The 288,358-nt window shown below is 39.3% G+C and overlaps 3 protein-coding genes across 4 annotated transcripts in view; 1 reads left to right on the top strand and 2 right to left on the bottom strand.

The window, feature by feature from the left end:
* lamc3 (laminin, gamma 3) overlaps positions 1-25,203 on the bottom strand; it is a 155,536-nt gene extending 130,333 nt beyond the window's left edge. The window contains exons 1-2 of the mRNA XM_026173353.1: positions 24,632-25,203; positions 17,527-17,831 (exon numbers count right to left, since the gene is read on the bottom strand). Coding sequence (XP_026029138.1) covers positions 17,527-17,831; positions 24,632-25,019 — 693 coding nt within the window. The 5' untranslated portion in view covers positions 25,020-25,203. The remainder of the gene's footprint in view (positions 1-17,526; positions 17,832-24,631) is intronic.
* Positions 25,204-138,008: 112,805 nt separating this feature from the next.
* LOC113027305 (elongation of very long chain fatty acids protein 4-like) lies at positions 138,009-140,462 on the bottom strand. Its single transcript, XM_026176921.1, has 5 exons — positions 140,458-140,462; positions 139,595-139,911; positions 138,676-138,803; positions 138,439-138,525; positions 138,009-138,262 (listed from the first exon to the last, which is right to left on the bottom strand). The coding sequence occupies exons 1-4, from the start codon at positions 140,460-140,462 to the stop codon at positions 138,475-138,477; spliced, it is 501 nt and encodes a 166-aa protein (XP_026032706.1). The 3' UTR covers positions 138,009-138,262; positions 138,439-138,474.
* Positions 140,463-167,284: 26,822 nt separating this feature from the next.
* On the top strand, positions 167,285-287,344 carry fibcd1b (fibrinogen C domain containing 1b). 2 transcript variants are annotated; one of them, XM_026173348.1, is made up of 8 exons: positions 167,285-168,218; positions 197,136-197,219; positions 204,646-205,125; positions 219,249-219,408; positions 232,787-232,923; positions 252,605-252,701; positions 282,354-282,533; positions 286,096-287,344. In XM_026173348.1, the coding sequence occupies exons 1-8, from the start codon at positions 168,147-168,149 to the stop codon at positions 286,359-286,361; spliced, it is 1,476 nt and encodes a 491-aa protein (XP_026029133.1). In that variant the 5' UTR covers positions 167,285-168,146; the 3' UTR covers positions 286,362-287,344. The 2 variants fall into 2 exon arrangements, with proteins under 2 accessions (XP_026029133.1, XP_026029134.1); XM_026173349.1 differs by lacking the exon at positions 197,136-197,219.
* Positions 287,345-288,358: the final 1,014 nt, after the last annotated feature.

The raw sequence follows: 288,358 nt of genomic DNA, 5'->3' as shown, positions 1-288,358 counted from the left end.
TTCAGCTTTTCTAATGCTAATCAGCTGCTCCTGTTTGTAAACCCGCTTGTTCCCATGATTACGCATCTTAACTCATCATCATTATTCATCTATGTATTACTTTTATGTATTAGTCATCTATTTGTAATCATCTATCCTTGCAGTTGTTTATTACACAAAATAAATTATATTATCACACTTCTGGCCACATAGCCCTGATATTCACTGCACATGCCCATATTAACTTTTTCCAGCCAGGTGTTTTCCTTTTCCCATTCTTCCCTTTCTCTGAGGGGAACAAACATTGCTGCTCTAATGCTGGGCTTACACTGTGCGGTTTTAGGCCCATTTTGAGCCGATTTTTGAGTGATCTTCATCGTGCGTCGTGTAGTATACGTGGGGTAACGAGAAGCGATTAACACCTCACGACCAGCTCCCGATCATCAATCGCTCGTGAGGGTCTCATCACAGCCGCTCACACTGCTCGCGCGCAAACACGTAAACGTTGGTGTAAAAGATGGAGCAGCACGGCTGTGCAGCGTGTGATCTGGACACAAGCGATGGAGGCACAACTTGTAGAACTTTTCAAAGCTCATCCGAGCCTTTTCGATGTGGCATCACAAAATTATCACGACCACAACAACCGTGAAAATAGTGGGATTTACACTGCTGCTCAATCACAGCTGCCTGATCAATGTTTTTCATTAGCAATTTAGCAAAGTTGATGGTGGTGGTGTGTGTGTCTGTGTGAGTGTAATGCTGGGCTTACACTTTGCGATTTTTGGCCCATTTTGAACCGATTTTTGAGTCGTGCGACCGATTTGGCGATCGGCCCGATTTTGGCCTTCATCGTGCGTCGTGTAGTATACGTGGGGTAACGAGACGCGATTAACACCTCACGACCAGCTCCCGATCATCAATCGCTTGGTCGTGAGGGTGTCACCGCAGTTTGTCACACTGCGCACGCGCAAACACAAATGTCAGCGAAAAAGACGGAGCAGCACGGCTGTGCAGCGTGTGATCTGGACACAAGCGATGGAGGCACAACTTGTAGAACTTTGGAAAGCTCATCCGAGCCTTTTCGATGTGGCCTCACAAAATTATCACGACCACAACAACCATGAAAATAGTTGGATTTACACTGCTGCTCAATCACAGCTGCCTGATCAATGTTTTTCATTAGCAATTTAGCAAAGTTGATGGTGGTGGTGGTGTGTCTGTGTGAGTGAAAGACAGAGGGAGAGCGCGACAGATTTTCTGTTATAACCTTCATTTTATGGAGGCACAGTATGAGCACTCAGGTCGCATCAGAGCATCGGGCCGTATAGTGTGAGACCCTGCATCGTGACCTACCAACTTTTAACCCCTGCGAGTCAATTGTGCAGTTTGAGCAGGAGCTGAATAACGCGACTGAAAAAATCGCACAGTGTCTGCCCAGCTTTAGGTGTACTGTCGTCTGAGACTTGCACCGCAGTGTCGGCGTTTGTTTCCCTGTTGGCCATGCTTCTTGTTGTGGTCATCTGTTGTCTTCCGGTATTTTCTCCGTAAGCGACCTTTCCTCGACCAATGAGATGAGCGGTAATCTGAATTGTCATACTCGAATTGTCATAAGTGTGGTGTCAGCTCATTGGTCACAAAGCAGGAGAGGGGCTGGGAATTATGTTTTCAAACAAAGCGTTAATTCCATTAACATTTATAGACTACTTTTGATTCTCACTGTATTACGGGACAAAGTGCGTCCCTTATTAGCTCAATACGGGACGTGTACTTTTGTTTCTAAATACGGGACGATTCCGTTTTTTAAGGGACGGTTGGCAACCCTAAAAATATATGTCAATGCTTTTGCATTGTTTCGGAAATGTAGCTGGGTAATTATGTCATTAGCATCGGTGAGCCACTGTCAATATGTGACATATTGCAATCGCGTTTGAATTTGCGCTTGTTTTTTGCTTTCACTTTGCAATCGCGCGAACTGTGTATAGAGAGCGACAGTACTGATTGGTGAGTGATGATAATTTGCGCACCAATTCCTCTGACATCGTCTTATCAATCGTTAGCTTACTATGCAAACATGACAAGTGAAATCTCCCGCAGCAAGCTTAAACATATGAGAGGTTGATCGCGCAGAGAATCGCTGACCGTTATGTGTGTGTGTGTGTGTGTGTGTGTGTGTGTGTGTGTAAAAGGAGCAGGATATATATTTTAGTTCTGCTGAGCCAAATAAGACAGGTCAGGGTTAAGAAGTGACAGCCAAAGAAAAGCTTACCACAAAACGGAAAAGTTATGACAAATCAGACTATAAGGCGAAAGGAAAGTGCAGGTTTATGGTTTCATGGACAAAATAATTTCTGTGGCTGCAATATGACAAGCTATATAACCGCGGCTGCACATAAGTGGTCCGCAGGTGCGCATTCGCTGTCAAAAAAAAACCAAAAACGCGCACAAGATATGAAGTTGCAACGCGTGTTTGCATACATAAGTTTTTCTGGAGGAGGACAGACATTTGTTTAGAACTCTTAAAGATGTCGAAGAAGCAAGCTCCTTTAAGCAATTACTGTGTTGTTCCTCCACCTCTAAACAAATGTCAGAAGGAGTCCGAACCACAAAAGAAGCACGTATTCTCGGAAAAGTGGTTGCAGGAGGTGAGCTGGCTTCAAACAAATGATGAACGCACAGAGATGTGGTGCGGAATGTGCCGTGAAAATCCCACTCTAGTGGACAAAAACAGCGCTTTTTATATGGACGCAAACGTGCGTTGCAACTTCTTATCTGGTGCCCGTCTTTTATTTTGACAGCAAATGCGCACATGCGGACCACTTATGTGCACCCGTGTAAATAACATGATGTTCTGCCGGGTGTGTTGTTGGTTTTCTCTCGATTTCTGAGTCGACAAGCGCCTTTGTTACTGGGACCAATCATTTTAAGAAAGGCCCCCATTAGAACCCATGAGAAATGCAAGAAATACATTATTGCTCAGTCTGCAATATCTTTCCCAGAACAAACACCAATTGCAAATAACATACTAAAAATAAACCTGAAAAATCTGTTTAGAACAGCGTACTATGTTGCAAAGAGTGAACTACCACTGGCAAAATTTAGCAGCGTTTGCAAACTTCATAAAGCAAATGGCCTAGATCTTGGTTCCACTTGCCTCTTACCCGTGACTTCAGTGGAAATTTCAAATTCAGGATCTGACACAGACTGATTCAAGTCCTACACAGTTCTTACAAGTTCATAGAAATTTCTGTTCAATTAGAACCAAGTATTTGAATTGATGATTGTAATTTTTATACAATGTTGTAATTTGTTTTTCAACAATTTTTTTGATTAATGTGTTGTTTCCTTTACAATATTATACTTTAATGTATAATATTGTAAAGGAAACAAAACATCAATCAAAAAATTGCTCTCTTTTTTATTCGGGCTACTTAAATTTATTTTGGGCTACCAAAAACTGAAGAGTCCCTGCCCAAAGGGCTACCAGGGATTTTGAAATTTTGAGAGCCCTGAGATAAATTTATTTTTGTAATTACTTTTGTTTCAGCAACATTCAATTTAAAAACTGTACTTTTGAGTTAAAATATATATTTATAATTTTAATAAATGACAAATTAAAAAGGCATGAACATTTTTTTGTATCGAAAAAATATCGAACCGTGACACCAAAGTATCGAACCGAATACTATATATATATATATATATATATATATATATATATATATATAATGGAATGCCCTTTAGGAAAATATTATATATATATATTCCAACCAAAGTCTGAATATATAGAATGAAACTTGAATATATAGAATGATCTGTTGAATATATAGAATGAAACTTGAATATATAGAATGAAGCTTGAATATATAGAATGATCTTTTGAATATATAGAATGAAACTTGAATATATAGAATGAAACTTGAATATATAGAATGAAACTTGAATATATAGAATGATCTGTTGAATATATAGAATGAAACTTGAATATATAGAATGAATATTGAATATATAGAATGATCTTTTGAATATATAGAATGAAACTTGAATATATAGAATGAAACTTGAATATATAGAATGATCTTTTGAATATATAGAATGATCTGTTGAATATATAGAATGAAACTTGAATATATAGAATGAAACTTGAATATATAGAATGATCTTTTGAATATATAGAATGAAACTTGAATATATAGAATGAAACTTGAATATATAGAATGAAGCTTGAATATATAGAATGATCTTTTGAATATATAGAATGAAACTTGAATATATAGAATGAAACTTGAATATATAGAATGAAACTTGAATATATAGAATGATCTTTTGAATATATAGAATGAAACTTGAATATATAGAATGAAACTTGAATATATAGAATGATCTTTTGAATATATAGAATGAAGCTTCAATATATAGAATGATCTTTTGAATATATAGAATGAAACTTGAATATATAGAATGAAACTTGAATATATAGAATGATCTTTTGAATATATAGAATGAAACTTGAATATATAGAATGAAACTTGAATATATAGAATGATCTTTTGAATATATCGAATGAAACTTGAATATATAGAATGATCTTCTGAATATATAGAATGAAACTTGAATATATAGAATGAAACTTGAATATATAGAATGATCTTTTGAATATATAGAATGAAACTTGAATATATAGAATGAAGCTTGAATATATAGAATGATCTTTTGAATATATAGAATGAAACTTGAATATATAGAATGATCTTTTGAATATATCGAATGAAACTTGAATATATAGAATGATCTTTTGAATATATAGAATGAAACTTGAATATATAGAATGATCTTTTGAATATATAGAATGAAACTTGAATATATAGAATGAAACTTGAATATATAGAATGATCTTTTGAATATATAGAATGAAACTTGAATATATAGAATGTATGAACCTCTTTTTTAGAGATGATGTGTTTCTGAATTCTCTGCCTTTACAAAATGGCATCAGCTGAACTATTTCAGTACTTTTTAGAGCTTGACAACTGTTTTGCGACAGCTGTTCAAATTGCAAATTTCCATAGTCCACTAGTTGTATCCTGTGGTTGTACAGTGTTCGAACATTTACTGACAACATTTGAGATATGGCCATCCAACTAAACCCCAAGTCTCGCATATCAGTCAGCTCAGTAGCTGGTATGTTGTACCTAAAAGAGTTAGAAACAAAAGAAGAAATATGTTAACTTCTTTCTTATTTCTTGCATTCATTATCTTGTTTGCCATCTCTTGAATCTTTCAAGTGCCATACACATTATGAATGAATTTGTTTCCATTTTTATCACTTACCTTGGCCTTCCTCTTTGAGATGTAGAATGATATAATGAGCCCATAACATGTGCTTCAGCTTCTGCTCGAAGTTTTAGCTCAGTTGACATCTCCATCAGTGATTGATAAATTCCCTCAAGAAGTGTGCATAATCTTCTCCCAGAAACATTTTGTTGAACATTATTCATGAGCACTAGAAATGTTGCAATAATGAAAACGAGTTCTTCAAGGTGACGTAGTATAAATTCAAATTATTTCTACCATTTGCAATTTGAACAGCTGTCGCAAAACAGTTGTCAAGCTCTAAAAAGTACTGAAATAGTTCAGCTGATGCCATTTTGTAAAGGCAGAGAATTCAGAAACACATCATCTCTAAAAATGAGGTTCATACATTCTATATATTCAAGTTTCATTCTATATATTCAAGCTTCATTCTATATATTCAAAAGATCATTCTATATATTCAAGCTTCATTCTATATATTCAAGTTTCATTCTATATATTCAAAAGATCATTCTATATATTCAAGCTTCATTCTATATATTCAAAAGATCATTCTATATATTCAAGTTTCATTCTATATATTCAAGCTTCATTCTATATATTCAAAAGATCATTCTATATATTCAAGCTTCATTCTATATATTCAAAAGATCATTCTATATATTCAAGCTTCATTCTATATATTCAAAAGATCATTCTATATATTCAAGTTTCATTCTATATATTCAAGCTTCATTCTATATATTCAAAAGATCATTCTATATATTCAAGCTTCATTCTATATATTCAAAAGATCATTCTATATATTCAAGCTTCATTCTATATATTCAAAAGATCATTCTATATATTCAAGTTTCATTCTATATATTCAAGCTTCATTCTATATATTCAAAAGATCATTCTATATATTCAAGCTTCATTCTATATATTCAAAAGATCATTCTATATATTCAAGTTTCATTCTATATATTCAAGCTTCATTCTATATATTCAAAAGATCATTCTATATATTCAAGTTTCATTCTATATATTCAAAAGATCATTCTATATATTCAAGTTTCATTCTATATATTCAAGCTTCATTCTATATATTCAAAAGATCATTCTATATATTCAAGTTTCATTCTATATATTCAAGTTTCATTCTATATATTCAAAAGATCATTCTATATATTGAAGCTTCATTCTATATATTCAAAAGATCATTCTATATATTCAAGTTTCATTCTATATATTCAAGTTTCTTTCTATATATTCAAAAGATCATTCTATATATTCAAGTTTCATTCTATATTTTCAAGTTTCATTCTATATATTCAAAAGATCATTCTATATATTCAAGTTTCATTCTATATATTCAAGTTTCATTCTATATATTCAAAAGATCATTCTATATATTGAAGCTTCATTCTATATATTCAAAAGATCATTCTATATATTCAAGTTTCATTCTATATATTCAAAAGATCATTCTATATATTGAAGCTTCATTCTATATATTCAAAAGATCATTCTATATATTCAAGTTTCATTCTATATATTCAGACTTTGGTTGCAATATATATATATAATATTTTCCTAAAGGGCATTCCATAATATGTATATATATATATATATATATATATATATATATATATATATATATATATATACACACACATATATACATATAAAACTGGGTCTTATATATAAGACCCAGTATAGTAAAGCTTGTGTACTTTTGAAATGAATTACAATCAACACAAGTAATTAGAGGCTTAAGTTGTCAAAATGAGAGTTGCACACCTGCAGCGATGACAACTCATTAAACGGTAAATAAATAAACGATTGATTTATTTAACTGGTGAAACATTGTGTAATAATCTTATTTTGCATTACTGCAATTTTCCACAGCAGTGGTCATTAATTGAATTAATTGAATCATAATGTGTATGCAGTAATAAGAACAAAAGTATTGCGCTCTACTTCACTAAGCACGGAGTAGGCATATCAGAGGAGGGGGTGGGGGAACCAGGCAGGCAAGTCGAGCTACACGGCATCACACCATACACACAAAACATACCCCACTCTTCTGCTCACATCATATACCAAGCACACCCTCTGAATTTAAGCAGAATCTTTTTCCCCCTCTGACATGTCAGTGGCACTGTTGCCTTGCTTTGCTGCCTCCTGTTTCAATCAATCCACCGCCCCAGCATACACCTGTAGGCTCTGGTGGATATTTACTTATCACTCCCCAGGTTTTCTGTGTAGTATATTTGTGAGCTTGGAGCCTAGATGCAGAACTCTAAATGTTTTCTGCTGCTGATATGAATCAATCATTTTAAATGGGAGCTGCCTGACTGCATTGATTGTGTGGAATCTTACTGGGAGATTTGGCCCAAATTAGTTTGTACACATAAAATTAATCATTAAATAAAGTGGATCATATTTTGCATACTTCCCTAGTTAAGATTTAATGCTCTGAGATACAGTAGACAACATTACAGGCTACATGAGAAAAACGGAAAACTGTTGAATACAATAAACTAGTATACAGTATAAGCCGGTGCTGACTGACATACCCTTACAAACCTAACTTGTTTTTCTTTTTACGGATGGAATCCTGTTAAGCCTTTTTACACACTAATGCAATAATTGATTGATTTTTCTATTCAGCTGGTCACAGTGGTTCCACATATACAGCACTCTGGGAATTATCACATAGATGTTGACTGAGGAAGAGACACCAGAATCAAAAGTTGCTTTTTACTGATGCTGTTCCTCTGAGACAAGCTGTAACTGTGGACACACCTGTGAGTCAAACTTTGCAAGACAGACAGATACAAGAGTTTGTGTGTGAATGAAAAGAAAACCAGTTCAATCAATAGACATTATATACTGTATACTCATAGGCTACCTGTTTCCCTGCACAACACAAATCTGATCAGCCAATCAGATGCTGGCAGCTCAGCATATTTAGCCATACGGACATGATGTCAAGATGTCCTGCTGATCTTCAAACGAGCATGAGAATATGGAAGAAATGTGATTTGAGTGACTTTGAACATGGCGGGGTTGTTTGCCCTTTAGTGCAAACTGAGCATCATTAAATGCCACATGCATGAGTATTGTTACTGTGTCCATCCTTTTATGAACACAGTGTACCGATCTTCTGATGGCTGTTTCCAACAGGATAATGCACCATGTCAAAAAGCAACAACCTGAAACTAACAAGGTGTGCCTAATAAAATGTCCAATTTCCTGAAGTCTACACATCTATATGCCTGTGAAGGTTCTCAGTCATCCATGTCATCGTAGTCAAAGGAGCTTGCAAAGAAAAGCGTCTGGACTTCTTTAAGTTGCTTGAAGACGTTTCACCTCTCATCCGAGAAGCTTCTTCAGTTCTAAGGTCAAATGGTGGGAAGTCCCAGATTTAAACCTAGTGGGAGTATCCCCCCGCAGAGGGACAAAAGGACCCCCTGATGATCCTCTAATCGCCTGAGACAAGGTGTGAAACTGGGTGTGGGTCCCAATCAGCCAGAGTTTCGGGTGAGCTCATTGTGAAACCTGGCCCCACCTAATCATGCGAATTCCTGAGATCAGATGGCCAAGGATGTGAGTGGGCGTTAAGGCATCTGGATTATAGATGGCAGAGAGTTGGTGTCGTAAACCACCGCCTCTGTTCAAAGATGGTCGCTCACAGTGGACATAGATGGCTTCTTTCACTCCTCTTTCAAACCATCTGTCCTCTCTGTCCAAAATGTGAACATTGGCATCCTCGAAAGAGTGTCCTTTATCCTTAAGATGCAGATGGACAGCTGAGTCTTGTCCTGTGGAGGTGGCTCTTCTATGTTGTGCCATGCGCTTGTGAAGTGGCTGTTTGGTCTCTCCGATGTAGAGCTCTGGGCATTCCTCGCTGCACTGTACAGCATACACCACATTGTTAAGTCTGTGTTTTGGAGTTTTGTCTTTCGGGTGAACCAGTTTTTGTCTGAGCGTGTTGCTGGGTCTGAAATGCACCGGGATGTCATGCTTGGAGAATCATCTCCAACTCAGCCGCAGCTTCATCTGTGACTAGCGGAACTTTCAAACAGCCGGTCTCTGCATTAAATGGGTCGACGAGGAACGTAATCTGTGGCCTTTTCAATTGTAGATCATGGAACCGGGTCACAAAGCGTTCGTGCAAGTTTTCAATCAGCGTTGCATATCTGGCTCTTTGCTTACTCAGGGCAGCGCTGGCGACTTGCCCGCTGGCTTTTAGCAGAGTGGAAAAATGCGTTAAATCTCCCTTTTGAATATGTGTCTTGAACAGCTTCAGTTTGTTGACAAACACAAAAAACACACTTTGCACCAGGTCAGGCAGCATTTTTAACTTACCCTGCAGGGTCAGGTTCAGTCTGTCCAAGTGACACAGCATGTCGACCAAAAAGGCCAGATCCATAATCCACTTGAGGTCCGAGAGCTCGGGATAGTCCTTGTCCTTCTCTTCCATAAACAGTTTCACGGCATCCAAAAGCTCAAAGAAGCGAGAGAGTACCTGGCCTTTTGACAGCCACCTCACAGTGCAGTGCAGCGGCAGGTCACCTGGAAGCCCTTGGTCCAGCTCAGCGATGAGATTCTTGAATTGCCTGTGGTTAAGCGCATGTGTGCGGATATAGTTGACGATTTCCATCACAGGCTTCATGACGTTACCTAAATTCAATGATTTAGACACGAGTTGCTCCATGTGGATGATGCAGTGGAAATTCCAAAAGTCAGGAATAGTTTGGTCAGCTTTGCACAGCCCACAAGCCCGTTCACAGATCCCATCATGGCTGGTGCTCCATCCATGGCTATTGCATTTAATTTCGTTATGGGCAGATTTGCTTTTTCAAATGCAGCCATCGCGGTTTCTTTCACATCTATGCCACGGGTTCAATATCCAGGAGTTTTTCTTTGATCACACAATCGTTTGACACAGACCGTGCAAATATTGCCAACTGAGGCTTGTCTTGTATAACACAACTCTCATCCAATGCCACACCAAAATACTCACATGCTTGAAGGTCAGAGTGTAACTGTGATTCAATAGCCGTGTTAATGTCCGATATTCTGTGTTCAACAGTGTGGCGGGACAGTTGGACGTCTGATACCATGCGTTTTAATTTGTCGTTTTCAGGAGACAAGATTTCAACAACGTCACTGAGGCATTTTTTAACGAACTCCCCTTCACTGTATGGCTTTTTAGCCCGTGCAAAGTTCCAAGCCAGCTGATAGGATGCGAGCGTTATGGTCTCTGACCGCTTGGTATATTTTTGGAAAAATTGTATCTGCTTTTCTGCATGACTTTTCAAAGTGGCCAACTCGTGCTTGCGAAGTTCAGTCCCTTTTGGAAATTCCTGGTCGATGTTAGCATGGAGTGAGCTGAAGTGGCGCTGAAGATTTGAAGCTTTGAAATGCGCTAATGACGTCTGATATATAAGGCAGAATGGCTTGCCATTGCGTTCAACAAAAAAATAGAAACTCTCTGTTAAAAACGTCCTGTGTTCATCTTCATATTGTCTTTTTGCTGTGCATTTTTTCCTGCCATTTTAAGGGCCAACTTGCTCCTACTGGGAAACTTTGCGGTATTTTCATCTCACACACATGCGCATTTGATGAAAATACCGTATTGAACTCAAGTGATGCAAACGTGCACATTTTAAAACAACAACACAAAAAAAAAAACACAAAACACAAACACAAACTTTGATATGAACGTAAGAGCCGCATGAAACCAGGCAAAGAGCCGCACGCAGCTCAAGAGCTGCCGGTTGGCCACCCCTGGTATAAAGTATAAAGACACCTTTTTGGTTAATTGTTGAAATTCTTCAAGATGAAACATACGATGGACCCAACAACATGCAGACATTATGAGGTTGGTGAAGGATTCATTAGCTTTGCTAATGATTTCTATTTTTCCTTTTTTTATGCTTTTAACTTTCCCTCACACAACTTCTAACTGAACTCTAGTGGTCATAAAAGATTAAAGTGTCCGCAATAGCCTGTCTTTCTTTCACACTAGTTATAACTCTTGGACTACCTGCTTCCCATTCGTCCCTTATATAATCCTTAGTCCCTTAATTACTTAATCCCACATAATCCTTTCATGGCGAGAAAGGCATTTCTTTCTGTGTTAATTCATGAAGCTGAAAAAGTGAACTGAAAAAGTAATGCTCTTTTCACAATACCTCTTGAAAGCAGCCTGTCCTTCGAGCCTAGAGTTTAGCCTGCTATTGTCCCAGCTGCCGTAGTCAGAGTTTTATAAGAGACAGATACAGAGGCCAAAATAGCAGCACAGCGGTGAATGGCTAGTGTGAAGGGATTAATCAGAAAAAGACAGTTTAATAATTTCTAAACTAGAAAAGTGGGGTGCAGCTGTGTTTTCTAGCAAGCATTGAACTTCTCTTATGCAAATAAATAAATATATATATATAAATAAATGGTGGCTCCACCGCCATAAGAGGTGAAACAAAGCAATACACACCAGAGTGGAAAGAGAGAGCGAGAGATGCAACAATGAAGCGGGAGAATAATGGGAGTGTGGAGAGAAGATTCTTGTGCTTGTAGAAATATCCAGAGTGGTCTTTTTTTGACAGTGGGTTAAGAGGCTATTGCTAAGCCACAGACATATTTATTTTTTCATTCACTCTCCTTCCATTGTTGTCCTAGCGGGACAGATGGAGTGGAGTCTTTTGGAGTCCAATCCAGTTCTGTCGTCCTTTTCCTCTTTCATGCAGCTGTTTGTCATCTTACTGACAGTTGCCTGCCACACAATGTGCCGAACCTCTAACAACACTAAAGCTAATCCAATAGTGCATTTCATTTCTATTTTCACTGCAGCTAGATGCAAGGGAACCTTACATAGCAGAGATGTGGCGAGAATGTCCTTATCCTTCTCAGCGCGGCTTAGCTCGTGCTTGAGAGATGATGTGGCTTCAGTCGCTGCCTTCTACCCTCCGTCTTTTCCCAGTTTAAAATGTGATCACTCTTGAAGAAAGCAGCCTCTTTCTGCTCTGCAGGAGGTGGAACAAACATCACCCATTTAAAGAGTCTTAGTTGAGGACTGGATTTTTTTTTCTTTTATGGAGACAGCGCGTGGCAGAGGAAGCATGTGTGTGCTGTTGTGGAAAGAGGTGGGCACCATAATTGGATCTGAGGTGTGGTCAAACAGTTTTACAAATAGGCAGGTTTTAACAAAAAGTTTGTAACACCAACAAATGACTATGTGAACGATTTCACAAAGATCTGCGTATTTTTCACTGAGGCCGTTTTGTTTTTTTATTTTAAAATCCAATTTGTATATATTCAAATATTCAAATCAAATGTTCCTGAAACGAGCAAGCGTGGGGGGGATGAAAGCCTGCAGAAAACCATGAACTTCAACAGAAAGAAAAAAGACCTGGATTTAGTCATGTTACGAATAAATCACCTTAAATGTCATTTGTAATGGTTGTATACTGTATAACAGAACATTTTGGCAGGACGAGCAACACAAATCGCCCCCCACCGTTCTCATGTTTAGGGTAGGTTAGGCAAGGTTAAATTGCATATCCCCCAGATATCCACACTAACTCTTCTTATTTAATGATGCGGAGGAGGATGGCTTACTTTACAGAAGTGCTAGTTTGGCTCTGTCAGGTGTATTTTCACACTAAATTTTAGGAGGAAGGTCACATATAAGAATGTGTTATTATTATTTTCTGGAAGATGTTGCACAGGACAGGAGGAAATCTGACTGCGGACTGATCTCAAGGAGCCGGACTTTTGTTGTAATGTTTTAAATGAGTAGACGTTCCCCTTTTTCAAGGTCTTACAAAGTTTTTCTTCGGATATTGTGTCCTTTTTTAAAGCCCTTTTACACTGACCAGTGAATCATTCAAGTATTAAGTAAAAGGTCCTAACTCAAAGGATGAACCTGTTAATGATATGCGATACTGCAAATTTTTGTATTGATTGAATACCAAGTATTGAAGGCCAGTATTACCAATACAAATACTAATAGTTTTAACTTATAAAGTCAATTTATGTAGCAGAGGGAAGTGTCATGATTTCTGAGATGAATCATTATCAATTTTCTGAATTCTAATCACAGTTTATTGACCACTGAATCACTGTGATTTTTACTTTCCATAGGAATCAGTTAACACCATAAAACAAGCCTTTCAGCCTTTTCTGTATTTGAAACTGGGTTTTTTTTGGAGATGTGGAATGTAAATGTGTCTGTCGCTAAAGCACTTTGGACCAACTTCAGTTGTTTAAATGGGCTGTGTATGTAATAATGAAACAGACCTGACAGTCAACACAAAAAGGTTATTATATTCAAACATTTTTCATAGCTCATGTTTAATTTCCAATAAAATAATGTATGAATTGTAGCACATTTCAGTGGGCAGAATATATTATCTGAATGTCTGAATATAGTCTAAAGATAATTGGTCTGCTAATGTAGCAAGTATGACGACCAATAACACTTTAACATTAACTAATGCTGAAGCTCCAACATCAGTCATGATTGAAGCTTTACTTTCACCAATATATAGGCTACCTGGTTATTCTTTGCCTCTCTGAAAGACTGTGACAGCAGGCTCTGGGTCCGTCTGAGGGATTTACTTCCTCCTCTCTTCAATTCTTTCAGTGCTTGTTCTCTTTTTAGTGGTCCTTTATGTCTTTATATAAGTCGGTGGTGTTGCCACAGTAGTGAATTTCCTTCCAACACACATTGCAGTTTGCAGTTATTTAATGTAATGGTGTAAAGTGCTTCAACACGATGCTTGCATTCAAAGAAGAACTTTGAACATCCTTCAAGAAGCCTGGAGAACTATTCATTAAGACTACTGTGAAGAAAAGTGTGACTGTTTATCTTTTAGAACTGTTCCTTCTTAAGTCAGTAAAATAAAGACTTGCTTTTATTCTGTTAATGTTGTGAATCTTTGAGTAAAGAAGGGAAAGTACAGTTCCTTCTGATTAAAAGGGTTGTATGAGACTATCTAAATACTTCTAAATACTACTGATTTATGTTTCCTGCTTACTTGTAAGGCCAATAGAAATAAAAAATAATGGCCTCTGAATTATTGTGGGGCTAAGTAAAATTTTGATAAGCTTGATTAAAAAATGCAATGTAATTTTCATCTACTATATGCAAATGAATATTAAATGCAAATCCTAGTTGATATAATTAAAGGAAAAGGTTAATTTTAGCATTGCTCAGTAGAATTTGTCCACTGGAACCAGTTGTAAATGCCAAATAGCCAATGTACAACTAGCCAATGTACTCTAGTATTGGGTACTGTGGATTTATTGGCCCACGTGGCACCACAGTTTGTTTCCATGGCAGAAGGATGTGGTTCTTGCCTTATGTGTGTCATGTGAGTATCTGTAACTCACAACTGAATTGATTTAAAGGTTGCAGAGGCCTGAAGCCTACCCTTGCTGCAATAGTTTAAGAGGTGGGGGACAGCCGGACAGGTCGCCAGTCTGTAAAGAGCGTTAGTTTGAAGCTGAAATTCTTAATGTGTATAATAACCCAAGTTAAGGAAGGGACGGAGAAGGTGCCAGTGTTGTGAAAAACTATGAACTGGAAATGACAATCCACATATTCTCAGGTTGCTTTTGTGTTTTACACCAGTGTGTGCGCGACAACAAGTGTACATGATCCATCTGCACACGAGGCCTCTCGTTCTCCATCGCTGTGTATTTGTGGAGGAAGGTGAACGAGCCCCACCCACAGTGAAAGTCAGGAGCATCGAAGCAGTGGAACAAGAAATTACAGCAGAATGACTTCCGTCTTATAAAACTGAAGCTTTCTACACAGCAGACACGATTCCTCTCTTGGTTAGTAGTTATTTTAGTGCATTCTCAGGTCTGTCTTTTCATCCTCCATTTCTCTTTACTGTTCTTGAATGTTGCGATGGAGCATCTCCCAGCTGTTAACTGTTATGTTACCTGCACTTTTGATTAAAGCCGCAAGTAAGAGGGATCGCATTTAATAGAGGTCCATTCTCCCTGCACTCATCATTGCTCCCAGTGGTCGTTGATAAATCAATATGCAGGACATTTTTATTGGTATAGCACCCAGCTCTGTCTACAAAGTTATGAATATAAATATACATTTGTCTTTACGTGTGCTTTTGCATTAAATTTGAAATATAAAAGTTGTATAACTTACAGCTCAAAGCTCACATTACTTTGCATGTATATATGATTTATGTCATTTCAAGTGACTTTATGGCTTTGAGTATTTAAGGTCCAGCTAAAAATAAAAAAAATAATAATAACAGTAATAATAACTCTCTCAGAATTACAGAAATAACTTACAAATTCAATGTTTTGTCATCCCAGGATGCCAGGACGTAAATTACTGCCTGTCAGAAAACACTGGCAATGGCAATATTAGACTCGGAGAGGTAACGGTCCTCTTCTAAAAAGGGAACAAGGTCCACATTTGGTAGCTGGAGGGCTGTTGGTGAAATAAGTCACCAGTTAGTCAGCCAAGAGCCATTGATTTGTGTCCAGTTTGGGAGCATTGTGCTTTCCCCTTTCCGTTTCACTTGCTTTTTGCTTTGGTTTTCACTCACTGGTCTTATTAAGCACAAAACAAAAACAAAAAGAGACCTACTTGGTTACAATTAGGACAAGATTGTGGTTTGTGGTGAAATGCTCCATTTAACAACATTATCCCTGCAAATTAAATAACGACACTAACCCAGTATGTTAAATTTGACGCCACAGGGTCTTTCATATTTGTAACATGCACGTCACCAGTGCCAAAATCCAGTGTGTATCAGTGTGTGTTTGTAAGTTGGCAGTGGCTTTAGAAAAAACAAAAAACAGCTGCATATGAGTCCCCGGAAATGTTTTGCTTGAAATTTCTTTGGTTAATTTATAGGATCCACTGCTTGCCCACTGCATACTTTCTTTCCACTATTTTCAACCACACACACATATGTTTCTTTCATATGTTCATAAATAGTATTAGTAATGTATGAAGCATATGGTTCCTTCAGTCTTGTAGGATCTCTATGTCCTAATTAGACAGCTTAATTTATTTTGACATGATTACTTTTGTCTATTTAGAACATACAGTAATTATCAAGGCTTTCTGGTGGTCGATACTTAATAATAAAGGAATTCACCCAATGTTTTCCAACTTAAGTTGCAATATAGGAAACTTGTGAACAGATGCATGTATGAATGCATACTCATAGCACCATCAAAGAAAAAGGAGTGGCTGCATAAAGTACTTTATTTTCTCATTTTTAGATACGGTTCACCGTGCCCACCCCTCCCAGACTCGCCCACAAGAGACTTCCATTAATTCAGCACAACCCTCTCAAGGCTTCATCAATGTTAATCAGAGCTAAACATAACATTAGATTCATTTCAGCTGTTTTGAAAAAGGCTCGAAGGCATGCATATACATGCATGGCTACGGGATGTTTGTTTGTGTGAAAGTGTGTGCAGTCGAGAGGCTTTGATAAAATCAGTGCTTGAAGGGGGGGCAAGAACATTACATGCACTTATAAACTTTACGTCAAGTTATGCGGTGCTGTTAACACTGTTATCACGCGAGCAGCTGTTACATCCAGAGAAGCCTGCTGCTACTGCTTATTCTCACATTTAGATATATTCATTTCCTCTAAGAAAATTAATATGAGCCGAAGCTAGCACCCATTGTGGATTATCATCAATGTAATGTATCAAATATTTCTTTTCATGTTATATCTACATGAATATTTGCTATTTATGATAAATATGTATTTTTGAATGCATTTTGGATTTTTATTTTTTATAAAGTTTTTTTCTTTCACTTTTCTACAGTTTATGATTATATTAAGTAAAGAAAACAGCTTTGAAAATCAGTGGCAATGGGTCTGATGGAGCGATAGATTCCAGTTTTTAAATTGTGATTCAAATAGCCATAAATACATACAGAGGAGAGGCATAAGTGAGTGTCTACAGCCTCCTTAAAAGCACTGAGGCTCTGTCATGGTTTGGGTCTACAGTTGAGCAACTGGTGTTGGATATCACGTCAAAATTGATTAACTTATTTACACAGAGAAGTATAGATATTGATCCAGCATGGAATGCTATCTGATTGGCAAAAGTGACATTTTAGCATAACAATCATCCGAAACACACTGCCAATGCAATAACAGCATATCTGGAGAACACACAATGAAACACTATCAGTCATGAATACATGTATACATGTCACCCAACAAAATGCATCCTCACCTGCAACACCAAGCTTTGGTCAAAGTTGTAGGCACTGGGCCGACCTTCCAGTGTGGAGAAAGCCACGTTTCCTCCAGTGAGGGGCGAGATATCGCTGAACTCGTCTGTACATAAAGCAGTCCTTTCATCATCCCCTGGGCGAATGTAACCTTTAGCGTCTCTCTCATAGGTCTTTCGACAAGAAGCGCTGTAATACTGGTAAGGTAACCAGGGCCCATCGTTTTCTGTACGCTTGTAGATGGCAAAGCTCTCTGGTCGACTGGTGTAGAATTTCAGTCGTATGTAGGTTATCTCAAAGGATTTCCCTGTGAAAAACAAATAAAATATGAATTAAAAGGTCTAAATGAGTACAGACAATTTCAGATTTAATTTGTGAAAAAGAAAAAAGCAATCACTGCAACTAATAGCTCGAACACAATTGAGGAGATGCAACCAGATTTTTCATTTGACTTGCTGTTGAGGATTTAGCAAATCTGCTCGTCTTGTGCTGTATTTGTTGCATCGTAAATGAAGAAATACAAAGTGTTGGTTCAAAATACATCAACTAGATCAGCGGTCCCCAACCTTTTTTGCACCACAGCCCGGTTTAATGTCAGACAATATTTTCACGGACAGGCCTTTAAGGTGTCGCAGAAAAATACAACAAAATAAAATGATTCAACCCAGACAAAAACAAAAATAATAATAAACATGAATTCACTGTCTAATTGTGTAACTTTACTCACGAAAAGGCCCTTTAATGCTCTCTGGTTGCTATGGTAACATATAAATATTTCTTTCAAAATAAGACACACAACTACAACACGGAAGAAGACCAAGGGAAACTGAGTTAACGATAAAAACCCTGAAAGCCATAAATTTTACACCCGAGCCTCAACTCTCGCACCTCGGTACCAAACAACTCACAGACTGGTACCGGTCCATGGCCCGGGGGCTGGGTACCGCTGACCTAGATACATTTGTGATGGTATGAGAGGAAGAGGTTATAAAAGGATGCCACTAACAGTTGCCCACCGGTTTGCATGCCAGAGTCAGGAGGGGATATTTTTCTTTACAGCACTTCCTGTTTAGACACCTGCAGTAGGGAGGTCAGTGATTAATGCTATAGCTCTTGTCCTAATATAGAAAGCTGACATCTTCTTCCTGAATCAATGCTTCTTTTTGATTGAGGGGTGTTATTACCCCCACTGTTTACTCATTGTTGACAGTTCAAACAATAACCTTGGAGCCATATCGTGGGGGATTAACTGGGTAGACACAAAATGAAGTCATATTGAGACCAGAATGAGAAGAAGCATGTAGAAACTCTCTTAACAGTCTTCTTCAGTGCACTCTGGGGTATTTTTTCTACATCATTAGATACTAAGTCTCAATCGCTCTGCACATTCGTGGAGGGGTGCTATCCGCTGGTACAGCCGTAATGACATCTGTTGCTATTTTTCTGCCAAGTCAGAGCTAGGCATCTTTGTCTCTTGTCTCTGCAGAAATCTCTAATGGTATCATTCCTTTGGGATCTCTAAGATCATTTAGCTTTCATTTACTCACTGCGTGAGGTGAGCTCAGCCCTGCTGGGACTCAGGCAAGAGACATAAAAGATGCACAATATGAAGCAATTGTTGGATATCCCCTGTGATGAAATGTAGACTAATTGCAAATGATATTTGTATGTTTTTATGCCTAATGTTTAATGATTCATGATCCATATTCACTCAGGAGTGCATTAAAATATTCATTAGTTTATGTGGGCACAGCAAAGGGATTTTTTAGTTGTTGAACTTAATTTAGCAAAGTAACATATAACAAAAGAATACCTGTACACTGTGTACAATGGTGAAATGCATCCAAATAAGTAGCATTCTTACACTTCAGGAATGTAAAATGAACATCTAATCCTTTTTATGAATAATGTACAATTATATTTTACTCTCACGAAAAACTCTAAAAGTTATACAATATTAAGTGGTCAAAGAAGTGTATTAAAAATCATACTCCCTTAAAGTAGTGTTGTAGATATGTACTACTTGTAACTTAATACCAAGAGGGACGCTATTGAGCACTGAGCACGGCCGGTAAAACAGCTTTCTTTGACTTTACAGAGCAGATCTAGAATCATGTGCATTAAAGATCCAGCCTAAGCTTTCAATGTTTTCTCCAGATACACAAACGCACCGCTGATATTTTGGCAATGTTTATTGAGAATAAGCGTCGTATGCTGGAGAAGTTCAATGTCTGACTTGTTCTGACTCATCCATGTCAACTTGACACAGCTACTCTCATCTGCCCAGACTAAACCCAACACAAGCACTGTAGACTGTTTACATTCTGTTTAATCTCCGAGCGGAGATTTTTGAAATCAACAATCAAATATGGGAGTGGATTTGTCCTCTGATCACGCTATATCTCAGAGTTTGAGACCAATTCTTACTCTGTGACAGGATTACGTGTCCTATGTGAGCCGATGCTCAGGCTGTGAAGGCGTCCCGCCGAATGAGGCAGACTTTTATCGTTGTTTTACATCAGAAACAGGATGTTGCTTTTCTTTCACTGCGCTGAATGAGAACCAGCTGCAGACATCAGTGGGTGCTGTTAGAATGTGTATGTGTGTGTGTGTGTGTGTGTGTGTGTGTGTGTGTGTGTGTGTGTGTGTGTGTGTGTGTGTGTGTGTTTGTTTGTGTGGCTCATCCAGTCTTTGTGGGAAAAAACCTGACCCCAATTCCTTACCAGCAAACTGCCTGGCATTTTTTTTTCTTTTCCACCCCTTCTTCCTCATTATGTTTTGTTTACTCCCCTTGAAGCAGCCCGACTCCCCCTTTCCTCTTAACTCTTCCACAGACCCGCTCTGACCTGGCTGCAGTGTGTGTCCCTGCGTCCTACTGCTGTGTTTATCATCGCCGCATTTGCCTGCGTTCCCTTCAGAGAGCGCTTGTTTTGTTTGGAGAGGCAAAGGGAAACAGTGATGTCTAAAGAACCCCCCGCCAACTACCCAGATGGATCACACAGTTTTCATGTGAACCAAAAGTATGCCACGCATACAAAATTTAGGGATATTCAGTTACATAAAAGTGTGTGATGTGAAAACTTAGACATCATTCACTTAGGAATGCGGTGTCAGGATGGAAGCATCAAAGCCGCCGGGTATAGGAAAACAAAGTTGGTAGATAGGGCAGTGGGAGCAAAGGTCAGTTCAGTCTCAGGGAGACAGACTTGTAGGTGCTGGAATAGTTAGAAGAATAACAAACTCTCCAATAACAAAGAAAATACCTTTGCAGCAGCTGGAGCACTGCCACCTTTTTCCAGAAAAAGAACTAGCCAGAAAATATAAACAACAAAGCCTCAAAGCACAGTCAGACATCTGCTTGCTATTGGAAATCAATACTCTCCATTTGATTGAGGTACTTCCTGTTTTCGGAGCACGTGATGTAACCGCTCATCTGTGCGCTGACATTTTCAACTTCTCTCATCATTTTTGTCCTTGTCTCTTTTTTCTTTGAAACACATCTTTCTGACAGGGAGGACTCATCTTCCCTCTACTGCATAGGTAGGGGAAGATTGGGGGATAAAGAAAATGTATGAAATGTATGTGTGAACAAGTAAAAGCCTTCCCTGAATGCTATCAGCCCAAATAAACCCCTGCTACAAAGATACTATAGATACATGTTACAGACTATACACACTGAGAATATAGTTGGGTAGATTTTACTCAAGTTCAGAAAAAAATCCATGCATTCCTCTTTTTACCAAGTGAACCAAAGCCCTCACTCCCAGGCAGACTAGGGCAGGCAAGTGGACACTGGCAGGCACTTCTCCAATAAACTTGTAACCCCAAACTGAGAATGCAGTCAAGCTATCTCCATTATAAAATATTTGATCTGCTGCTCAACCTCTGTATTTATTCTATTTGTTTATTGATAATATAGATAGCCTTCCAGTAGCTGTACATTAAAGCAATACATTATAAAATAGTAGGGCACAAACCAGAAGGTGAGGGCTTAGGGAATGTTTTAATAAGGTATTGTGTCAGAGTGAACTAACTCTGTTATGTAAACATATTTCTGGGAATACGTCTCTCAAGGTTATTGAGAAGAATATTTAGAATATTTAAATCAAACATGAAAACTGATTTATTAACATTTGCAACAATCAAATTACATGTTTAACACAAAACAGAGCATGTCTACGAGAGGCCAAACGGAGTGCAACTTAAGAAAACACCAGCAATAAGAAAAACGCTGCAAAAGCACACAAAACAAAACAGAAATGGGAAAAACGACAACGGAAATAGGAAAAAAACACAAGGGAAGTGTTTCTGGGGAGACAATAACCCGACGGACCAGTTGCAGGAACCCCAAACATGGTAGGCATGATTTATCATGATTCATATAATACTGATGACGTATTTTTAGGCTAAAAGTTAGGCTAATACGCTTTCATCTTTTCTTTCCTCACAAAACCGATAGAACCTCCAGTTCTTTTAAGTGTCTCCCAGTGCAATTCTTAGCATATTTTGGTTCCTGCAACTGGTCCGTCAGGTTATTGTCTCCCCAGAAACACTTCCCTTGTGCTTTTGAAAATCAGTTTCTGTTTTTCCTATTTCCTTTTTGTTTTTTCCTATTTCCGTTGTCGTTTTTCCTATTTCTGTTTTATTTTTTCCTATTTCCGTTGTCGTTTTTCTTACTTCTGTTATGTTTTGTGTGCTTTAGCAGCGTTTTTCTTATTGCTTGTGTTTTCTTAAGTTGCAGTCCGTTTGGCCTCTCAGGGCCACTGTACATGCAGTGTTGCCAACTTAGCGACTTTGTCACTATATTTAGTGAGTTTTCAGACCCCCTTAGCGACAAATCTGGCAACTTTTTCTGGTGTTATTGGAGACGTATTTATCTTTTGCATTGTTATTAATAAACAGAGAAATTAAAATCTACAAACCCAATGTCGGACATAACAGAAAAAAGCAAAAAGCACTTGCTTGTCATTTTGTTGGAACAAAAGAGGCATTTGAATAAATTCCACCATTTGCTTCTTTGAATGAAGTTTGTTTTATAAAAATAAAACCCAGAGGAGATTTCTTGCAATGCCATTCTACTGAAATTGGCAACAATGTAATTAGAGTGTTTTTGTGAGATAGTTCCCATTTAATTTGAGTGAACTGAGTGGAACTGCAAAAATAATCATTTACACCTGCTTTTAACCCCAAAATAGCACTTTTGTCAACATCAGCACATAATAAAAAAATCAACAAAGACGTGAAAAAAAACCAATTGTTTTTTTCCCTACTTTTAGCATCTAAAAAGTATCAACTTTTCCTAAAGTTGACTTTGTGAAGTATGAGTTTCAGTTGCTAGGTATAGCTTAACTGGAATACAGACAGATCTCATTTTAGCATTCAGGACCATTGTCATTTTCAGAACTATTGTTAGCTGTGTAGGCTGATTTGTTGTGGGTGTGCTGTCTTGTTAACAACCTGCCTATGGCATAATATAGGAAGAAGACACTGCTGACTTCTCTTCATTTGGGAAAAAACAATTTTGTGTGTTTGGACTGTTTCTGTATTTTTTGCAGGCAGAATAAAGCCAAAAGAGGGGAGATCGGGAAATTTCTCTGTTCAGACTTTGAATCAAATGTGCTTAATATAATGCTCTGCATAAAAAGTAATTAAAATTACATCAGTGTTAAAATCGACGTTATAAGAAATAAGCTAAATATTTTTCCCGGGTATGTCAAATACATATATGAACCATCTTGGTGATAAGAGACCTTTAATTGCAGAAAGGCACACAAGCCCAGCTCAAAAAAATAAATGGAACGGGGAAAATAATTGCATAAAAAGATTTGTATTAATGCGTTTTAACAGTAATCGCCACATTTTAATTCAGTTATAGTGCCAAATGTGCTGTGCTGCTTATTTCAGCAGTTTTGCACAGCATGGTAATGGGATAATGATGTTAATGGCTGGAGTGAGAAATGTCAAATGTGTTCACAGTGCACAAAATGTGCGTCAGAGGCATTTTTTCAGGGGGAAAGAGGACACAAAGAAGGCAATTTAAAACAAAAACAAAACAAAAAAAATATGATTTAACTTGTGTGTCTGATTTGCAGAAAAAGTCCCAGGTAATGCAAATTAATTTACCTTCCTGACAAATATCTATTGCCTTCCAAATATGATTCATGTAAATGCCTCGCTAACTTCCCGTGTCCCTCTTCTTGTTATTCTTATTATTATAAGCTACTTATTGCCTACAGTTTCTCTAAAAAACACATGATGGCTTCAGTTTCATTCATAGTCAGTTCTATATCTGCAAAACTGTGAATTTAACCTGTAGCAGAAGATTAATGCTAATTTGTAATGACACCATGTGAAAGTGTGGATGTCAAGTTTTAAAAAAAAAAGGTTAGATAACAGTCTGATTTGTTTTTAATGCTATCTATGAAGGCTCTGTGATGTGGTGCTATCAAAGTTTGATTCTGGGCCAAATCATATTCTTAAAATAAGTTGAGTGGCAGCCAGAATTGAATGGGTTCATACTCCATGACAGCATGTGGGCTAAATTAACGCTACTGTGAGCCTGAAGACCGTTACTTGGTGCCTGTTTATGCATGTCAGATGCAACTGGTTATCTTCATGTAAAATCCCACCAAATTCTCAGACACGCTCTTGTGAAAGTGTCCTCACTGAAATACCAGAAGTCTAAGCTATGTCTGGGCCAAAGTGTTAACCTCAGAGTCAAGGCGGCCTAACAAAAATCATGTGTTCTGCAGCACATCTGTGTTGGATTAAAGATTTCTCCATCAAAGGCCTCACAATACACAGAATAATGCATGAAGATATGGGTGTCCAGAAACCTAAAAAGCTGATGGTATCAAATTTCAGTGTGCAAAAAAAACCAACCCTAACATGTACTGTATTTCTGTGAGATTCACACCAGACTGGAGTCTATCTGCAGTCTGTAGAGGCTCAGATCATCAAAACAGCAAATGCAGTCCCGTATTATAAACATATTTATACACAACATTAGTATAACAGAGACTATAAGTGAACTCTAGACATAGCTATTAGACCAAAGTAACGTAAAGACAGATATTTAAATTAAGTGTTCAGGATGTGTGCTCTTACCGAGGTGAAGGGTGAGGTTCACGGAGTTGGGATATTGGATACGAAAGTACATGGACTGACTTTGCCACCATGTGGGCTCCTCATTCCGGTGGAAGTCTGTCAGGAGGCTGGTATTGTGGCTTAGGTATGGATCTGAGGCATCACAGATGTGGCATGAACGAGTTGACCCTGTCTGCATGCAGTAGTCCTCAGGTGGAGAACCACACACATTGGAAGCCACCACCGTGCGACTGAAGGCAATATTCTCAAACTTGGGCATACAGCTGCTTGGCACACCCTCCTCATCATAGCAGGAGTCCATAGCAGCCCAAACAAAAAGGTGTAAGTGCAGATGAAGGGAGAGCAGAAGGGCAAGGACAAGAGGTCTCACAGTAAATGATGTATCCATGTCTACAGCAGTTACATTTACACTCCACAATCAAACATCCACACTATGTTTTGACAAAGTGATCCATACACATGAAGACCCTGATTTGAGAAAACAATCCAAGAATAGGAAATAGGTCCAGCTCAAAAGTTTCTTTGTCTGTTCTTTGTGGTGTGCCTCTGTTAGATCTCCCACATATGTTCTCCCTCTGTGGAGTGGAAGTTTATGCAGGAACTTCTCACATCGGGAGCAGCATGAGGCAGAGGAGGGACAGGGGTGGGGGCTTGAGGATCAAACGGTTCATATAACTTCTCCACCTGCTGGTCGATAGACACATTACACCATGACCAGCTTTAGATTTTGAGTGGATATGAGTGAAAAAATATCATCTGAAAGGAAGACACATTCAACATCCATTTAAATATTGCAGCACCGAGGTTTTTCCACCACCGAGTAAAAAACGTAACTGGCAGTTGGCCCCACAGCGGGGCGTTGTGATAAATGCTGACTGTAGTGATTCACAGTGGAAGACTGAAGGTGCTGAAACTGTCTGGAAAATTTCAGCCGGCACGGGTCATCTTCATAAAAGGATGTTGCTCAGGGGAGTTCTGCGACCTAAAGGGGCAATTTATTTAAAAAAATGGAGAAGTGAAAGAGCTACATTGCTTTTTCTGCAGGATCCTCTCGAGACCCAGCTGTTATGAAGAGTGAAAAGTGGTTTGCGTATCTTTGTAATTCACGCTGACTGCTCAGGCTCCTATAAAACATCCATCAGCGTTTGATGTCACTTAACCAGCAACCTCGAGGCCGATAGCTGATAACTCAACAACTCTGTTGTCTTGTCCAAAGACAATCACATGAACCACAAGAGCTAAAATACAAAACTTTAGTCCTCACACCAGTGGGTGACGTCACCCACTCTTGCATACTGCAAAGCCTTGTATTAACAGTCTACATCCTATGAAGTTGCCTAGATAGCTATAAGAAGATAATGCGTGATATCTTTGCTCTTAACACTAACTTGAATCATCAATGTTCAATTTTCCGAAGGGATTGCAATTGAGGTACAACATAAGTACCCAGCAAAGAAATGTATGTTTTAGTTATTATTATTATTATTATTATTAGAAACCTACAGAGAAGGACGTGGTAGATTTTCATCACTTTCTTTGCTGTTACTAATTGGATCATTTGCTGAGGTTTGTACATACTTGACCTGTGGGAAGATCTGTGAGAACCTGTAAAAAGGTTGTAGAATAGCCAAGGCCAGAGATGACCCACACAGACACTTGAGAGGCATACTCATCTCCAAGATCGCAATGTGCAGATTTCAAGCAGGTGTTCTTGGTGAGTCAGACATAAACATGTGACTAGTGTGTTTCCACTGTATGGCTGATATTGCTCTCAAACCTCTACAGACACCTATGTGTAAACTGTGATTCCAGTCAGTGGCTGTACTCAAACTATCTAACCAACTGTTCTGCTCCATTACTCAGTTTTGTCTAACCTAGATTTCTATATGTATGCAGTTTTAGTTTATGTACAGAATAGAATAGATACATCGGACATAGACCAGTTAGTGGACATCAACAGGAGATTTCATTGCATTGATTCACCATCAAACTAACAACATAGATAAATTTAAATCTAAAGTCATAAAATCTAAAAATGCATCTGAGATATAAACATGAAAGAATAGAACTCAGGTGTCTATATGCTATGTCTGGCAAATGAAAAACTGTACAGGATCTTAAAAATAAATTTAGCAGCAAAACACAACTCTACATCACCATTTCAGGCATGCTGTGCTGCCCTAAATATACAGCCATTTATAACAGTCAATGAGCAGGTACAGAAATGTGTATATATGGAGAAAGAGGAGAAGAGGAATGGTTGCTGCGGGTTATAGAGTTAGTTTTATGAATGCAATTAAATTATTATTTGTAATTTCAGTTTAAATATATATCTTATACAATACAAACTGTATATGCTATAGTACACAGTACATAAAACTATCACGGATACAAAAATGTCATGGATGGTTCCATTATGGCAACATTTTTCGATTTTATTTTCAAGAGAAGCTGTCAATGTGCGTGAAAATTTCAAAATAAACTCTGCGGGATCCTCAGGTTTATTTAAATGCTCAGAATGATGCTCTACAGGCTGTCATCTCGCTAACCGGAGCCTCAAATGGGAATGGCCAAGACCCACGACTGACAAGTGCAACAAGTGTTTGTGGAGAGACGCAACCAAATAATGCATAATGGCATATCCTCTGCTCTAATCCTCTTTCTGTCAATGACTTTACTAATTATGAATTCCATTTGAAGTGTGGAACAATCATCTGGAAGCCGGTGAAGGATTAAAGTGACACGACTGTTAAAATCATGAAAGGATAAATGTTGACATGGGAGTCTTTGAAATCAAGAAGAAGATGGATAAAAAGACAACAAAAGGAAAGTGCCATTAGCATGAAACAGAGCGAGACAGGTAGCGTCTACAGATGTGCTTAGATTCTGTACATTTACGGTCCCTGTGGAATTTATGGCAATGTCTTCCCCCATGTCGTTGTGATTGCCTTGATTTATCGAGGCTCTGTCAGTACCCAGGCGAGGACGTTGTAAAAGGGACCGCATCAATTTGCAGTGAAATCCTCGGCAAGAATGTAAGCCCGGCTTCAAATCTGCTCGAATTCACGTGGATCAGCCATGTAATGAAGAAACTAGCACCTCTGCACACAGACAATAAATTCATCGAGGCACAGTAGTTCACCGTCACTGATGAGTATGAGAAAAGACAACTTTTTCAGGGGATAAAAGTATATCTAAATTAACTTACAATATGCACCGAGAGGAGTGTTTGAACCAAACAAGAAAGGCAGATGTGTGAAACTGTTGTGCTACAGCAGAAACCCATACGGTAGCGCAGGGATACAAATGAGTTTGCCTGTGTAGTTCTGTTGAATCTGGATGATACTCCACATTCATTTGCAGAGAACAATCTTTTTCCTTTACCACATTTGGCATGCTTGAGAATGAAAGTCTTTTAAAACAATCAGCCAACCGAGTCTTATTCTTGACTTCAAAATTGTGGCGACAATTTCAGATGGCTGAACAAACTCAGCGTGTGGCCTGCGCAAACTTGGCATAAAGTCTGCAAAGCACCTGAGGGAATACTATTGCCTGGGACCCCCTGCTGCTTTGTAACCATTCAGACAAGTCTACCTCAAGCTTTCCTGTGACACGGAGGGGGAAAAAAAAGAAAAGACAGACCGCGCTTGCAGCATACGGTATTCTACTTGTCAAAATCACTCAGCTGAGTTCATTCAAACAATTTCAATTTGAAAGTTCCACGTCAATTACAAGCGGGAGGATGCAAATACAGGCATGTACATTGTGTACACAGCCTTTATGACTTTCTTTTTCTCTGTGTCAGTGTGACAGCTGCATCACCAAGGAACTGCCTTAGAAAACACTCTCTTGTCACTTCCATTCCGGGTCCCGAAAAGCCAGATATCACAAAGATATGATGTAAGCTGACACATCTGGATGGCTTGGATAAGTTTTAGCTGTCATCTGTCATATCAGAGTCCCTTTGAATCCATGGCTAAGCTGCTGATTGGACAAAACGTTTGAATGTCATCAGATAGGCGACGCCCTTTCTGAGAGTGAATTTGGACAGACTGTGAATTTCAAACAGAATATGTATTAAATGACATTATTGCCAATCTGTTCAAACAACTGACAGATTTTCTTCTCATCTTTTTTTGCCGTCTCTGCTTTAACTCCTTCTGTTTTTGCCAGTGCTTTCCCTCATCCCATGTAATACAGTACTTCAAACTCCACTTTGCCCTCCTACATTATCTACTCCTCCTATTCTCTGTGCATCATTCTCACCTCCCCCTCTCTCAGTGCCACAGATCCTTTAGCCCCCACCTGCCACCCACCTCTTTCATGCTGCAGATTGGTGCAGCTGGCTGTCATGATGTGAGGCTTGCTGCACCGACACTAGCAGGTATGGCCTCCTTTTTATGATGACACAATGTTGTAGTGATGAGTTACGCTTTCAAACAGTGATTTGATGTCACAGCTGTCAGCGCTTCACTTAGCAATGCAGGAGCTGGCTGCCATATCCCCGCAGGGAATGTGTTATCTGAAAAACTAATGAGCGCTGCACATCATCACAAAAAATTTCCTGACATTACACGCGTTTAAGAAAGTCCTTTCCCAGCCTGACAAAAATATATTACCTTTGCGGTATGCATAACAGGGCTGTTTATATGGCATGAAGTTTGGTTAACAATACTGTGACCCAAACAGATAAATGTGGGAAGTTGAACTTAATGTATTGTTTTGCAATTTTTACCATATTTTTTTTCAACATGATTAATTATCTTTCCTGTGGCACAGGAATACAAACAGTCGCAGCAACATAAACTGTCTCATCTGTGCAATGTGCTGCGTGCAACTATAACATTTAACATTTGGCAACTTAGCTTGTAACACAAAGGCGGAAACCCTGCATAGGGAAAAGCAGGAGTACCTGGAGAGAATCCACACAAACACGGGGGGAACATGCAAACTCCACACACACAGGCCCCGGTAAGGTGGTGGAGTTGAACTCAGGACCTTCTTGCTGCAAGGCAACAATGCTAACCACCAATAATAAATTAAATTTCAATATTGGCATTGCCATTAAGTTTAGGCACAGTGAGCCATATTGTTACGACAACATGGAGATGAAAAGTGTAGGTCATGGAGTTGGTCTAATGATGTGACACTCAGCTGACAGCTACCAGCTAGACTGTGCTGGCATAATGTAACTCGATGTGGCAACACCCCTGAATCTAATAGGTTGGTTAGTACATATTAATTTTAAAGATATTAACTGCTTGGTTGGTGCCTCATGGCATTGCTTCCCGTCATGGCATGGGAGTATTTGCTTATTAATAAAACACATCCTACAGCCTGCACATGAAAGTCAGAATTTATGAGTTCCCAGTTGAAATTTCAACTGGAATGTCCCCTTTAGTCAGAATTCTAACTCTGAAAATTGGAATAGCCCCATCAAACCTTACTTAACAATCCAAGATAGTGGCACTTCAAGTAACTACTAGTAAAACTGTAACTTGCAATTCATACTACATAGTACATGCAGTGTTGTCTTGAAGTTACAGAAATGCTCTTCGTGTTAGACTGGTACAGCGCAGACATGGCGTTCGTGGCCTGTGTGAAGGCACATCAAATGTAGCAGACTTTAATTTATACTTAAGGTGATGGAGTGGATTTCATTCAGTCTTCAAAATAATTTCAATTGATAAGTTGTGAAAAAAATATTCCACAGAGTGAATAATCATAGACCGCGGGCCACCTGCCCTTCTGCGTGTTTGAAGTTCAGGAGCCAAGTCAGAGATGCATGGTCAGTGCGCAGGAGGAACCGGCAGCCGTGCAGATATGGCTGGAAGTGCCGCGCCGCTAGCACTATGGCCAGCAGCTCCCGCCGGGTCACGCAGTAGTTCCTCTCGGCTCGCCCCAAGGCATGACTGAAGTACGCCACCACCCGTTCTCCAGCCTCGTCCTGCTGGGAAAGGACCGCCCCGACCCCTACATTGCTAGCATCAGTGTCCACAATGAAAGGTTGCCGGGCGTCGGGGTAGGCCAGGACTGGGGCTCTGGTGAGGGCCTCCTTCAGCTGTGCAAAAGCCGCAGCACAGGCATCCCCCCAGCCAAACAGCTGTCCTTTGTCAGTCAGGCGGTGGAGGGGGCTGGCCATTGTCGCAAACCCTTTGATGAACCAACGGTAGTAGGAGGCTAGGCCCAGGAAGCTCGGCAGTTCTTGGACGTTCGAGGGAGTCGGCCAGTCCCGGACCACAGCCACTTTTGCGGGGTCAGTGGCGACACCTCGAGCGCTGATCACATGGCCCAAGAACGTGGTCTCTCTCGCCAACAGCCGGCGTTTCGCAGGGTTGAGCCACAGCCCCGCTCGTCGGATGGCACTCAAGACCTCGCTCAGGTGAGACAGTGCACTGTCGAAGTCGCCACCATGCACCAACAGGTCATCCAGGTACACAACGCAGCGGCTACGAGGGATATCCACGAGCACCCTCTCCATCAACCTCTCAAAAACAATTGAACCTATTCCATACCGTCACTGTCATTATATTATGCTGCTATTCATACTGTCATTATATTAATGCTGCTATCCTGTATATATTGTACATACTATTGTTTGAGTACTTACGATTGTTTTTTTTGTACTTTTTATATTTTACATTTATATTTATTATTGAAACTTGCACCAAGGGAGTGGCACTCCAATTTCGTTGTACTCTGTACAATGACAATAAAGGCTATTCTATTCTATTCTAAACGTCGCTGGCGCATTGCAAAGACCAAATGGCATGACCCTGAACTGCCACAGCCCCTGTCCAATGGTGAATGCAGTCTTAGGCCTTGCGTCGGGGCTAGCTCCACCTGCCAGTAACCGCTGCGTAGGTCGAGGGAGCTGAATCAACTGGAGCCAGTAACGTAATCTAGGGCCTCGTCGATCTGCGGCAACGGGTACGAGTCCTTCTTGGTGACTGCATTGAGGCGGCGAAAATCCACGCAGAACCTCGGGCTGCCATCCTTCTTCCCCACCAGAACCATGGGTGCCACCCATGGGCTATTGGACGGCTCAATCACCCCAGCCGCAACCATCTCACGGATCTTCTCCTCCGCTACCTGCCGTTTTGAGAGGGGCAGCCGGTGTGGGCGCAGACGGATAGGCTGAGCAGAGCCGGTGTCGAGGTGTCGATGGTGTGCTGGACCAGACTCGTCTGCCTACAGTCTTTGTCACTGGCGGCAAAGATGTCCACATTCTCGTCCAGGAGGCACCTCAACCGCTGGCGCTGGTCGACGTTGAGGCCTACGCAACTGCGCTGCCAAAGGTCATCGACAGCCTCGATGGTGTCGGTCGAAGGAGGTTTGTCGGGCTGAAAGGCTGAGGCTGAGGCGAGTGGAGATCTGGCGACTGGGGGTGGAGATGACCCAGAGCCACCGGCATCCGAAATCTGCTGAGCAGCAGCTGCCTGACGCCTGTCTCGTCTGGTCCCCGCTCCCTGCTTTTGGCCGCGATGGAGGGCAAAAGTCTCTGCGCCAAGAGTGACAGCTAGCTTTGCGGTGCCGACGCAGACCCCCCAGTGGCTCAGCAGATCCAGGCCAATGATGCACTGGTCTTGAATGTCGGCGAGCCAGAAGTCGTGCACCAGCTCTAGATCCTTCACTCGGATCCGCAACGGTTTCTTCCCCCACATAACAGTTTTCTCCCCCGTCACTGTCATCAGCTGGGTGTCCGTGGGCAACCAACCCTTCACCAGTGGCCCAGATGTTTCAGGGAGCACGCCAGGTCGTAGCAGGGAAATGGTAGACCCCGTGTCCACCAGGGCCTGGCACGGCTGGTCCTCAACACAGCAGCTCAGGTAGAGTCCTTTGAGGTGCCCAACTCGGCCCACCACCGTGCATCGTCCTTGGAGGGGGGGCAGGAAGCTGGAGCGGTGGTCCCCTCGCTACACCGCTCCCTCCTCGTTTCCCTGAGGCTGCGTAGTTCTGGTCTTCGGGGCTGGTGCTGGGCAGTCACGCGCCATGTGGCCAGGCTCATCGCACCGGTAGCAGCGGTCGGTCGGTCGACGAGGACGCCTCCGGGGCACCGAGGGTTGCAGCTGGGAAATCTCAGCGACCTCCCCGTCGCAGTCTGCGGCTCTGATTTGGGGGTAGTTTGGGGGGGGGGGGGGGGGCGCCTGCTGGTTAGGTCGCAAGGTGAGCACCGGCTCGGCCCTTTCAGCCTCAAGGAGCGCCTCACGGAGGGTCTGAGGCATGGCCAGGTGGACGTGTTGGCGTAGTCGCTCTGGGAAAAGTCCTTGCAGAAAAGCATGCAGGCTAAGCTCCTCACGGGCTGCTGCTGGGAACTCCGGGTAGCCACGACGAGCATACAGCAACACGTCTGCTGCGAAGGTGCCCAGGTTCTCCCCTGGTCGACGGCTCCGGTTGGTCAGCTGCTCTCTGCTCTGATCAGTGGAGTGCCACTGCCCGAATCGCCTCTCGAGTGCCGCGGTGAGGGCCTGGAGCTCATGCTGCTCTGCCGGGGCTAGGTCGAGGAGTATCTGCAGTGCATCTCCCTCTAATGCTAGCACTAGGTGTTTAGCAGTCTCCTCTTCGCCCCAGCCACTATGTCTGGCGGCCAGCCGCACCTGTGAGAGGTAGGGCTCTAGCGAAGTTAGCCTGTTGTATTTCGGTACCTTAACTGGCGTGGTAGGCATAACTGCTCGCGGTTGGGGGCTCGGCGTGTGGGTCGACAGAGGTAGCCCATGAAGCATTGCCCTAGCATCTGTCGCGACGGGCCACCGCCGCGGTGCGCTCGCGCCATCGGGACACGTCGGGGGACTTACATGGCCGCTCACATCCTCTCTCTTCAATCGCCAGTTTCCCAGGTGGGGAATGTTCTCCTCGACAGCTTGCTCCAGCCTCTGAATGTCTCTCTCCATTACGGCGAGGGTGAGCTATCCCACTTCTGACACCAATGTGGCGAGCTCAGAAAAGAAGGAGACGGAGGTGTCGTTTGGTCTTGCTTCCGTGAGCTAGCCAGGGAGCACAGCCGTTTATTAACAATTCCAGAAAACACTGCCGCTAGCTAATGCTCAGCGCGGCCACAGCACAGCGAAAAAAAACAACAACAACACAGGGCGCCCTCTGACCCCGGAAGGACACACCGTCACAGCGAGAGGGCGTCACCTGTCACTATGGCAACATAAACAAAACATCACTGTACAAACAGAACCCCGAACAGCCCCGACCCGCTACAATATAATTAAATTTTTTAAAAGATTAAAACTAATAAGACAAGTTTTAAAAAGGGACTTTTTCATTTGATTACATATTTTATGATCGATTATGTAGAAAAAGTGGAATTGGGCTGAAAAATCTATTGCCTTATCACCTATTCAGGTTGTAAATTGTGTTTTTAAAAAGTAACTAAGTAACTAAGTAATTAATTACTTTTGAAAATAAGTAATCAGTAAAGTAGCGGGATTACTTTTTGGGGGGAAGAAATCAGTAATTAGTTACTGATTACTTTTTTCAAGTAACTTGACCAACACTGGTGGGGACTAACTTGCCAGAGTCAACTTATAGTAACTATTCAAGGACTTGCCGTTTGTGGCACTTAAGTCTTGGCGTTATGTTTCACTTGTGCAGCATGCTGCATGTTCACACTTGTGGTTCTTAGAAATCTGTTGAGATTTAAATGTCAGAATTTCCACAAACCGATAACACAAAATCAGGAAATAAGTCATGATTTGGAAAATGTCTTCTAGTTGATTCATGGAGGGGTGGGATGAGTTGTTAAACACTGCAATAATTTTCAGACAGTCTTTAATGAGAAGCATTTGTAGTGCTGCACTCAGTTGTTCACATGAAAAGTGACAGAAAGAGACCTGCAGGGAGAAGTTCAAACCCTGGCTCCTTTTCACGTCTGCACAGGTGGCCATTCACAATGTGAAGCCGAACTGTCAGATCCTGACAGTGGAGGGTTGAGGGGTTTCTAAAGCTGTTCAACCATCTGACAAGCAGTTGTGATGGAGCATAAATTTTCACATTAATACACCAATACAAATGGGATTTTGACATGTGAAAGAAGGTAAAACATGGGTGTAAATAATAAAATGAACGGTGAATGTTTTGTGGCTGATGTTGTTTCCAGGTTGTGATATTGCTAATGGTGCTTAATGCTGGCAAAGCTGGCTGTTGGTGAGAAGGTGACAAACAGGAAGGTCATTAATAATGGGATATTAATAATACATGTTAGTAAAAGTACTGTTAAAATAATATTAATAATTATCTCTGTCTTTAAGTCCACTGGTTTTATTGACTCTATATTGTCATTACTCTCTCATGTGGTTCAAAAAACAAAGACTCAACATAAATATACCATAAATACAAAAATAATATTTAAACACAATTTATCTGGTTAACATCGTCTCTCTAAGTAGTGTTGATCAACTTTGTTGTGTACTTTAGGGGCAATTTGTCGACTTCAAAGTCTTATATAACGTTTATTTGGCTTTACAGCATGGGGACACAGGGCAGAACAAGGAGAAAGGATTTTGAAATTGTGCTCCAAAATTGCTATAAACTTTAATAAGCTCTGTAAGCCTTATAATATGACACTTTGGAACAGTGTTGCTGCTGACGGGAGGACATTTTTCTGTGATTTAAGGGGCCCAGAGCTAAATAGAGGCCGTGTAACAAACCAAGGATTGTAGATCTTTATTGTGTATGAGCTGTTGTTAAGCTGTTGTCAGAGGCCACGAATTTACACCTCTGTACCTGTTACTGCATTCCTCTGAGATTCCCTCTGTTATTGTAATATCGAAAGCAAGGAAGGCCACATTTTCTTATCTGGCTGTCCACCCGTCTTCTTGAAACCAACAGCTTTTTATTCAGAACAACCCTGGCTTTAGTAATTAGTTGACTGTTGATTAAAAGGGGTTTTGGAGAGAAAGAAGAGATCTGGCAATTACCCAGCATATTAATCCCCTTCAATGGCTTCATTAGAATGCTCCACGCACCCTGGCTTCAAGTTTTACATTTAAATTTGACTCTTAAATTTTTACACTCCAATTTGCACTTTTAATTTGCTCCTCCCATAATTGGACAGAGCTGTTTTGTGCTTGAGTTGCTTTGTAAGTGGAACCAATGTTCTGCCCTCCCATTTTCCTCACTGACTATGGGGCCCTAAAGGTTTGGAAAAGAAGAAGAGGCCAATAAGTTCTGTTTTTTTCACGTTTTTAGCTTTATTCACTCCCTCACTTCCACTGCACTACAGGTGTAAACAGTAGCCCCTCGTGAAATGATTAAGGGAGACAAGGTGATGCGGCACATTTGCTTCACATACTTGCTGCACGTATTACGCTACATGTACTTGAAATAATTTGTGCTTGATATGACTTTTTGTGATTCGAAATATGCGGAAACTTAGTTCTGCAGTGAGGATAATGGCAAATTTTGTACCCCTGCACAAGGGAACAATAGAATGCAGTTTATATGGAGGAGGGGAACTTTAAAATAGATATTAGCTGTACTTATATTAGGCATTGTATGTAGAATATATAGCATAGATGCACAATCAATCAAATTCTGATCGGGATCATGTTTTTGAGCATGATAAATGAACATTTACTGAGCGATAATAAAATGTGCTCTGCCAAAAGACAGCAAAGCAAAACGCAAATGAAGCGCTCCCTAAATCACCGCCCAAACACGTGTCTGCTCTATTCCCTGGACTGCACAGCTTGAAGTTTCCTGGACTAGTCCGAACGAATATCACTATGTTAAAAGACAGATGAAAACACAAATCAAATGTCTGGCACACCAGAAGGTGTAGCGTTTGTCCCTCAAAGGAGATGATCATCCGTTTCTTGGAAATGACTCAGCTTTAACACCAGTGACGGTAACCAAGAATAAATTGTGTGCAAAGAGTACTGCATACAGCAAAGAGTTTTGTCTGGGCTGCAAAGCAATACAACTGGCTGAAAAAACACCACAATCTTCAACATAATGAACGTGTGAATAAAGGCCAATAAAAAAACAAAACAATGCAGTGGTTGCTAACATGAATCATCCACAAATCAGCTTGTCTATAAAAAACAAGACTGTACAGCGTGCCTTTGTATATATCCAGCTCACAAAGCTGCGCTCAAATCACAGAAGCAATCAAAAAAGATATGTGTGAGGAACAAAGGCCGACATACAGGACAAAAGATATCTTATCTCCTTGAGCAGTTATTTCAAGTTGGAAAACATGTGCCGTGTGCAAAACCTTGAGTACAGAATGGAGTGAAAGTCTTTATATTTCACTTCAAGGAAATGCACTTAGGCGAGGTGAATAAAAACCTTTTTTTTTTTTTTGTCTGCAAGGAAGTTCAAATCAACAGGAATAAAGAATAATGTCATGCAAGTGTTCTCAATTATTTCACTTTGTGCTGAGTTTGGGTATCTTTTAAAAAAAAAAATAATTCTGTATATATTACTCTACTGAATTTACAGATGTGCAAATGTGAAAGCAGTTTAGAGTTTCAGTAACAGTGCAATGAAATTTCTTGTCACTAAAATCAATGAATAAATGTGACAAATAATCGACCAAAATGATTGTGATAATAGTGATTTTTAGCACCCTTGCTACTGTATCAACAAAAATAAAACAGCATGCTGTGTGTAAAGAGGAAAGGAAGAGTTACAGTGGGGCAAAAAAGTATTTAGTCAGCCACCGATTGTGCAAGTTCCCCCACTTAAAATGATGACAGAGGTCAGTAATTTGCACCAGAGGTACACTTCAACTGTGAGAGACAGAATGTGAAAAAAAAATCCATGAATTCACATGGTAGGATTTGTAAAGAATTTATTCGTAAATTAGGGTGGAAAATAAGTATTTGATCACCTCAAACAAGGAAAATCTCTGGCTCTCACAGACCTGTAACGTCTTCTGTAAGAAGCTTTTCTGTCCCCCACTTGTTACCTGTATGAATGGCACCTGTTTGAACTCATCATCTGTATAAAAGACACCTGTCCACAGCCTCAAACAGTCAGACTCCAAACTCCGCCATGGCCAAGACCAAAGAGCTTTCGAAGGACACCAGGAAAAGTATTGTAGACCTGCACCAGACTGGGAAGAGTGAATCTACAATAGGCAAGCAGCTTGGTGTGAAAAAATCAACTGTGGGAGCAATCATCAGAAAATGGAAGACATACAAGACCACTGATAATCTCCCACGATCTGGGGCTCCACGCAAGATCTCATCCCGTGGGGTCAAAATGATCATGAGAACGGTGAGCAAAGATCCCAGAACCACACGGGGGGACCTGGTGAATGACCTGCAGAGAGCTGGGACCAAAGTAACAAAGGTCACCATCAGTAACACACTACAACGGCAGGGAATCAAATCCCGCAGTGCCAGACGTGTTCCGCTGCTGAAGCCAGTGCATGTCCAGGCCCGTCTGAAGTTTGCCAGAGAGCACATGGATGATACAGCAGAGGATTGGGAGAATGTCATGTGGTCAGATGAAACCAAAGTAGAACTTTTTGGTATAAACTCAACTCGTCGTGTTTGGAGGACGAATAATACTGAGTTTCATCCCAAGAACACCATACCTACTGTGAAGCATGGGGGTGGAAACATCATGCTATGGGGCTGTTTTTCTGCCAAGGGGACAGGACGACTGATCCGTGTTAAGGACAGAATGAATGGGGCCATGTATCGTGAGATTTTGAGCCAAAACCTTCCATCAGTGAGAATTTTGAAGATGAAACGAGGCTGGGTCTTCCAACATGACAATGATCCAAAACACACCGCCCGGGCAACAAAGGAGTGGCTCCGTAAGAAGCATTTGAAAGTCCTGGAGTGGCCTAGCCAGTCTCCAGACCTCAACCCCATAGAAAATCTGTGGCGGGAGTTGAAAGTCCGTGTTGCTCGGCGACAGCCCCAAAACATCACTGCTCTCGAGAAGATCTGCATGGAGGAATGGGCCAAAATACCAGCTACTGTGTGTGCAAACCTGGTAAAGACCTATAGTAAACGTTGGACCTCTGTTATTGCCAACAAAGGTTATGTTACAAAGTATTGAGTTGTATTTTTGTTATTGACCAAATACTTATTTTCCACCCTGATTTACGAATACATTCTTTACAAATCCTACCATGTGGATTCATGGATTTTTTTTTTCACATTCTGTCTCTCACAGTTGAAGTGTACCTCTGGTGCAAATTACTGACCTCTGTCATCATTTTAGGTGGGGGAACTTGCACAATCGGTGGCTGACTAAATACTTTTTTGCCCCACTGTATCTTCATGCAGTAAGCTTTCAGATACCAGGCAATCTTTTTTTTTTTTGGTGAGAGTGTGTCGTGCATAGGTCAAACACCTATATTTTTTTACCACAGAGAGCAAATTCCAACATCCATTCAAGAGTTTGTTTGTAGCATTTCCGATGAAACAAAAGATCACTGGCTCACTGACCTGTGAGGCTAAAAGGGACAAAAGCTAAAAGTTACACGGTCTTTTGGTTTTTGCCCGCAGCCACTCGATTTCAAAAATGCAAAGTGGGGCACAAGGTGCAGTTTAGGGCAAGTGTGATGTTACGGCCAGTTGCAGGGAAATTCCTAGGAATTTCTCTAGGAATGTCTAATGACTCAGTGGGGACTTCCTGCGACTTCTGTTTTCTTACATTTCTCATTGTTTATAAATGGAAATCCAGCCACCCATCCCATCAGTCACTTGGGTGCTGAAGCCTGTTGTTATTTATTTTTAACATTTTTTTAAAAAGTTATTTTATGGATTTATATCTTATTATCAATTGATTCAATATCATTTCAAGATTGCATTTCACCTTTCCTCTTCACGTTGTTTATCTGCATGCAGCTAAAGCCTGCTCAAATATGATTGATCAGCATGACTGCAAATACAAGCAGAAAGCTTCAAGTGTAAATTAATGCCTTGAGTATTATATTGCGTCTGCAGAAGGGCCAACTATTTCTCACGTTATCTCCTTTGTTTGGATGAATGAAAGGCTAGAGCTAGAAGTATTTTGTCTTGTGTTGGAAATAATAGACTTGATTCCAACTAATATAACGCTTCCTCAATATACCTTCTTACTCGGAGGTTACTCCATCATTGAAATAACAAGTTTGCTTGTGTCACTTTTATTGATGTGTGCATGCCTGCATGCATAGAATGATAGAGGTGTAAATAGTGAGACCACCTTGTTATAATAAATCCAATATATTTTGACTTCTTGATGAAACTGACAGCATATGCACAACGATTTCCCAAGAGACGGAACAAAAACGTGAAACCTATTATCATCCAGTCCCGTACCTTAACTAATGGGGTGTGTATGTGGTGACGGATAAACAAGATTCATTCATGCTTAAACAGATCCAGGGCTGTTTTGAAGTGTTTCACTTGGATATTTTTAAAAGTGCCATTACTTTTGTCTCTCTTTCTTATAATCATGCTCATCATTCATTTTTACATTATGCAAGGTTCTTGTTTCAGCTTCTAACTACCCACATGCTGTATTTATACACACACTTAGAAACACACATGCAGGCAGAGAGAGCAGGCCATTAATTTAATGGCTATTCCACCTTAGATGAATGGAAAAGGGGAATGTGTGTGCTTATGTTCAGTCTTTGCAAATCTGACCTCTGTGCTATGTGACTGTAGCCCGCCCACACATGCATCTACGCACACACACACACACCACTGCACACGTCTTACCTTCCATGTTTTTGCCCATTTTCTCCTTTCTCCTTCTCTTATTACAATATATCTCCATACCACAAATCCATGTAACCAAGCATGAATGCGTACACACACGCACACACCCACACACACACACACACACACACACACACACACACACACACACACACACACACACACACACACACACACACACACACACACACACACAAAGTTATACAACAGACTGCACCTTAAGGCCAACAGTTACTGCATAATGGAGTTAGTGATACATCCATTGGCTGCTCTGCTCATTTAAAAGTCAAGGGAGGAGACGGAAGAGTTTGGGAGGAGATGGGGTTACTGAAAGGCCAGAGACTATAGAGCAAAAACTGCAACACAAGGGGATAGGAAGAGACAGTCCTATCTCAAGAAATGACACCACGGTTTTTTGTTGTTTTTTTTAAAGTAAAGCGGCCTCTAGAGGCTGTGTTAAGAAAAAAAAAAACTGTCACATATTGTCGTTGCCTTTAGATGGGTAAAAATTCAGCAGCCCAGTAGTAAAAAACAACAACAAAATTTTACATGTGCTTGCTGTTGTAAAAATTGTATTTTAAGCCAAACTATAATCTTTGCATAACCCTCACCATGTACCTCGCCATAGTAAAGTGTTTGTGTCATCACACTCTACCTGCATCTTAAAGGTTTTTCTTTCATGGTAAATTCTTATGTTATTTCAGGAAAGCTTACATGGCTTGCAGGTGCATTCGAAAGCATTAATCCATGGAATCACTTTAAGGGGGAGAATGCATGTGTAAACAAGGCCAGTGAGGTGCACTGAATAATGTGAAGACTTTCCTGGGTCTATCCAGGCCAAAGTTGTTTTTCAGTATTTTATTTTTAGCACCGCTGCTGTTATTATGACACAAAATGCAGAAAATGAGGAGAGAAACTATATTTCGATACTGGCTTTATTCAAATGGCCGACCTTCCAGTTAGACTGTATGAGCTTTCAGCCTAAATAGTGTAGTGGACTGGAGCTCAGAGGCATAAATTAAAGCACTAAAAATGACTTAATTGCTTATTTATATCAGAGTATTGCAACATAATTATCATTTCAAAGCAAAGAAGCAAGGGATTATCGTCGGGTAGCATTAGTTTTAATGTCCAGGCTGTTGTTATTCTTTTTCATGTGCTGACATGCATCCTCTGATTCCTACAGGCATAGCTTATAATAGCATTACAGCAGTGGTCATTTGTCAGCTAATGGTTTTCCTTATTGACCTCTCTAAGCCTTATCTCAGTGTGGTGGCTGTGATCACTCCCGAGGCTAAGGACTGTGACGTCCACTTGCTAATTTTCTTCTTTTGCTCAGATAGCTGGCCCATTTTTCTTATCCCTTCTTCCTGAAATTTTGTTCTGCATGGTTAACCTGACAGGATTTAGTCTGCACCAATCTCTAATTTCTCCTTCCCTCTCTTGATGCTTAGTCAAAAAATATGTATGTTTAGCCATGGATGGAGCGTGTCTGTGTATGTGTGTGTGTGCATGGGTTGTGGTGCACAAATACAGTGCATTTCCAAGGTGCTCTGTGTGTGTGTTTGTGTGTGTGAGTGTGATGAATAGCTGCAAGGTGATAATGCATGCAGATGTTCCTGCTTGCTGGTGTAATTACACTACATGTGTCTGCTCTTTCTTTCTGCAGTTGAACTAATGTGCATTTATAGGAATGGGCAGGTGAGCACTCGGTGTATATTCGTTATTTGCATGTGTCTGCGATAACTATATTCATTTCTGTGACCAAACCACCCCACGCAGCTCTAAACATTTGTTTGAACACGATCCCACCTTTCACATTTAATGTGCTGCACACTACTCCAGTGCTTTTTGACAGAAATAGGAAATGGTAACCGCAAAGCCACTACATGTATACAAATCATGACATCATTTCCTAAGAGGGTTTGATGTCACAGTTAAAGCTACACTGATGTGGTTTTGTTGCTCTTTCTTGTGCTTATTTGCAATTTGTTTTCATTCTACCTGGGAACCCCTAAGCACAAATATCATTCCAGTTCTATTATTCATTTGGCATTGCAGGAAGTTACATGTTATCCCTTTAATAAACACAGATTTACCCTGCAGCCCATGGGTGGGTTGATGGTGAAAAAACACTAAAAATGTGTAGTGTTAAATAAAATGACTGCGTTGCATTCATTAAATAGTAAATCATTTGAGAAAAATCTGCCTCAATGCCCATGTTCCACTTGAAGAGAGCTTTTAGTATCTAGTATCTACTTTATATGTCACAGGAATGGTAAAGAAGGTGTACTGATTTATGCATTACCGCATGTCTACTTAACTCCTCTATGGTGGATAATCAGTGGACTATATGCTCTCTATGCAGCATTGACCCTTTCCTCACTATTCCACCTTGTGAAGAAGATTAGGACATTAGGATCAATGCAAATGCGCCTGACTTGCTTATTTTCATTGATAACAAAACAACGATTGACTCTACTTGTACACTATCGGAGTAAAAGGCCAAATGTCATGGTGAAAGAATAAACAGTATTGAGCAAGCAAGTGCTTGTTAAATTTAAAAATTACCTAAAAAAATCTCTGAATAGCTTTTTCATATAAATGTAAATATAAATTGATATCTTAAGAACTTCAGCTGCTGCATGATGTAGCAAAGCATACCACATTATGATGTTCTCTCCACTGTGCTTGACTGTTGGTGAGGTTTTTTAGTTAATGTGCAATGTGTTAATGTGTTCTTAATGTGTGTTTTTTCAAACAAGCATAATAAAGGGTTAGGACTCATTCATTACTTCTTTCCATTCATACCACAGTCATCCTGTTTTTTTTCTTATAGTAAGTATGAGACAACACATTTTAGCAAGCTGTAAAGATACCTGCAGGTGTTTTGCTGTTATCTCCGTTTTATTTTTCACTCTCTGTGTCATCTTTGCAGGAAGTTCACCCCTAGGGAGAGAAGCTATGGTCCTGTTGACGATTTGTCTTTTTATGTACTGATGAAGGCGCTTCTTTAAAAATGCTTTAGTCGCCTTTCTCTTTGAGTCACACATACCAATTTTTCTTGAGAGGAGCAGAGTCTAAAGAAGTCAGGTACTTTCCTAGCATGCAGAGTGTTTAATTAGTGAGTTTGTTCATCACAGAGATGTAAAGCACATCTGGTTTTGTGTCATAATTTTGTTTAACTTGTGTTTTATCTATGAAAGTGACTTCCGTGAAGATTAAACGACATTCGATGCTTATTGAATGCATGTTTTTATGCCTGGATTTATTTATTCTTTAAAGTAAGGATCCTTAACCAAGCTGCTGCAAGAGAAGAATCACAGATAAAATGACACAAGCTAAATGCATTTCGTTTTGTTTTGTCCTTTAGCGAGATCTACAGGAAAATAATTTGACTATTTTGTTGTAAGATTCTCCATTTTCTATCCTCACATTTCATGGCTTAGGCTAAAATGGATCTTTTCAAACCTGTATGTCAGTTTTGTGTCGACTCATGTAAGTCTGTGGGTGTTGTAGGTGTTGCTAGCTGGTGTAAAACTTTGGATGAGTGCGTTGTGTAAAAGCACACTTGTGATGATCTAAGCACTTCTGTTGTTTGAATCATTAGGGATGCTGCAGTGTACCATAAGAAAAAGTCATCCTGGACTAAACTGGAGGACAGTACATGCCTCAGCATATATCAGTGTGCACCCTTATTCTTGGCCATCCAGCTCATTATTATTTCACCCCTCAATGCTTCATTCCTTCACCCCATCAGTCTCTATCTAACTAATCAGGTTGTATTCCCTCACCTTGTGTTTCATTCAGGATTTAACCTCTTATGCAAATTATGTACAGACTTTTGTACATTATACAGATTCAGATATTGCATACCAAGTGCTCTGACCTGAAAATACATCCCAGCGTTTTAGTTGCAAGCTGGTATTGACTCAATAGGTTTTTCAAGTGATTTAAGTAAATGCCAGTCACTGTAATTGGAATATTTATCTAGGTATTTTTCATGGCTTTCTTTGTAATAATAATGGTAAAAAACAAAAAGAAGATTAAAGATCTATGAATGGTGGATTTAAGCCATTTGGTCATTACAGTAAAGTGACATGTAATTCACCGCTCCCTTCAGCAACAATGTCCCCACATGTCGCCGCCACTATTACAGCACTGACATTTCCTTCATCTGTGACTCCACATCTCTTTTGGACAGTGATTCCTCCAGTTTTCTGTCATCAAATGAAATCAAGTAAGTTTTATATAGCTCAGATCACAAATTTGCCTCTAGAGGCTTCACGAGCTGTGCAGTATGCTGTATGACAATGCCTCTTCTTAGACATTCCATTTGGATGAGAAGATAAAAGCCATTTAAAAGGTAATAAATGCAAGAAACCTTTCAGAATGGATGAAAATGCTATAGATGTAGTGTGTACAGAATAGATGAGAAAAAAAGGCAGAATTACAACATGAGTCACCAAATCACAATCCTGCCCTCCTCATAAGCAGGAGTAGTGCTAATATGTCACACATCTCTACCAAAAAGCTCCAGAGTATCATGGGAGTATCATAAAAACAACCGTCATCATTGAAATAGTCATTCTCACTCTTAATATGGCCATGGTGAATCAGCCGGTAACTAGGTACAACATTCTCTGGAGGAGGAAAAGGAACATAGACACTTCATGTAAGGTGAATCAAAGCAGATACAGCATGTTTGACAATGAAGGTTAAATAGTCATCGCAAACAGGATGAGAATTTTAAACTTATCTAATACTGATGTCATGCTTGATGATGAACATAAGCAGTAGTCATCCTCCTACCTTACAATACCTATTTTTACTTTACGTAGTAATATACAGTGATCTGAATCCCCTTTGGAATTGCATCAGGGAATTCATCTGGGGTAAAACTTTGCCAACTCGACATGCAGAGCAACCGGCAGTGGCAAGTGTAATTTCAACAGTCTTTCTCAATTTTTATACAAAATAAAAAAAAATGTTGCTAAAGTAAATGAAAGAAACCTGGCAGCACGACTCTTTGGGCTGAAAATTGTCCGAAAATGTGTAAAACATTTGCTACATTAAGAACCATCTGAAGGTCTACTAGAAGATGTGAATGCAGCATTATGATCAATACTAGGAGAGTGTTCGAGAGAGAAGGATAAAAATCCAAAATAAATGCATTCAAGGTGAAGCCAAGGTCAGGTTTATTTATATAGCACATTTCCAACAGCTGCACAAAGTGCTTTACAAACTAAAGTGCAACTAAAATAAGTAAAAAACACAACAATGTTCCTTCACATTTTCTAAAGCAGTCCAGTAGGCCCGATTGGAGTCTTTGCAAGACTGTTTCTGGTTGCCCAGGCCTTATGTTTGACACCCCTGATCTACATTATAAAAAGAGAGGTGAGCCTATATTAAATCTAAGAGATTTACTCTGACAAAATCATGCATATGAAAAAGAAAAGTGGGTTATTGTCTGTTATGTATTCATTCGCGCAAAGCTACAAATATGCATATTATTTTTAAGGTCAAAGGTGGGCACCTGTATGACTGCATCCATATAAGTCTGCAGAAAATTCACATATTTTACTCAAAAATGAAAATTCCTAGTGGCAGAGTGGTGCAGTGGTTAGCACTGTCACCTCACAGTGAGAAAGTCCAGTTCTAGCTGACTGTGGCCTTTCTTTGTGCATGCCCTCCCTGTGCCTGTGTGGGATTTCTCTGGGTACTCTGGCTTCCTCCCACAGTCCATGTGCCTGTTAGGTTAGTGAGCTGGAGCTCTGTTTTCCTGTGTTAGCCTTGTCACAGACTAGTGACCTGTCCAGCGTGTGTCCCACCTCTCACCTCAAGGATGGGATGGATTCCTTGTAGTCCCGCAGCTCTTAAAAGCCTTAAATTTCCCTTAACATGCAAACCACGAGAATGTGCATCGTTTTTCACATGGTCTGCATTCCAATTGCTGCCCAGGTGTTCTGTGTTTAAATGCAGACCATGCACTGTATCGACATCATCGCGATTAGAATTCAGAGCACACGGCTATAACAGTAGTGCAGAAACAGTGCAATGTAAATTATTTGAACATTACGGCTTTAAAATGTAGTGCACTATTATAGCGCTGAATATTTCAACTGTTGTAAAGTTCAAGTGAGGCAATTAAGCGCCATATTTTCCTGGATGATATATTGCTGGATAGAGATAATATATTCACCCCCCCCCCCCCCCCCTTTTTTTTTTCCTGCTGAGTGTGAGGGGCCAAAGTAGTGGACGGACAGACCACTTACCCAGGATTAAAGAAGCTCTGTGTGTCTTTACTGATATTGCTCTCTTTCACACACTAAGGCTTTATAGCATATTTTCACTCTTGCCCCACTCTCACTCTAATGATTCCAATCCTATCATCTTTCTCTCTCCGCTCCACCAAGGCCTTATACTGTCTCAGCTCAACAGTCTCTGCCTTCCTTTCAGTACACAATCTCCCTTTATCATCCTTAATGTTTTCCTTGCCTTTCCTCCCTTTTCTTTACTTCCTTTCTTCCTCCCCTCTTAATTTCTCTCCTCTCATCTCCCACCGTAGTCCCCTACTGCTCCCTTGCTTCCAGCTTGTCAGATAAAGGTGAAGATCTCCTTTAGAGTGCTTGCCTCTGCTTTTTTCCTTTTGGGGGATTTTTTTCTCATTTTTTCATCCCATCTCCTTACTATAGACTTTTCTTTTTGAGCTCTAGTGGTGGCATTTCTGATTGCGCTGGAGTATGGAGGGAGATCTTTACAGTGAGTGACCTTTGTGGATTTCTAAAGCTCATTATTCCTCATTGGGCTCGGTTGTGGCGCTGTGGGGAGTGGCATAAGTCTAGTGACAGCTGCTGCTGAGCCAATGCACATCCTGGTGAATCTTTTTTCTTTCTTGTTTTTTCTCTCTCATCCTTTCTTCTCCACATTCCCTTTGCCTCTGACCTTTTTTTCAGGCATTTCACCAACATTTTCTCTGTTTCTTTTAACTTAACCCTTTCTGCGTACTGACTTTGATCTTTCCAGATTTTTTTTCTTGTAAGAAAGCACACCTGTAAGTGCATGAATGAACTGAACTGTTGAATTGTTTTTTTTTTAAACTTTTTAGTTTTGCAGGTAGAATTTTGAAAATGTGGATTTTTTTTTACGAATTTACAGAAAAGGTTGTTGCAAGGCAAAGTTTTAGCTTCTTTTATAGTTTTTTATTCTCTCTATAGATTCCATGTGTGAATGAGGCCTGCAAAGCCCACAATATAGAGGAATGCATATTTCAGAGGCATCAATATTATGATTCTGCAACAGGCACAATAAACTTCAGCTAACATTTTCGTATGTGTTTCACTTTGGCAACAGTACTGATAAATTCCTTCTCAAAGTTACCATTATGTGATAGCTGAAAGATGGATCTATTAAATTGTATTTTATTGTTACAAAAGACGAGGGTTATGAAAGAGGGAATTGGTTAGAGGACAATGCCGCGCACTGTACCTAGTATGTTTCATCAGAACTAATTCATTTCTGTCACTGCCTTGACAATATATCATGCAGATGACAAAATTTCATTGGCAGAAGGAATCTAGTTCTGCTGGCAGGTAGAGTGTCAACAAGGAATATATGATGAATAACTAAATAACGAAATGTAAAATTGGTCCCCCAACTCCAACCAAGGAAGCAAATGATTTGTTAAGTCGCCAAATGTTTGTATGTTAGTTTATGTGTGATATATGATTGATCACGTAAAATAAATGTGCATCACGGCTGTGATCAGCATATTTTTCGCTATCCTTCTTAACAGTACTGAATCATTGGTAGCCTTAAGAGGAAGATGTTATTCTCTGGAGAAAATATGCATACTATTATTATCCAGACACACATGCATTCAATACAAATGTCTTGAGCTGTCCCTCATGTCTTGTTTTTAATAGGTGCATCGATTTATTGAAACACGCACACATAAATGGAAATGGCGTAGATAAGGCAAAAACAGGGAATGCTAGGGAGTCATTATATTTTGCTATGAAAAATGGGAAATAGGTACAGTGAATTACTGAAACACGTGTAAGCATGTTTCAGTAAATCACATATAGTGGCTGTCCAGGTTTGCTTTTACTGCATTGGCAGTGTGTTTGGGATAATTGTCCTGATAAAAAAAAACAACAAAAGAAGCCACTGCCAGTCAGACACTTTCCCTGGTTCATTAAAATGACATAGCTTCCCTGTCTTTTTTAGATGGCTGTAGACACTGATGATTGCACAGACTTCCTGATTTCTTCCATATATACTGACAATGATTTTAACAAAAATTTCAGATTTGGATCCATCACTTCATAAGTCTTGCTGCCACTGATTTTCAATCCAGTTCTTGTGTAATATGGCATACCTCAGCCTTTTCTCCCTGATTCTCTTCCTTAAGAATGGCTTCTTGACAGCCATCCTTCCACTGAGACCATTTTTTAACCTATTTCTTAAGCACATGACTTTCACATACTATTCATCTGCTGTTGTTGCATTTTTTCATGTCTGCCAGTTTCCTGAAAATCTTTTAAAGACAGACTGCATAAATGCCAAGATATGTCAAGTTTTAGCTCTTTTAGAAAGTGAAAAAAAAAAAAGAAATACTATTTTATGCCTGTCAAACTGTGTTATCCATTTCACTTATCCTGAAGAAATGGGAACAAATTATATGTTTTTGACAGGGTGCTAGCAGGATGAAGGACCCAAATGCAGACTCCAAAACAGCTTTATTGCTGACACAAGGGAAAGAATACAAAACTATACTGGAACATGAATAACCTAGTAAATGAAAAGGCACACAAGAGAAACACACAGCCAGGTATGAGGGAGATCATGATGCTGGACAGAAGAAAGCCAAAGGGGTTAAATAAACAAGGAATGACGAAGGAACAGGAAACTCATGGGGAACACAGCTGGGGCAAAACAACACAACGAGACAGAGGACGCAAAGCTAACCATGACATATGACACAAGGTACCTTCAAAGTAAGAGAAGCAAAGCAAAACATGGTGCACACAGACAGGAGACTATCAAATTAAAACAGGAAGTAAAGGGAACACATGCACAGACACAGAGACATAAATGGGGAAACAGATAACATGAGAGGCAGGGGAACTCAGAATGAAACATGAGGGAAAAAAGACACAACAACTCACAACAAAGATAATCACATCAACATAGAAGGAGACACAGAGGGCAAAGACACCAGGGGGAACCTAATAATCAAAAGCTAAACAGAATAACCTATAGACATATAGAATAATTCCCCTTGATCACAAAGATTAACAAAAAAAGCCATCACTTGCAATACATAGGACAGCCAAGAAACTGACCAGTGCAGTATAGTCCACAGCAAGTCCACTCAATTTGTAACAATTTGTTCATTTTTAGTATTTAAATAGGGTTCATACACATTGGTTTATATACACATTTCCTAATACCAAAGTTATTACTATTTGGAGACAAAAAACAACAAGTGAACTAAATTGCGGGCGGCACGGTGACACGGTGGTTAGCACTGTTGCCTTATAAGTTAATTTCCACCATCAGGCCAGGGTCTTTATGTGTGGAGTTTGCATGTTCTCCCTGTGTTTGCGTGAGTTCTCCCCGGGTACTCTGGCTTCCTCCCACAGTCCAAAGACATGCAGTTAGTGGGGTTAGGGTTACTGGAAACACTAAATTGCCCATAGGTGTGAATACGAGAGTCAATGTGAGCGCGACTGGTTGTCTCTGTCTATGTGTTAGCCCTACTACAGACTGACGACATGTCAAGGGTGTACCCTGCCCTCACCCTAAGGCAGCTGGGATAGGCTTCAGTGCCCCCTGCGACCCTGAAAAGGATAAGCAGATGCGAATGGATGGATGGATGGATGAACCAAATTGTATCTGAAATGAAATGCAAGTTTTGAGTTTCTCCAATCATTTAAGTAAGTCATTAAGAATTCATTTCAAAGAGAAAAAAACATTAAAATGCTTCATATTGCTTGTACTTTGATATGGCTGAAATATTCATGCCAGGCCCAAGGCATAGCTCAGGGCCATTTTAGTAGAAAAAAAGATGTAGTTTGACATTCATCCACTAAATAAGTTTAATGTGCAATTAAAAAAAAAACCTTCTATTGTGTGTTTTACTGTGTACTAGTTAGGGTATATCTTAACGATGAAATAAAGTTTTTGTGATTGTGCAACAATATGCTAAACTACTCACAATCTTAATGAAATGATTTGTTTCTGGGCCCATTACTTAAATAGGCTGGGTTAGGCTCTTTGACATGAGACATTGTGTGATAGTTGAGCGTGTGTCACGAGCAGTGACAACACAGAAAGCTAGTAAGTCAAAGTAACGTATAGTGTAACTGCTTAACTATATGTCTATAGTAGTATACATGAAACCCTTTCAAGCTTGGAGATTGTTCAATCAGAATGCAGATGGGCCGCAACACATGTAGGTGTTGAATGAATTAAAGCTACGTGCCAGTTTCATTTCTTTTGGCGGCAAACGACCTTGGTAAACATCCTATATATATTCAGTAATAAAAGTTCAAGAGAATTGTGTGAAGGCAAATCATATTTTCATTGTCAGCTGCGTATACTTAAATGAAATGATCAAGAGGCTAGTAATTCAAAGATCAGCTGGATGGCCGTGGAAGAGCATACATGAATAAATAATGCATGTTGTATTCAAAGGGTAAGTGCAGTCACTTTAGACACACACATGCTGCTGATTAAATTTTCACAGAGTTTGTACAGATACCGCTAAGATCCTTATTCCAGATGGTACGCACACAAGCTGATTTTGGTAACACCCTCTTCACACAACACAGCACCTTTGCAGAAACAGCAACTCGCCTCTCTTGACATGCTTAGCAATTTCAGGCGTGTAACGACAGAAGCTGTAATTGCAAGTCACTGAAATTCATTAGCTAGTTTCCTTGCACACCAGCACAAAATCCATAGAGAAGTGCCCTTTTGGTGAGTATGCCTTCCCCCAGAGAATTACTTTAATGGATGAATATACGTGGATAGAGTTCACACAAAATGCCCATGCATATCTCGTCCTGTTGAAGTGAAATGACAGATTCTTGTCAGCGATCACTGCAATGAAGCTTCACCAGAGGACTAGATAAGATTGACATTCATAATAGTTTAACTCTTCTCCGAGCAAAAAAACAGGCACTTAACCTGTATCAAAATGTGGTGAAGTTAAAACACTCATTCATAGGTGTGATCAATATGCTGTAGAACCTTGTAGTAAGTAAGTAGTAATCTGATTGGTTTAAAATTGTTAAAAGCTTCCTGTATAGCTTTATAAATGCAATCTAAGCTTTGTGTTATTTATTGCATGTCAGTATCAACAGAACAGCAAACCAACAACCTCTGTTACAATCCTGAGATCACATTTCTCTACTTGATTTAAATTATTAACAGCAGGCAGCCTGTCATCCTGCTTCTTTACATGTAGTGTCATGAATATTATACCAATTACTATATCGATTTACTTCTGGCAAATCCAATTTGTTTCTCAAATTTGACCTTTAGTGCTGACTGTCTGTACTGTAATTTGCAATTAATCAAGCTGGTTTGTGTGACAAAGCATTTGTTGCCTTGGTAACAGCAAAGGCATATGTATGTAGGGTGTGTCCAAAGGAAATAAAGTCAGGCTGCCAGCTACTGTAAAAGAACAGAAGCATCCTTTAAAATATTCATCAGACCAACAGAGGAGATGCAGCCAGGTTTCATGGCATCATCATAGACAGCTGCACTCTTCATGTGACAACCAACGTAAGAATTTGAGTAGCCAAGCTGAGATTCATATGTAAAACTCAAAGGGAATTAGATTTTGTCTGCATGTGCCAGAATTTATATTATGGTTACCTGTCTGTCGCCACATGAAAAAAAAAAAACCCTCCCCTGGATTGTGAAATGAGATCTCAGTGGATCCGCCTTGCTCTGGTGTATCCAGCAGATGCTCAATCGAACTCAGACTGGGGAGTTCGGTGGCCAGGTCAGCAGCCTGACGGATTTTGTCATGTTTCTCAAACCATTCCTGAGTAGTTATTGCAGTGTAGCAGGACATATTATTCTGGTAGGGAGTGCCATTGACAAAGGATGGTTGCACTGATCTGCAACACTGTGTACATGAGAGGTGCAGCACTGTCCAACACTCTTGATTTTGCTGCCAAAGATTTGCTTTGTTTTTTTAGTTTATCAGATCAGAGAAATGTTAACACTGACCATTAGAGAGCTGAACAAAAGGCATACAAAGAACTTTGGAATGTCCTTCAAGAAGCCTGGAGATCTATTTCCAAAGACCTGCCTAAGAGAGTTCAGACTGAATTCAGAAGAATTAAGGTTGTCATAGCAAATATCGACACTCAAGCTCAAAACTTATACAGACTGTATGCTGTATTTCCATTCATGTTTTCACATCTTTTGATAAACTAAGCCTATTTGCAAGGTTGCTATTAATGGCTCAAGACTCAAGACACAGTACTGTACATGTTATAGTAACATTTTCATGCTTTTCATTATCCCAGCAGAACATCAGATTGTTAAATGTTATATTTTACTACTGGTGTCATGTCAGTGGTTTTGAAGTTGAGGTTGACTGGAAACTGATGTATTGCAAGCTGTCGCATCAACTTTATATTAGTGTTTTTTATTGACAGCAAATATGTTGACAATAGATTCTGCATTTTCAATTCAATATCAATTCAGTTTTATTTATATAGCGCCAAATCACAACAACAGTCGCCTCAAGGCACTTTATATTGTACAGTAGATCGTACAATAATAGATACAGAGAAAAACCCAACAATCAAATGACCCCCTATGAGCAAGCACTTTGGCGACAGTGGGAAGGAAAAACTCCCTTTTAACAGGAAGAAACCTCCGGCAGAACCAGGCTCAGGGATGGGTGGGGCCATCCCGGTTTGGGAGAGAAGGAAGACAGGATAAAGATATGCTGTGGAAGAGAGACAGAGATTAATAATAACAGGTGTAATTCAGTGCAGAGAGGTCTATTAACACATAGTGAGTGAGAAAGGTGACTGCAAAGGAAAAACTCAATGCATCATAGGAATCCCTGGCAGCCTACGTCTATTGCAACATAACTAAGGGAGGATTCAGGGTCACCTGGTCCAGCCCTAACTATATGCTTTACCAAAATGGAAGGTTTTTAGAAATGACGGAAATATTTATTAGGCTTTCTTTTGGGTTTTGTTCAAAAACGAATGACTTCATAACATCATATATGCAGGACACCTTAAACTAGTTGTTTAATTAAGCAGCAAGGCAGAACAAAATCAGGGTGGTATCAAGACACAGGGACTAAACCCCAATTCAACCAGACCCAGAACTGATCCGGAATTAAAACAGGACTACAACAGTTCAAAATCAGGACTACTGAGGACTTAACCAAGACAGAACCAGAATCAAAACACTGAAAATCATCATAGACCTGCACTACACTTGTTTTTTAATTCTACCAAAGTACACTATTCAGATTCAGAAAAGTTTATATAACTATTTAGTCTTGTTGTGCAAACAAGCCTGCATAACTTAAGAAATATAGAATTTGAACAATAACAAACCTAAAAAGATACACTAGGTACAAAATACATGTTCTGATGAGTTTTGGCAAACAAATATTTGACTAACTGTAGCTTGCCTCCACCAGTGTATGAATGTGAGAGTGAATGAATAGTAAAGCGCTTTGGGTGCCTTGAAAAGAGCTATATAAATCCAATCCATTATTATTATTATTATTATTAACATGTTTGTCTCACCTGCTCTTGTTCCATCTCTGTTATGTCCTCATTCTCCATCTCCCTCTCTGTTCCTCTCTCACTCATCTTTGTGCAGACAATCAAGCCAAACACCAACATCATCAAATATACAGTTGAAACCAGATATTTACATACAGATAAAAACACAAACACTTTTTTAATTGTAACATCAAATCAGACTAAATGTTTATTTTTTTTAAGATTGATAAATATAAAAAACATATTTGTTAAATTTAGGAGTAAAGAGAGAAATTGTCTGTATTTCTTAGACCCAAATTGTATTCAAAATTGAGCCACACTTATGGAGCTCCACAATTCTTTTCCTGGTGTTTTGGTTGATATCTCTTGATTTTCCCATGTCAAAGAAACAGGCTCTGTGTTTTGGGGGTGCATCCACAGGTGTGCCACCAATTCACTCAAATGGACTCTTCTTGTCACGGTTCTGGGTCCGTTGGACCCAGTATTTTGAGTTTATTATATTTTGGTTTAATTCTGCTTCATGGATTGTTTTCTTATTCTCTTGTAGTGATGATGATGATGATTATTAGTTTCTTGTTTCTGTTTATCCGTGCTTAAGGATTTGTGGTTTCATGTATTGTTTGAGTTCCATGTATGTATTCCATGTTATTTTGTCTCTCAGTGTCGAGTCTGCGTTCTTGTTTAGTAATTCATGTTTCCTGTTTTATTGTGAAAGTCTTTGTCTTATGTTAGTGTGTGCAGCTTGGTTCCCCCTGTCTCGTTAGCCCTGATCTCTCCCAGCTGTGTCTCCCTTCTGTTGCCCATTCCCTCATTACTACCCTGTGTATTTAAGCCCTGTGTTTTCCTGTGCTCGGTGTCGTGTCGTACCCTCAGATCCTGCCAGTGTTGGGACTAACGCGTTATTAAGTAACGCGTTACAGTAACTACGTTATTATTGTGGTAACGAGCACGGTAACTAGTTATTATGCCAAAACTAGGAACGCGTTACTCGTTACTGGGATTTAGATAGGGTCGTTACTCGTTACTTCGTGTGGTGGCATCGCGGAGCTTCCACAGATTCAATAACATTAGTAAGTGGTGGAGGCCAGCGGGTGGATGAAGGAAAAGGGACGCAGAAGGAAAAGAGACCCGAGGCGGCCGCCGGTCCAAGTGTGAACTGAACTTCAGGTAAGAAGTTATGACCTGCAGTCTCTCTGGGTCAGATATAAACCAAGTTTAGGTGGAGTTTATTTTCGTTATTCTGACTTTTCCCGTACTGCGTGCTAGCTAGCATGACGGAGTTTCTATACAGCTGGGTGGTGCTATGAAGTTAACGATGTTAAACTTTATTTTGTTCATAAGTTATTAGAGTTGCCAACTGTCCCGTCTGGTATTCAGAGAAAATATTACGCGTTTCTTATTGAGGTGAAAAGGAACAGTTTGTCCCGGACTTCAGCTACAATGAAAAAGGCACAACGCTGGAGTTATTCTGTGTTTACGCTGCACACCTGCCTCTCATTCTCTCCCCCTCCCTCTCCTGTTTCTACTTCAATCATGAAACCTGATCAATGATCAGCTGATCGGCTTTTCTCTCGTTTGTTTATCGCTCACTTTGCGCCGAAAGAGGAAACCAGCGGATGTTGCGCTAAACAACAGCAGCACATTTAAGCTTGATCAGCTATCGTTAGAATTTATTTAATATTAATTTCTAGTATCAGCTGATGTTTGCTGGAGCCACAGCTGCAAAAAAGCTGCTGGTCATGATATGGTTTGGTTATCTGGTGAGAGGGAAACATGAAGATGAAACCAGGAGATGTCCTTACTGGATCATCAGAGCTGAACAGGTGATGGAGAAACAGGTTTACCTTTTAGGTGACATGAATGAGTTGAAGGGAAGTTATGAACTGTTTCTGAGAGACAAATAACCCCAGGATCCTTTTTTATGTAGCTGACAGCTGGTAACTGTGCAGGGGCGGGTCTAGCAAAGTGTTGCCAGGGGGGCCAGGTAGGGCATTAACAGGGAAAGGGGGGCACAAAGAAATACTTTTCTTTCTTATTCTCATTTAAAATGTCTAGCTTTTAAAAAATAATTATCTGAATCTTACAACAAACGATTGATAGATTGATGCATATATACCATCAAAACAGTGCACATTACTGTCACAACAGTGTTTGTTTTCATTCAAAGGCTTTATGATTTTTCCTATAATGGTGGGCCGGTCTCTAGTCAAAATGCCCGGGACGATTTTCTGTCCCAGTCCAGCCCTGTATGCAGCTCATCTGCAGTCTGGTGTTACCTACATCTTCCTATTCAGAAGGCAGAATTTCCGAGTTCTGAGTACAATCAAAGCACCACGACTGCAGTTTTTGTGTTGGATGTAAAAGGCGCACATGACGCTGTGACGTAGGCTAGAATCATGGCAGCAGTCAATGACGGTCCAGGCGGGGGATTTCTCTCGTGGAAATATACACATTATCTTTTCCTTTCTATTTGTCGGTGGCACAGTGCACTTGTGGCAAGTAAGCAAGCTAGAAGACTGGCAAAGTTATGGAAGCAACACATTAACAAGAGAATTCTGAGTAAAACCAAAGTTACTTTCCCTAGTAACTAGTTACTTTGAAAGTAACGAGTAACTTGAAGTAACTGAGTTACTTTTTAGAGAAGTAACTAGTAATGTAACTAAGTTACTATTTTAAAGTAACTTACCCAACACTGGATCCTGCCTGTGTGTTCCAGTTAGTGGGTTCATGTTTGGTTTCTGTTTTGTTGGTGCCACCAATAAAGCTGTGGTTTTCAGTTATATTTCCGTCTCAGAGTCCTGCACTTGGATCCAGATCTCCACCTGCCCGCATACAGAGCCCTGACACTTCTAACCTATCAGAAGCTTCTTAAGCTCAGAATGGAATCGTCTGGAGTTTTCTTATCACTTAAAGACACAATAAACTTAGTGTATATGTACTAGAGATGGCACGATACCACTTTTTTACCGATATCATAAATTTGGATATCTGCCGATACCGATATGAATCCGATATAGTGTTTTTAATCAATAAAACTGTTTTTTTTTTTAATATCTTGCTGCATTTTGTATAAGTTCATACTCGGGTTTAAATAAACAACAACACTAAAGCTATTCTGTTATACCTGTATGTAAAAAATACACTGCACCCAAAATATTTCATAGTTCAGCAATACTGATCAATCTAATTGTTGGGTCTGTCTAGCACAGGCCCACCGCTGGAACGAGACAATTTAAAAACACAGCAAAAGCATTGAACACCAAGTAGGCAAAGTTTTTCGTGTTACTCACGCATGAGAGAGACCTGCCTGGAGCCAAGTGTCGTTCCACCACTTGACCTCCTTCAGACTCTCAGCCAGGTTCCCCATAGCACTCCTTTTATTGTGGTACCATGAATATGCATAGGGTCATTAACATATAACATCTTACATAGGTATACATGTGAACAAAGAATACTGTGTGTGTGTGTGTGTGGGTGTGTGGTCAGAGTGTGACCCCATAAAGACTTCCCTAAACCTGCTGGTCTGGAAGACTAGCAGTTCATCTAAACAAAAGGCACTTAGCCTAAAACAGATATAGGTTATAGGTTAGGATATACGTTTATCCTACCATAAAACAATAAGAGAAGGTACGACCTCTCCCATGCTCCCAGAGTGCTCTGGAATGCACAAAGTTTACAGACTATTAAGGATCAAACCTCTACCAATCTAAAACTAATTATAAAACTAAGCATATATAAGTAGATATTTCTAAGCATAAATGACAATCAACAATACAAAACCTAACACTAATAAACTTAAACCTACTCCATCCTTCCTATTCTGGTATTTTACAGAGTACTTAGCAGAAATATTAAGCAACCTAACTAATAGGGTTGCAAACTCCCAGCAAAATAAAAAAATAGGGAACCACCCCCCACCCTCCACCTCATGCTGCTTAATCGATGTAATCAACTTTAGTTTGATGCAGTGTGAAAAAAAAAAATGCACAGAAATAAATTATTTTTCAAGAATAATTAAATAGATTCAACATCTTTCTTCAACAGAATTGCAGAATTCACATATGGTATCTTCCCAAAGGAAAAAGTAGTATAGCTTACTAGGGTATATTAGACTTAACAGTTACTATATACAGCAATGGACTTCTATACATTTTACATAAGATTAAAACTTTGGGTGTAAGATTCAGATAATTATTTATTAAAAGCTAGACATTTTAAATGAGCCTAAGAAAGAAAAGTATTATAATAATAATAATAATAATAATAATAAACTTTATTTATAAAGCACACTTAAAAACCAAGGGTATGCCAAGGTGTTTAACAAGTAAGATAGAGAATAGGAGGAGGATAATAGAAATAGGACCAAAGCAAGTACTAAGTATGCAAGCAGATAACTGTCACTGATACATAGGAAAGCAACAGGTACAGAGCAAACAAGAATTTAAATGAGCATAAAAGTGCATGATATAAAATCATAAAAGAAATATTAACTAGAGGGAAAGGCAAGATTGAATAAGTGGGTTTTTAATCGTGATTTGAACAGTGCAATGGAATCAGATGCGCGGAGGTCGAGAAGAAGGGTATTCCACAGTACCGGGGCAGCCAGAGCAAATGCATGGTCACCCCGGGACTTCAGCCGAGATCTGGGTTAGGTCAGAAGTAGTTGAGTGGCAGATCTGAGTGTTCTAGCAGGAGTATGTGATTTGAGAAGTTCACTAAGATAACTTGGCACTAATTTATTAATAGTTTTGAAAGTAAGGAGTAATATTTTAAATTGAATACGGTACTTTATGGACAGCCAATGCAAGCTAACTAGGACAGGAGTAATAGGGCAAAATTTCCTGGTACCAGTCAAGAGGCGGGCTGCTGCATTTTGGACTGTTTGCAGTCTAAGAAGAAGAGAAGAGGGAAGACCGTAGTACAAAGAGTTATAATAATCCAACCTGGAGGTCACAAAAGCTTGAATAAGCTTCTCCAGGTCCTCATGCGGAACATGATGCCTAGCCTTAGAGATAAGGCGCAGTTGGTGGAAGCTAGATCTCACTACAGCAGACACTTGCTTATCGAGTTTGAGCGAGCTATCCAGCAGTACACCCAAGTTACTGACATAGTCACAAGAAAAGTTAGCAAAGGAACCCAGGGCAGCACAGAGTTGGGCACGAGGGATTTTACTGTTGAACACCACAATCTCAGTCTTCTTATCATTTAAAACGAGGGAATTACTCAGGAACCATTCTTTGACCTCCCACATGCATTCTTGAAAGTAGTGCAGGGACACAGCAAGGTCGTCAGTAAGTTCAAAATAGATCTGTATGTCATCGGCATAACAGTGGAAGGCAATATTGTATTTTTCAAAGATTGCGCCTAGAGGGAGCAAATACAATGGAAAGAGAATAGGGCCTAAAACTGATCCTTGAGGCACACCACAACAGACTGGAGCAGGGAGGGAGAGGAGAAGGTGCCTAAGTTAACGGATAAGGATCTATCAGCGAGGTATGATTTAAACCAGTCGAGGACAGTGCCTCTAATACCCACAGTGTGCTCGAGTCTTAGTAATAAAATGTTATGGTCCACCATATCAAAGTATTGATAATAATAAATAAGTTTATTATTATCAAGCTTAAACGTGCTGCTGTTATTCAGCTGGTGGTTTCCTCTTTCTGGCGTGAAGTGGGCAATAAACAAGTGTTGTGGAAGTTTTCCATTAACTGAGAGCCATGTTAGACTCAGGGAGACTCTGCTGACCGTCTGCCCCGCGGTCATGCAGGCTCTCCACAAGCTTGGTTGTCTGTTCTTTGTGTGTTTTGATTATAGAATGTCAGCTACCGCTCACCGCTCATCTGCAGGCTTTATTTAAATACCTTCTTCAGGAACAAAAGGTAGTACACAGCTGTTTCACACCTTAAGGTTCACACTCCCTTGCTACCTCCCAGAGTCCTCAAAGAGACAAAAGACTCTTCAATTCAATTCAAATTTTATTTATATAGTGCCAAATCACAACAAAAGTCACCTCAAGGCGCTTCATAGATACAGAGAAAACCCCAACAATCATATGATCCCCTGTAAGCAAGCACTTTGGCGACAGTGGGAAGGAAAAACTCCCTTTTAACAGGAAGAAACCTCCGGCAGAACCAGGCTCGCGGAGGGGCGGCCATCTGCTGCGAACGGTTGGGGTGAGAGAAGGAAGACAGGATAAAAGACATGCTGTGGAAGAGAGACAGAGATTAATAACAGATATGATTCAATGCAGAGAGGTCTATTAACACATAGTGAGTGAGAAAGGTGACTGGAAGTTGCTTTCTTCCTGTGGAGTTGTTTGCTTTCCCCAACTTCCTTACTAGACCTCCACCATTTGTCTTACTGTATGAGTGTAAGACATGTTAAAATCCAGTAGCACAAAGGCATCATACAATAAAATAATGTGATTAATACATAAATAAAAGAAATTCCTATACACAAGCAAGAGAGACGGACCCGCGACAGAAAAGCCAATCAGCTGATCATTAATCAGTTTCACGATTGAAGTAGCAGCAAGAAGAGGCAGTCGCTCCATATATCGGTTGTTAAGCTTAACGTGGGAATGCTTTACAAACATTCAGAGATGAACTTACACACTTGCTTTACTTCTCTCTGGGATCACTTCCTCGGAGATGAAATGCCGGTTTGGTAGCGAGGCTACAAATACACACAGCTGCTCTATCACGTGAACACACTGCTCCGACGTGCTACGGTTATGAGCCGAGTTACGCCGTGTTGCAAGTTTTGTGAGGTGCTTTTTTGATATTTAATGGATTGGATTACACTTTTTATTTCTCTCCGATATCCGATCCAGTAATTTATGTCAGTATCGGACCGATACTGTAATCGGTAATATCGGATCGGTCCATCTCTAGTTTTGGCTTCCTCTCATGGTCTTGATTACCTTGACCTGTGTCTTATTCCTTTCCTTTTTTTTCATCCCCTTATTAGTGCAGTAATCCTGCTGAGGTAATCCCCCTCTTCCTCGTCTTTGTGTCATGTGTTATGCTCCATCTTATGCTTCTTCCTTGTTCCTCAGGCATTGAGATTTTAGTTTAATCCCTTTGACTTAGTTTGTATTAGAGCTTTTTGTCAGGAATTAAAGGACCTCATCTGTACTCAGCAAGTCTTATGACACTTTGTCTTCCAGCCCTTCAAATATTCCAAGCTTATTTGCACACTTAACAAAAACAGCCAAATAATCTATATAATGTCATTAACACTAGAATGATTAGCCTTTTAACCTACCCTAGAGAACTTAGGTAAAAAGTCTCATACCCCCCCCCCCCCCAAAAAAAAAACAACAAAAAACAAAAAAACAAATTAATTAATTAATTAATTAATAAAAACAGGTCACTTTGTTTACATTTCTTGCTATGTGCTTATGTTTTCAAGAGATGGAGAACATGGAAACATTTCACATACGGTATACACTGGAGATTTAGAGTCTTTAGGCTACTTGTGTTTTCTTTGGGCATACTAGTGTCTTTGTGTTCTGTGAACTGGCAGCACAGGCTGTGGATGAGAGAAAAATAAAGATTAGAAGGATTGGGACTTAGAAGGAAAACGGAAAAGGGTTTTGGAGTAAGGGCAAGGGAAGTAAACAAAGGAACACAGGAAACTGAAGAGAGAAAGAAGAAACAAGTGTGATGGAAAGAAGCAGGCGACAAGAGACACGAAGAAAGAAACAAAGACTGCCTGCATTTAAACACACGTGTCAGCAGGTCTTTATGTGCATACCTCTACAAATATCTATAATAAGGAGTCATTTTGAGATGCAGTATAATAAACAAAAATCACACGTTGTTATTACTGATTACATACAGTAGTTAGGTCCATTCATGGGGCTGTTTGGGTTGTACTCTCTGTGCCTCTCTCTTGTATGTATCTAACTCTGACAAATTGCCCTGTTTGGGCTTTTTTTCTGTGCAGCATATCTTATTTTATGCTGCACAATGTACAAGGAAAAAGAGAAACAGCCAAACAGTAAAAGGTAAGCCTCCAAGGAATCTATTGTATGAGAAGAAGTCTTGATTTAGTCTAAGGTTGCTTGGATATTACCCTTATTTAAGACAGATACAAACATTTAGTAAGCAGTTTTTGCTTATAGTTCTTTTTAATTTGCTAATAAAACTTACCTTTAGTGTTTCCCTTGAGCTCCAAAGAAATGTTTAGTTGAGTGACAGGACCTTTGATACCAGACAGGCAGGAAATGGAAGAAACCAACCGTGGACTGAAAGCAGGGGGCAAAAGATTGTGTTTTTTGGAAATGTGATTATATATAATAAAAAAATATAAAAACATCAATATTGGTAAATTAATCGTGGCCTGTAAAAAATTATTTGTTGGTTTATTCTATTATATTAGAGATTTGTGGGGATAGGTTAATTGGATAATCCAAATTGTCACTAGGTGTGAATGTGAGTGCGAATGGTTGTCTGTCCCTGTGTGTTGGCCCTGCGACAGACTGGCGACCTGTCCAGGGTGTACCCAGCCTCTCGCCCTATGACAGCTGGGATAGGCTCCCCTCGCGACCCTGAAAAGGATAAGCGGAAGCGAATGGATGGATAGTTTCCTTCACTGTTGTTGTTGCTGCATTTATTTAAAATACTAAATTAAAAAATACAAAAAAATCAACTTTACCTTATTGTGTCTGTGCCTTACTTGTTGCTGATATCGAGTATTAAATATGTGTTGTGTGTTGGCAGTGGCTTCCATTGACTTTAATTTGCAAGATGGTTTCATTTGGTGTGGGATGAGAGAAGCACATCTGCTGCAATTTATGATCGCCAGTAAAACCTTCTAATTTATGTTCCTTTCAATGCATCTATCAATTATGTTTTTATTAGCAAACAAAATAAATTAGTTTCTTTACTTGTGCTGGTAAAATATGGCATGGCACGTGTAGAAAAAGACATTTCTTATAAAAAAAAAAAAACCAATCTTGAGCATTGCTTGAAAGCTCAGCCTCATTCACTGCTGTTTGATGCTAACAGTATCGCAGATGTTGGCTCGTGAACTTTATCTGTCATGTTAGCTAATTTGTTTGAAAACAGACTGTGCCCAGATACACAGATGCAAGGACATGTCTGCGCGTTCTATATATGAAAACATTTCATAGGGAAGAGGACGAGTAAAAAGACGTTTTCGGGATTTAACTTCCTTCCTAATTTCCTCTGATTTTCTGTTTTATTTTCCGTCGCTTAAATCTGTCATTCTATTTCTCAAGCATAACTCAGGCATGCTGAGCAGTCACTGCCAGCATGGCTGCAGGCTCAACAATTCTCACTCTTGTCTTTTCAGTGTCTGAATAGAAATCAGATAGAATTGACTGTATCGGCTATAAACAAAGAGAATATTCAGTCAAATCTCCAACCCCCTAATGCTTGATAAAAGCAGAATTTGACGGGGCATTTGTTGAAAATAGCTGGATGGGAGCAGAATGAGAAGCAGTCGGAGAGGGGAAGAAACTAACAATGTAATTCAGATAGTTCAGGGAGGAACTACGAGATAAGGCAAGTTTAGGAGTGCAAAGAGACGGAGAGAAAGTGAAAGAAATAGCGGGAAAGATGCAAATGTCCTGCGTCGATAAGCAGGGAGACAATCTCAAGCGACATATGGAGCAGCGTGGAGAAGGAGCTCCTTCAGCATGGGCCTTATCTGCAAAAATACTCCTCTTCAGCCTGATTGAATGACTAATCTCCAGTTCTGACAGCATAACAAGACTAAAAGTACACAAAGACACAGAGCCTGAGGAGGTGGAAGAAGCTGGTCAGACTGGGAATACTGCAGGGCATTTATCTGACGGACAAAGGAAAAAATTGTGTATATATTTATATATACATGTGTGTGTGTGTGTGTGTGTGTGTACTGCAAACTGAAGAATTGCATAAATTACTTTGACAAACACATGCCGTTTAACAAAAAAAAAAAAAAAGGGGGGGGGGGGGGGGGCAGAAAACTCTGTGGATATAAACACACACAAGAAAATGAATAAAAAGCATAAAACAATGGTACATGGCTGGTTATGCATTTTCCTGAACATGGATAAGTGAACGTGACACTTGAGTCATTTGTCATGCAAATTTCCCCAAGGAGCCTCACCTGCAGCATGCCTGAACTCTCCCTTACCCACCACTGCCCGCCACTGATTTTCTCATTTAGACCTCCACAAGTAATTAGAGTTCATTACGAGCATTCCTGATGCAATTATTTGGCTAATGGAACCTCATTAAAAACCTGCAGTCAACTTCCCCCATTGTTTTTTTTTCCTCCTGAAACGTCGTTCATACCTGTTATTTAGCAAGACCTTTACTACCACTGGTGGAAGAACAGAAAAGAAAAATGTAATAGCCCGATGGAAAGAAAACAAGATGTCACAATAGTCAAATGATGGAAATCAGAGCACCTGCCGACAGCTTTGAACTACAGTATACAATAACTAAGATCTGCTGTTTTGATTCCCTGACGACAAAGCTGACAACTTTCTGAAAAGCCCTCAGAGTGATATCTCCATATTATTCATAAAAGGAAGAAAAATCATCGTCTCACTGCTCTCACTGGAAATATTTATATTTAAAGGGAGAACTTGGGCAGTCTGTCTTACACATAAAGTTGAGTTGTCTGTAAAAACAAACTAGCCAACACATTTCAAAGGGCATGACTTTTACTTTATAGGTGACTCTCATTTAAAAGTTTCCCAAGGTTTTATTTACTTAGGAGTTACATTTCATAGAGTTTACTTTGTAAATTTACTCATACATCTAACTTTTTATTTATTGTTTATTGTAGACTGTACCATTTTTTATTCTTTATCTTGCTGCTGTAATACAACAATATCCCTGGGATCAACAAATCGACCTACTTACCTGCCTACAGACTAGAGGGTGCCAATCTGCAAGTGACCAAATCAGTTGCAAGAGATTTTGGTACAGCATCATATACCTCTTTGCAACCACTTTTAACTTTCCTTAATCACTCGAATACACATTTTGCCCTAGCTAGTAGTGGTTGCCATCGGATCACTGAGTGTGGACTGTGCACACTTTTCACCCTCCATGGCTGATACCTTGGCCAGGGGCAGAAATTAGAGGAAGGATAATGAGGTTAAGCTCCAATTATTCTGCATTCTATGAAAAATAGCAGTGTCATCTCCAGTGTGTCACTGTAAATACATTTGTAATATTAAAAAATATTATTTATAGAAGGAAAACAATACGTTTGCAAGTTTTGAAAAAAGGGTCATCTTTTCACATAATCCAGAGTGGATTTACTAATACCTATTTTACTTCAAGCTAGTATAAACAATGGATGTGTTACATATTCCAAAGTAATGTATTACATGTAACAGACTGCACTAAGCTCGTGTCACATGAGTTCTTCGATTATCTGCAGGATGAACAAAGCTGCTGACTTCTATTTGTGTACGATGATGAGAAAAGTATTGGTCTATAGCATTTGAGGATCAGCAATATGGACCATGGGTCCCGTTAACAGAATAGTTTGTCACTAATGGAATTTTAACAATGATGGAAAACTTTCCAGACTGCCCATCTTTATGACAGATTATTATGTAATTCATATGCAACATTGTTAAGAACAGTACTAGCAGCCCAAAGTATGGACTGTCTCTCACATAGCATAGCGTAGAACATGGTTTGTCAGGCAAAAGAATAACAAATGATATGGAAACGGGTTCCCAGAGGGTTAAAATCAGAGATAGAGATGTTCTGATGCATTTTAATGCATTGATTTTTACCATAGAGATGCGGCTCATATGCTCTAAAAACTGATGGAGTATTATAAAATCAATGCTGAGTTAAATGAGAATCCATGAGAATAATTTGAACATCATGTGAATCAACCAGTGATGTTTCTAATTTCGGTTGACTTTTACTTTTCTTTCTTCAACATGTAAATCAGCATTTGTAAAGGTGGGAGGTTCTTTGGTAACTTCATTTTTCATTGTGACAGTAGAGCAACGGTAATCAAATCAGACTGGATATGAATATTTTCTCTTTAGAAAAATCTCTGAATCACTGAAAAAGTTTAATGTGATCTTAAATATGGACATTAGTTTAGGTTTTATAAAAAGAAGGTTGTGGCTCAGTGTAAACTTCCTCTGGGGCAGGAAAGCCTATCTGTTGTCTTTGGAAGTGACTGCTAAAACAGAAGGCAAACACAAAGCAATGAACAAATAACCGCAGACCCAGAATAATGTTAAAGCTTAGCCTGTCCCAGCCAAACAGTCCAAAATTGGCTTTCAACAAAAGCAGTGACCAACAGTTCAGGCTTGTGTTGTAATTAATGTGTCATCCATTATGTGACAATGCATCCTGGCAATGTAAAAGTAATGTAAGAAGGTGTGTAGCAAATTACCTTCTACAGGTCAAAAGAAATAATGACTAATATCTTAGACATTACTTTCATTTTAATACGGGCCCCAAGTGCAAGTGCAGATGGTGATGGTAAAAACACCATCCCAGCTTGCACTGGCAGGTTTTTAGCAGCCATTATGTCTGCTGTACCATATTCTGGCATTAATGTGTTGTAAGATGTCATCTTCAATGTGAAGGAGTTTAGAATGATCTGTAATGTGAGGTTCAACGAGCAAATACAGCAAAGGAGCCTGAAAATCACACACAAGTGCTGCAAATCTCAAAACAATTTCAACAAATTTGTGTTTGATTTGTTCAAATCTGTTGAAATTCAAGCACTATGAAAGCGTGTTACCCTAAATATCCCACTTGAGACACAGTAATATGTTGCCTTGTGACCCTATGAAACAAGCACAACCTAATGAGAATATTACTGAAGTTAAACCAGGTCAGAAAACAGGCTGTTTGTAGAAACTAAATGTGAGTGATGCACAAGCTGGTACATGAGTATGATAAGAGAGTTTATTACTTTTTGAAAACATTGCCCATGGCGTGTTACTGAGGCCGCTGAATAGAAAATAAACCAAGTTCTTTAAACTACATAATTCAACTATAAAAACCAAGATGAGTGACATAAAGTTGTAAAGGACTGTGACTATGCGCTTACATCATGCTGCTCCCAGATCCCTGTGCACATGGGCAATGTTTCATCTGAGGCTTAAGCTATTCCCTGTTGAAAGATAAGGAGCAATGTGTTGATGCATGTTTATAAGCTTTGATTTAAGCATTTTCTCATTCAGGAGCATTGCTACAAAGCCAGCCATGCAAGACACGCTGGCTTGCTTTGATATGACCAGACATGAATCATGAAATGACTATTGATTTTTTTTTTGGAAAGGAGCGATGTTAAAAGAAGGCCTATTATGCAATCCATTAAGAGATGAAGGAAGCAAATATGTTTTAATCATTTTCTGCTACCATTGTCTTAAATGTATTTCAAGCAAATGCATGATAAATGTGATTGGTGAGGCAACCAAATCATCTAAATGCCCTATTGTCTTGTGTGTGTGCATGTGTGTGCAATGTGCATGCATTTAGTAAGGTTTTAGGCAAATTAAATTATGAGTCACTGTATGTATGTAGTGTTTGTAGACACTGTGTACAAACATAGCTCTGGATGAATACTGTACTTCCAATTTAATAACAGTTATCTTCTCTGCAAAAAAGAGCTGCAGAGACATACAGCAATTGGTTCTCTATGCAAAAGAAAGAACACAAACACATGCTAATTGTTTTTGGTAGTGTAATATGGTGGTTAGTTACATGAAGGGTCTAAAGGGCCTAGAATTGTATTCATTTATGAACTAAATCAGTTTTATTCTTAACATCTTGATGCTAGGACTGTGGTTCTCTGATGGTATCACATCCTATGAGTTTGACTAGTGCTGTTAGTTTTTAAATTAGATTTTAAAACTCTCTTGTAAGCAGTGTGCTACCTTATTTCTGTCTCATTTCTGTGATGCTGTTATTGTTAATGTGATATAATCTTAACCAAAAGAAACTGAATTAATTTCTTTGTAGCATGGCAGAAAGTCTGTGGCCCAATTAAAGCTAGTTTCCTGCATATAAATACCAACCACTGATCTGACAGGTAATTTTTTGTAACTTTAAAAAAATATATATTTTCACAAGTCACAGTAGCATTTTAATCCACTTCCCAGAACATCCTGAAGAAAGAGATTACTAAACCAATGGACTCACTCAGTCACTGTATCAACAGCTTGTTGACAAGTTAAAGAAGTTGGTCGTGCTTGCCGCTTGCCTCTATAACAGAGCTGTGAACAAACAACTTGTGTGCCACAGTAAGTCCTGACAGCGCTGGTAAACAAGTTTGGGGAATTCGTATGAATGTATTTAGAGTGTTGACATTTTGAGTAAAGAATGAAAAAAATAAAATCCTCAATAAAGCTATAAAGCTGTCTGCCTTTTCTTTTGCTTCCAGAAGCTGGCCATTCAAAAAGAGAGTGGACTCATAGGGAGGAATGCCTTGAGGAGACTGTAAGTAAAATGGCCTATTATCATTTAAAGATATGCCAGTTGATCCCCAGGATAAAATTAAATGTATGGAAAAGTACACAATATGTCATGCTTAAACAAACAAGACTAATCCTTCTGGAAAATGTGACCTTTTTAGCAAAAATCCCAAAACAGCACTTGTACATATTCAAGCGGCGTTCAGACTTCTAGTGCCCGTACAAATCATGACTCATGTCCTCTGGGAGCAAAGGAGAAAGTCTGATAGTGAGCAACAAGGAGTGATTATAACGTGCACAAAGTGCATCAAAGAAAGAATAAAGGAAATCAGAAAGACGGTGTACACTACAATACAGTAATCAGGCAACTGTTTACTTAATTCTGTTATCTTTGCCTGTGTTTCCTCTTTGTGTCTCTATCCATGGTGCTGAAACAGTACCCTTATTAGTCCAGGGATATTTTCACCATGAGCTGTGTTTTACAGTTACATATACCCGTGTCCTTAAAATAGATTAGCTGAGGAATGGTGCACAATTAATTTAGTCTCTAATGTTGTACATACCTTTTTTTTAAAAAAATGTGTCCCATAATTGAAGATTCTGAAATGTTTATTTTTTTTTTTATTTCAAATGATTATGTATCTGTATTCTGTCCATTTGCACTGATATCTTAGTAATGTGTGCACCATAGTTTAACTGGAAAACAGGATTTGAGCCATATGAACATATAAAAATATGTTCCTCCCTGATAACAGGAGGATAGAGCCTGCTGTGAGATGAATTCATTGACAGTAGCAATAGAGAGGGGGTACACTTGATAATGAGGCATTGCATTAGACAGCTAAAGGCACGGCGCACTTTAAAATGAGTGAGAGAAGTGTGAGAAGAAGAGGGTAGAGGAGTATAAGATAGAACATGACAAGACTGTTGGATCTACACTTATTCTCTCCAGCTGAGCTGTAGCTTGATCGCAGCACTGGGACTAATTTCTTGGCAGTTTTAAAGGAGTCTGCCTTTGTAGGCGGGCGAAGGTTTAGATGGAATAACTTGAACATATTTCCCACAAGTCCCTGAGTTTGAGAATTGGGACAGTGTGGATTGCTAATTGAGTCAATTATAAGGGTATGTGTGAAGGACAGCTAAAAGCTCATGTTTTACATGTCAGTTCACAACACATCAGAGAGGCAACTTTCTTATGTGTGTATGTCCACAGAAGAACTATGTGGGTACAAAATTGTAAAGTTACCACTTCCTAAACCCCAGAAACCATTTACATACAATACAATAAACCCCATGCTTGTAACTCTCGTCATCCTTTTAGACAAGCTTTTCAGTAGTTGATGCTTTTTGCAATGTAGCACACGCTGCTCCTATAGCTTCAGCAGCAATTTCAGAAAATATCAGCCTTTCTAAAATTTCTGAGGGCTACCAGCCTCTCACAGAGGTTTGAGATGAGAGATGCTTTCCTTGTGCCTACAGGGAACCCTAAAACACACACTAATGGATTATAATGAGCTTAATTTGCTCTAGGATGAGTGATAAGGCTGTGAGAGCACCGAGGCATATCTTAAGCTTCCATTTTCCCCATATTTAATACGGGGGAAGTGAAGACAGAGGAAAGAGGCATTACGATAAAGTCAAGTAGGCAGAAGAGATAACAAACATGATTACATTATGAAAATCCACTTGTGCTTTCATATCACCTGAAAAAAGCACACTATATATAGCCAGTCTGTGTTAGGACTGAGCAGCCGGTGAAGTTACAATTTCTAATAAGAAAAAATGAGGGCCAGTCGTTTGTTTTGATGCATGCGGGCTATTATAGCATTATTATACATCACTAGAGAAGGCACTCTGGCTGAATCACAAAACCGCAAGACCCTGCACTGGAGTTTTTACAAGGGAAATTAAACTCACTTGTTAAAAGGTAAATAGACATTTTTGTTGTCACTGTGCAGCATGATAGTGGGTGTGCAACCAGCTGGTTTTACCTGGCGCTTTTGTGGGGTTTTTTTCTCTTTTTTTTATCATCTGGCTCCAAGTAAGAACGAACTGTTATCTCTGTGGGTTCACGGACCATAATCCCCTTTTCAGTATTCTGTTTGAGCTTTTGGAGCATGATTAGATATGGCAAACGTGTTGATCTGCGAATGCCGAACAGCTCAAATGGAATAGAATGATAAAATACGGTTGGTTTGCCTTTGTAATGGCTTACTAAAGTACAGAACAGATACAAGGAAATGGGCTCAGAGTGGCTCACGCATAATTTGAGCGAGTCACCTGTAGCTGGTTGGGAACATGTGGATCAGACCTCGGCATCGCCGTCCTCTCAATCCCCTTGAAGATATCATTTTTCTCAGTCTTCGTCTTCATATTTATATGCAGAGACATACCTACAATCACAAGATGCTTCAACAGTGTCAGCTTTGAAGTGGGCAAACACAATGTGCTTTTCTGGTCTAATTAATGCACCAATTAAGAAAAAGGAAAACTGGCTTCCCAAGGGCAGCTTTCCCATGCTTTACTAATTAAATCTGGGAAACATGAGTGATATGCTTCCTGATCAGATGTGACACCTTGTTTCTTGGTGCAGATAGCTACACTAGGTACACCCAGCCACCCCACCGCACGGAGACACACACACACACACAAAAACAGGTACTGCGATGTTTAGCATTTTGTAGTTTGCACTATTGAAAATGAAGCAAATTGCTACACGGGACCAAACTAAAGTCAGTATTTAAGTTGGAATCAGATAATATAATTCACATAATACATTCTCTGCGAATTTGACAGTGCACAGAGACCAACTCTGGAAAGTTTTGATGGACACTACATGCAACAGAAAATATGAGGTCGGTCAAATTTGGTTTTCCAATACTTTAAGCACAAACAAAATTCAATTCTTCTCAAGTAGCAGCAGAAGTCTGAGAAGTTACTATTTCAAGCACTGCTAGGGAAGAATTTCTGTGCTTTGACTGACACGTTATTCATTATTTCATACCAAGAACTGGCATTAACTAAAATAAACTTTTATTCAATTTACTTTACAGAGTCTTGCCTCAATTTATTACTATATGCATAACTTCCCCTTTAAACTACAAGTGTAAAATAAGCTTGAGGTAAGCCGGCACCCGTTATTGTTGTATTCACTTTACACAAACATTAAGAAGTAAATGATAAACTTATTGTGATGCCGTGTCCGTTGAAGCAAAAAAGGAAAAGAAAGGAAGAAATTAAAAAGTTCTCGTCACAGGAGGGCAAGTAAGGCCAGCTTTTCAGAGTAAAGACAATCTGATTTAAATGCTAAAGTTAACTCATTAATCACAATTTAAATGCAGCTCACTATAAACATGTTCTGGATTTCTGGCAGACTGAAATGTAACCTCTATTAGGCATGCCTGAGCTTTACTGGGTGGAAATAAACTCCAAAGAAGCATTAAAAAGTGTGAAAGCATTAAATAACATTCATTCTACAATTGTTATGAAGTGCTGTTGGAATTTTTAGTAGCTAAAGATTGTTTTCTACTTACTTGAAATTAGTTGCCAAAAAGAAAAAGAAAGAGCAAGGCTACCATGGCAGGACCCTGCAGTTGTCTGTGCCCTATTTCAGTGTTGGGGAGTAACGGAATACATGTACCGCCGTTACGTATTTAAAATACAAAATATGAGTAACTGTATTCCGTTACAGTTACAGTTTAAAAAGGTGGTATTCAGAATACAGTTACTTTGTTGAAATAAATGGATTACACTGCGGTACTTTCCTGTTTCATTTTGTCGCGGGTCAGGACTGTTTGGGTTTTGTTTGACAGCTACGTTCTGTTGTTCCAGGCGGCAGCGTTATGGTTGCCATGGTTACAGGGCGACGCTCTCTCTCTCTCTCTCTGCGACTGTGTGTTTCCTGGGTGAGAGAGCGCCTTTTCGTTGTTGTTGTGCTAAGCTAACAGGCAGAATGCTACAAGCATAGCTCTAAAGAATGTAGCATCATGGGCAGTGTAGTCCGTGTTGCAGGGAGAATGGACTGCCATACACGTTATGTATGGCGTTATTTTTGTGCCACTATTCTGAGCGCACGTAAAAAAAATTTGCAGGTGCAAGTGTTGCATTTTGAGGAGAAATTTATTTTGAGCGAAGAAAAGCTGAATTTGAGTGAACAAAATTCATTGCTGCGTGCAAAAAATGTATTTCAGTGTTTGCTATTATCCACACACACAACAGCAGCCCCTCTCGCTCAGTTTTTGCACTTGCGCTCGCTCGCAATGTGTCGCTCGCGCTCTCAACATTTCAGCCCGTGCGCGCTCAACTCGTTCTGTACACCGTTATATTTGTGCCACAAAACCAGCCAATCACAGACTTGGATGCAAAAAAAATCTGATTGGCTGTTTTCGTCTCCAACCAGCTCGAAATGACGAAATGCAATATCCCAGAATCCATTTCGTCCAAAACTCAAACGAGGCAGTGGCGGAGGAACACAGAGTGGCAAAGTTTGAAATATTACTCTTTGTGGGTCACAAAATAAACTTTTAAGATATTTTCATGCGAGAATGGTGCTGTGTAAACTTCTAATATCTGCTCGATTTATCAAGACATCACATATTTGCATAAGTGCTCTAACGTTTTTGGAGATGCCTGTTACCCACCAGCTGACCGAATACCTGGACTGGCCATTGGGCATTTACCCGGCATTTGCCCGGTGGGCCAATGGTGATTTTTCATTTTTATGTTAGTTTGTTTGTTTTTGTAATGGTATAAACAATGACAGGTGGTGGATTAGCCAGCTGGTAATAATCAACTCTGGGCTGGACCAATTACAATACATCCGTATTGAGGGGAAAAGACTTCAGCGAGAATAAAAAAGACACAAAGCTGGAGTTATTCTGTCTTAGCTGCCTCTTCTCTCCTCATTCTCCCTCCCTCTCCTGTTGCTACTTCAATCATGAAACTGATCAATGATCAGCTGATCGTCTCTCTTGTTTGTTTATCTCCCACTTTGCGCCAGAAACAGGAAACCAGCGGATGTTGCGCTAAACGACAACAGCAGCACGTTCAAAATTGATCAGCTGTTGTTAGAATTTATTTAAAATTAATTTCTAGTATCAGCTGATGTTTGCTGGAGCCACAGCTGTAAAGCTGGAAACATGAAGGTGATACAAATCATACATATATACCAACAAGACAGTGTACATCACTGTCACAACAGCGTTTGTTTTCGTTCAAAGGCTTTATGGTTTTTCCAATAATACCTGGTGGTGTAGTCGGTGATTTTTTTGTCAGTTCAGCCTTATATATTATGTTTAACCCGAGTTCCCACCCGGTCAGCTGGTGGGTAACAGGCATCTCCGAAAACGTTGGAGCACTTATGCAAATATGTGATGTCTTGATAAATCGAGCAGATATTTGAAGTTCACACAGCTACATTCTAACATGAAAATATCTTAAAAGTTTATTTTGTGTCCCAGAAAGAGTAATATTTCAAACTCCGCCACTCTGTGTTCCTCCGCCACTGCCTCGTTTGAGCTTTGGACGAAATGGATTCTGGGATATTGCATTTCGTCCTTTCGAGCTGATTGGAGACAAAAACAGCCAATCAGATTTTTTTGCATCCAAGTCTGTGATTGGCTGGTTTTGTGGCACAAATATAACGGTGTACAGAAAGAGTTGAGCGTGCACGGGCAGAAATGTTGAGAGCGTGAGCGACACATTGCGAGCGCAAATACAAAAACTGAGCGAGAGGGGCTGCTATTGTGCGTGTGTATATGGATAATAGCAAACACGGATATACATTTTTTGCATGCAGCAATGAATTTTGTTCACTCAAATTCAGCTTTTCTTCGCTCAAAATAAATTTCTCCTCAAAATGCAACACTTGCACCTGCAAACCTTTTTTACGTGCGCTCAGAATAGTGGCACAAAAATAACGCCATAGTTATGGGTCTGTGAGCGAGGAGGGAGAAAAAGGCGAGTGGAAAGGTACGAGTTGTCATCGAGGAAAAACGGGAGCTGGAAGCATGTAAATATAATAATAACCACTTCAGCCAAGAAGAGTGCCTGACGAGCCCAGTTGTAAGTACGCTATTAAGACTCGACTGTACACCGTGTTCGTGTTTTCCTCCGAAACAATAAGTTCCGTTGGAGCAGCCTTTCAACGCCTCTCTCTGGCTCTCGCAAGAAAAGTTGACCCACACAACAAAGTAAAGCTAGTTTTCGGCTACGAGCCGACAGCGACCCCGCCGTATTAGTCAGAGGTCCCTTTACTACAGTTCGGAGTCGCGAACCTTCAGTAATAGTAATAAATCACACGGCAATAGTACATTCACGTTGTTGTAAAAAGCATGATAATATATTAAGTAATCCAAAGTATTCAGAATACGTTACTGTCATTGAGTAACGTAACGGAATACGTTACAGAATACATTTTGGGGCATGTAATCTGTATTCTGTAATGGAATACATTTTAAAAGTAACCTTCCCAACACTGCCCTATTTAAATCGAATCCTTCTCATTGCAATTTATTTCAATCTATAGCTTTTACATTGTATCAGAGATTAAAAGAAATGCAATTTTGATCTTTTGTTATAAATTACTTGGCTGAATTCTTTATCGCCTGGTCGTTATTTTACAATTTTTTGACAAAAAGAACGACATCTAAACTTCGACAAGCGTAACAAAGAGATAATTTCAGAGGTTATCTGTCAGAAACTTGATCAAGGCGCTGCAGCTGTGATTCATTTTGCATTCAACAAACCTGAAGCTGACAAATAGAATTAATTGCTTATTGACAAGTTTTGCCCTTCCTTTCCTTTTCCTGGTTTCCATCTCTCTCTCTTTTACAAGCTTCTTTATTTCATTCATTATTATTCTCTCTTGGCAAGAAAATTAACATATCTTTTCAGAGTGTCAGTGGCAACCTGGTGTATTTATAAATGCAGCACTGTGGAAGTATAGGAAGAACAATGAATATTTAATGGCTTTGTTCTTGTCCTCACCTTTCCTCCTGTTGATCCATCCTCTCCCAGCTCAAAAAACCCTACACAAAGCCAGCAGTTTGTTTATTCTAGGTCTTCAGCAACTGACCGCAAACAATATTGGGTATCACTGGCCCATGACTATCATATATTGCTCATTTTAAACAGTTGCTTTTTAGTGATGACATTTTTACTTTTACTTTTTCACCTGGTTCTACCTGTGCAACAAGGTCTTACAACTGTATCAGGTGATCAGTTTTGTTTATTTGCATTACATTTGCATTTGAACACATACATTTCTCCAGAAAAGTCAAAGCCACAGTCTCCAAACCACACATTGTAGCCGGTCTCCCTGCCAACTTGTAAACCTTCGCTTTCACTCTTGCTGCTGTCCTTTGGTCACAAATAACCCCTGGCACTTGTCTCCACCCACTTCACTCTCCCTTTGCTCTCATCTTCTCCTCTCTTGTGCACTCTGTGTTGCTTTGGATGGCAGACCCCAGGAATTTAAGCTCATCCATCCGCTGCTCCTTGCAGCTTCACTGTTACACCTGTCTCCCTCTCATTTACACATATATTCTGTCGTGCTTCTACTTACTTTTATTCCTCTCCTTTCCAGGGTGTACCTACACCTCTACAGGATCTCGTCCACCTGCTCCGAATTCGCTAAAGATCATAATGTCATCTGCAAACATTACAGTCCATGGAGATTCCTCCCTGACCTCATCTGTCAACCTGCTCATCTGATCTCATCCCCTGATCTAATACCAACCCCACCTTGAAACTACATAGCCACAAATGAAAAATAATTCTGCAGATCAGAATTGCCCTTATATGTTAGTGTTTTGCAGCTACATATTCGTACTTGTAAATTGGAGCATGGAAACTTTTCAAAGAATAACAGTTTTCTCAGAAGTCTGCCTCAACCTTGCTCAACCTTCCTTTTCAAGACTGTGTCACTCTGCACCAGGTCTGTGCTTTTGATTGTTAAGAAAATAATTAATTTCTTCAACACAAGGTCTAGACTGGAGAGTCTAATTACAGGAATGGGCAACATTTGGTACGCTGAAATCATCTGTTAGGTGAATAGAATATCCACATTTATTGGATTTGACTGCTGGAACAAAAAGAATCATCATTTTATATCTTAGCAAATTTTGATGAACAGCAAGCCACCTTTTGTTGCCAAAATATTTGATTGCTCCTTAAAAGAAAAATGTTTTGTTATTATCTTCAAATGCTGCCTATTTTGCAGGAAGGTGTCCTTTCATGTATTGCATTCTTATCCTGACCTTAACTTCCCAATGTGAGGTCCTTTTGATTTGTTATCCTGCATTTTAAATTTGGATTTGTGTGTTAACTCCAATTAACACTTCACTTCAGTCCTGAAATATTTATATTTCATTATAAAGCAAAAGCAGAATAAAAATAAGACACCATTAACATTACTACACTATTACACATTATACTGATACTAACTAGTTGATGAAGTAAGCAGCAGGTTGGGTCTGATGAAGTCATGTCTTACAAATGTGCAGATGAAGAGCTGGTTCAGAAAAAATACAGACAGTGAGTCCAAGGGCTGTTTACGTAGTCAGCCTTCACAGCTCAGTTAGTCACTGTGAAGGGCAGTCTCACCCCCAACTCCTGAAAGATTTGCACTTGATTAGCACTCGATAATACTTCAGCATCCTGTCTGAGCACAATAAGCAGCCCAGTAGTTTCTGTTTGGGATAGATACCACAACAGTGTAGCTAATTGTTCCCTACTGGTGTTGTCACTGCTGTGGGACTTTTCATCATGGTAGAAATTATATTACAAGCTTGTTGCAGCTTAGCAGGTGGGAGACATTTGCCCTCTTACATATGGTTGACACTTTATAACTACACTGTCTCTGCATGTGGACCTTAATTGACTCAAGTACAAGGAGCTTTAAGGTTATTGTGTACTGTGAGATTTGGTATAATCAATCACATGAGGCCTTACAGTGTAATCAGTAAGCACTTTTAACCACCAAATCAATTTGCACAAGATACACAAGATGCTGCTTCAGATCATTCTGATTGCCATTATTGTATTTACGTGATAGTGTAACATTTGGCATACAAAAAGGTGAATATATTGTCTTCTCAGCTGAAGCAATGCCCAGCAGTCTGCAGATCTCTTTGAGTTGTTTTTTCTGTTATCTTCATGTTTTTTGTAAGTGTACGGCAAGGCGCTCAGTGAGAAAGCTGACTATAAAAGAAGCAGTCGAAATTTTGAAAATAAATGTATGAAGGTGCCGCCACTAAAATGTATTTGCCTCTGTCCCCACTGTACCGATTGCTGCTGTTTATATTTACTCTGTGTTCTCAGTCTCATGTTTTTTTTCCCGCCTTATGCACATCTGAGCCTGGACTCCTATAGTATACACATGCAATGAAGAGCCCTGAGCCAGAGAATGCTCCTTTTGAGGGTTAGCATTTCAAACTACTTCATTCCTTACTAAAAACAACTCAGGTGTGTCAGGACTTAATTTTTTTTTGCCTGCAATATTGTTTTTCCTGTAGGATAATAGTGACAAAAAGGGAATTTGGTTCTGTGCTAGAGTGCGCCCCTTATAGCTGTTTGTGCTCACATCAGTTACGCTCACATGGCTCCATCTACCTTTGGTTGGTTTGCCATGTGTATGAATTTGAAAAAGGTTTTAGCCCGCAGAGAGTCTGAGCCCATAATGTGTCTATAATCCTGAAATGTTGCTTCTAGAAGTGTTCTTTCAGCATCAAGATGGAAAATATGCTCTCCTTGGTCCAGTAATTGCAGTTATAGACTGCGTCCCCTATCGTCTTTGGGAGAAAGACTTTCTTTTCCTTATCCCTGTGAGATGGAAAGCATGAGGTGACTTTAACCAACAGTCACAGTCGCTTTCATAGATAGATAGATAGATAGATAGATAGATAGCATTTATGAATCCACAAAAACAGAGAGAATTTCATTCTTCAGCAAAGACTTTAAATTCTTTAAACGGCGTTGTGGGGTTTAGAGTGTAGTTAAGAGTGAAAGCAGTGACCCTGGGCTTTGTCTGAACCTACATAGGATGAATTTTTTAAAAATAATACTGTGTCACTACATCAATTCTAGTGACTGTTCAGAGTCTCAGCAGCCTGGCTCATTCCCTTGCAGCAATTTATCCTTGTCACATCTGCCTGTGAGTTCTTCATCATATAGACTCTTGATCATCTTCCTCTGCGTTTATTGTAGTAGATAATATCTGACAATTTATGGTAACAATATAGTATTAATTAGCTTGCCAGAAAGGTTAGGGTATTTTCTATAGAAATCATGTGTGGATTATATTTCTAGTCTCATGGAGAAGAGAAGCATCCTTTGTCAGTAACATTTACATTTCTGCATGAAAGAAGTATTATAAAGAATAGATAGTAGTAATAATAATAATGTATGTTTATTGGATAGAAAGTTCATTATATCACAGTATCGATCTCCTGGTCATCCTTTGGTATGGTCCTCCTGAAAAATCTTCTGGCTGTCTTCTGAAGCAGCTGAGATCTCCTGGCTGCCCTTTAGACTACTTCTGCCTGAGGCACGAAGTCTCCTGCTCTGCTGCTCTCCAGTCCCTAGGCTGCCTGCTCGAGGTCTCCTGCTCACCTCACCTTCAGTCCTAGAGTTTTGCAGTGCGCCTCAGTGCTCCTGCACTGCTCGTTTTCATTACTCATTTCAGCAGCATGGTGTGTTTCCTGACTCCCTAATAGATCCCTCAGTAATCATTACTAACCAACTGTTTCCACCTGCTCCCTGCCCGTTGATCGAGTGTGCCATGTTGTCTTTGTACTTTTGTACTTGTTATGGACATGTTCATGTTCGTGGCTGTTTTGTTAATTTGCTTTCACATATCCAAACCTGCACCTGTCTGCAAACCTGACAGTCAATCTCTAAGCTTTTGTCATAGTCATCATTTTCACAATTCATGTCATTTCACTGCACCTACTTACCTGTTTGTCACCGTCTGAGACCATGACTCTGAGGCCTTCACCCATACCTAAACACTTACAGCTCTACACAGCAGCTTTATTATTCTATTCCCTTTGTTATTTGTGTACAAAACCAGAGTGGAACACACTTAACTCATAAAAATAAAATGAAACTAAAATATAAAGAGGCAGCATGTACTGAAGCATGTGATTAGTCTGATAATCTTTATAGCTCAAGATATATCCAGCAACAAGCAGAGAACAGTATGTCATTAGTGTAGCTCTATAACAAAAAATCAAAAAGGGAGGACTATGGAAATATGTTTGTTTGTGATAAGAATGTGATTTGTGTGGTCCCCATGACTGGACAATTACAAAATATAGTAAATAAACTCAGCCAGGAAGCCAGGAAGGTGAATTGATAAAAAATAATAATCAGGCTGACTGAATTAATAGAAACAATATTGATAGCACATTGTTAACACATCAGGAGAGAGGACTTTAATCACAAGTTATTTGTACCCTGTTCTTTTGGTGTTTTAGCTCTATTCTTTTAGTTAGAATTGCAATAGTGTTAGGTAAAGAACAAATATAGACTCGCTTAAAATCCTTAAAATCCAAATTCTCCCTTAATTAAAAAAACTGATGAATTAGAGATTTTAAATGGACCATATGAGGTAGATAAAATGTATAGAGCAAAGCACAAGGATAAGGTTAAATACGGATTAGTGTTTTAAGTGGTTAGCGACTAGAATAGAAAAGCACTAAATAATTATGAATGCACTTAAAATCTGTTTCCATCTTCCATTAATTCTGACACTGTTTTAAGAGAACAGGTTGGTTTTTAGGATGTAATTTTTTTTTTTTTTTTTTTTACATTTCCATCTCTTATTGCAGACAATACATATTCCAGAGCAGACACGACACCACGTCAGTGTAGGAACTAAACCCCTTTTGTGACACAGAAAACATCGTTTTAAGCCTAAATTAACTTTGCTTTTCGCTACAGGCTCATACTATTATCAGAGGTGCGCTGAAAACAGTCGACTTTTGAAGTAGATGCAGTGTCTGTCTGCTGTGTGATTGGAAAATAAGACTGTGCAAGATGTGGAACAAGCAGTGACACAACATGTGGACAGGGACTTGCTCACACTAATTAGCATGCAAAACAAAAGAGATGCAACTCAGCAACTATGGCACCAATAATCTATGAGAAGACAACAAACAATGTGGTGCAAGCTAAAGCGTATCTTTGCTGGAACATACACATGAAAAAGGTATGTTAGTTTGTATATTTGAATGATTATTTATGGCTGTTGACATTATTTTTCGCTGGAGATGCCCCCCAGAAAACAGTAGGGTATTTAATGCTCTGGAAAAATGACTATCAGCAATTTAATGTTTTTCCAATCAAAGGAACTGATTTAATTGGAAACCGAAAAAATTTGCACATCTAACAATGAGTATCTGAGGAAGTAATGCATGAGAAGAGAAAACTAGAGTTTATCATGTTAATTGTAACTAGTTCATCTGTGAGGCCATATTAGCATCTGCTGAGAAGAAAGGACTGATGTATGTAAGACAGCTATATCTTTGCTGTCATGGAAACATAAATACATTTTTCAACGGACAGTGGTGGTGAATGGTTAAGAACAAAGGCTGACAGTGTTCCCACATGGCATACTAATATATTCTGGGTAAAAGTGTGGTTCTCTCCTCGTTAATAGCCTCCTGGTCTGACAGATGTGTAGGGGTGGCTGCCATTCACCCTGCGTAATAATCCAAAGTGTGCATTTAAGCAACCCATTTTCAACCAGACTGCCTGCAAAAAATACACAAAAACAAAGTACATTTTTTTTAAGACTAATGCACTTTGATACAGCCACAGAAAACATGCTTGATGTCTTTTTCACAGAGCAAAATTATCGTGTTAGGGCATTTATTTTTGTCTTATGATCAGAAAACAACTTTCAAATGTCTGTGGCTGTTATGTTTCATTTTTGGTGACATGTAATGATTCAGATATAGAAGTTGAAATGATGAAAATGAAACAGTTTTCGGACATGCATCATAAAAAAATCTAAATTCTTGGATTATATTGTGATTATTTTTTCAAAATGTCAGGGTAATCTAACCATTAGCTACTGCAATATATTTATTCTGGACCGCCATCCCATAGCTGACACAAACACTCTCCTCTCTAGTACCACACATCTGTCCTGCAAGGTTCAAATTCCAATGTTGAACAAGTAATTGGGTATGTGTGCATGTCTTACCCAGCAAAAGATGACAACTATTGTTTCACTGTCACAAAGGTAGCTGTTTAGTACCTTGTTCAGTATATACAAAATACAGTATTTGCATCTGCTAGCTAACTAGCATTCCTCAAGTACGTTTTAGTGGTGAGGGTGTCTATAATAGTAGTTAATACTAAGGAGGACAATAAAAAGGAGCATCATTTTCATTAAGTGATTGATTGATTCTCTAATTTAGTATTACCCTATTGTATTAGAAATGTGACTTTTACATAAATGCCATTGCAGTACTGAGCGTTCAGTGATTTCTTTCCACTACTTCAGTACCACTTCACAATACAAAGACCTTAAGAATCTAGTTCACAAGCCCACAAACCCCATTTCTTCTGAGGTTCTGAAATCAATACAGTATCAAAATTGAACATACTTTTTGTTTAAACAAACAACAAGTATGTACAACATCTTATAGGTCCCTTGCTGACCATGTGCATGTGAGCTCTGTGATTTCATAGCTGATTTCTAAGTAGCACAGAGGTGCTTTGCTGTTTTCAGAGCCCCGAGGCATTACAGTGGAATAATCTTTGCAGACCACCTGAAATGTGAAGAGAAAATAGGCAGTGGAGCTAAAGAATATGAGTGCTTCTATGATTCAGTTGTTGGATAAATGTAACAGTTACAGTACATATAGCTGGAGTCAAAGTAGTGTCAAAAATTAAAGACAACAAAATTGCAGCCAGTAAGCAGCACTTCCAACTAGATTTGACAAAAAAAACCCAAACACTTATATACAGTTTTCCATATGTTTAAAAGTGTCCTTTTAAGTAAGGTATCTCCTAAGTCTAAAAGTCGTTGCGACACCAGTGCCTTAATCTTTTTAGCAGGATAAGTCAAACATGACATAAGTTCCCCCAGAATAACAGAAAGTAACAAAATAACAGAAACCAGCTTTATATAAGAGGATCACGGCTGACTCTGAGAATGACCAAAAATAAAACAATTTATATACTGTCGGAGGAAAGGCAAATATGTTTGGATACAGCGCAGAGGTCAGAATGATGATCATTTCATCTACTGTGGAAAACAGTAATCTTTCTAAATAAATTGCTGATTTGCCTTTGAAGCATTTTTAGCAATTTTGTAAATGTTTTAGATATTGGTGTGTGTGTGTGTGTGTGTGTGTGTGTGTGTGTGTGTGTGGTACAGTATGTAAGTACATACTGCTAACTGGTTTAAGCACTCTAAAGACAAATAGATGCACTCTGCTACTCCACTGAATTCTTTGTTGTTTCTTTGAGATTTGTAAAATAAACTAACTAGGGGCGTAAGGTCAGAGCTTCTACTAGAGGGTTATGAGGAATTTATTGATGATTCACACTAAAAGCAGTAAGACCCAGAAAGTTTCCAGTGCAAAAAGAGACAGATAAATCAAACAAGTAAGCAAGGTTATGAGAAAAGAGTGAGTACTGCTCTTGCCTTCTAAAACGCTCTTATTACCAATGCCCTCTTTATAATCACGTCCTCCCACAAGAATGGTGCAGCAGGAACCATTTTAAGCATAATATTTAATCGGATAAAAGAGACGGAAACGAGTTCTGAGGGTAAATGGCCTGTATTTTGTATAGCGCTTTTATTAGTCCCGCCTAGGGACCCCAAAGCGCTTTACACACCCAGTCATCCACCCATTCACACACTGGTGGAGGCAAGCTACAGTTGTAGCCACAGCTGTCCTGGGACAGACTGACAGAAGCGAGGCTGCCATATCGTGCCATCGGCCCTTCTGGCCAACACCAGTAGGCGGCAGGTGAAGTGTCTTGCACAAGGACACAACGACCGAGACTGTCCGAGCCGGGGCTCGAACCGGCAACCTTCCGATTACAAGGTGAACTCCCAACTCTTGAGCCACAATCACCACGAGGGTGAGGGTGGCTGGCCTTCCTTTAGAGATAGTGTGAGGAGTTCAGCCATCAGGAGGGGCTCAGACTAGAGCTGCTACTCCTCCAGATCAAAAGGAGCCAGCTGAGGTGGTTTGGGCATCCTGCAAAGATGCCTCCTGGGTGTCTCCTGGGTGAGGTGTTCCAGGAATGTCCAACTGGGGGGAGGTCCTGGGGCAGACCCAGGACACACTGGAGAGATTATATCTCTCAGCTGGCCTGGGTGCTTTGGTGTTCCCCCGGACAAGCTGGAGAAGGTGACCGGGAAGAGTCAGGTTTGGGCTTCTCTGCCTCGGATGCTGCCCTCACATCGGACATTTAACAGACCTATTACCATGAAGTATTGATCTTAGTATTATGTTTGAATATGAAATTGCGACTGATCATCAGCCCATGCCCGAGCCTGGTTCTGCCAGAGGTTTCTTCCTGTCAGAAGAGAGTTTTTTATTCCCACTGTCTGCAGAGATGGACATAAAGTGAATAGTTTTCCTGTTCTCCATTTAAAGTGAGACCATATATGATTTGTTGAAAAGCACCCACTGCTATTACAAGGTATAACTGTCAGCTGTTAGTTATTTTAAAGGCATTTTTCTGTGGTCAGCAAACATGCTCATTATTGTCAGTTTGTACACATCTCTCTAAAGTTTGCTAACAGCAGCCACATTGCTACTGACCTTACAAAGAAAGGCTGCAATGTTACAATATTTTGAGTGCACTTATATGAGCTAGGGTGTGTTTTAAAACTCATGAATTCAACTGTTCATCTGTGGGAGGAAGGCAGTTTTTGAGTTGTAAAACTGCTCAAACAAGGCCAGTGGTGGTAAATTGGTAAATTGTAGTGAATGGAACAAAACTGTTCATTGTGGAGACACACAAAGATATTAGATTCATGGTTGAAGGATATTCTGTCATAAGTGAAAGCGTTTCATCTAGTCAAAAGGAGAGAAAGGATTAAATAAGTTGTGTTGAGTGAGTGAAAAAGTGGGAGGAATTGTACATATAACGTTTCATTGTTACTAATTCACTGGATTGATAGCTCTTAACAAGTAAGCACAAATGTTGATAACATTAAATTGTGTCGTCAGGTGAGATTATGTTTTTTTTTTTTTCAAAATAGGTATTGCACAGATGGCTTATTCTTTATTGTGCTGAAAACCTCCTTAATGGACTTTTTATGTTTTTGTTTGTATGAGCGATGATTAAAGTAGCTCTTACGTGCACCCATTTCAATGATGTTCTGTTGATCAGTATTTATCAGAATAATTAAAAGCCTGCAACATAATAAAACCCTTTTTTGAGGATCCAAAGTCTGTCATCTGCTACTGACAGTGATGTGGTTTTCTTTCTAAAGGAAGAAAACCAAACATATTCAGTTATTGCTACAGTCACAATAGAGAAAACAGTGATTGGAGACAACAGCATAACCAAAACAAGAGCACTCAGAGCGCACAACTCCCACCGAAGGGCAAGGGCTGTACTAAAACTTTAATGTTTTATGTTGATGTCAGCATTGGTAAGATGGAAATCTACTGTAGTAGATTCATCTTTTTTGTCATTGTGAAGTCATATTATGTTCTATTGAAAATACAACATATTATGTATTTATGTTGTAATAAAATAAATGCTTATGTCGCCCAATGACCAATGCATTGCTTTAAAGTTTAAAGATGATCCAGTGGAAACTAAACCCTTTTCCTAATTTGTACGATGCTGACCGATGACCTATGACCTTGAAGCATTACATGTTCATAATTTTGTTGCAAGCATGGCATGTAAAAAAATTGTGTATTTTATCATCTTTACCAATATGGTTGAGGCAGAACTGGCTACAATCTGGCTTCTGTGAGCTGTAAGATTTTAAGATATATTCATGCAGCGTGTAATCTTTATGGCATAGGGTGATGTCATGGGGCATCATATTGAAAAAACAAACGAATGTTCTACATGCGTTTCATATGATATATTACTCTATATCTGTCTCTTAAAATTTTCTTAAAATGTGTTTTAATGGTCAATACCGACCATGTGTGCTGACAATGAAAGTCAAGATCCAGAGATTCGTGTTCCCAGGATGGCAATTTTACTACAAAATGACATGTACACTTGAGAACTTTGGTGTTATATTGGAATATAACAAGAATACAGTCAGGTAGCTACCAGATGAGTGAAATCCTCTAATGCAAAGAGACACGTCATAGATGATGCAGAGTGACTGACTGTAACATTTCTATCTTTAGAAATTAGATGGTTTTTATTTGTGAATCTTGGCCAATCTGCACGTGACAGTCAGTCCAAGTTGGACTACTATTGCTTGGACACAGGATCCCTCTCACAAGGTGGCCTTTGTAATCAGTATGGAATTGAAAATGGCAGCTTAGAGATTAAGGTACACACTCAGCCTCCTGGCAACCAGCTCATGACTATTTGCAACTGAATGTGAAAAAATACAGTTAAACCACTTTTTCTAGTCGCAAGAAGGTTGTCCTTTTATTTCAATCTAGCGTGACGGAGCCATAAGGAAAGAAGTAAAGTCAAAGCACACAGGTTTCCTGAAAAAAAAAGTGTCATTACCTGGACCACTGCAGCAAGTAGGGACAGAAATAAAGAGGATGACAGTGACAGGTTAGACAAATATTGTATGTGTGTGCAGGAGAGGAGAAAGAGTGCCAGAGGTGACACTACAGGCAGTTTGTGTGTGAAGTGCACTTGATGAGGTGTGATCGGCCTTAATTCAAACCTCATCAAGCTGCTGGATGTCAATCCAACCACCTTCAGACACTATTTGACTTCTACTCATTTCATCACTCTGTTTCAACTCAATTCAAGCGAACAGAGTGCTGTGACAGGCTGTATTTAAGAACAATCCTTTTAATATTTTCACTAAGCTGCTGAATTTTTTCAGTGTTTCTTGTTTCATAAAATGGACCACGTTGGGTTATTTCATAGAGGAAAGTAAGTCTAATTTAGGGCCAAATAAGGAAGTGAAGAGAAGTGCACTTTTTTTGTTTCATTGCTGTGAAATGGAAATGTGGATAATACCTGACAGAAAAACAGATGTGGGTAACATCACACCTGAGCAAAAAGAGCTTAAAGTTTAATCAAGCCAGTGCAGTGTACTGGTGCAGAACATCACACCTCTGTCTTTTACCCGACTGAACAGAATGAGGGAAATGAAATCAGCAGGCTGGGATGTGGGCTGTCTGTAATCAGGTTTCACCGCCCTTCCCTATCGACTGCTGGGTCAAGATCATATAAGCATGCTGCTGTGTCTGCCCACCATCCTGTCTGTCTGTCTCACATGCCCTCTACCTCGATTCCAGTTTCACTGTTTCTCTCTCTGTAATGTTGCTGTGCTATGAAAAATGCCAGTCAAGGAATCAGAGAATAAGTGTGATACAATTTTAGTTGTTATTGGATTAGGATCAATTATAAATTAAAGCTCCTGATTCTTGCATTGTGACATTAACAAATAGTTCGATTAGTCTGAATTCATTCTTAATGAATGGCTCCTTAAAAAGAATTCATGCACAGTTGCAATAAGCATAATAGAGGCCAAACCCTAAGAGTCTATTGTGATAGGCACTCAGTAACAACAACAGCAAACAAGTGTGATCACGCAGAGTTCTTATGGTGGTATTCTATGTTTGCAGGGAGGGATTTTTACAGTGCACAGGAGATGACACAGAGTCAGCATGTAATGAGCCTTGATGAAACTTAATAGCAGTATTGTGAGATGGGGTGCGCTCCATTTCACTGTGATGGAAGAGCCTGTCTCTTAAAGATCCATTTGTGTCTTACCAAGGTCAGCATTTTGTCTTTAATGAGAGTAATCTCATGGAGGTGCAGTAAATACTGGAGCTGCCACCCTTACTTGAATATATATGAACATTAATAAAAGATTAGTGACACACAGAAACAAACAAATGGCAGCTCCGTCTCATGTTTCTTGCCTGAAGCCCCAAGTCACATGAACACAAACCAACAAAGCCCAACAATTTTGTGGTCCACATAAACAGTGATGTGATCCAAAAAGCAGAGTTAATTAACCCTGTAATTGAATGACATCACTTGAACCACTTCTGTTTAGTTAGCATTACGATTACATACAGTATTTGTGCGACATTGTTCTTTCATGTTATGATTCTGAAAGTTGCCCAGTTTATTTATTTGAAATGGTTGCGCCAACATAGCTAAAAAAAATGTCATTCTCCAGCTGACCAGTTTATCAAATGTGTTAAATATTTAGTATCCCGGTGAGGGTGTTGTGATTGAGCAAGTGAACAAGCTGTCATCAATAAACAGAGCTATCTCTGGGATTTTGTTTATGCCACCATCTTCCAGACAGAAACTAATCAGCTTAGGCAAACAAGGCCTGGAATAAACCTTAATGATCCCTCACCTCTGAAAATCACTGTCAATCAGTCTAGCTCACTCAATCATGCTTTATTTATCCTATAAGCTCACAAAATTTTCTTCAAAATCTCTGTTTTTTTTCTCCTTCTTTTCCATTTCTTTTAGTTTAGAAATTAAATGAATCAAAATAAAAAAGATCAGGGAACCATGTGAACCATGCTGGAGGACATTTTTTCTGTCCAATTAAGGCTTTTCTTTCTAAACAAACAAATCTTAAAAATACCCAAAGAAATCTTAATCCTACAGCAAAGAGTAAGATAACAGTTTTAGTAAACATCTGGGGCCTGTTCTTCGTACCGCGCTAAGTGAGTTAGCTGGATTTGATTGTTGACGATTTCGCGTGATCCTGGATCGTTCGGTTCCCCGAAGCCCATCCGGGACTTGCTGTCATAGCAACAGAGCCGTAAGCGTAAACCTGCTGGGGAGCAGGTTTACTTTATGTAAACAGGATTAGATCGCGGCCACGCAGGTATGTCCGCGTCATTCATACGAAAGCAACAGCGATATTCCACCACTGTTTCACCATAAATAAATAACATCAATGTAACTAAAGACAATGCAGCACCTGATCCTTTTATTGATTTCACACAGATACATACAGGTCATTTCCTAAAAAAGGGAAATGTACTATTAACATTCTATTACATATATGTGATTATTACAGATTTAATTCATATTTCAGAGTAGCAATTGTAAATTACTTCGTGTAATCAAGATGAGAGACCACGGCTATAAAAGCGAAGGTGGATTTGGGAAGCCTGTCGCAGCCATGTCCTGTCCGTATACGCGAGCCACCCATTGCGGAAGGTGCAAGATTGATAAGGAGAGTCCTCAGAATTCAGCGTATATTGCGGGACAGACAGGATCCTTTAGCTCAGCGCGACAGTGTGCTCATAGAGAGATATCGATTTTCCCGTGAGGGTATTATTTACTTAACCAACTTGTTGACGAGGGGGTGCAGGACCACCACCTGTCTTTTTTTTGCGCTGCCCTTTTCTTGGTTGCTGTTATAAACAAACAGATTATTCCAGGGTCTCTTTCCAAGAGACTAAAAGCAATATAAGTGATAAATATTACCATTCTGTAGAACATTCTTATATTTCACTTTTACCTGTTCCCATGTTCTAGTGGGTCCTGTCGTGGCTCTAATGTGAAAGAGGATAAAATATAACATATTATAATATAATATAATGTAATATAATATTGGATAATATAGTGTAATATAATAAATCTACCCTACCGCCTACTGGTGTTGGCCAGAGGGGCCGATGGCGCGATATGGCAGCCTGGCTTCTGTCAGTCTGCCCCAGGGCAGCTGTGGCTACAACTGTAGCTGCCTCCACCAGTGTGTGAATGTGAGAGTGACTGAATAGTGGCATTGTAAAGCGCTTTGGGTGCCTTGAAAAGCGCTATATCAATCCACTCCATTATTATTGTTATTATTAAATTACTTACGAGTTTAATTTGTCAGCAACTTCCTGCCAGCCCTCGCTCCTTGCTTTTGCAGCCTTTGCAGTGTTCCCTTCTCCTTGCTTTTGCAGCCTTTGCAGTGTTCCCTTCTCCTTGCTTTTGCAGCATTTGCAGTGTTCCCTTGCGTTCTGATTAAACTCTGAAACTTCTGAAATCCCTCACTCAAGAGTTCTTGCTCTGCTGCCGAAAAATACCGAGCCGAGCGCGCTCCGTCGACATTTTCGCCGACCAATCAGAGGGTTGCCGATCAATGTTTCTACTATCGATGCGTAGCCCCTTTTACGACACCCAGTGATGTCACATTACTGCGTCCAGCTGTACTAATCGTCAACAGCAGGTGTGTTCGGGGAACCGGATTAGCGCGCTCACGGTTAGCGCGATGGTTTGGTCTTGGATGTTTCATTTGATCTTGGATGTAGTAAGCGACGTACGAAGCACAGGGCCCTGGCATTAAATCTGCTTGTTTGCCATCATTTCCAAACAGAATTATCCTTGGAAATGCTTCACACTCTAACAATATATCCAGCCAATATCCAGTCCATCCGATTGTATGAGATCTAAGGTCAGAGCTCAAGAAAATTAATCCTGTAAAAAAGAAAAGCAATTATTGTTTATTTAAATTTAACCTTGACCCAGTTTTTACCAAAGCCAGCTCCAACTGTTATTGTTATCTGTCATCAGACAAAATTTGAATATTATAACTTGAAAACTGTGGACACTAGACTCCAAACAATCATACAGACAGAAAGACAAACAAATGGAACCAATTACATAGTCCCTCCCTGCAGGTAGAGAATTATTGTGACTGTGTGTCCTCTTGTTGCCTTTGAAATGTTAGCTTCAAAGATGGGGATCAAGCCTTCAATCATTCACAGTCAGCCATCATCAGCCATCATCAGAGTGACTTCAGTGCATCAAGGTGGTGATAAAACAGCAATAAAACAGCAATGAGAGAGAGTCAGTCTGCAATCAGTCTGCAATTCACTGGGGTCAAGTTGGTAATTACATGCAATCTGTTTCCATCAACATACATAGAACATTCACATTAAACAGAAATCCACATTAACAACTTACATTTGAAAAACAAATATCTCCACAATAGGTAATGGACTTGCTGCAGGATGGCAATTTAGATACAAAATGACATACACACTTTAGAACTTATATAACCAGAATACAATCGGTTGGTTACCAGATTAGTAAAGTCTGCTATTGCAATGAGACGTGGTATAGATGACGCAGACTGATTGATTGTAATGTGTCTGACAGCTATTATTTAGACATTTTCCTCTCACTAGGTGACCTTTGTAATCGGGAGCCAATCAAAAATGGACACTCAGAGATCAAGGGTGGTACACACCAACCAGCTGCTCACGGCAACTATTTATTATCACTACCTGTAACTGAATGTGAAAAAATACAGTTAAACCACTTTTACCTAGTCACAAGAAGGTTGTCCTTTTATTCCAGTCTAGTGCAATTGAGCCATAAGGAAAGAACTAAAGTCAAAGCACACAGGTTTCCTGAATAAAAGTGTCATTACATTGACCACTACAGCAAGTAGGGAAAGAAATAAAGAGGATGCCAGTGACATTTTAGACAAATATTGTATGTGTGTGCAGGAGAGGAGGAAAAGAGAGAGCTTCAACAGAAATAATCATGTAAAAGACAGAAGTTATTGTTGATTTAAATGAAACCAATCTCGACTTCAAGATCATCTCCTAATGCATCTCTGGACTGCTTTGAGCAATGCTGCCACTGTATTATCATTCATTCAAAAAAAGAATATACAATCACAAAAAGCTCCAATACAATAAAAAGATACTGACTAACAAGAGGGGTCTAAAGAGGGTCTATAGTGCTCCTCTTGGCAATGTAAATGAGTTTGGCACACCAAGGAGGTTGGGTTATGAAAAGAAAAAAAACCACGTGGATCATGATGTGGAAGTGGGACGTGCAAGGGGACAAACTGGGATTTCCAGTGAGTGATCTGAAAGTAGCACGTAAGCATAATAAAACAAGCTTGATTGGTAGATAGAAATCTAAATGAGATGTAATTAGTCTCCCTAAGTTCTTCCATTTTTTCACATCTTGCATGAGCAGTTGCAACATGCTGTAGAAAGTTTTATGTGAGTTACCCTCAGAATTATATCAACGCCATGCTTAATTTTTTGAATAAGATCTACTGTACCGTATATTTAAATGTTCACTAGACTAATGAATACCTAGAGTTTGCACAGGTTAGAGCATAAGTAGTGTAAAGATTTGAAACTATAAGCTCTGAGTGTCACCATGACTGCAAAACCACTTTAAAAGAGGCAGTTGTCACTCCTCCCAGACTACCTACCTGTCACCTGAAGCGCCATCAAACCTGCTGTGACAAACTGACATGAGAGGCGTCTGCAAGCTGTCTTCCAACCAGACAGCCATGTCATCTTATCCAGCTCCGGGATAGCATTTGGAAAACCAGGGGATTAAACTGAACTTTCATTTAATAAGCAGACAGCATTCCAAAGATCGCTTGCACGTTGACACAATCTTGTGAAAAGTGGTATTTGTTTATATATTGATGGGGAGAGCAGTGTCAGTGACAAAACCATCAAAACCATCGCACTTGTCAGTAAACCAGCGGGCATCCAGTAAGCCTTTGACAAGATTTTAAGTGGTCAAAGGATAAATGGCAACTTACCATCATCATAAATCTGTGTGATTAGCACTTAAAAACACAAGATTAAATAATACAGAACTATTGATCATCCTATTTAACCATTCATACCAGTCTTCTGTGTGTTTGAGTCTGTGCAGTGTTATATAGGAAAAGGTTTTGTGATTCTGAATAGAAAATCAAAGTGCATATGAGAACTTAATTGCTTTTCTGTCTGCTAGTCCCTTGATGTCTCTGCAGCTCTACAAACTCAGAAAACTCCCCTATGCTGGAACTTGACTATTTCCACAGACCTTTGCACAGGACGACGGCACAACAGCAACCGCAGCTCTCTCCTCAACTTCACTTTCAAAACTCATCTCATGGCTCCCCAATCAGTGACATCTCTAATCTCTTTATATTTACTCCATCTACACGGCTGAATAACCTCAATGAATCCCGTCCCTTGTGTTTGAAGATGCCCATTATGCCATACTATAATTAGGGAGTTCTTTAATATGAATATATAGATGCTCCAGTGGGATCATGCTTTTTTCTTCCATTTGTAGACTATTTATATTCTCAGTGACATCTCTGCTGTAACTCAAACCCAGACATCCAGGACTGTTTAATCTTAAACGCCCCAAATTTGTACACTTAGTATAGCAGGACATCCCCCAAAGGGATAGTGGACACCTTCTGGCACTTTGTTCAGCTTCTTGTCATCTCCCATCTGTGCTTCCCCTTGCTTAGCCTTTCAAATTTTAGCTTTAACCTAAAAAAATATTTCAGGTTTTCCTCTCTCATTTCCTCCACAGGTTGCCTCGAGCTGGTTGTATCAAATTCAAAAACCTGGCGTTTGAATCTAGCACCCCTATAGCCTTTGGCCTGAGTTTGCTATCACAGGACGGTTACAGATCTCATCTTCAAGCTATCTTCATGAGCCTCCTCCTTCCAAACCGTAACCTAGTCAGTCTCAGTGAGTGCAGTTATAAAAAAAGTTATAAAAAAAGAAATAAAAGACAAACAAACAAACAAACAAACAACTTGAATAAAAGCTGAAAATGAAAACAAAATTAAGCCTTTGTGAGTTTAATTATCTGGGTTGATGTTAAAAACATGTCTTTTGTTTCAGTAGCCTATCAACATTCAACAACACTGAAGTATAGGTGACCCTTTTAACTAATAACCAAACAATATAGTCAAAGGAGCTTGCAAAGAAAGGTGTCTGGACTTCTTTAAGTTACTTGAAGACGTTTCACCTCTCATCCGAGAAGCTTCTTCAGTTCTAAGGTCAAATGGTGGAGAGTCCCAGATATAAACCTAGTGGGAGTAACCCCCCACAGGGGGACAAAAGGACCCCCTGATGATCCTCTAATCCCCTGAGACAAGTTGTGAAACTGGGTGTGGGTCCCAATCAGCCCGAGTTTTGGGTGAGTTCATTGTGAAACCTGGCCCCACCTTATCGTGCGAATTCCTGAGATCAGATGGCCCAGGATGTGAGTGGGCGTTAAGGCATCTGGGAAGGGATCTCAAAACTGCATTATAGATGGCAGAGAGTTGGTGTCGTAAACCCCCGCCTCTGTTCAAAGATGGTCGCTCACAGTGGACATAGATGGCTTCTTTCACTCCTCTTTCAAACCATCTGTCCTCTCTGTCCAAAATGTGAACATTGGCATCCTCGAAAGAGTGTCCTTTGACCTTTAGAGGCAGATGGACTGCTGAGTCTTGTCCTGTGGAGGTGGCTCTTCTGTGTTGTGCCATGCGCTTGTGAAGTGGCTGTTTGGTCTCTCCAATGTAGAGGTCTGAGCATTCCTCGCTGCACTGTACAGCATACACCACATTGTTAAGTCTGTGTTTTGGCGTTTTGTCTTTCGGGTGAACCAGTTTTTGTCTGAGCGTGCTGCTGGGTCTGAAATACACTGGGATGTCGTGCTTGGAGAAAACTCTCCTGAGTTTTTCTGATACACCGGCTACATAGGGTATGACAATGTTGTTGCGTCTGTCTTTCTTATCCTCCCTCACTGGTGTCTGATCTTCTTTTCTGTGCCTCTTTGCTGACTTTAAGAACGCCCATTTAGGATAGCCGCACGTTTTGAGTGTTTCTTTTACATGCATGTGTTCCTTCTTTTTTCCTTCAGGCTTAGAGGGAACATGTTCTGCCCGGTGGTGTAGGGTCCTGATTACTCCAAGTTTGTGTTCCAGAGGGTGATGGGAGTCGAACAGGAGGTACTGGTCCGTGTGTGTGGGCTTCCGGTAAACTTCGATGTTGAGTTTGCAGTTCTCTTCAATGTGCACAGCGCAGTCCAGGAAAGGTAAACAGTTGTCCTTTGTGTCTTCCCTGGTGAACTTGATGTTTTTATCCACAGCGTTAATGTGCGCAGTGAAGGATTCCACTTCTTGTGTCTTGATTTTGACCCAGGTGTCGTCCACATATCTGTACCAGTGGCTGGGTACTCTTCCTTTGAAAGAGCCAAGAGCCTTCCTTTCCACTTCCTCCATGTAAAGGTTGGCTACAATAGGTGACACGGGGGAGCCCATGGCACAGCCATGTTTTTGTCTGTAAAAGCCTTCGTTGTATTTGAAATATGTTGTGGTAAGGCAGAGGTCTAACAGTGTGCAAATCTGATCGGGTGTGAAGTTGGTCCTGTCCTCCAAGGAGCTGTCTTCTTGTAGTTGTTTTCTGACAGTCTCCACTGCCTCCATGGTGGGTATGCAAGTGAAGAGAGAGACTACATCAAAGGACACCATGGTTTCATCTGGATCCAGGGTAAGTTTCTGGACCTTGTCGGTGAAGTCATGGAGTTCTTGATGTGGTGTGGGGTGTTCCCCACGAGAGGGAGGAGCAAGGATGGTAGCAAGGTGTTTAGCAATGTTATAAGTGGCTGAGTTTATGCTACTGACTATGGGTCTGAGTGGGACAGCTTCCTTGTGGATTTTAGGAAGTCCGTAAATGCAGGGTATGGCATCCCCTGGGTAAAGGCGGTGATATGTAAGGCGGTCAATAATTTTGTCCTTTTCAAAGTCTTGAAGGCAAGCTATAACTTTCTTTTTGTAGCTGCCTGTGGGGTCTCGCTTTAAGGCTTCGTAGGTATTGTTGTCACTGAGGAGAGTAGTGATCTTTGTATGGTAATCTGTAGTGTTTAGGACCACCGTGCATCTTCCCTTATCAGCTGGTAAGGGAAACTCGGGCTGATTGGGACCTACACCCAGTTTCACACCTTGTCTCAGGCGATTAGAGGATCATCAGGGGGTCCTTTTGTCCCCCTGTGGGGGGATACTCCCACTAGGTTTATATCTGGGACTCTCCACCATTTGACCTTAGAACTGAAGAAGCTTCTCGGATGAGAGGTGAAACGTCTTCAAGTAACTTAAAGAAGTCCAGACGCCTTTCTTTGCAAGCTCCTTTGACTACGATGACCTGGATGACTGAGAACCTTCACAGACAACCAAACAATATAGATCTAAACTCAAGCTCAAATGTAACCCTTTGTAACCCAAAAAGCCCACTGCTGGCTGCTTTGCATTTCACCATAATGGCCACAGATGGCTAGCATGTTCCGTAAACGCTATATTTTAGCATGCTTTAATAATATCAACAATTAGCGATGTTTGACTCAGGTCAGTTAAATTAAGTTGATTCATCATTAATTAATCCAATTCAAGTACATTAAGTTGGAATAACAAAATTGCAGCAGTGCTAAAGCAATTTAATGATGTGGAAATCCTTTCCATATTTTTTTAATGTTCATTTAAATAGTTTTTTAAAAAAAAAATTTGCGTAGCTAAAAAACTGTGCAAGGTATGGGAAAAATATTCGCCATGGGGTGCTGCATGCAAATAAACATTTAAGTAATGAGTCCCAGTGCACTCTTTATATCCAAGAAAACATTTGTCACTGAGTATTATGTATTTTGACTGCAAAGTGTGGATGAGGCTAATTTCTAAAATGCCTATGTACTTTGGGTCAATTCTCTGCCTTTTGATCTGAGAGTTTGATGTTTTTTCATTCTCTTTGTTGCATCAGTCATACGCTAATGAAAAAATAAATAACTTGGGACAGTGGGACAGCAGGTTCCTCTTCCTCCCGTGTTATTCCTTCCATTGACTGAGCGCTCTATTTTTGTTCATAACCTACTGGAATTGTAGTTCAGTTTTCCCCCACCATCCTTTATACATGTATGCATCGACTCGTCTTTCAGACCTGCTTTAAAGTCTTTTGTTGTTTTCCAAATCCTGTGGTAACAGTGGAGCCAGAATAATTCATATGGCAGCTGGGATGCATTTGGGTGTAACACCTCAGGCCGTTTATAATTCACTATTCTGCCATTGTGTTCTAAAGATTTTCCTGAGCTTCCAGATAGAGAATGAGAAAGCATCCAGCTCGCTACCTAATGTCCTTTTCTTGTGCTTCCCCTTTGGTTTGTCTGTGGTGCTCCAATTCCTGATCACATCATCTTGTTACTCACCCCCTCCCCCAAAAAGCTCTCCATTTATTACTTAAGAGCTGAGAGACATCAAGCAGTAGTTTGTCTTGAAAGGTGCAAATTAGCCCAGGATCAATAACTAGTTTTAAACTGGCCTCATTGTGGTTACCTCAAGACACCATGGCAGTGTGTTCATACTTGATTTGGCTCAGTGTACTCTAGCTGTAGCCGCTCCAATCACACATTCGCATTAAATCAGAAAAGCCAATATGAATAGAAGTCCCTTGTTATTAGACCATAAATTAAAGACACGATTCCTGAGATTTCACAGAGGACCTTGTATTTGATGAATCATGCATGTGACACAACCAGTAAATCAGTTTATAATGTGGAGGTCTTTTGTGTGATGGACAGATGGAGCTAATTTATTCATATGGATTCTTGTCTATACATATAACACAACATACAAGAGGACATACATTCGCATTACATTTCTTTTTGAAATCCTTATTAATCTCAAAATAGCTTTTTTTAATGTGTTTTGTGTGCTCATGAATAATAGAAAAGTTTTTTTTTTTCATTATATTTTGGATCTTTGAAACTCATTAACATGTAACTGGTGAGAAGCACTGAAATTGTTTCTTCCAACTGCAGACCTTAGTCCTCTGTTTTACTTTAATAATGTATCACAGTCAAACAGGAGCCACAGGGTTCATATAACTAAATAAAGCATCTCAGGAATGAAAATTTATGTGCCTAGGCAATTTTATCTGTGCTGCTATTATATCACGATGTGGGCAGCAAGTGCTGTCATATGGAACAATTAGATAGGACTTGTACAATTTACTGGTCAACTGACATCTGTTCCCGAGCTTTGATTTTCCTTGGCGCATCATTCCATTTAATAAGGGTTTCCTCTTTCTTCACTATTTTGACATAACATGTCTCTGAAAGGTCACATATGCAAAGAGGAAAAGGGTCCATTGAAAATCGTCTTGCATGCACTGTGTGATAGTGAAGCACTGAAAATTAGGATCTTTCTTGTAAAAGGACGACAGATCTCTCATGTTTTAGTTCTAAGCAGGTTTGAATTGGACTGCAATCATACTGTCTATTGAAGGTAAACTAAAGGTCTGGTTGTATTAGGAAGTATTAATAAAATGTTAACATTTTGTCCTTGCAAATTAAGTAGCATTAGATGATTGGTCACAAGCTGATGACTAACAAGCTTAGCAAGGCAGAAAATGCTTGCTTTAGTCTTTCAGCACAACCCCAGCTCAGAAGTACTCTGATGATTCTGCATTGGATATAAAGTGATGGGCAAGAGGATGAGTACAGAGCAGTAGTGCAGTCTGAGAGCAATCCTCCTGAATGTGAAGAAAACCAGGCAGATGGTGACCGATTTCAGAATGAAGATGACAATTACATGACCTGTGTCTATCATGGGATGCGATGTTCATCTGGTTCACCTGGGTATCCTCATAAGCAACATGCAGGAAGATCAACACAGCAGTTAGCAGTTATATGCAAGAAGGGGATGAGCATGCTCTTCAACATGAACAGCAAAATGTTGGAGATCCGTGTGTTGTGGCAAGTGCAGTGTATTTGGTCTGCTGGGGAAACAGCACTAGAGCTGGTAACACCAACAGAATAGATAAACTGATCAGGAACACTGGTTTTGTGGCAAACTGGACAATTGAAGCTGTGGTGGAGAGGAGGTCATTGAACAAAGTGCTATTCATCATGGGTAATCCTGCTCAGGAAGTGGAGCACCTTCTCTAATAGACTGATTCAGCTCCACTGCCACAAGGACAGACCCAGGAAATCTTTTATACCACATGCAATAGCTCTTTATAATGCATCTTTGTTCAGGGAAGACACACCTGACTATACTATGACTCACCTGTCATATTTTAGTTTTCACAGTTGGTCATCGTGTTTCCATCTTTTTTTTTTACAAGCCTTCTGACTGAAACACTTTCACAAAATTTTCTTATCTCAATATTCCTTGCAAGAGTGATTAATCTTGGATGATAGTCTTAAATCCCCTCTTTGACTGTCAGCGTTGTTTTTGAGTGAGTCGATATTGAAATAAATGAGGCGCTGATGTTCTGCTTTGTTTTCTGAAGAAAAATATTATGATTAATGCGTAATTCACCTGAACATGTAGGCCTGCTGATTTTGGCCAGCTGCAGTGCATCCAAGTTGTTTTTTAATTTGATAAATAGCACTTTAATTTATAAAACACATACCTTTGCTTAAAAAATAGCATTAACCACTTAATATCATCCATCCATCTATCTTCTTCCGCTTTATCCGGGGCCGGGTCGCGGGGGCAGCAGCCTAAGCAGAGAGGCCCAGACCTCCCTCTCCCCAGCCACCTCCTGTAGCTCATCCGGGGGAACACCCAGGCGTTCCCAGGCCAGCCGAGAGACATAATCTCTCCAGCGTGTCCTGGGTCTGTGAGGTCTGAGAGGTCAGCCACCCTTCAGAGGAAGCTCATTTCCGCCGCTTGTATCCGCGATCTCGTTCTTTCGGTCACTACCCACGGCTCATGGCCATAGGTGAGGGTAGGGCTTTTACACTCTCTTCACCACAACGGACCGGTGCAGCGTCCACATCACTGCGGCTGCAGCACCAATCCGTCTGTCGATCTCCGGCTCCCTTCTCCCATGACTCGCGAACAAGACCCCGAGATACTTGAACTCCTCCACTTAGGGCAGGAACTCATCCCCGGCACTCCACCCTTTTCCGGCTGAGAACCATGGCCTCAGAACTGGAGGTGCTGATCCTCGTTCCCGCTGCTTCAACCTCGGCTGCAAACCGTTCCAGTGTGAGCTGGAGACCATCACCTGATGAAGCCAACAGAACGTGTCAGTGGGATTAAGGAGGTTCTCGAAGTATTCCTTCCACCGCCTGACAATTTTCTCAGTCGACGTCAGCAGCGCTCCGCCAGCACTATACACAGTGCAGGTAGAGCACCGCTTTCCCCTCCTGAGACGCCTGACGGTTTGCCAGAATCTCTTCGAGGCAGTCCGAAAGTCTTTTTCAATGGCCTCTCCGAACTTCTCCCACACCCGAGTTTTTGCTTCAGCCACTGCCCGAGCCGCATTCTGCTTGGCCTGTCGGTACCTGTCAGCTGCCTCCGGAGTCCCACAGGCTAACCAAGCCCGATAAGACTCCTTCTTAAGCCTGGTGGCTCCCTTCACCTCTGGTGTCCACCATTTGGTTCGGGGATTACCACCACGACAGGCACCAACCACCTTGCGGCCACAGCTCAATGCAGCAGCTTCAGCAATGGAGATGCTGAACATGGTCCATTCGGTCCCCAGTCTCCATCGGAATGCTGTTGAAGCTGTGCTGGAGGTGTGCGTTGAAGATCTCGCGGACTGGGGCCTCTGCTAGGCGTTCCCAGCACACCCTCACTACGCGTTTAGGTGCACCAGGTCTGTCCAGCGTCCTCCTGATCCAACTCACCACCAGGTGGTGATCAGTTGACAGCTCAGCCCCTCTCTTTACCCGAGTGTCCAGAACATATGGTCACAGGTCTGGTGATACGATTACAAAATCAATCATCGACCTCCGGCCTAGAGCGTCCTGGCCGCAGTATCACTTAAAATCATGAACCGTTTAATTTCTTAATTATAAAAGGCGGTCCAGACTTGTTTTAAAGGCCTACTCTGTTATATCACTGTTCTTAGATTCAAATCTTTTTCCCTTCTAAAATAGAAAAACATCCACACAAAATATTCATCATCATCTTCATCTATCTTCCAACAGGACTAACACGCACAATATTATTTATATGTTTTAGCGAAGAAAAACAGCCAAATGTGTTTTTAGTTTGCAGTAGGCGGTATTAAAACGCCTTCCTGTGCCAGGCTCTTTGTAGGAGAGGCTGAGCAATTATTGTATGCTCCAAAGCAAAGCACTGGCTATTGGCCGCCCCTCTCCGTGTTGCCCTGGCAGTGCTGCACTGTTATTGATAAAGTTGATAAAGAAATGCTTCGGCATGCACCTGACAGATTAGACCTGAAATCCCTGGGGTGCAGAACAGCTGCAGCCAGACAGCATACACTAAGTCCCCCGACAATCAGCAGCTTACAGAAAATGTCTGGCTCAAGTGTGGGAACTGGGAGGAATGTAATTTTCGGTAGATTTGTTTGCTTTGGTTTGTCTTGTTGCTTTGAGACAAGTTTAAGGTGGATCCAGAAGCTGTCAGCTGAAAAATTAAAGCTTTTTTTTAAACAGCTAAAACAGGACATAAACAAGTGTCATTCAAGAAACTGGCTAGTTCCCAACACTCCGAAAAAAAGTGAAGACTAAACAATATTCCCATCACATTCCAGTCTATGATGAAGGCTCTCACATGCAAATAGATTAAAGCCATTTGATTAGTCCTGTAAGTACACATATCTACACACCTGTGCGGGATCTGTTGAAGCTTTGCTTTAAGCTCCACAGTTAGTGGATTGATCCTGCTCTGTCAGCGTATGTTCAGGGAAAAAAGTTGGCAAAAAGTTGGAATTCTGAGTTCATGTGCAGATCATAAATACAAAGTAAATATGAACATTATCATCAAAATATAAACTGCAGCAGTCTAGTAAACAGTGGCACAGATTATAAGGTCATTACAAATTTTTGTATTTCACATCCCATTAGGATTTACGTCAATGTGTTGTAATGGCGTAAAACTGCAGTTCGTGCATTTAACACATTTTACAGTCCACACAACAAGTTAAAAACAGTCTGTGTTGAAAAGCAGCTGCCTTCAGATGTTCGTGTGTTAAATCTATTTAACTTCACAAACTTGAACCTCTACAGAGCATCAAGTAAAAATGATTCAATTTCACTTGTGGGTAGAAATCCAATTAATCTACACCGGTCTATATATTTGATAGCTATTTCACCTCATCCAAAGTGTCAGTTTAATGGCATGGTTATGTAACTATTGTAATGCCCTCACCAACCAGTCTGATTAAGCTACAGTATACTGGGCCAAAGTACAGGCTCAAGAGACAGATGCTAAAATGCGCAAGATTAGTGAATAGCTGGAAGGTTGCGACACAAAGTTAAAGAAAACTCAAATGAACAGCTTAAAAGATTCCATTTACTAAACACTGAAATAAAATAAAATAAAATATTGCCATTCTGCCGTAGCGCTCTTACACTGGCATATGTGTTAAATCTGAAAAATGAACAATGCAACAAAATGGCCACAATTTCATAAGAATAATAAAATTTAATAACACTAAAATTCTCTTTCTTAATTTCATTAAATTCTGTACAAGTCAGTAATTATATACTCTGGCAACTGAGCAAATATTAGTTATTACTGCATCATTGCCTGTTTCTCCAGATAGAAAAGTATTTAGTCAGGTGTTAAGTGAGTTTGCTCTCTGTGGGTGTACCCAGTAATAACAGTCATCAATAGAATGTGGGATCTGTTAATCTTACCACATCCAAGTGTTTCACCAGGGGGAAAGATGGAATGGGTGTGTTCCTTCTCCGGTGAATGGAATGATCAGACCGTTGGGCAGTTCGCCACGTCCTTCAGAAGGTATCAAAGAAAACCCACAACAATAAAATACTAGTAATTGCATTGGTTCATGTATTTTTAATTACATCAGGCCAATTAACCTTTTCATCTAATAAGCACTGTTTTAGTGATTTTACGTTAGTTATGAACTATCCCATGGAGTGTTTACAACATTAGCTTTTTTTTGTTTTTTAGCACTTTTCAAACCATGAATTATCATTTAATGACCATGAAATCCACTTGTTTTTGTATGTTAAATCATCTACTGAAATTTATTTCAATATAACAAACTCCCTTTCTCTCCCCAGATATCTTACTTAATACATTTTGTGGGCTTTCTGTGCACATTTTTACCTCTCGCAAAAAACTGAACATATTTTTAAGAAATACGTTTTACAGAACACATTTGGTACTACAATAGCCTTTTATGTACAACAAAACAGAGCTTTAGCTAGCTTTCAAGATGAAATTCTCCTATAGACCCCAAAAAATATATCCTCCATACTGTACATGCTGTACACATGTATACAGCACAGTAGTGATTCAGCATCTTCAATTTGCACAACACAAGAAAAATATACCCACTTAGATATTAGATAGACATGCCAACGCCATAACGTAGCGGTAAATTCACTCTGACAGACAGCTTCCCCACCTCTCAGTCACTTATACTGTTACTCCAGAACACTTCAAGAAAAAGAGGACTTATTTTCACTCAGATTATTTTTCTTAGTTACTTCTCTGCTTCTTTTTGTTCTGTGTGCTGCAGTGCATCTCTGCTTCTGGCTGCCCTGGCTCCTGCTACATGCTAGGAGAGAGGATGCAGCCTTCACTCCAGTAGGATTTACCAAGAGGTTAACGTGGGCCAGCATGGTGTTCTGACATATTCAATTAATGAGCAATTAAATATGATAGGCAGGTTAATACACAATGTCAAAGACGTTACTTGTAATTTTTCATGTACTTCCAGCAGACAACACCCATACACTCGCTCAGTAATAAGAACATAATGACATCACATGACTTTTAATGTATGGATTTTTCCTCCTCATGCTCAAGGTGCAGATATAACATTGCCAGCATGGCACTTCAGCTTCTAGGCAGCCCTACAGCAGAGGGGTGAGTGAAATGGAGTAACGATTTTTAATTGGCAGAGAGAAAAAAAACATACATTTGTGGCACAGGGATATGGACAAACATACAAGAAAGACACAGCAGGAGAGGAAGATGAGACATTGTTGTCAAAGGTAGGGATTGCTGAGCAAATGACATTTTATAAACTGGAAATTAAAATCTTACTCATCACATCCTAATCATCATTTTTCTATATTATATAAGGTCTTTTGTGAAACATCTCATTATAATTATGTGCTATTCAAAGATTGCATAAAATGATGTACCAGGCTGTTTACTGCAAGCTAAACTGTACTCACACGAATGTTTAGGGTCAGGACAAAAATGTAAGTTACAAAACAAACAACGGCCCAAAAAAGTCAGGGGCTAATATATTTGGGTTCTTTATTTCATGGAAAACTAATTCCCAGTGACATAATGAGAAATTAATGTAAAGTTCCTGTGCTCCATTTAGCATTCAGAGTTATCCAGGAGCTATTTATTAAGAAAGTACCTGCAGGTTCACAGTTCATGTAGAAACTCTGCTGAGACAGCTGGTACACTTTTTCAGATTCAGTATGATTCAGTATCCCGCAGTCTGCTCTTAGTTTTCTCAGCTTTCTTAAGGATTTACGTGTTAGCTATTTGTTCCCACCTACCACTGAGCTTTTTCATATGGTTTGAACACCAGAGGAGGTAAAATATAACAAATAGGACACACCAATCCATCATACTTAGCTAATGAAAGATGAAAAATGATTTCTTTTAATGCAACCCTCCACTGGTTACAACGTGGCTCATGAATACAATGCACTCGCTTTGTGTTTGCAGTATGTGTTTGACCTATAAGTGAGCAGTGATATCCACAGTCCCAAAAATCAAGCAGTGTAAGACGCTCAATGCTGGGTTCCCGATAGTGTTAGGGCATGTGGCCCAAGAATCCAGGTGAAGGTTGGGCTTTTGTGGCCAAGCAATTAGGTGGCAGGTGTTGTGTGGTCTGGCAGGAGGAGCCTGGGCTGTGTGCCTGTGGGCACTGATTGACAGATGGGTAAAAGAGTGAACCCTGTCTGGAGAATCTCCTGCCGTTTGATGGATGGGGATGTGACTGAGGAGCACCAGCGCATATTTGGATGCAGCCTATTAAGACAAGAGGCGAAACTTGTGCCATACAAATAGCATTTATGCACAACCACTTTTTAACCTTGTACATGCAGTATGTTTCATCTGTGATCCCCTTCTATCACTGAGCTAATACAGAACAAGAAGATTTCTTCTTCCAATCCTCTTAATGTGTAAAACTGGTGCTAGAATTAGGTTGGGTGGTTAATCTACTGTAAACTGGGCTTCAGACTTGTAGCCTTGTTTGAACTAGGATTTACTAGTCTGGGGAAAGATTTTACCCGAGAAACACTTCTGGCAACATCGTGTTTTCTGTCAACCATAAGAGACTTTCTCTCATCCATTCATCCAGATGTTCAATCATATTCGTCATAATAATGCGTGTACAAAAACACTCAAGTGCACTACATTTGGGTCACCTAAGGGTTACTGCCTGATAAAACAGAAAAGTCAACATTTTCTGCAGCTGTGGAGTGGAGCTGCTACTTGGACAGCTATGAGACGGAGCAATGTCTCCAGGGATGGGATAAGTATTCCTCAGCACTGACACTGCCATTTAGCTATAATAAATAGTTCTTTGAAGTAACATGGTTTTGTTTACACATTTGAGGGGTTACCTGTATTACTTTCAGCCTGATATTTAAAAAATTTAATTATGTAAGTCCTCCAACCGAAACAACCATACAGGAAGTTTGTCACTACCTTTTAATAAAGACCCATAAGAGATGGAAGCAGCACATGATAGCTGCCACTGCTGAACATGACTGTCCCTTTATAATATTCTGATGTATGTTACATGCAGCTTAGGTTTAGGCAGAAAAACAACTTGTAAATAAATGTGTGTTACATTTTTTTGTCCTTGTGGCTGATTTGACAAAGACACTCATCACAACAATTACACAGTTGTGATCTTGTCAGTCCCAGACAGAAGGTCTCTCAGCAGGTTTCCAGCAGTTCACCTGTCTCCTGACTTGAGTAGCGGCACCTTGATCAGGAAACCCAACAGATGGGGATTCCCCAGGTGCACCTGAAAGGATATAGAGCAGATGAGTCAGTATTATTAATTTATCCTTACTTCATGAGCAGTGTAACCATTTGAAAGCACTATTTCATTGCACTCCCTTATATGCTAGCTGAAATAAGTCTAACCTGTACTCTTGATGAAGTGGCTAGTAAGCACAGTGGCTATTTTACCTTTCCTAGCATTCTGGGGTCCCTGTGCAGGACCTTTTCTGCAAAATCTCCACATTTTTTAAAATAGAAAAATCACAATTTTCCTCCGTCTTCTCCTATCTGAATTGTGGGCTCAGCTGACTGAAACGTGTGTTTTCCCCATCCAATCCCAATTTTTTTTTTTTTAGATCAACTGTGTTAATACAGTATGTCAAAATGAAAACATAACTGTAAATTCAGACACGTGAGGTTGTGCTGAAAACAATGATACTAAACAAGGCAAAGTAAATAACACACAGAGTCGACTATGAAATCTGAGCAGGGCAGATAGTAAACCACACACACTGCCTCTATTAAAACTAATAATAGTAATTCATTCATTACACAGATTAAATTAAAGTGAATTAAATAAAATTAACATTAAACAAATGGACTCACATATGGATGCATTTTAAGGAATCCATATGTCATTTAACATGTCATTTTATCTTCTTCTATGAAGTCTTAATTTGGGTGTGTAGGCAAACGGTTATCTAAGGAGTAAATGCCAGACTCGGATTCAAACCACTGGTTAAAATTGTGTGATTGTAAAAATTTCCATTTCACTTTGAGAATAGTTTCTTGTTTGCCTGTATTGAAATATTTAAAGGGAATTGTGATACCAAATTAAGTCACTTTCAAGCAAGAGGCAGCAAGAGGGCATGCTTGCCACCTGTGTTCATGTCTTTTACAGGTCAATACTGTTAAGACACAGTGAAAATACAGACACATAGAAAGACATCATCTACAGTAATCAAACATATTAATAGATTTATAGTGTATAACGTGGAAGCTATTAAAAAAAAGCACAAAAAACATGTTTTTTAATTGCGCTTTATAGACAAACCTAAAGAACTAACTCACTGTTTCACTCAATTCAGCAGTCACGAGTTTCTGCCACATTTGGCTGTAATATTGTTTCATAAATCTAATTAAAAAATGTTGTTCATTGGGGGCAAAGCTTGTTTAATTATTAGATGCTGCACAACCCTCTTTGGATAAAAGTCAGGACACTACATAAAATATATATGAAAACAAAAAGCAATCAATTTGAAACTCATTAAAACCCTATATCTTCTACATAGACAACAAAACACGCATCGAAAGTGAGAACCTTTTGTTTAATTGTATATATTAATTTAAAAAGGTGATGCTGAATTTGATGCCAGCCAATTTTTTAAAAAGTTGAATCTGTGGTGATAAAAGACCAGAAAAGTTGTGTGCTAGGAAAACATCAAATGAAAGAACATTGCAGAAGCTTATCATGCTACAGATAAGGAAGAGTTTACCCTCTTGCTTCCCTTCTCTGGGCTAAGAGATCAATAACTTATTGGTTAATAACAAGTTATGGACAAGGTTAAAAACCCAAATTAAACTATGGCTACTGGGCCATCAGGCAGCAGAGTTATTTTGTAGAAGAAATCCACTTGCACTTGCTCAGGATCACTTCTGAAAAAAGGGAAAGGGAAGGTCTCGCTAACAATACAAAACCAAATTGTGTGCATATTAGAAGAGCATGACTCTGTAGGACAAGAAATGACTGCAGTGAAAAATAGGGCAAGGGGAACGACAAACAGTTGAAATTTTATAGCCAACAATAATAGAAAAAAGTTTGCTATAGATTTGACTGTAGCAAACCTTCTGCTGTGACTAGAACAAAAGTTTCTCACCTACTTTTTGTTTTGGGTTGGATTTTAGCCGGACAGTACGAGCAGTTACAGCCGATTCCAGTGTCCAATCACATTAATCCATGACTCATTTGTGTATTATGGCTCGTATCAGTGTGAGCAGAATCAAAATCTTTTGACCTAGAACTCACTGGATTAATGCTGTAAAAGCAGATGACTGTATATCCACCACAATTAAAATTGATGAGCCCACTGTCTGAATAGGGCTTGCTGACTTTTTATTGATTTCTGCACCACTCACTCATTTCCTATATGCAGTGCAAGCCACTGATTCTTGTTAGTATTCCCCTCAACATCCCCTTTTAATGCCTTCTCCACAAGAAAACATGCAAGCAGCTCAACAGCCTAAAGAGAAATATTCATATTTTATCATTGCTGGTGAAGGTCACTCCTGTCTATGAATCCACTATTAGCCGTGTCATTGGATATCAGTCTAGATTGAGACCATATTTGCAGACTGCCAATTATAAAGGCTAATATTTTTATTTGCATTTGCATAAAGCTGGGTTCATTATTCTCATTGAAATGTCAAGTTAGCTGACAGACATGCACACACTTATAATTTTATAGCTGCTGCATAGTAGGGTACACCATTATAATACTACTATGAATAAAAGTCATTTATGTGCTTTGGAGAAAGAACATTTGAAAATTTCAAGATATGGTTAAAATCGTGTCTTGAGCCACTCCTCCCCCTCCTTTTTTTAAAGTTGTCTTAAGCAATAGTTCTCCAGGCTTTCTGAAAGTATTACAAAGCTTTTCTTTGGACATTCCCTGCTTTATCACTCATTTTTAGGAAAGGGAAACAAGGAGAAGAGGCTGCATGGCAAATTACACAAGAACTGTGGAGGGCTGAGTCCAAATTTGAGATTTTTGGTTCAAATCATGAAGGAGGTCAGGAGAGAGGCACAGCAGTGAATTTCTACAGCCATCTGTACATTGCAGCGGAGGCTCTGTCGTGATTTGTGGCTAGATGTTCAGCCAGTTAAACGCAATCCTAGTTAAAATGTATCTATTTTTCATAGGAAAGCATAAAGAAATGTGGGATGGCTCAAGACTTTTGCATTGTAGTGTCCACCAAGCTGATCAGATGCAATATGGGTATCCAATGTTTTTTATAAAATCAACACCTGTTGAGAGAAAAAAAGATAAAGGATTCATTCTCAATGACAAAAACAAAATCAAGACAATCGTAAAGTATGCTAAAATATCTCCACACACAAAACACGTTTTTTTTCTGTAGTGGTTCCCAAAGTCATCTTTGTAGAGGATTCTTTCTGAAAAGACTACTAGAAAAATTGATATAATACTGTTCTCTACCAAAACAAAAAATAAATAGACATTCTACTTTTGGAAGAGGTGAGAGCAAGCTGATATTTAAGAGTGTTTTTTCAGTAAAAACAGAGGTGTCACTGGTGCTGCACAGCTGTTTGTTTATATTCTCTCTCTTGGTTAGAAGCATTGGAAAAAAAAATGTTTTCATCAGCACCCCAGAAGGGATAGTAAGCAAGTGCTATCTCACACAGACACATTCCCTTCATCAGGCATAAATTTAACTATGGTACAAAAACGATTTCTGGTGTGTAAATGAATACCTCCCGTACCTTAGACGCATCTTCGACAGGCGTAACAATTGCTATCAAGCCCCAGAATCACCCTAAAAGACTCTAAATTAACCGAGAACACATTGCTCATTGCTTCATCTCCACATTAAAGGCATCTGCAGCATTTGCAGTAATTTTGTGTGATGAGGTTTTTTTTTGTGTTTGTGTGTGTGCGCGTGGTCTGATTGCTCTCCGGATTAGTTGCGCTGTCTCTGTTTCTAGCTGTTTGTCCCTTCATCGTCATCTGTTTCCTCGAACAGATCAGTGCAGATTGGGTCCAGCCTTAATCTGAGAGGTCCACATTGCTAAGGCAGCTGCTGGCCGACCAAGAGGTTGGCACTGCTGCCACCTTGTAATGACCACGACAGCTGGCGTGGCACAGGCTCGCATCGCAGTGGTCGAAGACAGAAGTGTGCCTCTGCCATCTCATAGCAATGAGTATTACTCTGAGTGCCAAAACTTTTAGTTATACCAGATTTGCTAGGAACGCATTTGCCATTGTGTTGCGCATAAATCTCAACTATATGGTTAACTATTATCATACTTAAAGTACTATTACAGGTACAAATGATACATTTCCTCATTCCCAACTTTCTTTATTTCTCTTGCTTTCATACGGCTCCTCTTCTCTCTTCTTCTCTAGCACAGATTCTCTCTTGGAGTGTGCTGCAGCAGATGCTCACAGGGCTAAAATCTGGATGGATTACAGGGTCTAACAGATGCTTCTACTGTTTCCAATAGCTCCCCCAAATCAAGCAGAACGCAAATATGCATATGTGCACATTCTGGCCGGTATTTATGTTACTAGGGAGTAGTCACTCGAAAGCTGCAAATAGTGGAAACGTCTGTGGCGCTAATGCAATAGTAAAGCAATTTATTGGGGGGAAATTGTTTTACATACAGACTATCAAGTGGTCATGAAACTCCTTATTTCTTTCTCTTTTTTTCCACTGAAGCTTAAAGTCTCATGTGGTGGAAGCTGCTGAATGTGGCGAAAACACAATTGCAAAACTCAGGGCTGATCTTAATACTTTCATCTGGAGCCCCCTTCACCCAGCTCTCTGACAAGTCGGTCCGGCCAAACAATTTGTGAGAATCCTCAGTAATTCTCTGCTCGTCCTCCCTCCCCATCCCTTTCAACTTCTTTTTTCTCCCTCTGACAAAGAGTCACACTGAGGTTTCTACACAGCAAAACGGTTTGTTCGGCTTCTCTTAAAACTCATCTAGACTTCTTTTTTTTTCCTCAGGGAGGATACGCGCTCACAAAACGGCCATTTACTTAAAAAAAATACTAATCAGAAACACATAATAGCGATTGCACTTCCATGCATAATTTAAAGATTTGAGGGCACAGGAAATGGCTGAGCATTTTAAAAAAAAGAACACACCAAAACAGAATATCTTATTATACAATGTTTATGTCCTCGTTACAGCCCACTGATAGAGCCACTAAAACAGCAGTTAACAGCTTCTGTTCTCTCAAGGGTATGCAAAACTCGGACTCAATCGGTGATGTACAATAACAATACATAGAAGGCACAGGGTTGGAGCTTCGATTGATTGCATTTTTATGGTAGAAAAACTTTGTGGTTTTGTGGGCAGTGGGGTGCAAATATATGATGATGCTGTGATATTTTGCAATTGTCTCGTATAACCCCCACTTTTGCCATGTTAAAACGCAAAAGAGCACAGAAATCCAACCATCCATCCAGAAATGTCAATACAAAATGATGAAACTTGGAAATGAGAGATAATGTTTACATTGCGTTCTTAAATAAATACTGCACATGTCATGAGCTCGTGCCAAAAAAAAAGCAAAGCAAAGCAAAACAAAACAAAAAAACTTAACCATTGTTTTGGGAAGCAATTTGTAACAGATGGCTGGATGTAATTATTTTAGACAGAAGGAATGAGGGAGGCAAAATACAAACATACACAAGGAAATGAAAATATTGCTTGATGCTGAGATAGAATAGATAGGCCCTTTTTTCCATGTCAACAATATTTATGTATATGAAGATTAAATTAATTGAAATAGAAAATAGTCTAACGCTGAAACAATATAAAAGTAAAGGTGCCATGGTTAGATGGAAGTCATTATATTTCGGCTCTGGCTAAGCCAGGTTGATTTACAACATGCAATCACATCTGATTTTCTTTTTGTTTACCAAATGTGACCAGTTTATTTCAACCATGTCCTTCTTACTCTGTTTTGGCATATTGCACCTGTATTTTTTCACAATATTTCATGAGGCTTTTGTGTGATCATTTGTGTTCCAATCAGGGTTATAACCAAATGAGTAAAGTTCAGAACTTTTTTCTCTTATTGTGTCATGTTTAAGGTGTAGCACCTGTGCTCGGGCGACCCGCACCAGTCTACACTTTTATAGAGACAAAGTCCTATAACTCCGTTACAGTCAACACAACAAATTTTGTGTTGTGTACAAAATTGACTTTATTTTGTATTGCTTTATGTCTTTGGTTGAAGAAACTGTGTATGTATGGAAGATAAGCGTTGTATGAACAACAAAAAATTAATAAATCAAAAGATTTTCCCTTCACTTGACGTTAAAATAGCACAAAGGAAAAAGTTACACGCCCAGTGACTCTGGTCCTACTCTCATTCGTTCCTCATGCCAAAACCAGACAATACAACCAAATCATAACGATCATAACATAATTGAATCCCCATGTCTTTTCAAAGTAAAAGCCTACACAAAAATGACCATGGCCCACACCTGTGTGACTGCACAGCTGGTTACAGCCATGGTTCAAGTTACACTTTTAAGACAGTTCTGATAATGGCAGCGGTTTCAAACATGTAGACATTGTAGATTACTGAACCTAGAATTCAATGTGAAAACCTTCACTTTTTAAGTGGTGAGTGAGGAATGAAATCAAACTGTGCTTTAAAAGTACACTGGCTATAAGTCCATTTATTTAAAAAGACATAAATAAAAGGACGTGTGGTGAAATGAAACGTTTTTGGATTGTGGGCAGCATATTGTGCATTCCAGCATGTTGCTAAAATGCCTGAGGGTTCATGTAATGAACTGTCATAATGTGCGTGCCTGCTCGTTTCCTGTTTTTCTTGTCAAACACATATGAGGTATATTGGAACAAAATCTGTATCTGCAGACAAATCGGTATAATATACATAGCTAGACAGACAGAGTAAGCATCTTATACTGGGTGACATAATGGACTGCTTAAATGAGGGCAATAAGTGATATGGGAAATGCACCTTGATATTTGGTGAAGAAGAAAATGAGGAAAAAATAGTATGAAGTTAGTGAGGATCTCAGGAAAGAGAAACACCTGTTAAGTTTATATGAACAGCTGGTCCAGTGGCAACCTTGGGGAGCGTTGAAGGATACAGGCTTTGTGGGACTGTGTGCAGTTCTCTTGTAAACATCTACAATGTATTCATTAGCGAGTCTCAAAGCACAGAATACAGCCAATAAAAGACATGCATTTGCAGATATTAAAGGTTTTAAGCAGCACACATCCTAGAGTCGTATGCACAGATCTTCCTTTGGCCTCGTTCTCACATCTTCATGTGTGATTTCAATCACAGTCACTGTCTTAAAGCTGGTTATTTGAAAACTCTAAGGAGCTCTTTTATCGCAATTTTATGCCCTCTGTGAAATATGAGTCATTGAACACTAAGTTATGGAGAGGGTCAATTCAATCTTAAGGAAACTGCTAACAGTCAAATCATTTTTTTTCTCTAAAAATATATTTGAAATTATGACCTTTTAGACACTTTAAAGCACATGCTTTGAGGGAGGGCACAAGCACGGTGCATATTTGGAAAGCTAATCAGGTTGTCCTCCTGCCTAAGCTTAAACTCAGACCTATGGTTTGCAGGTTAACAGATCTTGATGTTTTAATCCTGTACATCTAAGGTGCATCGCTCACCATCTGCTTACCATACCACCCCTCAAACCTTGTAGGCATATTAATTTCCTTGTAAATAATTTAATTTGCGGCTTCAAGAAACAGCGACCTTCTATTCATAGTCATGTATCTACATTTTATGCTAGAATAATTTAATTCATTTAATTAAATTTTAATGACGACAGCGATTTTAATCAATGCCTCTGGAACCCGACTGTTGTTTTCTTTGTTTTATTTTTCTTACATGTTTTTTTGGTTTGCTTATTTTATTTTATGTGCTTTGTAGTAATATAACTACTGGCATCTTTGCAAATTCTGTGACTCATCTGTACTAATTGCACATAGGCGCTGTAATCCTTAAGCATTCTTAACAAACTTCCCCATTGCTATTTGTGTTGCTTTTCTTTCTTCTTTCTTTTTCAGTTTCCGGTGGCATTTCTGTTCATTTTAGTGTTTGCATTTCACGGTGAGTTATTTAAGTCAGTTCCGAAGGCTGTAAGTGCTTGTATGTGCATAATGAAACCCTATATTTATAGTATCCCCGCTGCATACAAATATGTATCACAACATGTAGATCTAAAGCAAACAGGCAGAGTAAGTCTGCTATAAAGGCTGCTCTTCATTCCCCTGTGGAGGTTCAATCAGGTGTGACTCACGGTGAATAGGCTTGGAGGACAAATGGAATTCATAGTGAGCCGTCATGCTGACAAGCTTGTCATCTTCCTCCCCTATAATTGTCTTTCCGTGTCTCAGCAGGTCAGCAGAGATACGGCTGAAATCTGTAGTGTTGCATTTATGTCTCCCTGTCAAGTCCAAGGAAGGCTCTAAATAAGGGATTTTTATCATGTCTTTAGATCCTCTTTTGTCTTCAGATGCAAAAATTTATTGTGATTGTCAAGATTCACGGGTTCATGAGGATCACTGCTTGGTGCCAAACTTCACTCTTGTTAAAATGCATTCCTACCCCCTGTTGTTTTATTTTGAAACTTGAATTAATGGCTGTCTTGGCCATTTGGGATCAGCAAAACTGGGATGTAAACAGCGTTGACATATTACCCCCACATTTGTTATTAAATACTTGCCTTTCTTTTTGATATGTGTCAAAGGAAGTCCCATAGTTCATCCAATATCCAACGTAATAGCAGCATTTATCCTCCTTTCTTTTTCTGTTTAGCTGCTAAATACTCCACCATGTTCTCCGGTATGCCACTAACAGTGCTAGAAGTCAAAACATGGGATGTAATAAAAAAAAGACCTGAAGTAGTAGAGCTTGTGTTTGCAACTGTTATTTGAGCCACTAAATATGTTTAAAATTTATTAGGGTAGATGAAAGAATAAAAATTTCTTGGCAACGCTTGAGTAGCATTCTTTTCTCCAGTTGGTAACCTTATGAAAAGTTAATCCGAAAGCATGTGCTCAAGATCTTTTTATGTGTGAACTTGGCCAGGGTGAATTTGTATCAAAAGGGCTGGAACTGGCTGCCAAATTCAAGTGAAGGCTAAAAGCATGAAGACCTTTCAAAGCTGAGCGGAGCCACCCCTGTGTAAGACCTTGTCTGTGAGCAGCATTGTGAATTGTGCTAAAAGCTTCAGTTGCAAAACAGAGTCAACTGGTTTTTCTTTTGTTTTGGTTTTTTTTTTCCTGTATGTAATAATCAATAACAAGCTTCCCTTCCCTTGTGTCTATCCTTGACAGAATTATTAAATAAATAATAATATGTTGTAATATGAATTATAAATATGTTTTAACATATAAATATGTATGCACACACACATGCATTAATAAATCCTGCTTCACCAACATCTGATGTGATCTAATTATTAAGCTCAGCGACATCTGAGCCTGTATGGTGTTTGCTATGTGTTACCTGTTCTGACATAGACTTGGGTAGCATTGGCTGGGAACCCTTACTGGACATGTGTCCTTACAAGGGCTTGAACCAATAATCTAGTGTTTCGAAGACAGTAAAGTGGCCACTACTACAGCAGGTGTGTCCACTAGTGCCTAGAAAAGGCTGGCACAAAGGCTTTGATCATGGCAACACAAGAAATAATAATAATAATAACACATTTTATTTGAGGGCGCTTTTCAGAAACCCAAGGTCACCTTACATTTGCAGGCTGTGCAATTCCTGTCCTATCAATTGCAGTAGACTCCTCCCTTTATGGATTTGGGTCTTTATTATTATTATTATTATTATTATTATTATTATTATTATTATTATTAAAAGTAGAGTTTGACATAATATGTGTAAAATCTGAATGCATTCCTGCCCTCTTCATCTGCTTTGTTCTTAACACATTTTTTGTGTCACTTATGAAATTTGGTGGTGCATCAGAGCTGGACTGTAACACAACTGGTGCATTTCATCGTGTCTGTTTGTAAACATAAAAGCTCAAAAGGTTTTAAATGAATGATGCAAAGGTGTACAGTGGAGTCATGTTAACAAAAACATTAAAATTTGGCTTACATGCACCAAGATCTTCAAGGTCATCTTTATTTATCAAAAATTGACAAAAAAAAGGCTCAGAACTTGAAATGATTCTCATAAGTGTGGTGTGTAATGTGAACATACAGAATGTAAGATATAAAGATTTTAAACTTTGTATATGCTTTGTATGAAGCTTGTATGACCTCTGATATCCTTCGAGGTCAACAGATATGAAGGCCAGACTTATAATAATGCTGTATAGAGTTATTTAAAACGATGTTACTTACTGCCATTGTTTGTATTGACAACATATAGACATACAGTATAGGGAATGATATTTTGAGATTTTTACACAGTACTTTGAACCTCTGAACTTTGAACCTACTTTCAAAGTTAAAAAAGGTCATACTTCCATTAAAAGTATTCAGTCTTTAAAACTATCCTTAAAAATTCTACTGCCTTTGTGTGTATGATACGGATGTGGGGATTCTAAATATCAAATTGTAGTTTGAATCCAAAACACATTTGATCTCTGATCTAACGTTTTCATTTCACATCTGCATTTCTTTCAAGTTTACCCTAAAACATGTTATTTTTACTGCACTACAAACATCTTAAAATTAATTTGAAAAGAAGAAAGAACAAATGTATATATACAAATTACAATACTATTCCCTTAAAAGTAAATACTGCACAGAGAGGGAGCTGCCTTAGCGAAGGTTTGCACTATCTGAGTGCTACTTGAAAGTGAACTATGCAGTACAGAATAGAAAACACCTTACACAAGATGATTCATACACCAGTTGAAAACTGAAAATCCTAGTGGGTAAGTGTAAGTATAAGCACCACAGGGGTGCATCGATAACCAGGTTAAATAAATAAGCGGAATATTTTTTTCTCCTTTTACGGAAAATAAAAGAGTGTTCTGGTGCTGTTGTACTGACCTTTATTTAATTCAACGTGGATCTTCTTTTTTCTGTTTATAAACTTTTTTCTGAAATAGGGCATGTTAGAAAAAAGTTTGAGAACCATGCACTGGGGAGTTTCTGGAAAGGAAACAGAGATGTTGTCTAATTAAGAGTACAAGATATTAGTGTGAGTGAGAGAACCTTTGTATCCATCCAGAAAGGACTGAGAGATTTGCCAGCATGACTGACAGCTGTTGATGGTCCTGATTTGAGGATGACTAAGTAGGGTAGTTCAGAGTGATAGTTCAGATTGTAAGTGTTAACTTACAATGAGATGTAAGTCGTAATAGGTCAAACCCTAACTGTAACCCAAAGGCGTCTGTTTTTTATGTTCACAAGCATGTTCACACAAGTAATAATAATAATGATAGTAATAATGATAATAATGATAATAATAATATTATTAATAATAATAATAATGAGTCCTGTGGTAGTCAGGCGAGCAGGTGGAACAGACAGAAGGGAAGCTGAAGAAGAGCGAAGTGTACGAGGAGGTGTGTATGTATGGAGAAGATCAGATAAATATGCAGGAGCAAGATTATGAAGCACTTTAAAAGTAAGAAGCAGGATTTTGAAATTGACATGGAGGTGAATTGGAAGCAAGTGGGCTTTTTAAGAACAGGTGTTATATGTTCAGTGGATCTAGTTCTGGATATAATACGTGCAGCTATATTTTGAACTAATTGCAATTTATGAAGGGATTTATGAGGTAGACCATAGAGAAGAGAATGACAGTAATCTAAACAGGATGTGACAAGAGCATTGACAAGTATGGCGGTACTGTTTGGAGCGAGTGAAGGACAAAGGCAGTTAATATTATGAAGATGAAAATAGGAAGACTGAGTGATATTATTTATATGTGCTATCGAGGATGACACCAAGACTCTTAACCTGAGGGGAGGGCATGACAACAGAGTTATCAATGGATAGTGAAAAACGTCTAGTTGGAACTTTAGTCAGTTTTGATTTGGTGCCTATTAAAATAATTTTTGTTTTATTGCCATTAATTGCGATTTATTATTAAGAAAGTGAGTAAACCAGACCTTGATTTCACTTAAACAGTCAGAATGAGTGTGGGTGGGAGAGTAGCTGTGAGTTTGGAAGATAAGTAGATCTGGGTGTCTGTATAGCAGTGAAACTGGATGTTATGTTTTCTGAAAATGTTACCTAGGGGTAGGAGATAGATGATAAAAAGTAAAGGACCCAGGACAGAGCCTTGGGGTACACCGGAATTAACTGGAGTAGATTGTGATCTGTGAGTGAGTAACTAAACAAACGGCCAGAGAGATGCAAAGTAAGGCGAGTGCCAAACCATTGACGTTAATAGATGCTAATCTATGAAGAAGCATGCGGTGGGAGATAATATCAGTGATAGATAGGTGATGAGTCCAGAGTCAACTGCAAGCAGAAGATCATTTGTGATTTCTACGAGAGCTGTTTCTGTAGTATGAAATGAATGGAAGCCAGACTGAAACTGGTCGTAAATGTTATTTCCAGTGAGGTGTCTATGAACCTGTGCAGCCACTATCTTTTCCAGAATTTTGGCTTGGAAAGGCAAATTTGAAATTGGCCTGAAGTTATTTAGATTGGAAGAGTCTGAACCTTCTTTTTCAATATTGGAGTTATTATTGCAGTTTTAAGAGAAGATGGAACAGAACCAGATATAAGACAGGAGTGTATGATATTAACAACCAATGAGCCAAGAGAGGGGAGTGAAGTTTAACAAAATTAGTTGGCAGTGGATCAAGTTTACACGATGATGACTTTAACTTAGTAATTATGGAAGATAGCTGAATAATTGTAGGTAATCCAAATTTGGATGACAGTTGTGTAGGAGAAAAAAAATGCAGTTAGAACAATTGACCATATCACAAGTAGAAGGCAATTGTTTAGCATGATAAATAGCTTCTTTATAGTGCTGCATATGACTGAGATACATGTCCTTATGAATAGTAAGTCCTGTTTTCCTGAACAGACGTTCCGGGCGGCATCCAATAGCTTTAAGTTGGCGAAGTTCAAATGAATACAATGGGGCTGAACGAGAGAAGGAAAAGTAATCTTCCAAATGACCTGCATCAAAAACTACTCATGTTTTTCATTATTTTTAAGTCAGGTTTGATCTCCAAATGCTACAATTAGTGTCATCACCTATGACAAGTAGGACTTAAGGGTTTAAATTACAATAAAAAAAAGACCTTCTCACAATCACAAAATGTCAATGTTCTGTCAACTTTTCTCATAAGAATCAGATTTCAACACTTTTAGGAAAGTACTTGCAGGAATAAGTGACTACTGCTATTTGTGATTTATTGAATAACCACCTCATCGCCTTCCAACTTTTAAAAGCCATATATGACTGAGGTGCATAGTATTAAATTTAAACTGCTTTATTCTTTAACTGCATTACATAAAAGTTAAATACCATATATAATTCTGCCTAATATGAGTCAAATATCTCCATCTTAACAATTTGTACCTCTGGGTGTCATTGTTAGGGTCGAGTCTATTATAAACCTCGCTAAAGACTTAGGTGCACAAAAGTCTTTAATCTTCTAATGAAAAGGTCGGTAACATTACACTGACCACTTCCCCACTGTCCGGCCGTGGGTGCTTTTAACCTCTCTCTCTTCTTCTCACCTCTTAGTTTTTCCTCTTTTTTCCCCCTCTGCTTTCTGAGGTTTTTCCTCACTGCCAGTCTGCAGCTCGCTCAGATGTTACCCCCTTTGTACCTTTCTATTGAGCTGTGTTCATATGATGGCTTGTGATCTTATGATGAAATGAATCCTAAATGTCTTCACTCTACAGAAGCCTGGGATGCCTCTCTATCTGTCGCTCAGTCTCTTTCTCTCTCATTGGATAGTGTGTTTATGTGTGTGTGTGTGTGTGTGTGTGTGTGTGTGTGTGTGTGTGTGTGTGTGTGTGTGTGTGTGTGTGTGTGTGTGTGTGTGTGTGTGTGTGTCTCTATGTATTGGGGGGAATGATAATGGCTCACAGCTGTGCATCATCAACGTACGATCATTGCCTCTGCAATCTCTGTTAGAATAGATGCCCAACCTGACAAGTCTTGACAAGGCTTTTCTAATTTCAGCTACATATTGTTGCTGTCAGGTTTCTGAGCTGCTGTTTTACAGGCCATTTAACGTTGCATTATGTGAAGATGCTATCTTTCCCTGACTTCAAGAACATAGGTGAAATTGTGAATTATGTTCAGGCATAAATAGTATTCTAGGTATTCTCAACACATGCAAAAAACGAGAGAGAGAGATGCTTAAAACAGCTTAAAACTAATGCCAACAATTGTGGTATGGGAAATATTCCTTAAATGTCTTCCAATCGAGATTAAATTACACATAACATCGATCTTACATACCATAAAACTACAAGGTAACAAGAAATTTCTTTCAGTATTTGTAAATACCATATACGCTGATACCTTTCAGGAAAAGAAAAACATAACATTAAACACAGGTTACTGTAAAATTGGCTTCTGTTGAGTCAGACCTAAAAACTTAACTCTTCTGAAAATCATTTTGCTTGATGTCCCATTGTCTCATTTAGAAAACAGTCAACACACTGTAAGGGCATAAAAATGTTTTAGTGACCACCTGGATTAGGGAAAGTTTTACGCAGGCAGACTCACGAGAATTTATGACTTCCACCAACCATTCTTCACCTTTGTGGTCTTGAAATGTTAAACATACAGAAGCTGGATTTCTACAACCAAGTGGTGCAAGGAGCAGAGGAAATCTAACAGAGGTTTTTGGGTTTTTTTTTTATCTTGTCAAAGTCCAGGAAAGACAAGCAGCTGAATTCATGGTACATTGGTGAGCACATTTGTTTCAAAGAATTGTATTTTATAGAGACAGACCTACAGTACGGTAATAATTTTACTTTAATAAACAATTACATTGACATTATAAGGGAAATACTAAAAAAACAGTACATGGTGGGGGGACCGTTGCTCAGGGGGTTGGGAAGCGTATCTGTAACCAGAAGGTCGCCAGTTCGATCCCTGGGCTCTCTGTCCTGGTCGTTGTGTCCTTGGGCAAGACACTTTACCCTACCGCCTACTGGTGTTGGCCAGAGGGGCCGATGGCGCGAAATGGCAGCCTCGCTTCTGTCAGTCTGCCCCAGGGCAGCTGTGGCTACAACCGTAGCTGCCTCCACCAGTGTATGAATGCGAGAGTGAATGAATAGTGGCATTGTAAAGCGCTTTGGGTGCCTTGAAAAGCGCTATATAAATCCAATCCATTATTATGGTAAAATGTTAATTTTAGGCCAAGTACTGTAATATTTTGACAAAATGTTGTTAGAGCGTAAATAGCATGCACAACGAAAAGCAGTGTTCATGCTGGTAAATCTAGCTGGCACCTGTCCATATGTTTTTGGATAGTGATACTTTTGCTAGATGCACCACCACAGTCTCTTGGTTTAACTGCACTTGTATGCAAACTTTTTATGTAAATATTCTCTTTTCTCATAAAATTTACAACTAAATAGAATCAGCAGTCCAACACAAACCATGAATGTTGTGTAATATGAGAAACAAAACACTACAATGCCAAACTTTGTAATGATCTGGTTAATGGCCTTCAATGAAACCATCATGAACTACAAAGTCAAAAGTTATTTCACTGTCCTGTATATACATACAAAATATGACTTCAATGTCTTCTGGAGGCAGAGGTTAGCACTGTAGTTACTGTAAAAGAAAACTACTGCTATAATAAATTGGTGTAAAAATACAGTAAATGTACACTTTCCCCTACAGACAGTCATTTCCTTCTGGTTGGATTCAAAGAGCGAGGTCAGACTGAGGTTATCATCATTTTTCTTACATATTGATCAGTATATGCTGCTGAGAAATTAGAGGTCAAAAGGTGTCTAAGAAAAACAAAGGTAAATACTAAACATGACAAAATGTGGAGAGAATGTTCCTCCACACCCAAAAGCCCTCCGAGGGATTAGTTAACCAGTGTAAATTACGGTAAAACTTGTGAAATGACATGGGCTCTGAGACCAATTAGGTTCAAGGCCTCCAGGCATCGGTGAATATATGGCTGCTGCACCTCCTGAGAGCATGTTTCAGGTCAGAGAAAAACAACATAGAAAACAAGCACAAACACATGACCACACAGAGGGAAGAAATGTTTTCTAACCCAATCTTTTATACATTATGCATGATTGTAATGAGGTGAAGTGATTTAGTGGCTCTCCAGTGTGTCACGTTTTTCATCCATATGTGACCATTACTTTTTTTTTTCCTTGTGTAGGTCCATGTATTATTTTACAAAGAAACTGTATTATTAATTCATCCTTAGAATCCTTCACAGCCTGTGATATTGATCATGGAATAAGAGGTCCAATTGCTTGTTCAAGCACATTTCAGTACCATCAAGGGGACTTGAGGAGATTCCTTCTTTTGAAATGTTGTATTACATTACAACATTTGTTGTCAGGAGAAATACAAATACAGGCTATAACAAATTGCATAAAAGCACATTCAAAGTATTAAAGCAAGCTGAAACATCTTTGCCCTCTACATGCAATTTCAGAATGCTGCATTCAGAACAGATGATGGTCTATTTGTTAGCAGCTACCTCACTCACTCACTTTTTAGCAACACACTTCAGAAACTGCTGTCACTCGATCGTGTTGCTGGATCGTGACTCAAACAGTTGGCAGTTCGTCTTGTAACCGGAAGGTTGCCGGTTCGAGCCCTGGCTCGGACAGTCTCGGTCGTTGTTTTCCTTCACCAAGACACTTCACCTACCGCCTACTGGTGTTGGCCAGAGGGGCCGATGGCGCGATATGGCAGCCTCGCTTCTGTCAGTCTGCCCCAGGGCAGCTGTGGCTACAACCGTAGCTTGCCTCCACCAGTGTGTGAATGTGAGAGTGAATGACTAGTGGAATTGTAAAGCGCTTTGAGGGCCCCAAAAAGCGCTATATAAATGCAATCCATTATTATTATTATTATTATTACCTATTACAACTACAAGTATTGACATAAAAGTCTTTTTTTTAAGTATATATAACTGGGTCATACACAGTTATAAAATATCAGGGAAGATTTTAAAGAAAATGAAATTATGTGTATAACCTACTATTAAAAGATTAATGCCTGCACTAGGAGCTACATGACTGTGAATTAAGTACACTGAGACAGGAGAGAAAAGTACTGAGAAGTAAACTGATTGGCCATTTTATGAAGATTTATTGAATAAAAAAAAAGTAACACCAGCATTTGTCTGTAAGAATAAATTAGCAATTTGCCAGAAGCAGGTGGGGGAACCTGATTTGGTGTATCAGTGCAGTGTGGAGAAAAGATTTTTCTTTGTGTACAAGCTGCAAGAAGCTGTCGTGTACTGCCACTCGGAAGATGCTTCACTAGCTACATAGCTCATTTACAAGCAGAATTTGAATGAATCTAATCAAAATCACCCCCTTAAATATAATAATTGATAATATTTATATATAACATTATTTGATGTCTTCTACCCTTGATGTGTACCAGTCCAGCATACTGACTCACTATAAAAATCATCACATTACTGCAAACTAATGCATTAAACTACCTGGTATTTCACAAGCTACCTTTAAGTAACACAGTATTGCTATATTTAGCTTAATTTGCAAGGTTTTTCATAGAAGCATAATTCAGAAACATGCTGTGTATAGATCCAATAACTGATAAAACATTCAAATATGAAATAAGGTATTAGATACAAGTGTTAAATTTCAGGTTTGTTAAATTTATCTCGCCTAACAGTACTTACTTTTGAAAATAATCTCTCGTTCGTCTCCTGTCCTGTCTATCTACATCTTTCTCCATCTCTCATAGCATATATCTCTGATAGTGTCAGAGCCAATTTAATCTGTAAATAGTGTAATAATGCTCAGTGTGTGGCAAAAAATGTTGCCCGTCTGTTGTCACTAAGGAGAACCTGCTACAATATCCTTTTCCAGGCTTGACTAAGGTCGGGATGTGAGTAAATGTAAGTTCTAGACACCGGTTGCTGTCTAATGCAGATCATCATTTCTACTGCGACTACAGGAGCCTGTGAGCACTTTGCATAAAAAGTAACAAATGAGATGCCTAATGAAGAAATCATTTTGCTTTACGAGATATACTGCAATCCCTGCAATCCATCCCTTCTAAAAAGCTGTCAAGCCAGAGAATTCAAAAGCTAGCTTAAGCAAATCTAACAATTTAACTTAAGAAATAAAATATTTGAAAATCCCCTACCTTTATGTAACGCAATAGCAATAACTGACTCATTATTGTCAAAAAAAAAAAAGTCTGGGAAGCCATGCTAAGCCAGATATGACCACAAAGCAACTGAGGTTCAAACAAAGTTGTCTTCATTTTATATGAAATGCAAAAGAAATATAAACAAAGAATATAAATTTGACATCAGTCTGACAAAGACAGAACAGAATACTGTTAATCCCAGCTGTAAAACACCAGACTTTGAATGAATCACCACGTCACAGCTGAAGACACTGTGTGGTATAACAACGCCAGGCCACACGAGAGTCTTAGACAAGTGGCTTACATAGGTCAACTTTCATAATTGTCTCAGGGACCACTGTGACCCATTTAGTCCCACTGGGTTAATAATGTTGACCTTTATTGGTTTGACAAATCGCTTAAAGTGCACCCATTCATACAATATAAAGCTAAACTGCTGTCTAGAGTCACCAGCAACCAACAAGTACTGTATGCAGGAATGTTCCACCTGTACCACCTAATCAACAATACGTTTAATTACGATATCATGAATTCCAAATCAGGACGGATAATTGTGAACAGTTCTCATTAGATGATTTTATTTTCGATGTTTTTTTTTCAGTATGGTTGCAACAGAGCCCCTTTAGGCCTGCCAGGCTTAAAGAAATGTCTGCTGAACAGAACACCTGAAAGCAAGGTGGTATATACTGAACAAACTGAGCAGTGCCTTGGAACACTTTCCCTAAGACTTCAAAAATAAGCCTTGGCTTTTGACGTTCACTAAATTTGAAAAAAAAGAAGAAAAAAAAAAGTGAGGTGCCAAAGACACAAACCTACATTAGCAACTACCTGCATTACCAGAGGAGGAATTATGCTCTCCAGAAGTTATATTGTTCATGGCCACGTATTAGGCACTCTAGTAAGAGCCCTGACTTCAAAGTCAGAGTGTGAAAATTACACAAAAGTGTCTTCTGAGCCACAGCATTCTGGCAGCTTTTCAGAAGCAAAAAAGAAAGTGTATTTTGCCCTATTTTATCCACAAAAATTGTAAAAACATAGGAATTTGATATACCTGGAAGTTGAGAGTTGGTTAGTTATTAGTATTCTGAAAGCGATTATAAGATAAGAAGCTAGTGCCTTTCAAATCATCCAGGTAGCTAATGCTTAAAATATGCTTTATAACTGATTCACACTATGTGAAAGTCTGACAACAACCTGCATTAGCCATATACCATCTTTTCAGTTGGTTTTTAAAATATATCTCGGGACACTGGACAGTGGATCATAAGTGGGCGGCTAAAACACACCTGTTTCTGTACTATTACAATATATTACTGTACTATTACAATTTAATTAAAGTGTATCACCTCTTCTAAAGGTCAAACGGCTTGTTATTCTGTGATTCATCCAACACTGCATTTATTTGGCAATGGCTTACAAAGAAAAGTATTTTCATAATTAACATACATATACAGTGCAGTAAAAAGTATTTGCCCCATTCCTGATTTCTTACTTTTTTACATATTTTTCACACTTCATATTTCAGACCATCAAACATATACAAAATGCAGTTTTTGAATGATGATTTCATGTATTAAGAGAAAAGAATAACATACAAATCTGCTTGGTCCTGTGTGGAAAAAGCATTTGGCTTCAGGACGACTTGCTGTAAGTATTGGAACCATGAATTCTGCTCTCTACCAGAAAATCCTGAAGGAGAATGTCCAGCCATCAGATTGTGCCATGAGGGTCAAGCACACTTAGATTATGCAGAATGCAACTATGATCTTAAACACACCACCAACACCATCTCTGAATGGCAAAAGAAAAAGAAAATGAAGGTTTCGGAGTTGCCGGACTTAAATCTCATTCACATGCTTTTGTATGACCTTAAACATTCTGTTCATGCTTGAATACCCTCCAATGTGGATGAATTAAACAGTCTAACTTTCACAGACGTTCATACTCTGACTCATTGGAGAACAAGGTCCCAAGGGTGGCACAACCAGTTATTAGGCTCAGGAAGCAATGACTCTTTTTCACAGGGACAGGTAGATTTGGATAGTTTTTTTTTGTCTTTAAGAAATGAAATCCTCATTTAAAAACTGCATTTTGTACTTGGGGTATATTTTCCTTGTATTTGACACATAAAGTGTTTACACTACCAAAAATCTGGGGACAAATGCACAGACAAATGAGACATTTCAAAATCAAATGTTAACATTATTAAAGTGGCAATAGACAACTTAACCTTACCCCTCCCCTCGTGGCACTGTTTTGAAGGCTGGATTGCTTCTGTTTTAACATACTCACTAATATAAGCACGAGGTGATAAGCAAACAATGTTTCCACTTTCTATTTTTTGTCAGAACATTTTGCTAATCTTAAACGTTTCTTGCCAACTCAGTGTGACCTTTTGTTTAGTTCAAAAACTAACTGCAGAGAGAAAATGCCCACCTGTGCTTCCTCTGTTTTCTGTTGCCGGGTATAATCCTGTGTTAACCATTTTAGCTACCTGATCTATTTATCAATGTCTAAGAAAAAGAAAGAAAGAAAGAAAGAAAGAGAAACCCTTTTTTCCACTGGTTACACAGTCAAGCTTTCATTTTTTTCATATCTGTGAGAGCATTTCAAAATTATGGCAAAAACAAAAAGGAATAAAAGAAGAACAACTCATTAACCAGTATCTTTCATCTCCCAGTGGAGGATCCAACCATTGTCATTTTGTGGGAATTATGATTAGACGTGATAGGAGTCATACAATCTATCTGCTTAATCAATATGCATCATACATGACTCTGATGTCACATCATTAGAAAACAATGTCTGGTGTTCCTTTCACATGAGAAGACAAAAGGTTTTCTCATGCTTTATATTAATTTGATGCTCAAAACACAGCATTTCAGGTTTCATACAGTATGTTTTCTCTTGATCTTATTTGTATTGTGTAATTGTCACTAAGCTCTGCATTAACATTGTGTTTTTGTGTTTGCATTTATCCTGAACTCTTTATTCACTCTCAGACAGTAGTTCTTTGAAAATGTGATTAGATGCAAGTAGAACTCATCAATCCATGAAGATAAGACAGCTGCCCTAGAGCTGTGGATTACAGCCAAATGAATCAGTCTGTGGTGGAAAACAGCACCAAGTAAGTCAACCCACTACCCATTTCTCCTTTGCCAGCTGAGAATGAGTCATCTGATACTGATGCTTCTCTATCCCCAGCTAAATCTTTCTTGTACAGCCACTGGACAGAAGAGAGATAATCCCATACAGCTTATGACAAAATTTGATCCGAAGTGATTGATGGCCCTAATCACGACCTTTTGACCCCCCGCCCCTCCCCTCCGTGGGAAACCCCCGCGTGACGAATCGTATCCGGAGAAAGGGGGGTGGGAAACCCCCCGCGTGACGAATCGTATCCGGAGAAGGGGGGCGGACCCTGGAAGCGCGCCATCTGTTGCTAACCATATCGAATTGCACCCCGAGAAAGGGGGGCGAACCCCGGAAGCGCGCCATCTGTTGCTAACCGTATCGAATTGCACCCTGAGAAAGGAGGGGTGAACCCGGAAGCGCGTCATCTGTTGTTGGGAAAAAAAGTTTTTAGAGGGAGGGGGGGGGAAACCTCCGGAAGCGCGCCATCTGTTGGAGGGGAATAAAAAAGCAGAGAGAGGAGTCCGTCACAATTTCTAAGGCCCAGACGCAAGATGGATTTCCTTCTGCAGCGTTCCTGTGTCCGATGAGATCTGCTCTCCCAAAGAAGAAGGCTTTGAATATGACATATTCAATCTCGATCCGGACCTTATGACCCTACCGGAAATACTCCGGAAATGTCTAGTCATTTTCAGACCTGTTGCGTCATGTTCCCTAAGCACAGCGGTGATGCAGCAGATGATTCTGTGATGTATAGAGAGACAGAGCGGATGTAATTTTACTTTCTTAAGCTGCACCGGCGTTTGTAATGGAAATAAAGAGTGACTTCCTGTAGAGATTTCAATAGTATTTTATTTTCCTATAATACAGACGCTGTAAAAAAAACCTTTAAGATACACCATAGCTTGTGATGAAAAGAAGAACTTTCTATCCGCTTGTAACCTACAGGCTGCCTATGTGTAAAAAACTACTTTTCCTTTTGAGAGACTGAAAAACAAACCAGCGACAGGCGATCTTGTTTCACTCACACACACACACACACACACACACACACACACACCGCGGGTCAAGGAGGAGTGAGACAGCAGATATCAGTTTTTTCTCAATGCTTATATCCTATAACACGCCCCCCAAAAGATATTATTATTATTATTAAAACATCTATATGAGGTAGGTTTTGCGCAACCTGCTCCTTGTCAGACTAAAGTAGAGAGTTTTTTCTTCAATACTTTAACAATAAGTTTTCTCAATAGATAGAAAATGATGACGCTGAGGAGTCAACATCCGATATTATCATTGCTTGTAACCCGGTAAATAATTTCTTACATCTCCCCATAAAACAAGTCTTAGCGGGGAAAAAAGCTCATATTCGAATAAGTTTATTAAAGCACCCCCCTCTGTGGGAAAGAGTTTTTTTCTCAGAGTCAACCATGAGGCGAGTTTTGTCAACAGCAATTGTCCATTTGGTAAAACAAATATCCGTCTCAAAGTCGTATTTTACCGTTGCAGAATGCGGAAAACAGACGGCGTTCGCAAGAAGGCAATCAAAAAACAAAACAAAAAAAAAAAACAAAACAAAAAAAACCCTCTCTAACTATTGGTATTGTCAAGAGAAAGATGCGAAAAACAGATGCTTCGCTAGACTAGGATAAAATGAGAGAAGAAACGGGAGGGGAGTCGATATCTGTGACAGTTCTACCAATCGCGAGGAAGAATCCGTGAATATTATGTCAGCATTCCGTTCAAACAACGCCGCCGATCTCACACACACACACACACACACACACACACACACACACACACACACACACACACACACACACACACACACACACACACACACACACACACACACACACACACACCCCGCGGGCCAAGGAGGAGTTTTTTTCTTCAATACTTTAACAATAAGTTTTCTCAATAGATAGAAAATGATGACGCTGAGGAGTCAACATCCGATATTATCATTGCTTGTAACCCGGTAAATAATTTCGTACATCTCCCCATAAAACAAGTCTTAGTGGAAAAAAGCTCATATTCGAATAAGTTTATTCCCCTCTGTGGGAAAGAGTTTTTTTCTCAGAGTCAACCATGAGGCGAGTTTTGTCAACAGCAAGAACAAAGCCAGACAACTGTTGCCCCTAAGGTAAAACAAATATCCGCCTCTAAGTCGTATTTTACCGTTGCAGAATGTGGAAAACAGACAGCGTTCACAAGAAGGCATTCAAAAAAAGGAAATTGGATACCCCAACTCTCCCGACTGCACACACACACACACACACACACACACACACACACACACACACACACACACACACACACACACACACACGCTTGCATAGATAAACTCTGAATATAGTAGTGGGACTTCAGCTGTTTATGTAACTTACTATCTTAAGACTTTTGTGTCTACAATAATTAGTTTCCTTGGAACCAGATCCCTACCTGTTAATAATTCTCCACTGTACCCATGGTTCAGAAAATTACAGTCAGCCTGCCAGGGACACGTCACTCAGAGAGCTTTTAGAAACATGAGAGGCATCCATACATTTAGAGCACGGGCCTGTTATCAGAAAAAAGTACAAGCCGGAGTTGAATGGTGTTCAGTTTCACCTTCCTTCCTGTTGCTCTATGACGTAGTTTGAAACAGAAACCACAAGTGAGTCAGTCTCGGGTCGAGGTTAGGATTTCCAAAATCAGAGTTCACACACATGTAGCTCTTGATCATATATGTTCATATGTTAACAGTCTTTTTCTTCCCCTTCTTTATTTCTGCGGGAGTCAGGTGGCAGGAGCTCTGTGGAGGTATTTCATCTCCAAAGGCATTGAGTATCTGGACACTGTGTTTTTCATCCTGAGGAAAAAATTTAACCAGGTCACCTTCCTGCACGTCTACCATCATTGCTCCATGTTCACGCTCTGGTGGATTGGCATCAAGTGGGTGGCAGGAGGACAGTGTGAGTAGCTTACAACACAGCAGACATCAGCTATATGATATATATATGAATTTATCAGCATTGCTGTTGATAAAGCCTTCACCGGCTCTGTAGTTTTGTGGTTTATACTGGGTGAGGGCTGGGAAGAGACACAAATGCCTTGATGGATGCTTCAGGAAGCTAAACCAAACATGTGGAGCTACTTGTCTATAAACCTTTTATTCACTACTGGTTAATGTATTCATTATTGTTGTTTGTTGAGCTTATTTATTTTTTTTTTTTTAATAATATGCATCTGCATATTAACAGCCATGCTAGCAACTCTGTAAAGGTATACCACAGGCAGAGGAGCACTTTGAGCTAAGTGCTAATGCCAACAAGGCAACATGTTGAGAGTAATAGCATTTAATCGCTGAAGTTTACTATTGGGTACAATGTTTATCATGTTCACAGTATGTATTTAGCATGATAACACGCTATCACTTGCTAATTAGTAAACACAGGTGCAGCTATATGTATATTTGCAAGTAGATGATTGTGACTGAGAGTAAACTGAGTCTGAACACTGATGAGGAAGCTAGATGACAAATTTCACTGAAACCCACAAGCATAGTATCGTCATATGTAGCTTGGATAGTTTAATCTGGATTCATGGGCCCCTGGACCTACACTTGTTTGTATCTCCCACCCCCCTCAACTATTGTCTTTTTATTGGATACAGACAGCAGGAGTTCAGAGCAACTCAGTTTAAGATTTTTTTTTAACTATAGTAAGCAGAACAAAATTAAAAACTTATTGTTTCTTCTACTGCAGCATTCTTTGGTGCACATATGAATGCGATGATCCATGTCCTGATGTACCTGTATTACGGTCTTGCCTCCTGTGGACCTAAGATCCAAAAGTACCTGTGGTGGAAGAAGTATCTGACAATTATCCAGATGGTAGGTTGATTTCCAGGGTGGCTGATTTTGAAATTAAATATACTGATTGTAGGGATCATTTGACTGAAAATCATTCTTCTTGCTATGAAAGAACGGTGAAAACACAATATGGTGCAAAAGCATAACTCTTATTCTCTCTTTGGGGCTCAGATTCAGTTCCATGTCACCATCGGTCACACGGCCTTGTCTCTCTATCTCTAAAGACAGAGCACATATCTGAACCACTGGAACACAGAGGTAAGAGAAATCTGTGGAGATACATGCGAAGGATTAATCTATAAATTAGTTAATATTAGATTATTTCTGCCAAGAAAAATGTTGCCTGAGTTGATGTAGCAGTAATCTTGTTTGCGTTGGCCATGTTTCTTTTGATTTGTGTTACCTTACCTGCTTTTCTTTCATACTCTCTTTAGGTAATAAAGCCACATCTTTACCATGAAGCTACCTTTGGCTCTGGTGTTTGCACTCACCCTCCCCATCATCAGGGCTCAGGTTCCCGACTGGGGCCCGTGTCCAGAGCCTGCTGTTCAACCCCCCGTCAGCCTTAAACAGGTACCAGTGACGATGCAGACTGTGCAGAATATGCTGAACACATTAGGCGTGAATGTCATGAGATACTTCTTCTCTCGCACAGTTTGAAAAGGAAAAAGCTGACACCACAAACATTATCAGAGATTTCTGTTAAACGAGAATTTATTAATATAAATATTGTTTTCATGTGAAAAAATAATTTAATTTATTAAAAGTACTTTTTATTTATATAGTTTATAATATATATATATATTTTTTTCAGCATTTCAGCATAATCTTTGTTGTAAGTCAACTCAGTACCCAAAGTATTGTGTAAGTAAAGCTTTTCAGTACCTTTAATAGCATAGAAATGTGCATACATTAGTACAATAACTGAATAAATGAAGACAGACTTTTTCCCAGAGGGGAAACTTGGCAAAACATTGTGTTTAATTACTTCCTCAGCTGGTGTAGAGTAGGTTTTTATAAAACACATACCATATATCAGAGTATGTAGATTTATTCATAGTCTGCCGACCCCCTCTTCTTCTTCTCTGTGCTGGTGTTGTTGTTCGTGTGCGTGTGTGTGTGCGTGCCTTAGAAGTCAATTAATACATTAGCCATACTTAAAAAACATCTGAATTTCATTTAGAACTGAGATTCTAAGTTGTAAGCAGAAATCTTATGCACAGCCAGAAACATGTTTCCCCACTTTCACAACGCTGAGGTGTCAAATACACAACCCCCAACAAATGGTTTGTTACACGCGGGTGTGAAGGGCAAGCTTTACTTACACAGCCTCACACACAGTAGATTTTTAAAGTTTTTGGGTACAGGGGTTTAGCCACAGATGCAACATCCACTTTTGATAAAGATCCCTCCACCTGTTTATTTCTTAAGAAATTAAGCATCTTTTATTAAACTCTTATTTATAATTGTCTACACATTAATAGACACCGTGTGCTCTGTGACATTATAGTCTTCTACTGCTGCTTCCATCGGTTTGCAATTTAAACTCCCAGCCTTTCAGTTTGTTATGAACAACTTTATATCACAAAATGTTAGAAATATAAAGTGATCCATGCGACTTTTTTATTTATTTTTTTATTTTCTGTTTGATGGAAGGACTTAAGACACGAGTTATTTAAACAATTCTAAATGACAGTGTGATGGCCATAGTACTTTATGTGGGCCAAATGTGTTAAGGATAATGTTTATCAATGTAAAATTGCAAAGAACTTGTGGATAGATTATAACATTTTGTAAACAGTTACCTCAGAAGCTGTACTGGTAGATCTATGTATGTAAGGTAAAACTATCCACAGTACTTCCACTAAGTAGCTAAACACATAAAGTCACCCTTACCAATAATCCGCTGCTCCTTGAAAAAGTAGCGCAAACAGACAACTGACTGAGCAATGATAAGTAGAGCTACCCGAGGCCGAGACTCAAGCAGAAGAAATTAAAAGTTGTTGTTTTTGTGGCTCGAAAAATTAAAGAAAGTATGTTTAATAATTCAACAAGACCCGCACCTTCAACACATGTACATTCAAATTTTGGAACAGGCTCAACATTGCTGCTGTTCAATAGTTTTTATCCGTTTGAAAAAGTCATTTTACGGCTTTAATGTTTCCAGCTGATAAGGAGAATGAGTGCATTTCAAATGTGCGTCCAAAGGCTTTAAACATCTGCTTTGTCTGTAACGACAGTATCAAACTACAGAGCATTGTTTTTACTAAAATTCAACATTTTCCGATGAAAATTTGGCTACTTTTTTTTTTCTTTACTGTAACACGCACCTCAATGCCATTTTTAGGATATTCTTGGTGATCCCACCTTTTTCATATTTATGCTTCTGGCACTGAGGGTATCTAATACGCATGTTGTCGCTGTGTTTGTACTACCAGCTGTGAGGGCTCTGCTTTTGCTTTGAGCAGTCTGTTTTTATTTTGTCTCGTGAGTGTGTGTGTTTTTCAAACGAGATCCTCGTCAGTTTGATTTTGTTACCACAAACTTTGTGTGAAGTTCACAACAGAGGTAAAGAGATTTAAACACCCCAGTTTAAGGAGGCAGGCAGGGGTTGGACCAGCTGCACAGGGCTGGTGAAGCAGAGAGTGTCGGGGGAGATGTGCAACAGAAGCAGAGGGAACATTTTACAAGATGATAAATGGCTGATTTAGATGATTAAGGATTTGTTGACAAGATTAAAAGACACGTCCGTCAGAGTTCAACAACATTACAGTTTGATTAAATAAAAAGTTTTTAAACTACACAAGGGTCATTTTCTCCTCTGATAGTAAGCATATTAAACATGTCAAGAAAGAAAGAGTATAAAGAAAATAGTAAATGTGTGTCTAATTAAACTCTTCCTGTGAGCCTTATATCATCCTTTAAAATATGTTTGGTGTTACAAACTTGAAGAAGCACGGAAAAGATCATCAGACATTAATCTAATCAGTTTGCAGCCTTCATTCGTATTGAAAAGTTGAAATCTTCCCTGCTAGACCCAAGTGCAGCGTTTAACACCGTCGGCCATAACATTTTATTACAGCTATTATTAAATGGAGAGTCCTCTTCACACACTGAGGTTAATTATGAAGCTCCACAGGCTTCTGTGCAAAGACCAGATTTGTTTACATTATACGTGCTTTAGAAGACATAGCATACATTTTCACTGCTATGCATAAGATACCCGCTTTTATTGGTTAAACTGCCGGGATGTCTTAGACACATAATGAGCTTTAATTTTCTGCTTCTAAGTTCAGATAGAACTGAGGTTATTGTAACGGAGCGTAAAAAATCTTAGAAACACTGTGGCTAACAAGATCCTTACTCTGGATGGCATCGCCTTGAGCCGCCTGTTGTAGTGATTTGGCACATTATAAGTAAAATTGAAACATACAATCCCATAGCACAACATCAACATTTATTTATATACAAAAATAAAAATGCTTTTTCAGAAAAGAATTGTAACTTCACAATTCATCACCGATTATGTGGGTACATAGGGTAAGTCCTCATCATTATCCCATAGCTGTTCCGGTAATCTCTCGGGGCCTTGGAAGGGTGGCCATGTCCAGTCTACCTCATCAATGTCGGGAGAGTCGCCGAAATACAAAAAATCTTCCTCGTTGTCAATGTCCATCGTCCACAGCTGTGGTGGTGAGGGGGGTGTGCTCCACTCTGACACGTCACTCCAATCTTCAAATGTAGGGTTCGTGGCTGGATCTTCAGAGACTAAAGATTGCTCAGTATCCCTGGTACCAAGTACCAAATATGTACCAAGTTCTGTCACTCTGATGGTTGATTGAGCAGAAGGGCTGGAAGATGCCATTTTCATGGAGAATTTCAAGCCCAACAGATGGGAATTACCGTTCTTTTCCAAAGTTACAGCTGCTAGAGACGCAGTGGCCGACTCTACGGTTTTTGAAAATAGCTGCCACACCTACCCGCACCCTTTAAGATCAACCCACTTCCAGACCACGCCCGCTTCTGTTATTTAAAAAGAAGACCGCCGTCTCATTCCTTCAAACCTTTTTTTTTTTTAGCTCAAAAACAGAGAGAAGTATGGCCTCTACAGCCCTGCGCCACCCTGCGGAGGAGGAGGAAAGTTCTGCGGACGAGGGCACAATATTACCTGACACGTCCGGTTACTATCGCCCCTTGGAAAAGCAGCAGCAAGAGGACGAGCTTGACGGTTGGGCATCTTCTTTGTTCAACGATACCGTGAAAACCGCGGTGTATCATCTTGTCAACCTCGTAATCAACAAGTACCTCACTGACACATGCAACGATTGTATGGCCGATCAACCCCTCCAGAAACAGCATGAGTGTTTGCGAGTGTTGGAGGATGACTTTTACGCTGAAAATTATTACAGCATCAGAAAAAGACTCCTCACCCCTCGTTTCATTCCATCCATTCAACGGTTGCTGATTGCTCGCCACATCAAAATGGACGACGTCAAAGTCTGCATGGTGGCGGAAACTCTCTTGCGCGAACTGAAATCGGAAAGGAAAGTCTTTGACGCCATAGCCGAGGCATACCACAATCTGGTAGGGTTGGACATGGTGAAAATCAGACAGCTACGGTTGGTCGCAGAGTTTTACAAAGGAGGCTGCTAATTTTTTCTCTGAAAGACTGATTTTTTCATTCTTAGAACGTGTAACCAGCATTTTACCAAACAATGTATTCTACATATAGTGCATTTAAAAAAAAAAAAATGTACCCACATAATCGGTGATGAATTGTGAAGTTACAATTCTTTTCTGAAAAAGCATTTTTATTTTTGTATATAAATAAATGTTGATGTTGTGCTATGGGATTGTATGTTTCAATTTTACTTATAATGTGCCAAATCACTACAACAGGCGGCTCAAGGCGATGCCATCCAGAGTAAGGATCTTGTTAGCCACAGTGTTTCTAAGATTTTTTACGCTCCGTTACAATAACCTCAGTTCTATCTGAACTTAGAAGCAGAAAATTAAAGCTCATTATGTGTCTAAGACATCCCGGCAGTTTAACCAATAAAAGCGGGTATCTTATGCATAGCAGTGAAAATGTATGCTATGTCTTCTAAAGCACGTATAATGTAAACAAATCTGGTCTTTGCACAGAAGCCTGTGGAGCTTCATAATTAACCTCAGTGTGTGAAGAGGACTCTCCATTTAATAATAGCTGTAATAAAATGTTATGGCCGACGGTGTTAAACGCTGCACTTGGGTCTAGCAGGGAAGATTTCAACTTTTCAATACGAATGAAGGCTGCAAACTGATTAGATTAATGTCTGATGATCTTTTCCGTGCTTCTTCAAGTTTGTAACACCAAACATATTTTAAAGGATGATATAAGGCTCACAGGAAGAGTTTAATTAGACACACATTTACTATTTTCTTTATACTCTTTCTTTCTTGACATGTTTAATATGCTTACTATCAGAGGAGAAAATGACCCTTGTGTAGTTTAAAAACTTTTTATTTAATCAAACTGTAATGTTGTTGAACTCTGACGGACGTGTCTTTTAATCTTGTCAACAAATCCTTAATCATCTAAATCAGCCATTTATCATCTTGTAAAATGTTCCCTCTGCTTCTGTTGCACATCTCCCCCGACACTCTCTGCTTCACCAGCCCTGTGCAGCTGGTCCAACCCCTGCCTGCCTCCTTAAACTGGGGTGTTTAAATCTCTTTACCTCTGTTGTGAACTTCACACAAAGTTTGTGGTAACAAAATCAAACTGACGAGGATCTCGTTTGAAAAACACACACACTCACGAGACAAAATAAAAACAGACTGCTCAAAGCAAAAGCAGAGCCCTCACAGCTGGTAGTACAAACACAGCGACAACATGCGTATTAGATACCCTCAGTGCCAGAAGCATAAATATGAAAAAGGTGGGATCACCAAGAATATCCTAAAAATGGCATTGAGGTGCGTGTTACAGTAAAGAAAAAAAAAAGTAGCCAAATTTTCATCGGAAAATGTTGAATTTTAGTAAAAACAATGCTCTGTAGTTTGATACTGTCGTTACAGACAAAGCAGATGTTTAAAGCCTTTGGACGCACATTTGAAATGCACTCATTCTCCTTATCAGCTGGAAACATTAAAGCCGTAAAATGACTTTTTCAAACGGATAAAAACTATTGAACAGCAGCAATGTTGAGCCTGTTCCAAAATTTGAATGTACATGTGTTGAAGGTGCGGGTCTTGTTGAATTATTAAACATACTTTCTTTAATTTTTCGAGCCACAAAAACAACAACTTTTAATTTCTTCTGCTTGAGTCTCGGCCTCGGGTAGCTCTACTTATCATTGCTCAGTCAGTTGTCTGTTTGCGCTACTTTTTCAAGGAGCAGCGGATTATTGGTAAGGGTGACTTTATGTGTTTAGCTACTTAGTGGAAGTACTGTGGATAGTTTTACCTTACATACATAGATCTACCAGTACAGCTTCTGAGGTAACTGTTTACAAAATGTTATAATCTATCCACAAGTTCTTTGCAATTTTACATTGATAAACATTATCCTTAACACATTTGGCCCACATAAAGTACTATGGCCATCACACTGTCATTTAGAATTGTTTAAATAACTCGTGTCTTAAGTCCTTCCATCAAACAGAAAATAAAAAAATAAATAAAAAAGTCGCATGGATCACTTTATATTTCTAACATTTTGTGATATAAAGTTGTTCATAACAAACTGAAAGGCTGGGAGTTTAAATTGCAAACCGATGGAAGCAGCAGTAGAAGACTATAATGTCACAGAGCACACGGTGTCTATTAATGTGTAGACAATTATAAATAAGAGTTTAATAAAAGATGCTTAATTTCTTAAGAAATAAACAGGTGGAGGGATCTTTATCAAAAGTGGATGTTGCATCTGTGGCTAAACCCCTGTACCCAAAAACTTTAAAAATCTACTGTGTGTGAGGCTGTGTAAGTAAAGCTTGCCCTTCACACCCGCGTGTAACAAACCATTTGTTGGGGGTTGTGTATTTGACACCTCAGCGTTGTGAAAGTGGGGAAACATGTTTCTGGCTGTGCATAAGATTTCTGCTTACAACTTAGAATCTCAGTTCTAAATGAAATTCAGATGTTTTTTAAGTATGGCTAATGTATTAATTGACTTCTAAGGCACGCACACACACACGCACACGAACAACAACACCAGCACAGAGAAGAAGAAGAGGGGGTCGGCAGACTATGAATAAATCTACATACTCTGATATATGGTATGTGTTTTATAAAAACCTACTCTACACCAGCTGAGGAAGTAATTAAACACAATGTTTTGCCAAGTTTCCCCTCTGGGAAAAAGTCTGTCTTCATTTATTCAGTTATTGTACTAATGTATGCACATTTCTATGCTATTAAAGGTACTGAAAAGCTTTACTTACACAATACTTTGGGTACTGAGTTGACTTACAACAAAGATTATGCTGAAATGCTGAAAAAAATATATATATATATTATAAACTATATAAATAAAAAGTACTTTTAATAAATTAAATTATTTTTTCACATGAAAACAATATTTATATTAATAAATTCTCGTTTAACAGAAATCTCTGATAATGTTTGTGGTGTCAGCTTTTTCCTTTTCAAACTGTGCGAGAGAAGAAGTATCTCATGACATTCACGCCTAATGTGTTCAGCATATTCTGCACAGTCTGCATCGTCACTGGTACCTGTTTAAGGCTGACGGGGGGTTGAACAGCAGGCTCTGGACACGGGCCCCAGTCGGGAACCTGAGCCCTGATGATGGGGAGGGTGAGTGCAAACACCAGAGCCAAAGGTAGCTTCATGGTAAAGATGTGGCTTTATTACCTAAAGAGAGTATGAAAGAAAAGCAGGTAAGGTAACACAAATCAAAAGAAACATGGCCAACGCAAACAAGATTACTGCTACATCAACTCAGGCAACATTTTTCTTGGCAGAAATAATCTAATATTAACTAATTTATAGATTAATCCTTCGCATGTATCTCCACAGATTTCTCTTACCTCTGTGTTCCAGTGGTTCAGATATGTGCTCTGTCTTTAGAGATAGAGAGACAAGGCCGTGTGACCGATGGTGACATGGAACTGAATCTGAGCCCCAAAGAGAGAATAAGAGTTATGCTTTTGCACCATATTGTGTTTTCACCGTTCTTTCATAGCAAGAAGAATGATTTTCAGTCAAATGATCCCTACAATCAGTATATTTAATTTCAAAATCAGCCACCCTGGAAATCAACCTACCATCTGGATAATTGTCAGATACTTCTTCCACCACAGGTACTTTTGGATCTTAGGTCCACAGGAGGCAAGACCGTAATACAGGTACATCAGGACATGGATCATCGCATTCATATGTGCACCAAAGAATGCTGCAGTAGAAGAAACAATAAGTTTTTAATTTTGTTCTGCTTACTATAGTTAAAAAAAAATCTTAAACTGAGTTGCTCTGAACTCCTGCTGTCTGTATCCAATAAAAAGACAATAGTTGAGGGGGGTGGGAGATACAAACAAGTGTAGGTCCAGGGGCCCATGAATCCAGATTAAACTATCCAAGCTACATATGACGATACTATGCTTGTGGGTTTCAGTGAAATTTGTCATCTAGCTTCCTCATCAGTGTTCAGACTCAGTTTACTCTCAGTCACAATCATCTACTTGCAAATATACATATAGCTGCACCTGTGTTTACTAATTAGCAAGTGATAGCGTGTTATCATGCTAAATACATACTGTGAACATGATAAACATTGTACCCAATAGTAAACTTCAGCGATTAAATGCTATTACTCTCAACATGTTGCCTTGTTGGCATTAGCACTTAGCTCAAAGTGCTCCTCTGCCTGTGGTATACCTTTACAGAGTTGCTAGCATGGCTGTTAATATGCAGATGCATATTATTAAAAAAAAAAAAAAAATAAGCTCAACAAACAACAATAATGAATACATTAACCAGTAGTGAATAAAAGGTTTATAGACAAGTAGCTCCACATGTTTGGTTTAGCTTCCTGAAGCATCCATCAAGGCATTTGTGTCTCTTCCCAGCCCTCACCCAGTATAAACCACAAAACTACAGAGCCGGTGAAGGCTTTATCAACAGCAATGCTGATAAATTCATATATATATCATATAGCTGATGTCTGCTGTGTTGTAAGCTACTCACACTGTCCTCCTGCCACCCACTTGATGCCAATCCACCAGAGCGTGAACATGGAGCAATGATGGTAGACGTGCAGGAAGGTGACCTGGTTAAATTTTTTCCTCAGGATGAAAAACACAGTGTCCAGATACTCAATGCCTTTGGAGATGAAATACCTCCACAGAGCTCCTGCCACCTGACTCCCGCAGAAATAAAGAAGGGGAAGAAAAAGACTGTTAACATATGAACATATATGATCAAGAGCTACATGTGTGTGAACTCTGATTTTGGAAATCCTAACCTCGACCCGAGACTGACTCACTTGTGGTTTCTGTTTCAAACTACGTCATAGAGCAACAGGAAGGAAGGTGAAACTGAACACCATTCAACTCCGGCTTGTACTTTTTTCTGATAACAGGCCCGTGCTCTAAATGTATGGATGCCTCTCATGTTTCTAAAAGCTCTCTGAGTGACGTGTCCCTGGCAGGCTGACTGTAATTTTCTGAACCATGGGTACAGTGGAGAATTATTAACAGGTAGGGATCTGGTTCCAAGGAAACTAATTATTGTAGACACAAAAGTCTTAAGATAGTAAGTTACATAAACAGCTGAAGTCCCACTACTATATTCAGAGTTTATCTATGCAAGCGTGTGTGTGTGTGTGTGTGTGTGTGTGTGTGTGTGTGTGTGTGTGTGTGTGTGTGTGTGTGTGTGTGTGTGCAGTCGGGAGAGTTGGGGTATCCAATTTCCTTTTTTTGAATGCCTTCTTGTGAACGCTGTCTGTTTTCCACATTCTGCAACGGTAAAATACGACTTAGAGGCGGATATTTGTTTTACCTTAGGGGCAACAGTTGTCTGGCTTTGTTCTTGCTGTTGACAAAACTCGCCTCATGGTTGACTCTGAGAAAAAAACTCTTTCCCACAGAGGGGAATAAACTTATTCGAATATGAGCTTTTTTCCACTAAGACTTGTTTTATGGGGAGATGTACGAAATTATTTACCGGGTTACAAGCAATGATAATATCGGATGTTGACTCCTCAGCGTCATCATTTTCTATCTATTGAGAAAACTTATTGTTAAAGTATTGAAGAAAAAAACTCCTCCTTGGCCCGCGGGGTGTGTGTGTGTGTGTGTGTGTGTGTGTGTGTGTGTGTGTGTGTGTGTGTGTGTGTGTGTGTGTGTGTGTGTGTGTGTGTGTGTGTGTGAGATCGGCGGCGTTGTTTGAACGGAATGCTGACATAATATTCACGGATTCTTCCTCGCGATTGGTAGAACTGTCACAGATATCGACTCCCCTCCCGTTTCTTCTCTCATTTTATCCTAGTCTAGCGAAGCATCTGTTTTTCGCATCTTTCTCTTGACAATACCAATAGTTAGAGAGGGTTTTTTTTTTTTGTTTTTTTGTTTTTTTTTGTTTTTTGATTGCCTTCTTGCGAACGCCGTCTGTTTTCCGCATTCTGCAACGGTAAAATACGACTTTGAGACGGATATTTGTTTTACCAAATGGACAATTGCTGTTGACAAAACTCGCCTCATGGTTGACTCTGAGAAAAAAACTCTTTCCCACAGAGGGGGGTGCTTTAATAAACTTATTCGAATATGAGCTTTTTTCCCCGCTAAGACTTGTTTTATGGGGAGATGTAAGAAATTATTTACCGGGTTACAAGCAATGATAATATCGGATGTTGACTCCTCAGCGTCATCATTTTCTATCTATTGAGAAAACTTATTGTTAAAGTATTGAAGAAAAAACTCTCTACTTTAGTCTGACAAGGAGCAGGTTGCGCAAAACCTACCTCATATAGATGTTTTAATAATAATAATAATATCTTTTGGGGGGCGTGTTATAGGATATAAGCATTGAGAAAAAACTGATATCTGCTGTCTCACTCCTCCTTGACCCGCGGTGTGTGTGTGTGTGTGTGTGTGTGTGTGTGTGTGAGTGAAACAAGATCGCCTGTCGCTGGTTTGTTTTTCAGTCTCTCAAAAGGAAAAGTAGTTTTTTACACATAGGCAGCCTGTAGGTTACAAGCGGATAGAAAGTTCTTCTTTTCATCACAAGCTATGGTGTATCTTAAAGGTTTTTTTTTACAGCGTCTGTATTATAGGAAAATAAAATACTATTGAAATCTCTACAGGAAGTCACTCTTTATTTCCATTACAAACGCCGGTGCAGCTTAAGAAAGTAAAATTACATCCGCTCTGTCTCTCTATACATCACAGAATCATCTGCTGCATCACCGCTGTGCTTAGGGAACATGACGCAACAGGTCTGAAAATGACTAGACATTTCCGGAGTATTTCCGGTAGGGTCATAAGGTCCGGATCGAGATTGAATATGTCATATTCAAAGCCTTCTTCTTTGGGAGAGCAGATCTCATCGGACACAGGAACGCTGCAGAAGGAAATCCATCTTGCGTCTGGGCCTTAGAAATTGTGACGGACTCCTCTCTCTGCTTTTTTATTCCCCTCCAACAGATGGCGCGCTTCCGGAGGTTTCCCCCCCCCTCCCTCTAAAAACTTTTTTTCCCAACAACAGATGACGCGCTTCCGGGTTCACCCCTCCTTTTTCAGGATGCAATTCGACACGGTTAGCAACAGATGGCGCGCTTCCGGGGTTCGCCCCCCTTTCTCAGGGTGCAATTCGATACGGTTAGCAACAGATGGCGCGCTTCCGGGGTCCGCCCCCCTTCTCCGGATACGATTCGTCACGCGGGGGGTTTCCCACCCCCCTTTCTCCGGATACGATTCGTCACGCGGGGGTTTCCCACGGAGGGGAGGGGCGGGGGGTCAAAAGGTCGCGATTAGGGCCATCAATCACTTCGGATCAAATTTTGTCATAAGCTGTATGGGATTATCTCTCTGACAGAGATCCTCAAATGACTCAGTCAGAATTCGAGCAGGTATATTTGAAACCCTCTATTCTGTAATGTCTGTCTGTAAACCACACAGTGGAAGTCATGTCCATATTGGAGCACCCCACACATTGCGATTTATAGCCAGTGTCTACTCTGAGAGCCAGCGTTGGCCTCCAGGGGGCACTAAGCAAAAACTTCTGGCATACTAAAGGGTTCCTACATGACCCATAAGCCATGTAAATTTTGCATGGCTTATGGGTCTGACAACATAGTGGTCCCACTGCACTCCTTTGTGATCAATATTAATTGTGTTATTGTAAAGTTACCAATGAGCCAGTGAGGAGTGCCACCTGTATATTGTCTGGACCCCTGTGCAAAGGTGCCCATTGATGTTCATCAAATATAGTAAATAGTTATAATTAACTCTCACAGTTGCCTGCCTCAAAGTGACCAAACGCAGCCCCAGAGATGACAAAAGACAAGGAAGACAAACAGACGGACAGAGATATTGCACTACAAGCTAGAATGCAAGATAACCTGATTTCTTTCACCACACTCCACACTCGTATTGTCGTTTTCTCTTTCCTTTCTTGACCAGATCTTTTGTGGGGCATTTAGGCTGTGGATTATTCCTCATGATTTTATGGACTTTTCCTGTGCTGTTCCAAGACTGTTCTGCTGTGAATTAGCTATCCCATTCAGGTATAAGCAGAGATGGGCAGTAACGCGTTCCTGTAATCCAATTACCTTTTTCAAGTAACAACTAAAGTAAGGGATTACTATTGCAAAAAAGTAATTAGATTACTGTTACTTTCACGTAAGCACGCTGCGTTACTAAACCAAGATTTTGTGAGTGTCTCATGACAATGACGTAAGCGCGTGGCAGAGACAGACGTGTGTAGATCAACAATGGATGATATGGAGTGTGGGAGAGAGTACGACCATGCAGCGTTTAAAGCTTGGAACTACTGACCTTACTTAGAGTTTGATTCTGTAAAAATTGACAGGAACATCAGCCTCCGCTGTTCACTCTGTGTGGGAAGAAAACTTCTTTCTACAGCAAAAAATTAAACTTCAAATCAGGAATGTGAAATTCACAGAGAAACCCCCGGATCCCTCCAGTGACATTACCTCATCCAAAACCTCAGACGGCCCCACTCCAGCTAAACAGGTATGTTTTACTTGCATTTATTTCAAAGAGTGAGTGTAAACACAAAAAAAATATTTTATTTTATATGCTGGAATATGCAGAAAATAGGTTTAAATGCTAAACAAATTTCTCCAAGTCAGAGAATGTTACATATATTTTAATTTTTGCTTGATGCAATGTGCATAAAGTTAAAAGATTAAAACTAATAAAACAAATTTTAAAAAGAGACTTTTTCATTTGATTCAATTTTATATGATGGATTATGCAGAAAAAATAGAATTGGGCTGTAAGGTCTATTGCTTTATTACATATTTAGGTTGTGTATCATGTTTTTAAACAGTAACTAATTACTTTTGAAAATGAGTAATCAGGAAAGTAATGGGATTACTTTTTTATAGAAGTAATCAGTTTATTAGTAGCTAATTACTTTTTTCAAGTAACTTAACCAACACTGGGTATAAGGAAAATTTAAGAAACGTTCCTAAATTTGCCTCTATCTGTTAGTGTTATCTAATTATGGTCTTACATGGCCATCTTTTTATATAGAGGAGCCAGCTTTCTAGAAGCACTGGACTACCACAAACCACAAACTCAACTCTATGCATCACATAACCCTGGATTTTAGTTTAGATTCAGCACCATGTCTTATGGAGAAAATGGAGCACAGACGTGGAACCCAAGGGGTCTATAGTGTGTAGATTGATTTCTTTTAACATACCTCATCTTGCTTTCTCCCCTATTCAGTGTTAGAGAAAGTCAAGGGCTTTCCACATTTCCAACAGATGGGCTACAGTGTTGAAATTTTTACAGACAGAATTTGGGTTTTGAAAGTTTTACACTTTTTTTTTTCAAATGGTTTAAAGAGATTCATAAAAAATACCTTTTGAAACAGACTACTTGGAGAAATTCTGTTAAGTATACTTTTCCAGCTCTATGGCTTTCTCTGTGATAAACATAGAGAATGATATCTCATTTCATTAGGTTACCTTCTTTAGTAACCTGCAAAAATATATTTCATTTTTCAGTAATTCAGTAATTTTTGTTATTGTTGGTTCTTTTCTATCCCACTAGAAACTAAATCCTGATTCTTGAGGTATGCTTAATGGTTTTTATAGTGGGATATTTATTCTACTATTATAAGGGATAACCACTTATTTTTTTATATAGTTTCAGTCTAATTGTGAGAATATTATTAGAAAGTATGAATCTCTCTCCCACCTTTTAATCCTTGTAAAGGCTGATGTAATAACTGTCACAATGTCCAGAGAGAACAGCGATTATAAAATGCCTAATATGTAATAATTCTCAAATAACAACTTATATAATCATCTTCCTGAAACTGTTTTTAATAGAAGTCATTTTGCTTGGATAAAAAAAGTATTTCTGGCATTTTTTTTCCCATTTGCATCATTCTCTTGTATTTTTCTTTTCAGATTTTCCATAGATATGTGAATTATTTTGTTAAGGCAGCAACTTTTTGGCCATGAAAATTGTGCAGCGAAAGCCTTATTCCAAACCTGAAGGCCTGTCATTTACTCGTTTTCCATGGTCATAATAAGAAGGACCTTTTTGCAGGCTACTCAGCACATCCACGTCACTTTATGACACAATCACTGAGCATTATGTCAAAGTGCCCATTGGCTTCTTAAGCCATTTTTGGGTTCACATACACGTTCAGTTCCCAAAAGCAAGTGACCACAGAGGCACCTCTGAGCGGTATGACCAGTCCAAATTCTTCCCCAAGCATGGAAATCATGTGTAGCTCTGAGCATCCATCAAAAACCACATTTACCATATAAATATACATAGTAACATCGCAAAAACTGGACAAAACTAAGATGTAAAAAACAAATACTCATGTGCTAGTGAAGGAATGGAGTTGAATAGAACCACTTAAGGGTCAGTCAGTATGGCACAGTATGGCACAGGTACATTTGTAACTCGCTTGATCCCTATATCAAAATCCTATTTGAGGTTGACAGTGATTTTCTAAATTGTTAAAATATCAGTGTTTGAAAACTTGTGAGACCATGGACTTAGGTTAGAGACATGCTACACATAAAAAGCACTGCAAAAATAGCTTAGATGAAGCTTATAGCAGGGCACACTGACACTAATAAAAATAAGGGGCAAAATGATACAGCATGTTAAAAATACGAGAGTCAAAACCAGCACAGAATCGATTCAGACACAGAATCAAAATGTTATCACTTAATGTGCAGTCTCCATAGATTGTAGTGGTTTATGTGAACTCATTAAAACTGCTGCAGTTTTACGTAAAACTGCTAACCTATCTCTTTGTGATACTGATGGCATGCAGTGTATAACAAGAGAGAAGAAAAAATGGTAAGAGGGTGACAGAAGAGAAAAAGGAGATGGAGAGATAGTGATGGGAAGAAAGCATTTGCAAAAAAGAGTTGATGCTGCTATTACCTGCAGTGACAGGTGTCATTTCATTCCCTGATAGTCCTTTTCCCTACCTGGGGGAGTTATGGGTCATAGGCTATGGCTCAATCACATAGGATCAGCTTTATATCTCCTCTCGCTCATAGTCTCTTGTCCTTATTCTCATCCATCCATCCTGATTACACCTCTAATGGTTTCTCTTCACAGCAGCCACCAACTGTAATGGAATTATGCTTGAATGAACAACTGTGTCTCTCCACTTCTCCCCTTTTCTCCCTTTCTCTACTTTTTTTTGTCTTTCTTAACACACACTCAAGCCTTCCCTTTCTCATTTGTACTGAATACAACATACTGGAACCCATGGAAAAAGACAAAAGCACTGCTTTTTCATATTTAGAGTGTGTTTGTAGTTGGCTCCAGTTGGAAAGAGTCCCTCAGCGTATATATCCACTATGTGAAACACTTCATTCAGGAGTAAAGGTAGTTAATCATCTCCTGCTTTGCCCTGTATTTCCACATTAAAATGCTTTAATAATTGCTCATACTTTAGCATTATTGTTCAATCTTGTCCCTTTGCCCCTCCCCGTGTGCCTCTTCAAGTCTGTATTGTGACACTGTTGCGTTGCATCTCCCTCTCCTCAGGGAAAATCATCCTCCCATCGTCCAACCCCGCCAGCCTTATCAGTGACAGGGTAGAGATGAATAAGGGATCAAAAGGGCCTTTTCTCTCCCTTTTTTCACACTGTCAGGTTATATTTACTCTGGGTCCCTGTGGCTCAGCACAGTGCCACACACACCAATTACACATGACAGGCTTTTTCATTCCTGGGATCCTGTCTAATGCAACTATAACTGCTGTACCAAACATGTCTGAAGACCATACCTGCAAATATCACCCAGCTTAATTTTACAAACTTTTTTTTTTTTTACAGTAACTTGATTATTTTCTAATTTTGCACTCTGTTTGCCAGATTTTGGAGAAGTTTGCTCACGGCAATCCTTCGAGTATAGATTTACAGCAGGCTAGAAAGGCCAGAAAGTGTTTACATGAAATGATTTAATTGACAGAAAAGTATCACCAAGCTACCGTTAGCTCATGTGAGACCAATTATCATCTTGCACCACAAATGGACAGCTTGTTTGGCAACATGATTCATCCATGGATTCTCTGCTAGTTCAAATAAACCCTGCTGTGGAGAAAAAAAGAAAAAAAATCCCCAAATCCCACAAATCATTTAAAAGGAAACAATGGCTAACAGTATCAGCCAAGCCAATATAATGACCCGTGTCTCATTCTTTTAAAGAATAAAAGATGCCTTGTTTCAAGTCTCTACGCTAACTGCAATGTCACGATATGTCCGCGCACTACATAAGTGACGAGTTCACCCCTGCCACTGGGATCAAGGTTAATAACTAATCCTTGATATAAGCAGGCAATTTAGCTTTACAAAACTACAGCAGGCCAAAAATCCCAGTGTGTTTGAGTGTTTACCCAGCCCCCATTACAATGTACTAAAACCTTGGCTCTGATGTTGAGCACTGGCAATAACCCACCACTTAATGAGTAAGGCCTACTGCTGCTCCTGCCAGGCGATAATCTTCTCTTGGCATAACCAAATCAAGCAAAGAAATGTTCTTATCAGGAGGGAACAGCACACATCCCCCCCAAACACCCAACAGACCCCCGACGTAATTGATTTTCACCATCCCAAGGCAGCTCATTGCATGCATCAAACTATTTTATTTACTGGACTCCCTGTTTGGGTGCAGGATTGTTTTCTCTATATTTTTTCTGCATCCTTTTTGATTTGATGATGTGATTTTGCCCTTGATCTCCGGTTGTGGAAAAGCAGCACAGATGTCATTGGGCGTTTTTGTGTTGCTGGTGTGTAAGTGTCCTTGTTTTAGTCAAATTAAATCGGTTTCAAAGTTACATCAAAATGTTGTACAATGAAATATTAATAAAGACTTTTTTAGGGGACATTCTAAGGCTTGTTAGTCAGATTAGTCATTTGTAGGACAGATTCATACATAACATGTGTAAAGGGACCTGTCTCTGTGAATGTCTTTGTAGGTCGGTTTCTCTTAATATAGTATATAATGACTTTTATAGTTAAAACAGCAATCAGAGTAGAAAGGGTTAGTTTCATATTTTATATTTGTCTTGTCAAATGTTAAACCTAACCTGATTAAACAACTAGACTACCACTCGGACTAGGGAGAATAGGGATGTCCAACTAATCATACATCCTGGATCACATGCAACTGGTGTAGCTCACATTGATGGGTTGGATCAGTTAAATTCCCTTTTCTAAAAGTGTAAAGACATTTTAATTGAACATGTATTACATATATTAAGACATGTCTTAATATAAGAAATAGCAGTGCAGTCGTGCAATTTGTTTGTAATATATGTCTAACAATGCATTTCAGTTTTCTTCATGACAGACCTGTAAAATTACAAAAGAGATTTGTGTATCTCAGAACCCAGACTGTCCTTTATTTTTAATGTTTTTTTGTGGTTGTTTGTTTTTATCATGGACCTACAATAAAAATAAATAAATTATTAAATACTTCTATAGCAAATATTAGAAAAACAGGAACTTTTCCATCATTTAGTTGTTTGTCTATTAGTGAACTCAGTTAAGTTAGGATGAATGCTGTGAGGGAGCTATAAAATGTATGAAAATACAATTAACAGTTTAAAATCTATGCACTCACATCCCAAAGCACTGCAGTGAAGTCTCTGCTGTCTGGTTCTTGCCCCCGGGCCTTATTTTTAACACCTCAGCATTAGACTATTAGATATTTTCAAACAAAGCTTGTCAGATTTGAACTTTCCCACTTCTCCTCTTAATTACAACTTTCATTTTTTACTTGGTCCTTGAGGTATAATTAATCCTATTAGACATCTCCTTGTCCTTTGGGTAAAATATTACAAGAGTGTTTTGTAAGTATTTTTTTTTTCTTTTAAAATAATAAATTTAACATGTAATATTGTAATAGGATTCTAGAGGATGAACCTGAGCAGATTGCGCCTCGTGCTTTTGCTGTACTTGTAAAAACCTCTTAACAGGATGACAGGTGATGTGTTCTTGGTACCATTCATCACTGTAAAATAATTAGGCAGTTAAAAAAGAGGCAAGAGGACACGCAAACACTGATGGAGACAGGAAGTGACATTTTCTGCATAAAAACATAACAAATCTTACGGAACAATTTAATCAGATAACTTATGTAAATGTTAGTCCAAAATATACACTCATTCAGTCATTTTATGACCAACTATTGTTATAAGATGTTTTTATTTGTCACTTGCACAGACCTATTTTTTTTTTTAAAGAAAGAGGAAAGGCGGGTGAATTTATGCCTGTCTGGATGCCTAGATTTAATCCTGCTACAAAACAGACTGTTGCCTCATTCAAAGCTAAACTCTAAACTGTCTTGGAAGAGGGATTTTTTTTTTATCTACAACATGTTTTTCAGTAGCTTTTTTTCTTTTTTTTGCTATACCATACCCGTTCTTGTATTTGAAGACTCCTGCTGCTCGTCCTTGAATAGTAACTTACTTTAGAAGAAGCCAAAGCATGCAGAATGCCTAGTGGCTATGGAGCTCTCAGTATCACAAAAGTTATTAACCCTTAAAGCAGGGTTTGAACTTGGTTGCAGACGGGAACATAAACAGCAGAAACCACAGATGAGTAGTCACTCCTGTTCTTTGAAGTCCACTAGAAATCCATCTGAAGGGTGCATGTGTAGATAGTTCATTCACAAAAAATTGGCAGCGACATACACATTCTCACTGAGCTTCAAACTCACTTAAGAGGAAATTTACACGAACCCCAGCACACGCAAGGATATGCAGACGCTATACAGAGCAAATTTTTTGTTTTGATGTGTTTCAATATTTAATCTCGTTTTTATCTATGTATAATAGAGGTGAGCCGATGGACAGTGATGCCAGGGACGGACGATGGTGATAAGGTTAGGTAATGGTGATAGCTCATCAGTCAAGGAGATTTTTATCTAATTTCACCGTTGAGGCATTAAATTAATATTGTCATTGTGCTGAGCTTGATAATAAATCGTATCTGGAAAGCCATCGTTTCATATCACACCTCCACACATAAGCAGTGCTGCAGCACAGACGTGTCTGGGCCTGCACAGGCGTCCTCGCACAAGTTGGCATATTAACTTCTGCACGCGTTGAAGTTGGTGTGTGTGGAGCAGTTGCATGGATCCATCATAATCATCATCAAATGAGAGGAAAACAGGAGGAGGATATTTCTGACTGCCAGATTGATTTTTAAATCAGAGCTTAATGTGACTGCATTTGTGGAGACGCTCGTTTGTCTCGTCTCCTTAACTTTGTTCCGCCGGGCGTTTTTGTCAGCGTGTTGGTGGGAGGGGGTCAGTGAAGAGACATTTTATTCAGAAAAAAAAGATGAATCAGTAGAACTATAAATGCAAGTTAAATAAAATATAAAGAGGCTTTAAATCTCATGACCTTATAACTTTTTAGCTGCCACATTACTGTAATTACTGGCTACCAAGTATTGTCGATCAGCATTTTATGTCGACGTGCAAATATTTCTTCATCCTCGAAATGAGAAATAAACTCCCAGTGTGCATGCTTCTATTTCACCTGTGTGTGTGTGTGTTTTGTTTGGGTTTTGGGGGAGGAGGGGTTCTGCAGCTTTAGACCACAGTTTTGCTACATTACGAAGGGTGGATAGCACTAAAGTAATTGTAGGCTCCTCTGCTGCCCAGCAGAGATGCCATTGTTGTAATGGGATGCAATAGGATGATTGGACTATAAAGCAACCCTAAAGTAGAATGTAACCAGCTGTCATTTCTAGCTCTTTTGAGATTGTATCTTCTGGTACAGATTATTACTAATTTGAAGTTTGCTGTACTAGTAATTGAGACTATTACTTTTACACTGTTTATTGTCCCTAAACACTCTTTCGGTCATGGAGCGTGGAAAGTACATGGACCGGGCTCCACATCTGCATAGTGAAGCACGTGGGAATGTGTTTTAATCTGCTTTCGTTCTAATAAACATAATGAGGTGACTTATCTAGTTGCAAAACAGAAAGTCTGACTGTAAAAAATCAGAAGACATCTTAAGTTAATTGCCTTTAGATATGTGTGTGTATGTATTTCTATAAAATGTTTAACTTGGATAATTGTTGCTTCATGTATTCTCTTTGTGTTCAGTTCCAAAATGATTTGCTTCCTGAATTTGTTTTATTACACTCTTTAATTTAACCACTCCAGTTTTGAGACTGTACATTATAGCAGTTTGGCTGCATGACAGCCTTGTCAGCAGTAGACGATCATTTCCTCCTCTCCTTTACCCGAGTTCCCCACTGTCGTATGAAGCGTATACAAAGTGAGAGTTAAGCAAGATATATTTGGCATTGTTTGGCTGTGGTGTTTAGCTCAAGTCAATTTGCATACATAAGGATTAAAGTTTTCTGTTTTCAAACTTTGGAGGAAGGCAGTGCTGCATATGCAGTGTGCGGTATGCAATCCCAAACATTAAAGCAGCTTTAAAGCAGCTTTATTATAGCAATAAATCAAATGACTACATGTAATGTGAAAGCTATCTAAGGATTGCAATGACAGTGCAACTCTTACACTCCTCCGGGACACAGCAGGGAAGGACTGATCAAGAAATAGCAGCTACTATGGATATTGTGGCTTTCCGAGCTCAACTGACTTCCGATCTACTCGGGTTTATGTCTGTGAGAGATCCCATTTTGTTTTTGTTTACTCTCGTGGGGGGGGAAATGGCAGTATTTGCAAGCCAGAAAGCGAAATCGAGATGAGATAACACAATGTATGCTCACAGTCTCCCACTAAGAAAGCATTCAACAAGGGGACAGAGCCGTTTGTAATCCACCCGTGATAAACTAAGTGCTTCGAGAGACGGTTTATGAGAGCCGCTCCATCTGCTCCAGATACCCGAAATGCATCTTTTATCTTCCATGAGTATTGTAATCACTTTCACATTTAGAATGGATTTCTTTCTTCCTTTTAGTCTTCCCATGCAATTTGTTTCCAATTTGCCTTTTCTTGGTACAGCACTTGAATACACACATCACCCGAAACGTCAGAGTGCTTCAATAAAACTTTGCACAATAAAGCAGTAAAGCATATAGTCCATGTATTTATGATCCTGAGTTTTCGTCATTAGTGCTACCTGGTGTATACAATGTAATCTTTGTTTAAGTTGCACACTGATACAATTTATTAATGGATATGTGCCTATACACAATAGGCATTGGCACATATTGTGCATCAGTGGAAATATTTGCTTTGTATTGCAATACCAGTTCAACACTGCGTCCTACTTCCTCTATGAGGATACTGCTATTATTCATTTTTGCTCCACACTAGTTTTAACCACAGTATCCACAAACACAATAATAACACTTGACTACATGGGAGACAGGGGTTTCTGCAGTCACACCACTGTGTGCCTGAACAGCTGGTAAATAGCTTTGCAGCCCCACAGGAAAAATTCCTGTCTCCTTTCATGTTCACACTGCACACTGTAGACTTCAAATGAAACCAGGGCTCATCGTGTCTTTGACAGAATGCCTCAAATGACTCTGCAGGATAGCTAAGCAGGGGTTTGAGTTCGGGGAGGAGACTGACAGCTTGATGAAGTGATGTGGTGTGAGCCATATGGACCTTATTGTGACAAAGACAAAGAAGATTGTTGATTTAGGGAGAACGACGAGCAACCGGCCGGTCAGTAGTGGGTGCACACGTAGCATCAGCAGAAACCAATCTTGCTGAGGATGTCTCAATCTAGTGCAAGTCCAAACACAGAGGAAACAGATAAACAATCACAACTTTACTGGCAGAGGCTTTATCTAAAACTCATGTGGCCAAAATGTAATGTCACAAAAGTCCATGTAGATGGACACAAATTGTTCTGTAAAGGTTACCATGTGTTTGAAAAAAAACAAACAATTAGAAGTGTGATTTATGTGAGCATATGTGAGGTAATTTAATCACACAGGCAACCCCAAAAGGGAGCTTGGGAAAATGTTAAAAATAGCATTTTTACCCAATCCACATTCTTTTAATTAGCTTTAGTTTGGTGTGGAAACTTAACTAAGCAGAGTGTTGTTGTTTTTTCTTCATTTTACATGTTTTTTAGCCTAATCCTAACTACACAGCAAGTTAAAACGGTCACGATCCTGGGTCTTTTGACCCAGCATTTTAAGTTTTAGTTTATGGTTTATGTTTAAGCCCTTCAAGTTTTCGAAGTTCATTTTTATCATGCCTAGGTTGTTATAGTTCTTTGTCATTAGATTCCCCTTGTGTCTTCCACCCCTGTTAAGTCTCCCTTGCCCTTCATGTGTTTCATGTCTGCGTCTTATGTTTCCTGTTTTATTTTGAAGAGGTCTTGCGTTCCTGTGTTCATCGTGTTTAGTTTTACTCTTCCACTGTGACGTCCTTATGTTCATGTTGTCAGCTGTTTCCCCCATGTGTTCCCACTTCTCTCATTAGCCTCCTGTGTGTATTTAGTCTGTGCCTTCTCATTCAGTCTTTGTTAGATTGTCTGCGTTGTTCCCATGCCATGACCTGCGTTCAGGTTTTCATATATCCTCATCATCATGTGAGGATACATGTTTAGAGTTTTGTTTGTTTTTCTGTTTGCCAGGGTTTGTCACAGGTTTCCTTTCTAGTTTACCCAGTTTAGGTTATTGCTTAGTTTGCGTTGTTTTTGCCCTTTTATTTTGTACTGTTCTGTCTGCCTTAATAAACGGCTCATCATCAGTTACGTTTGACTTTTAGAATGTCTGCACCTGGGTCCACTCTTCACACTCCACGCAGTTTGCCTCGGCAAACTGTGACAAAAACACATACACGTGGATAAAGTCACAGTTTACTACAAAATGAAAATTCACAAAGAAAAAGTAACAAACAATGGTCACGGACATTTTCAGAATCCCGTATTGACAACTTTCAGCTTTTTGGTATCTATATTCATTAACAGAATTCAATTCAATTTTATTTATATAGCACCAATTCACAATAACAATCACCTCATATTACTTTACTTATTGTAAGATAAAGACCTACAATAATAGAGAGAAAACCCCAACAATCAGATGTGCTCCCGTGAGTGAGCAATTGGTGACAGTGGCAATAAAAAAAAACTCCCTTTCAACTGGAAGAAACCTTCAAAAGAGCCAGGCTCATGGACCATCTGCTGCGAATTACTGGGAGTGAGGGGAAAGAGATGAAAGCAGATAGACAGGACTAGTGGAAAATTATAGTAGAGAGAGCCAGGGATTAATAATTGCAATAAATTAAATATTTATAACAAAATTCCATGAGACAGTGTAGGAATTGTTAGCCCCAATGGATAGAGCTAGGGCCACTTACAGAAAATCCACTGGATTAATTAAACTGATTTCACTGCAAATCTTCTGCATTTCATGTGCTGTGATTGCAAGTTTAGAGATGTCATCAAGACTGTAGTGCATTATCAAATGTTAATGTATTTTATTCATTTCTTTTCAGTCTGTGGTATGATCCTGGGCTACTAGTAACACATGCCCACAATGGTATAATCAAATCATGTCAAGCACATATGAGCTGTAGGCTACAGATGTCTGGTAAGCTCATTCTTTCTAACCTCCGTTTTTGCTTTCAATTAAAAATTTACAGCACTTGTTCCACCCCTGCTGACATTGCCAAGTGACATGACTTGAGAAAATTTATTAGACTTTGCACAGCCTCCTGTAGGACTACAAACAGTTTTTTATATTTTATTTATACACAGTTTCTCTTACATGAGAGTATCCCAAAACCTAAAGAAACCATGATGTTTAAAATTTATTAAGTTCACCTTTAATTTATAAAATACTCTGCGTTTTTTTACGGTGGAGATCTTTCTTTTGTTTGTTTCTTTGATGTTCTCTGTGTGGGCTATTAAAATATTTAATCAAATTTGATTATTTGTCATGAATTTCATCAATACTTGTTTGAAGCACATTAATTGGGTGGACTCGTAATATTTTTATGGTGTTTTTCGGCTTTGGCTCATCTCGAATTATGCATTATTTGTTGCCTTTGGATAGTCTGTGGAAATAAAGTGAATACTGTGCAGATTTATTTAATATGAACATTTGCACTATGTTTAGTACGGGCGCATCAAACAGAGGATTTCTGTTCTCACTCCCAAAGTACCGAGTTAAGTATTTGAACACAATTCTTGAGGGAGTGAGCTACGTCCAAATTTAGATATTAATCACTGACTGGTGGCAGAGTATAACCACAAGCAAGCAATAAGAGCATTCAGCCTTTTTAGGCAAGCATAAATTATTCAAAAACTTGATATTATTTCTTGGTATTAAATATAATACTGTCGAGATTCAAAATAGACACAACCCCAAATATATTAGGGTCAGCCAAAGCTTTTAGGAGAACAGAGCCTTTCACCTTTGGCTTGCTCCCAACATAAGTAATTTACAGTTTTTGTGTATGGATAGATATGTTTTTCTACACCAAAAGATTAAAGAGTTGGATCGTCTTTCATCCATGGCAACTCAACCCACACACCCCTCTTTAATCAAGGTGCTGTTTTACCTTTCCTTCAAGTCAGGAATGAATTCAATAGGTTGACATTCTGTCCTGACCTATCTGCAATCATCTCCAATAGCTCTGATACTTCAAGCAGCAAGACTGTGATATTATGATTATTATATATCATTTTCATTCTTCTCTTTGGTTCAGGCTCTTTGGTTTCACCTGAAAGTGCACTGACACAGGCGGAGTGAAGAATTTCATCTCTCTACCTTGATAATTCACACACATTACTGCATATTGGCACAGGAGAGACTCTCTCGCACAAACTACAGCTTATTCATTTCCAGAGCTCTGCGGTCACATGGTGCAACACCGCAAAATTCTGGTGATGACCACAAACGTTCAATTCTGGAATACATGCCGTAGATACAACATACACATTACATTGGTCCTTAATAACGTATGAGAGAGAAGGGCACAAAAACATGGCTATTATTTAACTATAAACAGATCCGAATTTATTTTGTTGCTGCTATTGTGCTTGTTGTGGGACCTAGATAATATTACCTGCATAACAATTTGCTCAAATGGCTAGAACATGTACAATACACATTGATACATAGAGCCCAACGGTCAGACCTGACAAATGGATCACCTTAATCAGGTTCATCTCATCCAAAAGGACAACAAAACAGCCCCCCAATAAATCAATTAAAGGTGGAATTATGCTAATGAATCCCAAGGTGAATGACTGCAATGCTATTTAACTACATTTCATGGCATTCGGCTTATGTTAGCGAGCAAACCGTTTCTGTGATGAGCTACAACATGTCGAACATCACAGCTGACAGATAAACATCTGTCCTCTGTGCTGTGTAATCAGACACGAGGCACGACTTTGATGGTCCTGCAAAGAGAGTTGGCCAGTTGTTCCCATTAGGCCAAATGACACACAGCTCCATGTGAGAACTGTCATCATTAAAAATCCCACACACATTATATAACCTATTTGATTCTTCACAGTCAAATGAGAAAAAAAGATAGAACAGAAAATTAAATTCATGTGTTCAGGAGGATGTTTATGTGTATTCATAATTAGCCTGACCCGTCAATGATGCAGGACTCTGCTGTGAAAATATTAAAAAGCCATGCAGCTAAAATCAATTTCACATTTACAGTAATAATACAATAAAATGCGATGATTGCATTCAAATTCATAAACATGACACATGACTGTGTGAACATTAATATTTTCTTCATTCACTGGTGCAGGCATAGTCCAACAATTCCACAGGAGGAGGATCCAAACACAGGCCACCCTGAGAACAGAGTTAAAGTCCAAATTCCAAATCTTTAATCCAAAAACAGGAGATGGTCACAGACAGTGAGGCAGGCAAACAGTTCAGTGAGCAAAAGTCAAAATCCAATAAACAGACCAGAAGGCAAAGTAAACAAAGAAACAAGAAAAAGACTTGAAACATGGGAAACAAGAAATGATGCCTGAACACCTTAAGCAAAGAAACAATACGATCGAGCAAATCAAAGCTGCAGGCATAAACATATACGTAGACTCATTACTGACAGGTTTGACATAAAACTACTGGAAACAGAAATGCAACTAACTGAAGTCAGAGACTTCAAATTAAAACAGGAAGCCAGTAAATATATGCTAATACAGTGACCGAAAACTCTTAGCAGTGGGCAATTACCAATGATGACAAAAGGAAATAGCTCAAGAGAAACTCACTGTAATAAATACTAACATACAAACTTGTTTCTTTCTCGCTCCTCTCACCCCAAAACAGTCACTGTAGATGGCTGCCCCTCCCCGAGTCTGGTTCTGCCAGGGAGGTTTTCCTTCCCGCTGTCACCATAGGGGGTCGTCTGGGATTTTGTCTGTATTATTGTTGAGTCTTTACCTTAAAATATAAAGCATCTCAAGGCAACTGTTGTTGTGATTTAGTGCTATGAACTGAATTGTTTCATCAGCAGTCTATGCAGTGCACATCTGACTGTTGCAAAGCTTCAGGTTAAGTTGAAAGTGGATGCAGGATACAAGTGCATTGTGTTATATACATAATGTTTCCATTTTAGCCTCGCAGTAAACACGACTGACACTCATTGTTATATAAGTATAGACATTTATTTAGCAGGACCTCGGTGTGTTCATGAATATAAAAAATAAAGATATTCAGGGGGGAAAAATCATGTTGTACAGGCAACTAAACCCAGAAAGCACACACTCAGTGTAGTAATGAATCAACCGTTATATAAGTTACATTAATTTGCTAAAGTTAATAAGCATAACAGGGTGTCAAAAACATTTTTACTAAATCAAGAACCAAAACCTGACATGTTTTGAATAATACGGCACTATGAGACACTACTACTACTGAGAGACAAAACAGAAAACTACAACTCCTAGAGAATCAAGAAAACCAAAAGCCTTTGGTCAAAGAAATGACAAATTTATGACAAACATCTTGGTTGTGTATTATGTTGCATGAATAATTCACATTTCCTGATGTGTGTGGCTACACTCCCTTACAGTACTGTGCAGAAGTCTTGAGACACATTTTGTTTCCAAGGAGTCAGACTTTCTTGTAATTTTTTTTTAAAGTGGTCGTGAGCAATAGTTCTCCAGGCCTTCTGTAAGACTTTAAAAGTTTTTCTTGGGGCACTGGCTGCTTTTTCATTCACTTTCAGTTCAGCTCTTGTACTTGACCATTTTTGGAGGAATGCTTTTGTCCTGTTAGGCTACTTTACACTGACCTATGACTCATTCAAGCACATAAATGGCACTGAAGTTAAGGGAACAAGTGTTGTGTCACAAAACAGAAAAGTTAGAAGTGAACTGATTTTTAAAATGTATCTTTATATCAACAGTAGCAAAGTTTACCAGGCTTAAAATAGTAATTCTGCACAAAAAATGTGATTCCAAAATAAATATTAACTGAAAACTTGGCATACTTCAGCAGGGCGTGCAGTGTGCCCTAAAACGTGGTGCAAACTGAGCAACCAACTCACCCACAAAGTGACTTAATAACCTCAGACTTCCAAGCCTCCTCTAGCCTTAACATCAGCACAAAAAAAACTGTGCACCTGGGAGCTTAACAGTGTGGGTTTCCAAGGCCGAGCAGCTCCTAGGGTAGTTTAAAAGCATGACCTCACTCAAAAATTGCAAAACAAATGGAAATGTGTTGAAGATATTCTGTACTCACAGCCCATCGTCCTAGTGTGCGGTGAGTTCATTGATCCATTTCTGCACTTAAAGAAAACTTCTCTCCCTCCTGCTTGTGTCCTACCTTTGCCTTTGCAATCTAACACTGATATTTTTGCACTTCTAGAACCGTGGCTACATTTCTCTGTGAGGGCACTGTCCGTGTATGGTTGTAATAAGATTTGTGATGTAGTTTAAAGGAGCTTATTTATCTATAGATTTGTTGTGTGGCCTGTAAATTTATATAGGTTTATTAATTATGTAATATTGACTCTTGTAGTACTATTTTAAATATACATTTACATTTTTGCTGTGTATTTTAATTTATAACCTCTGTTTTGTTGACATAGGGTGCAAGTACAGTTGCACTTATGCACCTATGTGACAATATGAGTATTTCAGTTTTCTTTTGTTTTTAATTCATAGCAAAGTGGTTTCATACAAATGGCCTGCTGACAAAGTTGGTTGCCCATCCAATTCATATGCTCTGGCACCATACGCCACACCCAGCTACTACAAAGAAACACGCAGAAACACATAGTTTCTGTGTCCTGTGATGGCAATCAGAACTGTAATCTATGATCCTGAAATGAAAGAAAATCTGAGTGTCTACCATTTGCATATACCATGAATGTAATAAGAGCAACCACCCTCAGCCATCTGTTGTTTTGGGGAGATACATCCTGATCTAGCATTATTGTAGACTTTACCAATTCACCTCACATGCAAAGTTAATTTTCACTTCAGCCACACCATGTTTTAAAATGAGATTTGGGTGGGCGGTCCACATTAAAAGAGAAGCATTTTCTTTCCAAATGTAATGACCCAGGAGTATTAAGGAAATCCTTGTGTTATTTAATGTCTCTTTCACTTTGTGCAGATTACACTCACAGGAGATTTCAGGGGCTAAAAAAAAATAGTGGGGCATCCTTTCCTACCCAGGAGCTACCTACAGCTTAAGGACGTTGTAAGGTTAAATGGTAAAATGAGGTATCCGTCTGTCTTTTGGGGAAATAAATAGCCTTCATCAGGTAACTGTGAGCATGTGATGCTGAAGCCTGTGTGTTTAGTTCTAACACCTGTAAACACAAGGCAGAAGAAAAGCTGACACTATATTGGGAAAGGAGGCCACTGGTTTCTATTTTCTTTTTTTCCCTTTTTTTAAAAAAAAAAAAAGAAAAAGCCTTAGGTAGACTTAGTCGTGTTCCACAGAGGAAAACAGCTAAACATGTGCAATTTGGGGCATCAAAGAGATTTAAGGGCATTATATGAGTCACATTAAGTCTTGAACTACTTCAGATATACAGGGTCGTCCTTGTAGGGGGTAAAGATACTCAATGGAGTTATATGGCCCTACGAGATGAACAAGTATTTTTGGATTACTTCCTTCCTACTTAATGCCCAATCCCTTAAAGAGGTACAGATTGGATTTAAACCACTCTGAGAGCTGAGTCCCACATACATTAAGAGACTTTACATATTACAGGATTCATCAGAGTCAAATACTTGTGTGTGTTTTGGTAGGTGTGCTTGTTTTTGCATATACACATCAATGAGTTGCTTAGGAAAGTAAACTGGGAAGTCAGAGGCTGAGAGGTGAGTGTGTATTAAAGCAGAAGGGTGGGTTGGTTTTTATGAATACTCCTACTTTCTACTATCTGCATCTCTCAAACTAAATGTGAAAACTGTGTTTTCAAACATCCTGCAAAGAGCAGTAGCTTCAAGTAAAAAGGGGTTAATCAGAGTACTGCAAACTTGTAAAGGTGCCCCGAAGCATTGCCCATGGGAGGCCTGCGGATAATTACAAACCATTCAGCAAACACAACCCAGCAGCTCACCGAGACATTCTGACAGGGAGCCAAAAGGTAAACACCGTGCAAACAAGACATAGATGGCAAAACACGGAGTATATAAGTTATACAACATTAGCTCTCAGATTGAAAGCGTGGATCGAAGGGACACCTGACTCATAAATGGACCACAGCTACGCGTGGAGCATAATCAGGCTACGGATACTGTAAAACATCACACACAGAGAGCATAATCATAGTTAATAGCTTAGATACAGAAGTCTCCCACCATATTTCCAAGATCATAATCATTACAGTCTCTTTTGTGATCATCATCAGCACCACCACCACTTATGTAGTTCCAACTCCCAGATTTGTGCCTAATTAGCCTCATTAGTAAATGTCACCTCAATCTGAATTTGTACTCACTGGACCTCCAGTGCTCAAGAATGTGTGTTTGCAGTTGGCTGCGTGTGCGCTGCGTTTGATGAAATAGTTCTGCCCCACGGGGTTGATATTGCAGCTGAAAAAAGGAATAGGGCAGAGCGAAGACTGCAAAGAGTCTGATGTATCAGTAACCTCCATCTTGTCCCACACCTTTGGCTAACCTCGGGCTAAGTTAGGGAATTAACAGAGGGAGCCGGGGAGAGATGCAAGACTGCCTTTGACTTTGCACTTCAGAGGTGTGAGTGGTTTTTGCCCCTCCTCTGGAGACTTTGAGAAAGACCGGCATTATACATTAATAACACCAGAGATTTTTCACCCCGTCTGCACAGCATTTGTTTGTGCTCCTTATTGATTTTTCATGGAATTCCTTTGATGAGAGTATAGGAACTGACACCTTTGATACCACCTACCGTTAATCGTTGTGTGCCCTTTTGTGTAAGCGTGAACCTTTTTAGTATATAACCGTGCGAGCCATTGCTAATTGAATGTATTATTAAACTGTGCACATCTGTATGTGCATATATGCGTTTTACTAGGTGTTCTTTTCTTGTTTAGTAATGAGTGCTGTTCAATTATCTACATTAAACCACAGTGACATAACGTCCCTCATATTTTTTTTATAACCATGCAAGCCTTCACACACATCTTTTCTTTTTTCTTTTCCTTTTTTTTGCATCTCTGTCACTTTACAAATTATAGACTTGGTATTTTGGGAAGGGCAGTTCACGCTGTTGGATCTTCACAGTTCTGTGCATTTGTCCCACTGCCACTCCATGCGTGAAAATAAAAAAAAGAAAGGAAGAAAGAACATCCAAGAGGAGAAAATCTCAGACAGCAACAATGAATGAAGTATGAAACATAACAAAAAGCACAATGGATGTTAGGAAACCAATGCCAATAAATGGCTGTATAGTTTGGGTTAATTTTAGAGATAAACAGCTTTTCCAGGAGATTTCTGGATGTCTTTGTAGATGTAGCTGATCAGATTTCAGTGACATTCAGAGATGAAACCAGAACTAAGCACACAGATGAATGCACATAAATGAAAGCATGCACGTTTCCAGTCAAAGACACAACTGATGGGATGACCAAGATTCTAACTTCAACCGCTCTGCTGCATTTCTGGCAGCCCTCTGTTAAGTCTCTTCCCTCGATATTAAATTCATGGCTCATTCCTTGTGAAATAAATTGCTATATTATTGCAATATTTTGTCAAAAGCCCGGAAGGATATGGGCTAAATTGAACACCCCTGCAGTTTGTAAGCAAATGTGCAATGTTTGCACATTCCTTGTTTTTCATCAAGTGGTTACCACGACCCCAGGGTGTAAAAAGACATTTGGTGTTAACTGCCTTTTGTTCCAGTAAGCACGAGTCGATACTGTATGTCTGTTTTTACATGTTATGATATATGACACACTCTCTTGAAGCTGTTTGCGAATGCCTAAAGGATATCATGTCACCTGACTTTGTGTCAAAACAGACATAATTCATGTCTGTTTGCATAAAAATACTTCACCGAAATTTGTACATTTGAAAAACATGTGATGCCCCTGCCAACATGTCATCACATGTTATCTTGAATGGTGAGCTTGATGTTTTTTTAGGAGTACTCAAAGGCACACATTGGGAATGACAAAATAAAAAAATAGGAGAAACATAGAAGATTTGGCTGTAACAATGAAAAGCATATTTACTGTTAACCTGCTCATTAAATATGTAGTACCCAATCAACCAATTGCACGGCAGCAATTCAGTATGTTTAAATGTTTGATAAACAGTCACCCATTACAGCCAAGGTGTGCAGCAGAGCATCTCTGAATACACAACACGACCATAAAACAGAAGGGCAGCAGAAGACCGCACCTGTAGCTGAAGCTACAGTTCACACATTGGACCACAGAAGATTGGAAAGACGTTGCTTGGTAATGAGTCTCTTGTGGCATTTGGATGGTACGGTGTGAATTTGGCATAATGAAAGCATCCATCCAGCCTTGTATCAACTCTTCAGGCTGTTGGTGCTGGTGGTGTAATGGTGTGGTGGATATCTCTTGGCACATTTTGGGGCCCTTAGTGCCAACTGAGCATCATTTAAGTGCCACAGCCTTTACGCAACAAGTGTCCAGTGACTGTACATATGCTCTTTCTACTGTGCATGTTGCACTTACATGTTATTATGTTCATCCACATAGCCAATGTCATTGAGCATGCATGTATTCAAATACAATTACACAGAGATATGTGTGTTTTACAACCAGTTTTCCATGCATGACAGTTTGTGGATTTGAATTCACATATGCATATTGCATATTATTAAAAACATACATACACATGTATTTTTAAATAGCTAAACAGATGAAAGGAAAACTAGAATTAATGTGTAACATTAAAAACTACAAGCTTTTCCCCCATTCTTTCTTTATTAATCGCCCTACGAAGCCTTAGATTGAAGGAATTCACACCACCAATCCTCCAATAATTATTAACAAAAAAGTGGCAAATATGTCTTTTCAGAAAAATGCAGGACCAAACTTTAAAAACTTTAAACCACAATTCTCCAGTGCTATTGTGGTTTTCTAATATGTCAGATAGGTTCCTGCATGAGCACAATGTGTTCTGCCAAAACGGAAAAAGTTATTTCACACGAGAGTTCAAAATTCCTTTTCCATGTTGATTTGTAGTCGTCTCGTTGGTTTAAAATGAACTGGAAAGGGTGAAGTTGCATACTGTCCTTGAAAGATTTATAAGAATCTGTGTGACGGACTTAATCTTCACCACTAATTTAATGAAACCTTATCTGAATTGAAAGAGCTACAAAAAAGAGCAAGTCTGCTGCGTATCATAGCATTATTTTCAAGACATTCATGACGAACCATGCAACCTTAACCTTTACATACTTTTCCTATTTCATACCTTTATAGTATGCTATCATGTATCATGTCTTGATTTACCTAAGAAATGAGAACATGATAGCTGTAACAACTTAAATATATTTTATTGTATGTAAAAATGGCAAAACAATTCTGAAACTGTTGGAGCTTGTTACATAACTACATTATTGTATAACCGTTACAGCTGGTGTGCACTCACTGCTATATCCTCACTGCTATATCTCAAAAATCCTCAGAACAACCATCTGTACTGTAATCATTATTATTAATTCAACATTAAGAATCACTGAAAACACAAAACATGCTTATTTCAAATTAACATATTTAAAGCAGTGGGAGGAAACCTTACATTTATGGGATTTCTCACGTGTTTCCCACACACTCACTGAAATGGCAGCTCAGGTGCATTATAATCTTAGGACTTTCCAGCCCCTCTTGGGATCTCTCGTCTCTGTCTTTAATCTCACGAAGCTCTCAGTTTGATCTCAGCTCAGAAAAAAAGAACTCTGATTGGTTTAGTTTTAGATTATTTTATTATATTTCAGATGCTTTATTTAGCAAGAGCAAATATGTTTGCATTTATATCTAATCTCACTGACCACTTAAACCACTTTTAACTACAATTCAGACTTTAACTATACATTAATACAGCACTACATTCTGTGCAATTCAAGGACTTTATTTACCTCATACCCATGGCCGATTTAGAATCACCAATTAGCCTAACATGCATTTCTTTACTTGGGGGAGAACATGCAAAGTTTAAACAGGCTCTGCCTAGATTTGAACCAGGAACTTTCTTAGTATGAGTTGACAGTGATAGCTCGTGCACCAACATGACTGCCCTATTTCAGGTCTCATATCTGTTTCAGGGGACCTTCTGACTACTGTAGCACATCTGTTGCCTTTGTGCACTATCTATGATCACTTCTATGTTTACTGTTTAACTCTTTGGAGGTTCCCCCATGAATGCTCAAAGACCAGCAGGTCCCTATGACTGCAGGAACTTGGGCAAATGTGGTGGGAAGACTGAAAAATCGTGTGACACCTCAAATTTTGTCATCACTTTCCCATAAAAAAAACACAGACGTGTGCCACGTCAAAGTCTCAAGATTCTTTAAAACCACCATTTTCTTGAAATCCATCTCAGTTTACAGTATATAGGTCAGTTTCGACCCAGGTCAGCTAGCCCCTGCACAACAGTGTCAAACTTTCAAATAGTTTTTGTGTATTTTGGGTCACTTTAGGAAAAGTCACCAAATTTAAGGCTAAAAGGATGACATTCAAGGTATTTTTAATCCTGCTAAATGTCAGGACAGGTCCAATTTGACCCAAACAATATGTAAAGGTTAACAATACCCTCAATTAACTGGTGGGTGTCAGATCTGCTAACAATGTACATTGTTTAGCAACGACTCATTATTCCCCTCAACCCATCCTCACTCCTCTGCCAGCAACTGCATCTTTATCACAGGGTTGAGTAATGTCACTCCTGCTTTGCCCCCTGCACTAATTATCAGATCTCTAATCATCAGTTTATCACACTTTCTTAAATGAGCAGAAACAAGGCCAGTATTGAGGCCCATCTTATTGACCGTATCGACTGCGTGGAAAAGAGAAGGGTGGTGGTGGTCTGAGGTGGGAAAAATGTTGAAGAGAAAATTGATTTTTAGGAATGTTCATCAATTCATAACTGGAGTTCAAATAGTAGAGCTATTATGTTAACCAGCTGAGCTTTCTTTTAATGGTGTTTTTTTTTTTTTTTTTTTTGTAAAAACTGCTTCCAAAAGAACCAAACGAGTCAAGTGCACATTTTTCCCTTATTATCATTTCCCCCCTTCATAGTGGCAATTCATATGATTTTCCTTTTATTTGGTTGCCGCTACATAGTCACTTTACTACAGGTGGGAATGAAAGGAAAAGGCTGAATGAAAGAATGGCACAACACAAAATATGCAAATGATTCCACACAGATTCATCGCATGACACAATTGGGCAATTAACAGCTAATCACGCTCTGTGTTCAGCTGACTGGTGTGTCAGTAGATTCAGTGCATTTAGAACTATGGCAGACACCAGAGTCAGAAACAGAGATGGGAAAGTGCGCGTTTACAGACCTTGATACTTGTGCATTAGTGCCATATGCATGGAAAAACAGAGGATCAACTCTACCTTAGAAAATGTCAGTGGCGTGATTAAACTGCAAGCAAGACTAGTCAATAAATTCTTCAAATACAGAGAAATTTTTTTATACCGAGCTTTAAGTGGAAAAACTCAATTTTAAGATGAATGCACACTTTAGAAGTCAGCATTGTTCTGCAGAGATGCAAAGAGAAGGTGATATGGTGAGATGAGTCATCCATCACCAACTTCTCAGTGTGTGAGCGAATGCATGTCATGCACCAAGAGAATGCCCATGGACATAAAGGCTTGACCCCAGCAGCAAGAGGATCCAATGGCTCTGTGATGGTATGGGAGGAATTTTGCTGGCATCAGGAAGTGTCACTGCAAACCACTGCAAAGCTGTACCGAGTGGCCACCTTTATTCTGTGACAAAACATTTCTTCCCTCATGGGAGTAGCCTATTTGAGGATGACAGTACCCCCTTCCCTATGGCAAAAGTGTTCACTGAATGGTTTGAGTCACTGGCCGGAGCTGTGGAAGCTTTTGAACCAACAGCGCTTCTCATAACCATCATTGAAACTGTCCAAATCTCTTTGGATGAATTGAGTTCAATCTCTCAGGTCGAGTGCAGAGTCAGTACAGACGTGCATGCAAACTGTAGTGATGTCAACACCAAACTGAGACGCTGTATGTATGTTTTTCTTTTAATTTGCCACCCCTTTTTTAAAAACTGGCCTGGATTTTTATGTTTGGGATTTGATGTCCACTGAGCTTGAAACACAACACAAACTTGTGTTAATCCAGGAAAGGGCTCTAGTCGTCTGACTTCTGTGAAATAAATGAGGTAGTAGCTTCAGTTTAATATTCTGATTCATCTCCCTCTTTTTTTATATACCTCACTGAGGTTCTTCTGCCTTTAACTCCCAAAGAGCCCCCCCCCCCCCCCCCCCACACACACACACACACACACACTTCTAACGGCTGTCACACCAATTAGAAATCCTAGGTAATCTTACGTCTAGTCATTAAAATCCAGTCAGACACTGGGTGCAATAATGTTCAAAGGGTGCTGTGACAATCTCTGAAATATGAAGCAACCTTTATTAGATTTCCACAAGGAGGATTCCGTCAGCAATCTGTTCTCAGGATTGTGTTTAACCGCCTACAGTCTGTTGTCTCCACATTAGAAATATATATATATATATAATCTATGATCTGCTTCTGTTTGGGTTGCAGCGGGATAGGAGGGTTTGCGCTGAGGTGGAAGTGAAGCAGTAGGCGGTGAGGCGGTGGCACATCTATCGAGGGCAGGGCGGTACTGGGGTGGAACGTTGCCCTGGAGCGCGCCGCACGTACCGAAGGGACGCGCTGATTGACAGTCGGAGGCACGGAGCGCCCCGTGCGGAGCTCGCAAGCGGAGCACGCTAATCTCACCGCAACACGTCTTGTCAACGGCATTGTGTGAAATTCCCAGATAGATCAGCCTGGCGCAGAAAAGAAAAAGAGCAAGAGTATCCGTCCAGCGGCTCCGTTATTGGAGGGTTTCTGGAGAAGTGGAAAGGACGCGGCGGCTCTGCAACTCTCTCCCCATCTTCTCTCTACCTGTTCAGTGATAAGTGGAAACAGTCTTGGCCAACCTGGCGCCTCAAAGTGTCCGGATAACGGGAGTGGGTGGACGCAAAGGTCAGAATGCACCAAGCAATCTGAGCGAACAAAGATTTTTGTCGATTTCTTTTTGTGGACTAAAAGGACTGCGCTTGGTGCTTGATCAAGATAAATTTTTGGGGGGAGAGGTTGCTCTTTTTAAAAAAAAAATTGTTAAATGCAAAATAATCGCGTTTGTGAATCTGTTTTTAATTTCCAGGCGATTGTAATAGAAGAAAACTCTTTCTAATTGGAATATTGGATACAGAAGCAGGAAAGTCTGGAGGAATTTAGTCTAAGTTCCCTTGGTGCGTAATGTGTGCAAGTGCCACATAAGTACTTTTGCCTTGTCCGTTTTTCTACGTCCAGTACCCCCATTTTTCTTTCTCATGGAGTAGGCTGAATCGCAGGTAAAGACTTAAAAAGAGTGGGCTTATTCCCTGCCGCCCCGAAACACAGGCGGATTCGATGCGCCGATTCTTCGTGTGATGGTAAATGACCGATGGGGAATCATGAACAGCTCTTCTGAACTCGAAGATGGAACTCGGCATAAAAACCAGGTATGTTCCGCACATTCTCCACTCGATCTGTGGGCTTTTTTAAATTACTATTATTATTATTATTATTATTATTATTATTATTATTATTATTATGAGGAGTGGTGCATCTGCTTGCTGCAGTGTTACCACGCTGAATTTGGTGATGTGCCTCTCGGGCGAATCACTGCACTGTAGAGACAGAAGCTGCAGATGAGCTGTTATTCCCGACTCCCCGAGCTTTAGCACTTCTGTTCCTGTCATAATGTTTCAACCCACCCGCGGATCACACGGTCCCCACGGCTACTTTTTATTTATTTTTTTATTTTAATGTGTCACAGCGCGCGAACGTGTTAGTTAGCCCTACTTAGAAATACATTAATTAAGGGGAATAGGTGAAAATCACTGCAGGAGATAATTGCGCATCTCGGCTGCATCCTCACCACATATTGTCAGATTACTTCGGGCTGCAAGCTGCTCGCTTGTCTGAAAATCCCGTTTGTCTTGTTGAAAATGCCGAAACTTGGCGCACAGACATCCTCCCGACAGTCTTGAGTTCAGCCTGTCTCCCGCTCGGGTGAACTGGGACAGGGTCGGACGTGTATGGTGTTGCATGCACGAAAGGCTTACTTTGGGGAATAGTCAATGTGTTTTCACAAGGTCAGTAGAGGGTTATTGACAGCCAATGAGAGAGAGAAAGAGACAGAGAGAGGAGGCGAGAGAGAGAAAGGTCTCCTCGGGAACAAGGGATCGGATTTCGGGGCACTGATGCAGCTTGTGGCCTTTGCAAAACACACAGAAAGGAGAAAACACACGTTTTCCTTTCCTTGTTTCTAAAAATGTAGATGGCTTTTAATAAGAAATGTGAAAGTGCTGAAAAGTTCCTCAGAGAAATCTGAGACAGTAAGAGCAAATCTGACGTGAGCCTGCAGTTTGGCGACCTTTCCATTGCTGACGCACCTTTGATTTGTTTCAAAGGAAATCAGCTCACATAAATCGCACAATAGATTTTTTTTAAAATATACGACAACATTATTATCCCAGTGAGACTAATCAATAATATGTGTTTTTAGAATGTTTTTGTTTTGTTTTTTGTACTGTGAATTGCGAATGGTGCCATTCCAATTGTTAGAAAGACGCTCGACTTTGGCACATTTCTAATACTGCTTAGGTGTTGGATGTGTGGCTTGCTGCTCTCCTGTAGATTTCAGGGCTCAGTCAGAGTCACTTGCATGGTGGCACTGTGGGCCTGTGTTTGAGTCTTGCTGCATGAGTATGGACTGATACCGAGATGAGTTTAATGTGTTGTATGTTACAGCTGGCAGATCTTCATGTAACCTGCTTATAAGTGAAGTCGAGGCCAGCGTTTTATTGCCTACAAGCTCCCCTGTCTATTTTATAAGCACTTAAAGGTCACGTGAACACCAGATAGCCTGCCCTGGGTTTTAATGTGTTGAGTGTGTGTGTGTGTGTGTGTGTGTTCTGCAATGCTAGCCTCTCTGTGTCTGATCAGTAAACTAAACTGAGGTTGTGGGGGGGGGGGGGGGTTGTTGTTGATGAATGAATGAAAAGTGAAGAGTCATGTTTAGATTTAAAAAAGAAAAATCTGAATGACTCTAATATTGTGAAAAAGCCGAATGTTATCCATAACTTCAACACTGGGTGAGAGGAGATGTTGTGGGAAATAAGAATGCCTAATGCTCCAATCTGTCCCACTCCTCCCTACATCAATCTGTCTCTTTCTTCGGCACTTGTTATGTTACTATCACACACAGGCAGACATAGCCATTCTCTCTGCCACCCCCACCCCATCCCTCTTTTTCTGTCAGCCAGTCTCTCCCTGCAATCTTTAGCAGTAATACCAATCTTTTATCTCCAGTCTCGTGCTATTGACACAGTCATTTCAGACCCAGTGGGGAGGGATCAGGTAATAGAGATCTCTTGCGGTCTCTGTTTGTCTTGATATTACAAAACATCGCCTGGTATTTGTCTGGTAACTCTGCATATTTGAGTCGTTGCTGTAGGTGGGCTGTCATCTGTGCCCTTTTGTAACAGATGGGTGCCATTTAGAGTAAAGCGGAGATTCAAGTGCGACTTAAAAACCGGCTTTGAAATCTTCGCCAGATACAAAGCAACTGTGTGACTGTGGCCACATGGTTGGATGTGCTATTAACTTGGGAGAATTTCGAGCGAGCACAATAGCGGAGCATTCATATTAGGCTTTTTTGATGAAAAAAGTCAGAGCTGAGAAAAGTCAAGGCAAAAAAAACAACAGAAAAACAAAAACAAAATATGATAAGAGCAGGTTGCTTTGGAATGAATACACATCCCCAGAGTAAGAGCTTTTGGTCGCATGCAGTCCAAATGATGAAAGCCCAAAGGACTGGATGATGATTATAGGAAAACAGAACTTGTTTTCAGTCATTTACATAATATCAAAAAGGTATCCAAAGGACAAGGAAGTGAATTATCATGTGACTCCTGAAGCCAATGACCTGCTTAACTGTTAGGATTTAACCTCCATTTTCTCTCACGCTCCGATGAAAGCCGCTCGCCTGAATCGTTAACCTGTTTGCTTACATGGCTGGAATGAATTGATGAAATTGTGATTCATCAACTCTCTGTTTTAAGTTATGTATCAGTTTTACATTTTTGTAATTCAACACTGGAATAAGAAAGGTTTTGTTCTGTACAGAAACCCCATTGTCCTGTAGGTCTTCTTTTGAAAGGTTAGCTATTCTATTCAATTCAATTTTATTTATACAGAGCCAAATCACAGCAACAGTCACCTCAAGGTGCTTTATATTGTAAAGTAGACCCTAAAATAATACACACAAAGAAAGACCCAACAATCATATGCACCCCCATGAGCAAGCACGTTGGCAACAGTGGGAAGGAAAAACTCCCTTTCTATATCAGATTTATAGATTTGTATATTAGTTACTGTGATGTGATTCTTATAGCAGGTTAAGGGGCATTTTCTTTTTAAATTTCATAGTGTGATATAAGTGCATACACATGTGCTAACTCCTATGGTATATATAAATGTACTGCACATAGGATATGTCTGTATATTTCTCATCTTTACCACACATGATGCAGAAACACGCACACAGTACAGCTTTAAAGGGAGATAAGCCCAGTGGGGTTGCCCACTTGGGCTGGAGATAATCAATAACATTCTCTAAACTTTCCAAAGCATTGAGGAAAAAAAACTTTTTGTTTATGACTAGAAAACCATGGAATATATCTGACAGTTTGTCAGCTCTTACACCCTAAGCTTCACTTTAGAACCACAACCAACACAAACTGATCAAAGTCAAGAAATGGAATCAATGAGTCAGCAAAGCGTGTAACAATAGTTAGGAAGTCTATCTATCTCCAAAACATCATGAAGGAAAGCTATATGAAGGAGGATGATGTGCAACACATACATGCAAAGATATGTGCACACACACACTATGTTTATCACACACAAGTATCAAAAACAGACTCAGCAGCAACCCATATCACAAATTATGTCGACACCTCTGCTGGTATTTATCAAACTGCACTAACTCACTTAATTAGATGTTGTACCCACACGCAACTGTGGCACAAGAGTCAGGCTCTGTAGCACTTCATGCACACACTGATTTACCCCTACAGCAATAGTGGAAATTTTTTTATTTCTAAGTAACTGTGTGATTATTTTATTTCCGTCCTGTACGTTAAACTGAAGTGCCCCGAAGTGAGTGCAATCACTAAGTAATCTTACTCATGTACTAATGGAATATGTATCATATGTATTTTTTAAGCACCTTAACCTCAGTTTTTAATGGAAGGGAAACGTGCAATATCTTCTGGTCAATGGGAGGGGGTGTGCCAATCAACAGTAGTCTCATGCTTGACATTGCTCAGTAGCATTCAAACATAATGAAGAAGTTCCAAAGTGCCTTTAGATTTCTGGATAACAGCACAACACGATTGCAGAGTGGCTACTCCATGATAATAACGACAAGCAGCTGTTAAGAGGCAACTGATGGTAATCTTGATATCTGCAATCACAAAGCACGCTTCTTTGCAGCTCTGAATCGTTCAGGTCCCGATTTATAGCGTTCATGTGACGAGTTCAAAACAGTAATGTGCGTACAACTGAGAAGCCATTTACACTCGACAAACAAACACATGAAATTGCCATGATCACTGTACAAAAATGGTAATTATTCTTTTTTTCCATATAAAGAATGCGTGAAATGGCAGCAAAACCTTTCCCACATAGCGATCAATACAGAGAATTATTAATCTCCTCTTCTCTGTAGAGCCTTTTAAACCAAAAGCCATAATTAGTGAAAAAGAGTGAAAATATAGATGAGTGCAGCCTGTAAAAAGTCAGCTACTTCCCAAAGGATTTGGTAAAGACCAAAAACATGACTAAAAGAGAGTCGTGGCTGTACTTACATTCCCCGCTGCTAATTAATGATCAAATTAAAACTGCTGGCATGCCCACAGTTAGCATACTAGCTAGGATGATAGCTAGGATATGCAAAGATTTAACATTTATTAACTGTAACAGAAAGAATTTGCAGTTGTCATCATAGTTTAAACTTTTACTCGCTACGGCTTATTTGTGTTTAATAGGGCAGCATTTGCGATTGGAAAATTGCGGCCTTTCATATCGTGACTTTGATTAATTGTTCGGCCCTAATAACAACGCTACACTGGAAGCAGACACATGTGAAGTATATGTTCTATACAGCCATGCCATGATACTTTAATCATCAGCATAACAGTATGTTGAGGGCTGAAGATTGTAAATGCGTGCCGTCTCCGTGACAGATGTGGGCTTGCTGCTTCTGTGGGTACCCTTGTCGAAATAATGAACCTGCTGAGCTGGCCAGAGGTATAGGAGGCCATGTGGACTGGAGCAAAACAGAGCAGAGAGACTTCCCTGGATCACTGGGCCTGTGATTTCCCTGTGGGGGGTCTTGCTGTGGCAGGACTACAGCTCTAACAACCTCGGCCTTGGTCTCCCCTGCCTTGCTCTGGCTTGGCATCGAGGAAGCACCTGACACCAAAGGGCTTCGTGTATTTGTCACATCACCGATACGGATACAATAATAGCTACACATTCTGCTTTCAGTCAACTTCAGCGCATCAATTACAATGATAATGTGGAAGTTGCTTTCTCTGTCTTTACATGTGGGCGCTTTTGTCTGTACTGTAAACATCTCAAATTAGGCTGTGTTAAGAACTGTACAGTACATGAAAGTACTTATAGTTTGACATTTTCATGCGAGGGTCTATGCATGTTTCTCTTGTGTGATGACTTACTTTTATCAATCCTTTCAAACTTAGTTGGGGGAGGGGGACAGAACAGATATAGTAACTCTATTTATCAAGAAGAAAACAAAAACAGTCCCTCGGTGTCACTGATTTCACTTTGCTCTTCATAGCAACATCCCCTATAAACTGGCGCGTGTACTATAATGAATTTCAAAGCCTTAATTTTTTGCTGTTTCTCATCTTCCTGTGGGTACGTCTCTTCTCACACAAATGCTTTTCTAATTGCCTCTCTCTGTTTTTATTCTTTGTATCGGTGCAATATCAGCTTCCTTCCAGCTATAAACACATCCATGCGCTATAGATGCTTTCCATTGTTTTAGTATTGTTGAATTGTGGGTTCAAAGCCTAAGTGGTTCACAGGAGTGTAGGACTATTGTTAGAATGAAGGTATGAATGTGTGAGAGGACCCTGTGTGTTGGTGGATCAAAGAGGTAATGAGCCATTACTGTCAAGTTGTTATATAAGTGAAGAGTGCTTTCTCATAGAAAGTGATTGAGTGTCGTAATGGAGCGGCATGCAGTTTTGTTTAGGTTTCCGACACAGACAGAGCCCTTTTGTGTAGCATCCCAGCACACTCCATGGTTACAGCAATAGAAATGGTCACTGTTCAGCTGCAAAATACTGAAGGGTCATAATGAGCAATGAGGCCAGAGGTGGCCAAAATATTGGTTACCAAATTGCTATGGAAATAAAAAGCAGATGCATGTTGTTTTTTTTATATTTTTTTAATATTTCCAACTTTTTTAGTTACAAAATGGTTGTAAACAGATAGTCTTAATATGTTGAGTTATTTTTTTTAATTGAATAAAAAAAAATATTTATGTATGTATTTCAATGTAGAATGTTGGTGGTTCAGTCCCTGACGAACCAGAATCCAATCCAATCTGAACCCCGAGCTGATCCTGATGCGTTCATCGGACTCTGAATGTGTGTCCGAATACTGGATAGGAAGTACTTATGCAGATGAGACATATTGTATAAAGCCACTTAAGCGCTTAAGTACTCAAATGGCACTATATAAGAACCACTCCCATATTTGGAGTTTTCAAAATCCAATACATAGGCTGTATTTTTTCAAAATATTGGTTTATGTGTAGGGATGGGTATCGTTTAGGTTTTATCCGATACCGGTGCCAAACCGGTACTTTTCAAACGGTGCCGGTGCTTAAACGGTGCTCAAACCGGTGCTCAAACCGGTGCTTAAAGAATGGAGAACACAAAATTGGTCCAAAAACCTCTCATGTTCAGCTGTTTTTTTGTAAAAAGATAACAATGTTAGCCTTTTCTGCAGCTATAGGGGATTTATGGCATCACTCTGGGCTGGAAGCAGTGCTTAAACAATGGAAAAAACACAAACTTTGTCCAAAAACCTCTCATGTTTAGCTGTTTTCCACTTTTTCTTTGGTCATTTTAGCCTTTTTGGCCAGGGTGAAGGGAGTATCTGCCATCAAACAAGAAGACAGCCGCATGTAACTACGACGGTGTTTGCTAGTTCACCTTACATGCATTAATGTAATAACGTGGTTAGCCTACTCAACGTAAATTACACACAAACAACATTAAGCTACTCACGCAGAGAAGAACGGCTGCTGCTGCCATCATCATCCGTCATCATTTCTGCTACACTGGCAGGGCTAGGGGCCAGGACTCTCTTCGGGTTTTTGGGGGATGTTGCTAACTCCGGGTCCGATAACAGGCACCACACCCGCAGTAGATGTGCTCAGTGTGAGGTCTCGCAGCAAGCTATCAAATACGCGCATTTTTCAGCTTTTAAAAAAACGCTATGCGTCGCCAGGTGTTTCATCAGATTCGAGGTGTTACCTCTTTGCACAGTATCACAGTATCAGCTTAAAGCACTTGTTGCAGGCTGCTGAGTTTGCATATTTTGCTGTCAAGTACAGCCAGACTTTTGACCGCTTGGCCTTGGGCATTTTTAATCTGTAGCTCTGCTCTAAAAGAACGTACGTACCTGGACCCGCCTACTATCCTCAGAAACGTAAAATGATTGGCTAGAATCTAAAGTGTATCACAGCTCAGGAAAAAAAAAGCACCTAAATAAAGCACCAAAATGTGCGCTGCTTTTCGGTCTGGTTACTACCGTTTATGTCAGAACCGGTGCCATCATGGCACCGGACACCGGTACCCATCCCTAGTTATGTGTATTAAGTTCTTACAATAATGACATAAAGATCATCTTTTTTTGTTGTCATGACAAGTCGTATATCACTCATGTCTTATAGTCTGCTAGCATTAGCTTGTTGTTATTTTTGTGGTGTTGAAAACAGAGAAGTTGCAGAGCGCCTTCTGATGGATAACTGTGTAATTAATTTTCAATTTTCCACTGTTGTAAATGCCAGTACCAATATACTGACAAATAGATAATACACAAATACAACCCTATGGTTAAATTGTAATTTGGCTAGTTCATGGTAGGATTAAGATTATGAGTCTGTCTCATGATTGTGTTTAATGTTCTCATGTTTCCTACTCTTTTTATAAGTATTTCTGTCATCTTTTGTTCTAATACGACGTTTTTGTAAACAAACTGCTTGTTGGTAAAAAGTCCAGGAGGGGCATCTAGGCGATATTCAAAAAGGACATAAAACAGGTCACATCTGGAATGCCTGCACCATTTTTCAAACAAGACTACAGATCCACAATATTGGTGAGCTAGTGGATATTCAGAATAGAAATGTATGCTGGGATGCGTAGCTCTATGAAGATAGGCCTTTGCTCATCTGAAGGTTAAACATGGGAACTGCTTTCCTGTGTGCTTTTCACCCCTTATTTCTATATTTTTTCTCACTTTCTCAGTGTATATATTTCTTATTCACATGAATGTGCAGACTTTCAGATCTCTAGTGCTGCAAGCTGGCCAACGAGGCCTTCGGAGAAAAAAGAGCCATTATCCAGGAAGGACAGGAACACAAATGAAAACAGAATTTGATGAAGAAGAATGAAAACAAGACCTAGAGTAAAGAAACAAAAGAGTAACCCAAAGTGGAGTAAAAATGACACAGGAGGGTTGGAGCGAATGAATCATAGACAGTCCCAGATCAGTGTTGCGTAGACAGCGGGCTAGCTGGGGGCACATGTACCTTTGCAAGATGACGCAGATATATTCCAGCTGCTCAAAATCCCACGTACCATCAACAAAGGGTTGTTATCAGATATACCACACATTGCTTTTGGGGAGGGAACGCAGTCTTTTTCCACACAGTCAACTCTTGGATCAGTTACAAGGCTCATTGCAGATGCCCCAAAGCATCACCAAGGGCTCACTCGCATTCAGGAAAACAGCTGTAATAGGGAATAACTGTACCTAATTGATTCATGGTTCTGGTGATTATGTTGATTTTGTGCACTACATACGCTTTGGGTCAAGTGTGTATGCCCGAAGGTGCACGTGACTCAGTGTACTTGCATGTCCTTAAATGTGTGTGGGCAAACACAACGTGTGTACATGATGATGATGATGGTGGTGGCCTGTTGTATGTTTTTGAACAGTTGTGAGAAAAAGTAAATGCGAGCATTAAGAAAGAGGCCAAGGTTACTCTCTACCAGCCAGAGCACGTATTGACAGACCTGTCAACAAGCTGACCTGATGGGTAGGGTTTTACAGTAGAAGAGCTAAGAGTCCAGGAAAAGACTTGGGGGGAGAGGAAAGCAGGCAGGGAAGGACATGAAAAGTACATCTGTTGGACCTTTGCTGGTCCTGCAGCATATGTTGCAAAAAAAGTCATGAAGATTAAAAAAGGAACACTTTAAAGGAAAGAAAATGTTTTATTTTATTCCAAGAGACTATAATATCACTAATATGCAGCTGATCATTCACCTCCCTGCTAATTCAGCATTAAAAATGCATTGGAAATCACCTGTGAGAGGCAGCAGAGCGAGGCAGATGAGAGGTGTGTGGAGATGGGAGGAAAAGAGTGGGCTAGATGTGAAACGAGCGGTGGGGTGAGGGATGAGAGCGATGCAGCGTGTGCATGTATTACAGAGTTCAGTCATCGCAGAGGACAACTAGCCGGGCTCGTTTCCCTGACAGATTGGACCCTATCTTTATATCTGCAGTGAGAAATGTCCAATTTCCTCCTGGCGATTTCAATGTAAGAGTTAAAGAGCTCTGTTCATGTCACGCTAGCGTCTTGATAAAATAGAGATGTGAGATTAGGATCCTTCTTTTAAGCGAACATACATCGCTCCACAACACCACATAATGGGCTTTTTTTTGTCTTGATGCTCCCTCATCATTAATCAACTATTAAATATCATCACACATGGAAGCACACAAAACAAGTCACCTACGCATTTTTCCTTTCTGATGCATCAAACTAAAAATGAAGCCTGAACAGTGAATTAATTGAGCGAATTCATTTGAAAATCTAGTAAATAATTTATGATATACAGGGAAGTTTAATCAAGAAATCCATCTGCTGGCCACTGGACCTGGAGCAGAAAAAGCATAGGAGAGCAGGGGGTAAGAGGATGATAATGCAGTCTTAACATAAACTAAGCTGAATATGGAGAATGCCTCGGAGCAAGCCACAGCTGATTTTTAAAATAGTAATGCTAAAGAGTGTCATCTGTTCCTGTGCTTGTGTACTGGGGGCCTCTTTTTACTGCCAGAGCACACGTGATCGAGATACTTTGCTCTCTCTCGTGCAGCCATCTCTCCAAAATCACATTATTGGTTCTTCTCTGAGCCAAGTAAAGGCAATTCCACAGCAAACCAGCTTCATATATTTACCTGCTGATGACTTGCTTAAGCTAACGGAGGAAACATAATAGCGTCATTATGGGCCATGCGCCATCAGATGTCTCAAGGTTAATAGCAGCATTAATTGACAACAAGGATGGAGGCTAAGAAAACCTTGTTCTAATTAGGTAGTATTCTTGACTTATGAATTGGCTTGGAAATGTAATTCCTTATCCATTCAGTTAAATGTGTCAGAAAAAACACACTCAGTGGATGGTTAATAGCCACCGACTTTTTTTTTTTTTTTTAGTTTCAAGGACCGGCTTTTACAAGATAATAAGAAATGAGAATTAATTAGATCCTGCACCAAACCAAGCCCAATCCCTTCCTTTAAAATGTACATCACATTTTCTGCAAGGATGGCACTGACCGCAAGCAGTAAAGCATCTTTGGTATCAGTCATTAATAGTAGAAGAGTTCCCGCTAACTATATTTTAAGTCAGTTATGTTTTACGTTTGTGATTAGTAGGATATGAAGAAAACACCAAGAGAGAGGTTAGGTGAGTGATATGAGTATCCCAAAAGGTATTGGAAGTGAGAACAGTTTTAGGAGAGGAATAAAAAATAAATAAATAAAATAGATTTGATCCATGAAATCTATCCAGGACTAATCAGACACAGAGGGAGGCAGGGGGGTATGCAGAAATGTATTTATTGCAGCTATCCAATTAAACAGTTATGACAAACTCATGGCTAATGTATTAACAGACTTATCCACTAACATCCATTATTTATTCATCATCAAAAATTCAATCTGGCAGACTGTGTGCCATTATTCAGATGTGCTGGGGGAAAGTGGCACATTTGAATAAATGAGGATTGTAGGCCTCACTCCCATGGCTTGTTGTTATTCCAAAACCCTCCTTTTAAGTGATTCAAACATTAAATCTGTCAAAAAAAATGTAGGAGAATGATTGTTGTTGCGTTTTGTTTTTTTTAAAAATCCCTCCCTAGCCCACATAGCTGGATTTACTATATCTTTGGGAAGAAACATATTATTGTTCTCAGCCCATTTAAAAAAAAATCACACAGACACAGAGCTGCTGAAATGGGCTTTGTCATACATCATCTACCTTGCATTTTTTTAATCACCAAAAAGAAAACCATTATGCTTTATGTCAACTTACATCTCATTTCAGAGCAGTTTTTGAGCCCCTCGTATGGCTTCACTAGACAAGAGCATAATTATTATATGTGGTTTGTCTTGTCTCCTTTGGTGAAATTCTGCACGTCTCTGCAATACTATATCCTGAATGTGATTGGATATGGAAATGTTGAGTACTGCAGACCACTCGTTCTGCTGATGCTGTGGAATTTGGCATCAACAGAACGACATATTCCTCAGAGAAACAAACACTCACTCATGCAGACACCTACTGTGCATGAAACCGGACACACAGACTCTTTAGTAATGCAAAACATTACAGGAAAACCAGCTACAGTAAAATGTACACATCTAAAGCTCGGTAGCTAAAGCTTTAGATGGACACAAATATCCAGGAAACAGCAGATAATAGGCATAGCATTCTACAGTATTCCTAATACTCAATATCACATGCAATACATTTTGACATGGAGTCTGTAGTCCGTAATAAGCTTGTAATGTTAATGCTTAGCATGGACCAGCAAGTTCATCTTGGACTGACTCACTTTGGTTGATCTGGCTTCACTGAGCCTAGCATTAGGTGCTCTGAATAACTAACATCACAGAGCAGGCTGTGTTAGATTTAGATTTACCTATTCAGCAAAAACCATTTTCATGTGAAAGAGGTAGAAGTACATAATTGCAAACTTCATTATGATAATTATGAACAAAGCACCGGGAAAATGGTGTTATAGTTACACACAAATTATGATTTGACATTTAAAATCTGATCTGCAAATATTTCCGATGGTCTTCCTGTCAGTCCTGTGGGAATGATGACTGTAATTTAATCAGTAGTGAGCTGCTGGTCTGATCCTCTGAAGTTAACCCGGTCGAGAATAGCGCTGGGATGACCTTGGTGATCCAACCTGGTTAAAGTGAGACATCTGTGTGGCAAAGGTAAACACGAGTTAAGCTGATAGTTTGCTGATAATCTTCTCTGTGTGTAAAGTTTACCATGTTACCTTTACCTTTACCTTGGTAACACAGTAGTAAAGGAAAGTACCACTTTTATGAGCTTCCATGAGCAAATATCTGCAGACTGACTCTGCACATATTTGCTCATAACCTTGGTCATATGGGATGAACTGTTGAGATCTCACCATAAATGTTACAGTTTGTCTTTGAGAAACCATGACTTCATAAAAATTAATTCAACTCTATGATGCATAAAAACAACCAGCTGGGCAGAGGTTTTGTATTTTCTTGTTGTGTGAAAGGCAAGCAGTGTCCTTTACTGGCATTTTGTCTGACTTGGCTCTCACAGTGTGTATTGGCGTAGACTTGATAGCCACCTGTAGAATAATTGCAATCTAATACAACATCCATACAGGAAATAGTATAAATAGTTTTCAGGCTTTTAATGTTAGTGTTTTGTTTAAATTGTGCCAGAGGGGATTTTATTATTCTCTGCTGAAACTGATGTCTTAGTTTTGTTATTCTGCTGGAGTGCTTGTTATTTTATCCAAGGACTTAGAAGATGTATGGCCCAAACACTGCAGCATTCAGTCCCTGACTATCAAACAGTTCAAAACAGAATCTTAAGACTATCTTTGCATTCTCTCTGAGCATTATCTGCCCTCTATATCCCCCTATCCTTGTGTTTTTAGTATTATTTAATTTCATTCATCTATTTTTGTGTCTCATGGATGGCATGTAAAAGCACAATTTAAAATCTATACACTTGTAAAAGTTTCTTTTTACTTTCATCTTGACCTTGCTTTAGTAATCTTAAATTGACATTTTCCAGACAAGCTGTCAGATTATCAGGTACAAGTGCTTCCAGTCTAGGTTTGTGTGATATTGTAAAAGCCTTTAGAAAGTCTGTCAGCACAGCAGTGTCTCAGCCATTTGTCTGCCACCTTTATTTAAAGTTTCCTTACAGAATCACTAATGAATTAAGTTTACACGCGACGGAACTGGACTGGATCTGTGACAGCCCTCTGTCTTGGTCAGGGCATGATGTGTTACGGCTGTTTGTTCATTTGTGTTGTCTGGTAGGCAGAGTTAATCAGTACAACAGGAAACACCTGGCCAGTCTTCCCAGAGCATTTAAGAGCTTGGTGTCTCAGCTTTTGCTCCATCTCTCCATTCACCCAACACCATATTATTTGTTTTGTGGGCTTTGGCCTGGTTGTTTAAGGTTATCACAACATCCAAAGCCATATATATTTAACATTCAATCACCCATCCAACTAGTGTTACGATGAAAACGCTGATTAGCACACCTCATGAAGCACGATGTTTGTCTACTTTATTTGGTTAATAAAAAGGTAAATTTTGGTTTAAGTCATTTCTCTCCTATTATTTGTCATGGCACTTGACTAACTGTGACAAATTTGGGGGCTCGTCCAGGATTTGAACCTGGGACCTCTGAACTGGTGGCATCATGTTATTGGTTGGGCGGCTTTTGGCCTGGTTGCTTTAGGTTTTACACTAAACAACACATACCTAACATTCATCCGCCAACATTTTTGGAGAGGCTCCAGGTTCAAATCCCAGATGAGCCCCCAAATTTGTCACAGTACAACTAAAGGGCCATGACAAATAATGGAAAAGACACTACTTGCACCAGAATTTAACAATGTATTAACCACATTTAATAGAAAACTATAGTACTCCATGAGGTGTGCTGATGTGTTTTATCAGTTGATAAAATGAAATGAAAGCCAAAGCAAACAAATACCATGGAGTTGGGTGAATGGAGAGAAGGAGCAGGAGCTGAGACACCCAGCTCTTAAATGCTCCAGGGAAGCCGGCTAAACTTTTCTGTCACATATCTAACAGAAAAGTTTGAAGTCTGGTGTTTTTATAAAAGATGTAGGGTTTGGAGAAAAAGCAGCGAAAAGTAAAGAATAAAACTGAGAGTCTATTTCTTTTTTTGACAACCCTTAATTTGCGACTAGACTGTAGCATAATTGTCATATAATCACAGACAAGTCTTGAAAATTGTTCTTTAGCTAACAGTGTCTTTCTTTAATTCCCACCATACTTTGAACTTATTTTCTCTCTCGCACAGCCTCTCTCACTTGGGGAATGAAATCTGGCAGCCCCCTCACAGGCTCCTATAATGTGCTAACATAAGAAATCAATCAGACTCACACTATTTCTACAGCCACTCAGCTCACATTGATTTATTGCATGTGTTGAAGATGCAGAGAGAAACTCTTTAGCACTATGGGGCAGGGTGGTCAAGAGGAATGGATGTAGGAGAGGAGGATGAAGGAATAACAAGTTTAGGAGAAGAGATGGTGGGGGGATTTGGGGTCACTAACCTTTGTTCTGACAGACTGACTTTTAACTCCAGGGTTAAGGTACTGCCTTCATCAGCTGAAGAGAAAGTGATGATTGTGTATTTTCTATTTTAGGTGGCTGTGGTGTTATTGCTGTGGGGATTTCTGTTACGTGGGGTATAACAGTTGCTGTCAGCTTGTAGTGAGACGTGTCAGGGGTCACAAAGCTGCAGTGGCTTAGATATCTTCCATATATTATCAATAAATGAACCTGAGAAACTTATAGAACGATGTTCCTGACTTCCCTGTCTAATGGAAGAATTCTGCCCTAATAGCATTTGTTTCTAATCCACTTAACAATTTAACTCGATTCAAGTCTTGGCATCAAGTGTGTGCCATTGATGCATGAGCATCACTGGGAAAATGTGATAAAAAATGACTCCTATCTTTGAAACAAAATTATTACTGTAATAAAATCATAATCTTTACCTAATATACTTTGCAATGGCTTTTTGACTGTTGTCACTGATCTGAGGAAAATTCAGTTTTGACATTTTTAAGCTCAAAACAAATTATTTTGCCATTACTAAAAAAATTATGACTCATGCAGGTGAAGGGGAGGGAATACCTCACCAGTAAGTTATATACACCTCCCGAGTGGAAGGCTTGTTTATCTGTTTTGTGAAAGATGACTGTCTTAGGGAGAGACAGAGTAAGTAAGAGCTTAACAGCAGCTTGGTATATTTATATCATGAGCATACACTTAGAGACACCAAAGGGAGTTGATGGAGATGACGAGTGAAGTGGATTACTGAGATAGGATGGCACTATGGGGAGAATGAAATCGTATGTTTATATTAGGCTTTCATGAAACACATAAGCAGGAAAACACACGTCATTTGTGGCCATATGCAGCTCCGCTGAGTGGCTGTAGGCGTCTCTCTGCTGGGGCTGCGAGGCCGATGGAAGGGGTTAAAGAGAAGATTAAAGTGATAATGTACATCTCTAATCCGCAGCACATTAGGAGGGCAAAGAGGCAAAAACTGCCTCTGACCACAGAGCCTAACATAAAGAGCATGCATCAGTCGCCATCAGGGTCAGTTGTCACCATGGTAACAGATTATTCTGAATAATTGTGTGCCATATGCGCCTTGTCACAATTAGAAGTTGGCTGTGAGCCGGGCCATGGGTCAAATGGTGATCAGGGTATTGGGGGTGGTGGCAAACACATCCCTCTACAGTGTTTATTAAAATAAAGTTCAGCTTGCTGTTCACATCTGTCACAAGCCTCACAACCCACTCTCTGCTTCAGAGCAGATTTTCTTAGAGCTACAAGCTACAACACTTTGTTGCTGTGGCTTACTCGAAATGTCACTGCGTGCTGTATGTATTGAGCTTTCAATAGTTTTTTCCCCCCTTTTATAATAGATCTTCCAAAATGAAAATCTGGAAATGAATAAAAATGGATTTATGATTTCAGTGAGACTACTAAGCTTCTCGAATCAACGTTTTAGCAGAGTAGCGAGGAAAGGAAATGACTGTGTGAAGACAGTGCTCAAATGTAAGCTGACAGAGGCTCAAGTAAAAAAAAACAAAATTGTGTGGTGTGTTCTCCCTCCATTAGGAGTCCAGACATTTTAACTCATCACTGCAGTTTTCCCACCGGGCTTATACAGAGAATGCCTCTGTTCCCATAAGCCATGTTCACACTAGTGCAGTGGGAAAAGCAGCAACAAGGTGCAAAGTGGTTTATCCATTATAGTGAATCATTTATTTTGACACTTCAGCCCATGTGTGAAAAGTCATTTAGAGTGAGATACTGTGCTTCCCTGTAAAGCATAAATCCCCAAATCACAATTAATTAAAATAGAAAAGCTGGTCATCCAAATACCATGAAGTAATGCAGCTGAGTTCCTTCTTGGTAACTTAGAGCATCTTACGTTTGGCTCATTTTCCTAGCCAACATGTGCCATCTGAAACTTAACTTTCTCAAGTGACCCGTGACGATCTCTATTCACATCGAGTTTCTACATCTGATTGTGAATTTGGCACTAAACAGGAATCTCCAGGGAAGTGCAAAATGTGACAGCGGCTTAATCAGTCTTAAAACGCTCGCAACACCTCAGGCTTGTTACTGCAAGCTGTCAGATTGCATGAGTTGCACAATGATACTGCTTTTCTCTGATCAAATTTGTCACATCATGTCAGGCTGGATCATAAGGTGCAGGCGCAGTCGACACATTTAGGAAAGAGCCTAGATGTGTTCAGACAAGTCACTTACATTTAAACACCAATTAAGCCTCGTGCACCACTTATATCTGTAGTCTATTAGATTGTCACCCATCACTATTAAGAGGTACTTGAAAGCCCTCTGGCATTCTGGGAAAATAATTACATTCTTTCTGCGTCATAATTACTGCCTTGAAAGTGGCTCTTTCAAACACTAACAAAGCAGGCTCTTACTCTTTCTCCGTCTCCCCATTTCTCTCCCCCCCAAGGTCTGCCTTTCTCGTCTGTCTGTTTTCTCCCCAGACACTAATGAAGCAGTTTAATCTCGTAACTCCAGAGAAATTGTCAGCAGAGAACTCCATTAATTAAGTTCTTGTGTGTCTTCCTTTTAAAGTTTCCTTATTTTGAGAATGGGTCAAATCTATAGGTTTGCCACCTTACTGTTGTTTTGAAATTGGAGAATTGGCATGCTGTAAGGACTGCATCGTCTTGTTTAATTCGTCAAAATTAAACTAAGTTACGTTTTTTAATTTGATCCATTTGATTTCCAGTTGCCAGTCTTAACTCAAGTCGATGTGTAATCTAGAAACTCATATTAAGATTTGTTTTTGCTAGCTAACAGTAAGCTAGTAGCATTAGGATACCATATGGTTATTTTCCTGTCACTTCTGAACCTACACTAGCCCTTGCAAGAAGTTGGTATGAAAAACCTGCCAGACATGAGGTGAGTTTGAGTTATTATATAGTTCTAGTTCAGTAAATACAGTGAAAAGCTTGTCTGCTACTTCCTGAGCATGACTGATGTCTAGCACTAGCTAACCACACTCAATTGGTCTGTTTATGCAGTCACTCTACATTTATTTAGTCCTTGCCGTATTCTGACTGTTCATTTGGAGTACTTTTTTTGACACAGCCCTAGTTCATTCACAGGAAAAGTGACAGTTGTGTGACAGTTCCTATTACAAACAGCCAGAGAGCAAGTGTGCTTCTGCTCTCATATTTGTCTGCTTCTCAGTCCCAAAGATTCAGGCTGGTGACTTTTGATCCAAGTTTTCAGAGTAATGTAAAAGGAAAAAAAGTGCTCTATTTCAAATGGTGTGGCCTGAAATTCATTTTTTCCACCTCATCACTTTTTTTTTCTTATTTGAGCACTAGTAGCCCAAGTAAAGTAAAATATGCTAGGTTGCAATTTGGATTGCATTAACTGGCTTCAGTAACTGTTAATGCAACAGCTTAACAGTACATACAAAAAATTGTTGTATGCAGTGTTGTTCCCGGATTCAAGTGCAAATAGTTATTTCAAACCATATTGAACAAATGGGATGCTTGGATATATCTAACAGGAGTTTTGCAACAAAAACAAATCAAATTCACCACGAGGGAAAATGTCTTACCACAAATCAGAACACTAATTTAGTAAGATTGTTATTATACATGAACATAAATATGTTATATGATTAAGAAATATATTAAAACATACCACTAAAAATGTTAAGGGAACATGTGAACAACATTAACTTATTTTAAATGCAATATTTAAAGATTTGCTGATTTTGGTTTCCACTGGCTCTTGTTATGACTTTTGGTTTTCAACAAATTATATGTCAGTAAAGATTTTTTAGTTTGATTATTTAACTCATCACAATTTGATATGTGTTTTAAACGATCCCTTAATTTTTGAGCAGTATATACTCCATACCAACCCTGGGCAAGCCATTAGGGTTTTACTTTATTTCCCATTTTTCACTAAGGTGGGTACTACTGCTTTCCTCGTGGAGTGGAAAACAGTGCTTGCAGCGCTTTTATTTTTGCTGCAGCACTGTTTTATGCATAATGCCATTGCTTTGCTTTGTTTTGACTCATTGCTAGGGTATTGCTTTACCATGCAATATGTATTTGCTCGTAAGACTATTCCTTTTCCATTTGTTTGCCCTTTGATAGCTTTAAATCTAAAAATATGCCCTTACTGATGCTGAAACTGTGTCATTCTCAATAAGTTATACAATAACACAAACATTTTCCTGTGACCGATACTACACCTTATAAAGGCAGCGATCAAACCCCCGCACTCTACATGAAGAGGCCCCTTAACGATGCATGCATATCCCCATTCTGCAGTACGTGCTCCACTTATTGCCCATAGCTTCTGAAGGGTTATTGTGCACCGAAGTTTAGAATGTTTCCATTACAGTAAAGGCCCTATTGACAAAATTGCTTTGGTATTTATGAGTAGTGCCAGCAGCAGTACTACTGTGTTTGCTTTCTGGGAAGCTTTGTAAAGGCTAACAAGACCGAAGCCAGTAATAATCTTTTCACATTCACTTTTGAGGAGGGAAAATCAGATTTAGGACTCCAGGAAATTGACCTTAATGAACAGGTGTGTTCACACATACATGATCATAGTCGAACACAAACACATACTCTTTTCTAATGCAGAACATTGAAGAAGTTTGGTTATTTGTTGTAGAGGATGTCACTTTCAAAGAAAATGTGAAAAGGTACAAATGTCAGGGAGACAATTAAACTTAATGGGTATATCTTTAACAACAAATCTGTTCTTTAGATCTTTAATAAAAAGATATTATAGCAACATATCAGAAGGTACCTTCTGTAGTCTTACAGTTATTTATGTTATGATAAATAATACGAGTTACTGTCTACACTTGTGCTGGAAGTAACTCAGTAAGCATTTCATACTAAAACCTAACATCAATATTACAAGATGTTTAAGAAATACACTGTTATCCACTGTTAAGGATTGAAAGTGAGGTCAAGGACTCACAGATCTTAATAATGCCCTTGCTGTGCTTAGTCTTTCTCAGTGCAAAAAGCATAGAAATGCAAGTCATTGCACTTGATTGGTTAACATAACATCCTATTCTTAAGTAATATATCATTATAAAACCTTGATAGAGTTATTAAAGAGCAATTTGGTTTCCATACACTAGCATTAGCCATTTTTTTACAGTTCTTCTGCACTTTAATGAAAAGAGTTTCTATTTTACCTCTTAGCACAGTTTTCATATATCAAGCTAAGTTGCAAAAAAGCAATAGCAGAGGTGATTAGCTATAGAGTGGTGAGCATTTACTCCAATGTGTACAGTCTAGCTTTTTTATGCCTGTCTGATTTTTCTGTGATTTTCCAATGATTCAAAATCAGAATAGAAATTCCTAATACGTAGAGCACAGATTATAAAGTTTTGAGAAAATAATATAATCTTCTCCAACTAAAAACAACAAAAATGATTATGCTACAGAGTGCTAAATATAATAAGAGATTAGTTTATTTGCTGTGTCTTCATGGTAGGCCACAATGATTTGAAAGGAGCAGCTCTGTGTAAAGCTCATGATTGATGAAAATGGTGCACTTTCTTTGGATTCCCTAGCTAATGACTCGCAAAAATATTATATTACCCTTTATGAGCAGTTTATATGTATATACGCATATATTTTCTTAATTCTGCTGGTTGTTGATGCTGTATTCCTACTTAGTCGGAGACAGAACACAGGGTCAGACACATTTGGCATATGTGTTTGGCTGAAGAGCCAATGGTGTGAAGCTACCATCTGTGGGATTATGACTGAATGCCTCTAAGACAAATCCTGGCTAGAAATCACAATATTAGAGCAACGTAGAACTTTGGTTGGTCCCAGACAGCCACTCCAGACTGATTAGAAAAAAAATCCACAGGTAAAAATAAACTTAAAAAGTCATAATAAAATGCATAATATAGTACCAAGGCCTAAGGAATAGTTTTTATGATAATGTTTAAAATGTTTTATATGGTCAGAATAGTATATATAAAATATACAGTATAAGTATTTATATCTCCGTTGGGCTAAAGCAAATATGTAAATTGTGCTGTAGCGCTTTGTTTAACATACAATATCCGTATGTGAATGTTAATGGCTTATTTGAGGATCTGTGACCTTGTGTAACTGTGCACGCTACACAAACTCTAAATTCGGAAAAGACAATATGCTGCATCAGCTAAAATGAATGCATGCAAACACTGCAAGAAATGTTCTTCACCTTCAAAATAAGACAGCATGCAGAGAAAGAAGAGGAAGGAGAGGCCAGCAGGAGAGCAGGGGGATGAGTTCAATCCTAAGAGACAAATCACCCGCTCTACCCTCCACTGCCTGTCCTTGGAGCTCACACTGCAATTGGCCACACAGAGACTGACTCTGTCACCAACTGTCCCTGAGACGCACACACTGGAATGCAAAAACATATCACTGCAGCCACGATTATAAAGCACGCAATCACCGTAAGGTCAGAACGGCTTCTTTGTAAGCATGAAGTGAAACAGCAAGATTGAAAAAGGGCTTTCAGTTTCAAAAGGCATATATTGTTACCTCTTCTCTCACAGGTTATGTGAGACTAACCAAATGGAGACAAAATATGAACTTTAAGTAAATATTTTACATCTACTTTATGTCTTGTAAGACCTATATGTCCTATGCTGTCGTTTAGTGATAAAAAAAAAAAGTGTTGCTTGCAATTGTTAAACACATAAAGCCTATCAGTATGAGGTAGGGAAATATTACATATTGAATGAGAAATGTGTCAAAGCAGTAAGTTTCAAACATCTTAAAGAGTTTTTAATAAAATAAAATGATTTGAAATTTCTTTAAAAATCATGTCTCTACCATATGGGTCTTTTTTGCAGACAGAAAACATCATATTTCAAAAGCTCAACCTACAATTTTTGCAATATTATGTTAATTTTCCATGATTTCTGTGAGTTTTCTTCGACTTCTAAGACATTTCAACTAAGACTTTTCTCTTTGATTTTTTTTGTTCCATGTCACTGACATCCCCTCGTTCTTTAAGTTTTTCATTCCTTTTTCAGAACAAAAGCAACCAGGCCTTGCTTTGGTGATATGATGACAAAGAAGACAGTGAATGTGAGATTGGGCTTCACAAATAAACCTGACTTGTCTTGACTTGAAATTAAACTTTAATGTGCAAGACGCAGGTCAAGTAAGGAGGATTTGAGCATGATTGCATAAAATGTCAAAAACATAATGCTCATGCACATATGCACATCAAGAGGGGTGTATTCTATTGGAGATTATACATGCACCAGTCATGCTTTGTTGACAGCAACAGCATCCTAATTGCACACACAAACACAAGAATATCTTTGGTAAAGGCACACCTTCACCATTCAATAAATTATTGTGGAGTGAAAAGGATAGATTTATAGTGCTTTTCCTGTTACTCTCGTCAGGAATAATCAAAATAATTCTCATCAAGGACTCCTCACAGCTGAACTTCACCAGCTTGCTTGTCTTTCTTCGTCCTTTCTACTCCCACTTCAATTTTTCTCTTTGAAATTGCAGGCCACTTAGAGTTGTGATTGCTGTTGCAAGAACAGTTAAGTGCACAAGCACAATCATGCAAGGACAAGAAACACACTTACCTGGGCACGCAAGTACACTCCTACCTGGATGCACAAGCACATTCACTGATACCCTTATGAACTTCATGCAGACACACACATGCGCACGCACACAAATAAGACGCATCATTAAAAAGCAAGATGAATCTCCACCCCACAGTGTTGCTACTTTAATAGCAGCGTGATAAGAAGGCAGACACTTCCTCAAATAGGCAAAAATGAAGAGCTGCGTCTCCTTAATGTATACATTTGCATATATCACTACGTGTAAACCGTACAGGCACTCATAAATAATACATGCATGTTAGGGATACTGGTGTCCTGCTTCATGGTACAGCTACCCTGCAGAATGACTAATGACTGTAGCTCAAATAGCACTACTGGGTCCCCTTACTTGTGTGTGTGTGTGTCCATGCATGTGTGTGTCTGCCCATCTATCTCTCTGTGTATGTCTATGTTTGCGACTGCGTTCGCACAAAGGGGGTATCCTACATCTTAAAAATTTGACCTTGGCAAGGAGATCAGATTTTGATGCTGATGGCACAAGACAAATGTAGCGTTTGCTCCTTTACTCGTGTTAGAGGATATGTGCATGCATGTGTGCGTGTGTGTGTGTGTGTGTGTGTGTGTGTGTGTGTGTGTGTGTGTGTGTGTGTGTGTGTGTGTGTGTGTGTGTGTACATGTATGGCAGTGCACGAGTAAAAGATGTGATGGTTGAGTGCTATCGGGTGGCAAGTGGTCATGTTCACTCTCTCTCTGAGGGGATGCTGTGCTGCAGTGGATATTGGTCTTCTAAGGTCAGGGGGTTAACTCAGCTCTCCGTAACAAAACTATAGTTGTGCCATCATAAAACACACAAAACCATTATTTTAAGGACACCAGCACCTAATCAATTTCACCCTGCTAGATATTTGTTAATATGATTACTTCCATACATCTTCAGTCCTGCATAAATAACAATGGGAAGGACAAGATCCATGAAAGATGGATATTGGGTGGTGGTTTACTGGGACTCAACAGATAGCTTAACATTTGGACCAGTGACTGGGTACAGTAAGTTCTACCCCCATACTGACACTCTGGCTGACTTCTGTAAGTAGATGATGATAGCAGATCATCTGCAGACATGATACAGTGCAGCTTTGGGGTGTCTTTTCTTTTAGTTAAAGTTGGAAGCTTCCTTTCATCTCAGGTAAGCATCTGTAAGACCATTAATCATCATTATTCTGGCAAGGCCGGCCTCAGAACTTGTTGAATTTTAAATGTAAGTCCCTGAATTAATGATTAGACAATGTTTATTTTGTTGGGTTGTGACATTTGAATCCTCAGAGAGAAAAAAAACAAAACAAACCCTCAAGAAATAAATGACCGTAAATTTAAAAAAAGAAAAGATTCGGATTAACTCCCATTTAAAACAGCCCCAAATTATCTTTAAAATCCAAGAACTTAATGAGTTCTTTGTGATTTTACATTGCCATATTTTAATGTAAAATACACTCAAAAATGATTCAATGCCCTCATAAACAGGACGCAATTGTGTGAGTAAAACACAGCTGATACAAATGTATATAAAATCAAAAGTGTATCTATTCAGATAAATAATCATTAAGGAAAAAAAGCTTCATATAGACTGAATGTATAACAATCAAGTAGATTTGTTTTGATGAGATTCTGTTAAATGTAATGTTTTACATTGTATAATATATTTACATGTAATCAAATTACTTTAAGTCATTATTTTGGGTATTAATATTTCCTTGTGGGTTTGGAAAATAACTTGTTGAAATAACTGCATGAATTGTTATTAAGGTATTAAAATGTTAGATTAAATGTATATTTTTAATACTAATCTGTCTCATTATAGATTTCAAGGTGTATTATAGTTTATCTTCTTAAGATCTGATTACAAGCTAGAGAACATCACAATTTATTTTGGAGGAATGGCACAAATTTATACACTTAGTCATTATTTTCTCACTAATAAAGTTTCCGTTTGGTTTTGAGTGTTGTTTGGTATAGCAGTGTCTACAGAGAATGCACACTTAAGTAGATAATCTCTTATATGAAACACTGCTGAACTATGTAAGGGCGTTCACCCCTACACAATATCCTTCTGCTTTTCATCCTGCTTTATATACCCCCTTTTTCTGCTTTTTTCATCATTCTGTCCCCTCATTTACCAATCTGCAAGTCCCATTAAATGATTTGTAAGCCCACAAGTGAATATATGCAAAGCCTCTTTTACTCCATCAGCTTAGTGAGCACTAGGCTAAAACACACCTTGCTAAAGTCCCTGTCACACAGTCTCACGCAAAGGTATTCTGCAAAGCGAACTAATTATCCCAAGAACAACACGTTCACACAATCCAAATATTCTTAGATAGACCTGGGATACTGGCCTAAAATATTTATATTCACACACTATCCATGCACTCATGCAAATACATAGGTACGCTTATTGAAAAAGCACACACGTACACATTCAGGCACGCCCGGGATAAGTCTGAGCCCTCTCTGTCTTATCGAGACGTGCCTCATCAGATAGGATTCTGCTTGTAAGGTCCAACCAATAAAAAGCCCAAATATTCCATTAAGTGTAAATCCTCTCCGCTGGTGGAGCTTGTGGAGTCAGTTTAGGACTAGACAAACACTGCCAAGCAGTCATGCCCAAGCTGGGACCACTGCCAACAAGAAGCTCCACAGATATTGGTGTGTCACTGTGGGGCACGTGCGTATATGTTTGTGTGCACGGGCAGCATGAAACCCCAATGTGAGCATTAGCAGGCAGGGGAATGAACAAACTAAAGCTCTGATCCATGCTGCTCAGTATAATGGAAAGGCAGAGTCTCAGGAATCTAAGTGGGTTGCAGCTGCAACACATAAGCTTTTGTTCTGTGTGTATGTGTTCACATGTGATGTTTTTATAAATTTTTTTCCCTTTTGCAACAAAACGGGAGTACACGTTGTGCCCATGTGTGTTGGTGCACACAAGCATTTACGCATTTTGTATACTCACAACACATTTGCCTGCTTTTTATTACTAAAATGAATTTGTAAGACACACAAATTCAGTAGCTTTCACTCTACTATGTAGCTGATTTGTTAGTGCGTTGGTCATATCACTGTGGAGTCTGTGTTTATTTAGTAACGCAGCTCTGTAGCTCTCTGTGTACTGCACAGACAGCTGCAATGTTTTAGGCAGAACAGACATAGATTTCTATCACTGACCCTAAGGCTGCTCATTAGAATTCTGCACACCTCTCTCAAATCTCCCGCTTCCCCCATCCACCCACCCTTAACTTTTTTCTCTCTCTCACTACCTTCCTTTATTTCTTTCTTGCTGTCTTACACACTGGAAATGAATGCTTAGAGCAAAAAGGTGAGCTATTGGTTAGCCGAGATAACAATGACTGTGTGAGTCGCAGCTGACAAAACATACACAAAGGCAAGCAACGCTGCACAACTGCATACATGTAACTGCTGTTTGCATGTTTACAACATGCACTTTCACAGCTACTATATTTGAAATATTAACATTAAAAAGCTCAAGGCATCCATCATACCTGCATTAATCTGAGAGAATTATCAGCAGTCTCCCAACTTTAAGTGGATTTCAAGACTCTTTTAAGTGTGGCTTTTTCAGAAGGCCCACACAGTAACTGTGTGGCTTTGTATAGCTGCCACACTTGCCCCCCATAAGCAGCCATTTCCACATTTAGAAAGCTTAATGTTTAGAGATTTCTCATTTGAGGTCATAAGCCCATTGCTCCAGAGTTAGCCATATTGAGCGTCTTGCTGCCACCAGCTGCAAGTGTAAAATGTGTATTCTGTCATTGGTTGACAAGTAGTTGCCCGAGGTTGCCCATATGGAAAAGATATATATATAAATCTTATAAAGTTTGTATCTGTCTTGTGTGAAACTTGTATGAAAAACATACAAGAGTGAAAACAGATATAAGATCCCTTGAAAAATTATATAAATTGAACTTGTATGTTTTGGATACTTACTAAAACAATATATGAAAGTAATGAGAAAGTGGCCACTTTCACGAGTAAAACCTTATATGATTCACTATATGGAGTAGGCCACATCTTATGCAAGTCTTTTATAAGTTTTTACTATTTCTTTTCCATATGGTTGTTGACTGACACTAGGTGAAATTGGTTGCAAACTTATCTGCAATCACTTGCAAACTGCTAGCTAAGCTACTTGAAAAAGTGGACTTTTATTTTGATGGGAAAAGTTCTCTGTGTCTATTTTGTGTCGCACTTTTCACAGTTTCACTACAACCTTAAAAGTAGCTGCTCAGTGTTTTTCCACGTTTGTTTTGGGGTTTTTTTGTGGACTTTGGATGACTGTGCCAATCTCCGACCAACCAAAGCAATTCCAAAGAGGCTTTTGCCACATCTTTCTTTAGTGTCAGGGAGTCATTGACTTGTCAGCAGATGTAGGTGACTGGGGCTTTTAGCAGTCGATTTCCCAGCAACTGCCATCAACCTCCAGCAACCACTCACCAGCTGGTAGGGGAATACATATTTTTCCCTGATGACCAGTGGTTTTTAGTTGGTTGTAGATGGGTCTCTAGGTTTGTGTGACTGGGGCCTTAATCACTTGGCCACATGTTCAAAAACAGAGCAAGTTAATGGTATGTCGTTAGAAGTCATGTGTCTGCAAAACCACCATATGAGTTATGAGCATCACAACAGTCAGACAAATCAAGTTAGCTTAACAATTAGCACACAAATAGTTCTAAGGCCAAACCAGAGGTAAAAAATGAGTGTGGGAGGGTGGACATGCCATGTCTGCTGAATATAAGAGTCAGTGGTTCTTTGCCAAACCAAAGCAAAACTTAACCAAACCCAACTTACTTCATCCCCTGGTTACTGAAAATTAGTACAGCTCTAAAGTGATCTTATAATACTGCTCATAACAGGTGTAAAGACATATAGTCTTAGTCATATAAATTCACTAATGAAAATCTTATGACACCAGGCTTGGATAGAAAACTCATTTTGATATATTAATTGCTAATGTTTGCTGCATCCATTCTTAAGTACTCAGCTGGGATTGGGGATGTGTGCTTTTGTGTTGGGGTTATTGTCCCTAGCTAATTGAGCAATTCCAGTGGGGGAGGAGTAGTGTTTAAGGTCATGGAATAACGTGGTCTCTGGAAGCAGTTAGAAAGCTCACACTTCCGTAATTACTCTGCTTTTATCTGTGTAGCAGCTAGAACCGCTAGACAAACACACATATTAAGCAGCACTAGGCACATACTGTATCCTGAAGCATGTTCAAATTTCACACTGCACACATTTACCTGTATGAATAAGTGCTGCTTGCACACAGTGTTTTCCCCGCATGCAGTTAATTAAAAGTTACTTTTTGATATTTTCTATTTTAGAAGAAACTCTGTCCATGATTTCTGGAAATTGAACCTGTCATAAAAACTGAATTTAATGATACGTTTGAGATGTAAAGGAAACGTTTGAAAAGTCATGCTGAATATTTATACTGACATTGGATTGGGTAATGTGGAATGACAGGATGCCACATCACTTGATGGAAATGAAAATGATGAATCTACTGTACAGAAGGCTGAATTCGGACATCCCGAAAATCAAAGTGGAAAAAAGGTTGCAGCAGACTCCATTTTGACAGACCTGAACAGTCTGAGGTGCAACCTGGCAGCGTTGGACGGCCTAAAACATAAAGTTCCAGAGGTGTTCGATTAGATTTAGGTCTGGCGAGTGTGGGGGTACAGTCATTGGTATCAATTCCTTCAATCTCCAGGAACAGCCTGCACACTCCTACCACGTGAGGCTGAGCATTGTTGGACACCAGGTGGAATCCAGGACCCACTGCACCAGGATGAGGTCTGACAGTGGGTCCAAAGATTTCATCTCGATACCTAATGCCAGTCAGGGTGCCGTTGCCCATTGGCTGTAGAGGTCTGTGCGTCCTTCCATGGTTATTCCTCCCCTGATGATCAGTGACCTACTACCAACCCAGTCATGCTGAATGACGTTACAGGCAGTATAACATTCACCATGGTTATCCAGACTCTTTCAGGTGTGCTGAGGGTGAACCTGCTGTGATCTATTAGAAGCACAGGGTGCAAGTTTTGGCACCAATTGTGGTATTCTATGGCAAATGCCAATCTGGTTTCATTGTGCTCTGCAGTGACCATGAAGCCCTTTAGAGGATGTAGGTTCCTCATAAAGTCTTTTTCTGATTGTTTTCTCAGACACATTAACACCAGTGGTCTGTTGGAGGTCATTTTGTAGTTCTGACAGTGATCATCCTGTTCCTCCTTGCAAAAAGGAGTAGATGCTGGTCATGCTGATGGGTTAAGGACCTTCTATGGCTCTGTCCGGCTCCCTTAGAATAACTGCCTGTCTCTTGAAATCCCCTCAATCCCCTCAAGGTCCAATGTGCTAGGACCTTTGCACCCTCTGTACGGTCCAGATTTCAGCTCACAGTACCAGTAGTGACACTGGCCCTAGCCAAACAGTCAGAAGGGATGAGGAGGGAAAAAGTCAGTGGCCTCCACCTGTAAAACCATTCCTATTGTGGGTGCTCATTGTTACCCCTCTAGTGCACCTGTTTTTAATTTCATTAACACCAAACCTCTGCTGCCAGATCAATATCCTACAAGTTTAATTGACTTGATGCTAAACCCTGATTAAAAAGTATTCCTTTACTTGTTTTCAGGAGTATATATCCAAAGCCTGTGCGTCTATGCATGTATGTGTGTGTTTGTTTGCATGTGCACGCATGCTTGATTGCACATGTGACTTGAACAAACGCCAACACTAGTGGCCCTATCTGTTTGTCCCATGCAGACGTTCTGTGAATGTGTGCCCAGCTCCTCTCAACTCAAACATCGCTGGTCAGATTCAGAAACAGCCAGGGAGACCCCAGCTAAGGTAAGGCCCCGTTATCACAACATGTACGCACATGTATACTTGAGCAATTTGTCTTTTTAACTGGTTGAATTTACACAAATCAAACAAATTATTTTGGCTAGAGTTTGAATTAGATTTCTGCAGAATAATATGTAAGTTGATATGGGGACTAGCAAACACTGAAGTGGATAGAAATGGCTAAATAAAAATAATCCAAACTGATATAATGTATAATATTATAATGACACAAATTAAATCCCCTTATTTCTTCCTCTATACTACGTGCACTGCTGTATACACTACCATCCACCATCCTCCTTTTTAGTCAAATCAGGGGCAGACATTGAATAGTTACTTGCTCACCTGTGGAGGAGATTATGTTTCACCGACAATTATTTTTTTAATCACCAGCCACTATCTCACTCCTTTAGAAATGAATCGTTGTGTGTAACACATTATATTTTGCCACTGAGAAGCAGCAATTGCACAACCTCAGCTCAAATACCCAGACGCACAAGAGGAAGATGGATAAGACCCTGCAGATACTCTGAACTGAGAGGGGAGGTCATGGCTACACTGGGAAATGGAGCCTGATTGTATAGCAGATTATAATGAAGAAACTGCACTGAATGCTGTTATGAGTCAGATTCAAACCGCCAGTGAATGAAAGGAGGGTGGAAATGGTGAACATGACTTCTTTTAAAACCAGTCCGTGCATGCCAGTTTAGCTTCAAAATATTTTTGTACCTTTCTGCGTGTATTAGTTTGGCAGCTCCAACGTGAATGTCTTCTGTGTATACATCGATTTGTGTCAGCATGTGCGTGTTTGTGTTTTGAGAAGAGGGAGAGAGGACGAGAGAGTGAGGATGCTTGGAAGAGTTTTGCTAGTTTCCTGCTTATCTAATGAGCAGGCAAAACCTTTTGTCCAAGAACTGTCTGCCAGTTCTCCTGCGTGGGAGGACATCATTTCCACAGAGAGGAATTCTCTCTAATTCTCTGCCTCTTCTTTCCGATCTATCTATCAGAATTCCCCAGTTCTCCTCTCAAATCCCATGGTGTGGCTTGAGTACAGAAAGGAGAGGACGTGAAAGTCAGCCACTAATTACAGAGTGGTCTCCTGCTGTGAGATCGAGAGTCTCATTTACAAAAAAAACCTAACTGTTAAGAGGCTGCTTGCATCCTGTTCTCACTGTCATTATGCCACTACAAATCTCAACCTGAGGTGGGAGACCGCGTACTCCAATGGGGCATGAAGCAGGTTGCTGTTTCATTTCATTTTTACTGACCATCAAAACACAATGCAAAAGAAAATCTCTGGCTCCAGAAACATTTTGGTTGGTTAATAATGCATAAAAAAAGGTTAAATTAGCCACCTTTGTTTCTAAAGTGGAAAAGATGCCTGGTTAGTTAATTTCTTTTTACACTTGCTCTGTTTTCTATTTCTTTTCTGTTGTCTTATCCCTATGCCATGTTTATTACTGGGAACATTGTTTGCCACAGCACAATAAAAAAATAAAATCATAAAATTATAAGATTAACTTAACTGAATAACCACCTTGTTGTTGAGCCAGTGCGTTTCTACAGACCAAAATATTACCTGTAAACAGAAGAATGAGTGCATTTCCTGTGATTATTCTTCTGTTGAAAAATAAATAAATCCTCATCCTGTACTTGTTTGAGCAAACATCCTATAATGACACATAATTATGTTATTGTTAAGTGACCTCGTCTTTTATTGACATTGTAAGTTGTAGGAAAAATTGACATCCAAAGCAGTAGAACTTCCCAGGAGAAAAAAGGCCTTAACAAAAAAAAGTCAGCAAACCTTTTAATCTTTTTTTTTTTATTTGATTTGATGGAATACGTGTGTGGTGAAGTGTGGTTTGTGCAGGGGTGGGGTGGAGCAGTGGGTAACTGCCAGGGTATCCAAAAAGAACTATAATAAAGCACTGTTGACTGTGACACACTGAGTGAGTTGTGTCCTGTCTTCACAACATGCAATTTTGATGATTTTTGGTAATGGTTCAAAAAACTTTTCAAATAAGTGTCTATGGGCATTTCGAGATGGTGCTGAGTAACACACTTCTACAAGGACTGTGTCTCTATCAGTGAACTGAGAGGTTTTCAGCAGTATTTCAGCAAATGCTTCCCAACAATGCAGTGTCTGTGGGCAGGAGGGTGAAATCTGGATTGACAGATTAGCAAAACACAGAACTTTAACACTGAACTGCACTTTTGTTGATTCATTGTTGTATTCATAAACATGAAAAACAGATTCTGCAGTCACATTAGGGAAAATGGTGGTTTGAGATTGCAGCAACACCAAAGTTACTGCAACCATGTGCAATGAATTTGTGGTTTTGTTGCCCTTTGAAAATGTTTCTTTGAAGACGAACGGCAGGTATGTGTATGAGTGATCAAAGCAACTTTGGTTCATCAAACCAGCAATAGAGCAGCAATAAGACAGACTCAATAAGACTGAATTAGATTAATAACACTTAATAAGACACAGAGTTGAATGTTAGATAGCAAGCACTTAGATGTAGAAAAAAGTTCTTATATAAATGTGTGTGAATGAGACATGTTATATGAAGTGCTCTGAGTGCTCAGAGTAGAAAAGCACTATGTAAAAACCAGCTCATTTACCATAAATGAACTGGTAAACACAAAAGTAGAGATTCCTAAAAAAATAGGATTATTGTACAACAGCAATTTCATGGCAACGTAACATAGGCACGTTCTTTTATAGAAACCAGTTGGCAACTAGTTAGGTCGAGTTGGGAGTCTCTCCACATTTATATATTATATGCCAATTATAATTGGCATATAATTATATTATATTATATTATATATAATATAATTATATTATATTAGCCTTAATTTTTCAAGACTAAATTATTATTACAGATTCGATCATTGTCTAGTTACGGTTCAACATGCATGAAACACATCTACTCCTCTGTGTTCTGAATATGTTTTAATGTATAGAGGTCTGCCTGTCAGCATAACTATGACTATCATATATCTTTTCCATTCTACGTTAATAATCAGTGTGCTAGCAATGAATATTTAGTGTAGTGCCAGTGATAGCTTTCACTGATGTCTTGGCCCGCTAGCGATAGTACTCAGGCAAACCGTTCTAATGTTACGTTGCTGTCATTCTGCAGAGCAAGGCCATTATACACATTATGTACGACACAGACACCCCTCTGCACACACATCCATAGACACAGCCAAGCCCAGTGAGTTAAAATCACTGAGCCGCACCTCATACAAACTGGAAAAAAGAGAAACACAGTTTTGATATGTAATGAAAGATTTTAAGGTAAATTCTAAGTATAGTCATAAGGCCTACATGTTGAATTAGAGCAAGCAAACGAAAAAAAAATGCTATGTGCAGTATTATTCCCCTGGAGCTCATTTCTACGATGATGTATATGGGTGAAAAAATAAAGCAATGCACCAGTTTTTTTTATGTTCTTTTTCCCAAAAAAGCATTATGGTCAAATTATGTAGGTCTCCATGCAACTATGTGTCCATGTGCATATATGCAGTGAACATTAAGTGGCATAAATGTGTGTAGTGTATCTAGTGTCTAGTTGTACAGTATGCAGTATGTTGCAAAATATTACATATTAGGACATAATAAAAAATTATCTGGTCATCACCAGCTCTTAAATTAGATAACAACAGAAGACACATTATACGGTCTCATTACTTATTTAACTAAAAAAAAAGTACATTTGAAAAATTAGTACACCAGAAGATTCAGAACTTTTAGCAACAGTAACTAGATGGCTTTAGTCTGTCACATCATTGTGGAGGAATTTGAGCCCATTCATTACAATGTTGTCTGACTTTATTGAGGTTTGTTGGGATTCATTTATGCACAGCTCTCTTAGGGCCCTGCTATCCAGTCGTTAAGTGATGACGTGACGAATCCTACTTCCGGGCCTAAAGTAGTCTGCGTTTAATATGGCTTTTGTGTTGTTAACATGTTTAATGCTTTGTATTTTCTTCTATTTAATCTCAAAAAGCTCCTAAAACAGTCAGTGATCACTGTTGACCTCCCTCGGCTTTTATTACCACTAATCATTTATTTAAGCTCAGTTTTTCAAACCTTAGGATGTAACTACAGCCCAGTCCATGCAGCAGTATATGAATGACTAACCTCCTATTGTGGATGGATTATCTCAGTTGTTCTCCTGGCTGAAGTTTGGTCCTTTTACAGCATCCTGCCATGCGATTACATTTGTTCCTGACCACCGAGAACACTAACGTTAACTTTTATCGAGTGGAAAAAAAGTTAGCTTGTTTATATTACGCTAACATAGCTGAGTCGCTAGCGGTCACATAGCACATCATTATATACCAGCTAGCCAAACTTCAGTAACCCTACAAACGTCACTACTGTTTAGTTTTCTGTCTTCATTTATGTTGGAAGTGATAACAGAGCTGTACGCTTTAATTTGTTTCCAAAACCCCGCAGTCTTGACATGCTATATTGCATTTAGATAGAAGCTAGCGAGCTAACTTCCTGCTAACTTCTAACTCCGTTAAATGTCATAAATTCTGTTTTCATTGATGCCTGGATGTTAAACTCAATTGTTACACCTGGTAGAACAGAAGTCTGATCATTTTATTAAAGATGAAAGACTTTAGACAGTTTTTCAACTCTCAGTAATGCCATAGTGATCGTTTGATATATGGACCTGCAGCAGAGTTTAGGCCCAGACACGGCTAGTGACGTCAGACTTAACGACCGGATAGGAGTTCTGTCAAGTTTAGGTCTGGACTTTGACATCTTGGTTCTGTTCTTTTTCAGCCATTTCGCTGTAGATTTGCTGGTGTCTTGGAAATATTATTATTATTGTCCTGTTTGCCAACCCACTTTTGCCCAAGTTTATTTGTCACACAGAAGCTCCCACATTTGACTCTAGAATATGTGTGAGTTCAAGGTCAACAAGTAGCTCCGCAGAGCGGATCAGCCACTAACCAGAAGGTCAGTGGTTCGATCCCAGGCTGCTCCAGTCTGCATGTCAACCCCATGTTGCTCTCCAATGCATCCATCGGAGTGTGAATGTGTATGAATGTTAGGCACTTAAGCTTAGAATTGCTTGTGTGAATGGGTGTGATTGGGTGAATGAATTAGCTGCATAAAGCGCTTTGAGTGCTCGGATAGAGTAGAAAAGCGCTATATAAGAACCAGTCCATTTACCATTTAACTAAGGGACTGCAAAGTGCTCAGGTCCTGTGGCTAAAAAAAACTAGTCCGAATCAACATGCCTCCACCACCATGCTTGACAGCTGGCTTGATGTGTTTATGCTGACATGCTGTGTTTGGTTTTTGCCAAACATATTGGTGTGCATTAAAGCCAAAAATTTCCACTTTCATCTTGTGTGTCCAAAGGAAACAGCTTTGCAAATGTAACCTTTTTTTTCTATGAGCATTATAATTTATTGAGCTAACTGAGGCTTAAAAAGTCTGAGATGTAGCGCTTTGGTTTTTTGTGGTCCTTTGGAAATAGGCTCATTACCTTCCCAAACAAATGGGGAGGATATAAGACCGTAATGAAGTAGCAACTGTTTCTTAAAGATCATTGCTAATGTCTTTCTTCCTTGGCTTTGTGTTAAAACACCTGAATGCCTCAGACCCACAAAACTGCTGCTTTTACTCAAGTGCTCACACTTTTTGATGATTAGTTAATCAAGTGTATTTGATTAGCAGCACCTGATTGCTTCTTACCCTCTTAAAGCAGTAAAAGTTTTTGTTTTTTTTCAGTTCCTGCATTTTGGCTAATTTTTGGTTAAATAAATAATGTCATAGTGAAATATGTCACATGTTGTTCATCTGAGAGCATCTTTTTTCCCATTTCAAAATCTGCTATGGACTTTTTTATTTTGTCCCAATGTGTAAAACCTTACTATTGAAAGAGGGTGTACTTTCTTTTTACCATACCTGTACACCAGTTAACACCCTTAACCTACTAATGTTGAGATCCTCATCATTTTTACCTGTCAGGGCATGGTTGCCCATGCCCTGTAGGATGATGCCTTATAGCATGTTCTGAAGCATCCCATCCCTCTGATGCTAAATCAAATTGGGTATTAGAAAGTATGGAGGCCTGGTACCCTCTGACACTTTAGCTGTCAGTAGTTTTAACAACATTGTTTATCATTACATCTGTACAGCAACTCATTTTAAAAAAATTAACGCAAGAGAGTTTTTGCAGCGACAGTGATCACACACATGTGAATGGTATCTCAAAAACAAAAGCCACATTAAGGTGCTTTAGTAAGCAATGATTCATGAAATTTCACTAAATGTAATCAACAGATTCTACTGGAGACAGGAATTAAAAAGAAAATAATAAAATAAGCCAAGTGCGGTTGAAGTAGTCATATTGGTTGTGTGTCTTGTGTGCTTCAGGTTTACAAAATTGGCATCCCATGTACACCTGCACATATCCAGGCAGTAACAACGTTTTATGTCTTCTATCCAAAGACTGTGGGTAAACAAAGTTGATAGGAGTACTTCCTGCACAACACAATTGATTTTCCTCACATTAAAAGAACTGTAAACCTCTCTCGTAAAGCAGGCCATTAGCTGTCTATTAGTGTGCTTCGCGGTGCTTTGTACAGCCAATTTACATATTAATGTGCTCACTCTCACTTTCACATGCTAACATAAACCAAAGCCCACATACAGTCATTGAGAACAAAAAAAAATACAGACTGTAGAAAATAAAAAACAAAAATCACTTAGACATCAACTGGTGATTCATTTGTTAGAAAGATATTGGGGAGCTAGGAACTATTAATCATTCATATAGGCGGGCCATAGTGCTTTCTCCTATCCATTGCTTAACCTAAGTGGGCCATCATAAAAAAACATTTTATAGCCCAATTATTGAAGACTATGTTACCGGTACAGTTCCTCCATTTTTTCTCTAAGTGGTTTCTGCTCATTTATTTGCATCCGACTGGCCGTCCACATCGTCTTTGCTTTACTCTTTCTCAGTAGCTCCAATTTCTTCATGTTTTCTTGTTTTCTTCTCCATGTTAGAACTGAAAAGAAGGAGCTCTCAGGTCCCTGAGTGGTTTCCAGACATGTATGAGGCTAGTATCCTCCCCCACACTGCATCACCACTCCAATGATAAGCAGGGTCTTTGGACAGAAATTGTCTCTTTGAGTTTTAATAAGGCCGACAGTTGATGGGATCTTTTTTTTTTTTTTTTTTGCTGCATAAATAATTCAAAACTACACTTTATCACGGAAATATGGTTACATTACTTAAAACTATGGCCCCGGTGATTGAAGAAAGTCATTTCTTTTTGAATAACTCAGCTTTTTTTTAAATGTCATTTTTGGTGTAATTGCATTTACTTTTCTAAAACATACCTTTTCTCTGCCTACCTTTCTCCCTCTCTTCTTTCTGACTTACAGAGGATGAGCTGCAGCTACCTGCTCTGCACTATCCTTCTCTTCGTGGCTGTATTGCTGGCTGTCACTGTAACTGGCACCATCCTTTTCATGAATCACTATCAGGCTCCACCCATGTCTGATGGCCTACCCCACATTTCTACCAACCAGGATGAAGCCAATGCCCTGGTCACTGTTGAGAGAGGCGATGGCTCTCGCATTAACATCTTCATTGACCCCAACTGTCCGGATTACAACAGTAACTTTATGCGACTGGAGGGTGTGCAGACCTCATTGCTCCACTCACTGACCGACCACGACTCCGACTTGAAGTCTGTGAAAGGACAGGATCGGGCTCTGCTTGTCAGTCTGGCTGAGGAGGTGGCCAAGCTGTCAGCCCACGCAGGCCAACTGAAAATGGACTATGAATCTCTACGCAGGGGGCAGAGCAGCCTCGGGCAAGACCTTAACACACTGCAAACGGAACAGGGACGCCTCATACAGGTGAGACGCATAAGCAGAGAAACATTCCTTATACCTCAGTGTGATGTAAAGATCAATACCTCTTTCATCACAGCTTTTAGTTGAAGTATAAATATATGAAACCATCCAGAGTAGTAAGCATCTTCAATTTTTTTGTACTTATTTTGGCACATAGAAGATTAGAAAGGGTTTTATTTCTTAAGAAGAAAGGGAAATTCATGCAGTTTGTGGGAAAACTATCAGTTTTGATTTGATTGTTTGTTTAGTTGTTGTTGTTGTTTTCTTAATCAATGAACCAATTTGTGAACTGTATTTAAAGCAATGCTCCTAAACCCTTGGGCAACACCCAAGTCCTGACTTTAAGTACTGTACTGAGGTGTTCAAGGACTGGATTGTGACACATCTATCAATATGTATCGATTGTGACACCACCTTCAGGAGCGTGAGACAGCATTGGACTTTCTGGTGTTATTTAGTTACTTCCTTTTCCCGACTAGAGAATCCAAACACCATCACTGACTAATCAAATGCCAAGTAGACTGTGTCAATTTCTTTTTAGACTGTTAAAGCCAAATAACAGCTAATTTGAAGTGCAAATAGGGCTCATGTTCCACTGGGTACAACTCGCTCACTGTAGTGTTTGAAGACGAGGTCACGGGGGGAAGAAAATGCCCATCATGTTTCAAGAAACAGCAAACACATTTGCACATTAATGCAGTAAAACAACATAATGTTTCCCAGTGTGTAAGTCAGACTGAGCATTGGATGTAAACATAATTAGACACCTTTTAGTTTCGACTGTCCACATTGATTTATTGATGATACATTTCCCAAATGTGCGTGGAGAATCTTCACACTACATGGTCTTTTAATTTTGGCCCATCAGGCTCAGTCTCTCTACTCTGCAGTAAATAGATTTCATAGCTGCCAGCCATATAGCTCAAACTACTGAATTCATTCTGCTTCTGCCAGTCCCCCTTTCTTTTTCTTTTTTTTCTTTCTTTTCTTTTTCTTTTCTTTTTTTGTTAAGCCAGACCTTTAAAGCTCACAGATCAACATTGTATAAAAATCACCCAGAAACTCCCTAGATGAGTCTGCTCTGGACCTGTTGGCTAAGAAAACATGGGTGCTGATTGAGCACACAAAGAGAACGTAAAACGGTCCATTGCCTTTGCTCCTGTTAATTTCTGGTGTGGGTGGCATCGTGCAGTGGGTACTGAGGCTAAGTGGAGGTGGTACTAGCAGCTTAGACAGTCCAAGTGATTGATTTCCTCTTTGGAAGCAAGGCATGTGGTGCGCACATCCGCTGTTTCTGCCTGACACTGTGGTGTGACTATGTGATCTATGGGCCACCTGTGGCCAAGACGTCTGATTTATACGATGACACAGAGCTGACTGTGCCAGTGTTAGTAATGGCTCTGTGTGCACTGCAAGCCCCCTGAAGAACAGTTTCACCCAGCTACATAGGGAGAGGCCCTTCCACATCACCTGATGTACAGGGAAATGTGATTGCAGCGGGTTTAGGACCAATCTTTTTCGATCATTGAAAAACTGACATTCATTTTTCACAGTAAGTGCTTGCAGCCTCAAATAGAAAGGTACGCCAAAGCCCCCGTATTTGCATCCAAATAAATCACTGTGATGGGAAAGGCTCGTGAAATATAGGGATATAGCAATGAGGCAATACATCCAGCTCATGGTCAGGTTTCAGCACCAGCAGAACACAGGCGGTACTTCTCGTTAGTTCAATTTTCTTTCCTTAATTTGAAAAACGTAGCTAAATTTGACAGCGTTTACTGTGCTGTAGTGTTACTCTAATCTAAAAACTTTAATTGGGAATTTAAGATTTAGAATTGTGAGCAATGACGTTTTGACCACCTGATAATGAATGCACATATCCATAACACTTTGTTCATTAGCCCATGTTCACATTTTAGATAACTGATTATTTAGATGTGCGTGCATAACAGGCTGCTAGCATAACACATCTGGAGCAAGAGCAGATGAACTACAAGCTAGGCAGTCGAAAACTCTGCAGTTCTGCCTCTGAACACTTTTGCTGAATGTTTTGACAGATTTCTCATGTTCCCACCTTTACAAGCAAAAGATCTGTTGCATTTGTGACAACACTGTCGGCATCGACTCTAGCAAAGTGCAACCGCACTTTTGAGCATTTCATTCTCTCCTCCATCTGCACAAAGACCAGGATCTGTGTGGTATGTGCGAGACAGAGCTCCCCTCGCCCCTCACATGCAGGCTCTGAGAGAGATAAAGAGACAACTGTCCTCAGGATAGGGAACAGGGGAAATGCCTTGGATTAATGGCTTAATCAGTAACAGAGGAGGTCAGATAAAATGTGAAAGATAACTTTTATGTACCAATAGTAAATCTATTTTCTTAATTTTTTCCAGTATTGAAAATAATACAGATAACATTGGAGCTTACTGATACTTAAATCGTTTTGCCCTGGAGCCTGTTTAATATCAGATTTCAGTACCCATTCCCATTTAGCATCATATTTTTGCTGCTGATCAAATACAGTTGTTAGGATATGTGCCACTGTTTCTGTTGTTTTTAGGCACAAATAATCATGGTACCCTGTTAAATTAACACTCTCTATTAATGTTACAGACAGGCAGGAATGATAATGTTAGCTGCCAAGGCTCCAATGTTAACATTATTGTTTTATTACTGAGCTGTAGCCTTTGGCAGCTACCTTAATGATAAAAGACAGCTAATGTTACTGTCAGGCAGTTGCGAATGGTGAAATGAGTAAAATTAACGTGTCCGTCAGCCAGGTTAACGTTAATGATAACTATTTAATACTTCAGTGTTGTTGAAATGGGAGCTTTACTGACCTCTCAGAATTCCTCATGAAGAGTAACTCAGTGTTATGAGCCTCAGCTACTTCAGCTGCCAGTGAGGGGAGGGGCTGTGCGCCTCACTGCCCACGGTGGTGCTATGTGAAGTTGTCCGTTAGCTGGAGGAAGAGAAGACTATCATAAATTAGTATCTAAACTGGTCGTCCATTAGTATCTGAGAGGTGATTTTTCTTTGACAACCCAGTTGCTTACTTGTTCAGAGTACGGCAGTGAGTATTCATTTGGAAAATATTTAAGGGCCATGAACAGAACCCTGGTGGACTCCAGTTTGCTTCATTGCTGAAATTCACATATGCAGTGAGGTGATGCCTATAACTTCTAGCTACAGCTTCATTCAGACACATGTGATTTATTACTTTCATTGGTGTGGCCTCACCAGCCTCAATGCTATGATGTTATAACAAGCCAGAATGAATACTGTCAGAAAGGTTACATTTCTATTTAGGTCTTTATTACACATACACATAAAGGTGTCACACCAAATTACTTATCTGTAGGTTTAAGCTTTACGTACTAAAAAATATAACTATAGTGCTTAATATTCTTGCACCCTTTTCTCAAGCGCCAACTCACTGATTTTGCCTTCTGTCATTTATATAACATAGTTGTACGCTGTAACTGAAGATTACACTTCTGGTTACCGCAGGGACCAAAAGTCAAGCTAACTTTTTAGTTCTTATTGTAAATTACCCAAGTCCCAAAGCACTCCAGTGCAACACCCTCACACTACTGCAGTGTAGATCTTTATTTCCTGTGAAGTGTTCTTACCGTTAGGGGTTGTCTCCATTAATCTTTTTTTTGTATTAAGTTAGAACCTGTCAGCAGCGGTATGAATTACATTAAACATTTTTAATGTATTTTATTTTTAGATCTGACCAGCAGTGGCAGCCCTGTGCATAAGCTATGATGTACAAAGTAACCGTAAAAACTGAAGGCTATGGCCCATTAACAGAACTCCAGCGCCCACAAAATGAGCCTAAATATAATGTTTGGCACAATATATGACTGCAAAAACTCAATGAGGAAAAAGCAACAAGGAAGAGTATGACTTGCTGATATCCTTGAACCACAGGTCACAGTTTAAACTGAATTATGTGCCTGTGGAATTTTAATGTTGTTGACAAGCAAAACTCAGCAATAGAAAACCGTATTGCTCAAGATGTTCATTAAAGTTGATGCAAGTACTGTAAATAGCTGAGGAGTTTAATATTTTCTGCCAGAAATAAGATTTAAAGAGCTTGAAAAGCTAAAGCCTCAGTCACAATCAGTAAAACTAAGACTAGTAATTGGTTGTTTATTGATTGTGGAAGGCTGCCAGCTGTCGTTGGATCAAATCAGCTACAAAGAAGGCGCCACACTAAAATCCTCCTTGTGATTCGGTCTCTCACAAATTGCATAGATGACACTTAACTTCTCATGAATATGCGTTAACTAACAACTGAGCTGTAGTGAAATTTGAAAAAAAAAAAACCACAACTTAAACTGGAAATACAAACTGTTTTCTTTTATAATAAACATTTTTCTTTTCCTCCTGAAGCCAACATGTTTCATAAAAGAGCAACTTTTACTTTGAAGGCAAAATGGCCTTCATTTCCTGCATAACACTCTTTATAGTTTCACAACTGCTTAGCAAGTAGGTGTGCATATGCATCTTTGTGTCCAGTTTCACTGAGCTACAGCACTACAGCAAGCAACTGGTTCCCACCACTTGTTAACCGGTTGGGGAATGCACATTTTCCTAGGAAAAGTTGGTTTCCAGGGGGTCGCTGACTGGTCTCTAAGCCTGTGTGACTGGGGTTATATTAATTTAATAGATTACAGTTACCAACCAGTTTCTTGGTCTGTGTGACTATGCTCTATTAACAGTAGGTATTGATGACTTCATAAAAAAATCAATTGCAATTAACAGTTTAAAAGGAATAAGGAAAATGTATGTTTTAAGAAATAATTGAAACAATACAAATGCTAAGATAACCTTTATTAGTCCCACACGTGGGAAATTTGTTAATATACCATATTAAGCTTTTAAAAATATCCAAAATACAGTCAGTAACAATAGGTCATTTGCCTCTAACATGAATGGGATCATTTAATTCAGTGGATTAAAATTAGAACTGATGACTGTTTTTGTTAAATCTAATATTTTGTAACAAAACACAAGACATCATGAATTTCTAGGACTGTGGAAAACAACTCTGAGACAGAAATGAAATGCAGTACTTATTTATGCATGTGTGGGCCTATTTCGCAAGTGAGACTTAGGACAAGTATAGCAGAGAAATGTTGAAGAGCCATTGCACGTCTTTATTTCATTAACAGTGATTTAATGGCATAGCTGGGCTCTTTGCACTCCACCCCAACAGCAAGCTACATATAGAAAAAATCTAAATCCTTATCAGATATTACTCATATTTGATATGAAAACATCCTGTTTATGTATGAAGGCTCTCTCAATCATCAGGGTAATCTTTTATTCATCGTTTCTTTGCTTCAGAGGCCTCATATATCTAGAATCGCTGACTGTTTAATTAAATGGATACAGGATAGGAAGAGGTCGGCCTAACATTTATGAAACACTTTAATACAGCGAATTAAGTCAAGCCCTTGTTGATGGTCAATTTAAGCACTGCTGAATTGCTTTCACATAAGATGTTGGCATATCTGTGAAAAGTATATGTAACTTTTTCCCCCTTAAAAGATAAAATGATTATTTTAAAACTGCATTTTTGTGTTTACATGGGTTATCTTTGTCTAATATTGAAAGTTGTTTAATGATCTGAAATATGTAAGTGTGACAAAGATGCAAAAAAAAAAACAGGAAAGGGGACAAGTACTTTCTCACACCGTAAACTCACAGGCCTGTTAACTAAAGATATGTAGTAAGTACACATGTACAATATGATACGCAAGATTACATTAATTTACTTACGCATAAACTTTTAATTGAACATTTGCACACATCATATGCTAACACACTTATTTCCCATACTATAGTATAGTAAATGGTAGATTGTGAATGACAGACAATTCACAGACAAGGTATCAACATAAATTACAGCTGACAATGATTATGCGCCTTAGATGTGTTACAGTAAGTTACAGGTGTTTCCTTTTTCATTGGAAATACTTTGTGGAACCATTTGTATACTACCCCGGTTGTCTGCAAATGAACTGTCACTGATTACGCCGCTTGAGCGCAAAACAAAATCTTAATGTTTTCCTTTTGCATTTTAGACCTGTTTGAAATTATATCTGAGGTTCGGAATAGACAGATATGGCTGAGAGTTTAAATTATTTCTAATTTGCAAAAGGAGAAGAGGGTGACTTTGTGAAGTGAAGATGTCATATTATGCAGATGGTGACTAAATGACATTTTGTAATTGCCCTTTCTAGCCTTGCTGTGCCTCTCTGTTCTGTGACTCGGCACCCCAGGGATGAGAACGGACTCTTTATTGTGTTTTGCCACAAAGTTTCAGCAGGTCAGCATTTAAGTTTGCAGTTTTAAGAAACAAAGCATCAGATGAGAGTGGATTTTATCGATGGTGAGAAGCAAAGAAGCTGATTTTGAGTGCGAGTGCACTGCACATTATCGTCTGAATTGTGTTAAGCTCTAAATAGGAACACTTACTAACAATTTGACTTTAACCTTGACTCATGAAACAAGGCTCCATGTGTTGAGTGCTGTGGTGTAACTGATTTTGTAAGACTGTGCAAAGGCTGCCTAATGAGAGGTAATTACTTCATGATCCTAATTGATGTGTCAGTCAAGGCTTAGCATTAAGACCACAGACAATCCTCTGTTTTTGGTACGTACAAACAAACACAATTAACTTTTAAAGACAACACCAGTAATAATGTTAAATGTGCACAAAAACAACATTTACAGGGTAACTCAAATCTTTGATAATTTCCCTACCTTTCTCATTTTTAAAAATGAATTTTTCTGACCACACAATGGGTTTGTCGTCAAACAATCAAGATGTGCTTGAAGTGCAGACTTACAGCTTTAATTCAACGGGTTTAACAAAAGTATTCCATTAAACTTTTACATGTTACTGACATTTTTATATGTAATCCCTCATTTTTAAAGGCTCTAAAGTAACTAGCCCTCCTTCACAAAAGTAAAGAATTGCTTTGCATGAACCAACTAACATCACCAAATGCTGTTTCCTCTGTTGAGAAGAACTGCAGCCACTTTCCATTGCTGTGTGTTTGTAGGTCTCTTTGAACTGAACTGAAAAGCTCGAGCCATTGGTTTAAGATCAGGTGACTGGCTTGCTTACTGAAGAATATCTCATTTCTTTGCCTTGAGAAACTCTTGGGGTTGCTTTTGCAATATGCTTTGGGTCATTAACCATTTGTATTGTGTTAAGGTTCAAATATTGGGGATGGAGACAAGAGAAAAAACCACAATAACAACACTGGTCCGGCCGGGTTGAGTCAAACGATGATTTAATGATCACACACGTGGGAGATGGACACTGATGCAGACAGCCTCAAAATCTCAAAATGGTGGAGCATTGCTCAAACTTTTATAGCCTCTGGTGCCTCCACCTTATCATAAAAAGCCTAAACATTCACATGCTCTCTCTCACACAGCGCCTGAGCTACGACCTTGGCTCCCTGTTTATCTGCTCCTGCTGAAATGGGGCAGAAAACTCCAGCACACTCTGTTCTCTTCTACTCAGACAAATTAGACAATAACCTTCTGCAAACAGTATTTCTTATAACTCAGCAATATAATGCATCATAAAACAATATCATTCATTCACAACAAGTCAGCAATTTAATGTAATGCAAATCAGTTTAACTAATGCAATAGTTATCAGCTTCTTCTAATTCAGGAGAATAATGCAAACTAAAACTACATAATAATTCACAATCTTTAATTAGGGGTATAACATGGCATAAAATAATATCATAATTTTACAATTCCCCCTGATGAGGTCATTAGAATAATGACCTCACAAACACCCTGTAGCCCAGTGTGGCCGGGTTCATCTCTTCTCACTCCTGAGGTCCTTTGTCCCCCTGAGGGGCGAACCATATGTGGGATGACCTCTGTGTTTGCGCAATTCAGATGCAAGAAAAACTAGGATTCCAACAGTAGCAGGTCCAGATGACACTCTCCTTGTCTCCCACTGCTTTCAGCCTTTATTCTATTGCTGCAGCTACCAGTGTCGTCCAGTTGGGTGATCCTCTGCTCTTAATTCTTCAACCTTAGGGGTTAGACAACCCTTCAGTCGTAACACAGATCAGGGGATTATTCTGCCCCGATTTCAAACAACGATCTGTGTATTCTCCAGAAAAAGGAACAGGAAGGTGTCCCCTTGTTTCCCAAAAGCCTCTCGAACTTCGTTGGTCTGGTGTTCCCGGATTTCCGCCAACCCCTTCATGGTTATTGCTGTGTTTATGGGATCCATCCTTTTGTGGTGACTAGCTGGAGCCCAAACGCCATGACCCTTGGACCCAGTTGATGTCTCGGCAGTCACTGTGTCTGACTCTGCTACGGAGGATCCTCGCATCTCTGTGACCTCGTCTGGTGTCTGTTCCTTTCTCTGTAAGAGACAGAAAACCAAAACACCTCTCTCCCTACCCCTAATAATCTAATGTTGTTATCTACTGACCTTCTAGTGATTCAGAATTGGTCTAAAACATTCAGAATGCACTGCCTGATCAGTTTTGCAGCATTTGACTGAGCATTGCCCAGTACACCTTTGACTTTATCCTGCTATTTCTAGAAGCAGTTTCATCATAAATATATTTTAGTCACAGGTTCAATTGGCAACCATACATTTGCATGCTATAAGATTGCCTTCACACCATGTTTGACAGATAATATGGTATGCTTCACATCATTAGATCTCTTTCCATCCCTATAGGTTCTGCTTCCCATCATTCTGATACAAGTTTTATTCATCCAAAGACTACACACACTCTTTTAAACATATTCTAGCCATGTCCAAGCCGACCTTTTTGACTTGACTCAATATCATAAAAGGGTTATTCTTAACCAAAGAAACAATTCTGTGACCCTGAAATAACAATCTCTCAAGCCTTATTAAGAATTTGGCTATTTAGCTGTCTCTCTGAATTTTTCACCCTAATAATGGCCTAACTTCCCTCCCTGTGGTTTCTTTGGACCTCGTATTGATAGTACCTGTCACCAGTCACCAAATCAAGTTCAAATCTTTAAATTAATTCTAGCTCTTAATATATAAAGTCTTTGTCTGTCCACACACTCCTTCTAGACAATCAATAGCTGACCAACCAAACTTGCCACACAGGTTCATCTTAGACCTCTGAAGGTTTTGTCTACATCAGGTATTATGACACCATCATGCTGCCTAGCAACTGCTTAGCAGCCGGCTAAAATCACGAATTTTTCAACACTTTATAAAATATAAAAAGGGTCACATCATATAAATTTTACAGCCAACAGTGCAAACAGGCCCAGCAGTACTGTAGCATGGGCATGTACTAGTCTGTTTAATTTGGCATAGGATCATGAGGGACAGACCTTACTTTGCTATGAATCTCCTTGTCAGTAAATTCACCAATTGCTTTTCAGCCCCTTTAAAATTGAGGTCTGGTATACTTGTTAAAGCCCTTAAATTAAAGCTGAAAGTCTGCACGTCGATTACATCTTGACATTTGATTTCAAATCCACTCTAGTGGTGAACAGAGGCAAAATTACAAGCTGCATCATTGTCGAAGTAAGTACGGACCTGTCCCTGCACTTGCAGTTGTACACATCAAACTGTCTTTCTTGTATCTAGTCTAGGTGTAGAGTAAGTGATACCTGTATGGAAGGCATGCGTCTTCTTCTTTTTTTTTTTGCTTTTAAATTAAACACAGCATGCTTATACAGATTCAACTTAGGACAATTACTACATTTAGCATTTGTGAACTTATAAGCATGGAAAAAGGAAGAAAAAAGAGGAGGAAAAAATATAGCAATATTAACTAAATAAAGAGTAAAATAAAATAAAATAAAATAAGAAAATTCACGCGGGGTGTGAGGCATGAATTATGAGCAGTTCATTTTTAAGAATTCTAGAAATGGCTGCCAAATCATACAAAAACTCGCCAGTTTCCCCTTTCTATCACTTATCTGTTCCACCCTGGCCACAGACACCGTCTCATTAAGCCACCTTTTAAAACACGGGGCCGAAGAAGACCGCCACTGTAAAAGCATACGTTTCTTTGCCACCAGCATGCCCATTGTAATTATCTGTTTTTGTGAAAAGGAAAAAGATTTGATTGATGCAAATGATCCAAGTATAGCCAGTGTACCATCAAGTGGTACTTTTTTCCTAAATTGGTTTGAAAACCACGTAAGAATTTGGCTCCAAAAAGCTTTCAAGACAGGTCAATGCCAAAATAGATGTGCAAGGGAACCTTCACCGATATTACTTGTATCACATAAGTGGGACACAGAATTATAGATCCGGTTAAGTTTAAGTTTAGAAAAATGTGATCTGTGAATGACTTTAAACTGGATTAATTTATATCTGGCGTTTATTGAGCCTTTCTGAATATTGGTAAAAAAGTTTGACCATTGGTCCTCAGACAGAGGAACGCCGAGGTCTTCAGCCCATGTACTCCTAATTCAATCAGAGTCAACTGGGATTGTAAAGCACTTGACAAACTGAGATATCAGATGTTTAAAATCTGCTTTCCGAATTATATCAAAGTAAGTATGACTTAGTGGCTTCAGCGGAAAGTCTAAAAAGTTTCATTGAACAAAAGGCATGCGTCCTCTTTGCACTGACATGGAGGCATGCATGTAAATGTGTCTTTTTGTTTGCAACTTTGTGTTGTGTTTGTGCGTGAGTTAAACCCCCAGTGTCACCGTGATATTATTTCATTTTAGGTTGCTGTGCCTCAGAGGTGTGTTGCATGGTTATTGAGGGCAGGGAATGGCCACTGGGGTTTCTAGCTAATGCAGTTTTAGGACCCAAATATAGCTGCACAGACATACGTTTGATAGAAGATTCTGAATCCCCTATACATGTCTTTGAACACTGCAGGTCTCGGTGTGTGTTTGTGGGTGTGCATGTGTGCATTTGGGTACAGGTAAGATGAAAGAGAGGGAATGAGATGAGGATTGTGTCCGTGTACAAATAACAGCCAGACTATTTCTCCTGTCTGCACAATATAGTGTGCAGTGTTCTCAAATGGAGCTTAAGTCCTGGCTGTGCATACACTTTGGCCAACTAGGGCAATGTGTGAAAACAACCTTTCTGCAATGAAAAGCACATTAAGGGCTGCAGGTATGTGGCCGTGGCAGATCAGAGAGGTTACACTGATCTTTGCAAGTCCTAGCATACATATTCATCAGCATCCTTCCCACAGGGCTCTTTGTGTTTCACAGCATAGTTGATTGCTGGGAAGCATTACCAACACATATTCTGAGTCCAACCTGGAAAAGAGCCAACATGAACGTGGTAAAATACATCGAGTCTTGCATTTAACATACGAATCCCAATTATAGAAATTGGACTGCTAGAAATATTCAACCATAACATCTAGATCATCCTTGAGAAGACAAAGGAGGAATTTCAAAGTCTGCATATGTAACATTGATTTTACATTGGAAAAGTTCAGAGAATATAACATTTTAGTTTGGGTTTATGAAGCGGGTAATTATAAATGCATCTTTCAAAGCTACACTGTTAAAAAAACATCCTAAAACAATGGTAATATTCCGGCAGCTGGGGCGCCAAAATACGACCGTAAAATAACAGAAAATAACTGTTCCATAAAAATACGGTTATTTTCAATAATGAAAATAGAGTTTGTTGCGCTAATTTGACATGGGATTCTGCCTTTTCCAAGTGCTTTTAGACATTAAATTAGGAACATTTTTACGCGATCAAACAATGAAATTACCTATAAACAAGGTCACTGAATGTGGAAATATGAATCATAATACGTAAATGTACAGAAATATACAGTTAGCAGTTGGTTTAAATAATAATTGATTGCATGCCCTGGGACAGACTGACAGAGGCGAGGTTGCCATATCGCTCCATCGGCCCCTTTGGCTATCACTAGTAGGCGGTAGGTGAAGAGTCTTGACCACGGACACAACGACGGCGAGTGTCCGAGCCGGGGCGCGAACCGCCAATCTTCTGATCACATGGCGAACTGCCAACTCTTGAGCCATGAACGGCCTAACTAGCAACGATAATAATACTTATGTGATGTAACACAAGCTTATAGGGATCATGTTATATACTTTTCCATAGCATTACATTTGAATTCAACAGTTCAATCTTTCAAATAACGGACAGATATTTGTGAAATCATGATACATTTGTGAATGTATTTTAACAATCTAAATATGCATATGTACAGACAGATACATTTAATAATCATGACAATTATGTTGTATTACATTACAGTGATTTAACGTTAATTTACATTCAAAATGTGAAGTTAAAGTCTATTTACGTAACTTTAATGATATTCTGGAAGAACAGAGCATTACTGTAAAATGCACAGTAAAATGCCTTCATATTAGAGTTTTTTCCTACGGTCGCAGCGTTACCCACAACCTTGTTGTTAGTTCACATTCATTGGCCAATGCTTAGCGTCATGTTATTTATATTAATTGCAATTCCTACCTCTACATTTCTTTTTTCAAAATATAAAATTAGCACAGCGTGTCCGTGCAATGTTTTACATTGTGGCATGCAGAGAAATCTTAACAAAGTAGCTCACAGAGAGAGATTGAGCTTGTTATTTAACCCCAAGCTGGTAGGGGGAGCTCCTTATTAAAACACTTGCCGGTGCTACAATGTGCCTCAAGGTTCAACAACAGCACAACAGAAGTCACTCATGGTACAGCACTCTCTCTACAAAACAACAACTGTCAGTGACTCTGCACCACGGCGTAAACACAACATTCAAGATAACAGTTAAAAGTAACGTAACCATAAACAGTAGAACAAGAACATCTAAACAGCAGCACATGTCCCAAGGCATGATGGGAGACATTTCTGGATGTATTTTTACGATCTAAATATGCATATGTACAACAAAATATATTTAACAAACAAGTAAATTGTGTTTTATTACATTTACAGTGATGTTATGTTATTTTACATTTGACGTGTCAGATCACAGTCTACTTATGTAAATGTAATGATATTCTAGAAAAACAGTACACAACTGTAAAATACACAGTAAAATCATTTGACATTACTATTTTTTGGAACAGTGTAGACTCTTCAGTCCACTTTGGTAGTGATGAAATTCATAAATCTTCCTTATGTAGCTGTATCTATAGTTGTACTGACAAATATGAGGAGATTAAAGGGAATGGCATTATTTCATTTGAGGATAAATTATGTTACTGCACTTGGACTCTGCACCTGGTTAGCTCCTGCCTTCCAGATAATGTGTAGTACGTGTATTGTTTTCACATGGTATTTGAATCCAGTGCAGAAACCACTGACAGTGCACACTTTTCTGAAGAGGGGTTTGTTATGCTGCCAGAGTGTAAATACATTTCTGTCAGGAAACAGTCTAAGTAGCATTGCTATTCCATATGCATTAATTCATATTTGGAGGTATGGCTCTGTTCTGGGACTCCCCAGCTGTTCTATTTGCATTTGTAGAAAGATTAAGTATGGGAGAGCACACACCTCCTCCCCTTCCATTTATGGACATGGAAAGCAGGAGGCAAAGATAGATTAAAGACACTGAGCATGAAGGTGGAAGTGGGATTGCAAAGGGGCTTGCCTGTATGCAGGTTGATGAGGCTTAAATAGCATTAATCATTTTATATTTACCATATCAGCTAATGTTGGCTGGCACTGACATCAGCTGATCTGCGGGGATTGCTGGCTGAGCTCAACTCTGCAGCTTGCCAGAACTAATGTTATGCTCAATTGATTGTTTATAACCGAATAAATTCCAGCCCTTAAGAGGGTCCAAAACAGATTTCTTTTATGAAAACTTCAAGAACCACATTTTACTTTAAGACTCACATTCAGTTTTACTATGCATATCTAAACAGTAATGTGTATGACATGTTCAAAAAGGTAGAAGAAGCCTGGCTGTCTAGGAGGTAGTAAAAAACCCTCGGAAAGCTTTGGGAAATGGTCTGAAGCAATGTGCAGAGTAGACAGTTTAAAAATGTTCAAAGTAAATAGAGACGACTGGCTTGTGTGCATTTGCATTGTAATTACGAGTGTAACGCAACATATATTTAAGTGTTTTTCTCTGTCATTCCCTGTTTGTGTGTTGCAGCTGCTGTCAGACAGCCAGATCAACATGGTGAAGGTAGTGAACTCGGTTAGTGATGCTCTTAATGCCATGCAGAAGGAGAATGTGGGTCTGAAGGCACGTGTCAAGGCTGACTTACAAAGGGCACCAGTCAGAGGTGCCCGCTTCAAGGGCTGCTCCAACGGTAAGAGAAATGAAGCATGGTTGGACTTTATGTATCTGTCCTGTGGGCTTGGATTCTTATACACTCAACAAAAATATAAACGCAACACCTTTGTTACTGCTCCCATTCCCCATGGGATGGACGTAGAGACCTAAAATTCATTCCAGATACACAATATAACCATCCCTCCCAAACAGTGGTCACAAATCAGTCCAAATGTGTGGTAGTGGGCACATCTGCCATATTGAGATAATCCATCCCACCTCACAGGTGTGCCACATCAGGATGCTGATCTGACATCATGAGTAGTGCACAGGTGTACCTCAGACTGCCCACAACAAAAGGCCACCCTGGAATGTGCAGTTTTTTGCGCTATTGGGGGTCTGGGGACCCAGAACCGGTCAGTATCTGGTGTGACCACCATTTGCCTCATGCAGTGCAACACATCGTCGCATGGAGTCTATCAGATTGTCAATTGTGGCCTGTGGAATGTTGGTCCACTCCACTTCAATGGCTGTGCGAGGTTGTTGGATATTCGTGGGAACTGGTACACGCTGTCGTATACGCCGGTCAAGCACATCCCGAACATGCTCAATGGGTGACATGTCCGGTGAGTATGCTGGCCATGCAAGAACTGGGACATTCTCAGCTGCCATCTGCCCTGAACAATGTGAACCATGATTCATCCGTGAAGCGCACACCTCTCCAACGTGCCAGACGCCATCGAATGTGAGCATTTGCCCACACAAGTCTGTTACGGCGACGAGCTGGAGTCAGGTCAAGACCCCGATGAGGACGACGGGCATGCAGTTGAGCGTCCCTGAGACGGTTTCTGACAGTTTGTGCAGAAATTGTTTGGTTGTGCAAACCAATTGTTCCAGCAGCTGTCTGGGTGGCTGGTCTCAGACGATCTTGGAGGTGAACCTGCTGGATGTGGAGGTCCTGGGCTGGTGTGGTTACACGAGGTCTGTGGTTGTGAGGCCAGTTGGATGTGCTGCCATATTCTCTGAAACGCCTGTGGAGAAGGCTTATGGTTGAGAAATGAACATTCAATGCACGGGCGACAGATCTGGTTGACATTCCTGCTGTCAGCATGCCAATTGCACGCTCCCTCATTGCTTGTGGCATCTGTGGCATTTTGCTGTGAGACAAAACTGCACATTCCAGGGTGGCCTTTTGTTGTGGGCAGTCTGAGGTACACCTGTGCACTACTCATGATGTCAGATCAGCATCCTGATGTGGCACACCTGTGAGGTGGGATGGATTATCTCAATATGGCAGATGTGCCCACTACCACACATTTGGACTGATTTGTGACCACTGTTTGGGAGGGATGGTTATATTGTGTATCTGGAATGAATTTTAGGTCTCTACGTCCATCCCATGGGGAATGGGAGCAGTAACAAAGGTGTTGCGTTTATATTTTTGTTGAGTGTATGTAAGGTTTTCTTTTTCTTATATTCTGTTTTTACCTTTTTCTCTGTATATGTAATGTATACATCGACACATTTGACCTTTTCAAACTCTATTCTGCTCCCCGTCACGATCAGTCCTTCTCTTCTTCCATCTCCACCATTCATCAAAATTTTATTCCACAGACGTGCGTCTACCATCGGTCTTCCCACATATTTATTCAATCCAGCATCTCCTCGTGATATCAATATGTTTCTCTGAGCTACATCTCATCCACCTCATCCACATTATCCACTGGCCTTGGTAGAGATGTGGATTTTTTTTTCTCGCTCTCAGCATGAGAGATGACTTGCATGGCCACCGGGCTGTGTTGCTGAAAGGCAGAGAAGGGCCTGAGGCATCATCCCATTGGAAGGCTTTCAACCAGGCATAGTACACCCAGTGGCATCCCCCTGTTGGATTTGCGCTGTCTTAGGTAGCCAAGGTCACAGATTGAAAGCTGCCCGTGTATAGCGGGTACGATGCCAGGATAAAAGAGCAACCATTTGTGTCTTAGAGGTACAATTTGAGAAGGTGCAGGTGTTTACATAAATCTGTAGACATAAAGAAGTAGGCATCGTCTAGGAATTGCATAACAAAGGGATATTTTGAAGTTCAAGTTTTGCTTATGCTCTAGAATGCTTTATAAAAAAGTCATGACTAATATTTAGTATATTTATTATATACTTTAATATTAATATATTGCAGGCTTGTAACATCATCAACCTAACTGTTGCAGCTGAGTAAGTTCTCCTTGATGCTGATGATGGGTTTCTAAATTAAATCCAAGTACCATATTTATTTATTTTTACAAATATAACATATATACTGTTATATTTTAGGTAAGTGGGTCAACGATGTTCAGAATTTTTATATTTAATGTATCGCATTTTACAAATGTATCTATAATACATTTAATATAAATACTAATACTTAACAGTTATAATCAATTTGATCTGGAATCCATTTAAGCGTCACTGTTAATTGGAAAGCAGGTCTTTAGGTTGAATAACACTATTGGAAACATTATATATTCTTTAAAATTTAATCTGTGACAAAATTCATAGTCAAAACTCAGAAACTCACAGTCAACTCAAGGTTCAGTTCAGAGGACGCCGCGCTAAGGCTCTGTCCATGGCGCCGAAGGTTTTAACCAGTGTGCCAGTATATTGTTTCATGATGATGGCAAGAGTTGTCATCCAACAATATGTAATACACTTCAGTTTGGCTTTAATCTACTGTCTCCTGGCTATATATTAATGGCAACAACATCCGAGACAAAAACATTAAATTCCCCTATTCAGTCAGGAGATCATTAGTCAATTTATGAGCCGCATTGTCATAGTCCTGTGTCTCCCACCGAGCCGGCATCTCCACCCCTGGGAGGGGCCTCAGTGTTCTGCTGATTGCTCGCACCTGTGGGTAATGAAGCCGGGGACTCATAAGGCCAGCACACTCAACCTCTCTTCGCCAGATTCTCAGCTAACCCTACCACGCACCAAGTTGCCAGACACAAATCTCCGCCAAAGAGCTCCAATCCGGACGCTGGACCTCCTGACAGTCCCACGGGCTGTTCACCCGACTCACCTGCCTGCCTCCCTGCCTCAACGCCAGTAATTTCGGACCACTCACCTGGCCCACTCACCCCTTCATGCCACTACAGACCACCCACGGCAAGTACGCAGTACTAAGGAAGATTCAGAACGAATAGCTTGCCCGTATCTCTCCCGAACCATACCTGAACGTCTGTACTCTATTTACAGTGACTCTGACCCTTGCCCTGGACCCAGTTTGACTCTCCCTCCAGCCCAATCCCCGGAACAGCTGTTTCCACAGACCAACAACCAGATTGCTTTCTTAGCCCAGGCTGCTTAAAACCCTTTTGGTTTAATTGTGGCATTTAGCACTTGTTAAAGTCACATCCCAGTTTTCCTGATTGTGAACACTTACTGAGAAAACAAAAGTTGTCACTGAAACTACTTACGAGCATTTGAGTCCTTTCCCTTTTGAGGCGGCCTCGGCCGTGACACGCATAGATTTCCCCCCACTCAGTTTGAAGGAAAAATACTTTCAAACTCTAAAGAGTCAAAGAGAGAGAGTCAAAATAAGACCCACAAGGTGCTATTTATTCGATAACTTCCATCATATTAAATTGTACATGTATTTGCGTTACTGTGATTATGCCTGTTCAAATTAAGGAGTCATCATGTACAAGGTATATGTTTTTCCTAATTCCGTTTCTGGTTTACATCCAGTACGGGGTTGTAGTGATGATTACATCAGCCCTGTTGTGCCTGCTGGAGTAGCTCGCAGGCTGCTGCCTCTCTCCAGTTTTCTTACGGTGGAGCCTAAAAACAGGTGTTGAGTTCAGTCAAATATTTGTCACGCGTTATCGCTCATTATTAATAGTTTTCCACATGAGTAATTTCACCACTTTGCATAAAATTTACCAATGCAAGATTTTTTTTTTTTTTTTTTTTGCTAAAAGAAAAGTTTAAAGCCAATTTAAAATGTGCATACATTTTTATGTTGGAAAAAAACATTTTGTGTTTTGGGACTCACATGCTTTTTGGAAGAAAGAAGAATACAGTCTGCAGATATGCTTCATGCCTGAATGTACTATTCTTTGTCCCACTGATATAAGGGAATACAGGAGAATTATTTAATTTGTTTATTACTCCTGTTTACTTCATCTATCATTTAGGATGAGCGTTCCAGAAAAATTCTGGTGTGTGTATTTCCAACAAATCCATTCTTACAATCTTTCCCATAACATAATATATGTTAGATCCTGTTAAAAAAAGCAGCAGCTTGTCTTAAAATTGGAATAATAGCGTACCATAACGCATAACTGTCATTGCCTGTAAGGGTGTAGGCAATGACAGTTTGACATCAAAGCATCTTAAAGCACAAAACGTCTGTTATAGTCTACCTCTTTTTAATAGCGCCAAGGTATAGAGTATAAATGCAGAGTAAAGATAATTAAAATACATGCTTAGAAATCCCATAGCACTGGTTTAGTTCACAGGTTGAGCAGGCAGCCATATGCTGGGAAGCTAAACTGTAGAATCTCGGGTTTAACTTTTTTCTTTTTAACTAAAGAAAAAAGGCAGATACCTTACACAGCCATTACTTCAGTGTCTCAATGACATTAAGACTTGGATGTCTGTTAACTTTTTTAAATTCAGTGATAAAAAGACAGAGGTGATGGTTTTTGGTAGCCCCACTGAGACCCCCAATGTGTATGTAGATTCCCTGGCCCAGTATGTTAAGCCAACTGTCACAAACCTGGGGGTCAAAGTGGACTGTGATCTGAAGTTTGATGGTAAAATCTAGCTTCTTTCACCTCAGGCAGCTGGGAAAAATAAAGCCACGGCAGCACTTTGAGACAGTGATCCACGCCTTTGTTAGCACTCGGCTGGATTACTGTAATGCATTTTATATTGGGGTCAGCGCTTCACATATTAGTCATCTACAGAGGGTGCAAAATGCCGCAGCTCGTCTTTTAACTGGCACTCGAAAGTTTGAGCACATTTCCCCTGTTTTAGCTTCATTTCACTGGCTGCCCATTTCTTTTAGGATTCATTTTAAAATTCTTTTATTTACTTTTAAAGCCCTCCATGGCCTAGCCCCATCGTATCTCTCTGAGCTGCTACAGCCTTATACACCCACCCGCTCTCTCAGGTCAGCTGATCAGCTGCTCCTGAATGTACCCAGGACTGGGCGTAAACTTAGAGGAGATCGTGCTTTTGCTGTAGCAGCTCCAAAACTGTGGAACGAGCTTCCTTTAGAGATTAGACAGGTCAGTTCTTTATCTGTTTTTAAGTCACTCTTGAAAACCCACCTTTGACACCACGTGAGATGTTGGTTTTTATTTTTATTTCAGTTGTTTTTAGGTGATTCGATCCTGTTTTATCTTGTTTTTGTTTTAATATAGGGCTGTTTTAATTTTATGTTTTATGTGTTTTATTTATTTATTTGCTGTTTTCTGTTATTCTATTGTTTTAAATTATTTTCTGTACAGCACTTTGTTCCTGTGCTGGGTATTTTAAAGTGCTTTATAAATAAAATTGGATTGGATTGGATTAATGCTGACATGGAGCCTTGTGTTGCGTTTCTTTCCCCACCCACTCACCCATCATCTCTCTCTACCTGCTTTCCTGTCTGTAACTGCACTGTCTAATAATGGCAAAATCAAAAATAATTAAAAATAAAACCGCCTGCCCTATATTAAGAATTTTACAGGAGTGGAAAGACCTAAAAGAACGTCTGTCTGTTATTTGCTTTTTAATTTATTGCGATGTGAAATTTTTGTGTATTTTTCAAGTTAAAAACACACACTCACACATAGTGCTTCACAGAAACCTGTTTTAATGGTGCTTAACTTGTAGCTATACAAATGTCAAGAGTAGAAAAGGCATTCATGCTAACTGATCGACCAGCTTCAGGGTTCAGCACCCTGGACAGAGCTTCACATACTGAACCGACTAGATTCTTTGAAAGGATGTTTAAGCTTGAGGCTCCATTTTTCCGTGCTTTTTATGTCACTTTAAACAGGCATTAGTCTTTTTTTTTCCTTTTAAATCTGTGCCTATTTGGTGACAAGGAAGAAAATGAAAGAAAAGAAAAACCTCTTTGTATGTGACCTCTTTCAGATGGTGGCACATCTTGGTATTTGATGCAGTATAGTATTTTATTCACACCGAGGAAGTTTTTCAGCCTACGCTGTCATCTAAATATGTAATATGGTGAACCGTAGTCTCAAATTAATGTACATACTGATACTGCAGTTGATGAGCGCGGCATCTTTCACCAACTTAATACCAGTAGTCATCGCACTGCAGCAGAAATGATCTACAGTTGCTAATTTCAGACTTGCTGTGCATAATTTGAAAGCATGACATATTAGGAACTTTATTAATTAAGACTGGTGTTAAGCATTTTTCTAAATGTCACTCTACAGAGGCAGACTCCATGCTCTGCAGACTAATCATCTAGAGCAGTGTGCAAGACGACTTCTGATATTTTTACAAACAGGACAAATTTTCAAAAGAAAAAAAAAAGTGCAGGATTTTAATAGTGGGAAGTTGAAATTTAGTGAAACTTTAGTTCCTAGTTCTTTTCTGTTAACAAACAATAAAACCGCATCTTTAAAAGTTACTAACTTATTAAATTTTGGTTGGTAGAAGATGGTCCAGGTGGTTATTGTAGAGTGGTAACTGATGTGTGCAAGTCTTTGTAGAGACAAAACATTGTGTAGTGTATTTACCAAGATTATTTGCTTCACTCCTGCTTCTGCTTCACTCAGTGTTTAGTTTTGTTTTCACTTGCTGTTTACTTTCACCTCCACTTACTGTTTGGTTTAGCATCATAATCTCCAGAGGGGTGTGCTGTGAAGAAAGTTCGACATTACCAAGGATATCTTTTCTTTATCCTGGCTTCACTAACCCTAATATATTTTATCAGGCTAAGCAGTTACACACAGGCAGTTATCAAGCCCTTGTTTGTCAGTCCAAAAATGGAGCTCATTCAAATGAAAGAGGTAGTCTTGGCAGCATATAACAGTCCCAAACTACAATACTACAATATGACAATAAAACAAAGCAGTGTATTAACAGTGCTGTGTGAACGTTCATGTGCATTTAGCACTTTAGTCCTTAAGAATGGAAAAAGCACTGCTATATTAATAAAGTCTTACATGTTAGTAGCAAGGAAAGCCAGCCAAATTGCAGGCTGTGTAAGTTAATAGACTTATCAGTACTGCAGCTCCATTATTAAGACACAGGGGAATCTGACAGATTACAATTATGTATTCCATTAAATTAATGTTTAGATGTATGTAAGACAGTTGTAACATTATTCTTTCAGCTACAGCCCCAGTGGTGTTTAAAGGTCTGAGAGCAAGTGAAAAAAAATTAATAAAATAAAACATAATTTAAACATAAGCTTAGACTGCCTTCCAGTTTGGCATAAGTTGAAATAGGTATTGAAATGGGATCATATGATAAGGCTCAAAGAACAACAAAAATGTTTGAAAATTACTAACAGCAACCAGAGAAAAAGCAGGGTAAAGTTGGTGGTCAGAATCTGTATTTCTTACTGATTTCCCAAGACTGAGCTCTTATATGCAGTTTAGGTCTGCAACATAAATGTTGCCTGATACAAATCCTGCTTCATAGCACAGGTCTCTGCTGAAGTTTCACAAGATCACAATGTTTACATTTGGAAAAATTGAGAATACACATAAATTATGACGTTAAAACCATTTAACTTTGGCATTTATTACAATTTTATTGTTAGGAATACAATAATTATTCATTAAAGTTGCATTAACTGTAAATTTACCATCTAATAATAATGGTTATCATAAAAGTAATGCTAGCCACGCTACGTGCGTATTGCTAAGTCATACACAAAAGAAGGAGCCAGAAATTCAGGTCTGAAATGTTTGGAATTAGTTTTTTTGTATAGAAGCTGCAGAACAAATTAGATTACTTATTGTCAATTAATTATTAATTTTTAAACTGGTGTCATTAAAAATTTGTTGTTGTTTTTTTTCCAAATTTGGGATAAATGCAGTATAGCTTTTCTGATCTTATCCCATAACTTCATTAAAAAGTTTTACAAGAGGTACCAGCACAACAAAAAAAACTCATTTCCAACTGAATCCATCCTTTTATGCAAGCTCACTGCAACATGTTAAAAAGCAAAGAGAAATGCAGAGGATACAGGATCTTTTTGAGCAAGGAGGTAATTAAAAAAAAAAAAAAGACATGATTGCTCTTCGCTTTTTAACATGTTGCAGATATGTTCATGGTAGGCTCCTGTTTCTCTCTTATTATTTGATCTATTTCTTGAAGAGGAAGAGGGACGCACATGTGACCGGTCATTACTGAAGCTCACCCTGACTCCATCTGCTTATTCCACATTCCTCCTAGTAATAATGTATTCAGCCTCTCTTCCAAGCTGCATCCAGCTCCACCTGCTTTGCTCCTGCACCTGTGCTCCCAGAAATTTCAAAAGTAGAGTTTGGCACAATGCTGTGAACCAGTAGGCTTCAAAATAGCTAAATGGTATGTTTACATGTGCTTATAGACTATAAATATGCTCTACATTAAGCTTGTGAAATCCTGAAATGCAGTTTGATGCTGGGTTTTACTGCTTTTAACCCCTAGAGTTACTGTCAAGATAAAGTACATCAAAGCTGCCGGTGGTAAATCAGTGTTTCTTCTTTTTTGGATTGTTTTGGGGTTTGTTTGGGTTTTTTTTTCCTGTGTGTGGAGCAAAAACATCTAAACTAGGATAGACAGCAAAACAGCACCACAGAGCATCAAAAAATGATTTTTTTCCCACCTAACCACCCATACTCGTTAACTACATTGATTATTTTTATTATTACTAGCATTAGTAACTCTTGTGGTGGTTAAGTCCAACTCCAAAAATTTGGATTTACATACTAAATGTTAAAACCAGATACTATAAAAGTTGTGTGTGCACATATTTTATGTTAGATTTAATAGATTTACATGCAGTCTTTAGGCAAAAAGTGATCTTTGACTGGCTGTGTGCCCATATGTAAGTTCTCATGTTGAAAAGCAACAGAAAAGCATATGTAGTACATGTACTAGACAGACCTGTTGAACCACATTTTAACGCAAATATTCATATAACCAATCATATAACAGCAACTCAGTGCATTTAGGCATGTAGATATGGTGAAGACAAACTGCTGAAATTCAAACTGAGTACATCTTTTTGTACATCTTTTCCATATGGGTGTGAATGTTTTAATAATTCATGTCAGTACTGTTTGCTCTATATTCCCAAAAGAACATATTAGATTTTCAAAGATATATGAATGCAAAACTGACAGCACTGAAGTCCGTCCCTGCATGCAGCAGGGTTTCTGATCAAACCGCTCTATTAGTCCTGCTCTGCAGCTCTCAGCGAGCTCGACTTGCTGTATTGTTACACGTCTCTACTGCATTAGACGCCAATGTTGTTTCAAATCCATGGCTGGGAATATTCCCCCAACAACTGAACCAACTGGAAGCTTACATTTATGGAAAAACTATAGTGGTTACTTTGCCGCTAAAATAGATTCAGAAACCAGAAAGTCGATATATTGTACATGTTATAGGCAATGGTACATTTTAACATTATAGGTAATGTTTCTAAAAGATCTGTAGAGATCTGGGCGACATTATGTTTTAAAGTTGATGAAGTAGATTTTTTTAAAATCCTTATAGTAATAATCAACAACCACATGATCACCTAAGCAACTCAGAACCCTGCAAATGAAGCAAATTTGTGCCTACAAAGTACAGAAATGCTATAAAAGACATTCCAAAAAGTTTTTAAGAAATGATTGAAACAAATTCTTTGATTGAAACAAAACAAAGAAATAGTGGGCAGGAAATGCAAAGCAAAGACTCCTTAATGACTGCAAAAAACCTGCAGGAAGGTTTAGCTGACACAGGAGAAGTGCTACACCATTTCATTGTGCAATTTCAGTGCATTGACAAGGTTTACATGGATGAGTCACTAGATAAAAGAAAAAAACCTACAGTCTCATCGCAGATGTCTGAAGTATGAAAATCGTCATCTCAATAAGCCGTACATGCTGTTGATAAAAAGGTTCTTTGCCCACAATCATCAAATATATTTAGAGAAATGTTCTTCTTTGGTGTTTTGTAGCAGACCTTCAGGACTAATTGAAAAATGTATTCTGATAAATCTAAGTATAACAGTGCAAATATTAAATTAAGAAACAGAGATTGAAAGGAGGCTGGCTAATTCAAAACAGGTAGATGATCCAAAACTCACCTCAATATGCTGAAACAACTTCCTGAGCTGAAGCTTTCACAGTAACGCTAAACATCATTAAATGTTTAGCGTTAGTGAGACTGAAACACAGGTTTCAGTCTCATTGCCAGAGGTGTATAAAGTCAAGCACGCGCATGCAAGTCTGCCTTCACAAAAGAGCTTATTGATTTGAAAGCGATACTGAAATTTGATGGCACAGTTGCAACAAGTCATTTGGTGAAATTTGTTCTATACTAGACATTTCTTGATCAACTAAAATTTTAAGTGATGTTATTGCAAACTGAAATCTTTTTTTTTTTTGCCTGTCCCGTTTGGCTCTTTTGCCATCAGAATTGTTGTCTAAAGGCAAAGAAAGATGCCCAACGGATTTACTTTACCAAATGGACCGTCCCAGCCTTGCCGTAATGGTCTATTTGATTCACCTTTTATTGTTTATTTTAGTTTTTATTTTCACTTGCTAGAGATGGGACAGACTTGAATGAGGAAAAGAAAAGGGAGAAAGAAAGAGGGGGAAAAAACAGCAGAGAAGAGGGATGGGGATAAAGGGCAAAAAACAAAAACCAACAAAATAAGCAGACAAAAAATACATAAATCAATCACCTGGATCACCTGTTGAGAAAGAAAAAAGAAAACAAGCATTTAACAAGAGATAAACAACATCATGATGATCTATGGGAATATAACAGTAAATACTAAGTGTTAAACATTATTGTGCAGCACGTAAGATCGACAGCGCACAGTGTGCTTTAAGGTAGGAGCCAAAAAGGGTGTAGTTTGTGTGTGTGAGCACCCGTGTGTGCACCTGTGAGCATGAACACACTTGTTTTTAAAAGGTTCCTTCATGTAATGATCTGCTAGAGGGTGTGGGGAGCCACAGCCCTGTCCTCCAGGGCATGAAGCAGGTATGGAGGAGATCAAAACTCCAGACATCCAGAGGCCCTCAGAACACAAGAGACCAAGGAAGACCAACAGAGGGGCAGCCGCGCCACTGTCCCAGAAAGAGCTGAGGAGAGTCCCAGATGAGGGCTCACTCAGCAGCCGTGGAGCAGAAGCCAGGAGGGGTTGCAGTGACGTGCCCGTGAGCTCCGCCGGCAGCCAGCTGTGCCAGAGTGAACGAGCCCCAGGCCGAGCCAGCTCCCCCGCACCCCCACACTCCGCAACCCGCCAGGGAAAGGGGGCCCAGGCCCATCCGGACCGGGGCCCAGTACAGCAGCGCCGCCTGGCCTCACAGAGCCCGGGACAGCCCACCCAACCCCACCACAGAGAAAACTGCACCCACCCCGTCATCCACTCATGTTCCAGACTACATGAGACAATAGACGCCCAGGCTGAGATCTTCCTCCACCTCTCCTGTATCTCCCCCTCCTGCAGAGTGAGGTCCTGAAGAGAGGAGAGCTCCTGCAAGATGTAACAACCTCCCCCACCAGTCGAAGAGCCCCCCAGGTGGCTCGATGCACCGGCGGCACCCTGCGCAAACTGAAATCTTATAAAAACTACAGAAACTGCTGAGTCCCAAACTCTTCTGGCATTAACATCAGCACAAAACCTGTGCCGGGAGCTTTGTGATGGCTATGGCCGATCTGTAGATGTAATGTGTAGACGTCCCAGTACTTCTTCCCATGTAAGGTGGTTCTGGGTAGATCTGATAAAACTTGTGTGTGAGTATGTGTAAGTGATCTGCAAGTAATGTTCTTATTTATTCCAAAATATGCTTGCATTTTGGAATATCTAATGGGGCATTCCCACGACTCATTAGACTGATAACTTTCTGTGCATGCCACAATTACTGTTTAATTTTCTGCGTTTACTAAATTTAAAAAAAAAAGTAATTGCATTCAATGAAAGGGCCACATATATATCTAATGCAGTGGGGTTGTATTTAAAAAAATAATTAACAGAACATGTAATTTAATGATAGATGCGCAGACATATGCATACAACTATAAGACATCTAAAGTTGTGAATGTAAAGCCTGTGTCACTAAGTCTTGGAGAAAGATTTGAAAACGAGTGATTCCCATTCATTTATTGCTTCCATTGTATGCTTTTGTATTAAATATCTTGCAGCCATAAAGCAGGTCAAGTAAAAGCAGACCTAGAGTGTAAGTGCAATCAATGAAGGTGTTACTTGGAAGGAAATTTTCTCGGCTCTAAGGGATGATTAAGCTGAAAAAGAAATGACTGTGTTAGAGAATTCCTAAATAGCGACTCTTCTATCGAACCTAGACACCCCCAGTTTCCAGTAATGAAAAGAAGTAGGAAATGTTACCATTTATGTGTGACGGTGATGAAAGTTCGGATCTTATTAGCCGAGGCTTACACGGAGAAACTGAAAAGCTTCGGGGAGAGCAAACATTTCCTATCATGTAGGGTTCTGTAAAAAAAAATCTTGTATGGTCTTTTTAAGAAGTCTCCTGGCTGTTTTAAATTCAGGGGTTTGACCCGGTGAAGGCATAATCTATAACACTGTCCTCATCACAGAGTTTCTCTCCTGCTTCCTGGTGAATAGATTTTGTATCCCTTGTGTAAGAAGGGTTTCTCAGTCACAGACAAGGGTGCTACTATTCTGCTCTGCTGTGGCTTACAAGCTCTCTCTGTCACTGTCACGTCTCCTCTTCACTAACTCATCTCGAATTCTGCCCGTTATATACTTCTCTCCAATCTTTCTGCCTCCTTGTCTGTTTTATATCCCTCAAATGTATATACCTCCTCACTAAGATATCCTTCTTTTTCTCTAACTTCCTTTTGATTATTCCTTTCCCAGCTACTTGTATTATCTCGCATCACGGTGCTGTATATCTGCGCTCCACCCTCGTGTCTTCCCAGCTTCATTTAACCTACTTGCTTTTCATATTTTTCCTCCCATAATTTCGTCTTTGACAGACTTACAGTGTGTTTTGTTCCACTTTTGTCATCCATCACCTGCTCGTCGATCTCATCATCAATCTTTTTTTCACAACACTCAAACTGTTCCTTTACAATTCCTGTGTCCGTGTGTCAGTGGCAGTGCCTGGATTTAAATGGAAGGCAAAGCAAGACTCGTGTACAAGTGCATGCTTTGCCTTTGAAATCCATATTAGAGCCAATTTATTTAATGACTCGCTGTTTTTGCATGTCCCCAGGCTCACGTCCCCGTGACTGTGGTGATCTGTATGCCAGTGGACAGAGAGAAGATGGCATCTATTCTGTGTTTCCTATTCACCACCCTTCAGGCTTCCAGGTCTACTGTGACATGACGACAGACGGTGGAGGCTGGACGGTGAGTCAGAGAAAAACACACTTTTGTATCACAGTGAGCACACACCCACACACAGCTTTTAACCCCTGTGTGTCTCTCCCCGAGGGAGCAACATTCACTCTTTTGGTGCGCTAGGGTAGTAATCAAGATGTATTCAGGGAATGCAAGGTACTAGAAGGTCATTTTATTAGGTCTGCTTTTTAAAATCTGCATGTATGAACCGATTACCTAACCCTTGTCTTGAGGGAAGTTTTGCAATATTTTTTTGGACAACGATGGACTTATTAAATGTTGCTGGTTAAATATAAAGTTAACAGTTACTGGACGAAGCAATGTGTGCAATATGTCATGAACACCTTGAGATTTTTTCAAATTTGGGAAAGTCTTTACTTTTAAAAAAACTGATTATAATTTGGTGGTTGAAGCATATATGAATGAAATATGAAATATAAATAAAATATATTTTGTGCCATACAGTACCATGCAAACGTCTTGAGTCACCCCATCCATCCATCCATGTATTTTCCTCTGCTTATCCAATTCAGGGTCGCAGAGGGCTGATGCCTTTCCCAGCTGCCCCCCTTAATTCTTTATGATTTCCTAAGGAGTCGAAATTCCTTCCAATTTTGTTAAAGTGGTCTTGTGCTATAGTTCTCCACACTTTCTGAAGGCCTTTCAAAGTCTTTCTTTGGACATTACCTGCTTTTTAAATTACTCCAGTAATTGTACTTGATCTTTTTGTTGTTGGTGTTAGCTACTTAACACTGATCTAAGAAGCATTTAAGCATAAAAACATCACCTAACTCAAGGGATGAACCGCTCTTGTGCATACACATAACATACAACAGCAAAGAAACTATTTAAATTGTATTGTATCTTTAGGTACTTTTTACTACTGCAAAAACACATAATCTCTTCCCAGTTTATTAGCTGAATCTCCTAAATATGACAAAGGTAACGTAGTTTGACAGGTATAAGATAACATTTTTGCACTAACAAGCTGATTCCCAAAGACCTATTGGCTGAGAAATGTCTTCGCATGATTTACAATGTGTCCTTAAAAAATCTGAAAAGAGTTGGAGACAAAATATGATGTGGCAGTTCTAAAAGAAACTAAGTACAGCAGATGAACAGGATCTCACGATCATGTCCATAAGAAACAGGAGAAAATCCAGCAAAGACCTGAGACATGACTTGATAGAAGCATCGGGCTCTTTGGCTGATCCATCTACTTTTCACTGAAGCCTCATTAGAAATGGTGTCAGTGGAAGGGTGTCAAGAAGCCATTTTTAAGGAAGTAAAACGGGGGGGAAAGGCTGACATATGCCAAATTACACAAGAACTGGACTCAAGATCATTGGTACCATGTTTTATGGAGTGATGGGCAATGGGTGGAATTATGAACACAGAAAAGTCTGATTGGCAATGGCTTCATTTTTCAGCATGACAAGGAAGTCAGAAGAACCCACAATGGAACAATATGAGTCATGGATTGGCCTCGTCAGAGCCCACCCCTCAACATTATTATTAAAATTGGAACAAAAAGGCAGCAAACATCCCTTTAAAAGGCTTTGAAGGTCTTCAAGAAGCCTGGAGAACTGTTCCTGAAGACTACTTAAAGAAAGCTGCCTAAGAGACTTCGCACTCTGTTGGCCTGATATATATATATATATATATATGCTGTATATCAGCGTATATTTGCACAGTACTGTAGCTCAAGAATTTTCACATAGATACATGTCTAAACTCTGGTAAAATTATGAAGTTGTGACATTTTATATCCAAAAGTATTGTCTAATTACTAAAACAGAGGTTTCCTGCTCATGATTTGCTTTTAATTTCAAAAACATAATATTCGTGACTCATAATTTAGGTGACAATATCAAATGAATAAAGCAGAAAAGGAAAGCCAGTATTACAGGGGCAGTCACAGCAGAAGATGATGACACCTTTTGTTTTGTAAATGCTCAATAAAAGTTAAGTAAGTGCTGTCATCATGAGTAGAGATTCAGATACTCTTTTGCTTTGCCCGTGCTGAGATTTCTTGTAGAAAAAATACAAAGAAAGCATATTACAGCATCTGACTTTATGCGTAATTCCATTCGCTGTGCATCAAACTCACCGGAGAAAATGTTTTCATTATAGCTGACAAATTCCTGCACTGATTGTGTGTTTTTCGCTTTGTAATTCTTGCAATCTTGTCTTTGTACAGTAATATTTTGTATTTAATTAAGAAAAAAAAAGAGATATTTTTGTTTCCTAAGAATGTGGTTTTTCTTTGATCAAATACATGTCAGCTGTCTGGCCTTGTTAAAGCAAACATCACGGTTTAAGTGAGACTGTATACTGGATGCACTGCATCTTTGGGGAATGAAAGACAAGCGAGGTGAACAAACATTTACACAGGGATGTTTGAGGTTATATTTGGAAGCGTGGTTTAGATGTATCTCACACAAAACACACACGGAGGCACACGCACACACTCTTACTGGTTAGAGCCATTTATGTCTATTTGTTCTAAAGCATAATGTAGCAGCTGTCAGGAAAGCAGAGCAGTTTTTAATGGAGGACTAAGACTCTGAAACTGAAGCTGCACAATCCAATATTTTGATATATAATAGGTTGTGATACTTGTAAGTAAAACCAAGAGCCCAGTTTTTCAGCTCTGTCCCATGTATTTGAATGGATAGTTAAAAAAAATCTATTCAATGAGCTGTTAAAGAAAAAGATTTCTGCTTCTCGCAAAGTAACATAAGCAGCATTAAAAGTCTTCTACATCCTTTAAGGGAATAATTAAATCTCTCCCATTTATAAAGGTTAGGGTGCAATGCTGCCTTGTTTATTCTTTTTTTTAAATGGATAGTTAAAACTCCTTGAAGGCTTTCCTCCTGAATGTGTGCAGAACTTTCAAAGGTTTAAAGGAGAGCGCACAGTTTCAAACCTCCAAACTACTTTGCTCGCAGTCTGTGGCTGCAATCACAGCTATATTGTCTGCATTTTACGCACTAATTGACTGTTTATACTGGCGGACGTATTATGCCGCTACAGTCATTATGCACATTGTCAAGCTTAATAAGGAAAAGAAGCACAGCAAAGGCAAATGTAGTCTGAAATAGGTATCCTATTATACTGCGTCTGAGTTTGCTTTCCACATCCGCGACAGTGACATAAGCACATATAAAATATCAGCTCAAGTCGCTGTTTAATCGGCATGTCAGTGAATTGTGCGTGCATGTGTGTGCACTTGTAAACCAGTGACTAACTGCGTGAGATAGGCAAGGTCGTACCCTCCTATCATCAAATAAAGCCAGACTGTCAGAGTGACAGAGTGCTTAGCCCAGCATGATGGAATAGAGCTACATACCAGCCTGTCAGTGGATAGCAGCTTGTATGTGTGTGTGTGAGTGGGAGGGTGTATGTGTTCGTGTGTCTGTGCATGAATTACTGTTTGTGCATTAAAGCGAGCATACTTCCACAAAAACAGTTTCTGAACGTGAACGTGCTTTCCTGTCAGAGTTCCCGTCCGTTTTCCGAAAGATGCAGCAGTGTCAAAGTGAGCAGACTTTGGGTATGGTCCTATAAAAGGATTAACAGCTCCGATTGAGGTGATAATATAGCAGTTACTGATCCGGCCTGGTGTGTTGAGCTGATTGTGATAACGCTTGAGCCTCATTAAGAGATCAGTGTGGTGTGATCCAACTGGGGCAGGTAGGGAGAGGAGATGCATGGTGAGTTGAGTGGCTTAGTGCCTGTCTGACGGCTGAGCTTAAATAAGGAATGAGCCATATGCTGCCACCTCATTAGCATACTGACATACTGTAGCACTGTTGCAGAGGCTGCTGCAGACACACTGAAAGATGAGCAGGTTACTCGCAGAAGGGAGGGAACAGAGGAGAGCGAGTGGGACTCGGAGGAGACAAAGAAGGGAGTGGGCTTGATGAAAACATCAGAATCCAAAAGGGAGGAAGAGTGATAACAAGGATGCAGGGATTTAAAAAAAATAATACCATAAGTGAAAAGGAATTAGATCGCTCCCCGTACTTTGAAATGGATAATTCAAATGCAATCAAATGTTTCTGTTCTGCAGTATTTGCAGTGAAAAGGTGACCTTTAGGGAGCCTTGTTAATTGTACAGCTGTCTTACATAGATTTAGATGTCAGTCAGCAGAGCTGTAGCATCAGTCAGTGATGACCTTTAGAAGAATGTGTTTTCAGGGTCTGTTCACTTGTCTGTACCTTAATACAGCAGACAAATATGTTCACCGGATATCACCAATAGCAGTTCCCATAGTTTTAGCATTTGGAGGGCGTTAATGTGTGGGTTCGCCTGGACGATTTCTGTTTCATTGTTCTAATAGCACCCTACAAGATTTGCCTTTAGAAAAAAGGGCAAAAATTAGAGACCACCAGCTGTTTTAAATGGCAGCATGTTCAAAGAAAATGTGTTCCATAATGCCATGCATGACTCATAATCAGACCAAACCAACACAGCCACCCACAAAATCCACTATTTCTAACATCACGAATCTCAGGTTTGCTTCTTTTTAACTTCTTCTGAAACTATACATTAATAATAACACATAGTTAAATTCTAGTGTCTACTTTTTCCATCAAGCTGTCCACACTATGAAGGGTGATTTTTGCAATAATCTGGTTATGAGAATAAAATATTGGTACTGTGTCAAACTACAAATATGCTGTGATAATATTAGGATACACATATAATTAATTATAATTATAATTAATAAAACAATTAGGGTGGAGTTTACTGCAAAACAGAAATGGGAGATAATTAAAATCACAGAGGATAATTACAAGCAAAATTAAAAGCATATTTGAAAATAAGAATGAGACAGTTAAAAATTGAACTAAAATTAAAAGGTTAAAGAGAAAAGATGAATTTTTAATTGAGATTTGAAAACTCTTAGTGAAGCAGTGTTGATCACTCTAGGATATAAGGAATTGCATTAATCCAGCCTGGGTGTGATAAAGGTGTTGACCACCTTTTCAAGGTTTTAAAAGAACAGAAGGGTATGGCTTTAGCTAAGAGTCTTGACTGAGAGAAGCCAGCATTGACGACAGATTTAATCGGCAAATCTAATTTGGGAGCAGAAGTCAAGATTATAACAAGGTTCTTTACATGAAGTTTACAGCATGAAGTTAGAGATCTGAGGGATGGAGTCAAATTTGTGAACTGAGCTGCCTGGCAATGAACAGGGTTAATAAAAAACATATAGGATTTTGGTTTGGTTTTCACTGAGGGTTAGAAAATTCACTGACAGCCAAGTTTTAATCAAGTAACGCCAGTTTTTTTATTTTTTTATTTTGCGCAATAAAAACCAAAGGAAAACAATGCATTACATAGCTAACAAATTTGGGAGCCATTGCAGTTTCAGGAACCGGATGCATTAAAGCTGCGGTCTCGTTACATACAGGAAAATCTCACTTAAAATAAAAAAATAATAAAACAAAAACACACAAGTGTGCAAAAGAAACAGCCAGTTTTTTCTCTGTTGGGTCTTAATGGCTTAATGTAGAAGCCTTTACCTTACAATAGTCCCCCTGGGGTGACTGCAGCTGTGATTTGGCCATTTATAAGTAAAACTGAATTGAATTGAACTAAATTGGCTGCTTGCAAACTGCAGATGCTGTAAAGTAGGTTGTAACGTGGTGAATACTTAGAGAAAGGTTTTTGTTTGTTTGTTTTTTTACTATAATTAAAACATGTAATAACTGGAAAAAAAACAACAGCCTTTTACACAATCAATAAATAAAGAGTTTAGAGGCTGCATGGGAAAAAAATGGCCGTGTACCAGGTTGATTCAGAGACTGAGATAGAAAATTGTAGATAAAGACTAAATGTAGGGTTTTAGTAACTGTCAAGTGAGTAGAGTGGTGGTACCTTTATACGAAAGACAAATCAATAACTAGAATAACATGCTGAGTTTTCTCGACTGTAAGATACTATGCAGAATATGAGTTTCCCGCACTGCAGGGAGTATCCTCTATAGCACGATGACTCATATGTCAAATAGATATAAATGTGTTTTTTCCATTTTTTTTTTAAAGAGAAGACGCTAAACAGGATAAAAATCAATGAGCAGCAGCAAAAAAAGATGTATCAGATCAAATCTGTGTTGATAAATCATAATGATATTGTTAGTCAGAGTTAACATACTAGTTTTGACAGAGGTGCGCATCTTGGATAGGGCTAGTATAGTACACAGTAACCACCATTAGTGTATTTTAGTGCTTGAAGAGAAGAGAAGAGAAGAGAAGAGAAGAGAAGAGAAGAGAAGAGAAGAGAAGAGAAGAGAAGAGAAGAGAAGAGAAGAGAAGAGAAGAGAAGAGAAGAGAAGAGAAGAGAAGAGAAGAGAAGAGAAGAGAAGAGACATTTCATGCAGGTTGATGTGAATGGTTGTCAGAGGAAATTGGTCAGTATTTCCTCACTGCCATAACTCATGCCCCAGAGACTGTTGGACAACAGAGGTAGGAGGGATGATGGCAGATAGGACATAAAAGAAGAAAGCTGTCATTACCTGCTCCCAAAACACACACTCAGCACTCATAAAAATAAGTTATGAAGTGTTCAACTATCTATACAAATAATCAAAGAAACAGAGATGCCTGTACATATATATATATATATATATATGTATATATATATATATATATATATAGCCAGAGTAATCCTTTGGGCAAGCATTGCCATCTGCAAAAGGGTGATTTCAAATGCCATTTAAACACATTCTCACGGCTTAGGGTAATGTCTTCTATTATTACTATTTTATTTGTTAAAAGGAAGGGCCTAAAAATGACCACAGCATAAATAATTAATGAGAGTAGATATATCAAAGTGCTCTGCGGGTCTGCATTATCAAATGGTGCTTTTATCGAAAGCACTGCAATCACTCTCAAATATTCAATTCAGCTAAGAACTGAAATGTAAAAGTTTTTGAGATTGAATGTACGATTGTGTGCATGTTGTATCACTCCTCAGGAGGCTTAGAGTGCCTTTTTGAGCATGTCGGAGGCGACGCTATAGGCTTTTCAGCATCTCTATCTGACTCGCAGGTTCTTCAATATTTCATGCCTGTTAGTTTATTGGTTTGAAAAATAAAGCAAATCCAGGATGGAAGTTTCTCCAGTTGTTTCATATCTCTAAATGATCTGTAAGGCACAGAACTGAAAACCTACGAGTACAATCTCACTTCTGTTTAAAGCATGCATTTTTCTTTTTAATGTTTAGTTTGCACACTCAACAGTCACTCTATCCAAATTCAATTTACTTTTCTCGACAATGAAGCAAACCTCTGTTTTCACCCTAAATATCTGACATAAAGAAATAATATTGTGGTGCTGAGACAGAGCATGAGCTGTCCACTGGACGCATTACAACAGGCAGAGTCAGACATGTCCTTTAGGATATTACTGCCATTAGGCTGGGATGAGTGTTTTTTGGGAATGGGGAAGGTTAGACGGCTGTGGGAGAGATGCTGCACAAACATTTGCTAATTCTACATTTCCTATCTGAGCAAGCACGCGAACAGGACTCTTGATATAGCTGCTGCTACCGTTTAATGGAAAAGCCTCAAGCCTCATCTCGAGCCACTTTTCATTTCTTTCTGTTTTGCTTGGAAACACATAGCAATACATGAAGTAAGGCAGAAACAGAGGTCGTACAGCTTCTTTAAGTAGTCTTCAGAATTTTCAAGGACATTCAAAGCTCTTCTTTGAATGTTGGCTCCATTTTGTTCCAGTCATTGTCGTGATGATCCCACACTGCTTCAGTAATGTTAAGGTCCGGGCTCTGGGGAAGCCAAGACTGCTAGTGTCCCATCGTGTATTTTTCTCTTCAGGTATTTTACAGCATTGGCAGTGTGTTGAAAGCACGAAAAATGAGGTCACTGACAATCAGATGTTTTCCAAATGCTGGATCAAAATCTAATGGTACTTTCATGGGTTCATAATTCAACCAATTTTAACAACGTATCCAACACCACTGAATGTAATGTAGCCTCAATCCATGACAGCCGTCACTGTGTTTTACAGATGGCTGTAGATGCTGTTTCACTTCTCTCCTGACCTCCTCAGTACTTACAGAATTTTCAAATTTGGATCCATCACTCCGTATGACCCGTTGCCACTGATTTTCAGTCTAGTTCTTGTGTAAATTGGCATGTGTGCACCTTTTCTGCCTGTTTCCCCTTCCTTATGAATGGCTTCTTGACAGCCATCCTTGCACTGAGTGAATAGTAGATGAACCAAATGAAGGGCCAGATGTATTTCTCAGGTCCTGTGTCAGGTCTTTGCTGGACTTTCTTAAGAGCATGACTTTCAGATAGTGTTCATTTGCTGTGTTTTTTTTGTTTGTTTGTTTGTTTTTTTGTCTGCCACCTCTTGTTTTGTCCTCTAAGGACACACTGGATGTCATCTTGAGTTATGGCAAGTGTTTAGCTAACAGCTCTTTGGCAATTACCTTGTTGGTGCAAACTGTGCAAGCCTTGGCATTCTTCATAGATATAACTAAAGCGGTGGGAACAAATTATGTGTTATTACAACAGACTAAAACAGTTTCGTTCTTTGTCTTTTTGGCGCAGGTTTCTGTCGTGCAGACACAACAATAGTCCCTCCTTGAGTTAGGTCCATTTTTATGCTGGAATGATTCAGAATTCAGTGTTAAGTGGCTAAATAACAAATTTCAAATGACAAAATAGAAAAACAACTGCTTTGTTTTTTTGTTGGTTTTTTTTTTCTTTTCTTTTTTTTTTAATAAATTTGTTTTTAGCTCTTTGAATGCAAAATATAAAACAACAAGGGCTGGCTTTAGACTTTTGCACAGCACTTTATATAAGTAAAGCTTATACTGGCTTTAATAAATAAATCAGTTTTAGCTTCTTGTATCTTGGCACGCGCCACACCAGTGTGATGCTAAATCCCAAAGTCTTGTACTGCCCTTGATCTTTGTCTACATGCAGACTTTAGAAGAATGTTTACAAGCCCTAGCAGAGATCTACCTGTGTTAACCCGGTTTCTCTTAATCCTTTCACCCCACCCAAAAAAGGGAAAAACAGATTTCTTATTTATATGATGTTTCTGAAATCAGGTTACCCCTGCAAGCCAAGAATAATCTTTTTTACTTAAGCACATGTAAATGCAGAAATATGTGTGTAAGCAGGAGTGAAAAAAAAAAAATAATAAAAAAATGCTTGTGGATTGTGTTTGTCCTTCTGTTCTCATTTGCTGCTGCTGTGTTTGGAGCACATCTGTCTTTCTGATAGGATTATAAAACATTCACCAGCAGATGTTTGCACTCCTCTTTGAAGATAGCAATTGTGCAGACTGTTGTGGATTTATGAGTGCTTTCATCAGACAGTGTTGAATTTGTCACTATATCATCAATATTCTTAACAATGTAATCAAACTGTTAGAAGCTCCTCTACCAGTCTGTTTTGATCCATCTTATGAAAAGGAGCACGGAGCTGCTTTTGGAGCTGATTTTATTAGCATCAAGTCATGTTTTGTGTATTTATTTTATTTATCTTATTTTCCTCCTGTCTACATGTCTATCTTGGCTATTTCCACATTGTGTCTGTTTTCCATAAATGCTGCTTTAAAAAAAAAAAAAAAAAGATCATTCCTGTGTGATTCAGTTTGCCTTTATAGCAGATATATTAAGCGCTCAGGAAGATGTTACCATTTACCTTCAGGTAGTGAGCAGAGCAAGTGACATCTGTTGCCAAAGCACCAAACATATAAACATAGTGTGCTCACAGCATGTAGCCTATATGCCAAGAGCTAACAAGCTATTGGCATAATGCCTTTTTTCCACCCAGTCACATGCCAGACTGTAAATCTCCCAGAATCAGCTTTTGAGTGCTTGTGTTGATTCTTCCCTGTGTTCTGGTCTGTCAGTCAGGGTGTCCGTCTGTGCACGCTGCAGGCTCCCAGTAGTTGACAGAAAGCCTGCTGAAGAGCTTAAGGCAGCTTGTTAAGTAGCCTCCATCTACTGCAGAGATTACAGGGAGCTTAATGTAATCATGCCTGTGCAATAGCCCGTGTGTTGGGTGAGATGGTCATTAAGGAGTGGAGATTTGCTTGTTAACGTTGTTTCGGCCATTGTTTTTTTGTTTGGTTTTTTTCACTGCATTTCTTGTTTGCCTGTTTAAACGGTCCTCCTAAAACTACTGACTGTATTTGCATAGAGCATTTAGATGTTGGCCTGATGCTAGTCTTGATTTTTTTTAATTTTTTTTTTGCATGTGTGTGTGTCTGTGTCTAGCCAGTGGCTGCAGGCCCTAAACCCAGAGTCCCTAAATGCAGGGGTTACTTTTTTTTCAAAGAGGTGTCAAGTGAACTTGACTTTTACATGTCTAATACTTAAATGATGTTGATTTGGTGACACAGACACTCTGACAATACATGTTACAGGAGCTGCTGGCACCCTCAAAGCTATTTTTCTTCATCTGTACAGCCTTGTAAATAGCTGCTCCTCAAAAAATAAGGAAAAAAAACAAGGGAACAAAGATCCACTCCACTGAGTTAACAAAAATACAGCTGTTGCCACTGCAATTCTGACTTGTACCCTGTGACATACTGTCATAAACAAAATAATACCCTGTTAGTATATCCACATAGGTATAATCCAGCTATATATATATGTGTGTGTGTGTGTGTGTGTGTGTGTGTGTGTGTGTGTGTGTGTGTGTGTGTGTGTGTGTGTGTGTGTGTGTGTGTGTGTGCACCTGGAGACAATAATAAACAGCTCAGTGCCATAGCTGATTATTTTCTCTTTGGAACTACAGTGTACTAGTGGCAGTCTCAAAATTTTATTCTAATATTCCTAAGGGAAGAATCCCATCAAACTTGTGTAGGTAGGGCCAACTTGTCAGAGTTGGCAATCGGGAACAGGTTTATTTAACACAGGCAGCTCAAGGCTCATATTATCCATGTGCACTGTTTCATTTCAGCTCAGTGCATTTGACTGTCATTCACAGATGCACTATTTTCTCCGTCTGTGGTGTGTTTGTGTCACGGCAGAGCTGTGTGCTACCTTGCTGTAAGTGCATTAATAAAAGCTTCCAAACATGGGTTTATCTGTCTTAAGGCTTTGTTTGAGAATGACAGTTTTGTTTAGACTTAACAGCTGGCACCTAGGTCTCGTCCGATGTGGTGGAGGGACTGTGGATTTTTTTACTTTTTTTATTTTACTGCCTGTCCTCTGATTTATCAGAATAGCCCCCTCTGTGCATTTACAAATCAACGCTGGGTTTGACTGCCTTTTAGCAAAACATATAGTTTGACGGCATGGACTGGCAATTCCTATAGCTTGCTCGGGGAGTCTTCAGATGAAGGGAAGAGAAGTGAGCCTTTATTGAAATAAATAAATAAATCAATAATGCATGAGGGATGAACCTTAATAATCCATTCAGGGAACTTGATTTATAACAGTTACTTACTTAAAGAATTGATTGTACTATGCTATGATACTTTTGGTTTTTTTGTCTCAAGTTTCCTTTAATATTGACTTATTGTTGTGATCCCAGCCTGTATTCACAGTGGGCTTTGTAACTTCGCTTTAGGGTGGTTATATACTTTATGTTGTGTTAGTAAACCCCAGCATCCGTTGCTGAACCCTTTAATAAAACTGCTGCTGTATCATAACTGCAGTTCTCAGTCTGTGTACGGCGGGAGCACTGCCTGCCCCTCACCCACATAGAACAAGTCAGCTTCTGACCTTAGCAGAAACAACTTTGATGTCAGGTACAGCCCTCTAGCCAGACATTGTGTGTGAGGATTTGTCATTTGGGATGTTAAGCTGCATCCTAGTGGAAACTGTGTGCGTGTGTGTGTGTGTGTGTGTGTGTGTGTGTGTGTGTGTGTGAGCGTGTGAAGAGGCATACACTCTGAACTGGGTGACTGATTCCATTTCCTGTTTTTTGAAGGTGCGGATGAAAAGCTGTGGGGGTTTGGGGGGAATTTTTGTGACACAAAAATTCTTTTACAATGCGTTCTGACACAGTGCTGACCAGTGTTCGGAGAAAGTTCTGCATTAATGATCATAATGTAGGGATCAGAGCAGACAGCAGTCAGTCACAGCCTCACTCAGACTCTGTGTGCATGTGGATGAGTGAAGTGTGAGGTGCTGAATTTAGTGCTGGATGCTATAAATCAAATCAGGGGAGTGAAGAGCTCCACTAGGATGGATGATTCATAGTGCGAGGTCCAGGAACACATCAACAGGAGAAAACATATTCAGGATAAAGAGGCAGCTGACCGTCACTGGCCTCAAATTTCTGCACATTCTTTACTCAGACATGTCAGCGATGAAAGAGGCCAGAGACAGAAAGTTTGTATTACTCATTGACTTCAAAATTAGAGTGGGAATAGACACATTTTTGCTTTTATCACCATGAAGTAAATGTTGATTGCTAAATTTAATGGCTATAGAGTTAAAAAAATAAAAAATAAAAAAACACCAATGGCATTTAGATTGGTTCCCTTCGAGTCGCTCTTTCACTGCGCAATTATATCTGACACCAGGTACTCAATCTCCTGGGAAAATGAAGGGTCGATTTTGCATCCAAAACAGACAGCGCACTTTGTTTATATTCTCTCCAGGTAGTGGAAATGGTGGAATTTGTAACAACCTGTTGAATTGTTTAAACTTTACCTGGTAAAAGAGAAAAGAGCTCCGTAGCTGGAAAAGACAGTGAAGCCGAGGAATCAGAGTAATGGGAACAAATGTTGACTGTAACCTATTTAACACTCATTATGTCATAATAGAACACAAATGCGTTACAATGGCTGGAATATATATGTAAAATAAATAAGTACATGAATATTTAAACTCATTGGTTGTGTTTAGAAGCAAATTAGCAGTGTTTCAAATGTATCTGTACTCATACAGACAAAGGTTCAGATTGACTACACGATCAAGCACCCACTTTAACATCTCTACACATTTTTTTTTCCCCACTCCAAAAAGCCTCGCTTCATTCCACCTCCCAGTGTTGATCAGTGCCTTTCCCTCCTCAAACATGTGAAAGAAAATGATTGGTGTCTCTGCAGAGGTTCATGTCTCCAGGGAAGATACACACACAGAGAGAGATTCTGACCTTCAGGGTCAACATGCAATTAAACCTCAGATGGGCTCTCGAGTCTTACAAGAATACTGGCTGTGGAGGGAGACATGGCTAGCAAGACAAGTATGTTAACCCTGATATGAACTGAACTGCTTGTTGGTTATCCTGCTTTTGTAGAGTACTGCTCCACGTGACCACTCACCAATGCTGCAGAAGTGATTCACAGTATCGGGGTAGCTGGTACACCAGTATCTCTGATTTTGTGTCAGACAGCAACCCCTGAATTACAGAGCTAGTGGGAAAGGTTAATGAAGACTCGAACATCAGCTCCAAGGATGGCTGCTGACCTTTTGTATAGGAGCTAACAAAATGAATTCTAAAGCAGTGCCTTCATTTCACCCGAGCAGTTTTTCCCTTTATGTTTCAGTGTCAGCGGGACAGATGTTTGAAAGCATGGTGTAAATCTCTCATGTCTATCTTTTATCCGACATGTGTGTTATATGTAAGCATGTAAGCAGCTAGACAGATTTCATTTGAGAGATAACGGGAAAATAAAAGTCATTTTTTTCAACGACACATTTGCTTCACTGCTGTAACACAAAATACCACAATTTCTATTTTTATTTATTTATTTTTTGTACATAATTTACATTATAAGCCAATGTTACAGCAATTAATATCATTTTTTTCAAAAGTCTTTATCCTGTAAAGCCTTTTTTTAATGAGTGAAAAGTTTTGTTTTTTTTAAAAAGGAGAAACTTGCAGATTTATTTTTTCATTTGTGTAATTTTTGCGACATCTGACATTTTTGTGTAATTTATTCCCGTTTTTCCAGAAAACAAAATCACACTGATGATGTAGAGGTCTGGAAATCTCACAAAACACATGTATTAAACATGATAGATTTGGTGTTACAGGGTTAAATATTAGCTGCTTTTGTATCAAATGTAAGATGAACATTTATGAATATGAGCTCGGGTTATGTATAGTAGCTCAGGTTGCAGATCAGGTTTTCGTGGATGACAGTTTGATCTTCAGCCGCTCCACTTTCAGAGGTTTCCTTTGACCACTAAAGTTGTTCCTGATAGCAGGTCATCTGCCATGCATGGCAGCTGTGTCACCACTGGTGTGTGAATTTTCCAAGCTATTATTTCAAGTAAAAGTTCAAACTTTCAGAGTCTTGGAAATGCGGAAAACGCAGCTTAAATCCCAGAGATTACATGTCTGCTATTTTCAGACAGCTTCCCTGCATACGCTTGACACCATGTGGTAATTGTAGTAAGCAGAACATGTTAACACAACATGACTGTCATTAACTCCTTTCTGACACAAAATGTACAATATGTGTTAATAATAATAGAACTGAATTATAGTGCATTTGCCATCCATCCATCTGTGCTTTCAGCTGCTGGGATGTGGAAATGAGCTACACTCTAACCCTGTGTATGAATGATTAATAATATTATTTACAGTCGAGACAGTATTTGGACAGTTATATGCGCAGCAGTGGAGTGCCAGGTTTCAGCTTTAATTTTAATTTCTGTTTTGCATCAATATTTAACAAAGTGGGTGGTAGTCGTGGCCCTTTAAAACACATGGAACCCAAACTGCAAGGGTTCAAAATAAAATTGGACACTTGGTTATTAAATCTTTCTTGGAGAGCTATCTGTCATTTCAACCGTAGTTCACAAACCAAAAACTGCACACATGGCTCATGGAGAGTTTATTTAGAGTTGCCATTCAGACTGAGGGGGAGCTGTCTGTGAAAAAAGCTCTGCCTTGCTCTCTGATATATGTGAAGACTGTCATAGCGAGAGGCAGGGTACACCCTGGCCAGGTCGCAAGTCTTTCACATTTAATTCGTGGGGTTGAATTAATGAGCTGCATTAACTGTTTAGGCATCTGGGGCTCAAGAATAATTAGACAGTTGACAGATAGATTTAGATAGAGTTTTATGCCCAGGTGAATTCCAAATTAAGAAGACAAAAGACCTGGAGTTTATTCCAAGTGCTGAACTTGCATTTAGTTACTGTTCACCACAACTCTCAATATGAGGTCCAAGGAGATGTCGATGCAAGTGAAAACCCAAATTAATCTGTTAGAGGGAAAAAAGTTTAGGAGTCACTTTAAAAAGGCGTGTGATGGAGATCAGGGATTCTGTTACATTTCCCAGTATTATTATTATTATTAATTTAATGGGGGACTGATACAAAATTATATATTTTATTTTTGGTAGTATTATTTAAGTGATAGTTAGTGGAAGGTGAAGAAACGGGGGGTGGCGGTGTGTTAATGTCAGTAGAACTTACCTGTAAGAGTAGAAGGAGCTCAATCACTTGCTTATGATGTCACGGTCCTGGGTCTTATGACCCAGTGTTTTGAGTTTTAGTTCATTTTGATGTTTATAGTTTATGTTAAGCCCTTCAGGTTTTCTAAGTTCATTTGTTACCATGCCTAGGTGATTTTAGTTCTTATTAATTCCCCCTCGTGTTTCCAACCCATGTTAAGTCTCCCCTGCTCTTCATGTGTTTCATGTCTGTGTCTTACGTTGTCAAGTTCTGGTTGTCATGTCTGCGTTTCATTATGTTTCCTGTTTTATTTTGGAAGGAGTCATGTGTTCTTGGTTCTTTGTATTTAGCTTCACTGCTCCTGTCATTAGGTTCATGTTAGTCAGCTGTTTCCTCATGTGTCTCCACTTCCCCTGATCACCTCATGTGTGTATTTAAGTCCTCTGTTTTTGCATGTCATTTGTCAGGTCGTCTGCTCATCCATGTCTCATCTCCAGGTATCTCTGGCAGTTCACTATGCTTAAGGTTTTTTCATGTTTAGTTTTAGTTCACCCAGTTTAGGTTAGTGTTTCGTGTTCACCTATGCCCTATTGTTTGGTACCCTTGTTTCTAGCCTCAATAAACGGCTTGTTTTGTTAATCCACGTCACGTTTTGGTCTGCGTTTGAGTCCTCTTCTGCAACACATACAGTCTGCCCCAGCCAGACTGTGACAGTTGAAGCATCTGGCATAAACCAATGTGCAAGGCTAGGGGAGGTTAGGTTAAGATGTTTCTGATAAATATAACTGATTAAAGCATATATGTTGTTGAACTATTTATAGGAATGTACTTTTTTACTAGGCTTTACTACCCCAAGACTTGACCTGAGGTAGATAGAGTACTGCTGCTTTTCATAGTGGCTGGTATGTGTTGTGTTTGTGAACACTCTCACTCTTGTATTCAGCTATTAAAAGGTTTCTGGTCAAGGTTTGGGTCAAACTACTGTAACTCTTGATCCACTAGCACAGTCGAAAAATGTTAACGGCTCTTGAAAGCATTAACTCTTTTTCAGTGATATTAGCGTCATTGCGGTTATCCCAGACACGGCACCACAGAAACATGGTGAAAAGAAGACAAATGTCTCATAAAATGTCTGTGTTCTGTAGAGCTCCATCACAAACACTCACACTACTGTCTCGCAACCAACCTCCGTCTTTGCGGTGCTGCTGTGACACTGTTCCTGGGTTTCCCGTAATCACCCTATTACCACTGAAAAGCACAGAGTCACTGCTTTGAGGAACTGTTGGAACTCTTTCAATTGAGCAAGTGGTTCAGGAGTTAAAGAAGTTGATAACATATTGCAAAACAACCATCTGACACCCGACACAGGTTTCGCTGTAGAGGGTTAAAGACCACAAGTTGGTGAATGACTTTTATCTGAACTCCATGCCTTTTTGTTCAAACCACAAGCAACCACTGGCTAAACTCAAAGGAGTGAACTACCCAGTGCATTAACACCATGATGTCTAAAAGATGGCAAGAAGACAGATAAAATGGATGATCGCAGAATTCTTTCCTTGGTTAAGAAACATGTGTTCTTCAATCACATCAAACACCAAAAAAACATATTTGTCAGAAATTCCATGCCTACATTCTAGTAAGAAATCTCACCTTCTCTGTCAAATATGGTGGATGACAGATTTTTAATATTTAGCAGAAAAGGAACATAAGATTAAACATAAGGTCAAGTAACAAAAGTGGCTGAATGAAGGCCGAGAGAAACTAAATGCTGAGGAAGAGCTAATGGTGGCTACAGTAAAGGTCAGGGAGAGCATCACCATACAAAGATGCAATATCTGTGGGATATGATTTAAAAATTTAAAATAATTTGTGATGTAATTTAAGATAGGAGTCGTGTTTAGGCACAACAGAGACTGTACAGTGCACAGTAAAGAGAGTTAAGATACTTATCTGAGAATCTTGGTCAAGTTGTGCAAGTTCCTGGCTCACCCGTTGAACGGCCACTTCAAAAAGTTAATTCCGAGAAGGTTTCTCATGAGCAGGACCAAGAGATCTCGCATTGCTATCATCCACCTGCAAAAATCACTGCCATTGTGGGAACAGTCAGTGATGATGGCCGGGATTCGGGACATCGCCAAGATCTGCTGCACTCTGCACATTGAGGATTACCAATGGTGCATGTGTCAGAATGCTGAAGGCAGGAGTTCAGATGACCTTTGACCAGCTGGCTTTGGCTTCTCCCAAAGGCTAAATGCTGCCGTCACAACCCAAGCAAAAACAGAGGGCTGGACGGGCTCTTTGGAAAGAACTCTTGGAACAACCTCAAAGCCGTAAATTAAATGTTTTTTGCTGTCTATGACATCTAAGACAAATAAAAGGCTGGCTGCACTAAATAAATGAATAAATAAATAAAGAACACATCACTCCTACTAGTGGCAGTCAGTCACACTGCTTTCATGCTAATTAGTAGATTCAGAGTTATTATAAGCAGCAACATTTCTTCATGTCATCTTGTGGAAATTAAGAAGTGCAATCACTGCCATCATTACTGGCAGCTGAGACACTTGCTCGATGGTCTAATGTGCCACAACCAGAGGAAAGACAGTCTTATGGAAGTGCTGATACAAATCCCTTTGTTTCACTTTGAGTAAATGGTAGTTTCAGATCTATGCAGTCCTTGCAAAACAATGAGCTACACTGTTTATAATGCATGTTTAGAGGCAAAAGAAAAAAACAGCTGTTTAGTTTCTACTGAAAAGAGGATAAACAGTGGCTATGTTGCATGAGTCTTTATTTTTCTACTTTAAATGAATCCCATGAAAAGAAAAACGATGCTGTTTTATTGTGAAATATGTATATTCTTGGCTTAAGTCGTAAGCAGTGACTCTGTAAAAGTTCTGTTAGCTCAACATTAAATCACTCACTGTCCTGTAATAATTGTTGATTTTATTTAATGATTGACAGAATGTTTTTTTCTTTTTTTACTGTAAGCCCATAGAAAAAATCATAAAATGTTTTGAATGGCTGTAAGGAAGGTCTTTATGAGTAGGTAAAGCTGTAAAACGTATGTAAATGCATTTTCCAAAGTCATCCAGTGGGACAGATTAGAGTCTTTGGTGGACCATGTGTTTGATATTTCTGAGCTATAGTGTTAGAGCTCCTGTTTTATCCTGCTTCAGTACAATGTCTCAAACACTTTAGTGTCACATAGTATTAGGAAATGATCTAGTCTTGTTAAAAACAAATAATAATAATAATAATAAGCGATTAACTGACAGACATTTTTAAAGATTTTTGTTTACAGCTTTATGTAAGTTATAGCAATAAATAAATAAAAACCCACATTTCCATTACTGACTTCAGATGAACTGGGGCAGCTACCAGTATTAGAGAACATATCGATCTAGAATGGGGAGAAAAATTCCTGCAGTGATAAGTGATGATGATGATTCAGTAATGAAGATTAAGACAATTTTGTAGACAATTATCAGGATGAAGATGATTAGGACGTAACCGTCGCTCAGCAGGGTTTCTTTGTCTGTGCGGATGTTAAAAGCAAACATGGCTGTTGGTGCCATCTGGTACCTTGTGGTATGCTTGGGAATTAGTCATGCTGAATATATACTGTCTCAGGGAATTTCTTTTGTCATTTTGCCATTTACATGGTCTCCAACAGTAGGTCCTAGATCGTTTTCCATCTGCATGCATTTCTCTTCTGAAGCACATTTCCAATTTCCTTTCATCTTGGGCCTGATGCTTGGGATGTCAGCACTTGTAATAGATAGAGTGTTTCATTTGGCGCTACAGATGCTGCACCCTCACACATGCATATGGCTAAGCTAAATCGCTAAGTATCTGCTAAGGTTTTCCTTGTTTCTCATACTGGAAGGGATGCTATAAAAAGCTCATCATATAATTTCACTGTGCACCACTGTTTTTAGAGACTTTTATGATACGTGGTGAAAAGCAATTTCATCTTTCTGTGTGTATTTAGAATTATCATTTTATGAATATCATCTCTTTTCTGGGATTTTTTTTTCTTTTCAATTACATATGCAGATTCCCCTGCAATTTGATTCAAAGTCAGTCAAGATTTAATGGATTCCTTTTATTATCTTCCGACAAATTGCCTTTTTAGTGGGAAGAGTGTTTGCATTATTCATTTGTGAAAGAGCAAGCATTTATGAGTTCATTTAGTTTAGTTCTGGATGAGCTCAGCGACCAACAGAGGGGCTCAGAATGAGTCATCACAATGGATGATGAAGCACACCGCGTGTGATGAATCTCATCTGACCCCTGAACTCTTGTCTTGCTGTCTTGACTGTGTAGGTGATTCAGCGCAGGGAGGACGGCTCAGTCAACTTCTTCAGAGGATGGGAATCTTATCGTGAGGGATTTGGCAAGATCACCGGAGAACACTGGCTGGGTAAGTGGCTCAGGTGTGTGCGTGTGTGTGTTCCGCAATGTATGACTCATGCGCAAGACTGCCGAGGATGGTGAGCCAAGCTCGGGGGAAGGAGAAATCACACAGTATATAAATGTTGGTCATCTTGTGAGTTGACAAAAAAGTAAAAGAGAGAAAAACACTTAGTCATGTCAGGTGATGGAGCAAGATGAAAGAGACACCCAAGAAGAGGCCGACAGATAGAGATGAGTTTGACCCTTCATAGCATCAACAGAGCAGCAATAGCTGTATTACTGACAATGAAAAATGCTGCGGTAACAGAGAGAAAGAACTACAAGGATGTTTTATTGTGATAGCCACTCAGAACAACACAGGCCAAAAGACCTGCAATGCAATAACAATATTTTTGGTTTTTCATATGCCAAAACACACAACAGTGTAATTATTATTGCAGCTTTTTCAGTGGTCACCGTCTGCTTAAAACAAGTATTTTTTCAACCAGCGCCTTTTCCAAATCCTTATATTTCTCACTGGCAGCCAGGCATATTAGTCTATGCCTCCCCTTAAAACTTGACAGGCGAAAGAATGCCAACAAAAGAATTCATTCGACTGTGAAATTATCGACTTTTCCGAAGCCAAATTCTTTGCCTTCACACCACTTCTCATTAAATGTACCAAAATATTTCTTTGTGGGGAGGGGGAGTTGCGAAGGAGGATCCATGCACATCATGGTCTAAAAGCAAGTTTCTCACAAGGATGAGGGCAAATTCGTGATAGCTGACTAAATTAGAAACATTTCCGGCTGTAGAATTAAATCCTGTGGCGACATCTAATCACTTTTTTCGCAGTCATAGTCAGCGTCTTTATAGGATATCAGTAATTGCTACATGGCGTCAGCTCTTAACATCAGCCAAAGTCATTGTGAAACCTATAAAGTCTTTTTCCTATAAATCTGTGTTTTTATTAAAAAAAACAATATGTCATCCATGGAGAACAGTGACCTGCTTCGTATATTTTCTGAGTGCATCACTAATTCTGAAAAAAAAAAAGGGCAGCTCATTTTAGAAAGGTTGAGCAGCCAGGTGTTAATGAGCTATCATCGTAGTAAGTGCGGGTAACCACCTCACAACAGTTTGCTCAAGTTCAGACTGGCAGAGTAAGTGGCGCTCGAAGAAATCTATTTGTGTAAAAGCACACATTCACAGTCAAGGTCATGGACGTGCTTACCACAGCTGAGATATTCTGCCATCGGCTTTCTAGATTAGAGCTCTCTTCACTCAAACGCACACACATATGCACGAAAGAGTAACACAACATAAGCATCTGTGGGCAGCTCAGCTTTTTAGGCACGCTATGTACTGTAGATTAATTGTAACGTACTGTAAATGATTTTTTTCCCTTTGTGCCGCAAATGTGGCTCGTGAATCACAAGGCCCAGAGGGTACCCAGAGTTTCTGCCCATTTGTGCTCTAAATAGAAGCGTAATTTACAAAATGAACACCATTTAGTATCAAATTCATCTTTAAATTAGCAACTGAAACCATAAACTCATAAGGAAAGCGTAGACTTCTATCGATTATGATACATGATGAGTGTCAATAAGAATTAATAACTCATAGTGTGTAAATAGGCAGCACTGCAGACCAACAACATGATATGGGCGTACGTGGTTTTAGGCACTTCACCACCTCCACGCTATGTCCTTGCTGGACATAGGAATGCTTGTGTGTGGTTCACAGCTTTTGCAGAATTTATGTGAATTAATGGAGATCTAGGTCTCTTTGCTGACCTGAGGCCATTACAAAGCGCAGCCCATAAAAAAATAAAAAAATAAACGTGGGTAGGGATCTGGTGAGATGGCACACAGTGGAAGTATAGTGGGAATATGGAAAGCTCAGGTTTTAGCAGACTGAATTTGAATGAGGCTACAAATTACTTTGAACCTTTCAGCACAGCCTTGGTCATTCAGGCTGGGCTGTTTTCTAGTCACCCCCCCGATCATCGATGGCAAAAATGAAAAATGGATTCATGCTCGCCTGGAGCCTAAAAAAAATCATTGCAACTCCTTCCTCCGAAACCAGCACTGCTCACAGCTACCACCCACCACCTCGGAGGTTTTGTACATTTCTCATTAGCATGAGTTTCATTGTATTTACTGAACTACTGATAGTATGATAATAGTGATAAATTTTGGAAAAATTTTGGATAAATTGATATAAATATAAATATTCACCGGCCACTTAATAAGATACACCTGAAATCTCAGCCTTATTATTTCAGTAGCTGCTGATTTCCAGGGATTTTCCCACAGGACCGTCTCTGGGGTTTACAGAGAATGGTCCGAAAAATAGAAAATATCCAGTGAGCGGCAGCTCTCTGAGTAAAAATGGCTTGTTGATGCCAGAGGTCTGAAGAGAATGGCCAGGCTGCTTTAGTCTGAAAGGAAGGCAACAGTGACTAAAAATAACCACTCGTCACAACAAAGTATTCAGAACAGGTTGAAACCTTGGAGCCGATGAACAACAGCAGCAGAAGACCACACCGACTGCCGCTCCTGTCAGCTAAGAACAGAAAATATGAATCAACACTGCAAAAAACAATGGAAAAGAAATAGAAGATTGAATTGACCTCGCTTTCTGCTGCGACATTCGGATGCTAGGGTCACACTTTGGTGTAAAAACATCCATCCCGCCTTGTGTCAGCAGTTGAGGCTGGTGGTCTGGGGGATTTTTTTCTTGGCACGCAATGGGCCTCTTAGTGCCAGCTGAGCATTTTTAAGCACCGTAGCCAACCTGAGTACTTTGGCTGACAAGTGCAGGTATAGAGCACCTTTGGGATGTGCCGGAATGGGAGATTCATACATGAATGTGCAGCAACTGTGTGATGCTGTCGTTTCCGTAGGACCAAAATCTCTAAGGAAGGTTTCCAGCAGCACCTTGTTGAAGGTGAGTCTGTGCCATGAAGTAGTTCTGAATGCAAAAGGTCCTTCAACCCAGTACTATGGTCACCTAGATAGACATACACTGTATATTATCATCTGTGCACCAGCATATGTGTCAATTAGTCTAACATTTTAATTTGTGTCAATCCAAAGAAAGAGTGCAACAGCCTTTTCCACTTGGGATTAGCTCTTTTTCTATTTATGACAAACTGTCATTCACACTGGTGATTTGAAACAATCTGCTGACTGAGTTTCATAATGACTGTCGAGTTTTATATTATATTATTTATGTTACATTAGCATTTGTCTCTTGATTCTGTTGTATTCTTTAAACCTTCTTTACACTGACGTCAAACATCTGTAGTTATAAAGGTACAGTTAATGTCAAAGTAAAAGATAACTAATAAAATTTATGCCTGAAAGAAAAATGCTTCCCACATGTTGTGTGTATAAAGGTAAAACCAACATATTGCTGAATAAACTCCCGGAGGAGTAAGTATAAAGAGCATAAAACTGGGTCAAGCAATTCCATTGTCACAATCAAATCTATTAGACACCTGGTCGCCGATGCTGATGTAGGCTTGTCTACCTGTAATATAGGTCCTGAAACAGTTTAACGTGGTCCCAAAGGAACCAACCTAGTTTTCCAGATGGCCTATTACAATAACAGAACTTGGTCTGCAGTGTCAAACCCAGCATTAAAAGTATAGACAAACGATCTGTTGTCACAGTCATGTCTTCTCTCCTGCCTCCACTTCCTTAAAGTACACCTAGAATAATTTTAATGTTTTACTTTTTCTTTTGAACAAAGAAAATATTATATAACTTAAAAGCTGTGTAGTAGTAGCTCAGGAAGACACTTTTGCTCACATTGTTAAGGATGTGAAGGTCTAATTGGAATAAATCCCAGAATAAGCTTGCTCAGAATTACATTACATACAATCTAAACACTCCAAGTGAATGATTTAAAGTACGTAAATGAAAGCATTAACAACTTTCCAAGTGTTCTCTTACATATACATGCATCTGCATATTTTATTGTTGAAATGAGCATGAATTTGTTTTGGTTTCCTCGTCTCTATTAAAGAAAACAGAAACACAACATTCTTGAGCAGTACTCATTTCATTATCCAGTGGAGCTTAAACTGCTTAATCAATGACAAAATGGAATTCTAGTTTTTGGTAACTGCCTGTAAAAACAACAGCTTTTCATTTCTTTTCATGCAACTGCTGGACTGAATTCCAGTTATCCATTTATTAATTTACAATCAGAGATGTATGTCTGTGAAGGTTCTCAGTCATCCAGGTCATCGTAGTCAAAGGAGCTTGCAAAGAAAAGCGTCTGGACTTCTTTAACTTGCTTGAAGGCATTTCACCTCTCATCCGAGAAGCTTCTTCAGAGATGTACTGTTCCTAATACAATAACAATCCCGATACCATTCAGTGCTGGCTTAATGTATCAGCTCAAGGTATCTGCAGATAATGGATAATGATCTGATATCAGTGTTGATCTGATACCAGTAAGCTGTAATAATAAGCTGTAATCCATGTAATTCAGCAGGCTTAACTTGGATATTTATTTCCTGACTTGGCAAATAAAAATATGGCAAATAAATATATCCAAGAATATAAATGTGCTAAATGCAGTATAGAAAACAACATACTATAAAACTGAGTTAAGTGGAAAGCTCATTTTCACCAATATCCTATACCACAGCGTTTAGAGTTCATGATCAGTCCATTAGCCAATTCAAATATAAAATCGGTGCACCCCAATTTAAAATAGATGTTCATTCCTTTTATACTGCAACCCCTTTGCAGCTTATATTTCACTAATCAGTGCACATTTAAATGTCCCTGCAAGAATAATCTGTAAAGCAAGAGGCATCTCTAAGAAGACACTAATCTGATGTGGCAGCTGGTACACAGAACCATCTGAAAAGTTGTGCAGAGCTGCTTGAATAAGAGCAGGCACACAGCGGGCCATTTGGCCAAAAGTCCATTTACAGTATCACTGTCTACCGCAAGCTGATAAAAAACCAACCACGTCAATGTACCACAAGGCACAGCGTGACAAAGAGAAAACAAAAATAAAACCACAGTTAGGATTTCATTAGATTACTTTTTAGCATGTTAGATTGCATACAACTGACACTAGCAGGATTTTATTTATTTATTTTTCATTCTTATTTCAGAAAATGTAACTTTGGATGGTTAGTGGTTTGATACCAGCTCCTCCAGTTTTCATGCTTAAGTCTTCATAGGCAATCCCAAATTTCCCCTCATTTACTAATAGGATTAAAAGAAAAAGAATATATATAAAAGTCAATTTACCTTTAACAGTTGATTAGATAAACAATCTGCCTTTTATCAGATTTAAGAAGATGCTGATTGGTCCAACCCAACTGTGGCTTTCCTCGTGAATACAGCTCTGAGAATCCAGCTGCTTTGTCATGTAAAGAAACTGGCAATTATAAAATCACAAACTGTATGATGCAGAAACTTGTACTGCTCTGTGATTTTCAACATTTCTGAGGGGCAGAAATACATCAGGAGATGCAGTCCTCTGTTTGAGACTTGGACCTGTATGATACCTGCTTGCCTTGGCTTTATACTTCAAGGAGTGTGTATTAAGAGAAGATAGAATCAGCTTTTATATGAGAAAAAGTCGGTTTTATTGATATAACAATGTAAAATCAAATCTGTTGCCCTCACTGTTAAGCTCTTTCCATTAACGTTAAGCCATTTTATCCACCGCAGGAGTTTTTCCCTGTTATTTTGGCGAGTGTTTACATCCTGCCACAAGCTAATGTGAGTGCTGCACTGCAGTGTGTGGCTGCCCAGATAGCCAGTATGAAGAAGAAACCAAAACTCTCTTCTCATTATTTCAGGGGATTTTAACAGAGCAAATTTCAGCAAAGAACTGCACAAATCCACACAGTATATGAAGAATCCCACTGGGCAACCTACTGTCACAGAGTATTAAAGGATGTATACTGCCCTGTTCTTCAGCAGCTTTTAGACCCTCTCATCACTCATCTTCTTTCGGCTCACAGGCAAAAGATAAAGTCTGCAAAGCCTACAGTAAATACAGTGGGGAAATGGGTCTGATGAAGCTTAGTGAGCATGCAAAAGATGCACCGCTGATTAACTAAAAAATCAAAGCTCGTACCTCTTCCTGGCACCAAGCCATTCAACTGCACAACTTACAGCTCCAGCTAATTTTACTTCACGTGTCCTTGTGGTGACCAACTAGCTCCAGTCACAGCTCTGCAGCAAAAATAATCAAATACTCAAATTCTTTCTCCAAATTGTTCTATGGGCCTGCCACACACATGTAATCCTGCATCACAGGGTCCTGCCTCACATCTGTAGTACAAGTCGGTGTAAAGCACATCACAAGCCCTGTGCCGGGTTCACTTATCTTCTAGGTTTTAAAAAAAGTTGACTACTTAGGCAATGCTTAGAGCACTGTTCATAATTTTTATGCATCAGTCCCAGTTCTTGTCCTGGCACTCCCACTGCTTAAAATTCACTCCCGCAGCTTGCACACAATGTTCCACTTCAACCTTTGGATCACAAACTTCCATAACCCCCCCCCCCCCCCCCCCCCCCCCCAAAAAAAAAACAGGATGGAGTGAAGAGAAAGTAGGGAAACTTGCATCCAGTTCTGGCATTCTCCAGGGATGTGTGTTCTCCTCACTGCTCTTTTCAGTGACTACAACTGTGGGCACACTGGTCTTATCTGAGACTCAGCTTTCACCACAGCCTTCATACTTCACACTGTGGCTGCCATGAAAATTTCTCGGTTTAGACCAAGCTGTTCTAGAGGGGACTGTTTACACACTCCTACATTGGCCTTGTCCCATTGGATTTCCAAGCATTGCAGCCCACCCACACAGATGCACCGTGCTGCTCCTTCCTTTTTTTTCCTGCGGAGATGCTGATCGCTGTCACCGCTGTCACAATACCCGCTTTCTGGCGAAAATCTGTCTGCCCCATCCTGCAGGGAGCACATTTAGCCCTTATAGATTGTTTTAATCCAAGACAAAAATGTTAATGCAGTTACTCAGCTGTTTAATAAGCCAGCTGTAGAAGCTGTGAGCTGAAAATAAGCTTTATTAAATTCCTTCTTTATAAAAAAAGAAAAAAACAGCTTCAGCCTCAGGCTGTTCGAACTAAAAGTGGATGGTAATGTTATGGATCGTGTCCTTGTTTCTCTGACAATTTATGTCATATCTTATAACAAGAGATGCAAATCAGAGTCTGCAAAGCTAGAATTTAGAGCAGGAATTATTACTGTGTGATATTGTTTCACATAAATTTTGGCTTAGGGATTAAAATGGTTACTCATGTTGAAATAGAATGTAGGGGTCTGACTGTGCAACTATTATACACAATACGGACCAAAGTACTGAACCTCCTACACAATACACCTACAGGAGCTGGTCGGCCTTATAAAGCCATGCCATGAAGCTCCCAGCACAGTTTTTGTGCTGATGTTAATGTCAGAGCAGATGTAGAAAGAAAAGTGATGTACAGCAGTGATGTGATGCAGCACTGGGGTTCCTAAACACACTACTTGGAGTCGATTGTAGTTTTATTGTTATGTAGGGAGGAAATTTAATGAACTATCGTCCACGCTAAAATTCAGTGAGCGCTTTACAATGACCCATTCTTTCACGTACGAGATCAGAAGACTTTGAAGACTAAAGGCAAAATATTGGGGGGTTTCATTTGCAGCAAATTTATGAAAATCTAGGAAGAAATGAGGCAAAATGTCAACAATTTAATAAAAAAGAATGAATTATAATAATATTAAGATACAAATCAATGCTATTTGCACTTTTAAAAAAATGTCTGAAAAGAAATGTTTTCAGAAATTCGAGGATTGCACTTTGTAGCCTCAGCTGAGATTTTTATTATTATCTTTAAGCACCACTAAATTTGTTTATTCCAAGTATTCTATGAGCCTTTATTTCCTAAGCACGCCCAGAGAATGTCACATCATTTTTGCGATGGTCCCCAGCAGCGCGAGCGTAGAATTTAATAAGACCCATGCATCTCGACTGCTCTGCCTGGAAGTCGTCCTTTATTCGAAGAGTGCCTTGTTGTGATCTAACATTCCTTGGTTGCCTACCTCAAGATACACTTACAGCAGCCACTGGGAAGAAATTTTAAAAAAAAATAAAGTCTTTTTTTTCCTCCTCTACAGTCCTTTCTTTTGTCTGTCACTAAAATTGCACGCAATTCGAAAATTGTGTGAACCACTTTACATATTGCTCACCTTTAACGAGTGGGGCACATGCAAGTGCTGTAATTGAACTCTTATGATCAAGCAATAGATGTTTGTTACATATATATAAAGCTGCATTCTAGTGCCTCTCAAAAAACAGATAATTTTTTTTGCCTAGTTTAATTAAAAAAGTAAACTTCCACATATCTCATATTCATCGCATGTAGAGTAAAAAAAAAAAATTCAAACCTTTTTTTTGTTTGAATTTTGATGATGATTGTGGCTTAGTGCTCATTAAAATCGGAAATCCAGTATCTCAAAATATTTCATGAGGGTGAGAAAATTACTATTCAAACAGTACTAATACTATTTATCTCTCGGTCTAGTTCAGTGCACACAGCCACAATCACGGGGAAGACTGCTGACTTGACAGTTGTCCAGATCACAGTCATAGACAAGTAAGCCACAGAAAGTTCATATTAAATGTAATGTAAAGATAACTGGAAGCTGATGAAAGGGAAGTGGATGGTCAGGACATTTTTATCTTTGAGAACTTGGGAGAGCTTTACAATGACTGCATTGAGGGTGGTGTCAGAGCATCAAAAGCTACCCCACACAGAGTTCAGGAGCTGGCTAAAACTGTTATATAGCTATTATCAGCCCACTCCAGAAACAGACATTCTTAGGGATAAGGACAAGAAAAGAAAACTTGACTGTTTTCCATTTGGAAATCAAGGTGTCTGTAGGAATAGTGGCGAAGCATTGTACATGGCAGCGAATACTTTTACCACAGACTCTTAAGCACATATGCCCAAGACACAAAACAAGGAATTTATAGACACACTGTTCACACACATTCAAGCATGAATGCAAGAATTGGGGAGCATGATTCACACGGTTAAAGTATTGTATGTCACAATACACCCATTATATTCAGTGCACATCTTCACTTTTTCTACCTACAGTATGTCCCTGTTTTTTTTTTCATTCCTCCTCATCTTTTTTCTTTCCCACACATTCGTGCATAAGCACGTCCTTACACACAGTTATCCTCCACAGCGCGCATGTATTACAATGCTGCATCCTGAAGCTTGTATTTATATTCTCATCACCCAGTAGAAAATCTAAAGGAGGACTGTATCAACAAAGAGAGCACAGCTCAAAGAACATCACTATTCCCATGAGGATGACAGCTCATTTTGCTCTTTGTGTGTGTGTGTGTGTGTGTGTGTGTGTGTGTGTGTGTGTGTGTGTGTGTGTGTGTGTGTGTGTGTGTGTGTGTGCGCGCGTACTTTTTCCCCCACCCATCATTTTGACTGTGGACAGTTTCTTGCTGTTGCAATAAGCCAGGGAAGTTTTCATGGGTTTGAACAAACATTTGATCAACTAATAGGGACAAGTTATAAAGCTGGCCCTTTTCTTTACTTTGCACAACGCTGCAGTCCAAGACGGAACTGGAAAGGTCAGGCAGACAGCAACTCCAATTACACTACAAGTAGACCTGTTCTGAGAGAAGCTATGAACCCAGATAAAAACAATTGCAGTAGATCGTTTCTTCAACTCTGACAATCTGTCAAACACTCCAGTCATGTGGTCCTGCATCTTCTCTCAGCAGTGGTAGGGCTACTGACAGCAGCAAGGTCAGGGGTCAGTATCTCCTGCTGCCCACCAGTTAGTGGACAAAGGAGGATGGATTGCTGATTGATTGTGCTCTGGAAGATTTATTGCTCCAGTCTTTAACGGATACGCGACGCCTTAACCTCATTTGAAGTGAAGGGATTTTGGCTGGACACCCTACTGTGCCCATGCTCATGAAGCAGATTATATATTTAGACATTAAAGGAGTTAGAAAGATAGTAAGGTTGAAAAAATGTACATATAGGTGTTGAAATAACCAGAAAAGAAAACAAGCGTCGATCAGAACAGCTCACAGTGGAGGAAGAGAAGAAAGCAGTGGTTAAGGAGGAAAATCCAGTGGGTTGTGAAGATGAAAGAGACGTATAAAGGGAATTAAAAGAGAGACTAAAGCTGAAAACTAAGAAAAGTTAGATCAGATTTTTTTTTCTTTATAATGAACAAAGTTAATATTTGACTGCTCCCAGAATTTCACCCCTATACGAATGCATATTCTTGCCAGGGGTGTTGCATTGCACACGTAAAATACGCATACATGCATAAACATAATGTGCATAAGAAGACAATTTGAAACTACTGTACCTTACAGGAAGGTCGCCGCTTAGAGAAACTCTCTAGAAGGCTCTACACAGTCTACCCCTGAACTCTCACTGTTCCCGTTAGAGGGAATAAATAGCCTCATTATTCCACCAGGCGCTCACCATCCATCCCCCATGTGTCGCTTCCATTGTTTCTAAAAAAACTCCTTTTGCATAGCTGTGAAAACTCTTCATTCTCTCTGCTTCGCACAATAGCCCCCATAACCATACTGTATGAATGATTGGACATTAAAAATGTTATATATAATTTGCCATTTGTCTTTTCTATAATGCAGAACTCGTCGCTAGATGATTTGTTCTGCCTGAGGAGGCAAATCTTAAATTCAGAAGCCTGCGTTATTTACAGCAGGTGACATTTAATCCTCCAGTCTCCACTAAGAAACAAGTTGCCAGTTTATATATAGTTTATATATAAGAATATATTAGTGGGATTTTTTTGAAGACAACTATGAGGTAGTTAGCTGTTAACCTTTCTGTGGTTCATTAATCAAACACTATTGTGTTTTGTTTTTTTAGTGTATTTTTTATATAAAGAAATAAAATTTTGTTTGCATGCCATTAAACGATAATAAGCACAGTGAATCCATTTATCACTCCCACCTTTGGGTAAATACTCCCACCTTATAAACACGGTATGTTGTTCTTCTTTAATTATTGTTAAAAGCCTGTAGCTTGTAGCGTCATCATTAAATATACCGACACCGATCGATTCATTTAACAACGCTGAAAAGACAAACAAATTATTTTCACATGCGGGGATCACTCATTATTTAGCTGAGGTGTTCTTTGACTTAGGGTGTGCCTTGCATACTGCCAAGTCTTTAAAAGCAAAACAAAAAAAACATCTAACCTGGCCCATCATACAGTTGTTACTCCCAGATTTGTTCCCACAACAGTAATTTACTGAACAGTCTGAGGAACCTTTACTCTTAATTTCCCCAGATCCTAATGTCATCTTTGTCTTTTCCCGATCAGCCCAGATTCACACTTTATCATTAAAGAGTCAGGCATTTGGAATTATGCAGAGTAATGCTAATTCTATATCCACTAAGTCTTTCGCAACAACATACGCATTAGAATTCTTACTTTGATCACGTATGGATGAAGCCGAGTGTTTTTTTCAGTGCATTGTGCAGCTCTTTACCTCCAGTATCTGCCCACCAGCAGTGGGTCTGTGTTTTTTACTGCCATTGGCTTTCTACCCTGCAGATTTCCTCCCTCCAGCCGTACCCGCTAGTAATTATATTCCAGAAAACCATTTCATGAGTTAGTACAACCACGGCAGTTTGCTAACACTATATTTAATTCCTCACTGTGACACATTGTACAATTTTAAGAGTGTTTCTGCAACAGTGTTTCATACAGTTGCTGCCATAATAATTGGCTCCATATGAAAGGGGCTTTATAAAGTACATGTATTACTTTGGTCCCTAACTATTCACTTAACACTCGGAAAGAAGAGCATAAAGCCTTGGAAAGGTACAATACACTTAAAATGCATATACTGCGCTAGATAAATGATGTCTGTCTCAGGTCATTGACTTGTGTCTTTTAGTGTGGGTGTGTGGAAGCTCTGTTTTGCCTCCTTCGTAGCCTTCAGTGTGCTCATTGAACTGACTTACATTAATCTCTTTCAACCAAGATGTTGCGTTTCAGATCAATGTTTCTCTCTCAGTATTTAAGCTGTACATCTCTCTGTAGATCCTTGTCCTTTGGAATTACAAATCATTTAATTCATACTCAGATATTTGATACTACTCACTTTTATATGTATGTGATGAGCATGTGTTTCTTGAAACCTCAATTCTAGCTACTCTGCATTTCTTGGAACACACCACTTAGACTACATCTTGCAGTCTACTAGGAAATCTACTACAGTTATACAGGTATGAGTACATTTGCATTTGTGCGCTAAATGCATTTCAATGCATGTTGATTAATGTGGCAGCACAAGCTAGAGAGTGCAGTTCAACCCAGGGGATCTGATTAAGATTACTCTGAAACCCAGCTGCCTGAAAATACAGTGAAATATCATATGATACCATATCCCATATGACAAAGGGAAATAAAGACTACAATCCCCTGCAATCTATTATTTAAAACACTTGTAAGTGTTTTCAGTTAAAGCTCCTCCAATACTGCGTTCATATTCAATCAATTATTCAAGAGTATGATTCCTCTTCAGTGAGTCTGACATAGTGATGTTGGCTGTCCGGGGAACCAGTCAGCCAAGCAACCGAGGCCTTGCCAATCACTCCTGACGCTGACACAATGATGCTTTGGCCTCCAGCTCTGCCTGTGCTTCCTTCAGGAGGGTACACTGTCTCTGATTGGTGCAGCTGTACCCTGGCAGACACTCCATCTGCACAAGATTGCAGTGCTGAAGTGGAGATAGCTGCAATTTGGAGCAATTCTCCCAGTAATTTCGATATGTATGAGGACGATAGCTATTCGAGCTCCTCTCCACAAGACCCAGGTACTTTATTTGAAGCCTCTCTTTACCAGCCTACAGGTATATTGCTCCACCTCTCTACTTGTGCTGGTACCAGAGTCTGGTGTGGTCCATGCAGCACAGAAGGATCTTTAAAAGGGGGAAGGGATTTTTTACCTTCCAGTTGATGTACAATCTTTATGAGCAGAATCTGCTCATAAAAGAATGTCGAACGAGCACAGATGGGACGATTGAAAATTTTATTGAGGAATTACTGAATAGATCCCCTTAATGACAGAGATGGAAAGGTCTTTGAGGACCCAGCTTCTCACCATATAATTCCATTTCCAATTTTGTTTCATGCAATAATTCATTTCATCATTTGTCTTGCTTTTCTTGAGGGCTTTCAATTAAAAAGCACATAACAGCTTTCGAGTACACATAGCCGTGCGTCATTGTTCATGCCTGGTCAGACATTAGACAACAGAACAACATATAGATTAACAATTTATGAATTCAAGCACTGCTTCAACTCCTCTGAGCCAAGATAAGCACACACTTCTGCAGGGTCTCATCCTCGCTTTGCGCTTGTGCATTGTGAACAAGAGTCTAAATAAGGGAGGAGGCTATGGTAACTGTGAAGAGTAGGTTTCTCTCACTGAATTAAACATATGTCAGACAGTCTAGTGCTACTTTAGACAGTAAGGGTTCCTGTCTCGTTGAGAATCTCTCGATTGTCATTATCCCATCATTAACCGAGAACATTCTTGGGAATATTCTGCATCTATAGCACTTTTGTAGGTCAGTATCGGTCATTATGCAAACTTCCTTTAAAATACCTCAATTTGGCTTCTGTTTTAGCCTTCATTTTCAATTAGGCAGGGATTTTTTCTTTTTTTATTTGCTTAACGGTCAGAAAAAAAATCTTTCTGTCCATATGACAACTGAGTGCACTGACTTCTTGAAAAGTCAAAGATTTCTAATGGCGCCTGGTGCTTAATTAGCGGTGACCTTTCAGCAACCTCATTACAACCAAACAGTGCTGGAGGGTCTGAAGATGTGTTGCCCTGTTGGACACTTTCCCTCTCAAGCCTCTCATTACTTTGACCTTGGAATCAGAGAGATGCTTTGCACAGTGCCCATGCTTAGCCCAGAATTGTGTCATGTGCATCTGATCAAAGCTTTCATTTCAGTGGCGTTTCAGTAATCTACTCCATGCAGTTCATGCTTTGCTGAATAAGAACCCTCTCTCCCTCCCCGTTACGCTTTCAGACGCTTTTTCTTCTTCTTATCTAATACAATCTTTCTCCCTAGTTGGATTTCCTCCTATTCATTCTCTGGGCTTTAAAGGGACATATCTGGTCTTTAAGTCTGATGTCACTAGCCGTGTCTGGGCCTAAACTCCGCTCCAGGTCCATATATCAAACGATCACTATGGCATTACTGAGAGCTGAAAAACTGTCTAAAGTCTTTCATCTTTAATAAAATGATCAGCGTTCTGCTCTACCAGGTGTAACAATTGAGTTTAACATCCAGGCATCCATGAAAACGGAATTTATGACATTTAACGGAGTTAGAAGTTAGCAGGGAGTTAGCTCGCTAGCTTCTATCTAAATACAATATAGCATGTCCTGACTGCGGGGTTTTGGAAACAAATTAAAACGTACAGCTCTGTTATCACTTCCAGCATAAATGAAGACAGGAAACTAAACAGCAGTGACGCTTGTAGGGTTACTGAAGTTGGGCTAGCTGGTATATAATGATGTGCTACGTGACCGCTAGCGACACAGCTATGTTAGCATAATATAAACATAATATAATATAATAATAATATGTTAATAATAATAATAATATAAAGTTAACGTGAGTGTTCTCGGTGGTCAGGAACAAATGTAATCGCATGGCAGGATGCTGTAAAAGGACCAAACTTCAACCAGGAGAACAACTGAGATAATCCATCCACAATACGAGGTTAGTCATTCATATACTGCTGCATGGGCTGGGCTGTAGTTACATCCTAAGGTTTTAAAGACTGAGCTTAAATAAATGATTAGTGGTAATAAAAGCCGAGGGAGGTCAACAGTGATCACTGACTGTTTTAGGAGCTTTTTGAGATTAAATAGAAGAAAATACAAAACATTAAACGTGTTAACAACACAAAAGCCATATTAAACGCAGACTACTTTAGGCCCGGAAGTAGGATTCGTCACGTCATCACTTAAAGACCGGATATCTGTATAATTATATAATAAATAATAAAGATCATTTTGGCAGCATAATCCAAAACTGACAGTTTACAGATATATGGTATGGTATGTGTCGGGGGGGCACATGGGTGGAAAACGGGGTAAGCTTCCCTAGAAGGATCCTAAATAAGAACAAATCAAGGTCAATTTTCAATAAATTTTCAAAGAGCTCACATTTCCTTTGAATGTACAAGTAAGAAGGACAATAGCTGCTGATATAACTGGAAATATTGTATATTAAAATAAACAATTAACAAAGTCCTTTACATTCATATACCCATATTGTATGGTAGTGAAGTTAAAAATTAAACTACAACAGTAGTATATTATAGTAAATTACATTTAAGCTCACTTTTAAAGCTCAGAGGAAGGGATTTTTTGGTCTTGCTTAATTTTGAAGTTAACAGTTTCAAACTTTGTAAAGCATAGTTTCAATCTGATTTGATTTTGAAGCTCAACTCACTAATTCCAAACTTCATAAATGTTGTGCTCAGAGCATTAAATGTCATTTCAAGCTGTATAAATTTACAGCTTTTGATTGTTAAACTGTTTTGCTTAATTTACTTTTGAAATACCAAATCAAACCTGATAGCGTAAGTTAAAATCACAAGTTATCCATTTCAAAATTGATGTTACTTTGTGTCAGGGATAATTAAACTGAACATTGTCCAACAATATTGGGTGTCACATATCATTTCCATCACATGCTGTCATGCTCCCACACGATGTCATCTCCATTACAACACAAATTTCGGGGGAAAATGTTCGATAAATAACACAATTGAGAAAATTATATGTTGTAGTTGTGAAACTTTTGCAAGAGGGTATATGCAAACATATATAAATAAACTATAACCATAACTGCGCAATTTTTAGAATATGCTATCAGAAATTATATATTATTTAAATTAATTCATCAAAGGAAGTTTTTCTACACTATGTGGAAAAATGAAACATTAGGTATGTTAATTTCAGCGCCTAATTTCAATGAGTTTCACAATTTTGGACTGCTTGTTAACCTGTATGTGACCTTTTAAACATCCTATTTAGCTTGTTAGAAAATTGCATCTTCCGCTGGAAAACCTTAAAGCATTATTCTTGTGTGAATACTCCGCACCCAGTGGATCTTCATGCCGTCTGTTGCCAGTCCTTCCTGTCAAGCTGGGGCTGCTCTGCTCATTTTGTTTTACCTGAGAGCACCTCTAAATATTAATGTGGTCTTCTCCTAGAATTACATCCTTGAAGGCCTGCCAAATCTCTCAGCATTTGTCTACCTGCCTCTTTTCCTCTCCTCCACCTTCCCTCTGTGTCTCCCTTCACCACTCTTGGCTCAGTCTTTTCCACCCCGAAGGTTAATTTCTGATGATATCAGATGTGATGGGTTGTTGGCTCTCATTCTTCTCTCTCATGATTTTATGACTCTAATCTTGCCACTTGAGCAAAATCCTTTCCTTTATTTTGCCCGGTGGATGGCATTTGGAAGTGTTTAGTTTCACAAAAGCGTGAGGTTGAAAGCAAACCCGAAATCTAATACTGACATCTATGTGAGGTGGATAAATTAATCTTATGTGACGCGAGCCAACATTAAAATCAGCATGACTTCAGAGATTTAAATTTGTTGTATCGCAGCGTTTTACCTGACCTTCTTATCAGTAAAAAAAATGAATCCCGTTTAAGTCGGATAAACAAGCGAGCTGTCTTGGCTGTGGCAGGGACCTCAGCAGCAATTTTGAAGATTTATGTTTGGCACTCTCATGGTTTGGGAAAAATACATCTGAAATGGTCCAAAAGGATAACATTCAGCCTCCTTGCACACTAACGCTGTCCTTGAAATACTCTGTGAAGTGAAGTGCTGTGAGTAAATCAAAGTAAATTAAAAAAATTAAACATCCTGAAAGAGCAAACAACCAAATGAAAACAAATCATTAGGCAAATAAACCAAAATTGTAATGGAATTGAAATTCACAGACAAAAAGGTGGAAATGAATAGAAAAACAAAACACCTTAAATGAAATAAATGAAAGCAATAATGAGCAGAATCACAGGTAGTCATCCTTTGCCTTAAGTGTTAATAAAACAATACATTCAGAAATCAGCAGAGGTTCTGCCACTGTAGTAGCATTTTTTTTTACCTCCTTTCCTTGTTAAGTGTTTAATATGTTATGACAAACCATGTCCTCCACATACAGTACACTTAAAGTGGTGCATGTTTAGTATAAAAAGTTGATGGTACAGAACATTTGGGATTTTACACAATGCATTTTTTTCTAAAAACACAGAGCTAAAATATAATGAGCATCACCCATGGCCGGCCTAACGCTGTGTGCATTCTAATGATGTTAGTTCTTCTGTTACAGTTCAGATCAGTTTGTGTGCCTCAAACCAGAGAACAGTAATCCTAATTAATCATATCCCTGAATAACCCGTTATCTACACTTGTGCCATCAAAGGCACTAATTCCCTACTGAATGGTAGTCAAACCTATGGCACCTTGCTTTCACTGCTAGCTCTGCTGACTTATAGGTGTGCTTGATCTTCAGCTGGATTTTAGTCAGAATGAATTAGTTGGGAAATGGCCTATTAATTTTAAGGTCACTGTCAGACAACTGAGTGTTGTATTTCTTGTCAAAAAAAGGCCACTTTTAATTTCAGCAGTTAGATAAGGAGAAGAAAATGCACGAATAGTCTTTTTTTTTTTGCTGATACTGCAATGAAAATGAAATTGCAAAGTGATATTTGATATCTGATATTCTATTTACATTTAATTAGGATAGGATTAGTTCATATAGGCTTAGTTGGTCAAAAATGTGTTAACAATAGCACCTCTGATATTGAAAGTTACTTCTTTATCCATGTGAATGCTAACATGTGCAATAAGATTACTATCAGTAATCACAGGCACATGTATTATTATAGCAGACATTTTGACATCCTTGTTCTGTCCTCTGTTTGGTCTGCATGAATTATTCTTTGAGCAAGTGCAATGTTTTATGCATCACATATCATATCAGGATCACATGGATCTTAATGGTAAAACACTGTCATGAAGTAAAGGAAATAAGCACAGAGCCAGCCAGTAATGAAGTGAAATAATTATTACCTATCTTAAGATTATAAATCCTTCTGTTTGTGTATCAGACAGTAACAGTATATGAGCTATGTATTCTTAATGCACTGCTGATTGCTACGGTTGCTTGGTTGAACTATAGCGGAGAGGTTATTTGGATAGGAAAACGCCATTAGTTTTAATGTTTTCAAGACTCACTGCCATGACTACATCACAGTACATCATTGTGACCTGCCAATTAGCTTTGCATCTCGCCTGTTACATCAACCTTTGCCTGTCCTCATCTATTTAAAAAAAACATACCCAGTCATTAATAATAGTCATGATGAGAAAATGCATTGGGTGGAGGAAGAGCTTTGCGAAACAGACAGCAGTTTGCATTGGAAGAGCTCCAAATCAAGCTCGCTAGCAGTAGCTGAACCATACAATGCAAACATGCAATTAAACTGTTCAAGCTACATTATAAGCAACATGAGCAGACTCGTAGCAAAGTTAGTGTCTTACTGTGAGCTGTCACTAGCAGCAGCGGCAGGTACTCATTGTTTTTCAGAGATTTCAGCAGAGCTCAAATACAGAAGTGGAGATATTTGCAGTTATGGTGGCTTCATGTACGTAGTAGGAAAGACAACATAAGTAGACATTAACATGATATGAAGGAAATAAACAAAGAGATAAAATCTTTGGAGACAGTAATACATGGCATTATTACGTCTTGGTTTGATTGCTGGGTCGCACTTTGTGTTGGAGTTAGCCCTTCTTCCGGTTGGTTCAAAATGATGCTTTTTGATTGGGAACACATAAAAAGAAGAGCACATTACACATGTTCTGACTTTGCTCCACTGTCTGTGAACTTTAGAGTCCATTTCAAGTTCTTGTATTTGTTTGTAAATCCTTAAATGGTATAGCCCCGCCTTACCTCAGCTGCTTTACCCCTGCACTCCTGTCTGATCTCTCAGATCATCTCACTATTTGCTCCTACATACTCTGCACATTAGACGGTCACCTACGTTGGCCAATTTTAAAAATTGAAATTGTGTTATAGTTGTTTTTGTAGTTTTTTATGATGTTCAATTTTATTCAATTTTGTGTGTAGCACTTGTGCGGCATGGTATGGTAATCATGTAACACCACCTTTGTCATTTTACTGAAAATTACCAATAACATCCCAACATTTTGATATGGTAATTATAACTGAGAGCTACAAGTTGCAGTTCAAACTATTTACTAAAAAGTTAATAAATGATTAAATAACATGAAAAATGGGGAACAGGTTAGATAACTAATTAATCATCTGTTGACTGTCAGTAAATGTTAGAGAAGTAGTTTTTAATACACAGTTAAACATGCTTGACTTTTGTCAAATAATACTAAAATAATAAAAAATAATTATGAACAAATTTGGGGAAAAATATTAATTAATGTTACAGATACATTATTTAAACATGAGGTAAAAGTAAAAAATAATTGGTAGACAGATTCCAGTTTATTAGCATAAAATTAGATTAAATAACAATCTATGCAGTATTTGTTGTGTTGGATCAGAAAACTAGTGTTTCGTTATTTGACGACATGGTAGGTTTTTTTGTGTGTGTTTGTTTGTTTTTCCTGTCTGTTGAACATATAATATTAATCCTGCATGATCATTTGTTTAAACCTTTAAACTTCCTCTGCTTTCTTGCCTGTGTGTTTGTTATATTCGTTATATATACAGTTCCTGTTTTATCACACGTTATACTGAAACTGATAGCAAACCATTCTTAAATAGTTAAATTCTGTATTTGCATTTTGTTTTACTTGTACATCATTGAATACCACTTCAGTGGTATCCCATTAATTTTCCATCATGTGCATGGCAGTAGTACTTGCGATCAAGTTAGTCAGCAACCACTAACACACACCAGAGATTTAAACAAAAAATAAAAAGATGGTAATATCACAACTGGCTTTTATCTGTGCAATTTAGAAAGACCAGCTGATTTATATTATAATATTTTCACATTATGCAACAAGGTCACTTTTAATATTGCTTTTTGAAGCAGATAAAAAAAGACCAATTCCCACTTAAAACTGTTTTACTGCAGTATGAGATGCCCCTGATTGAGAAAGAGAATTTTAAAGTACACATATTTTGCAGCGGATTAGCATTTAATTATACGTTGTATTGGAACACTGCAATAAGACTCTTTTGCTCATCTCTGCCACTCAACAGCTCTGTTGGGCTGCCAGACTAACAGCATTGCCACCCGTCGTGATCCTTCATTCTATAGCTTTGTGTGTCAACTCTGCCTAATTAAATATGACCCTTGACCTTGAAATAGTAAGAAATATCCTCCCAGTTTACAACTTCATTTAGTGATGTCACGCTTCAGTGTCGAGTGTCATGGATTAGCAGTGTAATTCTTTTTTTTTTATGCTGTCATCCTACAAACCATTTATCGATTCTGCAGAGCCACATCTTCACACCTGCAGCCATGCTGAACCACCTCCATCTGCGGGCACCGCGAGACAACTTCCATTAAAGCCGCAGAATTTAATTCAGTGAAAATGCCAGAGGTCTTGAATATGCGGCTCAGTGAGCTTTTGTCTATTCAGAAACCCATAAGACTCAAAGGAAACAATATGTATTAATAATATATTGCAAAATGTATCTATCTTCAAAGATGAAGCAAGTGACTCCTAGCAGCAGTAATGAGGGCGCTGTGGGCAAAGTGAACAAACATTCCCAAGATCATTATTCCCAAGTTAGACTCAGCCTGGGGAACGCTACCGTGTGTTTGTTGCTGAATAAATAGTACTACTGAAGTGTTCGTTCAGCTAAAGAATATTCTGTATTCACTCTCGAAATGCTTTTGAATATTGTTAAATCAGGCTCATGTGCACTTGTTCGATCGGTTAAAAGCAGGGTGTGTGTGTAAGGCTTCTTACCAAGCCTGAAAGATCTAGGACCATGTTAGCCCCCACGTTTCAGACCATATCTCATTTGATCTAGAGGCAGTCGGAACATCCAAAAATATGAGTGTGTAAGGGGAAAAGATTTTCCACTTTCCAGTTCCAGTATAACCAGAGAACATGTATTAATTAGCATACATTTTTAAAGCGTCCACATGCCATCTTCCTGTTTATGATAAATAATATCAAGTTTCTAGAACAACTGACTGATTCGAATTTGCAAGAGGAAAGTTTTCAAACAGGCAAAGCAATGTCAGAGGTGTGACAGTTAATCATAAAATTCTTTTGCTTTTGTGTCCCACCAAATGTCACAGTTGGCTCGGAGGGAGCAGCAAGTCAGAGAGTTCAGCGCACACCTGTCTCTGTTTTTCTCCCTCCACTCCTATCTTTTGATGACAAGGGGAGAACCAACGATAGCAAGCCCTTTGTATTCCCTAAGAGGAGACGACAGCAAGCTTTTTCACTAGACGCGTGTTCGCAAACCCTTCAACCAGCCTAGCCTCTGATGGCAAAGGGCAGAAGAACTGTCCTTGTGGCTATGGAAATAACCGCTCCTCTTCGAGCGTCCGCTCCCACCCCCAACATCCACAATCTCTGTAGAATAAAACTGCTTGACAGGAAGAATAAGGAAAAGACAGCGATGGAGTAAAAGAAAGACAACATGAGGGAGGGGTTGAGTTATCGTGGGAGGGTTAGAGGAGGAGGAGGAGGAGGAGATGGAAGAGTGCTGCTCCTTTTCTCCTTTTTCTACTGAAACAGTCTCAGGAGCTGCCCCCCAGCAACAGAGGGAGAAAAGCATGATGAATAATTAACTTCGAGAAATGTCACAAACGGCAGAGAGAAGTGTAATCATTCCTCTGTTGGGTTTAGAGATCTGGGGGTTTTTTTAAATTCTTTTTCTTTTATGCCCCGTAGAGCTGCGTGCACGGCACTGAGACTCTGAGAGCAGGACTTTAACCCTAAAAGCATCAAATACATTCCCCTACACATTTTTCAAATAAAAGGAAATAAATCATTAATATTTAGCCCTTTTAGCAAGTATCACAAAGGCATCTCACAGAGGTCTTCTGCATTTTTAATCAAACCATTGATGTCAGTCTCATTAGCTCTAAAATCACATTTAGGGAGCGAGAGCCTCTGATGGTAATGGTTTAATCAATGTCAGGAAGGCTTGAGCTTTGCTTCCTTTTAGTTTGGGAGAAGCGGAACATGCCCTCTCAGAATGAATAAAAGATTTAAAAAAAAGACAAATTATTGTCTTCATGTTCTAAACAAGCTAAATTTGTCCTATATCCCAGAAACCTGTTGTGAAAATGAGTTATAGATTACCATGACCTAGTTTAATGAGGTATTGCGGGTTATATATATCATTTCTATTGTCATTTTCATACATTTATCGCCAAAGAGGATCGATAGCTGGCTTCCATATTTGTGTGTTTTAAGTTTAACGTTGGTCTGCTTTTCATATATTTAGCAGAGAAGACTCTTTCTCTTCTGTTTACCTGATGTGCAGTCAGCTGGATGAAGATGTTTAAGGCGCAGAACTTTTTAGCTTTGCAACTTTGTTGGTAAAGACATTGTGAAAAAGAAATAAGGACATCGATAATTGAAAAGCAAAGAATGCTTATAGATTGTTCTTCCATCATTGTGCAATCAGGCACACTCTAAATGAGATTCCCTGTCAGTAAACACATTGATTGTTCAAAATAAGAGGATTTTGCCAGTGTTATTTGTCCTCTTTTCATTACACAGAGTAATTATCCCTATACGGGTAGTTTTGTATAATGTAGAGATCCATCTTATGAAGAAAGGTTAAGGAACATTGCTACTCATTTATATTGTGTTTGAAGCGCTGGATAGCATTAGTAGGAGGGGGTAGATTACCTCACCAGGACATTTTTCTAGCATCATAGAAGCTGGTATCGATGTCCTTGCTTTGTTGGTGATGGCGATACTTTCAGTAAGCTCACATTCATTTCTGATATGCAGGAATGTTTGATTTAAACATTTATAGTAAAAGGAATCAAAACTTGATGTTATCCAAGGTGGCCTTGAAAGGGCTGTAACTTTTGAAAACACCAGCAAATAGGAAAAATGCTGCAAAAGTTCACAAAAAAAAAAACAAATCACAAAACACTGTATTTGTGGTTTTTTGGGGGGGAAAGACAATAACGTGTCTCACAACCGTGACAAGCTAATAGTAAACGCCTAATAGCAAATATGTGTCTACAGTAATAAATAAATCGTGATTAAAACACACATTACCTTGCTTCTTTTTCTGTCTCACAACAGCAAAGAATCCTCTGCTTCTTTTAAACGTGTCTTGGTGCTTAAATCCTTTTCATGCGTTGTTTCTCTCATTTCTACAGCTGTTCCGTCACATTAATGTCTCCCCAAAAACACTTCCATTGTGTCCATTGGTCTTTTTTCTACTTCTGATGTCTCTTAAAGTTTTGTTGTTGTTTTTTTTTGTTGTTGTTGTTTTTTTTTGGGGGGGGGGGTTGTGTCTTTTACTGTTTCTGTTGTCTTTCATTAAACTTCCTGTTTGCTTTTCCAGCATCTTTCTGTTTGCTGCTTTTTTCTTAAGTTGCAGTGCATCTCACCTCTCAGGGACAACGTAGTACAGGAGCTTTCTATGAAACCTCACTAACAGGACTAACCAGTCTACCCTACCTTGTTATTGGTGTTTGAAGTAGGAGAAAGTTCCACATTGGACTTATAGTATAACTAGTGTAATTTCTTTTTCATGACTACATCATCCAGTTTGTCTAATGTTTTCTGACGTACCAGAACATTTTTGAATTTCTTTTCCCAGCCAACTCTGTTCAGTAGCGCAAAACCAAGAGTGTACTAACAGACAGCTTGTGTTCTGTTGGTAATTTGAAATGTTTTATATTTAAATAGAATAGTTGTCAGTCTGTCAGTCCACCACTTTAGTCCAAACTGAAATCTCTCAGCAACTATCAGATGGGTAGCCATGAAATTGGTACACATTTCAATAATGCCCAGAGGCTGAACCCTACTGAATCTTGATCTCCTACGTTCTTCTAGAACTGCTATCATATCTGTCCAGTACTCTGTTTTGTGACCAATTAGGACAAAGATACAACTTCCCTCACACCCTCGGGTGACAGCTGTACATCCACAGACAGTATGGCTGCGTGACATAGAAACATATAACTGCTGATTAGTGATACCTGAGTGACTTGGGTTAGGTGCCCAGCAGGCAGCCTGTCACTCAAAGTGACCGCATCTCTAATAATGCAAAACTTTAAGACTTAAAATTTGGGGTTTTGGAGGGGTGTAGCCTATCCCAACTGTCATAGGGCAAAAAGAGGAATACATTCTGGATGGGTGAGAGAAAACCATTCACGCTCTCATTCATTCTCATATCCACACCTAGATTTACCATTTAATCTAACAGATATGTGGGAGAAAGCCAGAATCCCTGGAGAAAACCCACACAGCGAAAACATGCAAAATCCACAGAGAAAGGAGCTTAGCCTGCATGTGCATTTAAAACTAGGACACTCTTGCTGTGCAGCAACCGCTATAGCTGCAAACAGATGAGCTCGGAAGCATCATCCTTTGTGGAGGTGACTTTAGCAGAAAATGTTTGTACTATGTTAACATGTGAGTCTACGGAAGAGCAGGTCGCCTATGGTCAGTCGAGCAACTGCAGTTTTTTGGCATTAGCTTCATTTTTCAGCCTCACAGGCTTCCACAATGTAGCACTACCAACCTTGACCTCACCGATCTCATTCTGCTTCTATACAAGAAAAGCAATTCAAATCTAAATATTTTACTGGCTCTGAAATAAAATCATATTGTATCTTTTCTCTTTTTTTGGCATTGTTATAGAAAACCACATTTATTTTCAGCTATTTGTACTGAAGATCTAATTATTGCATTTCCCATGTATATATACATGGGTTTAGTCTCTGGTCAGTTGTAACATTTTAATATTAACGGGCTGCAGAAAGGATACAGTACATCAAAATAGATAATGATATGCCACTATAGCTAGAACAAAGGGAACAAAGAAAGCATGCCCTAATTGCTCGTGTGAAGCGCGCAGGAGGACAGGAGGACAAGTTTTCTGACTGCCTCCTTTGCTTCTCTTAAATGGCAAATCAGCGAGAAGAGAGAGAATCACTGCCCCAGCAGAGCAATCAGCATGTTAATACTGAAGCAAAACACCTCAAAATCCTCCCATGTACCAGAATCCATTTTTAAATAACCTAACAATAACATTTAATTAACAGAGAGAGTTACACCTGAGCATTTAGATTTTAACCAAAGAAGTCTCTGTTGTTATTTCACTTGTCTTCCTCTTTAATTATTCTGAATTGGAGTCTTGCTGAGATTCTCTGGGGCTTTAATTAGGGACTGAATTAAAGTTATGTAAATACAGTTGGAAGCCGTAGAGTCTTTAAATAGAGTTGTGTTGCATCTGGCATTCCCCCCACCCGAAAGAGAAAACATCCTAAGTCTTTCTTTTGAAGTTTGTCAAATCACTCTGGGGTACTTTTCCCTTAGGTGTTTGTGTGGATTGATACTTTTTCTCAAAGGGTTATGACACAAAAAATATTTCTGTGAATGTGCCGGGTTTTTCTGTCTGAAGGCATGTAGAAAACAATTAATGTGTGTCGCGTTCTCGCTGTGTTTTTACTGCTGTGTAATCCCGAGCATTTGTATACTCGTATAAAACTTTTAACTATTCACTGGAAACCCGCACGCATGATGTTACCTGCCTATGACTGTATTAATAACTGATTCTCCAGCTCCAATTTGCTGATCTACTGTGAAAATGAAAAGAACGGGATCAACCTCCCATTGGGCTAGATTAAATCCAAACTAAGTGCCTGGGCCCAGACTGCGAGCTTCTGTCTCTGAATAATAATGGGTTCTTTCAGCTGTGTTTGTCATCAAATTAGCCCTCTACTTCAGTCGAGGCACTCTCAGAGAGCAATTCTCGACAGCGATGGAATTCAAATTAGGCCGAGTCAGTTTGAGGTTTGTAAGCTTTAAAAAGGAGAATGAGTTTCATTTGTGGAGGTGATGATTGCCGTAGGAGGTAAAATGACAGTGTTTAGGTTCATAAAAACAAAAAAAAAAAACATCTTCCTTCCTCTGGTGAAGTACCTTTAATGGTGATTTTGAGTCATGTTACGGGACAGACAGTAAAACAAACCCTAAACCAGAAATTGTAGCCTGCAGCATGCTCCACATGCGCTAAATCCAACTCTTATTCCAAACCATAAAGCCTTTGAAGCTCTTCCATCGGTGCATGCACTCATTTCAATTTTTTTTCCTCTCTCTTTTTATTCTCTCACATAAACACTAACAGTACAGAGTGCACTTATAAGCATAGCGGAGGATGTTTTACAAACTCTTGAGGCAAAGTTCACTTTTGTTTGTCTTCCTGCCTTGTATTTGGTATTAAGAGGACCTAGACAGAGTTCTTCCTGCTTCTCTGTGCCTGACACTGTGTAACTTGTAGCTTTGATCAGCTCAGGAGAGGAAAACCTGCACTGGGAAGCGCCATCACTACAACGCAGCAGGGAGGACACGTAGAGCAGGAGGGGGCAAGGAAGAAGGGAGGGCAACCCTGTTTTCCCTCTGGCACTTTCTGTCTTGCATACGTTCGTTTAAGGGTTTAGCGATAATTAAAAGATCCATCCGGGGGATCGAGAGAACGATGACAGGCATGAATCTAAAACAGCTGAAAGGGTTGAACATGGTCTGTGAGTTTATAAAGAGGTCTTTGGAATATGTCTTGGATATGAAAGCAATACACAAACTTAGAACATATTGACAACTTAAGATTTTCTTGAAACTGAAAATGCTTTTTGGATGCTATTTTTAATTTGCAAAGAATTTCCAATCTAGTACATTTCTTCCTTTTGGTTCTGAGCCTTAATGAGCTGGGACTTCACACGTCAGTAAAATCAGACTTAATCTGCGCCTCATGCCCAGTTACACGTATTGATCTGATTCTTGCTTTAGATAAAATTGTGTTCATAATAGCAGCTTATTTTTTGTTAATACCTCCCTCACTTTCTTTTTTGAATATCACAGATCTGATAAGAATTGAAATGATTGCGTCCCTGACATCTGAGAGTTTAAATAGTGTTTTATTAGTGCATTTGGAACAAATGTAAAGCAAATTACAGTCATGTGAAAAGGACTCTATGCTGGCCTGTGAAAATGTAATTACACCCCATGATTTAACAGCTTCTAGAACTGCATTTGGTGACGACACCTTGACATTCATTTACTGTATGACTCTATCAGTCTCTCGTTGTGGAGGAATTTTGTATCACTCTGCTTCACATCATTTCAGTCCACTGAGGTTTGCTGCTGGTTTGGTTTGAGATCTGGACTTTGACTGGGTCATTGTGACACCTTGATTCCTTTCTTTTGTAGATTTGCTGTTGTGCTTGGGATAATTGTCCTGTTGCATGACCTAATTTGCCACAGTGTGAGTCTTGACTCACATGTGAGTCTCGAATACCTCACTGACTGCAGACTGTCCAGGTCAAGTGGCAGCGAAAAAACCCCAAATCAGCACCCTTCCATCACCATGCTTGACAGTTAGGCTACGTTCACACTGCAGGCGAAAGCGCATCAAATTTTTTGACCCTATGCGACCCATATCCGATCATGGTATGACAGTGTGAACGGCACAAATCCGATATTTTCAAATCCGATCTGGGTCACTTTCGTATTTGGTACTGAATCCGATACATATCCGTTGTTTCAGAAAGCGACTGCTGTGTGAACGGTCATGTTGCATTAAATCCATCTTTTACGTCACTGACACAAGACAGACGCTAATTATCAGCGCCGGAGAAGCGCCAGATAGGACATTGCGAACGCTTCCTGGCCATCCGGTGAACCTGCTGGGAAGACAACGTTGGAGAAATGTTAACGTTTTATTTGTACTGCATAATCTGCAGATTCTGACAGAAATCTGCAACTATCCTTTGAAGCACCGCTCCTCTCTAAAACAGCAATAAGGATCATTAGTAGGTTATTTACATCATTATGTAATAACTTAAAGCAAAAATTGGGAAACGTGAAGTCCGAAGTCTTTATATTAAGGGCCATCAGTCAAACGATATTGTTTGCTCTGGATCTAAACAGAGCGCGTTGTGTGTGACATCTTCTTTTGTGCATGCGGGCCGCTTTGAGCGTTCACACTGGAGCGCGTTTGCTGTCGCATTTTATTTGTAGCGTGAACGAGCAGACAAAAAGATCGGATTTGATCAAAATATCGGAATTGAGCATTAAGACCTGCAGTGTGAACGTAGCCTTATTATGAGGTGTTTGTGCTGATGTGTTGTGTTTGGTTTTTGCCAAACTGGGAGCTGTGTATCATGACCAGACCACAGACCTCTCCACTTTGGCCCGTCCAAAGGAAAAGTCTTGCTGAGCCTTGGTTGTTCAGTCTTCATATAATTGTCCTGACATGAACTTTAACATTTAAAATGTCAACTGAGGCCTGTAGAGTCTGCAATGTAGCTTAATGATTTTTTCCAGTTTCTCTGGGACAGTCAGTCCTTGGAAGATTGGCAGCATCAACACATACGTGAATGCTACAGATCAATTAATCAAGTGCACTTGAGTATCAGCACTTGATTAACTGATCTTGATTAATTCCTATGATAGCAGTAAAGGTGTGCTTAGTTTTTCTCACAGCATCTTGTGAAAAAGTACTTCTAAAAACAACTGTGGGTGAGCCCAGGATTTACAAATCTGTATTTTTCTATCATCCAGGGAGCAGCGATGTTGTGAAATTTGCATTTAATAATGCATCCTTTGATGATGAAATGATAGGTTTATGGCTGAGTATGCTTGTTGTCCAAGACAGCAAGGGGAAATAATCTAGAAATTGACTTACGGGACATTGGTACCCTCTTCTTTTGAAGAAAGACGATCTTCTCCTCTTAAAGTAAGACACTGTCCCGGATAAGGCTGCCCAGCCTTGCAAGCACATGATAAAATACAAAACGCAGCCTGTCTGCTTTGAGAAATCCAGGACATCGCCACCTTATCTGGGAGCCTTCAAAATAATGTCAACTGGTAATCAATAGACTTTGGTGATTCAAATGGCTTAAAACCCATACTGAAAAGTCAACATGCTAAACATAAACACGGTTCTTATAAATAAACCAATATTATCTTGTGATACACGAACATGATTAATACAATTTTGAACTACACTTGAAGCGGGGTCAGTGTCTGGTGCCATTCATTCAAGAGGAGAAACGCTGATGGATTCAATAGATTCAGCTGGGTTCTCTAACCTCCAAGCATTCAGCAGTGTGAGCAGTCCACACCCACACACACTTTGAAAAGAAACTCTAATCTTGTTTTGGAAAGAAACCCTACACATGCAGGGAGAGACTCTAAATGGGACAAAAACCATGTTACAGCTTATTTCCAGAAAATGTATGGCATTGAGAGGCTGCTGAAATAGCTTTATATTGCTTGCTGAGAATAACGGCAGTACTTGGTAATGGATTATTTTGGTCTGTGTCTCGCTCTTTTTTTCTCCCTGCAGGGCTAAAGCAGATCCATGCCCTGTCCATCCAGGGGAACTATGAGCTACGTATCGACCTGGAGGACTTTGAAAATAACACAGCGTACGCCCAGTACGGCACCTTCGGAGTGGGCCTCTTCTCGGTGGACGCCGATGATGACGGATACCCTTTGACTGTGGGAGACTATTCAGGCAATGCAGGTATGTGCTGTGTACTCAGTGAACTCATTAAGGCTTTTCTTGGAAGACATACTGTGCACTCTGATTAGTATACACCATATTTGTTTTGCACATATTATTTTTTTCCCCTTCGTTCAACCTAATGGCAAACACAGCAGTGTGCGAAAGTCCAGCCAACGCCCCTCGTATTCTGCATTCCAGCAAATATAACTGTGCATTATTTTTGCAGTGCAGTAGACGTGTCCACTTGTTAAGCTTTGCAGAGAGTGCTCAGAGTGAGGGACTGCTAGTGTCTGTTTCTCTGCTCACTCATCATGAGATTCAAGCCAGCTACCTGTCACCTTGATTAAATTACTGCCAATTAATTGCCGTGCTTGACCTGCAGCATAAACAAAAAAGCTGCCATTGAAATGAAGAAGCAATTTAAAGAAGCTTTGGGGAGCAGTGCTTTGAGAACAGACAGAGAGAGAATGGGGACAGATATGAGAGCGGGGAGGAGAGTAGTCGATAAGAAGGAGGGCGACTGGAGGAAACTGGGATGGGAGAACTAGGGGGACAGGTGTGGGAGAAAAAGAGGTAAATAAAAATGAGGATAGAGATATTTAAGGGACAGAGAAGGCAATGAAGCGAAGGAGGAAGAGAAAAATGGGTTGTATGTATGATGGGGATGGGGGGGTGTTCCTCCAGCTATGGCTCTGCTAAAATTCCTGTAAAACTCCAGGCCTGTCCTCTTCAAAGCCTGACCTTGAACTCGTTTGCCTGCTGGACATTTGAATCCAGTCAAATTATGGCTACTCCAACTCTCTCGGGATAGTCACACTCTCACGTCAGCTTCCCCCACAGCAGCTCTACTGTTATTATTAGTAGTATTTTCCATAGCTCTGGCTGCTTTTGATCAGCAGACAGGTGCTCGTTTCTACTGGGAGCAGCTGGATCTTAATGGGCATCAGAGGAGGCTGCCGGCCCCCAAGCCACCCAAGTGGCATCCTCTGCCTTGTAAATGAGCCTGTTTTTGCGCCCCTCCCCCACCCTTCCCCTTTTCTTCCTAGCTCTGGACATCATTGTACTGTTGACACCAGTAAGCATTTTTTTCCCTTGTTCTACTCCCCCACTATCTAATTTCTCCTAACATCAAGCGGCACACAACGTGAATATCAGACATGCCTGTCAAATTATTTTTCCTACCGAGCGGTTACCATAGTAATGCCAAATAGCAAGTGGAGCAGGGCAAAGTGAGAGGGTAAGAAGCTGTGCGGCCACATCCTGGGCAATTAAGGGCTGTTTGATGCCCTGACGAGCTGTTAGGCTTCACCTGATGACTGGTGAGCACTCTTTCATTCTGCTCACCACTTTATCCCTCTATCCATTTCTAGTCACAGTGTGAAGCCTGCTTTTTTTCCAAAAAAAAAAAAAATTTGAAGGGGCAAAGAGTGGAGGAAATGTATGGGGAGTTTATTGAACATTATGAGCTCTTTCAACATCCATTTGCAGGAAACTTTTGGTCTACCGCAGCATCTGCAAGGGCGTTACTTTCATTTTCCTGGTGAATTTACAGCAGCGGCTCGCAAAACAGTTGTCAGTGTGAGAGGATTTGCCAGTAATAAATCTTTAAATAGTCAGAGCAATATTTTCAGCTGTGTGGATCAGATTGACCTTTCAGACCACTATTAGGTCCACTTAGGTGATGCAACTTGGCTGCGCCACATCCCTGCAGTGGTCTTTCATCACTGCCATAATCACAATGAGAGGTTATGGGAAAGAATGCCCTCTTATAGAATAAGTACGCTTTTAAAGCTCTTTGAAGCTGTTACAAAAGTTACATTATTATACTAAATTTCTTAAAGTGGACAAAATACCCTGACTTAGCAAAAGACTGAGGGGCAAGATGTAGGGGTAAACACACACCACATAAACAAACACAAAGACATAACCGGAATGAGGGCACAGAGGGCAAGGGGATGTGAAAACACTCAGACCTCGAGGGAGGGAAGAACAATATGGCCGTACCTAAAACCATGACATCAACATATGTGAGACAGACCATTTAGTATGTCTCATGTATCATCTGAAAGATTTGTATCCATTAACAACCTAATGAAATAATGAAATCATTTGGGGAGTGTTATTAAAAGGTCGCCACAGAACCTTTGAGTAACTGCCTACAAAGCCGTCTGACCTACTGCTTCAGCTAATGACAAGAAATACTCAGGAGGACACTGGAGCTGTATTTTTATTCCTTTATCTCTTTCTCTCTACAAAACAAAAAAAAGAATAATTGGAAAGTTATGAGGTCTTTTGAAGTTAATCGCTTGTGTATATGTCTAATTACAGGTTTCTAAACCAAGAATGTTCTGATGAAAGATGTAAAGGAGATAGCTATTATTTCAGTAACACTTAATAATATATACTTTACTAAGAGAGTAAATCCCGATGGAATTCAATGGAATTTCACTTTCATTTATTTGAACAAAAATGCAATTATATTTACCTACAAACACAAACAAGTTCGGTTTTTGCAGGAAACAAAGACATAATTGTAATGTAAGTAAATTTAAGTACTATGTGGGTAATTTTGAGTTGATTTCACTTCTATGGTCATTTAGCAATGAAATCAGATTAATTATGTCACATCATAAATATGGTATACTTTTTGGGCCACGGGCCATAATATGGAGGGTTTTTTTTATTAAGAATTAATTAAGAAAAAACAGGTCCCATTAAAATATGGGGTCTCGTGACATAATGATGGGGAGAAACCCTTTTTTAACAATGACTGTTCAAACATCCTCGTGTCCTGTAAAATATCTGATAGTTAGGCAAAGTTTTGCCACCACATAATACAGTCCGTGTTCCAAAAGGTACAGTGTGCTTACAATGTACGATGGAAAAAGTGGCTGTGGGGGTGGCTGTAGCTCAGGCGGTAGAGCAGGATCAGTCATCTACTGATTGGAAGGTTGGTGGTTTGATTCCCGGCTTCCCCTCGTCTGCATGCCAAATATCCTTGGACAAGATACTAACCCCAAGTTGCTCTCTGATGCATCCATCGGAGTGTGAATGTTAGTTAGAAAGCACTAAGAAAATTGTGCTTGTGCTTATGGGTGAATGCACTAGTTGTGTGAAGCGCTTTAAGTGCTCAGAAGAGTAGAAAAGCGTTAGATGAGAACCAGTCCATTTACCCAAAATGTTCTTTGTTTTTCCCACAAAATTACCAAGAAATGATGCAGTACGGAAAATGTTCTAACTGTGCGATTTGGATCGCGTTTCTTGTAAAATACCCAGAACTTAAATTTACTTACAGTCTAATTGTTCCTCTGTTCCTTCTAAAAACCTGATTTGTCACCGCATTATTCTAGTATTTCTACTTTTAAGTATTTGTAGGCAAGTATAATTAAACTGTAATTTAGTTTAAAAGGCAGTTTAAATTTCATTTAATTACAGTTGAATTACACTCTTAGATGCAGAACATATTTTTATGAAGTTACAGATTCATCTATGTTGTTTTATTCATTAACTTCAGTTATACGACTATTTTGTGTGTACTGACACATTCAAATTTAATTGCCGTTCTTTTCTTTTTTTTTAGGTGATTCTCTGTTGAAGCACAATGGAATGAAGTTCACCACCAAAGACAAAGATAACGACCACTCGGAGAATAACTGCGCCTCCTTCTACCATGGCGCGTGGTGGTACCGAAACTGCCACACCTCCAACCTTAACGGCCAGTACCTGCGCGGTCAGCACACCTCCTATGCCGATGGCATTGAGTGGTCCTCCTGGACTGGCTGGCAGTACTCCCTCAAATTCTCCGAGATTAAGATACGCCCGACCCGCGACCCAGAGAATAAATGAAACTGACACGAGAAGGAAAAAAAAAAAGAAGAAGAAAATTTTCAAACATTATAAACCACAGTTTCTGACAGCTTGATGGAGTTACTTGTCTCGATATTGTTTATTCACTAAAACGTGCATCTTTGACTTTAGTTGACTCTGCTGTTTTCTCGTGATGTCTCTCTTCCATTTTTTTGCTCCTCTTCCTCGCTCACTCAGCTACTAGTCACCCTGGCTACCTTAATCCTTCCCGTGGTCCCATTCTTTGAGAAATTAAATAACCCGGACGCTCTTATTTTTGAACGTTTAGTTCACAAAAACAGCTTACCAGAGCCCTGAACCAACAACAGTCCACTGCTCCGGGTCTGTCAATGTGGTCCAGCCCCCCTCTGAAGTAAAATGGGTCCCATGACATCAACCTGACCTAACCTGTGCTGACATGGCACTCAGTTCCACTGCCCACTCCTGTAAAATATGTGAAGACAACCCCCGTTCACAAAACATGAAGACAGAATATGGAAATTATTCAACCCCGCAAACCCCACCCCCACCCTCTGCAAAGAAACTCTCAAGTTTTACCAGGGAGAAGGGGACAGGGCAGTGGTGCACTACGTCACATTTACATCTTTGATCTGTCCGAATGAGCCCCGGCAGGGAAAGTGGCGAGAAGTATGGGCGCTCCGATAATGAGAGCGAGACGGAGAAAATGAGGAAACAATTTGACAGGAGCTAAATTGGTGGAAGGAATGGGGGGGGCAGAGTGAATCAAACTGGGGAGATGAAGTAGGTGAAGAAGAAGAGGTGCAAGAAAAGGATGGGGGGGAAAAGAAGAGACAGTGGAGGATGTCATTCATCTGACTTGGACCATTAGGGAGCATATTGGGCACTTTGTCTGATCTGCCTGCCAGCTGAGTACTGGCCAACTGATGCAGCACTCACAGATGGTAACCCAGCACTTTGTGTGTGTGTGTGTGTGTGTGCGTGCGTGTAAGAGAGAGAGAGAGAATGTGTGTGTGCCTGAGACAGAGAGAGACAGACAGACAGAGTTCTCTAACACTATCAATTTCCTGTCACGGGTTCAGTAGAGCATCTCGATTGACTACAATGTTTAGCACAGAAAGACTAAGCATGATGCACGGCTGGCTTACCTGCACTCTGTCCAACTAAGTAGCTGAAATACGCCTGCAAGGGATGTAACGAATTAAAGCAGGAAAAGACAACAACTTAGAAGAAACTGATGGAGCCACTGAAAGAGACCCGAGGAAACTTCACGCCCCCCTTTCTTGTTTGTCCTCTCTTTTGTACGTTTTTTTTCCTCTCTCTGTTGTTTCCAGATGATTATTGTGGAATCGGTTTGTGCGATACGGTTTTATCTTGTCATGCAAACGGAGCGAAAGATGCTATAAAATAAGATTTGACGCTCTCAACCGCCGTCTTTTTTCTTCAGAGTCATGGCAACATCCAAACTGCCTACAGAAAACAAAGCAAAAAAAGAAAAAAAGATGAAGTCAGTTTAAAAGAAAAAGGAAAGAAAAAATTCACAGCACATGGGCGGAAAACAGTGCAATCCCGATTTTTTTTCCCGTCTCTTTTTTAAAGTCGGTGAATCAACTTTTTTTTGGATGTAATAAAAGCTTTAAAATATCTGTAGATTTTATTGTACAGTGTGTATGACTTTTAGAGCATGAGAATCTGTTTCTTACTATGCTACAACACAAAGAGAACTCAAGCACATAGACTTTACAAAATCCACTGGTTCAAAAAAAGAAGAAGAAAATGCAACATGTGGAGCAAAATAACTTTCCCCCCCTTCTTATAAAATGAGCAAAAGGTGGGGAGTGGCGCTCCTTAGGCCAGATCCAAGTGAAGAAGAGTAACATGATTATCCCTTAAGCACATGCCCGCTCTAATCTGCAGCACAAATTTCAGTCTTTATGTCAAAGGCACAATGATAAGAGTTTTTTGAACCTCCTCAGGCACAATAGCTGCCTTGCTGGACATTTGCGACCTTTGTGATT

The sequence above is a fragment of the Astatotilapia calliptera genome, chromosome 7 (genome assembly GCF_900246225.1).
Source record: "Astatotilapia calliptera chromosome 7, fAstCal1.2, whole genome shotgun sequence".
NCBI classification, from domain to species: Eukaryota; Metazoa; Chordata; class Actinopteri; order Cichliformes; family Cichlidae; genus Astatotilapia; species Astatotilapia calliptera.
This window is presented reverse-complemented; position numbering and strand designations above follow the sequence as displayed.

Bases quoted from the DNA above. Each gene is read 5' to 3' on its own strand.
- LOC113027305 (XM_026176921.1), bottom strand. The intron at 138,804-139,594 runs GTGAGTAGCTTA...CTTCTACTGCAG, and splicing joins GTGGGTGGCAGGAGGACAGT to CATTCTTTGGTGCACATATG. The intron at 138,526-138,675 runs GTAGGTTGATTT...TTTGGGGCTCAG, and splicing joins ATCTGACAATTATCCAGATG to ATTCAGTTCCATGTCACCAT.
- fibcd1b (XM_026173348.1), top strand. From the start codon at position 168,147: ATGGTAAATGACCGATGGGGAATCATGAACAGCTCTTCTGAACTCGAA. The intron at 197,220-204,645 runs GTAAGGCCCCGT...TCTGACTTACAG, and splicing joins CCAGGGAGACCCCAGCTAAG to AGGATGAGCTGCAGCTACCT. The intron at 219,409-232,786 runs GTAAGAGAAATG...GCATGTCCCCAG, and splicing joins CTTCAAGGGCTGCTCCAACG to GCTCACGTCCCCGTGACTGT.